At 36.6% G+C, this 243,793-nt stretch overlaps 13 protein-coding genes and 2 long non-coding RNA genes across 17 annotated transcripts; 9 read left to right on the top strand and 6 right to left on the bottom strand.

Moving 5' to 3' along the window:
- The first annotated feature begins 3,728 nt into the window (after positions 1-3,728).
- On the top strand, positions 3,729-70,937 carry LOC126053635 (gastric triacylglycerol lipase). The gene is made up of 3 exons (XM_064043738.1): positions 3,729-3,867; positions 4,784-6,032; positions 70,927-70,937. Exon 2 carries the CDS (start codon positions 4,800-4,802, stop codon positions 6,009-6,011), a length of 1,212 nt encoding a protein of 403 aa, XP_063899808.1. The 5' UTR covers positions 3,729-3,867; positions 4,784-4,799; the 3' UTR covers positions 6,012-6,032; positions 70,927-70,937.
- LOC126053602 (sulfite oxidase, mitochondrial) lies at positions 11,891-19,740 on the top strand. 3 transcript variants are annotated; one of them, XM_064043736.1, is made up of 11 exons: positions 11,891-12,166; positions 12,403-12,569; positions 12,993-13,110; positions 14,640-14,818; positions 15,158-15,311; positions 15,783-15,975; positions 16,408-16,539; positions 16,918-17,110; positions 17,560-17,760; positions 18,072-18,244; positions 18,553-19,740. In XM_064043736.1, exons 1-11 carry the CDS (start codon positions 12,141-12,143, stop codon positions 18,679-18,681), a joined length of 1,665 nt encoding a protein of 554 aa, XP_063899806.1. In that variant the 5' UTR covers positions 11,891-12,140; the 3' UTR covers positions 18,682-19,740. The 3 variants fall into 3 exon arrangements, with proteins under 3 accessions (XP_063899806.1, XP_063899807.1, XP_063899805.1); XM_064043737.1 differs by having other exon boundaries at positions 15,158-15,319; positions 15,821-15,975; positions 16,405-16,539; XM_064043735.1 differs by having other exon boundaries at positions 11,892-12,166; positions 16,405-16,539.
- Positions 20,102-21,797, top strand: LOC110380306 (gamma-butyrobetaine dioxygenase). The gene has a single exon (XM_021340251.3). The coding sequence runs from the start codon at positions 20,477-20,479 to the stop codon at positions 21,725-21,727; it is 1,251 nt and encodes a 416-aa protein (XP_021195926.3). The 5' UTR covers positions 20,102-20,476; the 3' UTR covers positions 21,728-21,797.
- Positions 21,785-22,722, bottom strand: LOC110380307 (mitotic spindle assembly checkpoint protein MAD2B). The gene has a single exon (XM_021340253.3). The coding sequence runs from the start codon at positions 22,576-22,578 to the stop codon at positions 21,994-21,996; it is 585 nt and encodes a 194-aa protein (XP_021195928.3). The 5' UTR covers positions 22,579-22,722; the 3' UTR covers positions 21,785-21,993.
- Positions 23,665-25,170, bottom strand: LOC126053497 (uncharacterized). The gene is made up of 3 exons (XM_064043734.1): positions 25,027-25,170; positions 24,259-24,345; positions 23,665-23,760 (listed from the first exon to the last, which is right to left on the bottom strand). The coding sequence occupies exons 1-3, from the start codon at positions 25,123-25,125 to the stop codon at positions 23,740-23,742; spliced, it is 207 nt and encodes a 68-aa protein (XP_063899804.1). The 5' UTR covers positions 25,126-25,170; the 3' UTR covers positions 23,665-23,739.
- LOC110380302 (tripeptidyl-peptidase 2) lies at positions 25,079-45,506 on the top strand. Its single transcript, XM_064043733.1, has 26 exons — positions 25,079-25,286; positions 26,643-26,824; positions 26,909-27,040; positions 27,588-27,774; positions 28,318-28,468; positions 28,918-29,081; positions 29,516-29,759; positions 30,210-30,340; positions 30,719-30,881; positions 31,290-31,360; positions 31,591-31,730; positions 32,037-32,214; positions 32,932-33,097; positions 33,568-33,734; positions 34,144-34,322; positions 34,737-34,954; positions 35,319-35,430; positions 35,763-35,885; positions 36,737-36,892; positions 37,802-37,890; positions 38,332-38,552; positions 39,014-39,125; positions 39,652-39,724; positions 39,824-39,909; positions 40,447-40,618; positions 43,828-45,506. Exons 1-26 carry the CDS (start codon positions 25,079-25,081, stop codon positions 44,035-44,037), a joined length of 4,035 nt encoding a protein of 1,344 aa, XP_063899803.1. The 3' UTR covers positions 44,038-45,506.
- Positions 62,530-64,541, top strand: LOC126053650 (uncharacterized). The gene is made up of 2 exons (XM_049836221.2): positions 62,530-62,790; positions 64,276-64,541. The coding sequence occupies exons 1-2, from the start codon at positions 62,685-62,687 to the stop codon at positions 64,539-64,541; spliced, it is 372 nt and encodes a 123-aa protein (XP_049692178.2). The 5' UTR covers positions 62,530-62,684.
- Positions 65,316-68,447, bottom strand: LOC135119195 (uncharacterized). The gene is made up of 4 exons (XM_064043188.1): positions 68,282-68,447; positions 67,853-68,202; positions 67,490-67,675; positions 65,316-65,327 (listed from the first exon to the last, which is right to left on the bottom strand). The coding sequence occupies exons 1-4, from the start codon at positions 68,445-68,447 to the stop codon at positions 65,316-65,318; spliced, it is 714 nt and encodes a 237-aa protein (XP_063899258.1).
- A 9,617-nt stretch (positions 70,938-80,554) lies between the features above and the next one.
- Positions 80,555-83,301, top strand: LOC126053645 (uncharacterized). Its single transcript, XM_049836215.2, has 2 exons — positions 80,555-81,151; positions 82,463-83,301. The coding sequence occupies exons 1-2, from the start codon at positions 81,031-81,033 to the stop codon at positions 82,759-82,761; spliced, it is 420 nt and encodes a 139-aa protein (XP_049692172.2). The 5' UTR covers positions 80,555-81,030; the 3' UTR covers positions 82,762-83,301.
- Positions 83,302-83,534: 233 nt separating this feature from the next.
- LOC135119225 (uncharacterized) lies at positions 83,535-84,510 on the bottom strand. The gene is made up of 3 exons (XR_010278060.1): positions 84,264-84,510; positions 83,997-84,056; positions 83,535-83,919 (listed from the first exon to the last, which is right to left on the bottom strand). It is a non-coding gene; the product is annotated as an uncharacterized LOC135119225 (long non-coding RNA).
- An 8,886-nt stretch (positions 84,511-93,396) lies between these two features.
- LOC135119189 (uncharacterized) lies at positions 93,397-94,383 on the bottom strand. Its single transcript, XM_064043169.1, has one exon. The coding sequence runs from the start codon at positions 94,381-94,383 to the stop codon at positions 93,397-93,399; it is 987 nt and encodes a 328-aa protein (XP_063899239.1).
- A 6,678-nt stretch (positions 94,384-101,061) lies between these two features.
- On the top strand, positions 101,062-104,104 carry LOC126053713 (uncharacterized). Its single transcript, XR_010277992.1, has 3 exons — positions 101,062-101,199; positions 103,431-103,700; positions 103,968-104,104. It is a non-coding gene; the product is annotated as an uncharacterized LOC126053713 (long non-coding RNA).
- A 5,687-nt stretch (positions 104,105-109,791) lies between these two features.
- Positions 109,792-110,875, bottom strand: LOC110380310 (protein lethal(2)essential for life). The gene has a single exon (XM_021340256.3). The coding sequence runs from the start codon at positions 110,815-110,817 to the stop codon at positions 110,038-110,040; it is 780 nt and encodes a 259-aa protein (XP_021195931.3). The 5' UTR covers positions 110,818-110,875; the 3' UTR covers positions 109,792-110,037.
- A 33,894-nt stretch (positions 110,876-144,769) lies between these two features.
- On the top strand, positions 144,770-146,691 carry LOC110380303 (uncharacterized). Its single transcript, XM_021340247.3, has one exon. It carries the CDS (start codon positions 144,859-144,861, stop codon positions 146,611-146,613), a length of 1,755 nt encoding a protein of 584 aa, XP_021195922.1. The 5' UTR covers positions 144,770-144,858; the 3' UTR covers positions 146,614-146,691.
- Positions 146,692-164,054: 17,363 nt separating this feature from the next.
- Positions 164,055-164,870, top strand: LOC110380308 (alpha-crystallin A chain). The gene has a single exon (XM_021340254.3). It carries the CDS (start codon positions 164,118-164,120, stop codon positions 164,802-164,804), a length of 687 nt encoding a protein of 228 aa, XP_021195929.3. The 5' UTR covers positions 164,055-164,117; the 3' UTR covers positions 164,805-164,870.
- The last annotated feature ends 78,923 nt before the right edge of the window (positions 164,871-243,793 follow it).

Genomic DNA, 243,793 nt, shown 5'->3' with positions numbered 1-243,793 from the left:
CGGGCAGTAGTTCCCGGGACCCGGGTGAAACCGTGGGAAAACGGCTAGTAACTGATAAAAAGCAACTTGTTTTCATACAAATTAAGTAAAAATTCTATAAAAAAAAATAAGTCACATAAGTCACGTAAGTAAGTATACTTAATATACCTAAGTACGTATTTGTAAAGAAAACTATCATATTTTGTATAATAAATAGATTTTCAGAATCCGGTAACAATACTTTTTTTGTTAAGGCTTTTTACGTAAGAGTTAAAGTAATCCAAACACTTGAAACAACAAATTTTATTGAAATCTGTATTTATCATTATAATTAAGGAAGAAAACAAAGCAGTGATGAAATGTTATTTATTTATACAGTTTTTGTGTAATTATATGACTCGTCTATAGAATTTTATTCACATCAAATTTCGTTGTATAACATGCAATTTCTGATTCATTTTAATGGTTGGCATATCAAAAAAGGAAGGACTCTACTCCTGTGCATTATCCTAACCTACAATAACACAAAAACGAATAAATCTTCAAACTCAATTAATATTAATCCTGTTAAGCTAGCGTATCTTCCACGCCATTAGTTGCACCTACATTGCATCTATAACCTAATGCCCCAGTGAGCATCGACGCTATTTGCATAGCAATGCAGAATCCTGGCTCCTTATACCCGGAAGGAATAGCTGCGTAACTCAGATTTGTGCAAACGGTAGAGGAAAATGCAAGGTTCCTCGTAAGGTCTTATTATTGTTTATGGTGGCAGATATATGTGGTTCACTTAGTGAAAAAAGCACCTGCATCTCCGAGGGTTACGGATTTAAATGCAGATCCGATGAGTAACGACGTAATTTTTCGATATGAGATACAGGTTAATGTAGCTTGGATAATGTAAAAAAAAAAATAGAAATATTTTAACAAAAAAAAAACTTCAATATAAAACTAAATCCTTCCCCTAAGTCCAACAAATACTATGCTGAAAACTGCCAAATGCGAGAAAGTCGCGCTCAAACGTACATAAATACAGGTTCAGTTGAGAAGCTCCTTTTTTACGTTGGTTAAAAATCGCCAACCCACCTTGAGCACACGTGTTTATTAACTCTCACACGAGACGAGGTCTGTGCCCTGCACTGATAAAGGCAGATTATGATGATGCCAGCAATAAAGTAATAAACAACTATCAGTGTGGCTTAAATTAAGAGTTTTATTAACGGAATTATAACTTGCCCGATAAAGCAGATGATATTAAGTTGACATTCCACTTGCGTCTTGTTTATCGTGCCCTTCATCGTAATTGATAAATTAATTAATTAAATCTTTATGTACAGGTTTAATACATTATTTCCTCTTGGTAAAGCAGTCACGGTAGATAAGTATAGGTACTAAAGACTTCTCACATCCTTTGCTTAACTGTCGCTTGATTACTAATTAATATTAATTTCATTTTATTTCTAGGACTACAGACCTATAACTGTAGGTATTAGGTATGAATGTTTATACGTGTACATATTTCTGCGAGCGAAGTCCAGTGGATCTCAGCCGCACCATTGCGTTGCCCTAATGTTCCGTGCACGCGTGCGTATATTACGTATCCCAATAGAAATTATGAAGGCTATCAGAATGATAGGTAAATTCTTTTTTATTTTTTTTATTTACTCTTCTTGGCCTATCTCAAAGGTAATTTAGGTAATACCATTGGTTTTCCCTCGTAGCTTTTGGAGTGTGAAAGAAATTTTAAAATCGGTTCAGAAGTTTTCGAGCCTTTACACCAAAGGCTACAAAGAAATAAACAAATATATTGTTTTTTCCTCTTTATTATATTAGTATTGTATAGATAACTAGGTACATAATATTTGTAAAACAACGGCCTCCGCCGCGTCTTGTTTCCTGAATGGAAGTCCATATTGATCTACGACTGACAGAAGGATTCAAGGGAAAAGTAAACATGGGATTAATTTATAGGCTACGTGTAAAATGGGTCAAGTGTAAAATTAAAATAGAGAGGTGCTGCTCGCCATAGATTTTCTATTTGAGACAATAGTACAACTGAATTTGAATTTTAGCGAATCGCTTTTTAGCGATAAGTAGTGTTTAGTACGCCTGCATATCCGCTTGGATTGTCCTATTGATATTCAGAAAGAATATTTTATATATCTGTTACGGGTAAAGCTAGAAGGTGGAGTAAACCTAGGTTTACCCGGGTTGACTTAGTATTACCCAGGCTTCTTGGGTAAAGTCCGAATAATAAGTAAAATAAGTTTTACATTCGGGGTTTACACATGTTCACCTAGGTCTACCCAACTCTGACTGGGTAATGTTAGGTGTTGCGTAATTTTCGAGCCCGTGGCGTTACTCTAAAAAGGTTTAATTGCAAAACAGAATGTGCCACAAAGAAGTGTTCATGCAAAGCTGCAGGAAAATTGTGCAATTTTAAATGTCACAGCAGTTTATCTTGCTCAAATAAATAATTTCAATTTGAACAACGACCGTTATTAGTTTTTTTCTATTAAAGCTATTAAGTTTATGCTCTTCAAGCGATTACGATAGCCTGTGTATGTTATAATTTAATAATAAATGTTTAAAATGACCTTGGATTTTCATTTCACTAATTAATTAGACAAATTTTTAACATTACCCAGTCAGAGTTGGGTAGACCTAGGTGAGCATGGGTAAACCCCGAATTAAAATGTATTTTACTTATTATTCGGACTTTACCCAAGAAGCTTGGGTAATACTAAGTCAACCCGGGTAAACCTAGGTTTACTCCAACTTCTAGCATTACCCGTAACATATCCATTTTATCTCTAGACGTAAAAAAGGATTTATCGAAGAGACATAATGATTATCAAATAAAACAATTATTATGACATCGGTCATAAATAAAATGATGTGTAATATATTCAAAAGGCAGATTAAAAGATTTCAAAGACATTTGGTGCACAATAGGAGTAGTTCATAATGGTAATAAAAAAATTAAAGGGTAAAATAATGTCTTTTTCATTTTCGCCTTATTCAAACACCTTATAAATGAATTTATTGATGGAGGATAAGTAGCGAGAGCAATAAAGTCATCTATTTATAGCGAAAAACGACCAATAATGATCTTCCGATAATATTTTCAGACATTTGTTCAAATAAACGAGAACACACATTATCTCCACGGCATGACTAATTTATTTTTATCATCTTTTGTCTAGGCATAAGTATGTTGACACAACATGTAGGTACCCATTTATATAGGCTTGTTGCAAAGTGCGGTAATAACTTTATTTTTTCTATTACCTGCCTAGAACAGTGTTTTACAATACAGAGGAATCAACTTATAATTCAATTTCAAGTAGGTCTCATCCAGAAGAACTGGCAATAATGGTTTGACATTCTTTTAAGGGTATACCATTTGCTGAATCTCTCAGTAAAACAAGTAATTTTTGTTTCTGGGAGAAATTTAAGAATTTTCATATACTGGTAGAGATGGGATTTCCTTGCATTTAGACAATCACTAGCCCATTTGAGGCAAAAATTTAAAATATAACCATTGAACTTAGACCGATGGTGATATTTATGCCTGTAGTAAGTTTCTATAAAAAAGTGGAATTTCCTTGAAGTAATTAATGTTCTGTAAAAATACTCATAAAAGGCTCACTGAATAAAAACGACAAACGATTGTTATTTTTAACCAAAATCGTTCGATAATTCGAAAACTATGTAAAACGAACTCGTGCGTAGAAATCCTTACTATTATAAAACGCCTACACTATCGCAAGACAATGAACATGGTAATTTTTCGGTGATATATATAAGGTGAATAATTACAAAAATAAATAGCGAGCAAGTTCATCACCTGAGGAAACAACTGGGTCTCACGCAGGCCAGAAAAAGGTTAGTACATTTTTTTTTTCGTTGTAATATGTTGGCAAAATCTCTGAGTATTTCAACTTTTTTCTCTATGAAAAGCCAGTAAAAAGAATCTGGTGAAATCAGTGATCTCCCAAAAAATATTCTTATTATAGTGGACTAGAATTAAGTTTAAAAAATTATGTATTAAAACTTCCGTCAACTTAGGTCAGTAGATCTATCTTCATTTTTATGAATGTAGTTTAATAGTTCTTTTTGCATTTTAAACATTAAGGGCCTTACTACAAAAACTTTAAACCCTGTTTTACACTTGTCTAATAAAATTTTGGCTGCAAAATGAACCATATGTCAACGTCATAATTTGACATTTTTTTAGACAATTCATAAACTGACGTTTAAAAGTTTTTGTGGTAAGACGGTAAGTAATTATAGGATTGCGATTCAAAAATCAGTGAGCGTAACGTTACAGTTACATCATTCCGTTTGTGCTAGGCCTCCTTTTTGACTAGCAACAAAATATATTCTTAATCTCCAAAAGGTTATTTATTTCACTCTTATCCGGAAAACTACGCCAATGAACCTTATTATTTGCATAAGATAATGAAACTAACTAAATTACTTGTTTTAGGCTATATGTTATTTGACTGTTATCGAATATCCTAGACAGATAAAAAGCCATTTAAAATGTAGAGGTACATACATACGTACATAAAATAATTATACATGTGCATGTTTAATTATTTTCAACATGTGCTTGTTTAATTATTTTCTACCGGTTGTTGTTGACGGCCAAGTTAGAAGGTAAAATTAAGACAATTTTATAGGTTCACTTTTAGTTCAAAGTACGAGAGCAGTAAAGTGTGCGTTAACATATTGGTAGCTACCTTAAGGTACCTTAATTTTTTTTTTTAATTTAACATAATATTGTGTACTTTTGCAGATAATCGTCCACAGTCATGAATTTGCTATACGCAGTGAGCTTGTTGTACGCAATACACACAGTATTATGCGATGACAACAGCACCACATCTCTCTTTGGAACATCTCCCAGGCAGGACTTAAATTTCGTGGAATTGGCAAACTACGATGGTTATACAGCTGAACAACATTACGTAACCACTGAAGATGGATACATTCTGGGCTTGTTCAGGTTACCCATCAAGGCAAGCTGTAATGCCTCGAAAGGCGTCATTATGTTCTTCCACGGCCTGTACCTCAGCGCCGACGACTGCCTCATACCAGGCCCCGGTAAGGCTCACTGCTACGTTTATGCTGATAACTGCTATGATATCTGGGCTCCCAATGTGAGGGGAAATTTCTACAGCAGAAACCACACAACCTACAATCCCGACAGTGATTCAGAATTCTGGGACTTTTCGGTAGACCAAATGGCACTATATGATCTACCGGCAGCTATAGATTACGTTTTAGCAGAAACAAACGAAACACAGTTGTCATACGTAGCTCATTCTCAAGGAGTTAGTATGTTATTAATTCTTTGCGCAAAGAAACCTGAGTACAATGCGAAGATCAAAGTTGGCTTCGGGCTATCACCGACAGCTTGGTTGGACCACTCTAGATTCATCATAATTAAGCTTCAGAGTATTCTTGCTCCCGGATTGACTCTAACTGACAACCTACTAAATGTAGAAGTACTGAAACGTAACGGTTTAGTTAATAACGCCGCAGAACTTCTGTGTGGGACCACTGATCTAGCTTATCCTTTCTGTTCTGTTTTAATATTCGCGGTTTTAGGTTATAATAAGTTCCAGATTACTGATGATGTTTTGCCTGTGGTCGTTGGTCACATTCCTTCGGGCACTTCTTTAAGGAACTTTATCAGATGGGGACAGATCCAGAACAACGGTTTCTCTGAATATGATTACGGGCTAGTTAAAAATCTCGTTACATATAAAAAGAGGAGCCCGCCACTGTACGATTTATCTCCTATAACCATGCCATGGGTATTATTCGCCAGTGAAAATGATTATGTTGCCAACGTAACAGACGTCAAATATCTTGCATCGAAATTAAAAAATGTTTCTGTATGTGTACTTTCTGATACCACTTTTGGTCATTTAGATTTTATTTATGGTAAAGATATACCTAATTATCTGACTCCACCTATTCTGTCATACTTGGAAACTGGTGCATATACTTGCCCATGAATGTAAATCTGTGTAAATAAAGTTCGACATGTTCAGCATACTTTTGTTGTTAATTCCTATTGCCATTGCTATCCTTTTATGTTTGTGATACGTAATAGATCAGCGTAAGTTTAGTTTAACGAGATCGACCAACCATCCGACCGCTGACAAACTATTCCAAATGAAATATTGCACTACAATATACTAGTAGGTATGATATATGTGTTGCTTACGCGCTTGTTGCTTTCAGAACTCAGAGCATCAGTCACTTAAAATTTCTGATCGATGTGAATGAAGACGTAGGTAATATTTTCTTCGCAATTTTTGTTGTCAACGGTCCTATGAAAAGGATTTTACAAGCTCTCGTTACTACCACCTTACCATTAACAAGAATATTATAGAGCTTTTTCCCACTATTACTATTCTTCCTCTTTTTATGACAACTACTTACCCACTTAAAAAGAAAGTTGCAATAAAATTCCATGTCGTTGTTTTAATGAAAAACAAATCTGCAAAACAAAATAAAGTGAAATGTTTAAAGTGGCGACACGTGTAGAAATGCAATCATTTCCGTGTCTGAAAGTTTTATAATAACTGTAAGAGATGAAAGTGGAACGAGACCATTAAAAGCTTGAACGGAAAGCTCAGTTTAAGTCGCTACACTCAATATGGAAAATAGATTCCAGGGTATATAAACTCTTAATAATATTTAATTAATATATCTTGGTGGACTAGTAGTTGATGCACCAAAACTTAAAACAGAAAGTAATTTAAACCATTAATAATGCCTTTGTATAGTTTAGGGTGTTTAGGCACTAGTTCCTATCGCAAAAAAACTTTAGAATTTAATTACAGAATAAATTACCTGAACTAAACTCAAACATGATAGTTTATAACCTTATCCTATTCCACACGTCAGGTTATATTAACTTCATTATAAGCGAAGTTTATACAATAAATCCATCCCACCTTATCCATCATCTGAGAAAACGTTATCATAATTATACGAGTCATCCTTCAATCTTGTTTATTATTCGGGAGATGGCTTCATTTTCATCCTAATAGAAAAGGTGGGAGAATACAATACGTAATCAAAATCATCAATACCAATAAACGTATTGGTTTGTAAAAAAAATGGGTAAAGAAAACAGTAATCAACATCGATCACATTTTAATTCGTCGTCCAATATTTAATCTGTAAGGAAAACACGGATTGTGAAATCCCTTGGATTTCTTCGGTATCCAGTTCCCTCAATACGTATAGTTCCTGTATTTGCGCAGCATTTATTCACGGCCAGACCTCGGCCGCGCCGCTAACTTTTTCAATAACCGTCCCCCGGGATCCGAGTCCCGGGGAAATCGGACCTCACGATCGGAGCGGGGTCTCACTGATTGCGGGAATATTTACTGACCTATTAATCGCTTTTAGGATGACTAATTAAGTATTATATGGGCTGTCTAGCAAGTTTTATAAAATTGTTGTTGTGTTTAACTTAAACTAGACTAGACAGAAGTTTGAATATGAGTAATTTAAAAATAACAAATTCTATATCGGGGCTAATTATTCCATTTATACCTTTAAGTACATGAAAAGAAATAAAGGACAATAATCAATACGATTCGAAATCTTTTTTTATAAAAGCGGCCTAGAATTCTAAAGATAGGTACCTATCCTTACACTTTCGTGAAGGTCGAATCACCTTTTCTGTTCACCAGTAATACGTGTAACCGTGTTTTAAAATTAACGTCGTCCGTGTTTTAAGAGGACGAATTGGAATTTTTGGCGCCAAGGATGTCAATTTTTCTCAGTAAATACAAAACGGATCAAAATACAACTTGGTTACCTGAAAGTTCATGATATAAGCCTTATTTTGTTAGTTGTAGAAACATGATTAGGTAACTTTTATAACAGAGAAAAATATATCAAACATACCTCTTTTTAAAAAGAGATTCACATATTATGGGCAAACGGGACCGATTTAAGCCTCTTAACTTTTTTAGTAGTTGAGTATATACATACTCTTTAAAATGGTAGTAGGAATTTTTATTAAATTATCATTTCTAAATATTAAAATTACAAAACCATTTTGTCGCTTACGACTTTTAGTTATAAGCTAGCGCGCGTATTGTTATCCTCGCCCCGCTCAGACGCTCCGACCCCTTTTGGCGCCTTAGATGCGCGTGCCGGTTATGGAATTATTGTTGACCACTTCCTCGCCTTAAGGTGACAATGCCCAAAGGCTACCGACTGACTTTATTTAAGTATTTTTAAGCTGTTTTATGCCTTCTTCGCTCGCTGCTATTGACGCACTACCCAAGTGAAGTAATAAATAGGAGCTCGTTACACTGTCTTGAACTGAGGAACAGATATATAAATATTTTTCTCAACCATTTCTTTAAGGAATACGGACGATCTTTAATTATTTTTATTTTTGCTGACTTTTTTATTCCAACAGATGGACATTGTTGTGACTTGTGGTAAACTAACTGATTAAGAGAAACTAGGTACATTTAATTCTCAAAAGCTTTTGTAATTAATTTATTTATTTCTTAGTAAGGTTATTTACAAAAAACTTGAATACCTTTGGACTTTATAAGAAACTAGCTTCTGCCCGCGGTTTCACCCGCGTCCCGGATGGTGACAAAAATATCCTGTCCTTTAATTTTCCGTTTAAACGGTTTAGCCATTCTTGATTATTCTCGAGTTATAAAATGTGTTTTAAAATCTTACCACCAAGAGTAATTAGTGAATAAATCAACATACAAGTTGAGTTTAGACAGTCGTTAGTAGGTAACGTACTTGAATGTTTAACAGCCCACCTAAATCATAGTTGCCACTTCAGAACAGACAAAAGATGAAAACTTTCAAACATTTTATAACTTTAAGCACTTCGAAGGCTTTTTGGCTTATGTATCCTACTTTGTGGATTTTCATATTTTTTGCGCTTTACAAATTTTTTGGGGTTGCCTCGGCCCTGTGCGTAGGCACCTACAATATGTCTCTACCACACACACGGAGTAAGGAAATAAGAGTGGAGATGCCGCAGTGCTGGTAGGTTAGGCGCCTTCTTCTGGGTCAAATTCGAACACAACCAAAACGATCGGTTACAAGCGAACTAACGAGGAGACAATTTTTGGTGTTACAAAAAATGGTCGGGTCCAAAGCAGGCGTATATGGCCGAAAAACAGTAACGTTCCTCATCCCTGTTCACCCGCGCGCTGCTTTCTTAAGCAATTTTCCGTTACGGCACCTCCGCTAGTCATTTTGTTCTCCATGACAACACATCACTGAGGTCGTAAAAGCGTTTTATTAATACTACAATAATAGTTTTCTATTCAACACGTTATGGGAGAATGACATAAAAGCGAACGATTATTTCGTTCAAAAAATCAAAAGGTGAAACCATTAGGATAGCAATTTCGGTCATAAAATAGAAATTAGGGGGTCGTAAAATATATGAAAAAGGTTGATATTTTCATGAGTCATTCCAGATTTAATGTACGATTTTGGAGCATTCGAAGAGATGGAATGTTTAATCGTAACTTATTGACGTATGATTTTGCATTTTTTCTTCGAGGCTTAATAAACCTTAATTAAGCTCCATTTTGAAAAAAAGAAACAAATCCCAATCAATACTAACTCCTGCAAAGTTTATAGTCACCTATAGGGCCTAGGTACACACTCACAGACCCTTACACGTTCCGGACACAAGTAAAGTTTATTCCTCTAGTAGTTGAAGAGGCTATTTCTCGTAAGGAGGGCAATAAAACATTGCTGTGCGCGACGGAATGTAATAATGAAAGGATTTTATTGATAAACTACTTTCCAGGTGTAGGTACTTTTCCATGTGGGCATGGGATAAGAGAGGAATTGTACCTACAATAACGCTTAAAAATCTTGATTGTGGAATGGGTATAGCTAAGCTACGTAGGTTTACTTACAGCAAAATTGTGACTCGTAGCCGTAAGTACAATACATATAACCTGATGCTTTAGACTCTGGATTGTCTTTTGAAAGCCCCTAAAACCCGAGAGTCATTTCTGATCGACCGTGAAATCGTACCTAAGAAAACCCATTAACCAACAGGGCAGTGACTTGTCAATACATACCTAAGTACATAGATATAAGAACAAGAGAGGAACTCTCATAAGAGGTGTGTATATTATGTACATACGTTTATTATCGTCACAAAGCAACGTTGTAGGTACTGGAATACTTTGGAAGATGCAAATATCTTAGTGAACAGGAGATATGAAAATCTGGGACAAATGGCATCGCATTTGGAACTGCATCGTTTTATTTTCGAATGCAGCCAATATCCTACATTATTCAAGTTTGCCAATAGTATGTAAATATAAGAAAAAGATGCAGCAGCAAGAATTTTATTTGCAAAACTTATAAAACTAATGTATTAAGTCTTTAAAATCTCATTAGAACATGAGAAAGAGGTTAACGACGTACAAAGGTAGGACTACTTACAACAAAAGTTATAAACGTGTAGGTACCTATTTTAAAATTTATAGCCTTTTTGTGTAATAACTAACTTTTGCCAGCAACTTTGCAAGCTCGGGCTTCAAATATGTTTAAAATACATATTTATAAAATAAAATAAGTTTATGTTCGTCTCATAAGGTAGGCTAATGTTTGAGTACAGGCATTCAAGCTCTAGTGTAATCGACTTTCCCAAATCTACAATTTATAATCTCTATATACTGACTTAAACCGGATCCCACAATCGAACCTGAAATCCGTTCTATCCATTCGATAAATACCATTAGATCGTAGACTCCCAACCCCAACGCAATATACGAACCAAACGTAATTCCCTCAACTAGTTGACGTTCATAATTTTTGCTGGAGTCTAAAATCCAAATAGCGACCCATATTTAAAAAAAAAAGAAAGTAGACATCATCACATCATTCACGTAAACTAGACGTTGAAACCTACACAAATTCTGCTTATATCCCATTGCTAATAATGAAAAAAAAAACAATGTTGAAGTGACTGCTGCATGTGTTAGATATTAGCATTACTTCGCACCTGGTTCTTTGATTAGGTAGGTACATAATATGTTCTGTTTACCGTTGAAACCCCGTGACTCTCTAAATGACTGAAAAAGGTCAACTTACCTGGGAAGTGAGGAGTGGCCGTGGAAGGATCTGTGGCAATCGACGCCCGCCGGCTGGCCAGCGGGAAGCTTCCTCTGCACAATCTTTGGTAAAGCCTTTCCTCCGGTTTATTTGGTACGGGCACTAGCGGACAGCTATTCCAGCGAAGGTTTTTGATAATTTTTCTATCGCATGACCGTCCGTGGGCGACAAGGATATTTTACAGATCAAAAAACAAAAGCGAAAAGCGTCTTGGCAGATAGGTTTTAGATAAAGAAAGTACCTAATAAGAAATGACCAAGAAGTTTGTACATAATATTGCTGCATTTTTTGTCATAATAATGGATAATAAATTATTTTATGCCAACGCTACAATATTCACTCACGAAAATATCCAATTATGGTGATCTATTAGTGACCACCTGTCGCATTTCAATGCATCAATCACTTTTGATGTTAATTACGACGAAAGTAGAAAACACGTACATATAGGTAGGTACTCCTTAATATTCCAACTCCTGTAGCTTTTTTTAACTAAGTACCTTACTACCTACCTATTTTTTAGTTTTGACTTCTTTGTAGCCCTGGGTTTTATAACGGAAATCTTGAATTATTGATACAACATAAAACCCTAAAAAGTAGGAATTTTAAGCAGAATCAAACAACGATTTCAGTTTTAAAATTAATTATAAGAACTCCCTGCATAAAAAACTAAACGCAGTTCTTCCCGAGTTCCCGAGTCAGCTGTTTTTTAAAACCATCCTTGACATTGTCTTGTCATTAGTGTCGTCACTTCATCAGTCATCACGGGAAAATAAGCCCGATTTCATCAATCGACTTCGTAATTTAATTTTCTCGCTACGAGTTGGCCGTGTTGTTTAAACAACGATAAATTGATTAAATGATAAAAGGTCGCAACAAACAGGGCATTATTCAAGGCCGTAAAACTGTTTTCATAGTTGATAACAGTCAGTTTCACTTTTACCAGTTTATCATGTTAACGTCGTAAGTGAGCTGTGTTTTGAAGAATTGAAAGGAAAATGTCGCTGAAAAATATATTGCTAAGGTAGGTCAGTGAGAAATATGTGTTCGACAGTGCATCTATACCATATTCTTGTTTGATTCATTGGACTATCTTACGAACAGGATAATGAAAGGTGTGAGCAAGTTTGGTAGCTTGTTTACAAATGTTCAGGAATATCAATAGGTGCCTAAATATGTTTTTGTAATTTACGTAATATCTAGGGACTGTTTCAGTGTCTTTTGATTAGGTAAAAATTATTTACCAAGCTTGAATTTCAGAACAATCCATCAAAAGAACAAATTCGTGAACGTAGCTGCTACTGCAGTGAAACTCACAAATCAAGAACAGTACGAATATAAAGAACAAAGAAGAAATGATAGTAATTACAGGAGAATTGTTGGCTCAGCATTATTTAGCTCAGTGCTAGTTGGAACTGTGTTTGCAGGTATTTATTCTATGCTTAAAAGTCACACACCTTTTCATGGCTAAATCTTTTTACCTGTCTGGACTATCATTTGTATCCCGCCGGGAATCCTTAATTGTCTCTGGGGACCCACGTTTACAACAATTTCATGTCAAACTGTAAAGCTATTTAATGTGGAATCACAACAAGCTTTGTATAAGTTAATATTAGGAAAAGTCTCAGTTATTATGTGAAAAAATTGGTTATTATTTTAACCTGGTTAAAATTAACTTAACATATTGAAACATGTTTTATAAATACATTTCCTCAATGCTATAAGTATATATTAAAACTGTACTGAGTCTATATGTGGTAAGGTTAACATATTACAAAATAACTTTGTGAATAAGTAAGAATGTTATTATTGGCTATATTTTCATTGCAGATTATGCATTTACATTTCAGAAAAATCCCATAAAAAGGGCAATAAAAACAAGGATGGAGACACCAAAGTTAAGGCCGGAGAGAGGAGGCCCGACTTGCCAACCTTCAGAGCTGAAGAAGTTAGCAAACATGATAATGAGTAAGTTATTTTGTATAAAAACTTCAAGAGAACTCTTATGTTTTAAAACAAACATGTGTAAATATGAATGGTATATTATTCGCTATTAACAGTAGTGAACTAATAAGAAGTGTTAATAAGAACTCGTCGCAGTAATATCCAAGAAGCCAACAGGAAAAAAGTCTATTCGGTAAAATCCCCCTCACAACTTTTTCCAGTTTTTTTACTATGATGCATGTGTTAGTGGAATCAATATCATGAATGATTAATGTACACTTACTCAGACTGTCTACGATGCACAGTTAATATCCCAAGTGATGTACCAACTGCTCGGTAAATTAGGCAGTAAAAAATACCAGAGTTTTTAATTTTATTTAGTGTTTTTATGTAACTTTTCTTAAATACTAACAGAACCTCCATTTGTATGCTAATAGTGTACTAATTATATGTATTCTTCCTTATGGTAACTATCTTTAACATTATAATTCAAAGAACAAAATTAATCTCAATACCAATCTTTAAATTAGATTAGATCAACAAGATTAACACATGTTGATAAGAATCATACATAAACGTACAACGGTTGTGGGCTTCTGTTGACCAACAATCTTTCAACTGATAACTGTACGATATAGATACAGATACAAGTATTTGCTACTTTTCACTGTTGTCAAGTGTAATGATTATGTACTCAAATATTGTGTTAATAAATTGACTCTAGCTCTAAGAGTTGTTATCGTTAAACATACATCAATGGCACAATAAGAAACATATTTAAGTGCATTTAAAAAGTCACATATAATCGGTGGGATATCGAGATTTTAGTTTATTAAATTACCTATAGTTGTTGTAACCGATGGCAGCCCTAAGCTAAGCGGGAATACCCGCTGAATAGGATGTGCCTTAGTTAAACAAATCAATCAGATAGTATAATAAATATTTGAAGTTTGAAGTTCATACGTACATACACAAAATATCGCAATGTGTCGATTACTTACGCATTATACGCATAATCTACAAACACGCATTAATGAGTCGATAACAAAACCGTGTCAACAACGATTGCGTAATACTTAAACGTATATTAGCGGTCATATGGTACTTATGAAGTACGTAAGTTTACTATTAAACAGCAAGAAACGCTAAAACTCAGATACTTATAGCAACTACTACAGACTTAATAAAACGAAGTAAAAATATCAATTGCATCATGGCTTTATCTAAAATCTGCCCCCTGCATCAAATGATAGTGTCGCCAAATTTTGATAACGAATATGATTTATTAAAATTCCAGCCACTGATTACGTAGATTCCAAGTCCAAGAAGTATGTACTATAATCGAAGTCCAGTAATAAGTGCGATTTCCTAAAGCTTATTGGTGAAACAAATTCTATTTGACTCATCGTTTCCCGTGGTTTTGCGTCCGTCCTGGGGTAACAGCTTTTCGTACATGGGTAAAAAGTAACTCATAGCATTCCTCGGTAAAATACAAATAGGATAAATATTCAGCTTATAGTATTAGGCTAGATTACCTTTAATGTTTTCAACAGGAAGAGTTTCTGGGTGACGTACAAGAATGGCGTGTACGACGTGACGTCATTCCTCCCCTCCCACCCCGGAGGGGAGCAGATCATGAACGCCGCAGGGCTGAGCATTGAACCCTTCTGGAACGTCTACGGGATGCATAAGACGCAAGAGGTGTATGCCTTGCTCGAGTCTTATAGGATAGGTGAGTGGTCACATAGAAATAATTCTTAAGTCATAGCTAAATTTTTACCGACTCCAAAAAGATGCATTCAGATTTTGGACAACTTGAAAATAATTCTCAGACCTGTTGGGTACGAAAATACATTACCAAGGCCCAAGTTCACTAATCAAAATAACATCAATTTTTCTTAGAACGACAATAAAATTGTTTGTACGTGACAATTGTCGGTGAACGTGGAAATTAAATCATTAGCTCTCAGTAAAATTCCTATCGTAAACTCCCTTGCTCGTAAATCTTGCAGACCAACTCCCAAATTACAAAACCAAGTTCCCAATAAAAACATAAGCAGCGTATTCACAGGTAACCTTCACGAAGACGACATAGTAGACCACACGGACGAAGAGCTCTGGGTGAAAGAGCCCAGCAGGGACAAGCGGCTCATCGTGAAGACCAACAAGCCGTTCAACGCTGAGATACCCGCCAAGCTGCAGATAGCACACTTTGATACGCCCAAGTATGTTGGTAAATGTTGTGTGTGATGGTTTTTGACTAGCTTTTGTTTTTCTGTGTGTGTTTGTATGAGTATTGCAGCTTGATTTTGTTTTTTGTTTTATGTTGTGTGACCACATTACTGAATGTGAAATTGTTGAAGTTGATTTTAAAAGTGTGGGTACAATGGACAAATACAAAGACTTCAAAAGTCTGTAAAGATTGACAAGTGTCTGCACGAAATTAGACAAAAACTTCGTCCATATTTACCATTTTTGAAAGTTTCTTGGTATTGTACTAGGTGTTCTAGGTCCTTTGGATTTGTCATTTGTTAAATTTTTTAAGTTGCATAAACCGCTACTGCTTTGATACTTGCAACTTACTCAACGAACCTCTAAAACCTTGTACAGTTTAATGAACAAGTTTGTGTTTATTCTCCCAGAATGCATGGTTTGTTGCAAACTTCCTCAAACACCTGGTATTCTTCTGTTTGCAGTGAATTATTTTACGTCCGTCAACACATGCCTGTTCCAGACTTGGATGCTGGCCAGCACAGCGTCCGCGTCATCATCAGAGATGGCAGCACCAGGGTTAAAGAGTTCAGCCTCGACAAGCTGGAGATGTTCCCTAAGGGGAGCGTGAGAGCTGCCCTCATGTGTGCTGGGAATAGACGGAGTGAGATGAATGAGGTTTGGTCTTTTTGTCATCCGCCTAGCATTTTACTTGGCTTCCAGTCTAATTGTAAGTAGAGTGATTGCATGCCTGACCTAAACCTAGTTACCTACTTAAGCAGTACGAAACTCATTGTAGGATGAAAGGTTGTCATACCTGACAACTCTTAGGCTGAGGTATGCCTATGTACGACTGCCAAAGAACAAAAACAGCCGGGACCTAGTTATGATCATGCTTTCTGAAACACTGTAGAATCCCCTTTGCCATAATTATAATAATGATCATCCATTTTTAAGATACACTCAGCTACTAAACACTGTTCATCCTTTCATCGTCCAGATTCTGGTTACTTAAATATTTTTTGTCGTTTTTAATACCTATGTACAACCTACTTCTATCCACCTATTCTTCTATTTAGACTCATATTTTCTCCTCTCCCTCCAAAGCAGGTGAAGCCAGTGAAAGGCATCAGCTGGCAGGGCGGCGCCATCAGCAACGCGTTGTGGGAGGGGGTGTACCTGCGCGACGTGCTGGTCTACTGCGGCGTCGATACCGCCAATACTGTCGGCAAACATGTTATTGTAAGGTTTATTATATTCTATACTTTGGTTTTGGAGAATAGCCCGGTTAAATTGGCAAATCATTCATTTTATATTTGGCATTAGCTTAACTTGACGTCTAGCTTTCCTCAAAACTCCTTCCTAAAATAAGTATCTGCGAAAAATACACGCAAATATAGCTTTTGCGATAATCAAGGCTCAAGATAAGATATTTAGAAAATTTGCCTTTCTTTGTATTACGCCTCCCAAGATTCATATTAATTTTCTCTAATGAGAAACCTTGTAAAGCATGAAGTTCTCATTTCAAAAGATTTTTCATACTTTCAAAATATAGCCGTGCTAATTTCACTGGATAAAAAAATCTACGAATTACAATTACAATAAAATCAATTTGTCCAGTTCACAGGCTCAGACATAGACGCGACTGGGGTGAACTTCTCCACTTCCATACCATTAGACCAGGCACTGAACCCGAACGGGCGCATATTGTTAGCAACACATATGAACGGCAACCCGCTGCCGCCCGACCACGGGTACCCGCTCAGGGTCATAGTGCCTGGAGCGCCTGCCGTGAGAAGTGTTAAGTGGCTGGGTATGTATTTACATTCACTTTCCCTGTATGATAGTGTATAATGTTGTTAATAATTTAATCATGTGAAATCGAAAAATAAGAAGAGAACATATTTAAATAATTAAACAGTGACGACTTAACTATTGTCATATTAATTCATGGAAAATAGATAGAATCATTACATCGTATTTCTGTCGTAATCTTAGTTACCGCGGCCTAGTAAAGAAATAACCCTATCAGGAAACATGGAACATGAATGGCTTTTAATCAGTAAAACCCTCCTGACACTCTTTCACTACCTCGGGACAACGGGGTATTTGTGTGATTTCCCACCCATCAAAAAATTTACTACCGCCTAATTTTGGCAACGTTCATGGTTGCCCCATGACTTCGAACCTCTTATTAAAACTAATATCCCCAAAAAATCCACATCCAACCACGATGACCAACCTTCAAAATCCTCTCAACAGAATCAATAACAATATCATACGACGAGAGTCCGTCCCACTGGCATCAGAAGGACTACCGATCCTTCAACGCGTCCAAGACGTGGGAGACAGCAGACTTCGCCTCCGCGCCGCCAATATACAGCCTGCCCGTCACCTCCGCTATATGCGACCCCGCTGATGGCGATGCTGTGGTAGCGAAAGACGGGGTTGTGGAAGTTAGAGGTATATTGATGATTATATTGATTTTATGTCGTTGTAGGCATGATAGTCAATACAACATATTAAAAATATTTTTTTGAACTTACATAATCAAAATCCATTCCTAACAAAATATATATGCGACAGCAATTCCGTCAGTCCCTGTCAATGTTACATTACTATTAATGTTACCTGTAATGCGACTGATATGTACACTGTCACATTTTTATCGATTTTTCCAAGAGTGTTGTAGTCTACATACTTTCATGAAATGCTTTACATCCGGGTTCCCAACAAATTCCAAGAATGGGTTAAAAATACCTCTCTCCACCCAGGCTACGCATACTCCGGCGGAGGAGCAAAGATCCTCCGTGTCGACATATCCCCCGACTGCGGCAAGACGTGGCTGCAGGCCGACGAGCTGCAGTGCGACGACGCGCCGCCTCAGCAGCACTACGCCTGGACGCTCTGGACGGCTAGGATACCCGTCGCCAAGGGACAGAAGGAGGTATGCTAGTATACAAAGTATCAACATTAGTTGTACTCTCCTTTTACTAACAGTTAGTAGAAAATTTTACTTGTGGTAATTCTATTCTTCTATTTGAACGAATTCTATTTGTGGAGGCAGATTAAAATATAGAATAGTTGTTTATCAGGGTACTCTATCGCAAACATCCATCTTCATCCAACAGGTGAAACTAAACAAAACACCCACAGTTTATTTTACAGGAATAATATAAAGTGATGTGTCATAATTATCGATATTTACATCGTTTCGAGTATCAATCAAACTAATGAGTTTTTTCTTCACTGCAGCTCGAATTATGGGCGAAAGCAACAGACAGTAACTTCAACACACAACCAGAGAAGTTTGACGACATCTGGAACATTCGAGGGGTTCTTAGCAACGCTTACCATAAAATCAAAGTACAGATCAAACACTAGTACTTAATTATTTTACTGATTGAAGGAAAATAGACTGTTGTAATGTATAATGCACTTATTCAATGGTGGATAGATAGCATTTGGGATTTAAGAACAAAATGCTCAAATGAAGTCGATAAGAACTCTTTAATTTATCGACATTAATATGTACATCACTACGGATGACAATCCCAGTTCCTTGTGGTGCCTTTATATTTGACTTTGTTTTAGTTAATTGAATCAAATATATTATTATTCGCCGCGAAAATATTAACAGCTTTTTATAGATGCGTGCTTTTTTCAAAATCGAAGTTCTAAAGATTCCGCCAGTAAGACTGGAATTTGCTATATTGTTAGTTATTTTGTAGGCATAAAATGTCTTGTTTTTCTTAATAATTGTGTAGATGAATTTTAATGATGTTAAATATTGTCAATAAATCACATAGTCAATGCATATTTGATCAGCAATATATAGGATACTCATTTATAAACTGTATGTAACATTATTGTTGTAAGTACTGTAGATTCTGTGTTCGAAAGTTACACTGCTAGCTTTACCACCCCGCTTCATGCCAGCCAAATCGTGTGATCAAAACAGTATTGCGCATGCAATAGTCGTTTTAAATGGCTGTCTTTAGAGGAGCAAAGTTATTTGACTAGAATTAAAAAATCTGCAATAATCCTAGTAACTCTTACCAGATCTTATATCATTGTTTTACATATTTTCAGCTTATGAAATGGTTGTTTGAATCTAGCCTTAGCCTTATCAAATAAATATATATACTCCCAGAAAGGTCGATACGATACTCCACGCTATATGAAAAATATTTACACCAATTTTTGCACTAGAAATACCTATAAATAGATTTTATTTATTCATCTTCCTGCCCTGTTCCCAAGTCATTTGGGGTCGGCGCTACATGTCTTTTTCTTCCATTCTCTGTCAGACGTCTAAATAGATTTTATTTATTAATGTTAATCAAGTAACTATGAATCAAAAATGTTGTTATTAGTTATAATTTAAAGCAATTTATTTTTAATAAGGTATATTTTTTACAATAAATAGTGTTATTGCAATAAGTATTTAATTTTTGAGAAAATAAAGCCCCGAATAAAACGCCTAGCCCTAGATATAGGTCCTCCATATCTATGCAGACTTCATATCAATTTGTTTAGTTTTAGATAGGTCTCTGCTTTACCTACTTTATGGGAGAAGTGGAGATAATATTATGTTGTTAATAAGATGAAATATGGCTAGTTTATGTTATTTCGAAGATAACTATATCCGTTTTGTGGTTCAAATATTTGCCTATCTTTGCGCTCTTGTTGTGTGACGTAATAACTTAACTAGATAACATAATGATTGTGTACCTAAAGTCGCTGTTTAATTAGTACTTCGATTATTTGTATTTGGTTTAATTAAGATTATTTTAGCGACAGTCAGATGAGACTGCGAAGGTCGATGTTGTAGTAGATTCCAAAGTTGTTGTTTGCAATCACGAGCGGTGCCTATTTACCTATGTTTAACTTGAGTAAATAAAAACCGGTATGAACTAAAAGCTGTCTTGTCCACTTCATAAGTATGTTCTTGAATAAAGTTCAATGGTCTAGGCCAAGGCTGGTTAAAATGATGAGCAATAATTCTCTAAGCTAATTGAGCAGCTGCTCAAAACAATAGGCCACTTACACACGCCATCACATAAACAATGATTGTTATATCATAACGTAACATCCCGGTTCATTAACATACCGAACATGAATTATATCACAGTTTTATCTCAGTGTCGTGCCCGCTCGCTCGCGGCAGCACGTCAACATGTTCGCCTTGAGACTCGCTACCAGGGCGAAACACTTCGCTCAATCGTTGCCAAGCGCAGCTACTATCAAACTAATTCACACACAAAATGTGCTACACAAAAATAAAACGGACGATTTATTAAACGTAGATATCCGCGGCGAGTCTTTGCAGTTCCCATACGTGTGGTTACGAGAGAACTGCCAGTGCGAACAGTGCTATCATACCACGGCCAAAAGCCGGATTCTTGATTGGAGCAAATTCGACGTCAACGTTAAACCGAAGGATGTTTCAAACCACCAGAACTACCTGCAAGTCACATGGGACGACGGACACACATCCCAATATAATTTGAACTGGCTCAAACTCAGGGGTTTTGCGCCGGAACATCAGAAGAACTACACCGATACTATCTATAAACCCAAGAAGATATCGTGGCATGGTGATGAGTTCAATAAAATATTTTCCAAACATGATTACAACGAGATACTAAACTCGGACGAGGCCCTGTACAACTGGCTATACCAGTTTTCCGTGTACGGTGTCGCCTTAATACAGAATACTCCAGACTCGGAAACAGCTGTAGACGCGATAGTGAACAAAATTGGATTTACTAAGAGGACACACTATGGGGTCAAGTTTGTTGTGCGGAATGTACCGAACACGAGTAATGTGGCCTATCTGTCGAGTAACTTGCAGCTACACACTGACCTGCCCTACTATGAGTACTGCCCGGGAACGAATTTACTACATTGTTTAGTTCAAACAAAGAGCCTAGGTGGCGAAAACATACTATCGGACTGTCACTTTACTGCCAGATATATGGAAGAGCATCACCCAGAGCAATATAAGCTGCTTACCGACACGGAAATCGAATGGCGGGACGTTGGGGTAGAAGACGGCAACGAATTCTTTAAGTTATACCGCGAGCCCGTTATTCGATTAGACCGACACGGAGAAATAACGCGAATTAACTTTTCCATTCCACAAAGAGGCAGTCAGTTCCCTGGACCTATTGAGACAGTGAAGCCATGGTATGAAGCTCACAGAAACTTCCTGGCTTTGAATCATAAATTCGCGGCGCGGTTCAAGACGAAAGCTGGGGACATATTATGCTTTGACAATATTCGACTACTGCATGGAAGGAACGCATATGAGGACAGCGAGAATAATGTGAGACAACTAATAGGAGCCTATGTGGACTGGGATGAGATATACTCAAGGTTGAGATGCCTGAAAGTTAAACTAAAGAATGAAGATGGTATCTGTTGAATGCAGTTTTGAATGTGAATAACCAGTTGATGCCTGCAAATAAAAATACTTATGTAATAACATTAAAAAATGTGTTTTATTTATACACTTAAAGATTTAGACATATACAATAACACTTTCCAGAAGACAGTTGGCACAGTCTACATTCCATCCAAATTATTGTTTTATTATTTTAATAACCCATTCTCTTACAGTTTGTCCTCATTTTTTAATAGATTGTGATTTTTTTAAGTTTTGTGAACTCAAAGCCAGTAATTCTTGATTTCTCATTTCATCTCTACGAAAGTATCCAAACCATAATTTCTAATAGAAAACCTGGTGAGGGGAATAATTTTCTGAGTCACCTCAGTCTTGTCACTGACTTCAACCAACGGGAACTCTTCGAAATCAGGATTGATTGATATGGCAACAGCATTGGACTCATTGGTATGGATGTATATGGAGAAACTGCAGTCATCAGGTAAGTGCTTGAAGTGATTACTTATAGCAGCCAACTTTAAACAAAAAGTGCGAAGGTTCTGTTCGCACTGCACCAAATAGGCATCACCAGTTTCATCAAAGTTCATGTTTTGATGAAATTGGAACACAAATTTCAATAACGTATTGTACTGGTTGTCGGTGACAGCGAACTCGATGCATGCTAGTTGATCAGTCTTCAAGCACTCGCTTATACTCTTCAAACACAAGTTGATGTACTGGTTCACCTCAGGATGTATTGAATGGTTCACAACGATGTTATACTTTTTCCGCCTGTCGAAGATACTCTTAGGATAAACTGACGTGTAATATAGAATGTTGTGAAAGGCTACAGCTAAGAATTCTGTTGTGATATCCACAAAACAGTTATGCATTGCGATTTCAAGATTTGGTGATAATTATTGGAACACTTTGTTTTATAACCAAGCAAATTAGTCCTACCAAGCAAAGTAGTAATATTCCTGTAATATTCAAATTTAATGGCTATAATGGCTTTTTGGTTTTCAATTTTGTAATTTGTAAAATTAAAATGTAAACAAAACAGCAACCAACTGTCAAACGAGATTGACGTAAGGAATCATGACATTGACACGGTTTGACATATCGACATTCGACACCGCATTTTCAGCCTAAGCTTGTACTTCACCGAAAATATTATCTAAAAGCGAAACATGAACTATTACATATATATAGAATAAAAACTAAGGCCGTAAGTCCTAAAACAAACCTAATGGTTCTGCAGTTACAGTAAAACCAGGTTTAAATTCTTTTCAAATAGGTTGACTCCCAATCAATAAGGTACCCCATAGATTGTTAAGATCTGTAACTTACATAGTACACAATAAAGATACTTTGACTTTGATTATAGGTAGGGTTCCGAAAGAACAAAACGGATCGCTTTGTACTTCATTCTCATACTTATTTTATGCTGGACTAGCCGTTTTCCCGCGGCTTCACCCGCGTCCCGTGGGAACTACCTACTGCCCGCACCGGGATAAAATATAGCTTATGTTACTCGCAGGTAATAGCTATGTAAGGCTGCCTGTCCACCGGAGCGGAGCTAGGCTGCGGAGTGGAGAAACAGAAATATTAACCAATAGGATTGAGGAGCGGAGATTTTGGGCAATCATATTGGTTAATATTTCTCAGCTTCTCCACTCCGCAGCCTAGCTCCGCTCCGGTGGATAGGCAGCCTTATGGTGAAAGAATATTTAAAATCGGTCCAGTAGTTTTTGAGTTTATCCATTACAACCAAAGTTTTCCTCTTTATAAAATTAGTATTACTTTACTACATACCTTACCTATTGTAGTTTTGTCACCCAAGCTGGGGACCCATATTATTTATGTTTATAAATTAATTATTAGTCTAGCCTTTTCCCAACTAATTTTGTGATCAGAGAAGTGTAAAGAATGATTTAATTAACACCTAATGAAATATTAGATAAAAAAAAAACAAACAATACATTAATAACCAGTTTATTCCAACAAAATCTAGCACATAATTTAATAAAGGTCTATTCTAATGCACCATCTCTTCAATCAATTGTTTCAAGTCCCTGAAACAATAACAATATTTAATGTTCTACTCTGTAAATCTGTAATAACTTAAAAATATTTATTTTCCTCCATTAATGAGGTACACTTATTGACAACGGCCGTTCCTAGTATGTTACCTATCTGTTGTTTTGCTTACTAGAGATAGGTGTTTAACATTACTTGAATGGGATTTATGTCAAAATTCTATCTCTAGTATAGTTATCGGCACGGATAATGAGCTCTCGGCGGAAGAGTGGGGATCTCTTTGCGCACTGTACACTTATGGCAATAAACCAATAAATCACTGCTGCGCACTGCTCAATATCCTTGCCGATGATTATAACAATATCAACAGATAGACAGGATATCTGCAAATTATATCTCATGTAATTATATATTTTTATTACACTACATTATGCCTACTACTAATTATTGACTCAATTCAGGCTAAGAGGGTATACAGGACATTGTACTAATTTACCCAGTCAATAATAAAGTCAGTTACAATATAGCCTTACCGCTACTTTGTAGGGATTGCCAGTTAGCCGCAGGTCTCTCTGGTACATTTGGCGGTCCCACCTGTCATTGAGGTTGCGTCTGAAGTGCTATGAAACAAATATGAATATATATTTTATTAGTTGATACAATCATTACCATCTGAAGATAATTGGGAAGGAAAGAATAACTTAGGTAAGTATTGTGTTGTAGACACACACATTGTAATTCTGTGTTGGAAAGCTACACTATCCTGACTTGAAATTTGATATTGACTATATTCTGTACAGGATCTTCTCTATAATATTGGTGAAGCTGAGGGGAAAAGCTAGTATTAGATGGACAAGATACACAATGGTAAATGGTTCGCAGATTTAGACACAGTGTCTACTAACTTCTACACCTAATTAGATAATTCAGAGGTTTTTTACAGGCAGGTTCTAGAAGACTGCTTTTATTATGTATAAATTGCAGAGGCTCACCAATCATTACCAACAGCATCTTATATGCGTGAATACAGCTACTACTAGAAATAAATTGGCAAATTCGGGAGAATAGTATTAGATATCATTCACCAGATTTGTACACTGTTGATGCTTTGTTTCTCTGGAAGCAATATCTACATGTAAATTGGCCCCTGTTGTTGTAGTTTATTTAAATTGACAAAGTAATTTGTCTTAGGAAACAATATATTATCTGTGTCCCAAAAATACACATGAGCTGATTTTGTAGATCTATGGAAAGGGTACTGTGCTGGTTGTTATCTAACATGTTAGTTTAAGTGTACTTACATTGCCTAGTATTAAATTGTGAATGTGATATAAGCCCCAGCCTGGCAGGCCTATGCCAGCCGTAATAATGAAGAAACTGGGCAGAATTTCGTACCACATTTTAACAAAATATCAGAATTTCCACAGTAACAAGTTCGGAATTCGAATGACAGTGAACTGTGTGTTACCAGATTTTCACACGAAAAGTTGCCACTGCCAGCAACGACAATGTGACCAAAATATTGTAAAGGAAAAGTTTGTAAATAATGAAGAAGCATTAGGTAAGCTTTTTTTGCAGCCATTTTTATATATTTTAAATCATGTTTGTGTTTTATGGGTCTAACAGTCTGCGGTTTCACCCGCAACTCAAAGGAACCACTTCCTAAATGCGAATAAAAATCAGCCCTACTCAAAGTCCCATAAAAATCAGTTCCGTAATTTTTGCAAAAAAGAGTAAAAAAAGCATATAGGTACAACATCCTCCTACCCAATATAATTCAAAATAGTTATCGTTTGTTAAACCACAAGACCAGCCACACTATGGGAGGATAGCTTGTTAGGTTTTATCCAATGGCATACAGAGGAACTTGACCATTTTATATTATTACCTTCTAGCGACCCCCTTATGAGAATGAAAGCTAATGAGGTCCAAAGCGAGTAGCCGAAAGTCGATCTCAGTGGCGTGCACTTGGAGAGGCCTCTGTCCAGCAGTGGACTGCGATAGGCTGATGATGATGATGATGATGATGATGAGGTCCAAAATAGCTTCATATTTAAAGTCTAAGCCAGTTGACTAGTACAGAGTATGAAATGATTCGGTTTGGCTATTTAATTTTATACAAGGTAACTCATTTTTACTCACGTTTCCTATAATTAAATAATGAGCCCACCACAACGTGAATCCTGGAATTGATACTCCTGTAACAACAACGGCCCAAGCAGGAAGAATATTAAACCACATTATCGTTTATGAATCACACTTTCCAATAATTGTGACAGTGAGTGAAGCATTTGTTATTTATCTTTTTCTATAAGTCAATACAGCAAGGAGAAATTAGTGCATGAGGTTGTAGTCTGAGAGTTTGAGGTAAACTTCTAGAAAATCTAGAAACTCAATTACTACTGTAAATTCATGATGACTATCTACCTAGAAGTACCATCGTCTGTAGCTTGGGTATTTTTAGAATCAATTTGCTAGTAATTATTTAGACTAGTGATAAAATAATAATATGAAAAGTATTATTCGTGCGCGTGCGATCTGCCTGTCCAAACAATTATTCCCGGGTTGTATCACACTTCTGTAGTGTAAATCCCAGTCCAGGAATAGAATTGTTGGATAAATGACTGTAGGTATTGTTGTTAGCTGTTCGGGAAAGTAACTTCAAAAATAAAGCAGCAAAGATTACAGAACAAAGTCAAACGAATGACGTTGCGCACCTAAAGGTACGGCTTGTAAATACATACAAACCAGTAGTGCAGCTGCGGCACGTCAGCACCAGCAGCTTGCTTTTAAAACGGATCTTAAAAGTCTACCCAACTAAACTAAAATAAATTACCGAATAATAGAATATTGGTAGAAAAACTACCTAACTAGTTTTATAGCTTTTGGTATTTTTTCTTGGGTTTGGCAACACTAGTTATCGGGTCATCAAAAATGGCAGACGCACCGATCGACTGTGATTTCCCCGTTTGGGGATTAATGCCGAAAAAAGAGACGGGCGTCGTCTCATTTATCAACAAGCATCCAGAATATGATGGAAGGGGCACCATTATTGCTATTTTGGATTCGGGTGTCGACCCAGCAGCGACTGGTCTTGAGGTAAAAAACTGTCATGTCACGATTTGTTTAGTTGCACTTTTATTGCAATTTTTGCCGATGTTATAAGTATTGCTGAGGTTGCAGGTGACCAGCACAGGAGAGAAGAAGGTTATCGAGAGGTACGACTGCAGTGGCTGCGGTGATGTGGACACCAGCACTATCATTAAGAAAGTCACCGATGGGTGCATTACCGGCCTCACGGGCCGTAAACTAAAGGTAATTTGTTACGAGAATAAGTTTGTTGACGTTCGTTCCACTTTTATTGTGTACATTACAAAAATCATATACTTGAACCTAATCATATAATTGCAAGAATTTCCAATATAGCTCAATAAATGGCCATCCAAAATTGGTTTATTGAAACTATTCTATACTATGCTACTGTATTGTCAAGATATATTTTTTTTTTTCATTAAATTATTCCATGTAAGTTTAGGCTGTCTGACTGATAAGAATTTCAGATCTCTTTGTTCTCTGTTGATGTGTGTTATCACTCACAGATAGTAACAAAACTAATGGTTTGTGAGAGTAATCTATAATCCTGAAATAAACAAAGCATTTCTTGTTCTATATTTAACATATCAGTCAGAAAATAATACTAAATTAAGTCCTATTAGTTGTTAAAGCATACTGATTAGCAAATGTATAAATAATCTAATTTTGTGTTGCTTACTACTCAATAAAAACAATTCAGTGTTTGGACCCTCTTGCACGCTTCTTATATTAGAAAACAAAAAATACAAAGTCAAACTAATTTCCATAGATTCCTGACTCTTGGAAGAACCCTTCGGGAGTATGGAGAGTGGGTGTCTTATATCCATACAGTTTATATCCTGTAAAGTTGAAGGAGCGCATGCAAGAGCACCGCAAGACACATGACTGGGATGTCAACTATAAACCTGCTTTCGCTGAGGCCAACAAGAATTTACAAGACTTTGAAACTGATGTTGGTCAGTATCATTGCACAAATCATGTTTAAAACCAAACCGCAAACTTATTTTCTATGTGTCTGTTGAGTTTGTTTAACTTAGTAAATGGCGGGATTAAATTATTAGAAATTTTGATATGGATAGTTTGGTCCAGGAGACTCATAGATCAATTTAGATCTGGGTATTTCCTTTGAAATGTGGGTAATATTATGAGAAAAATCTAAAAGAATTCATCTGAGTCATGAGAGATATAATTCTCAGACAAAGAATGTTGCCTTTTTTCAAGTGAGCTAAGCTTTTTGGATCTTTTCCCAATCGTTCTGGGATGATGACTATTAAATTCTTTTGTTGTTGGAAAAGACAATTTTCCTAAAATTAAATTGCAAACTTACTTTTGACTTGTTCATACTAGTTGATAAGGTATTTGTTACGAAATTTCTTTTTTTTTATCAAATACATGTTCTATGAGGAAGGTAAATATGAAATAAATTTACAAATAACTTTAATACCATTATTTAAATCAAAAATATTTTAATACATAATAAAATGATGTATTATTTTTAGTGGCAAAGAACCCGGTGTTGAGCCCTGAGGATAAAATACTGAAAGAGGAACTGGAAGCCAGGGTAGAAGTATTGCAAACTGCTGAGAAGAAGTACAATGACGTCGGCCCTACCTATGACTGCGTGCTCTTCCATGATGGAACTGTGTGGAGGTATGTAACAATACTAGCCTGTAATACCTTTACACTGGTAGATTGCAATCATATAACAGATACCATATTTAATTATGTTATTATTGAATATTTTTGTCTACCTAGGAACACTAATTAAACAATGCAAAAATTGGATTCAACTAATTTAATTTGCCTCCATATTCGTAAAAAAGTTCTTGACTGAAGAATCAAGAACATCATTTTATGAGGAAAACAGTTATGTGAAGGCAGTAACTATTTTTATCTTTTTATGTTGATGCAGCTAGATCAGGGAAAATCTAAAAAAAATATTCAGTAGATTTAGATACTATCCACTTATTTGCATGACATTTAACTTAGACAAATGTTAGACAACACCGGCCGGTTCTTCCCTTTCCAGCACTGTATATTAAACTTTAAAAGAAAAAAAAACAGGAATAAATAAATGTACCTAATTCTGTGGTGATCAGAGCGTGCATCGACACGACGGAATCAGGCGAGCTGTCGAGCGGCGTGGTGCTGGGCGAGTACAGCCGCACGCACGAGCACACGCACCTCACGCCCTTCGACGAGATGACTGTCAGCATCAACGTGCATGATGATGGCAATACCCTGGAGGTTGTCGGCATGTGCTGTGAGTTGATATACTATTAAATTTTCAGATATTTGCTATAGTTAATATTTAGTAAGATGCTGGTACCTTACATTAAAAGTAAGAGTTGGTACGATTATTGTTTTATTTTGTAGCTTGTTCATGAAAAGGGAAACTGTTGTTGTGCAAATTCAGTACAGAGTTCCTTATAAATTAATAAAGCTTTATGTTTTTAATATTTTCCCAAGAGAGTTTAGTGAAGCTGACAAGCGCGCGAGCGATGTTTTGCCTCTCATATGTCTTATAACGATTTGTAAAAGTTAAGGGTTAAAAATATTTGGCATTCCTTGGAGGTAGAGCCTACATTCAGACAGCAGTGGAAGAGTTAAAGTCTATTCAGTTTCATATCACTATTAGTTAAACAACATACATTGCCATTAATTCACATTTTTACAACCAGATACCTTCCTTTTCAGCAACACACGGCACACACGTAGCGGCAATCGCAGCTGGCTACTACCCCGAGGCTCCCGAACTAAACGGTGTGGCCCCCGGCGCTAAAATAGTCTCCCTAACCATTGGGGACAGTCGCCTAGGATCCATGGAGACTGGCACAGCCCTGGTCAGGGCTTGCATCAAGATCATGGAGCTCAGTAAAACTATGAAGATCGATGCCATCAATATGAGCTACGGAGAACACGCGCATTGGTCTAATGCTGGGTGAGTTTGCAAATGTTTTTAAGCCAATGTGGAAAATATTTCCTTATATTAGTGACTTCAATATTTTCCAGTAAGCGAACCTCGTCTCTAAGCATGCCTCAGACATATTATTTCAGTATTGCCACTTAAGGCTGATTTACATTGAGTCAGTAACTGACGTCAGTATAGGCGCCGAAAACTGACGCGTGCTATTTACACGAAGTCAGTGTAGTGTCAGTGTTTCGTCAGTAGTACTGTACTGACTTCAAATCAATTTACACGATGGCAGTGCCGGGTCAGCACTGACTTGTCAGTGGACTGACGTCAGTTACTGACTCAATGTAAATCAGCCATTACAGTCGCTTCCGTGCTTACCAGAGATTACAAGTAACGTCGCAATGCTATCTCTAGTAAGCAAATAACAAATAAAATATTGGGAGCAGCTGTTGATCTAGTGCATATTGTTCGCAGACGAGTGGGCGAGATAATCTGCGAGGTAGTGAACCGCTACAAGGTGTCGTGGGTGGTGTCGGGAGGCAACCACGGGCCCGCGCTCTGCACCGTCGGAGCCCCGCCGGACATCGTGCAGCCCATACTTATAGGTACGACACGTTATTATATATGGTGTAACAAAATATATTTTTGAAAAATTATGAAATTGTTCAGAGTGCTGACGGTCATGTCCTCCTAGCCTATTATCGGTCATGGCGGCTGTTCTCATAATATAAGGAAATCAGCCACACACATAGACACACAGGACATATTATAGTGTACAAGCATTTGCACAGACACAAGTGCAATCATTATTCCTTCATTCTCATAGCGATAGGATAGCTCATAGGATGGTAATCCGACATCACAGTAGAGAGATCAGGCGCAGGGCTGACATTTACGTGCTCATCAATGCACGAGTTGTTCGGAATAAAAAATAAATAATATTTGGAAGTTGTGCAGATTTTCTGACATAGTATACATTTCAGGTGTGGGAGCCTACGTGTCCCCGGAGATGATGTCGGCGGCGTACTCCATGCGCGCCAAGATGTGCGGCGGCGCCTTCAGCTGGAGCTCGCGCGGACCCACGGCTGACGGCGCCGCCGGACTGTCCGTGTGTGCTCCTGGTGGTGCTGTGGCGGCGGTCGCTAGGTAATACCTACTTTTATAACCCACAGTATAGGGAATGCCCCAAATATTGACATACTTTTTACGCGACACAAACTGCACTACCAGAAGTGGGCACGGGTCGCCTCTGGATACGGGCTAGCAATCCATTTTGAATAACATACACTCCCACAAATACTCACGCCCGGCTTCAGTCTATTTACTGTCCACAATAATACGTTTCCATAAAATTCTGAATAGGCGGAATACGTTTCTATAAGACAAAGCCAACATAACATACACATTTATGCTAAGAATTTAATTTCGCAACGACATCGAGTTTTACGCGAAATGTACTTCTGTAAACCCCAATTTTACAGGGGCAGAAAAACTAAGAAATCATGTGACCGCTGCTAAGTAATTTTTTATTTTATTTTTTGTATTTTTTTCCAGATTTACACTAAGACAATCACAACTTATGAACGGTACCTCAATGGCGGCTCCACACGTCGCCGGTGCAGTAGGTTCGTTATTTTCTCAAAACCCTACAAACATTTATTTACTTATGCTATACTTAATTTACTTTATTTGTTGCTTAGACAAACCCTTTTATATATAACTCAAAACTTATTTGTATGTAACTTACTTAAGTCTTTGGGTGTTTAACTGAGTGCAAAGAGTAGACAAATAAGTTTCAATAATAGTTTAAGCTGTTCCAATACTTATGCTTATAACGATTATTATTTCCCCTCAGCAATGTTAATGTCAGGACTGAAGGCACAAGACATACCATACTCGCCATACTCCATCAAGCGAGCTCTAGAGAACTCAGCTACTTACCTATCGCACGTGGAACCTTGGGCACAGGGTTGTGGACTGCTCAATGTTGAGAAGGTAAATATAACTTTCTTTTGGGAAATTTAGCTAGCGTAAAAAGGGGAGCTTATAAAATTGCAGATGTTATAAACCATATTCAAATTGATCGATACATTTCATCAGTTCATTGTTTCGCTTAGCAAACTGAATAGACACTAGGCGCTGTCAAACTGTTAATAACACAAGAGTCTAGTTCAAACTTTTTGAGTATAAATGATGGTAGATTTCCCAAAACATTTGATTTCCATTTTTCTTAAATTTTCTGTTGAGTTCGAGTTACTTCACGATTGTTCTAAATCTTAACCTTAAACCCATCTTTCCCAGGCCTTCGACATCCTCTGCAATTACCACGACCAGCCAGAACGTGACGTGACATTCTCCATACAATGCGGAGCCTCCAACGCCAAAGGCATCCTGCTGCGGCCGCAGCATGACGACGCTCCCAAAGACATCGGCGTTACTGTGGAGCCGCAGTTCTTGCACGACCATCACGATATGGAGAGTGAGTCTTATTGCTCTGTACATAAGGTTGGAATTTGAGTTTGAGGATGGGGATAAGATTGCATTTTGAGCCTTATGTAGATGGGGATAAGGTTGGAATTTGAGTCTTATGTTAATAAGGGTGAATTTAGTGTCGGGGTGTAGTGGTAGTTCAAGCTATATTCTATTTTTAAATTCAGTATTTTATATACCGTGTTGCCGTGTAGATAAAGTCCACTTTTCTATGTGTGTAGGTTAGGGTAGTTTGACGTATATTTTCGCTTTCCATATTCAATTAATATTAGTTGCTAATTTATAAAGCCAAGTGACACAAGTATTTTCAATTCGTAGGGACGAAAGTACCTTTGCTCAAGGATATAGTAAATGGATGTTTATGTGCTGGTATGTCTAAGAATTATTTTATGTAGACAATATTTGGATTTTTACAGTAGCATTTTTTGGGCGAGGCCTTTGTCCAGTGTACGTCTTTCCGCTGAAACAACGAACGAATAGCAGTTTTTGGCTTGACACGAATTTAAAGAATACATATATGTAGAGTAGGGGTAGGGTAAGAGCGATTTCTGATTAGCACATTTGTCAAAACTCTTACCTCATTTCGCGCCTATTGCGCTCTTATTCAGGGGTCATAGCTTCAATAAGTCACTTTTTTAACCCTCCAAAAAGTTACCTTATCGTCTCCAGTGTTGCAATCGCCCTTTACATACAATTAACATTTCAGACAAGACCCTGATCCCGAAGCAGATAGCGTTCGGTGTCCGCCTGGCGCTGTCGTGTGACGACGCGTGGCTGTCGGCCGCCAAGCATCTCGACATGATGAACGCCTCCAGACCTATCACTGTCAGAGTTGATACTACTGGCTTGCCGCCGGGACCGCATTTTACTAGGTTTGTACTTGAGTGTTTTAACTTGAGTGTGTAATGGTTTGTTTAGATGGCTTTGGGTGTTGATGCTTGTAAAAAAATTACGTTGGTTAAAATTGTTATCAGAGAAATATGAAAACTTGAACATCCTGATTCCTGTGTTATTGTGAGTGCTTTGTTTAGGTGCATTTTGATACATGACAGAATATTCTTTTGAAGCCATAAGTATGTTTGTAACGTTTTATTTTCGAAATCTATAAGTCTAACTATATATTTTAGTATGTACTTTATATGTTTATGTACTTATAAAATTAGGAAGGAATTCAGATTCCAATTAAGTATCTATCTCAAATATATTGTATACTATCTCAAATAGCTTTAGCTTTATTTTCAGTGAATGATTATTTTTTGACAAAGTTCATAAGAGTTTATTTGAAGTTAATATTTTTCATTTTGTTACGCGTTTCCCATTCACGATTGTATATAATCCCCAGTATAAAGGCGTACGACGTGTCGTGCATCGAGAAGGGCCCGGTGTTCCGCGTGCCGGTGACGGTGCTGCAGCCGCAGCCGCTGCGGGTGGCTGCACCAGCCCCGCCATGCTTGCACGAGAAGAACGTGCTCTTCAGGCCTGCTACTATCGTTAGGCATTTTGTTATACGTGAGTAGTTGTTTTGTTGATTTTTCACCCACTGTTGTGGTATTTGAAGGTATTCTGAAAGGTCTGAACCGTTCGTCGTTATAAAACGCGAACGTTCTGCAGAAAAGATAAAGGGTTTAATGGTAAGATATGACTGCCTAACTTTAAGCAAAAAAAAAAAACCTTTTGATGGGAACGACTAAAATAAAGTGAATGGAAATAGAAGTCGATACTTTTTCGATAATATCGACTTTACAATCCCGCAGTCACAAACCCACGTGGATACAAAATAATGTTATTCACACATTTGCTCTTAGTATTGCTGGCATTGCAATATGACAATAAGACGGCGTGCACAGCGAGCTGTCTGCTTGCTTACCTTGCTTGTTTACCTTTCCTTAATCTCTACTATATAATACATCCTCCACAGCCCCTCAGGAAGCCACATGGGCAGTGCTGAAGATCTCAACAGAGAGCAAGGAGAAGACTGGCCGGTTCCTCATACACACCATGCAGTTGTTGCCCAAGAGGAGCTGCAGGTGCCACGAGATGCAGAAGATGATCAACGTCACGGCGGAAACTCCCACTATACTACCCTTCCAGATTGTGGTAAGTTGGATGATTTTGAAATGGTTATAAAGAGCAAAATAGCAGAGTTTGTTTGCTTAGGTTATAAACGATATATTTTATAGTATCGTTGTCAATTCTTTTTGCTGAACTGAAGGTAGAAAAAGGAATAAACTTTTGTAGTCAGGCTGACAGTCAGCTGGTGGTTTAATTGGCTGCTTTTTCTGTATTATACATTTATTCGTTTTAGACAAATCCACTAACTGGATATTTTCCAATTAGAGTTGGTAATCTACCGGCGTTTATGCCTGTGGTAAATTTTCATTAGATATTCGTAAGATGATTCATAGGTGTAAAATATTGATAAAGTATTTGAGAAACTCGATTTAGCAACAAATGATTTATTTACATCCAAGTCAATACTTAGTATAAATGAAACATATTTTCTGGTTCCAGGGCGGAGTAACACTAGAAGTAGTAATAGCGAAGTACTGGGCGAACATAGGCGACGTGGTAGTGGACTACTCCGTAGAGTTCCACGGACTCAAGCCGGACTTCGGGTCGCGGCTGGTGATGGGCGCCGCGGACGGCGTGAGGGCGGTGCGGCTGCGGGCCTTGAGGCAGCAGGACGTGCTGCCCACTGCTACGCTGAAGTACCAGGAGCCTGTGCTCAGGTATGGAGTTCTATCAGTTGAGATGTGATTATTATGTGAAGAGTAAGGTGAGAAAAGCAGTTCTAAATGAAAGGAGGTTGTGTTGGACCAAAATCCGATTTCCCGTTGCAGTGTTTCAAAAATATTTCTGAAACTAGAACTTAAAGTAATAAAAGTATGCTTCCACTGTTTATATGTACTGGGACACAAATAACTAGTTTCAGTGATTTCACCCACTTGCCATAGCAATTTTACTACGGAACTTTACTACTCCACACACTCTGATAAATACACCTTCCTCAATACATGTAGTTTATCTTATTCTGAAAGAATTTTTTTAATTATCTTAATAATATTGTATTTAATGAGATTGTACATGTTCCAGGCCAACAGAATCGAAGCTGACGCCACTGACGGCGCGTGACGTCATCCCGCCCAGTCGACAGATCTACCAACTAATTAACACATACAACTTCCATATCGCTAAGGCTACAGAGGTAAACAATTTCTTTTTACTTTTATTGGGGACTAGTTCTCCTAAAGTCAGTTAGGGAATTCTTGAAATACTTGACGTGTGCAAGTTATGTAATGTCCAAATTGCAAAATAAATGATTTCATTTCTTAAGTTCGAATGCAAACTATTATAATGATAAACGTCTCAATACCAAAATTCAGACTCAGCCATTTTAACAAGAAAGTGTTGATTGCAAACCATGTTAAGCTGGAGCAAATGCGACCTTTGCGATATTTTTATTAATTTCATTTTGAAAACAGATCTAAGAGGATTATTCTGTTACAAAATACTTATAGAATGTAATGAAATTCCCAGGTATCGCCAATAATCTCGTTGCTAAGCGACATGCTGTACGAGTCGGAGTTCGAGTCGCAGATGTGGATGCTGTACAACAGCAACAAGCAGCTCATGATGACCGGAGATGCTTACCCTAGCAAAGTAAGAACTCGATAATTGCATACTGTTACAGCCTTTTTATCGTCCCACTGCTGGGCACAGGCCTCCTCTCACATGGAGAAGGATTGAGCATTAATCATTACTAAGCGATAATTGCATAAATAACATTAAAAAAAATCTTGATGAAATTTAAAAGCTACAAACCAAGAAAAAAACCTGTAATGAAAGATTTATTTCTATGCGAAGAATATCTATCATCCTTTGTTGCGTTGTGCATTTAAATTCATGTTATTTTACCTTGTCTTTTGGGAATACATCTTAGTATCAGCGAGAACCTATTTATTATACACTTTCCATCCATCCTCCGAGCCTTTTTCCCAATCTATGTTGGGGTCGGCTTCCAGTCTAACCGGATTCAGCTGAGTACCAGTGCTTTACAAGAAGCGACTGCCTATCTGACCTCCTCAACCCAGTTACCCGGGCAACCCGATACCCCTTGATTAGACTGGTGTCAGACTTACTGGCTTCTGACTACCCGTAACGACTGCCAAGGATGTTCAATGACAGCCGGGACCTACAGTTTAACGTGCCATCCGAAACACAGTCATTGGCGTCTAAGATTTACTTAGAAAGTACATACAAACTTACAAAAGTTGCATTGGTACTTGCCTGACCTGGAATCGAACCCGCGCCCTCATACTCGAGAGGTTGGTTCTTTGCCCACTAGGCCACCACGACTTTATTATACACTTTATGGGCCAAATTTTTATACAAAATAACTAGGGCTTATTTGTAGTAATGAGCTGCAAAAGTGGACTATACTGTTTTGCTTGCGCATAATTTTCTTTCTTATATTTCCTAATGCAATTCAATATGTTCTTTTCTATTTCCAGTACACAATAAAACTAGAGAAAGGCGACTACACCCTGAGACTGAACATTCGTCACGAGAACAAGTCTCTGCTGGAGAAGCTGCAGGACTTGCCCGCCATCATACAGCAGCGGCTGCAGCAACCCATCACGCTGGACGTCTACTGTTCACCCTCACTGGTCAGTTATATCACTATATTTATATTATGAGACTGAACATTCGTCACGAGAACAAGTCTCTGCTGGAGAAGCTGCAGGACTTGCCCGCCATCATACAGCAGCGCCTGCAGCAACCCATCACGCTGGACGTCTACTGTTCACCCTCACTGGTCAGTTATATCACTGTATTTACATTATGAGACTAGCTGTTTCACTCGTGTCATAAAACCCTTTTTTTAACCGACTTCCCAAAAAGGAGGAGGTTCTCAATTCGGCCGGTATGTTTTTTTTTTTTTCTATGTATGTACATCGATTACGCCGAGGTTTATAGACCGATTTACGTGATTCTTTTTATGTTCGACTCGGAATAGCTGCCAGTTGGTCCCATAGTCGTCAGGTCAGGATCTGATGATGGAAACCCTGAGAAATCGAGGGCAACCTTCGAAAGTTGTAGGCATACAAAGGGTAAAAACTTGGCACTCAGGTGTATGCCTCAGAGCATTATTCAACAGTGAAGGTTTGAAGCTGACGTGATGATGAAGACCAGAGAAGGTCGAGGGAACTCAACAACTGAATATGTAAAATACCTCGTATTTGGGCTTAAATTATTTTCTATTGATGAGAACTTTCCATTTATACGGATAGTGACAGCTATTTGTATCACTGAAAAGCTGTAAATAAAAAACTTTTTTTCAAAAAAATTTAACCGACTTCTAGGCTGATGCACCTAAAATTATTTTTTTTGGCTTTTTAGTGTTTTGTTTTCGAAACTCGGGGGTGTTATGAATGACTTTTGTTAGTTGAAAACCTTTGATAGCGCCGCTGCACGCGCCGCATGACGCAGCGCCAGGGACTGTCGCCAGTTCATTAGCCTACGAGCCCACCTATATGGATGTTAATTGTAATTGTTGTATTTTATTATTCTTTCAGGCGATCACAGGCGGAAAGAAGTTCACATCAGGCCCTCTGCCAAGTGGGCACATATTACCTGTATACTTCACACCAGTGCCTGCAGATAAGTGAGTAAATATTTTATTTGCTACACTCATCATGAAAAGTGCGTATCGATCGATCATAGGTTCAAGTAAAGCTTGGCACGCTTAGTTCGTGGATAAGCAACCATCTTGTAATGAAGAATTCTGTGTTTCGGAAGGCACGATAATGAGTTCTGGCTGACATTTGAATGTTCTTATTCTGAGAAGTAGTTACGAGTAGACAGAAGCCAAAAGAGAGGGATATTGTGTGGCTGGGAAACCGGGCAGAGAAGGTCATTCGGCAGTAGTTCTATGTGGCACATTAGAACTCAAGATAAATCTTAGCAAAAACGCAGGAAGTGGGTGGTGGTCGCATTAGAGGTATTTGAGTCTTTTTTGAATTTGACTTTTCAAAAGCAGCCAAGTTTAAATAATTGATTGTTAATGTAAATGTTCATAATGTTCAACTGCATCTCTCTTTCCAAGGATAAGTCGCTCCAACCTGAGCATAGGGCAGACCCTGTCCGGCTCGGTGACGTTCGCGAAGGACGAGCTGGGCCGCAAGGTGGACACGTACGGCGTCAGCTACGTGCCGTGCGAGCCCGCCAAGCGCAGCCAGCCGCCGCGGGACAAGGACAAGGCCAAGCCGCATGACGACTACATGGACGCCGTCAAGGACTTCACTACTAACTGGCTGGCTAAGCTAGGTATGTATTATGACGTTTAAACAACTATCCGCGTCTTGAGGGAATCATTTCCCGTACCTTAGTGGGAATAAAAAAACACCAAACTAGTTCCGCCAAATTAGTTGAGCTGTTCTTGAATTACTAATGGATGGAGTAGCATACGATTTTTTTTATATGCTGTATTACAACTAGCTGTTTCCCGCGGTTTCTCGCGCATTAAATCCTTCCTATACTTGAAAAAAATATAACCTACCTATATTACTAGAGTATACCTATTGTCTAGGATTCCAAAAATAATGAAAAATTACAAATCGGATCAGTAATTTTGGAGCCTTAAGTTGGGGTAAACAATAAGCATAAGCAAAAAAAATTTTTCTCTTTATTACATTGGTTTAGTTAGATTATAAGTTCTGATTGGATGTTTCTTGTCAGTGTGTTTGTGTCAAGAGGATCTCAATATAAGCATTTATTTATTCTTCCAGAGGGCGACAAGCTGGAGCAGGTGTACGAGGAGCTGGTGGAGAAGTTCCCCGGCTACCTCGGCGCCCACGTCGCCTACCTGCACGCGCTCGACTCGCCCACTGATGCTAAGAAGTTAGTATTACATATCTAACATACGACATACCATATAAACTATCATTTCAATATTACTCCATTTGATTAGGCCCTGGTACAAAAAAAAAAAAACACTGGTACTCAGCCGCATCCAATTACACGGGAAGACGACCCTAACAAAGTTGGATAAGGCTCGGGAGAGAATGACTTGAGTAGGCACTGAACTCGAGATAAACAATCTTGATCGGACTTTTTGTGTAAAAACTCAGTTGAAAAACAAAAAACGACTAAAAATCTAAATAAATACAATAATTACAGTATCTCAATCACTGGAATCATTATTTGAAGCAATAGTTTATTTGTTTAATATGTATTTGTGTAAAAAATTCTATCAAGATTCTTTACCTGAGTTCAATATCTACTCATTTTATGACAAGGATCATATACATTGAACCAAAATAGTTTATCTTTCTTTGTATTAAGTAACAAGTAAATGGAACTCTATTTAGAAATAAATAGTTGTGTGGTATTTGACAATTAATATGTTCCGTTTTATGTTTTTCAGACTACCTCATGCGAACGAAGATCCCGACGTGACGACGGCGTGGTGTGAACAACTTATTACTATATCTGAAAAGGTAAAACTTATATTAAAAATTATTAAAATAATTTAGTTTTCATACAAATCTGGGAACTTAAGTTTTTTGAATGTTTATTAATATTTTGTTATTTTGCAGGTTATCAAAGCCATAGATCAAGATAAGTTGCTTGCGTACTTAGGAATGAAAAATGATACGAGGACTGACGCTACTAAGATTAAACAGTAAGTAATTATTAGCTTATTATGATTGTAAAATATATTGTATCAGGAACATAAAGTTGTTTGAATTTATTTCAGTCTGAATGTTCATTTTTTAGTTCGTAATATGTCTTTGAATGTAGGCATTTGATTGGTCATCGTAGTAGGTAGTTCCTCGCTCGTTCGCTTGCTGCAGCGACAACGAGTAGCGTCCACGTTGTACGCGACGCGCGAGGCAGTGCGTCCTCACACGCTCTTCCGCACGCTGTTATTCACTTTCACGTATAGTTACCGGCACGAATCTTGAGCTCTGACCTACATCTGCTCAGAAGTGATTATTAAGTAAAGAACTAATCCCGAGTGACGGCTATGACGCGATGCACTGCGAACCAATCACCGCTTTAGCCCGCTCCCGCGCCTCATTTCATACTACAAAAGGGACCCAATAAATTACTTCTAAGATGAATGTCAGAGCTCAAGATTCGTGCCGATAACTATAAGTAACTTCGATTACTCAAATGTTAAGTCAAAAGCTATATTGACATACTCGTATTCCCCCAGGGAGCAGGAGAAGCAGCGCGGCTGGGTGGTGGAGGCGCTGTGCCGGCGCGGCGCGGCGCTGTGCCGCCTGCGAGCACTGGCACACGCCGGCGCCGCGCGGGACAAGATCAGCGACGCGCTGCACAACAACCTCACCGACCTGCTCAAGTTCACCGACCTCACCGACTCCAAGGTATACATTACCATTATACTATATATGTATATATTATAGTAATGAGTAAAAATCCCCTCACTAGACTCAAAACTCAGATCTCCTCGCCAATTACTACAAACACCCACCCTCTGAAGACTACCAACCCTACTCCACTCTGAATAACCAATGTGTAATGTTCGCCCTACCTGTGTCTCTGTAATTATCATCCGATGATTAGGATATCGGCTCGCTTGCCCACATAACGTCTTACTCCCGTGCCACACACTCTCCCGGTTTCCCGCCAACTGGCCATAGAGTACAGTGTGCACTCTCCGCGTCTATGCGATAACGAGACGACAGATATCGGTGATAATTACAGTACACTACACAATAAAAGCGAACTAAAACCGGGAGAAAACTATACTAATTCCGACCAGTCGGAGGTCGGAGATTGTATACTCTCCCTGAAACACTTGGTATACCCGCGGGGTCGCTACTCCCCGTCATCTGCCTCAGATACCGTTATTTTTATTATTTTAGTTTTCAAGTATTTCATTCTTAAACTCATATTAAACATGGTGTTTAGTTTTTCTTCCGGGCCAATGCCAGAGTGAGATACCATATTTTAGATTAAGGGCGATTCTCTGTAAACTCGTAATCGGCTGTCCGGACCGATTTTTTCAATAAATAGTTTAATTCTTATTTAAGAAATCACATTTTATGAAACTTTAACCCTGAAGCTTCACGGGCCCTTTGTTTTTATAACCATAATTACTTTAATTTTTTTTCTATACGTTTTAGAAGCTCGAAAAATACAGTCCCCTGGCTGTCCCTTTCACTGCATTCACACCTAGAAATGCGATTTCCGAAAAACATGATGAAACTACATTCACTTGGCAGTTAATATCACAAACAAAAATAATGAAATTATATTATTTTCGTAAAACAAGCACTCATTACAACTTTATTCATTTTAATAAACTCCTGTAAACTTTGTCCTGAGAATTTTAATACAGTCCCCTGCCAAAAATTTAAATCAATATTAAAAAAAAAACTATAATATTTTACAATCATTTTATTAGTGCAACGAAATGCAATTGTTGTGAATTTGGCAAACTTATCAAATGCGGTAACGATACGCCATTCTGTTTAGTGTTAGAGCGTCATTTGTGAGGTGAACAAGCGTTTGGGCCGCTACCACACACAGGCCTCTGGTAAATAATTGTATGTAATTTAATTACTTAAATTATCTCTATTTATAGTTAATTGTTACATTATTTGTGCCTTAATTGATCGGTAGGTTCTTAAAAAACTATAAGACATCGGTTTCATAAATATTGTGAAATCTAATTGAAATACACAGTCCTCTGGCAACAGTCCTTTGCCAAAAAACGCAACAGTGGACTGTTTAACAAAACAGGGGACTGTGTATTCTGCGTATTGGTTTAATAGTTTTCATGAATTGTTTGTGTAAATGTATTCGCTAGTCTCTTTTATTAATTTAAGAATCAAACTATCATTGCATCGCATTATTTTTTCCTTTATGAACTTGAATTATATTACACAGGCTGATCGAACGCACGTGATATGGCTCCTAAAAAGAAGAAGCTATCCCGAGAGGAATTACTACAAAAAAAGAGAGAAGCAGAGCGGCAGGAGCGACTGCCCTATCTGACCTCCACAACTCAGTTACCCGTGCAACCGACTTTTTTTAACGACGCTAAAAATCATCAAATGACCACTCCCGCTGCGGGTCAGAAGCGGTGAGGGAGTGTCAGACTTTTACCGACTAAAAATCCGTCGTGTTCCGTCGTAGGCCTTTAATGTACCAGGGCCGTGGTAACTCTTTACTCTACAGTCCCGCAGCAACAGCGGCCCTATGCCCTGCTGAGCCTCGCTAGGGTTGCTGACATCAACTTGAGGAGCGCGTGGAACTACGCACGCCAGCAACACGGGTCTGTTGTCTAAAAAGACGCAGGAACGATGAACCATCTGAACTCATCGCCCACAAACCCACGCCTTCGGTGGCCGGGAGTCGTCTCGCGCAACCCGGCGCCCGTGGTGACTACCTGGTCCAGCCGGGATGAGAGATGCGAACTCTCTGTCGTTCCGCCGCCTACTTCTCGAGCATGACTGCTTCGCAGAAGGAGGCGACGGCATCCCATTCCTCTCGCCCCGGACCATGGCATGAACCAGGGCCGGACGCCCTCGACGAGGATCCGGCGGTGTCCTTCCCATGCAGGGCACTCCTGGACTGTGAGGTCCACCGTGTCCTCGAAACTGTCCGCACAGTGGTGACACCCGGGCGCCACCTCACGACCGATTCGATACTTCCCAAAACAACCGTGTCCGGTGAGGACCTGCGTCATGCGGTAAATGAGGGCGCCGTGACTCCTACCGAGCCACTCCTCAAAGAGGTCCCCACTATGGTGGCGTGCCCTAACCCTGTACCCCTTAGTTCGACTGGTGTTAGACTTAGTGGCGTCTGACTACCCGTAACGACTGCCAAGGATGTTCAATAACAGCCGAGACCTACAGGCTAACGTGCCATCCGAAACACAGTCTCTGGTGAAAGTACATACAGCATTGGTACTTGCCTGACCTGGAATCGAAGCCGCGCCCTCATAATTGACAAGTTGGTTCTTTACCCACGAGGTCCACCACGACTTTTTCGCCGGCGACGTCATTGGTAAGCAGTTGAAAGAAATGGGTTATCAAACCAAACGCTCAAAATGGCGAAACACGTCTTTGTATAGTTCACAGCCACATAGAGATGAAGCTCAGCGCTCTTCATACTGCTAACATATTAACTTACAACAATCACCAGGAGTTGCTGGAAGATCTATGTTGCGAGGTATCTAGATCTATGTCGTGTCATGCTTGCGGTAATAAAACCCCAAAATATATGGCTTTTGATCATAGAAAAGTCATAAAATGTGGGTTTCTGTTCACATTCAAAACAGTCCCCTGATGCCTCAAACAGTCCCCTGTCATGATTTTTTGGAAAATCGCTAATAACTCGGAAAATAGATACAAATTCAGTGGGCCTCCTTGTCTAACTAAATGAATAGTTAATTTTCTTTGGCATAGGACTAGGTTTTTTGTCAAATTTAAAAAAAAATTGCCAGGACAGAAATTGTATGGAGCTGAACGAGCTTACAGAGAATCGCCCTTAACCAATACTTTGGAAAAATGTCTTTACCGAAAAAATACCTAAATAAAGCTTGTACATAATATTTTTTCTGCAGGCTTTACACTACGGTGTCTGGCATTGCTTCACCTTCAAGCAATGGGGCCGCGCCATCAAGTTACTGCAGAAGATACAAGAAGAAAGACCTTCCAAGGAGGTAGAGGAACGACTCATAGAGGCGTATGGACAACTAGGCTGGAACTTCTTCGCTAAGTACTCGCAACTATCGTTACCGACCAAGTACCCCTCTAGTTATAGACCGTTCTAGATCATTCTAGATTGTTCTACACTTCAAGTTGAAGGAAATACGTTTCAATGTGTACTGATTCGTAGTTGTGCTGCGTTAAAGATTTTATGAAATTGTATTCCTTGATGGAACTATAACGCAAATAATTATGTGTAGGCAATAATGACAAGAGCTAATTAATTCGCGGCTTATGTTTTGAGCTCTTTGTGTAGTGTTTTATTTAAGAAATGAAAGTCGAGATAAATTGTACTTCGACTTGATACCGAACAGTACGCATTGAAAATAAAATATTTATAAACAAAAGAGTTTTGCTTGAAGTTTACAAGTGCAGGCTTCGCGAACGGAATACACTCAAACGTAACTGTTGTTTTATAATGCAGATTATTTTAATAGGAAATAATAATAATACAGATTTTTAATAATAGCCCGTTTTGATCGAAAATCTAATTTTAGCAAATATTTTTATAGGTTTTAGACAAATTGTCGACGATGTTACATCGTTTTAAATACCATACAAGTCCAAATGAATAAATTCTAGATAGCTAATTTTTCCTACGTGGAAATGTTGTTGGGTACCTCACTTTTACCTCTTCTCCCTTCATGAAATCTATGTATCACTTCAATCAATAAACTGCAATTAGAATAAGTATAGGTAAGTATTACATGTGACGAGATTAATTTGACGTTACGACAACAAAATGACGAAATAACTTTAAAATGACTTATAGTTATTTTAATTGCAATAAACTACTACAAGTATTAAATCCTATGCAATTATGTTGAGAATTCAATGAACTAAACTATAAATCAATTAATTAAAATTCTTCCATTTCAATTCTATTATTTTCGATAATTTCTGAGGTGCGAACTGCCGGATTGTTTAGAATGAATTAAATATAAATAATGTTAGGAGATTATTGTTTTAGTGAACTAAGCTTGGACCGTGGGCACGGTGCCCAGTGCTGGGTGAGCTTGCATGCTATAGGTGGACAAAGTTTGTACAACACTAAAGAATCCTCTATTGATTGTACTTAGATGATCTTCATAAGTATTAACTGCCGAACTGAATTTGTGCTATATTTAAGTTAAACTAAGATATTCTATAGATAATAAGTAGTCACTTATTTCACAGATAATCTCAATTTATTTAATGTTGCATGCATTTAAATGTCGTGTATTCCGTCAACATTTATTATTATATAATAGTTTGTATAAACAATTCAATTTTCTGTGCTATAGTGGTTTTTATATCTTTTTGTACGAACTTAGAATAACTGAAATTAATAGACGATTCTTTAGGCTAAAAATGAATGCTTTCAATAGTCGGTCGTTGTGTAAAATAAGCCATTTTTATAGTTTTAATACAAATTGTAATGACAGGGTGCTCTTATGTTGTGTGCTCAAATAGTTCAATGCTTTTACATGGACACGTCATTAAAACAAATGTCAAAAATATTTATGTTTAATTTTTAATATATACGAGACATTTATGTGTATGTATTTTATTTATCACATGGTAGGATATTATCCCCATGAAAAGGAATCCTTCACAAAGTCGAAACTTCGAGAATAGTGAAGATAAAAGATTATCGATTAAATTCCCTTGTGTAGTACAGAACATAGTAGTGATGTGGCTACTATTCTCAAATTAATTTAGGACCTTGTTCATCAAATTAATTTTGCGTGAGCTCTATAAATACAATAGGTAGTGCATCCATTATTTTGGCGCTCGGAATATTTTCGGCTCACCGAACAAAGTCCGTGATATAGTGGTAGGGTGGCAATGATTAATGGTTCTTCAGTCAACTGCAGTTTTCCTGTCACCTTCCATTAGTCATTCTCGGTTCACGGGGTGCCAAAGAAAGGTCATATTTGCTCTCCTCTTTATGGTGTTCATATCATTTTGGTGAAAATGAGCTTTTTACTTATAAAAGCACGAAGTCCCTTCACATAGCTACGTATAAATAAATAAAAAATTGCGTGGTAAACTGTCGCAAGTTCGTGATTACAAATCTATACTAATATTATAAAGCTGAAGAGTTTGTTTCAATTCTCTAATCTCAGGAACTACTGGTCCGAATTGAACAATTCTCGGTGTCAGATAGCCCATTTATCGAGGAATTTATCGCTACTTTTTATCCGGGTTCGTGCAGAGTTTCCCGCCGGAGTGAAACCGCTGGCAGAAGCTAGTTAAGAATAAATTATCAAATACCTAAAATCAATCGTAAAAGAAAACTGACTAATAAAGTCTGTTCAACGTCGGTTCTCTTTGCCCATTTAACAAAATCGAACTTACACGAATAATATTTGCATCAAAAGCGGACCACATCCTACGAACCCGTACAAAATCCATTCACTAAAAGATTTCCAAGCGAATATCCAAGCATAATCATAATAATTTCTCATATGCACATTCTAGCACGAAATTCTTACGAAAAATGGTTCGTAGGTGGGAATAAAATGTTCGTGCATGCATCGCTCGGACCGTGTTACTGGGGGAACGTGCCTTCGACCCGACATCCAACGCGAAATATCATGTATCTTATACATTGTATATGAGATGTGATCTTTATGCTGATGCTGTGACCGAGGTAAACTGTCAGCGCCGAAATATCGTGGGACGATTGTGGGTTTGTATGGTCATGGTGGGAAGATAAAATGTTTTTGCACTTTGTAAGGTTTGTCAAAAAGAAAAATAAAGTAAGCGTAAGTAGTAGCGTTATAGCGATATCGTTAGCGGTAGCGATAGGCCTAGGGGTTTCAACATTTATGTTTTTTTGTTATTTCATTTCTTAAGATTCATGTCATCAATGGGAAAAGATCAGATGAATCTCTGACAATTGCGGATGACCTAAGTTTCTAAGGTTTGCTGCTGATTGACTCGAAGTGGAGACCGCAGTATTTTCGCGACTGTCGTGATTAAGTACTACCTATGTCTCTGGAATCTTCTGAAGACTGGATATTTCGAAAATGCTTCAGAATCATACTCTGTAGGTACTTACGTGAATCATGCGGCTACGACTGGAAATAGATCGGTAGTGCGCTCAGTCTCCTTCGTTTAAAGAAAAGACGCTTTCAGTACTCCCTATCCGTTGTTCCTAGATGGACGAGCCTGCGAGTGGAGTCAGTGGAGAGAGTGTGTCGGTAAGAACGTGACAAAATATGAAACTCTCGGAAAACTTACAGAGTTGGAGGTACGGCGACAGCATAAAAAGCTCTCAACATGTCCAATTTCTACTTTATCACGACTTCTGTTGAGTAATCTAGACCGGTGTCTCGCTTTTTTTGCTCGAACTTGGCGGACGGACACACTGCCGTGTGTCTAGATACGTGCATCTGCATTTTTGCCGGGATATACCATGGATATAATGGATATACCCCTTTACCAAAGGAGAGGTTTAAAAAATTTTACGTATTTAAATAAAAATTTTGGTGACTACTGTAGATTCTTACGTTGTTGTAGAGCAATGCCATTCAACGCGGGAGAATCTTAACACCGCGATTCAGAAAATGCCCTCTCCAGTACAACGCCATCTAGTTCAGTTTTCGGAACTAACCCTGCGCAATAATTCCTAGAGACACTATTATAAAATCTGTGCTAGAGAGAAACAAACGCCTATGGATTTAATTTATTTTGTTTTTCACTACCTTGTTGAGGTACGAGGGTCAAACTGAAAGTTCCTAGAAAATCAGAAACTGATTACATTAGCCAGTTATTAGTTTTATTATATGTTTTATTGTAGTGTTAGTACGTCGAACACAGCATTTGAGTCACCTCCGTTAAATCTTTCAATCATTTTACGGCACCAATCCACACGATGGAGTTTTTGAGCCTCAGTCAAATTATGAGGTATCCACCGGGCGCAAAGCTTCCTGACCGCTTAATGTTCGTGGAGGATTTTGTGCACTTGACTCATACCGATGCCTAAGCTTGTCCGAATCTGCTGATAGGTCACTCTTTTGCCAGTCTCTATCATACGCCGCACAACACAGATGTTATCTTCAGTCGTCGCCGTAGAAGGCCGTCCCTCACGTAAATCATCAGTGAGATTAGTGCGACTACGTTTAAACTAGTTGTAAACAGACGCACGAGATGGGGCTTCATCGTGAAAGGCCAATCGTAGTCTATCATAACTTTCTTGTTGACTTAAATGACATCGAAAGTCATAAAAAATCATTGCACGAAAATGTTCTCGTGTTAAATTCATGTTGACGTGACACAGACAATTTTCAATTTGCCGCCAAATCGTAAAACAAATGAAAAATGAATTAAATAGGTATATACTCAGTAATATTGAATTTAAGTATGGAATATGCGCCGTTTATAGCTATCACGTACCATATCTTACCGTAATCTTGCACTAATTACCTCTTTTCTTGTTGTTTGATGAAATATTGACGCATCCTATCAATTTCTTGAAGAAGAAACTTTTTCCTAATAAAAAGCCAAATACACAACGAATCTTAAAAATTTGTAGATACGATATTTCTTATTTTTCAGTTCTTTTCTATTTTTATCCTATTTTCTATTTTAGTATTTGTTACCCGCCAAGAAGGGTGCCCTATGTTATTACAAGGCCTTATGAAACTTAGACACTCAAGAACTGTGTTTATACCTAATAATTAAAAAACTGCTTACACCAAATAGAACGGTTTCATTATAAAAGTAATCAAAAAGTAACTATCTACTTTCTGTTGATCTGAGATCACGTATTTAGGACAACGCTCTTCTTAGAAGAGCTGTCTAATTAACATGGGTCTATCGAAAAATTGAGATTGGCAGTAACATCGCCGTTAAATACACATTACTATTGTATTTACTAGAAATAGCGGGTTATTGGAACATTTTGAATCATTTTCACCTTGAGCCTAGTTTCAATGTTTTAAAATTTTCATCTACTTAATGTGGTGGACCATACCAAAGCATATTTCTGAGAACAATAGGAAAAATACGTAATTAAAACTAAGTAGTACCTACTAGGCCATTTTACTGCCTAGAATAATAATAGGCGACCTAACTCACAACATTCTACGGAAACTTATACCGCAGCGATCTAAAGTCTTTAAATAAATCGCCTTCGTGAAATATCACATTACCGCTAATCGTTTCGCCGGAGTTCAGGTCACAGACCAAATAATAAAGTCCGACAAATGTTCGGGAATTAAGACCTGGAAACCTGAATTCAGTTATATTCGCCGTCGTCTAACTAAATGGCTGGTCGTTTGTTCAAATGGCGAATTTATGGTATTTTCATGTCGTACCCTAGTAGAATGGTAAAAGTGATTATTTGCTGCAATTATGAAAGTTTCAGTATTTCAGGAGTTCTGGTTTTAGGGAACTACGTGATTTATGCATTTCTTAATAAATTCTAATTAGTGGATACGAACACGCAGATTACAGTACAGGACCAGAGTAGGTAGGCAAAGGAAATTGATATAGGTGATCGCATAAAGCCCTCGCAGTTAAGTACGTTTAAAAAGTACGTTCGAAGAGATTATTCGAACTTTTCCTCAAGATTCTTTACGCTTGATAATAGGTCGCTTAGAAATGTGCTAGCATCCGAAATATCAACGTCCGGTTCTATAATTTCTAACTTATTCTTAAAGGTAGCGAGGAACAACGTCACGACATGAATTAAAAACCTTTTATGTTCGTTCATGTTAGTTGAGAGCATGTACAGAACTGGGCAGCAGCTTACATTAGCGCGATGACTAGTCACGTCCGGTTAACTAAAGCGCTCCAACTAAGTTTAGCTCCAAAAAGCTGGTAACTTCGCTAAAACATGCAGAGTGCCAATTTATTATGCAATTGGCTGAAATGCCTGAATAATCGTGCAGCTAAGTTTCTGGCTAGCCGCGGCGATGCACGATATTCGGGTGATTAGATGCGGTACAACAGTGTTTTATTTAGAAAACTGTTGTTGTAACATGAGGTGATTAAACCACTGCAGTGTTGTTTCACGTCTTTATATACAGGCGTTGCTGTACTGTCCTATTCAGTCAGTGTGTCTAGTATTATAAAAAAATAATAAGTGGTGTAATTACCTGTAGGTCAAGCTTTTCTTTGACGTCTTTTTTCCACAAACCCTGAAAAAGAAATCCTTTCTTTTACTGAAGTATTTTTCTCTTTCTCTTTTTCAAGGCAGGTTATTTTTAGTCTATCATACCGACATGCCTATTAAAGAAAGTGTATTAGGAGGATAACTTAGAAGGTAACTATTTAGTCTCCGAAATGTCCAGTGTTTCCGTGTAAATGCCAGTCTTGGCGATCCTTAATCCTAATGAATTCCGTGTGATCTGCGGATGCTGGCAACTTGTGGCCGCCATGCTAATTGGATTGTCACTATTTACTACAGACCGAAGACCAGATGCAATATCTTGCTGAATACTGTTCAATGTTCATATTCTGGGAGGAAATTATATAAATATTTACAGTTAAGTATTTTATGGCGATGTACCTGTAAGTTGCAGTTTTGTAACAAGATTGAGTTCAATGGATGGGCTTTTTGGTTTGAATCTTGTGTGAAGGCGTACCTATAGGTAGTTACTTTCGATTTGATAAGGAAAATGCTTCTTCAGGCTCATGTTCAGCAATATCACTTGCTTAAAAATACCTCAACAACAAAAAAAGCAAGAGCGAAAGTACACTACTATCATTCTCATTACAAATAATAACTTCAAACTTAATAATGCAATCACAAAACAAATAAAAAATCAAATTTAATTTTTACCCGACTGCCAAAGAAGGAGGGTAATGTTTTTCGAGTGTATGTAAGTATGTAAGTATGTATGTATGTCTGTTCCTTTGTGACCTCCTGTAGCCTAAACGGCTTGATGGATTTTGAAGTATGAGGTATCGTTAGATTTGTCTTGATTACGGGAGTGTCATAGGATACATTTTATCCTAAAAGTCCCACGGGATATTTTTTCTAAATTTCCCTTTAAAAAAATATGTATGCGGTATCATTAGATTCATTTCAATCACGGGAGTAATTAATATAGGATACGTTTTTTCTCAAAATTCCCACGGGAACATGTTAATTCTGCGTCAACGCAAAGCAACTCATGCGTTAGCAAGCAAAAAGCGATTCTTTTGGCGATACAATCACGTCGTCTTGATCAAATGCATGAACGTCGTCTTGATCGTCTTGAACGTCGCATTGGCGGTAAATTTATGTTGCGGAGTAACATCACTCGTAATCTAAAGCCAAATGTCGTCGAAATAATTTAAAATGGTACTTACATATACATAGTCTTCTACATCTACAACATTTTCGTTAAATAAAACAGCTAAAAGTTATAAATAAAAGAATTATTATTAAAAACAAAATACCCGACTGCACACTAAAAAGAGTAAAACAAGCCCCACAATAATATTGATCAATACAACTTTACTGAATATAATTTATAAATATTGATGGAAAGCATCGCAGGCGGGGACCACCTTGACCGCCACCAACGAAAATTCTGCTAAATGGTGCACAACCCAAATGACTATAAATGAGCCTCTGTTGGTCCCCGCCTGCGATGCTTTCCATCAATATTTATAAATTATATTCAGTAAAGTTGTATTGATCAATATTATTGTGGGGCTTGTTTTACTCTTTTTTTAGTGTGCAGTCGGGTATTTTGTTTTTTTAATAATAATTCTTTTTAACAGAATTTCTTTTGTATTACTAGAATTTTTCTTCAAATGCGAATCAAAAAACGAGATCAAAATTCGTTATCTTACGATTCAGACTGTAAAAGTGGAAAGCCTTTGCAAACAAAGAACTGAACATGATGTATAATAACAATAAGTGAACGTCTGAGCTCGAAGAAATCAAATTATTTTTGACGTCCCACAGCGGGCAACGCTAGATCCTAAGCGATAGTAAGCTTGAATATCAGTCTTATTGTAGCTATTTTGTGATTTTACAAATTATTTTTATGTATCTATAAATTGTACAGTCTAAAATATATATTTTGTAGGAAAGAAAAGTATCTTTACCAAATGATGATGGAAAATGATTGGACAAGGTCTAATATGTAGCTACAGTATGAAAAAAAGAATTGCTTTAAAAAGCAACATGTTAACCTGTGCAGTACACAAAAGCACCAGACCAATCCATCATTTTTATTACTAAGCCTGCATTACTTTCGACAAGTTAATTAAAAAAGCTTGTTCACATATTTTTCACTGCAAACTCAAAAAATTTAATTAAAAACGAATCTCAAGCAAACTAAATGAAACAACAAATCATAATGAAAGTAAATAATAATTAGGGTAATTAACCAACTATGATTAACGAAGGCTGAGCCGGTTAAGTTTAAATTGATTTATATTCGGGACACGAGCATAGTGTAACTTCACTATGATTTAATGGAAACATACGAGATGAATTTTAAGCGGAGCGTTCTTAATACCTATTTATTTACCAAATATAAAAAAGGAAAAAAATAACAACATATCTACTTAGTGATGATGATGACCTAGTGAGTCTTGTATAATATTCATTCGGTTAAACTGGAAGCCGACCCCAACATAGTTGAGAAAAACTCTATGTAGATGATATACTTAGTAAATCTCCAAAAAAATATATCTACCAAAGCCACAGCAAACTTAACTTTAGTAGGGTTCAACTACATAGGTACGTAGTGCGTAGCTATTTAGTAATCTGTGGTATTAGCCATTCAAGGAGGCCGGATGCCGTGGGCAGAAAGTACAGTACTCCACTACATATAATAAAGAGGTAAAATCAGCAAGCTCCCACAATGATTAACAGACAAACATTACAATGCTTTCTCTGTTATTAAGTCCATTTCTTTCTTATACTCTACTACGTAAGTACAATGTGAGGTACTAGACGTAGATCGCCTACCTAGTTTGTGGAGAAAGCTTTCGACCATTAGCATAATAATTGTGTGTTTACGTAGGAAGGTATGTTATGTACCTTTAGTGATTTGGGTACACAAGTGGTCTGGAAGGCGGATTATTGTGAAAGTAAATGTATATGGTACTAAGCCTTATCGCACATTACATATCCGTCGATTTTGGTCACTAAGCCGTTTATAGCACAGCTTTTCCTCTTAATGAGTAAAATAGTTCCAACAAGAAACTTACACGTAGTAAATAAAATTTTAATTTTATTTTTCAATTTAAAAATTTAAATAATTAAAGTATTTCCTTACTTTTGGAAGATTTATTACTTATGATTAACCTTTTTGAGCACACAAGAGCAAATTGACACTGCTTTATTACATGCTGTAGTTTTCTCCTTTCAGCATTTACTTTATTGATCTTCAACAAAAAGGTACACAATATAAATCTTTTGAGTTAAAGTTCCTTTGACTTCTTTCAGTAAAATTATAATGAATATGTATATTAACATCATATTTTAAGAATGGCATCCTATGCACCATGTTTGAGGACAGCAGATGCAAACATTAATTATTATTAGTTGTTCCGCACATAACACGCGTGTTGTGTAAGATGTACCTAAGGCTTTGGTCCCAATGATGGCGAGTACATTTTTTAATATAATATTCCAATTGAAAGTAACTAGATAAGTCTCCTTTTCTACAAAGATAATAATGTAACCTACCTACCTACTCTTCCTGCATACGTTTTGAAGTTTATCTTTTCTATTCTTTCAACCCCCAAAGTCACCTGAAAGGCATTCGCTTTTACGTGCGATAGTAATTAGTTCATGGAAAACTGAAAAAGACTAGTGGCAGACGTGCGGATTTGCATATATGTTTACCTAAATATTTATTAAGAAAGATAAACAATCACAACCCAAGCATACTCACAGGGGTGATTTACAGTTATTAATCCACATCAGTTTCATAAAGTCAACCTATTCCCGCTGTCAGTCACACCACAGCCGACCTAAGCGTAGCTTATTACTATTCATGAGACACAACGACGGGGGAATTAATTAATTATAAGATTAGTGTCACTGCTCAGTCTCGGAGATAACAAAACGCCGCCGTGATAATACTGCGCTCAGGTACCAACACCCTGTCAAAATATACAACGACTTGTCTCACGAAGTATTTTAAGGTTTTCGTTGAGATTATGTCAGCAATTATATGGCAAAATATATGCCTTATTGCTTTAGGAAAATAAAGCGTGATCATCATCATCATCTGTCTAGTTTTTCCGAAAGTTGTGTGTGACTTCTATTTACGGCAATATTCTCTGATCTAAACACCACCGAACCTTCGCCAACTTTATTTGAAACCTTCTAGGCATTGATTATGAGCAAATTCAGTCATCCCATCATTAAAGTGGTTGACTGATATAAACTTCCCATATAAGAATTAAAATTAAACAGAAACAGATAAATTCCTTTCCTCAAACCAACACGAAAACATTTTGTTGCTCAAATTCAATTATGAAAATTCCCGGCGGTTTCGAATTACACCGAATAATTTAACAGACACGACTGTTAAATTATCAAAGTGCAATTAACATGGCTAAATTAACATCCCACAAGGACAAGTTGCTTTAAAATTAAAACTGTTACTCGTGTAATTGAGGAAAGGGATAAATTTGTAATGAAACACCGCCATATAGTCACTGGCTGGCTTTTTGGTTTTGAAAGCTTTGGAAAACTGGGAGCGGTTTCAATCGAAATATTTTCGGTCGGTTTTTACATTCTGTAGCTCGCGGCTTGCGGCAACAAATGACAACTACCGGTTTTAGCGATGTCGCCTGAAACCGCATAACAGTTTTTGAGTGTCGGGAGCCAAACCGAGCGTATACCTACGCACGTTAAAACCCGCTAGTGTGAAAGCGTGCTTTTTGAGACATTCCTTGGTGGTAATACTCATTGATTATTGTGACAGAGGTGTCTTTCAACTCAAGAATTCACTGATTCTCTATTATAAATTGACCATGGTTTAAATCACCATTTTGCTACATGTAATAACTTAGACAGATTAAACTCATGTTGCCGGCTCTAGCTGGCGTTTCTAAAATTAAATTGAAAACTATTTAATTAAACTCTACACTGCCTTTTATTTCCCACTCAGTCTCAAATGATACGAAACGAAACAGAAATACATTTTTATACGATTCCATGGCGTTTCAATTTCAAAGGGATTTAATTTTGTAGGGTTAATTAAAAATGGCGGAGTCAAGGTCCATGGTGTGTGACTGTGTGGTTCTGAGTGAAATGGTTTGTGGTGTTTGGTCTCATTTGGTTCCTGGCCAGCGGTCCTTTTTATAGGTTTTGGTCTGTAGCTTTTTGCAGTCTTTTGTTTTTCTTTTCTTTATGTCTCGTAAGGTCATTGTTGTGGTTTGTGAGCACTGAACTTGGTTATCGAGTCAATAGGTCTCTTCTTACTTACCCGTATATTTTCCTTGTGTTTGCACCACCAGGCATTTTCAAACTTTAGTTTTAATAAACCTATTCTGGTAGTAATGTTACCGGGCTATAAATAGATTCGCCGTAGACCGCTATAAAATACTTGAATAATAAACTGGATGTATTCTTCATAAATTGATTTTATTACGCCAGCCGCCATTTTTACGAGCGCTTGTAAAATTATTAAACCTTTTACACTCGGGGATACAACTTTTTTTATGGACATACTATACATTTCCCTCGGTTTCACTGGACTAAATTGAACTTTTTTTTCATTTAACTGGGACAGTAAAAAAACATATTTCATGAATAAAACCATAAAGGTATTTAAGTATGGCATTTCCATGGGTTGTGCGTTTTTTTTTTAATAAGCTTAATATTGTGGTTTGTGTGTGTTATAAACTGTTTTACGTCTAGTTTCAGTAGTGATAACATGGTCAAAAACAAAATATTCCCTCTCTAGCTACATCGCTTTCCCACTAAACTTCTCAGTATAACGGTAATTAATGAAAATATCATTTACGAAACGAGCAAGAAACTCTACGTATTCATTACCGAGATCTAACCATTTATATAATATCTGTGCCCCAATATCCTGCGCCTGACAGTAACAATTTTCTAGAAAGTTTCTTCATCGGATTCAATTTCCTACGTCTATTAATAATATCTTCGATATTGCTGCAAGTCCGCAAAGTTTTCTTAATGCAATGTGAAATATTGATGCAATACGAAGCTCTGTTACAGTTTCAGTTTGTTCTTTTCAAGCAGCTGGTGAGGAAATTAAATAATAACTACCACGTTTTCTGGGAAAGATTTTCTCGTTTATGTAGTCTACAGGTACCTACCGGCTGTTTGATATTTTTGCGCGGCCTCGCGTTCGCTTTGAGATATACACATAGGACGCACCCCATTAAGCCTTTTTAGGTATTTGAAAACTGCTGTATCAGCGGTATCCTTGTGTAGATTTGTCGATAGCTTAGTTATAGATTCCTTTTTTATAGAATTTTAGGCAGTGTGATCTTTATATACCTAAACGGTTCTACCTTAAATAGAAAGCCATACCTTAAATCATTGCACTAAACACTGGCATATGTTACTAACACGACCGAAACCAAGACCGACATGCCAATATCAATCGGGAACACAGACCACACGAATAGACGAATATGCAACGTAATCAGATCCCCTTCTATACATGCACAGGTCTGTAGCACTATGCCGACATCACAGAGTAAGGAAAAGTGAGCGGAGATGCCATATAGGTTAGTTACCTTCTTCTAGGTCAAATATGTAGATACGGTGTGCATGACCAAAACGATCATATGAGTCGTATAGGTTCTTTGAGACATCTTTCAACGATTTTTGGTATTACAATAAATGGGCAGGCTCCAAAACTCTTTGGCGCTTTTATACGAGGCGTATAAAAGCGGAGACAGTGACGTTCCTCACTCTTAGGAAATTTTCCGTTATGACATCTCCGCTAGTGATTTTGTTCTCCATGGCCGACTCACCGTGTCTGTACGTACCTAGATCTGTATCGCTGCAATCGGACGCGATATTGCGCCAATACCTCACTGTTGATACTCGTACGTCTACTTGTTGCTTGTCTTCGATAAACAAACGAACAGGAAATTGAAAGCCAGGAAATACGTGATCCAACCTTTTTTGTCTAAAGAGGTGGGTTAATTAACTTAAGCTCGGAAAACTCCAGGTAAATGGCGAGCTTTCAAGCACAGGTATTCACACTATACGTTCGATGATAGAACGAATATTCTGCTATGAGCAGTTGCATTAAGTTTACTGCGGATAATTATTGTGGATGGGGTGATTTCACATTAAAGGCTTAGCATGCCTCTGCAATTACTTAAAATTAACTTATTACTATCTAGAAAACTGGACAACTTATTTTAAGACTATGCAAACGATGACATGATTCATCGCTTGCATATTATAAAACTTCTAAATCTTCAAATGCATGTAGAAACACAATAACATAAAACGTGCTACACAAAAACAAATGACGTTATTCCACCGTCGATTACACGCGAAATCTTTCAATCGTTCAGTTCAGATACATCGGAGTAGACTGATGCACCCATTTGTATCAGACGTGACGGTATTGAGACCCCCACATCTGTGAGATAGGGGTGAATACCCGCTTGATATTGTACTTTTGTACATGTGAGAAGATGAATTGCTTTGTATTGTTGTAAGGAAAATATAGATTTGTTATTAGGATGCAGAAAATATAGATGCGTCCTGATGCACAGGGGATTGATCATTTGAAGAAGATGGCGGGTAGTGGATGTATGTTTGTAGTTTAGTCATTTCACCCAAGAAAGGGATGTTCGGCACTCATTGAGGGCAGAAAATGTCTCTCTTTTTTTTTTTTCTTTTTTTTTTTTAATGACGTAAAAAATCATCAAATGACCCCTCCCGCTGTGGGTTAGCAGCGGTGAGGGAGTGTCAGACTCTTACTGACTAAAAGCCGTCGTGTTCCGTCGTAGGCCTTCTTATGTGCTAGGGCCGCGGTACCTCTTTCGAACAACCCACAGCCCCGAACAACCCGCAGCCCCGAGAAAATGTCTCTCTAACCTAGTTAATTGATGAGAATCAGTGGTATGGGATGTTTTCCTATTATTAAAACGATATTATGCACAGGCTGGCTAAGAAGAGAAAGCACGATTTTGCATTGTGTTGGTCCTGATTTCCACAAAAGTATTTAGTTAATCACTATTTGATGTAGGTAATCACATTCAACCATTTTATTGTTAGTTTTATAAAGTTGTTGTAAAACTGAGTATTTCTCTTGCACCCAGTTTCACGTAATATATTTTACAACTGAAAACTAAAATCAATTCCTAGTTCACAGTACACGACACGACTGATATCGTCATTTGTTCTGGACGTGACACCGAGGAGTTGAAGACGAGACTGAATGAAGCTATGTCTTACATTCACACTGAATATATTTCCTAACGGGTCGTAATTCAGTGATGGCAAATATTTCACATTTTCAGTAGGGAACTGCTTCGTGAGTTATAGCTTTGAGAGTGAAGACTTGCTTGTAGCAGAAAATGCGACTGTGTGCGTTTGTTGTGTTTTTACTGTAAAAACTAGCTGCACTGATTTGTTTTACAAGGATGAGTGAGGCAGGTTATTTAGGACGTAAGAGAATCTGTGGGAACAGCTAGACTATATTTCCATATCCTCTGTGAAAAGATATCAGTTTTTCATGGCCATTTGAGATGGGAACTTACGATTAGGTGGGTGTGCAAAACTGGTTTTATTGTCTTTTGACTGTTGACTACTGAAGTTGATAGCAATTAAATTATATAACCACGCTATTTAAATTTACCTTATGTCCCAATGACTAATGCAATTTCCTATAACGTGAGTAAGTAGTATGCGCCTGCACTTAAACTGCACGAGTATGAGAGTGGGAATGCATTGGAACTGTTTACGTAAGGAGAGGCTCTATCGGCTACTGAGCAAATATGAGCACTTATTACTTTGCTCAAAGCTCAAGTAAGGCTTATGGCTTCGATATGAAATGCTGCAGCCTTTATGATATCCAAAATATTTTTTTTTCCCAAATATAAAAGATAGGTGAACAAATCACAAGCTATTTTTATCTTTACCATTTTTTTACGTAAAGAAAAGATCTTAAGAATTTTTTTTTTTCCTATCGTATTGACAATGTTCTCGTGAATCAATATTTTCTTTATTTCTTTCCACGTTTTTAAGTCGATAAACGGCAATAAGTATAATGAATAACGATTGCCAACTAAATATTGATTAATAAGATGTAACTCGAAACACATTGTTTTGAGGAAAAGTATCATTATTAGGCCTACCAATTAACTCTACGATCACATATAAATAATATTATGTTTTCTATTGTTTCCCCCAGGAAATAACAAGTTCCTCGTATTTTCTGGAAAAACAAACCACGATAGCTAAAAACAGAAACAAAAGCAACACATTTTTATTCGAATCGGGAGGTATTTTTGTCCCCAGTGGTTCCCAAAGTTGCTCATTAAGCTGTAATCCCGCGTTTTCGCGTAATGATTGTGCCGATGGCCGGCTGCCCGGGATTAGGAATGGTCATAAAGCCGATACAACAATTAATTGCTTTGTGCTGGGATTGTCAAAGTGGTTTTTTAGGTTATTCCGAGTATTTTTTTTTGTTTTGATTTTAATGCATGCTGTATATTTAGTTACCTATCTAACGATCGTCGATTTGTAGTAACCTAACAAAGTATAATTTGAAAAACACTGAATTGTCACGGAGAGAATTAGTTAAATTATTTTAAGCTTATAAAAGTATATGTACCTATAAGAAACTCCAATGTTTTAACATTTTGAGATATTTTACGTGGATAACTTAGTTAATTTTTACTTTAAACCCATCACCTGCATGCAGATTAACTCCTGGTAGTGTACCAGGAAATTATAACGGAATTAGTGAAAATGAAATTGTGTTGTTCGGCGATGTTGAAGTTGATAGCTACTGAATAACATTATTTTCGGGTTCGTCTGTAGTTCCGGGGATTATTTCAGTTTAACCTACAAACTCAGTTTCTCAATGTTTATTTGCAAGAATTTAAAATTATTATTGTTTTATGAAATATCCACAGGACAATAATTATTTTTGAAGACATGTAAGTTCGGAAAAACCTAGGCCCACTCGTGTTTTTGCAGTCCATGCAGCTAAGTGTAAAATTAAATTACTGACCAAACTTTGAGCATCACTGCCAAAAGGACGTTAGTACGTTATCAGAAACTCAGTCGCGTAATGTTATACTTTATTGGCCGAGGCTTAAGGCGGCCATTTTGTTATAATAATAGCTTCAATTTGTTTCATATTGTAATCCCGTAATGAAGTACCGGCAAATCTACGGGAAGGTTAACGCGACAATGGCGAAGGTATTTGATTAATTAGCAATTCCCATGTTCTGTGTGGATTAATATTTGTCAGGGAAATAATATGGAGTCCTGAATAATGTAAGAAGTGATATATTAGTGTTTCTCGAATGAATATTTGTGGGGATTGGCTCATTTGTCTTTATTTGTGTATGATCATCATTTATATTATCGATATTTATTGATTTCTCTGATGATGTAGTGGCCGTAAGTGCAACTGTTGGTGCAAGAGGTCTAGGGATTGATTAATATAAAATCAATATCAATATCAATATAACAGGTCACGAAAACTTGTTCTAACTGAACTTTTGCCTAAAGTTAAAGTCTAAAATGCTCTGTGTTCTATTTATATCACTCATTATTTTCTTATGTAACGGCTATAATGTCGAACAGCAAATAAACAGGGCATCCCATGTTGTACACTCGCGCACAAAAGTGCCGCATAACATATCGCTGTAATAACTGAATAAATTTCACGAGTTCCGTACGCGACTGTACTGAAGCATAGGGCTGGCAAATTGACGGATGTTACTTGATAAATTGGTTTAAATACTACTTACATGGTTTATGATGATAGCAGTTGTAAAAGAATTCGCTTGCACTCCCATAAGAAAATTACCATAACTTCTGAACTACTTATGTTTGAAGTGTATATAAAAAGCCGACCCTAATATTCATAGCTGGGCAAAGACTAAGCATGATGATGATAAAATAATAGTCAATTTTACTGAATTAAATACAAAACATAAGTGACTATCGACGCTGTCATCCTTAAAAAAATCGCAAATATTTATTTTGAAGTATTTTTCAAGCTCTACTTTACAGGCTCTGCCAGCCCTATTTTTAGTGCCGCCGGGATAATCGCAGGGCTCCTAAAAATGAACGATTACGGTCACCGTCCCTAACTCAGGTATACCCAGCGTAACTTGAGCCCTCCACTTTATGCACACATTACGCTATTTCGGGATATTTCGTGGGATAACCTGTTTTTGATACGCGCTGATGTATTTTTTATTGCGAAAACAGCAGTGGAAAAAATATAATTTGGAACACCATACCTAATAATGTAATTTGGGAAAAGCACCACATCGCAATTCTTGTAACAATTTTACAAACGTGAAACTTTGGACGTAAATGAATGCAGATGAATGATGGTGACACTTCTACGCAAAACTACTGGACTGAAAGAATATAAAATAGTAACTTTTGTCCGGGTGCACGAATGGGTTCTCTACAGAAACAAACACAGCTATTATTTATTATAGTTGCGAATTTCAAAGGCTTAAGAGAAGTGGGAACTACTTCAGGATCCTAAGACCAGATAAGGGATAAGGATCTATCATAAACATCCACAACCAAAGGATTTATTTCCCATCATAGAGAAACAATATTTTGTGAAATTGGGTGGCAAGTCGAAAGGGCTGTTTTGAGTATCATTTTAAGAAAACCTGAAACTTATTTTCCTGCAAAAAGCTCGCATCGCTCTAATAGTCCGTGTCTGTAGCTTATTGCTGTATTTATATTGAATTTCAATTCTTAAAAACAGGATTTCTTATTCTCTAGATCCAAATACAAACAAGGATCTCGGTTTAAAAAAAGGTCATGTCTTCTCAACACGTGGACTTTATAAAAGAAAATCTCAGTACCTAGTAGGCATTACAGCCCAGAGTCCTTTCAATACTGGTGTCGATATTTACCGCTGCCCATCCCTAGTGCTACTGTCATATTTATCGACAATGATCCCAGCATCGACCATATTTGCACCGCTCTATCAATTGACATCGACGTTGAATTTGTTAGGTGTAAACCGGGAGTTTGGTTTTGTTACAGAATATTGTTTTTTTTGGACGTGCAATGACCTAAAATATTTATTTTAGTAAGTGGTTATAACTTCTGTCGTCATAGTACATAAAGAACACTTTTAAATAGTTTTGTATTTAAGCGCAAGATCACGGGGAAATGATGTTTTCTTAAAAAAATCTCAGTTCGAAAATCTTCTAATATCCCGGCAGTTGAGTAACAATCGTCATTCAAAGATACTCAGACTAAAACTTTCTAGTATTACAATATCCTTAAAAAGCAAGTCATGACATTCCATGAAATAACTTACATAACAACTATCTAACTATGAGAAAATAATTTTCAACATTGTCAAGTTCAGCATAACTTTATTATATACAGTTTAGCAGTTCTGTAGAAGGTGTTAACTAAACATATACATAGCTTTCCTTCAATTAGCACTAGTAGGAGGTTTTGAGAGTCTAAAAATTACCCGTATGTATGGTTTTGTACCATAACGTGATCGATTCATGGTCGGTTCAGACAATAAAATAGATATTAAAAGTAAAATCTTATTTTATTATTGTTTTTTGGTGTTGCCAGTTCAAAATGCGTCAGCTGACAGTGTTGCTAGTGTTTTTGTTTGTTGTGTTCTGCGATGGGTCAGATAATGACGTTGAAGAGAGAGGGAAGAAGAAGAAAATTGGACTGTTTAGTAAGTTTTTCTCACCCAAGTTATTAAAAAAGATGAAATACCAATAATAATATTCAATTCGAATGCGCTTGAGGTAAACGTGGGTCATCCAAAAATATAATACATATATACTCGTTACGTTATGATAAATCTTCGACAGCTCTAAAATTGAAAATATAATTTTGATTTTCAGTATTTTGAGATCGCATAGTTGTGCACTATTCAATTTGTGCGCGCAAATTCCATCAGTCACAAATTGATATTATTAATTTTAGAACGACTGAAACAAATATGCAGCTTCCCACTGCACAATGGAAATATTTTATGAACCCGTAAATGGATTGTGTTCAATAAATTCAAATGTGCCTCCATTGGAAAGCGATTATGGAATACCAGTTTATCGCTCATAACTATATTGTGAAGCTATTTGTCACCGTTTTAATATTATTGAGGATTATATTGTTTGTGTTTTGATTTGTGAGAGGAGTTAGTTTTACGGTGGGCTGATTTTAGGACTATATATTTGTTAAACTAACTCCGTTCTTGCACCTAAATAATACTATATTCACGAATAGGTCGATTGCAAAGCCATATTATATGGTCTAGGTTTACCGAGTTATAAGTAGACGGATTAAATAACAGTTCAAAATCACTTAAACTTCATTAAAATCTAGATTTTTTTAACGTCAGTAAAATGCTGCATGAGATAGCCACTGAAATACCCCTTCATATAAATATCCTTCGTCACCTAGTGTCTGTTTTTTTGGGAAAAGTGATCAACTGTACAGTCAAGCAAAGTTTTTAAGGCTGAGATAGTTTGCAGACATAAATACTAGTCATTACTTTTGAAATAGCATATCTTCGTAAATCCAGCAAAACAAAAATAAAGACAAATCCTCTTCCACAAGCCAAATAACTTGTAAATAACGACTAAGTACAGTCAGACCATATCCCAATAAACAAGGATTCCGTAGGTCTCGTTAATATTAATATAAATATAGTAAATACGAGAGGTTTATTGAATTCTGTGTCACGCACGGACGGACAAGCAATTACTCTGCTAAGCCCAGTTTATTGTTATCTTGGATAAGTTAGGCATTGTTGTTGGGTTTCGTATGAATATGAAGGTATTATATTTAATTTTATTACTGTAGAGAAATGGCTTAGCTACTGGTTTGTCTTTTCATGAGACCCCTCCTAAATAGTGTTTTGTTAAAACTTACATTCGAACTTATAAGCATTTTGGTTTGTCAATGCAGAAAATAATGTTGCACTTTGCAGGCAGTTTTCCAGAGATGGTGGGAAGGTAATTTTCCTAAATTCAAAGTTTGATTGATTAGGACATTATGGAAGGCAAACATATGTAATACAGCCCCTAAACGGCCTACCATTGACTAGATTTGAGGTTTTATCCAAAGCCATTATTACTAAGAGCCTCTGAAGCATAACATGGTCAAAAAAGAATAAATCTGAAAACAAACTAACTATACATTCTCTCTTCCCCAGTATACTTCGTGGACCTAGTCATCAAGAAGATATTCATTCTGAAGCTGATCTACGCCTTCGCGTTCTGGCTGCTTCTCCACAAAGCTGGTTACATCTTCGGCTGGTTCCTCAGCTACATCAAGGAGAAGCCGGAGTACCATGGGCATCACGATCATCACCACGTAGAATATGGTCACGAGTATGGGCCCCATGGACCATATAGACGGGGAGGTCAGAAGCCTGTTAACCCATATTCGGCGCCTAGTCGGAATGTTAATCCTTATTAACAGAGACACAATTGGTTTTCTATTGTTTTATAATTAGCGACATACAAGGAGATGTCAGTCCGAGTGGCTTGTTAGGGAAATATTTTACTGTATGTGTTTATGTGAATTGTGTGTGTAGGCTGTGTAAATAAAGGATTGATTATATCAGCCTAGCAATCTAGTAGGTTAGTAATATCGTTACTCAGAAGGAACAAAACGAAACGAAGTTTCATGTTGTTACATAAGAGTATAGACTTATCTTTGTTATTGTATCTGTCTATCAATGAGTCTGTACTGAATTGTTATTGTGAATGTTAGAATTTTGAGACTTTTCCAATTAGTTCATAGATGTGGGTTGAGCCTACTTGAGTGAGCTCAGACAATACTTCAGACTGGGTAATAAGATTTATTTATATTGAGTATTAATTTATATTAGCTAGTTATTTTAAATGGATGTTTGTAATTTATTGAGCGTTATTTATTGTGTTCTTGTAAATAGGTATCATTAAAATGATTTGTTCTTATTTTTTTGTTCTATTCAATCCTTGGTAATGGTATTTTCTTAACCATTCATAAATATGTACCTAATAAGTTAAATGTATATTTTAAATTTTATAATAATATTTAAGCATTGTGTAAAAGCACTTTAAATTAGGTACTATACCTACTTAGTAGGGTTATCAAAAATTGGGCATACATTTTGGAAAAGAATAAAAACAGTGAGTAGGTTAATATGTTCGTTCATAACTTTGTTGTTAATTTAGTTCTATTAAATTGTTTGCATTGATTATCTATTCACACCAATAACTGCATTTCAACAGCAAATAATCACAGTAAGAAAAATGTTGGAAAACCACATTGGTTAAATGAAGAAAATTTGATCTACGTCTTATTATTGAAGCAAAAAAAATATTTCTTAGTCAAGTAACACCGGGTACAAATGCTAGTTTACCAGTAAACAAGCATTGCCCCCTGGCAATTCCTGCCACTTGTGGTGCCAAGTCCCGAACATGGGGTTTTATCTTGACGTTAATTTTACTTTATTTTAAAAGTATCGTATGACAATAAAATTTAATGGCGGACTTGTTTTTGGTAATTTCAGAGTTAAATGATCATTAACCATGTTTATTTACTTAATTGAGTACATTAAAAACATGAGGGTGTTTTTTTTTTTAACGACGTAAAAAATCATCAAATGACCCCTTCCGCTGTGGGTTAGCAGCGGTGAGGGAGTGTCAGACTCTTACTGACTAAAAGCCGTCATGTTCCGTCGTAGGCCTTATGTGCTAGGGCCGCGGTACCTCTTTCGAACAACCCGCAGCCCCGGCAGTGCCAGCCCTGCTGGGCCCGCTGGGTTGCTGACATCTCTTTGAGGAGCGCGTGGAACAACGCGCGCCGCCGACACGGGTCTGTTGTCTAAAAACAGACATGAGCGATGAGCCACCCGAACTCACCGCCCACAGACCCACGCCTACGGTGGCCGGGAGTCGTCTCGCGACACCCGGCGCCCGTGGTGTCTACCTGCTCCAGCGCGGCGGCCGGGATGAGAGGTGCGAACTCTCTGACGTTCCGCCGCCTCCTTCTCGAGCATGACTGCTTCGCAGAAGGAGGCGACGGCATCCCATTCCTCTCGCCCCGGACCATGGCTTGAACCAGGGCCGGACGCGAGGTCGCCGCCGCCTAAAGCCTCGACGAGGACCCGGCGGTGCCCTTCCCACGCAGGGCACTCCTGGACTGTGTGGTCCACCGTGTCCTCGGGGCTATCCGCACAGTGGTGACACCCGGGCGCCTCCTCACGACCGATTCGATGCAGATACCTCCCGAAACAACCGTGTCCGGTGAGGACCTGCGTCATGCGGTACGTGAGGGCGCCGTGACTCCTCCCGAGCCACTCCTCAAAGGGGACTTACCGCCACTATGGTGGCGTGCCCTGCACTGGGTTGCGACAGTCGCTCCCTCCAGGCCACCATGACATCCCGCTGGAGCTCTGCCCGCTGCGCGACAACTTGTCGCGGCAACGGGGTTTCCCCCTGGCGCTGAGCCTCCTCGCGCCAGTCGTACAGGCGCAAGAAGACTCTCGCCTCCAGATCCCACGGTGGTAGTCCGGCTAGTAGGCCAGCTGCTTCGCGGGAGATCGTGCGGTACCCCCGGATTAGCCTAATGGCTATCACCCTTTGGGGCACGTTCAGGTAGTGTACAGCTCGCGGCCGTACCGAACGTGCCCATACCGGGGCCCCGTAAAGGGCCATGGACCGCAAGACTCCCGCGTAGAGTTTACGGCAGGGGGCGTTTGGGCCTCCCAGGTTGGGCAGGAGCCGCTTGAAGGCAGCACCTGTCTTCTCCAGTTTGGGGCCCAAACGTCGGAAATGTTCGACGAAGTTCCACCGGCCGTCGAGGACGAGTCCTAGGTACTTCATCGCCCTCTCGACGCCGATGGTAACCCCTCCCACCGTAACTTGGGAACCTGAAGGTGGCGCGTTCCGAAGCCCATGAAAGCACATGGCCTCGGACTTGTGCAATGCCACCTCCAGTCCCAGCAGCTGGATCCTCTCAACGACTATCGCAACCCCGCGCGCCATTATGTCGGCTGCCTCCTGGTGCGACCTCCCTTGTGCCAGTACCAGCGTGTCGTCAGCGTAGCAAACCACGCTGACGCCGCTAGGGAGGTCGGCGCGCAGCACCCAGTCGTAGCCGATGTTCCACAAGAGCGGCCCCAGTACCGACCCCTGCGGAACACCGCACGACATCTCTCGCCGGTTCCATTCCCCATTGTGACCGGGGTAAATGATGGACCTATCCGACAGATAGGCCTCGACCACGCGACGAAGGAAGGTCGGCACCCGGTGGTACCGGAGTGCCTCCCTAATGCAACTCCAGGGAAGGGTGTTGAAGGCATTGGCGATGTCAAGAGACACCGCCAAGACGACCCCCCCCCGGGACACAGCATCCCCCGTCGTGAGAGATCTCACGCGCATGATGGCGTCCACCGTTGAGCGCCCCCTGCGGAAACCGAACTGGTTGTCCGCGAGGTCCGGCCCCATCCCCCCAAGGTGCGCAACGAGGCGGTGTGCAACAACTCGCTCGAAGAGCTTGCCCACCTCGTCGAGCAACACGATGGGCCGGTATGCGGACGGAGAGTCCGCAGGGCGCCCCGGCTTCCGAATGAGGACCAGTTTCCCTGTTTTCCAACGAAGTGGGAACTGGGCCCTCTCCATACATGCGCTGAGAAGCCCCCTAAGTCGAGGCCCGAGAGCCTCAAGGGCCAGGACCCAGGCCTTGCCAGGCACGCCGTCAGGCCCTGGGGCGGTGTTTTTGGCTTTCAGCCTGGTTACCGCCACTCTCAGGTCCACCCCAGTCACCTCGGGGACATCGTCGTCGTCGGATGTGTGGTCCACAGTCGACACCGCGGGTTGCAGAACCATGGACGGGGGAGAGTGTTCCCCGCGCGAAGGGAACAGAGCGCTCACCACCTCCTCCACCAGTTGAGGCCGAAGACTCTGGGTCAGCGGGGGGGCCCATGGGCGGAGCTTACCCCGCACCATTTTGTAAGGGCGCCCCCACGGATCTCTGTCCAGAGTCCCCAGCAGCTCTGTATTGGCCACGTCCTTGGCCTGGATGATGGCCAATTGGAGGGCGGTCTTCGCAGCTCTGTATCCCTCGTACAGTTCCGCTTCCCTGGCCTCTGCATCCGGAGGGCGGATGCGCAATGCGCAGCCTGCGGTGTCTGGTGTACAGGTGTCTCGCAGCGACGCACGCCTCACGAAGGGCCGCAATCTCGCTGGACCACCAGTACACCTGGCGTCGGGCGCGTCCTGGCAGGACTCGGGGCATGGCCATGTCACAGATCTCGGACATGGTCTCCCGGAACCACTCCGCCTCGTCGTTGATGTCGGCGGGCCTGTCCGGTGATGACACCCAAGCCCGCATGACTGAGGCTTCCAGGAGAAGCTCCCGGTCAAGGTGCTTTAGCGCCCAACGTGGACCACTCGGGGTCTGCAGGACCGGCGCGTTTGGATTTTGGGCGGAGACGTCAAACTGGATATACCGGTGATCGGAATAGGTCTCCACCCCCTAATAGGTCTCCACCCCCTATATTATTTGTATCTAAGCGAACAAAAAATGTTTATGTCAGTGGTAATCCACTGTTGCAATTTCGCGGACAATTTAGAAATGTTGTCACGATATTTGCCTGAACTACGTAATTATGAAAATGGTAGCGCAATTTCATAACTGCAATAAGTGTGAAAGAATCCTTCATAAAAACATTACACTTTTTAATTATGCAAACTCATTCAATCCTGTCATCTCGTCCAATTGTAGATCACATAAAAATAACAATTTCGCCGCGTCTCGTCGGGATATAACCGGATAAAACCAGTTCGCTCCGGTTATAACCGCCTGTAGCCGGTTTAATAATCTTTAGTATAGCGCACGGTACTTAAGATGTTCATTTGAAACTGTACACAGTTTCTGAGACTTTATTGACAGTAAAACCAGAAACTAAGTAAATAAAAGATAATGATTTTCTGAGGGAAAGTTTCATTTTCCACTGAGATTTGAAATTGAATGAGAGTTTAATATGTAGTAGTAAAACCAGATACCGCTTCTCGTATCCGGATAAAACTGCTAATTATGGGACTACAATTTAGTCAATTAATTTAACAGGTATTTAAATTCCCAATATGCATTACTTAATTATTAGGTACAAGTACGAAACCAATTAGAATAGTAATTGACAAACGGAATGTGTCTGTAACAGAACAACCTGCATTTGAAAAACTCTGAATTTCAGATCAGGCAGGTTGATTCAGCTTCGGAAAATGCAGATGGAATACTGTAACTGACTTTTTAAACGATGACAGATGAAGTACTGTCAAAATAAAACTTCATTTATCCAATGGGTCAATATTTCTAGATATTTGGTACAGTTGCGCGCAATTGATTTGTCACGCGTATAAATCTGGTATAACAGTGGTATTCATTTATGTGGGCGACTGTACTGGGTGCTCGTGATAATTTGTAATTTAGGGGCCCAACGTTAAATATTGTTTGTTGGTTATGTTTTTGGGTGCATGGACAGGGTCGGATCCGGGGTGCAATGGTGTAAGGAAATGGTCTTAGGCGTATTTTTTTAACCGTTAACTTTAACCTGATCTTGCTCTTCTTGGTTTAATTAGCTAACACTCATAAAAGTTTTTATGTACATAGATTACCTAGCTAGAGTAAAGTGCGCATTAAATCGTTGTCTCGTTCGTTTCTTTTAAGTTATAACTCTATCCAAACACTTACTGATTCTAATCATAATAAAAACCTTACACTCATCGGTAACACACTTAACACAACTACACACAATAAAAAACGTGATCACAGAAACCCATATCTGCAGAAACATCATTCAGTTTAAACTACACGATGTTTCATATATTTCCACATACTAAACTAGATTTAAAAACCTCGTTTAACATAACACTTTGCAATCAAGACGGAAATAACGTGAAAATGTTCACGGGTACAAAAATCATGTGAAAACTTTGCTAATTTCAGCGAGCGGTTCCACTTAATGGACGCTTTAACATCTTTCGTTTCATTGGAGATAAAATAAATTAAGTATTTTGTATGTGTCGTGTTTATTAACATAATACGGCTGACGTTTTGGTATTAAAGCTGATTTTTAGTTACTTTTGTGAGACGGCTTGGTAATAAAACTTTCTCGTATATATTTAACCGTAAATAATGTATTGACTACACGACATATGGTAATCATAATAAAATTAATAATTGGTTTTAATTTATTTATTTAACAGACACAAAAGCCAAAATACCCGACTGCACACTAAAAAAAGAGTAAAACAAGCCCCACAATAATATTGATCAATACAACTTTACTGAATATAATTTATAAATATTGATGGAAAGCATCGCAGGCGGGGACCAACAGAGGCTTATTTATAGTCATTTCGGTTGTGCACCATTTAGCAGAATTTTCGTTGGTGGCGGTCAAGGTGGTCCCCGCCTGCGATGCTTTCCATCAATATTTATAAATTATATTCAGTAAAGTTGTATTGATCAATATTATTGTGGGGCTTGTTTTACTCTTTTAGTGTGCAGTCGGGTATTTTGTTTTTTTAATAATAATTCTTTTATTTATAACTTTTTAGCTGTTTTTATTTAACGAAAATGTAGATGTAGAAGACTATGTATATGTAAGTACCATTTTAAATTATTTCGACGACATTTGGCTTTAGATTACGAGTGATGTTACTCCGCAACATAAATTTACCGCCAATGCGACGTTCAAGACGATCAAGACGACGTTCATGCATTTGATCAAGACGACGTGATTGTATCGCCAAAAGAATCGCTTTTTGCTTGCTAACGCATGAGTTGCTTTGCGTTGACGCAGAATTAACATGTTCCCGTGGGAATTTTGAGAAAAAACGTATCCTATATTAATTACTCCCGTGATTGAAATGAATCTAATGATACCGCATACATATTTTTTTAAAAGGGAAATTTAGAAAAAATATCCCGTGGGACTTTTAGGATAAAATGTATCCTATGACACTCCCGTAATCAAGACAAATCTAACGATACCTCATACATCAAAATCCATCAAGCCGTTTAGGCTACAGGAGGTCACAAAGGAACAGACATACATACATACTTACATACACTCGAATAAAATGTATCCTATGACACTCCCGTAATCAAGACAAATCTAACGATACCTCATACATCAAAATCCATCAAGCCGTTTAGGCTACAGGAGGTCACAAAGGAACAGACATACATACATACTTACATACACTCGAAAAACATTACCCTCCTTCTTTGGCAGTCGGGTAATAAGCTACCCTTTTCCCGACCTAATACATCCCTGCATTCCCAAAAATTCGCCAAATAATGATCAACGACGGCCGCAGCACATAAACTTACATTAAACCTTTCAAATAAACTACGTCATTTAACGGATTCGTTAAACTTGTCTGACTAGGGTTGATAAGACTATAAGCTTAACATATATTTGTTAAATTCCCAAAAAAACTGTTGCCTTCACTTATCTCCGGCGGATATTGTAAAACGTGATTTATATTTCAGCTCTTCCTGAATGGAAATAACCGATATCAGTTGAAAGTTTTCAATTTATAATGAGCGTCAGTGGTTGCGGTTTTCATTTCCTGTATTGTGTGATGCGAGGGTTTAAGAGGGGGGAGGAATGGGGGTAAAGCCGTGTTTCTGTCTCATTATAGCCATCAATCATCAATTAGGATTAATAATGGGTAATTTGTTTACTGTTCCGGTTTTACTGACGTCTTGGGGACAATTATTTATTCATTCGTATAGACGTGGATGTGAGAGGCATGGTTTAAGTCTCAGTAAAGATGTTGGAATGTTAATAATTATGATACAACCATTATAGTTTGACTAGTTCTCTGTGGTTTCACTCACGTCTCGTTATACCTAGCAACCGGATAAAAACGCTTTTAGACTGTCTGTGTTCCTAATATTAAATCGGTTCAGTAGCTTTGGCGTGAAAGCCTGACAGACAAACAGACAGAGTTACTTCCGAATTTTTATGTTAGTAAGGATGAATAAGGTCTCTTAACAATTTACCTATAACCCAAATTAACTCCCTCGAAACTGCCTCGTTGGTCTAGCTGTCGCAAGTGCGGCTGCCGAGCACGAGGTCTCGGGTTCGATTCCCGAGTCGGGCCGAAATCGCTTTGTGGGTTTTAGAAGACTTTCACAAAGCAGCCCGGAGCCTGGAAGCTGGTGATTGATTCACCCGTGCATCGGAGAGCACGTAAATGTCGGTCCTGCGCCTGATCTCTCTCCGGTCGTGTCGGATTACCGTCCCATCGGGCTATGAGAGTTAAGGAATAGCGAGTGTACCTGTGTCTGCGCAAATGCTCGTGCACTATAATATGTCCTGCGCAGTTGGCTAATCTCCTTATATGAGAACAGCCGCCGTAGCCGATAATCGGCTAGGAGGACATCAACCCAAATTAAATGCCACTTCACTAGGGTCTCTTAAAACCTAAAAACAGTAGTCATTTCAGTACCTCTCCATTTTAAAGTTATTGTTACTCGTTAAAACTTAAACAGGAACATCGGAAATTGCCCTCGAAATAACCGTACGACGTAAAACACTCGTTTGTCGAACATAAAGGGGTTAACGAATTTGCTGTTACTCTGATGCCGCCGGGCACGATTATAAGCATTTTACGTTCTACATAAAACAACATTGACAAAGTTGGGTAAAGTTGCAGATGCGTGTATTTGTACGTTGCAAATAGACAGTCATTTAAAGAGGTTATGTTATTACTAGCGGAAGCTTGCGGTTCCGGACGCGACCTTTGGGAAATTCATCCCGTATCCGGATAGAAAGTAGCCTAAGGCTCCCTCGATAAGTAGGCTATTTACAAGAATAGAACTTAAAAATGTGTTAGTAAAAATTAGCGCGTTCAAGATAACAAACACACTCTTCAGCTTCGAATAGAAAAAAGACCAGCAGCTACTTGACATGTTTCCTTGTAAGGTTCGGACTGTCTGTTTACAGAGAAAGAGTCTTGAACTTCAACAGCACTGATATGCACATTGCACCCAGTAACCTACTGTAGATAAAATACTAATTTTGTAAAATATCGAGGCAAAAAAAGTATATTGAAGTACATTTTTAGTTACTTACGAAGTCGCATCTACTCATGTCTACTCTATGACATTATTTAACGATGATTGCTCCAATCTTTTGTTACCACGTTATACAAAGTTATTGTAGTTGGTAACGACACCTACCTATTATTGGATACTAGCTGTTTACCTCGGTTTCACTTGCTGAACCTGCTTCCTACCCAGGCGAAAGCATATAGGTATGTAGCTTTTAATTTTGCTCAGTCTGCTCAGCGTGAAGGATAAACATACAAACTAGCAGATTTATTATTATTAATGGAATATTTTTTGCACGAAGCTGTTGTGTAAAGATTGCTCTCATCATGTATGAAAATGATGTTATTATATTGTAAGAGTTTATAAGCAGCTTGCTGCAAAATTGAGATGTATTTCTACCTGCTGATTTACTTACAGTAACTGGCTGTTTAAACCTATCTTTATAAGGTAAAGTTAACAAGGTTTCTTACCTTTAAGGCTCCAATACAATTGAAATTTGAAGCTTATGTAGACAAGGTTGTCGGAGGTTGATAATTCAATATACTCAGTTCTAATTATAAAATGTAACCTTAATTATTACAATTTAAGGCTGTTTTTGTTAAGTAAATCATCAAGTTGAGTCTCTTATTAATAATATTGCAAGTTTTTCCTACCAATTTTTTTCTTAAGATGAAAAACATTAGATACGTAAATACTGTAAATATAGTGAAAATATGCTCTTGTTCTGGCTCTGTTAATAATGAGGTGCACATTTTAAAATATAGTGATTTCCTAAACACTAATTCCTTATACAATAAACTTCTTCAAAACAAACCCCTCGATATAAACTTAAAAAGAAATTCAATACATCCACAGTTCCTGAATAAAGACTTCACAATATACACAGGCATATTTTTTTTCGTTTTAAACTTAGAAATGCCTCTTGGCAGCGTAGTGCGGCGTATAGTAAAACCAATTTTTGTCAAGACACGCTGAGTTATCAAGCGCTTGCGACTAGTGTGACCATGCTTCTATAAGATTTAGGATAAAATAAGTATTTAAGTTGCTACATATTGGAGAAAAACATGTCCGTCCTCTAATGATTTTTTCTGACGGTTCAACAAATGAACTGATTTTCATGCGGTATAGTAATTATTATGAGGAATCTTTAGGTGTATAATTTAACTCATGTGCGTCGTAGGTCCTTAACATTTTACACACACGAGAAAATAAATTGTTGACCGACTTCCATCCGACTTCCGACGGTAGACATAGTCATTTTTCACATTAGTTTCTAACAGTAATCCAAAATTCACAAAACAATTAAAAGTAAAATAGAAACAAAACAAAGACACAGTTCCTAATTCAAAGCAAAGTTCTAAATTGCCAGTTCTCAGTAAAACGTTAATTAGATTGCTTTAAAACGAAAACTCATACGTCACAAACACATTACGTCACAAACAAAAGATTGTACGGAAGACGAATATTTGTTCTCTTTGAGACAAAGCCCTGGAGATCCTCTGTTTTAACCTTGGAACAATTAACCAACAGGATAAGTCATTGCCGAACTTTGTCCTGCCGAACGTACCTACTATAATAACACGTGTGTGTGTCAAGTATAGGTATGCTTGTGCTTGTAAATTTTGTCATGTGCGTACAAAACTACATGATCAAAAATGTATGGGCGAGCTGTCACTATATATTATATTTGTAATGAAGTTATTTGTGAGGCAATGCACATCGCCCTCCATGTGTAAACCTCTGGTAGACCTCCTCGCATAGAGAATTGTTGTCATGGCAGTTCCTGTTGGTTAACATCCTAGGGCTTTTAACGTTAGAAACACTATCCAACACAGACTTATATTTTATGTAATTACAAGTCTTTGTCTGTAGCTCTGTTTGTCCGTAATGTCGCGTTTTGTGGGGCGTTTGGGAATATGTTCCGAAATCTAAATTGTATGCTTTTAGTGTTTTTATTTGACTACTTAGGTATCTTGTTGTTTTGTGAAAACACAGAGTAGTTTAAACGGGTTTCGATCAGAAAGCTCTTGTTTGAAAATGCATAATTAATTAACTAGCTTTTCTCTGTCGTTCCACCCACATCAAAGTATCTTATTTACTTTTACAGGTGGTAATACTAAATTATCCGGTTCAGTAGTTTTGATATGAAAGAGGGACATATACCTAAATAGACGTACATACGACAATATACAAGAATGTTTCAGTTTGAGCACGTATTTTTTTCAATAATAAAGTGTCTTGACATAAGCTCTTAAAAAAAATTCTAGCATTCTAATCGAACTTTTAGGTTCTCGTGAGGACACAACGATTATCACGTGAATTGATAAAAGCAAAACATGCTTAAGATAATTTTTCATATTTCAAATTAAGTATTTGAAAATTCAATTTTAATTTAGAACTAGGTCTTAAATGATTATTATTATACGTAATTTATTAAAGCCACGTAAGCTTAATCCGTCGTTACTGATAAGTCGTAAGCAGATCACAGAAATATAATCTTCTAGATCTTTACAAAGCTTATAGTTAGGTACTAGGATTAATGATAATACCTACTAAATTATTAGTGAATTCGCAGATACTAAACGTCTTTATTAGATTAAGTTAGTCATTCACTGACTTAATTATGATGACTTAATAATCGACTAAGGTTACCATAGATTAGTCAGAAGTAGTGCATTTCGATTTTCAGCAAGATATTAAAAATGATGTAATAAATAGTTCCCTATGGTTTCTCTACTCTATCTCGCACCTAGACAAAACGCATGTAACATATGCCGTTTCTCTGGTTCCAAATTATTTGTCTTAGTATCATACGTTTTGAAAAAGTATATTTGGCGTTACAGCGCGACAGATAGTTACTCTAGCATTTTGATATGAGTAAGAATTGCTGTCTGTTCAAGCTATAACTTATAAGACATAATTTTGTTATTTTACTCTATACTTAAAGACAAGTCTCCCAAAATTCCCCAAGCCATACTCACCATACTAAAGGCAGCGTTATAGAGTTTTATGTTAGAGCGCGCGCCAAGGAATGCCATGCTCATTACAGCAGGAATGCCGACCGGTTACCGGGAATCTGCTGCATGTGTGCAATGTCGATACCGTGCAGCTTGCATGCTTATACCTGTGGCAGTGTTAGGCTGCGATTTCTTGGTGGTGATAAAGACAGAAACACGACAGTAGAAAATTCCTTGTGGAATTTAGACACCATTGTATCATTTTTTTGTAGATACATGAAGTTTAAACGAATAAATAAGTTTTGTTATAAGTATGTAAGTACGTACTTACCTTAGGTGTGCAGGGCTCCAGAAAAATACTTCCTTTTTGTTTCGACCAGAGCGGGAGGAGTCATCCGATTAATTCCCACCTGCTAAAAACCGGTAAGCATTACATAGGTAGGTACAACGAATTTTTATAGTATTCTTCAAAATTTTGATTAAGTAGTTTACATATTAATAAAAAAACGCTTTAAAAAGTATATTAGTAATTTTAAACTCTCTCTAAAATGCAACAAAGAACCAACATTTGCGTAAAAGCATCCCAAAAGCAATTTGGACATAGTACACACTAGTTGTGCTTTGTATATTTTATTCAGACTCCGGACTAAAGTGTTGAGAGGCACTATGAATTATTAACGAAAGCAGCGTAGTGTGTGCGTGCACAGCAAGATTCACCATTGTATTTTATTCTTTGTTCTTTTTTTTTAAGGAACAAATGGATATGTTCAGCATAGCAAATATGTTTAAGACTAGGTGTTGCTATTGATATTACCCGCGTCAATAGGGAAGAACTTCCCGTAAACTCATTAAAAAAAATTTGAAAGTACACGAAGCTGAAAAAATGAGTGCTTAATCAACAGAAGTTATTCACATTCCAGCTTCATTTGCCCAAATATAAAATTCATAACTCAGTCTCACTGTAAACCAAATCACACACTTTTAATACGAACGAAAACAAAATGGAAATAAAAACACAAAAATTGTATTTCGAGTGCTCTTTCGGAACCAGTTAAAATATTATTACTTCGAAATAGTTAACTGAAAATCAGGCGTTTCGCAATGGTCGGAATGAGCTCGAAATAAGGTGAAATTCAATAAAAATCTGTAAGCTTTGCTCCGGCAGCAGTGTTGGGATACCGCGGGATATTGGACCGCGGGATTCGTTAATACCGGGATAAAAGCTGGATAAATATTTGTTATGAGAAGCGTGATATATCGCAAATACTTACACGTTCTCTATATGCTTTTGGGATTATGGTGAATGGTTTTATAGACTGGGATTTTCTTTTTAACCAACAGACATTAACCAAACAATTGACTTTTAACTAGAGATATTAAGTAGTCTTAGCTTTGGTATGGGATGTAGAAAAAACCCTACCCAGTCATGGCAAAATCCGCATATTTATTTTTATTTCTATTCCTAATCCAAAACAATACATACCTTTCAACAATTTAAAATCAACTGAACAAAATCCCGTAACTGGAATTCCCGGGCTACTTCCCCTTCACTGGGTGCGACGCTTACATAATTTATGCTCTCTATTAGCTCGCTTGCTATCGCTTCGCTTAGCTTCGTTGCGATATAAATGCACATTTCCGACAAAATTGTTGCTTTCATTATTTTGTACGGGATTGGCAGTCAGTAAATAGCGGGAATTTCGGGTAAATAGCTGGCTTCAAAAGTAAATACTTTTTGCTGCATTTCAGTGTAATGGACTTTTGAATACTGTTGATACTTATAGCGTTTCAATATCAAAATGAAAAATATTTTTGATGTAAAAGATATTTTTTGTACAAGGTGAGAGATAATAAAAATCATACCGTCTTACCACAAAAACTTTTAAACGTCAGTTTATGCCTTGTCTAAAAAAATGTCAAATTATGACGTTGACATATGGTTCATTTTGCAGCCAAAATTTTATTAGACAACTGTAAAACAGGGTTTAAAGTTTTTGTAGTAAGGCCCCTAATGTTTAAATCAACTTTTTATCCAAAATTAGTTAACGTCTATTTATTTTTTACTTTTGGCCAAAAGTTAAATGGTAGCGTAACACCAAACAATTGTCAATTTCATAGCTAACCCAATTTCATCAACACGTAGTGTAATTAGCCACAAAATATATAAAAAACTAGAATGAAAATGAACACTTGTTGATGGCCTGTTTAGCCGACGGCTACAAAGACAGGCGCTAATGACCAACTAAATCTAAACAACGGTGTACTGACAATTTTACAGCCATTTTAGTGTCCAATTTTGTCATTTATGACCGAAATGTATTTAGATTTTGGATATTCGTGGACATTTTACGTTGGTACATGCAAATTATATTTATTGCAGACAGCGTTTTCATGCATGACTTTGTCGCGCGTATTTGAGCGACAGAAAAGAATTGACAACTACTAGTACTACGAACGTCGCGCGACCAAAAATCTGCTAGAAGTGCCGTTAGGTTGTTTTTAAGAATAATAATTATAGTCGGAAGTAAACCAGGGTCGTTCCATACTATAAGCAGTTCTCGTCAAATAACTTCTCCGTTCCGAAGTTGCTTACTTCACATTTCACGCTAGTCAAAATGTAGGGTAAAGGCGGGATAGATGCCGCAGTGGGATAGATGCCCCATTTTTAAAAAACCTAACTTCCCATGCTCGCGATTAAGAAACAACGGTTTAACTAGAAGCCACAAGCACCCCGCACCTAAATTAGCCACGCACCATCGAGGGGTAAGGTCGCGTTTCGCTCGTGTGTGAATTCATCTCCGCGGCGAACTTACAGCAAGCGTAAAATTTTTAAAGGTGAGTATTTGCTGTTGTATAACTTTATAAGTAGATATTAATTCCATCAAATTTTTAATTACGTATGTATATTGTTTCATGAAGTATACATTTTGATGTAAATAGTTGCTCTATTGTATTTATTTATTTAAAAAAATACTAGGGCATCTAACCCTGTCAAAAAGGATAGTTGCCCTGATTTTTTACGGTATAGGTGCCCCTAGGGGCATCTATCCCTCCACACACCACGTGTACCCTGAATGTATTATAAGTGCTTTGAATATATATTTTTTTATGTTTTTCATGTGTTTATATATAGGTATTTACACTTTTTATTGATTACGAATGATTTACAGTTCAAACAGTGAAGATGAAGACAATTCACCTTAGAACAAAGTTAAGGAATAGAAAACTAAAGGTTTGCCGGTGAAGAAGACTAAAAGAGATGGACAGAATGAGCTTAAAGATACAAATAAAAATAACTGCATAGAATGCTTTGAAAACTATGAACAAACAAAGTCTAAATCCGACTGGATTCAATGTGTTATGTGTCAGTGCTGGTTACATGAAACCTGTACACTTTTTAGAAATTTTTGCTCGAGATGTAGAAAACTTAAAGCACTGTCCGGTTAAATATTATAATGCTAAGTATATTGTGTTATTTTAGTTTTTAAGAAACAATGATTTTTATGATTTTGCATGTTGAAACTGAATAATTAATATTTTATAATAAGGATTTAAAATATAAAATACATTATTTTTGTTGAATAAATGCTTTTATAATTTTATTGTGTTAATTTTAATTAATCTGATAATGAATATAAAAATATTTTAAAAACTGCAAAATACTTTTCATTTCAAATAAATTAAAGTCAAAAAATATATAAATATTATTAATATAATATACTTAAACAGTATGAAGGGCATCTATCCCGTACCGGAGGCATCTATCCTCGCTAGTATTTTCAAGGTGGGGCAACTATCCATAGGGGTAGGCACCTATCCCCAAAAATTGAGGTCTACAAAAAACTAAAATCTGCAAAACGTGTAGTATATAGGTCCAAAAAGACAAATCACAAATAAACATAAAGGATTAAACTAGTTACATTCATAGGTGTTATTAATGTAGAACCAATATTTATTAAATTATAAGCATATTTCAAAAAGTGGGGCATCTATCCCGCCTTTACCCTATGAACACTAAATATAAAAACTAATACGCATGCCCAAGGCGTCAAATGGCTCCAGTAATACCCAACTACATAGGTATGTTCTTGGTCATAAAACGTAGAAAACACAAGCTAGATTTTCTTTGATATTTCCATTCGTACTGTAATCCATTTAGATCGGTCGCTATGATTAGTTTTAGTACAAATATCTCAGATTGTCAAATGTTTATTTTTAGAATCCTATCTCTGGAACAATGCCCTTGAACAATGGGAAAGTTATGTTCACTTGATGTCTTTAGGGAATTAATTAAGGTGAAAGGAAATTACACGGTTCCTGTACTTTAATATACCTTCTGGTATGCTCAGGCACGTATTTTACCAATAATTGAACAATACGTCATTAGTACACAACTACCTACTTTACATGCAAAATAACGGTGAAATTTTAAGAACTGAGCGTAAAAATGTAAATACAAGCAAAACGCGAAAGTTAGACAAAAGAACATAATAATTATTTCCTCACATGTAAATTAGTCACAGAAAGGAAAACTCGACACAGTTTCCTTTAAGTTATGGAAACAATGAACAAACTTTCTTCGAGAAAAGAATTTACGAATGCCACACACCCGACCAATACTTATTTATTAACGGGAACGCAAACCGCACAGTTCGGTGCTCGGGAAAACTGTAAAATATATTTTTAACACGCCAAAAGTTGTTCAACTCAAACATTTCATATTTACCCGCACAGTTTATTATAAAACTTCTCGATATCAATTTTGTTGCTCCATAATTTTGTATTACAAAAACGACTGTCAACTGTCAGAATTTAGGAGCACAGATTAAACAAATTTTAAATTAAATACAGATTAAATATAGAATTGTAGTCGTTCAGCCGTCAAAATGTTGAAGAAAGTTATCGTCGTTTTATCGTTGTTGGTGTGTTGTTATTGTTTGGAAAATAACGAACAATTACCGGAGGAGGCGAGAGCTAAGAAAAAGAAAGGATCTTTAAGGCTTTTGGGTGAGTAGTTCATTTAATTGGAGTGTTTTTACAACCGAAAAAATCAAAGGGATCTTTTGTCGTCCTAACATCGTCTGGAATTTACGACGCTGTTCATTGGGACATAAAATACGAACGTAAATCATACTTCTATGTTCTTACTAAAGGAAAGGTAGCAAAAGGAATAAAATATCTGTGCAAATGAAAGAAGGGATCAAGTAAAGTAATTTAATGCACTGCAGCAAAGAACTGAATAACTTTTCTGTTTACTGAATTTTCTATTTTATTTTATGCGTTTCTTGTCGACTATCAAGTCGGTAACAGATTCATAAATGTATGTGTAATATTAAAATGCTTTTAGTTAAATCTATTTCAGTGAAAGTGTAACGTAGCTTACAATCTAATCTTCAGTTATCGTGAAATTAATTTGTGTAACTGTTCAATAAGGAATAAGTGGTAGGTTTAATCAAGATTAACTTAGATCCCACCCTACGAGATTACTCGGAATTGATACAATTTCCGTAATGGAAACTAACTACGTTTCGGTTGACGTTTCGTCTCGTCAAAACAATTTATTGACGGTTTGTCTCACAAATGTAGCTTACAGACAAAATGCGATTGAATTTTCTGAGCAATAAGACAGAAATTCTGTCAGCAAATCATTTTGGCTGGAGAAAAATATTAGCCCTGTTAGTTTTTTGTAGTAAAAATATTTCAAAATGAAAAAATACTTTACACTAGTAATATTATAAAGATAAAAGATTTGATTGTTTCTATGAATAGGCTCCGAAACTATAGGAACGATAAAAAAAAAAACATATACTCGGAAGCTAGATTATCCCTAGTGAATATAGGCTCTATTTTATCGGGATACGGAAAGAACTTCTCCGGGGAAACCGCGGAAAAACAGCTAGTTATAAATATCTTACAATTTATAGAAGACACTATTATGAAATACTTCCTGACGGAGCAAATTAAATAAAACTGTTAAGCAATTTGCGGACCGCCAAAGATTTACTTTGGTCTCGACAATTTAATTACGAGCTAATTTATTTATTTTCTAGAAAACTGGAACAAAACCGACGTCCCTTCTCTAGAAGCATTCTATTGAAATATTACTTAGAAATGTTTTATAAGCATAATTTTCTTTTCGCGGTTGATGTTTATAATTCCTGGTAAAATGCATCTACCTTCAAACTGGGTCGTGTCTTAAAAAATATATATACAATGAACAAAATAAAATACCTTTATATACCTTTCCTAGACATCCCATATACTTTATTTTTATTACACTGTTAATTTATCTTATACGTGTTTATTTTTCTTTTATAGCAATCCTCGCACTAGTAGTCCTATCAAAGCTAGCAGTAATCAAGGTGGCCTCATTCTTCTTCCTCGTGGCCTTCTTCCAGAAGATGTTCTACGCCGGAGGCCTACTCCTCAGCTACTACATGAAGAACCAGTCTTCTCCATCCGCTCCCACCATGATGTACGGGCCTCCTCAGGAGTATAATACCGTGGGGTACAGCTATGAACCGGCTGATCATGAGCCCTTCCAAGCTCCAGAGTCTTTACCCAGCATTGCAGATGTCAGTAATGGGATTAGTTGGTTGTTTAATAAGAACCAGTAGAAGTAAAGATAAAAAATTGACGATTAGGATAGTTGTAATCCTTACTAAATCTGCATGTCTGTCCGTCAGGCATTTGTGCTATAACTTCTAATACGAATTTAATGTTTGGTACATTAAAATCTACTATATTATAGTCTAAAACCTGAGAAAGAACCTAAATAGCTACATTTTAACACTCCGGAAAGAAATATCTTTGATTTTTTGGATATTTTACATAACATTGTCCTAACTATGTGCCATAATCATGCTTAGGTAATATTATGAAGGTTTACCTTTGTATATTAAAACCTTTTAAAACACGAACCTCTTATATTGTTAAAATGTAGTAAAATTCACATAATGTGCCATATCATAATTGTTGTAAAGTTACAGGGCAAACTGAAAATAATACGTGTATTCGTCTGTAGTTCACAAAACTGTACGTTTTAAACTATTGCTAGTCAGTTTGAAATACTTTTCAATCTGTTTTACTTTTTAACTTGCATGTACCTTTTAAGTGTAACCTAGTTTAGTTACTTAATTTATGTTAACTTATTTCATTTCACCTATTAAATTATTTATTTATTTGCAGTCAAGGTTTTATTTCGAGAATCACCTGTGTAAGTTCGTAGTAACGATCAATGATAATGATCATCTACCTAGCCTTTTTCTATCTGCTTTCCCTCAACCCAGTTACCAGATCAACTCGACAAATATTTTTTTAAAAAAGCTAGTCTTAAACAGTCATTTTATTTAAATATATAAATAAATGAATGCCCTAAGACTCCTGAAACTTTAAGAGCGCTATTACAAAATCGAATCGCTCAGGTTTAGGTAAATTAGACGATAGCCGGCAGCACTTGCGCGCGTGTGCGTCTAGTGAAATACGCAACGCACACCTGCGGACCGCCACGCGGCACAAACAAACTTGAGACTTTGCCACTTTTATTTTCGAAATAGTTTATTGGTTTTATAGTTTATGAAATATTATTTGTACCGATGAATTTTATAACCTAGAATAGCTCGATTGAGTTACAATAAACAAAATCGTTTACAATTTTTAAATTATTTAATCGACAACCAAACTTTTCACCATGTTTATCAATTAGGTATAAGTAATTGATTTATAAAAAAACTAAAATCTATAATTCGTCTTCCATGTATTGTATCTTCATTTTCCTGCAACAATAAAAACTAGGAATGTAAATAGTTTATTAAAACAAATATGTCTATTGCGAGTGACAAAAAATACTTACCATATTTGTACTGGTATCCGATTGAGTCTGATAATCTGAATTAAATATGCTTTCATTATCCTGCAAGAATCAAAGATATCCAATAATATTATTATGCAACAGCGAAACTAACGACGATGACATTTACGTACATATTTCTATATAACCAACATCAAAAAAAGAGAACCCAATCTATAACATTTTCGCATTAGAATATCATGGGCTAATACTTATGTATATTACATTTCAATCAGATCATTATAACTAATAAATAAAATAAAAACTCACTAGTATCAAAACGTGTTAGATGCGTAGGTTGCGCTATATTTTTCGAACTCCGGCGAGTTTACGCGGCGCAACAGCGAGCGATACGTCCCTCCTCGGTAAGCGCCTGGCGCTGACTAAAGTTGAACACCGCGCGTCACAAGATTTATATTGATTTTTGCATTGCAAACAAAAATTATTTTAAAATATTGTTTTACTTTTAAATAGACCAATTTTTTTTTTCAAGCTTTATAACAATACCACCTTAATTATTAAATATGTTTTATTTGAATATGGATTATACTTTCATAGATAAAAAATATAGTTTTGTACGGAAAATTGTCAGTAACTCTCAGTTTTATAGAATTATTTTTGGTGTATTACTGTATGAATTGTAATAAATTGGTGTAAGCAAGCACAAGTACAAGATATAGTTGTATCTTGAACATTTTTATAAATGGTTAAATTGCTATATCCTCGTAGTACTGAAGCATCAAAAGATTCCCAAAAGCAACATTTTATGAAACATCCTTTGCAGAGACAAAGATTTTACTGATGTACGTGGACAAATTAAAATATTTATTGAAAACAGACCCAAGATAAATGATCAAACTTTCTTAATCTTATTTTTGTTTTTTTTTTGTGACTATATCCAAAGCATAATGACGCATCAAAACTCGTATAAAACTCGAAAATTTGTGATAGCCCTCTTAACACCATGCTATCAACCACTAGAAAACATTTAGAGCAACTACTACCTACCGCACTCGAAAACCAGGTGAGATAATATGATAAAAGCGTGTTTATGAATCCCTCGAGAAACATGCACACTGCATTATACCCTCGAGATGCATAAAAACTACTCCACAAACTAACTAGTATGAATAAAAGCGAGCTAACGAATACCACGCGAAATTAGGCTAATTTTAACATAAATATTAAAGTTGTTTTGTAGAAAACTTTTGTCTGGTATTGTTATGATGATTCCTTGTAATTTGGGTAATATTATGTAATTTGTGTGCATGATTTCGTTAAATTATCAGGTTAGCCTTTTCCTAACTATCTTGGAGTCTGGTGAAAACCAGTGTCCTACATAGAACGACAAATGATTTGACTTCCCCAAGCCAGTTACCTGGGCATCCTGACCTTCTGGCTTCTGACTAACCGAAGGACTTCGAAAGGCATTTAACTGATAGCTCCTTTTTATCTCGCTTTCCGAACCACTTAAGAACTATTCATGCCAAAATGGTAATCTTCACCCATCGTCGCTTAACCTTATGATCGATCAATCTTTGCTCATGATATTTAGCCACGAGCTCCATCAAAATATTTGAATTAACAAAGGCAAAAATTATTGAAATGACTACATAGAACTTTTCCGGAATTAGATCAGAAATTCTCTCCTTCTTCTTCTTCTTTCGTGTCGATGACATGTCTTATAGTAAGACTACACTTTGTCAGAAATTCTCTTCTGAAAACAAATAATTTAAATTCCAAAATAATTTTACATTCCTACCAGTTCAGAGAATATGAGGCATAATATTATCTAATTTCGCTATAAAAGGCAGTTAATGTCATCAGCAGCATAACGTAAACAGTTATGTGCCTGAATTAGAACTGTAAGTGCGAAACTATGTGTAAACGACTTCCGCGCACACTCAATATCTATTGTGTCATTTTGTATAAATATCCAAAGATTCAACTGTTGCGGAATGGTATTTTATTCTGTACCTAAAATTATTTTATACCTATATTTTTCATGATTATTTATACATTATTTTGATTTTCCTATGAATTACATAGCGCATTCAGATAATAGTAGCCTTTTGTACATTTTTTCCTTAATTAAGGTACATGGCTGTGTAAAATTCAAATAATTTATTAAATTGGCCCAGAGTTCCTGAAATTATCACGTTCAAGCAAGCAAACAAAAACTATTCAGCTTTATAAAATAAGTATCTATAAATTTTATTAAGCTCTTAAGGATCTATTTGATATAATTTAATGACAAACTTCTTGCACAAAAAATACAAAAAACACAGCAACAGTAATTGCACTTTGCAACATCAAATCAATTACTTCTTTCTTTCTCTTCTTAAAACCTTTTAAAATAATATGGGAAGCAGCCATTTGCGAAGTTTGCTTTACTCTCAAAAGAATATTGCGGATGGTCTTCAACAGATTTAAAGTTTCTCGATGGTCATAACTTGGCCGTATTTGAGTCTCTACGAACCAGCTATCGGAATAAGCACTTTTAAGTTTTATTGAACGGAGCGTTGGAAATTATTCCTAGTTTATTTATTATGTTCGGTTAAGTAAATGGAGTGTTGTAGTTTTAATACTCTTTAGTAGTACTTAATGGTTCTTGTTATTATTTCTTTTTGTGGTAAAAAGTAAATTTTATTATTTGATTGAGTGACCTACTTTTGCCATGTGAATCAATATTAGAATGCGTGAATGCATATGCATAATGTCTGGTGACCTGAATTTAATATTCAAAAAGTCAAAAAATAATTTTTATCTTACTGTAATCAATTTAACTGTTTTACTGTGAAACGTGTATGGACGACCTCGATGGCGCAATGGTCACCATGCCGGACTGCCGAACCTGAGGTCCCGGGTTCCCGGTTCGGCCGAAATGTTAAAATAATTAGATTAAAGTCATTATTACATAATATAAAAAATCCTTATCCACCATTTTGGAATCTAAGCTAAATACATGTAACAGCGAAACATCGACACATCGGGCGTCCGCAATGACGCTAACCGGCTCTTTATGCGCTGAACAATGGCTTTCATTGTTATCATGGAGAATATCGGGATATACGGGATTATTCTCCACTGGCTTAGTTGTGTTTTGATATGGGTAAAGTTAGGCGGGAGTTTAACAGGCATTTAATAGCTAGTTTTAAAGGTACCTTCTAGCTACGTGGAGTTTTTGAACTTGGGATTTTGCAATGTCTTGTAAAATAGCATTAGGCATATCGCCCCTGTGATATCCTAATCGTTTAAAAAACTATAAATATGAGGCAGAAAAAAAAACCGAAATCCGAGCAATCATTTTGGCAGTACCTAGATTCATACCGAATGAACTACTTTATTTTATTGTGATTGCACTTATCACAGCTAATATTACTAAAAGAGTACCTACTTTCCATACACGGAACTTGCGTGGTCCTTTTGATACATATCTAAGTTCTACTATTCCTTAGAAAGACAGTCAGTTTACTAGGCTAGTAGTTGTACTAGGAAGTACATTATGTATGTACAAGTGCATCAAACTCGTCACTGCGTGGACGTCTCATTAGTATGCACATACATTTTCATAAGCATGGGCTATTGTTTACATAGGATAAAGCTGAGGAGGTGGCCCAGTACGTAAAGACAGTAGTTCTAGTTCGAAAAAGACATTAGATATATTTTGTAGGATTGAATCGAAAAATAACCTTCAAAAATATTCTTCCAACCCTGGTTTTGATATTAGAGCGAATTTTATAAAACTGTGCCACATTTAACTTGTCCTCAAAATTAATTAAAAAACAGAACAAAAGTGGTACACGCTCACAATGTTGCAAAAGCAGAAAAAACATTATAACTCAGAAAATTCCCTGCCTACAAAAGCTTTTCTCAAAATAGAAAATAACCAAGTTGGAAATAAGAACCTTCATTGTGAACTTACCTTTAAGAATTATTCTTAAAAAATAATTACACTTAGTTAATTAAAAACAGCGTTATTTGTCCTACTGCATTTAATTCCTGCTGTGTGCTTAGATGAGCAGTTTTTACATCATTAAGCCCTCGCGGCGGCGGTGCAAGAAAAACTAACAGTCACGTGGTTTGCATACACCTTGTGGTGACCAGTAGTTGAGCATTATTTTGTGATAGGCAATATTTTTCCCGAAACTGGTGGGACCATGCACTAATTATAGGGCTCCTTGATTGTTCGCTTGAACGCGCTAAATTCAGGAGCTACTGGACCGAAAAAAACCATTGGACTGCCTCTTTACTGCTGAATCGTTTAGGCTAATTTCTATCAGAATTTATTTATTTGTTTTTTTTTTTTACGTAAAATCATTGTATTTCACGGATGCATATATTTTTTGTAAAGGACTGGAAAAGTTGTCTTTAAGCTCAAAGCTCAAAATCATGTGAGCAAATAAATGATTTGTTTTTTTTATTCGTCAATACCAAATTCAGCTAGTATCAAGCAATAGTTTATATGACTAATGAGAAAATGGTATAATCCGAAAATAAATGATGAATGATGGTCACCATCTAGTAGTAGAAATGGCTCGATAAATTAACCGTCCAGCCAGTGTTTTACTAAGAAGCGGTAAGCAAAACAAAGCTGCTACTTGCCGTGGAAACATACAGGTGTCTCAAATAGGCGGCTACGCTATAATTTTTATAGTTTAATGCTTTTAAAAAGAACAACAGTATCTAAAAAATAAACGAGAAGTGCTGATTTATAAACCTAATTTGAATAAACGTTTTTGAGTTTGAGTTTAAAAGAAATATTGAAAAAGCATTTGTACAAACAGAAAAAAATATTTTCAATGACACGTAAATAGTATTTTTTTAAAGAATTCAATTAGCTTGACTTCTACGTAGATGTTCTGTATTAAATTTGTTTAATACTGGGCTACTCTTAGTCAAGGTATTCTGTTTACCCAACCACGCCGGGAGGAGGGATTTTTTTCTCCTAATCCAAACGCAGCTGTCCCGCTCTTTTCGTATATTTTCAAACTGTAACAAGTAAACAAAAGTGTATGTATTTAAAGTTCTTATGCGGCCAGTTAAGTTTCTAAGTTAAAATTACTATGTAATTAAGTTTTGTGTTAAGTTTCATAAGTTGTAAGAGTGTACTTTAATTAATTTGGTTTGCATGTACTAAAACGATAATAAACTTTTGTTTACTCGTTGTTAATCTGTTTTCTTTGACTTCAAAGATCGCGGTTATAAGTTATCTTTCTTCTTTCTGTAAGTACAAATAAATTAGTCCTTAGCTAAATCCCGAATAATCATTCCAACTTAAAATCGACATAAAAAGTCACCCATCCACAAAATGACCGCGTGAAGCCAAAAATACAGAGTTACCTCGGCCCCGGTACATAAAGGACTTGAGAAGGAACATGGTGGGTTTTAGTCAGTAAGAGTCTGACCTCATCACGCTGCACCCACAGAGGGAGGGGTCATCTGATGATTTCCTACCAAAACAAGGCAGCAATGCTCATTAATTTAATTTTGTGTTTAAGTAAATTGTTCTTCATTCTTTATTGTATTGTTCTTTCAATGCGGTTCATATGTCCTAAGATGCCTCTGGTTGCAATCTGTCTCGGCGTTCGTTCCACGTTTTTCATAAAATGAACCCAATTACTTGCTGAACACGTATCACACAGACTTGAGGGAATTTCTAGGAATTATTGTCATTTGGTTTCTTGGGTTCTGTACCTACTTTATAGCGTTTTGATTTTTATGAGGGTTGTGTTCGAATTTAAAAAAAGTTTTTTGTTAGATATTGAGATACAATGCATTATACTATTCGCTTGTTGCCATGATTACATACTATTAATACGTTATAAAATTGTGCTGCAAATCATCTTTGAATGTATCTTCAGATTCTAAGATTAATGTCACACATAGTGCCTAAAACTTTTTTTTGAATAGTCTCATTAATGGCATGTATATTAGGTAATTTAATCAAAAGAGGGTCACATCAATTGAAGTTAAAAATCAAAGTCACGTATAAGCATTTAGTTAAATAAATAAATCAGCCACCTGGCGAGTTGCCAAGTTAACGCAATTAACGAACGAATCTCTCACTTACATCAATTAAGGTCGATTAAATTAAATCTATGTTTAAAGATTTTTCATGATACTTTTTCATGTTAAACCTTTATTAATACATGCCATATTAATTACAGATACATTGCAGACTTCATTCTCAACATATTGCGTGATACTCAGCATAAATCGTTTGATATAATAAAATCACTTGTAAATAAGATAATTTTGCTTTAAATTTATTATATGTAAAAGTAAAAAAATACCATTACAAAACAAAAAATCTTTCAAAAGTCACCGACGTGTACAGCTGTAAAACCTGCTTTAAACTACTTTATTAATGAACCGCTTTTCAAGTAGTTTATCTCTTCAGTCTCACAACTTCAGCAAAGAACTGCTACAAAGGTATCTTAATCGCATTTCAAGCGGATCTCTGAAACGAGACAAAGCTTTGCAGAATCGCTCTAATATACTTAAATAATAAGCGAGCTTGTTACAATTAGGTTTCTCTTGAATACCTTAGTACTTTATGTTTTAAGACTGGTTAAATATAAATCATTCAATGGCATTCGGGATTTTTAAATTCGAATAATGCAGGAGTAATGAATTTTCTATTAGCCCGTTGTATGTAAAAGAAAGCGTTCCTTACCATAGAAAATAAGTCGGACAAATCATGCATAGAATAGAAGAGAAGATATATTAATTTATGGCTTATTATTTCTCTAGCTGCTACATGCTGATTGATTGATTTGGAAGTGGTAAGTTATCATGCCGCAGAAAACTTCAAAAAGCTTAATGTATTAAAAAATACTTTCTGTGAAAATACACAAACAGTTTATACATTTGCAGTTAACTGTTAATCCCCAGTTGTGTATAATGAACCTGAAGAAAAAAGCCTTTTTTTTTTGTCGCTGGGCTAAAAATGCTATTACGCATCCCCTTCCCGTCGGGGGACGAGAGAGGGGTATGTGGGACTCCCCGGTAAAGACGTTCCCGGTATACCCACTAAAAAGGCCCAGCGGCACTCCGACCTCGCCTGAGTGGAGGGGGTCTGGGAATCTATGGCGTCCAGTCCCCCTCCGGCGATTGCCCGCCTCACGGCAGGCCCCTCATGCCTCCCCCCAGTGAGGAGGGGTCCCTATGATGGCCGGAGCACAAGGGGCGATCCTTGTAATGCAGGCGGTGGCACCCCCGCGCCTGTCGCCCGCTGATCACCCCCCAGGGCGGATGGGGACGGGCGTTGTGTTCGCCGTCTTCCACCCCTTCTTCGTCTGCGGTGCGGCGCCGCGAGAGGGTCGCTCTCCCGCACGCGCTCCGCTGACTCCTTCTGTGTCATGACGTCCTCACAGAAGGAGGCCACCGCTTCCCATGCCTCCTCACTTCGCAGCATGGCAGAAATCACGCTGGGGAGCGAGAGGTCGTCCCCGACTACTGCCACCAGGGTGCGGCGGGGTTCAGTCCATGATGGGCACACCTCGAGTGTGTGCTCTGCCGTATCCACCTCGGCTTCGCAGTGATGGCATTGTGGAGTCTCCTCCCTCCCAATCCGGTGCAGGTACGATCCGAAGCAGCCATGCCCGGACAGCACCTGCACCAGACGCATCGAGAGGCACCCATGCCGCCGATCGAGCCAGCCGTTCAGGACAGGCCCGATGGCATCCAACGTCCGGCGACCGAATGTTGCCGAGGCAAGATCTTCGGCCCAGTGGCCAGTTATTGCCTCCCTCGCTTCCTCCCGAACTTCTTCCCGTTCTATTGGGTCCGGGTGCCTGTCTAATGCCCTCTGCGCCGCCTTCCAGTCGTACACTCTGGCGAGCACCCAAGCCTCGAGCTCCCAAGGAGGGGTTCCCGCCAGAACGCACGCCGCCGCAAAGCTCACTGTACGGTAAGCCCTCGCCACCCGCTGCGCAATGACCCTCTGTGGCCTTCGGATGGCGGCGGCGTTTCTCCGTCTGCACAGTGAGTCTGCCCAGATTGGGGCCCCATACAGGGCCATACTCTTGAGTATGCCGGCGTATAGACGACGGCATTGGTCGCCGGGCCTCCCGATGTTTGGGAGGAGCCATGAGAGGGCGCCCGCGGTCTTCATTAAGCGCGTCGACAACCCGCTGAAGTGGGCGCTGAAGTGCCACTTGCTGTCGAGGACTATGCCCAGATATTTCATCTGGGGCTGCACCCCAATGCGGACACCCTCCACATGGATATGAGCGTCGGGCGGTTGGTGCTGCCGAGGCCCGTGGAAGAACACGGCTTCGGTCTTTTGCAGCGCCACCGTCAGCCCTAGGCGGGAGATTCTGTCCACCACTAGTGAACCGCCCGCCGAGGCCAAGCTGGCCGCCTCTGCAAAACTTCTCCCCCGGGCAGTCAGAAGGGTGTCGTCTGCATAGCAGATGACAGACGTGCCACGGGGGAGGTTTTCCCGCAAGAGCCAGTCGAATCCGATGTTCCACAGGAGTGGCCCCAGAACAGAGCCCTGTGGGACACCGGACTCGACGCCGTAACGTCGGAGCTGGCCCGTCTTGTCCACAAGGAGGACTGTGCGGTCCCTCAGGTAGTCCGCCAAAAGTCCCCGCAAATACAGAGGCACCCCATGGAAGCGGAGGGCCTCCAGTATGGTGGAGTGGGGAATAGAGTTGAAGGCGTTGGCTATGTCGAATGACACAGCCAACAGTCCATCCCCCGCATCCATCGCCTCCTTCACCTGAGTCTTGAGTCGGGATAGTGCATCAACTGTCGAACGCTCAGCTCGAAAACCGAACTGGGCGTCCGACAGATCTGGGCCGATTGTACTCAAATGCCTGTTGATTCGGGCGGCGAGGATCCTCTCGAACATTTTACCGACTTCATCCAGTAAAACGATGGGTCGGTATGCCGATGGGGAGTCCGCCGGCCGCCCTTCCTTACGAAGAAGGCACAATTGGCCCTCCTTCCATGGCTTCGGGAACCTCTCAGACGTGAGGCACTCACTGAAGAGGTCCCGAAACCTTTCTTCCATCTGGGAGGTGGCGATGGCTATCACCTTTGCGGGGACGCCGTCCGGACCTGGGGCCGTCTTTTTCCCCCTGAGGCAGGAAGCTGCCCTTTCTATTTCGTTCTCCGTAACCAGCGGGACCTCCTCGGATGACGGAGCTGCACCCGCGGAGCCTCATCACTGGTGGTGTGAAGTTGTCCCTGCGTGGAAACAGGGACTGGACCACCCCATCCAGCAAAGATGGCTCGAGGGTTTCGGCAACGGGGGGACCGTACGGGCGCAGTTTGTTGCATGCGGCCTTGTACGGCCTCCCAAAGGGGTCAATGTCCAAACCTTCAAACATTTCCGCCCTCGCGCGATCCTGGGCTGTGCCCATTCGCGCCGTCAGTGTCGATTTAGCCTCTATGTAGGCTGCATAGAGGCGGTCCTCGTTGTCGAGGTCGCGAAGGCGCCGCCGCCGGCTTCTTGAGTAGGCCCGCCTGGCTGCCACACAGGCGGCCCGTAGATCCCCCAATTCCTCTGACCACCAATAAAAGGCACGTCTAGGTGGCGGACGATGAGACGAGGCATGCTAGAGTTGCACACCTCGGTCAGGGATACCCTTAACTGGACCGCTGTGGCGTCCACATCACGGACTCCGACAGAAGGGAAAAGCCAGTCCTGGACGAACGCCGCCTCTACGGCGGCCTCCCTATCTAGGCGAGAGAGCGCCCACCGTGGGAAGTGCGACCGACCCTCCTGGGTCCCCTGGGAGCCCGGGGTGGAAACATCAAACCGCACGTATCGGTGGTCGGACAGCGTCTCCACCAGCTCCACCCGCCAGTCCACTACACAGGCCGCCAAAGAAGGGGATGCAAAGGCGAGGTCCACGATGGAGCCCCCCTGCCGCCGCACGCAGGTGTGTACTGTTCCTCTATTCAGGAGGGACAGACCGGATGACACGGACCAGGTTTCAACCTCTCGTCCTCGGGCATTGGTGGTCGGGTTACCCCATATTATCGACTTGGCGTTAAAGTCGCCCAAGACCAACACCCGGTGCTGTACCATTCCGCCTGCCACCCTGGCGAGGACCTGTAGAAAGTTCTCGAAGTCCGTGAGAGGGCGGTTTGGTGAGAAATACACCCCTATAAGGGCTATGTCACCCCACGCAGCGGCCACGTATCCCGGTCCCCTCTCTAAGAGCGAGAGGGGAGGAGAGTCCGTGGAAGATCGCGCCATCAATGCAACCGAGCCGTTGTCGTCTCCCAGCCAGCTGCCAGGGACAGAGTACGGCTCGGCGATAACCGCCACGTCCACCAACCACTCTGCAAAGGTTTGGACCAGCAGGCTCTGGGCTGCTCTGCAGTGGTTGATGTTCGCTTGAAGAACACGTCGTCTTTGTCCAGCCATCAGTCGGTGTTCATAGCACTACCCTCGGTGGCCGGCACTGGAACTGGAGTTACAGTGGCAGCGGCAGCGGCAGGCCGCACCGGCGCCTGCGGTTTGCCCTTCTTTAGTGGCGGTCGGCATTCCCTGCCCGCCATCACGTGGTTGGCTGGACGACCACTGGCAGCGCATACTGCGCAATGCGTGGTGGCAGCATCGCAGGTGGCCACCCTGTGCCCCTCTTTCCCGCAGCGGAAGCATAGTTCCCCACGATCGGCAGTGGACGGGCAGAGAGGCCGGGTGTGCCCGATGCCGAGGCACTTGAAACAGCGCATCGGCGCATCCTCGAGCACTCGGACCCCACCCGAGCTAAGTCCGACCGGGAGGCGACCCTTAGCCAGGACCGCCTTGGCAACTACGACCGGGCACTCTACTCTCGTAGTGCCCATGCCCCTGCGGCCAGGTCTAATGGCTCGGGCCTTGATAGATTCGACGGTGCAACCCCCCGCTGCCGCAACCGCTGCCACCACCTCCTCTTGCGTGACTGAGTCGTCGAGGTCGGACACCTCAAGAGTCACACTCTTGACGGCTCTCACGACCTTGGCCGTGTCCGAGATAGCCTCTCGAAGCTTCGTCGCGAAGAGGTCCGCCTTGGTGCCGCGTTGAGCCCCCGAGAACTGGAAGATTCGGGCCCCTGTTTGGGTCTTCCGGCACGTGACTCTGCCAGCCCCTAGTTCAGCAGGTTCGACATTTGTACGAGCCCGCCGTAACACGGACTCATATGTCTCCCCTCGTTCCGCTGCCTCTGAGGTCAGTGTGACCACGACGGCTGCAGTTCTTGGAGGAGGAGCGAGCTTCCTCCTCTTGTCCGCTAGAGCTGCAGGCTTGACTGCAGGGGGCTCAGGAGCCGACCTTTTCCCTTTCTGCTTCCTTTTTACCACCTTAATCCAAGGCTGGTTGGAAGGGGTGGTGGAGGGCAGCAGTACGTCTTCCCTCACCGGTTCGGGAGGGAACGTCTGAGTAGTCGGGACCGGTGACGTCTTCTTGCCCTTGGTGGTCTTTAGCACCTGGAGCTCCGCCTGGGCTGGAGCCGTTGAGGGCCCCGGTGCGATGGGCATCCGTCCGGGTGCCTTATCCGCCGCGAGTGGAGGGCGAAGCCGCGTCTCCGGCAGGAGCCGGTCTTCAATGCCGGCGAAACAGGCTCTGGTGAAGGCCCTCTCCTCCATAACGACCTTGCGGATAATATCCTCAAGGATGGAGGAGGGAGGCAACGGTGTTGGACCTTCTGACGTCCCCTCTTGCCGAGTCGTGGGCGCGGCAACACGCGCGTGCAGCGCAGACACCTCTTTCTGCAGGCGATCCACCTTCGCCTGCAGTTGCCGCGTCTCCTCGGTGGTGGTGCGCTGCGCCAGTTCTTTAATAATGCCGAGCAAGCTCGCTGCCCGGCATTTCAGGGCCTTCTGTAAGGTCCCCTTCAAGTTGGAGGACTTGGAGGCCACCTCGAGGATCTCCATCTGATCCTCCAGGGCCATGCGCTCCATTTCCTCCACTGTGTAGTCCGCGTAGAGGACATTAGAGGCGCCGTGGCTGGCCTTGGCTCGGCTTCTTCGCGCCGGCTGTTCCTCCAAGTCGGCTTGTAAAACCGCCCGCTTCGCCGGCTTCTCAGCTGCGTCTGAAGAGCCTCCGGAGCCCCGCTTGAGGAAGGCCCTCTTCCTGGTCTGGCGGGTTGCAACGCCGCTCGTGCCACTCATTTGTGACTCCGTGTCGGACAAATCGGTGGACACGACGTCACTATCTCGCATGAGACTAGCCGCGGATGGTGCGCGGCTGGTCTCTGATGCCGAAACATCTCGAGCCATGGTTTGGCCCTGAGAAGGGCCTTTGGTTTGGCCCTGAGAAGGGCCTTTGGTTTGGCCCTGAGAAGGGCCTTTTGGGAGACAGCGCCCGGAGGCGGCCCTCGGCAGACGTGGCATTGCCACCGACAATTTCGAAACACAAGACTTTATCGTTTCGACGCACAGCGTTCGTTAGCCGCCGGCCTGCCACTCCGTTACGGTGGTCAGGCGCGGCGTTGCCCAGGGGTCACTACGTGGAAGTCAAGCCTGTCGGTAAATCCGGTCAGAAAAACCACTGATCTTAAGTGCCTGTATGTTTAACGCTCATTGAACAGAAGTATCATCAACATGATCTCTCAAAGATAAGCAGGCTTCCAAAAACTTCAAGTGACATCCCTAAAAAAGCCATCAATTACTCTAGTATTATGGGATTTCAGTTTTTTGGTCGAGAGTATCCAAACGCGCTATAGATGGCGAGAGCAAGCGCTCGTGTCAGTCATTAATAAAAAGATATATCGGCACGGACGCCATGCTTGCGGTTTTTATAGAAAACCACACTTTTTTGTTTTTGACGTGACAAATTGTTCCAATCGTTAGTGTTTTGTTAGGTTAGCTTCCTCCATTGTTTTTACATGTAACGGAAAAATAAAAACATTTTTGAAAATGTTACCTCATTTAGCCAATTGTAAATGTTTAATCATGTAAATAACATACCATGCTATATAGAGAAAGATTATAGAGAGAAGTAGAAGTCAAGAAGACGCTTATAACTAAAATTATTTTACATTTCCAATTTGGATTTGGCTACCGCAAACTTTACCTACAACGTGACCAGTGACCGAGAAGGAGCTCACGGAATTCCTGAAAAATGGGCGTTCGGAAATTTGCTCGTGACTAAAATCGAGTTTCCTTACACTTGGCGCAAAATCTTAAAAAGTTCTCATTTATAAAATTCTTGATTTCCGCCACCAACGGACGTAACTATCCAAATATATTAAAAGTTAATCTCGTATTCCAAAAAAGTTTTCCTTCGTCGTAAAATTTCACTTTGCTCCAGATTTTTAGGAATAGTTCCCAAAGATTTGATTACTGATAGGCTTCATTATGTTTAGTAGCATCTGGCAGACTACCAAAAGCTGGTAAAAAGTTTAATTTCTTTCGCTTCGTAACAAAATCTTGTCTGTTCAGTCAGACGTTTTCATTAACGTAAAAAAAGCTGGAACTTTTATCTGAAAATAGCTGTATTGGCTATCAGAGTAAGTTGTAGCTTCGAGTTATATAAATTATCATTACGACTACAATAGTCAGTTAATTTCTCATTGACTTTAAAACCAATAGATAATGAAAACGTGCAATATTTAATCTCGAAAACTAAACGCAAACGTTTCACGTTTTCAGCAAGTAAATACCTACCCCATGTCTAAGGTTTCGTTAGGTTGCCTAACTTTGTAGGCAAAGTGAAATAGTGAGTACTAGAATGCTAGGCTAGGCATATGAGTTAGTATTCTAGTTATTTACTCCTTTTAGTATTCGTTTTGTGGTTTCTAAATCTAAAACGCTACGTTAACGCTAACGTTGAAATCTTCCACAACCTTACGTAAAATTAAGCATTTTTTGATACAGATTATAAGACGCATAGTTTAAAGTAAGAGCATTTTAGAGTTCCCGGCTATAAATCGTGCTATTAGTAAGTAGTCAAACGTTTGCAATATAAAAAGGCTACAAAAAATAAATAAGTAGTTAATCATCATCCTGCCATTTCATAGATACAGTTTCTATTCCAACGAGAAATGAAAATAACACTCAATCCAAAGCTAGTTAATGTAGAGCACTTAACATGGCCTATATTCTATAGTAACCATAGCCTACCTAAAAGTAAATGGCAAAAGTGCGTGCTAAAAATAGGGCTGTCACTCAAACCCTAGGATCCAATATTATGGGTGATCGGTCAGGACTCGACGACCATCCGATGACAAATTGTAGGCAGGCGGCGGGCCCATCTAATCTGTCGTATTTCATAGTGAAAATCATATATTTTCGTCTTCTGCCTGCCACTGAAATGTGGATCTATGATGATATGAAGATGATTTGCTATTTGAAACTTTATGTAGTGGAAGCTGAGTTTTTAAAGTACATTTTGTTGTACTTATGTAGTTGGTATTTCAGAATCACGGAATACAGTAAAAAATGCAATAATTATTATAGTTACATAAAGTAAAATAAAAACTAAAGTTATACAATTCATAATAGTTTGCCACTAAACTAAACATATTGGATATGTTTCAATGTAACGAATTTACATACGAACCTACACCCAGAGCATCACATTTCAGTCCAATATTCCGGATTCCTAACTATCATTACGTATTCCTATTGTAACAAGAGAATTTCCAAACTTCGTCTCTATCAAATTTCCAAAAAAGGAAACTTAATTTCAGAATGAACGAGTAAATTATTTCCCGGAAAATCGGACTTCGAAGTCTCACTTAGTTTAAAGTTACGACTTAAAAAGTCACCAAAACTTGTCGGGAGTTGGCCAGCAAAATTGGAAAATTAGTGAGTTAAAATTGCGATAGTTTTCAAGTAAGATACAGAGAGGAGCGGTACATTGTTAAGCACTAATTTATTAAATTATGTTCATCTATTTTCCGCTTAACATTATTTTACTCGATATTTTTTCATACAAAAGAACATATTCTTCATTTGACGATAGCCAATTTTACAGTCTGACTCTCCTATCCGCTGCGCGCTGTAGGGGTAATTTGATAGTACCCCAAAATCTTTCAAAAGGCTTATCTTCCTGAAATCACAATGTCGCTTAATCAAGGCGACATTAGTCATCAGAGTGTGTCGCCATTTATATAGTTTACTTAATTACCCCCCGACTAGTCCGATCGTCAAATGAAACACGCATTATATATCTACTCTCGCTAATATTGCTCGAGGGATGGGCTGGTCAAGTATCGATATAATTATATCGATGAAGACTTATGATGTCGATATGTCTGGTGTGCTAAGCTATAGTATAAGCTATGGGATGGTAGTAAATACATAAGATTGATAACACAATCACTGTGTTACATAATAGAATTTCTCTCCCCTCTCTTAATTCTGTCATTAAAATCAATTGTGCCAAATTCGGGGACTTCATTCTCTTGTACCAAAAGTTTAGAAATAAATTCGTTTATCTATCGATATTCAGCGCACCACTAACCCATATCGTTAGACTCATAAACGCGAACGGCTCATTATTTCCATATTTAACGATGATTGCACACAAGAATGGAGCAATTTCACAATATTACCACCATTCTAAATTAGAGTTTACGTCGAAAAACTTGGGCTTTCAACCGACTTCGGAATTGGTCCTTGAATGAAGTCGTTAAAAGGATGGGAAGCGATTATGTATCGATTATCTGTTATGGCGTATGGTTAGTGAATCGTTATCGTTTTACTATTATGGAGTAATCGTAGAGGAATTGGAAGTTAAAGTTCATTGTACTGCGGGTATTTGAAACATCTTGTAGGAATATTTAGTACTCATTTTGTAGGTTTTTTTTTTTATTTGAAGTTGCGGATTAAATTGTAATTTATCATACTTAAAATACTTGCGGTTTCCTATCGGAGCCTTGTCAAAATGTCTGTAAAAGGCTGGCTATTTATTACCTTGTCCTTAACCGGTCAGTTGACAAAAATGTGGAGATTTGACTCTTTTCATTAGTTAGTTTTTAGTTTTTTCACTATTCGTATTTAAAACTAAACGCTAAGATAGTAAAGTAAGTAAGATAGTAATAGTTCACATTGTGACCGCTAGGGCAACGCGGCAGGCTGTTACATAAAACACCAAATAATCCATCAAACGTTTTATTTACAGTAGCGCTAGTTTGTAACATATTGTTCGGTTTTGGGGGAACTATCTCGTGCATTCGATGCAATGAAACGAATTAAGTTTCGCGTGCTTTATACGAGTAGGCAGTAAAAAATTGAGAAGTGTATGAAAAAACATTTTCTATAGTTTCGAATAGTTTTTTTATGCTTTGAAAATGATTTATATATAGCTTTGAGTCTGTCTTTGTGATATCCAAGATATCACTCCCTGAATTATGTCGTACTATATCTACTGGATATCCTGCATTGTGATTGAAGTTATTTACTTTTTCTTTGCGTATCGGTTTTTATTTAGGGACATACCTATACCTACTGGATCTCTTTCTTTTTTAATTTATAAAAATTTTGAAAAAATCGAAGGACACTAAAATATCCCCCCAGCTCAATCAGTCGATATGTAGAGGGAATGAATTGAGCTGATAGTTGCGTATGTTTTAAAAGATTGCTTCCATTGCAAACAGATCAACATCGATTGGACGATTTAACTGTTTATTTTGTGTGTTTGTTTGTTTTTCAGTTTTGGCGTTAGTTAGGCTATCTGTTGGTTTGAATACCAAAGGTTTTCATACCGAAATTGGCTGTTTTTTTTTTGGTTCTACCAATAGAAAAATATTTCAAATCGTTTTTTTTATACGCATATTTTTTCAGCTGTGTATGTTCGCCCGTGTTTGTCAAACCTGGCCATTCGAAAAAAAATTGTTATAATAGTATATTGTACCCAATATTTCAATGCAAACTAAGCTGCATAGAAAAATGTAAATATTACTTCACTTTAGAAAAAAACTCTCGCTTCTATTACGTTACGAAAATTCGTGTTAATAAGTTGTAATAATGTTTAGTACACTTTCCCAGTAAGGTGTTTATTTGTCAAATTAGCACGTCAAGTTAGACTGACAACACAAGGTATGAAATGTCATTTTAAAATACGGCACTGGACTGAGCTGAAGTTCTGAAAAAAAGTAACGATTTTGTTATATATTTTTTATAGAAATTGTTAAAATGAAGGCAATATTAGTAATGTTAATAATTTCATTATTGTGTAAAGTGCAAGCTTCTGAAGAAAGTAAGAGAAGAAATGAGGTGGAACCTAGAGGGAAGGCCAAATATGCTTTAATAAGTAAGTACACACACATTGTTATTTAATTATTAATAATAATTAGGACACCATCAACTGAGGTATATTGATTGCCTTCTGACTAAAGTGTTTTGTTTTTTAAATTGATGACACATAATCGAACATTTAGGGCTTATTTGTGACTTTATACCAACTAAATATTGAATAAATTAATTTTTAGAAGAAAAAGCATTTTTGTGCTGAAACACGTCTAAAATCACGTTTAATAAAGAATCTGAAGTAATTCTTTATCACTATTCAAAGAATCCTGATTGGAAAAGAAACTATTCGTAAAAAGATACAAAGTATTACCAATCAGAAGAATTTACTTATCTCAACGAACCTCTTTTCTTATAACAAAAAGGAGTTGTATTTGTTAACCGGACTCTTTCCAAACTCATTGGAACTCGCAAGAAATTAAATGGTGTCCATTCAAAAAGTAAATAGATAAAGTTAGCTTTGTATTGGTTTTATTTACGAGTCCGTTTATCTGGTGATTAACTCTTTTATTAACTTTCTGGAATAATGTTTGTTTAGTTAATAAGAAGATTAAGTGCTTAGATTAGAACTGAATTCTGATTTTCACTATAAAAAAATCACCGTACATTGCCCATCATAATTCACATAACTGACTCAATCACGTTACTCTCGCATTCATAATATGTACAACTTTTTCTTGACTCATTACATACCAATTGCATCGACATCAGGCCAGCTGTTTACCATTCCAATCGTAACAAATAGACAGACAGGACATTCCGCGTCAATACAAACAAGAATAGTAACTCGAACAATCACGATTTTCTTTTGTTACTTCATACTCCTGAAAGAGAAAGTCGTATGTGATAATAGGGTCTAAGAACTCACATCCGTATTGTAATATATTGCGTCAGTTTCTTAGGAATGCTATGGCAATGACTGGGAATCTCCAGTTGTATTATAGGATTGCGAGGTTGTTTGAAGGGGTTCCGCGGCCATGGTAAACAAAGGGTTTTAGAAGGAACCGAGGATGATTTTCGGTACCTACTAAAAGTCTGACACTAACATTGCACCCACTGTGGGAAGGGTCAACTGATGTTTTCGCAACTGATAAAGATGCATTCCTGCTTAATAGTCTGGGCCCAACCTGCCTGAGCTACTACTCGTTTTTTTGTCCTTGATTGATTAAACATTGCTAGGTTTGTTACGGAAAATGTGAAACAATATTTTATTGTCTCCTGTTTGTTAAAAGTTTAAATAGTATTGTTCCTTTGTCAATATAGGAATCATGTCTGTGTTGATAGCAAATGGAACTTTTCTTTATTTACACGCGTACCTATTGCAAGTTCCTAGATATACATATAAGACCAGATTGCTTCAGGGATATTTTCTGGAAAAACGTTAGTTATATCGTTAAAAGGTAGCGTTGCTATTAGTAGTTTGTAAGGTTATAGGTATATCTATAACAGTGTAGTCCGTAGAAAACAAAACGAACATACGATGAAGAGTATTGTAGAATTAATATACCTAAACGTATATAGAATTCCCTCTTAATATTTATGGTAAACAAACATTATTGTAACACGAACATTGAAATGGAAAACTAAAAGATCTCAGCTGAAGCTTATTCCTGATTCCAGTAGCGTCCAGCTTCGGTTTATACAGCGAATTAAAGTAAAAGTCTGGACCGAGAATTTAAATCTGAATCGAGAACAAATTGGAAACTTCCCTCAGTTGAAACCTTAGCCTCCCAAGATGGAAACATTTTAAGATTCTTAAAAAACTGCGCTCGTGTTGCACTTGGATTTGTGAAGTTTGCTATTAAGGAAGGAATTGTTAAAATATTTAATGATTTATTTTCTAAACATCATTTGAGTGTCAAACAGTGTTTCATCGATGACTTTAGTCACAAATGAGTTAAAGCTCTTTGGAGCATATTAGATTAAGCTTTTCATACCATGTTCTGATGGCAAAATAAAATGTTTATAAGTTACCATTATATGGGCGAAAAAAAAACCTGTTTTCCTGTCTGTAATTAGGAATTACACAGTTTAAATTCTTAATGAAAAGTAGGTATATGTACCATACCAACGAGATGATCGGACGATCTGACATAGGTCGCGGTTAGGCACTGGACGCAGGCTGCTTCCATTTCTTAAGGATTATGTTCTGTATAGAACATCCTATAGCTAAGAAGGAATGATGATGATGAATCCTGAACCTCCAAATAACACCCTCCTTTCTCTCTGTTGCAGCCAACCTCGCCATAGTTTTAGCAGCGAAAGTTGGACTGTATAACCTGATTGTGGCCATAGCTCTAACAGTAGCTAGCGTGAAAATACTCCTCATTATGGTATGGGCATTGACCATATACAAACATGTGCCAGACCCGTACTTGCATTATAAGAGGACTGAGAACTATTCACCTTATCAAGATCAGTTTGCTCATCATAGGGAGGGTTATCAAGCCTTAGATTTGATTGCTGACTTTATCAAGAAACGGCAGGGACGGTAGATTTTATTAGGTGTGTATTTATTAATCTTTTTGGCATCACTAATAATGTTCCCTTCCATAGTTTTAACGGACTGCAAAAATGCTCTATTGATTTTAAGAATCACAAAAATTCTAGAAAGGAATACCAAATGTTTTGAAAAGTATCGCTAATGTTCTAAAATATTTAAAAAGTTATCACAAAAATATTACACTGATGTATAAAATTATTCAATGAACGTTTAGCCAAAGAATTTGTGATATTCAATTGTTTACTAAACTTTGCTTTCTTTGTCCGCAGTCCACTTCTTCTACGTAGTAGCAACGAAACTAATCGTCCTAAAGATGGTATACGGAGCCCTATTCTACGTCCTCGTCACAAAGGGATGGCAATTCGTCCTCTGGTTCATCCACTACTTGAAGAAACACAAACACGACCATCACGAGTATATTGAAGACCATCACTTTGACCACTACGACCACGGTCACTTTGACCACAGTTACGGACCATCGGATCACAGTTATGGACCACCCAGTCACAGTTATGGCCCGTCCGATCATAGTTATGGGCCATCCGATCTTAGTTATGGGTCATCCGATCACAGTTATGGGTATGCCGACCATCAGCCGTATGCGTATGATAAATATGGTGGGAGTAAAAAGAAGAAGATATATGATTCGGATGGGTCTTATGCTGTGAAAGGGCATTGATAGCGATAGCCATATACCATGTATTTTTTATGTAAAATGTACATACCTATACCTACATTTAATGGGATAGTCAACCACTCATGTATTAATGTTTTAAGATCGTTTGCTACTTAAATCATCTTTAATGTGAATATTTTATGACACAGTTTGCAAGAAAAAAATGTTATGTAAACTATATACGTAAGTACTTTCCTTCTCAGTAAGTCAATATGCTCAATCATTATGCTAAAATTAGGATACTTTTTACAGTCTAGTATAAGTATTGAATGACATATGTGTATTATGAAATAGTGCCATTACTTATTTATAAGAATTTTACGTTTAAGATTAATTTATTTGTTATTTATAAAAAAGATATCCTGTAATACTTATTTCTATTTGTTTCATTTGAAACCACGCTTATTTTGTCTATTTCAAGATAAGATTTAAATTATTTCAAGAAACAAACCATTAATCTTACCCAATGGCTTTTCGCTAGCGACTTCGTAACTTTATTTGCGTTTTTCGCGATCTTGCGGTAATTGCAGGAATTTCTTAGTGCACAGCTCTCCTTGTAATTTATTTTGTGACTTGTGGTGTTTTTGCTCCAAATAATGTCGTATATTATGGTGTCCTGGGAGAGTACCTACTTACTCTCGTTACTCTTAAATTATAAAATATTTCATTTAAATTCAACCTCGAACTGAAAGTCATTTATTCAAACTTGGCTGCAAAATAGCACTTTTTGAACGTCATAATTAGCACCCGCTCTTCACTTCTAAGATATCATAATCACTATACAGACTAAAGTTAGCCTAAATATCTTTCTTTAGATCCTATTACCAACCACACGAAGCCCCACTAGTTTATAGCTAAACCCTAGGCACTCTAAATATGATATTCGGTGCCTAACCTAGATCGTATGAAGCCTACCTAATTTCCTAGAAGCTAGCAGAACAAATTTGCCTGTACAGAGCTATTAGTACAGGCTACAAGTTCCTTACGACTATTAGGGTCTGCAGAGGCAATCAATCTATCAAATATTTAATGCGGGATACTCAGGGCTGCCTCTTGGCGTACCAACGAGTTCTTGTACTTGGTGAACCATTCTAGGGTTAAGACAGATAATAAAATATTTCAAATGATTTTGAAAGATAGACAGTTAATTGGTAGTTCATAAAAAAAAAGCTAGGAGTACCAAACATAAACGAAGCATATACAATCAATCATACAAAATGCTTGTCTTGCCAATTCTCAAAAGTATTGTAAGCCATCAAGAAACTTAGTGCAAAAATGTACCTACGCTACGTATAAATAAGGATTATAATTTTGATGTCCTCTCATTTACAGGTAAATATACATTATCTGAGTCACGTTTAATTTTAACGACTAACTGTAACTTTCCCATCATAAAATACAAAGTTTATTTAGTGCCCCGAACATAGAGAAAACGGACCGCATTTTCCTTTCAACCGAAGCCGAGGTAAGAGCTAGTCTAGAATGTTATCGGCGAACTGTGAAAGCAAAGGGAAAGCTTCTTCTCAAGTAACGGCTATTTTCTATGAAGTATTAAATGTTTTGAACTTTTCTTTCAAGTAAGGCTCTTAAAGTGTATAATTTTAAGAACGGATCCTTCTCTTTGGATCAGAGGGGACATTGCTTATGTCTGGCCATGTCTATGACAAAGCGTCTAGAGTAGCTTTTTTATGAATATTGTTTGCATGGGTACGGTTTCGGAGTAAAAATATTGAAACAAAACTACCTACAAAAGAATGTAGTATTTATAACTCAACAACAGCTAAACCGATTTAACTGAAAATTGATGGAGAGGTGGTTAAGAAAAAAATACAAAGGATAGACAGATTTTGGTAGTTCTTTCGGGACACTGGAGAAATCACAGGTGGAAGATAGTTAAAAATAAATTAATATGATTCAGTAGAAGTGGCAACCCTAGTATTATATTCCCCATCCGCTGGGAGGGGGAGATGGTTGATGGCTCACAAGGGCATCTGAATTCGCAGCTAGCTGTAATGGAGCGGTGCCGGTGACTGTCATTATGACTCCCCTAATCATTGCTGATGACTGAGGTTTGAGGGGGGAGGGGGGAAAGATAGATAATTTTCGTGTAGGATACGGGAATTAGTGTCTGAGCTATAAAGATTTTTTATCAGGATCAGTAGATGCTAAGTAGTTGATGTATGATTATTATACATATAAACTTTCCTCTTTAATCACTCTATCTATAAAAAAACTCGCATGAAAATCGATTGCGTAGTTTTGAAGATTTGAGCGTACAAAGGGACATTCGGATACAGGGAAAAAAAGCGACTTTGTTCCATACTATGTAGTGATTATAGATAAAATTTCAAACAGATAGGAATAGTTATAAAAATACATTAAGAAGTCGTGACATTTGAAATTGGAAAAGCAATGATATTGTCACGACGACGATTTATTGCAAAATAGTACCTCTACTTTTTAAAGTTAATGGTAATATATTCCAGACATCAATCGAGGAAAAACTTATTTGCAACTCAGACATTCTAAAATCAAACTGCATGTCTCAGGCCATAAATAAAGTCTGGAGTCAAACCTAACATTTAAAATCACGCTGTCAACAATAAAAATACATTGTGGACTAACTTCAAGCTGTGCATCGACTGCAGTTTTATAGCTGCACTAGCTGTTTCCCGCGGTATCACCCGCGCCCTACACTACTTCCAGAAGGCCGGTCAAATATAGACCAAATATGCTATCTGAACATAATGCAGCTTACCAAATGTGAAAGTATTTTTAAAACCGGTTAAAAGCAGTTTAGAGGCTTTAGGGTACAAGAAAATAGATATTTCCTCTTTGAAATACAGTTGCCGTTTTCCTGCGGATTTACCCACATCCCGTGGGAACCACTGTCCGTACCCGGATAAAATATAGCCTATGTCACCCAAGAATAGTTTACCAATACTTAGTGCAAATTAATAATTTATCAAATCTGTTCAGCAGTTTCTGAGTTAAAGCATACAAACAAACAAACACATTTTCTTGTATGTATGTAGTTTAGAAGTATAGCATGGTTGTCGACAACTGTCGAATGATCGCCACTAGTCAACAATATATTTTTACAACTGTACCCGATTGTACTCGATTATGTTGTTTGGCTAAGTTAAATGGCGTCGATGTGTTCAACTTTACTAAACGACTGTACTCCACAATTTAACGAGTTTGCTTCAGTTTTGTTGTTGTATGCTGTTTCGGATTATAGACTTATCTGTTGCCTTCTAAGTTTGTGCTTTGAACTTAATTTTGTTATGAATTGCACGTTTGGTAACTTGATACCAGCTTATTAGTACATGATACAGCATGTACTGGGAATTTGTGGTTTAGTATTATCGATGTGGAAATTAGATACTAATTAGTAAGTATATCTGTATTTGACATACATAATTATGTAGTACTAGCTGTTGCCCGCAACTTCGTCTGCGTGGGCAAGTTTCATACAAACTTTCATCCCCTATTTTATCCCCTTGGGGGTAGAATTGATCAAAATCCTTTCTTAGCGGATGCCTACGTCATAACATCTACCTGCATGCCAAATTTCAGCCCGATCCGTCCAGTGGTTTCAGCTGTGCGTTGATAGATCACTATGTCAGTCAGTCAGTCAGTCACCTTTGAGTTTTATATATTTAGATTATGTATGGGTAAGTTAATTCTAATACGTCAAAACTAAAGCAACAACTCTTCAGAATTAGTTAACTTATTAGTTGCTGTTTGTTTCTATTATACTATCATGACTCAAAGTATGCGTTTTATTTTCTTTTATTACTTGGACATGTACCTTATCGAAAATGACAAATAAATTTTCCACAACCGAAAACCTAGGATTTCAAAATTCAGAGTAGTCAAACTAAGAAATTAATTATTATAATACATTTTAATAATTAAACTTTTGTCCTTTAAATATATTACTATGAATATTCTAGAAATTATATTTAATTAAAGACTATTTTCATGAACTCAAAATTAATGTTCATTTCGAAAGCAATGATTAAAGTCCTGATTAATTTGACAATGCAAATTGAATAAAGTTTAAAAGATTTTTAATAATAATAGAAATTATTAGCAATTTCATTCGTCTTGGCCATTTAATTTACTTTGATTACAAAGAATATTTTAACAACTTAAACATTTATATTATTTTCTAGCAGAGTTCGTTTAATTAACTTTAGGTTGTAAATAAATTAAATGCGCAGATTTTCATTATAACAAGCTTTTGTTAAAATGAATCACTGTAGCTTTATGTTTTCTCTATGTGTAGCTTTGTAAATGTTCATAATAAAGCATTTTTTTAATAAAATACCTTAGCTGTTTTACCAAATCACCATCCTCATCCTCCTGCCCTTATTTCGATTTTATTTGGGCGTTTTGTGTTTTTCTATGATTAAAATGCACATACATACATGTTATTTTATACCACTTTTTTAAATCTTGATCTGATATTTGATCATTGTCTAGTATACTTACTTATATCACTATAGACGCAATGATCCATTTATCCAGAGAGTTCTTCAAAATCTTCCCCCTGAGACATATTATTTACCTTAAGATTATTCATAGTTTATATTATGAGGTAAAATTATATCGATTTGAATTTTTATTTTATTAGAAGATAGTTTCCGCATTTTAAAAGGAATCAATAGTATCGGTTCGGGAGTCGTGGTGGCCTAGTGGGTAAAGGACCAACCTCTCAAGTATGAGGGCGCGGGTTCGATCCCAGGTCAGGCAAGTACCAATGCAACTTTTCTAAGTTTGTATGTACTTTCTAAGTAAATCTTAGACACCATTGACTGTGTTTCGGATGGCACGTTAAACTGTAGGTCCCGGCTGTCATTGAACATCCTTGGCAGTCGGTACGGGTAGTCAGAAGCCAGTAAGTCTGACACCAGTCTAACCAAGGGGTATCGGGTTGCCCGGGTAACTGGGTTGAGGAGGTCAGATAGGCAGTCGCTTCTTGTAAAGCACTGGTACTCAGCTGAATCCGGTTAGACTGGAAGCCGACCACAACATGATTGGGAAAAGGCTCGGAAGATGATGAATAGTATCGGTTTGGTGCGAGTCCGTTGGTACAACAGAAAGGTCAATTTAACTAAAGTGGCTAGTTTACCTAAATTGAGATTGACCCAGTAAATGTAATATAGACCTCCATAGCCATAAAAAAGCACAAAAACAACAGTAACTCTTACTTTCTTTGTTTACCATCATTATTCTAGCTCACCATAATAATTCACCGACTTGCCGTCAATGTAAAAATGAGGATGTACACTGTTAAGGTACCATCTCATCGCAGCAGAGTGCGTTACACAGATTTACACACAACATTAACATAAAGAATAGACTTATAAAATAGAAATATGACCGCGAGAGAAATACAAACACAAGACTAATAAATAACACCGTTTATTCGTGGGGCAAATGTTTCAAAACAAATACAGTTAAACTTAATATTAATAACAACTATTTTCTCCTAGTAACCTTTCGAACGATTCACAACAATATGTATTTTTGTACCGATAAATAATACTCCGTTGTAAAATTATTTTGTCGTCCGAAAAGTTAGAGCACGCTTTTAACGACTTATGTCATGTTAAAGCTTGGTTCAGTCTTAATTCACTTATTAGGGTTAGTGTTCACTCTTCTTGTTCAACTAGTGCGTAATCTAATCCGTTGCCGTCCAGTCCTTTTGATACTTCGTTGTCCTTTGACGTTTTAGGAGTAGGTTTGAGCTCCTTCTTCCTGATCTTGCCAACGTGGGTTGTTGCCTCAACTAGGTCTAACTGCTCCAGTGGTGTAGCCGAAGATGTTTGTACTGGAACCTCCTTTTTCTCTGTCGTTGTCTCAGTTTTGTCCTCTGCGACAGGTTTCTCTGTCTTATCCTGTTCGACAGGTTTTTCTTCAACCTTTTCTGGCAGTCTGACTTCAATGGGCACTTCCCTCTCAGGTGGTGGGGGAGGAAGCTCGTGTTTGGGCACACTCACAGTAAGAACACCATTTTCCTTGAGAACAGCGGTCACTTCCTCCTGCTTGCTGCCGGGTGGGAGCACAAATCGCTGGACGAAGTGGTTCGCCATAAACTTCTGAGCGTCTCCCGTCTCCTTGTGCTTTCCTTCAACAATGATGTAACGGTTCTTCACTTTGATCCTTAACTCGTCGGGTTTGAATCTCCTGACGTTGAGGTTCACTCGCAATTGTTCAGCGTCTGACACAATTTGGGGTTCCTCTAGAGCCTCCTCGATGTCCAAAGCTGCGGCTGCCCTGATGAGCTGACTCCAAGGCCACAGGTAGTGGTACGCGAGTGTGTGGGTGATGTGTTTGTCCAGGGCCGAGAAGGGATCGTCGACTCTGTGCTTCCTAGGCTCATGGCAGGCCGCGGTGGCGAGGAATGCAATGAGTATAATGTATTTCTGCATCGTTCGTTGCGTCGTGTTTGCTTTCGTAATGTACTATGGCGGTTGCAGGCGAGCGCAGGGCTTATATAGGCTTGGTTGTGTTTCGAGAATGTACGCCGCTCATTGATAACCGCAGCGGTAAAACCAGGTGCTCTCAACATTTGGAAAGTTCGACTAATGTTTCCGTGTGTGAGTTAGGTGGGTGATAGATATGTTATCGGGTGACATTGAAATTTTATGTCCCATGAATTGTGATAAATGTTTAATGGTTCTTTAATTCCATCTGCGTCATTATTTTTATGTTAACTTTAGTAAGGAAGTTATGTAATGCAGTAACGTTTCTGAAATGAATAGATTCATTATTATTTACTTGAGTAAAAGTGAGAATTTTACTTGCATTGCTCTTCTAGAATATTCCAGGATTGTTTTTGAGTCATGAAAGCACCTATATGGTAAAAGATCTACACAATATACACATTTCCTTGTCACACTATTTCATGTCTTTGATAATGTTAACACAATTCTTCCATTTTCAGCCATTTGATCGATAACTACATAGGTGCTGTTACGTTACTTGATTGAACCATAACACTTTCCAGGTATTTGATAACGTTTCTATATGCAAAAAAAGTTAATAGTACAGTGACTTACACCTCTGCTAAAACTACATAATATACACAAAGTTGTAAGTATAAATCCACTTTCATAGCAAAAAGCTGTAGTTTGCAACTCCTGCGCAGCGACGTGTTTACTCACACACACACACACACGCACAACGCGGGCAATGACCGCGTCTGTGTGCGCGGTACCGTTAGCAAAACTAGCGATGCACTCACTTGTAGGTCAAGCACTTTTACTCTTACTACAAAACAAAAACAAATAACACTTTCAGATGTTTTTTAGGGTTCCGTAGCCAAAATGGCAAAAACGGAACCCTTATAGTTTCGTCATGTCCGTCTGTCCGTCTGTCCGTCTGTCCGTCTGTCCGTCTGTCACAGCCGATTTACTCGGAAACTATAAGTACTACAGTGATGAAATTTGATGGGAATATGTGTTGTATGAACCGCTACAAAAATATGACACTAAATAGTAAAAAAAAGAATTGGGGGTGGGGCCCCCCATACATGTAACTGAGGGATGAAATTTTTTTTTTCGATGTACATACCCGTGTGGGGTATCAATGGAAAGGTCTTTTAAAATGATATAAAGTTTTCTAAAAAACATTTTTCTTAAAGTGAACGGTTTTTGAGATATCAGCTCTCAAAGTCCTAAAAAGTATGTCCCCCCCCCTCTATTTTTATAACTACGGGGTATAAAATTCTAAAAAAAATAGAGGTGATGCATGCTAATTAACTCTTTCAACGATTTTTGGTTTGATCAAAGTATCTCTTATAGTTTTTGAGATAGGTTGATTTAACTGTAATTTACGGAACCCTTCGTGCACGAGTCCGACTCGCACTTGGCCGGTTTTTTTGTTTATTTATCTATCAACAATAGCAACCTTTCAAGTTCAACAAAAAAGGTTTCGAGTGATTGATGATTTCTTTGCTGTCTGTACAGTGTTGTAATTATTTATGGATTTACTCTAGAGAGTGTTACCTACTTATGTTTTGTCTGTGTAAGTGTAATTTGAAGGAAATTGCTTTAATAATGTACGAATGCATCTCTCATTTAATTTTGTTAACTACTCAACCTGAAAGATTGTGTGAAATTCTACTTTATTTAGTAGCCAAATAAATAAAAAAAACAAGTCAACACATCATGTGATGTGTTGAAATTAAAATAGGGCTTTGCAGGCTCTTATGAAATGTTACACTAGTTGCATGGTTCCAAAAAGTTGGTCTCATGGTGAAACTCCACTGGCACCCTTTTTAAGAAAGTTATACAAGGAATAATAATATCAAAAGTATTTTTACTTTTTTCCATGAAGTAATAAAAATATGTAACACTTTAAAAACTAAATTAATCGTGCATATTAAAATGAGAAAATTATATAACCATAACACATAGACAATTAGTCATCAATGTTTTGCCAAACTATGATTCACCAGAGATATCATAAAATTTCTTTTTAGACGTATTTTCCTCTTAGTTAATGCGTTCTTCGAAAAACTATCTCTTCGTATTGACGTCAGTACAAAGTCGTCTTATTTTCATAACTGTAGATAATATTCTGTAAAGAGGTAAGTAGAACTATGGTTAAAGCTGAGGCTAATGTATGTATGTTATATTTTAGTCTGATTGGTATGTGTTTATTTTTGATTGGATGTTTAAGAAAGTACATAGCAAAGTTATGTAGGTTTTGTTTCTATTTATGTCAATTTTGCATGTTTTTGTTTAAGTATTTTTATGTGCCGGTCAGTATTAAACTTCAGTGATTCGCCCTTCGAGATTACACTTATTTACTTGTAGTAGCACGGATATGTGCTGCCATCTTACACTACTTTAGAGCAACCATATTTAAAAAAAATAATTATGCGCGCTCTAATGTGGGTATCTCATACACGTTTTGTGTGGCTGCCATCGCGCACGTATTTTTTTATCGTTATTAGTTATTTGGATATTTTAGTGGGTTTTTTGTGTTTAAATCATGGGAAAACGAAAACACCACGACGAAGAAGAGTATTTGGCTCGAAAAATCAGAAAATACGAGAAAAAGATGTCTCGAGTTCGCCGTAAACAAAGGAGTTACCGCAGTGCATCCATTTCAAGTTTAGAACGTGATCGATATTCGGATAACGAATACCCCGGGTCGCCGCAGGAGACTCCACAAAACGGAGGTTTGTACATACATGGATATTTAAATTTCGAACGACACTCTTCGACAGCGTGACCTTGACCTACTTTTCAAACAAATCGTTTTTTGTTTACCGTCTAGTGCTATGAGTTTAGTCTGCAAGGCTAATACCAACCAATAGTATACTTCAGTTTAACCTGTAAGGTTAATCGCTGTATATGTGGTAGCACAGAAACTCTAGAACATAGTCCGGGAGGCTATGTCGTGAGTTATGTTTACAGTTATGTGGATGACACGGATAACTACCTAATTCTAGAGTACAAACCGTGAGTTTGTATCATGAATTTGTTACTATTGTTTCAGGAGCCCTTATGAAGTAAATTTTACATTAAATCAAACTTCACATTCAAACGTCTCGGCTACCAATAGTATATCCGTGCCCGCACCGACGGCAACTTTTGCTCCCGCACCTGATCCTACTTCTGTTGTTATACCCGTGGCCACGTCCACGCCAAATATACCGCCGCCGCTAGAAAATGCGCCTACGGAAGGTATACAGGAATTAGACCTACAACCTGATATTTTGTGTTTACTCGGAGAAGAGCCTGTGAGGGAAGAGAAGTTCGGTGTGAATGTTCACAAAGACATTGCTAGCCGCTGGTCTGATATATTAGTTAATGGTATTAAGGATCAAACTAAAATGAGATATTGAAGGCCTATAATGTACCTGATAATCTTAGAGTTGCTCAGGCTCCGACACTTAATCCTGAAATAAGAGCGGCGGTGAATGAAAGTGCCTTGAAGAGAGACGATATTCTGATTGATAAACAGAAGATTTTGTCTGTTGTCATAACAAGTTTGGCAAATACAATCACGTCTGTTTTGACAACTACTTCCATCGACGAGACGTTCAAGTGTCAGATGTTAAAATGCCTTAGTGATGCCGGTAGACTCTTGTGTCATGCACATTATGATGAGACACAAACTAGAAGGAATTTTTTGCTGTCGTGCCTTAACAAAGAGATCAAAGATAGTGTTAAGGACCTTAAACGTGATCACATGTTATTTGGTACTGATCTTCAAGATAATTTAAAATCTATGAAAGCTATTATAAAACAGGTTCCGAGTTAAAATCTTCGGCTGCTAAGCCGAAGTTACCACCCAAAATTTGCAACCGAAAGGATCAACTCCAAGGGCTTTAAACTGGAGGGCCCGCCACCGCCGCAGTCACAGCCTCGCCGCGCGCCAGCGAGACCGAACCCGACGGCTGGTGGGCGCAAGCAGCAGCCATCAACGCGCCGTGCGACGGACCGTCGTGCTCCACGTCAGCAGAGCCGGCCCTCGCGCCGCTAGCCGAGGTGAACGGCACTAATGTACAGGCTGGTAGATTGAAATATTTCTATTATAATTGGTTACACATCACGAATGATCCAGTAGTCTTATCCTGGGTTAATGGTTTGCGAATTCCTGTTTCAAATGATATCTTTCAGTCTAGCATTTATCCACAAAACACTCCCAAATCCAATGCAGATGAGTTAGCCATGACTAAAGAAATTGAGAATCTTTTAAGTATTGGCGCCATTAGTCTATGTGAACCATGTGATGGTCAATTTTATCAAATATCTTTCTTGTCAAGAAGAGCAATGGAACCAATAGATTTATTTTAAATTTAAAATCATTAAATAAGTTTATTACCGCGCCACATTTTAAACTTGAAGATTACAGAACTGCAATGAGGCTCATGTCTAAGCATGCTTACATGTGTTCAATTGACCTTAAAGATGCATATTTTTCAATTAGTGTTCATTGCGAATCTAGAAAGTATTTGCGTTTTTATTGGTTAGGAAAGCTATATGAATTTCAAGTTTTACCATTTGGTCTTAATATAGCACCCTATGTTTTATTAAAAATCATGCGCCCGTAATGGAATTTCTGCGTAATCAGGGGCTATTGTCTGTCATTTATTTGGATGATTTGTTGTTATTCGGAAATACTAGTAGTGACTGTAAACGAAATTATGAAATTACTCAAAACTTGTTGCAATCACTAGGTTTTACAATAAATATAAAAAAGAGTGTAAGTACACCCAGTCAAACTGCTATCTTTCTAGGTTTTCTGTTTGATTCACAAAATTGTACAATAAGCATTCCTCTAGAAAAGAAACAAAAGATCAAGGATGAGCTCATGCATTTTCTAGTTTAAAACGGTGCAAGTTACGTAACTTCGCTCATATGATAGGATTGCTAATATCGATTTGTCCAGCATCGCAGTATGGCTGGCTTTATACAAAGAAGTTTGAAAGAATTAAGTATCTGAGTTTGAAACAAAATGATGATTACAATCAATACATTAATTTACCTATGCCCTTACGTGAAGAATTTGACTGGTGGTTACGTAACATTGATCATTGCGCTAGCCCTATCCGATCTGGTGACTACAAGTTGGAAATATACTCAGACGCGTCTCGAACTGGTTGGGGTGTGAATTGCTCTGGTAGAACCGCCAGCGGGCAATGGTCTAGCGAAGAGTTGACAAAACATATTAATTATTTAGAGCTGAAAGCAGCATTTTTGGATTACAAATTTTGCCAAAAATTTTAGCAATTGTGAGATTCTTTTACGGATTGACAACTCTACTGCTATTTCTTATATCAATAGGATGGGTGGTATACGATATCCCCATCTCAATTCAATCAGTCGCAAGATTTGGCAGTGGTGTGAAGAGCGAGGCTTATATGTTTTGCTTCTTATATTAGTTCTCGTGACAACTATATCGCGGACGCGGAATCTCGTCGCATACATGCTGACGTCGAATGGGAACTCGCCGACGACGCTTATCGTTTTATATGCAAAAATTTAACCAGCCTGAGATTGATTTGTTTGCAAGTCGATTGAATAAGAAATGTTCGAAATTTGTTTCTTGGCACAAAGATCCCGAAGCATATAAGGTGGATGCATTTACTTTGACCTGGTCTAATTATTTTTTCTATGCATTTCCCCCATTTTGCTTAATAATAAAAGTTTTACAAAAATCATTTTGATAAAGCTGAAGGTATTGTTGTGGTTCCTCTCTGGCCAACGCAGCCTTGGTACCCACTTTTAGGAAGCTGTTGATTACCGAGCCTATTGAATTAAAATCTAATACAAAATTGTTGTCATCCCCTTACAGTCGCGAACACAAGCTTCAAGAGAGTCTTACCCTGGTTGCCGGAGTATTATCAGGCAGGCGTTCCTGAGGCAGGGTTCTCCTTCTGCTGCTGCCGACGTCATGTTAGCGTCATTAGCAGAGAGTACACTTAGACAGTATAATACTTGTTTTAGACGTTGGTTCGCCTTCTGTCAAGATAGGAATTTGAATTTATTTGATGTATCTGTTACTCATGTGTTAGATTTTTTTGTTATTCTTTTTCAAGAGGGTCAAAAATATGGTTCAATTAATAGTAATAAAGCAGCACTGTCACTTGTGTTAAATGCAGTGATTATGAATGACCCTCAAGTAACGAGGTTTATGAAGGGAGTATACAAATTGCGAACCCCACAACCAAGATATACTTTTACATGGGATCCGGCTATTGTCTTAGATTACTTAAGTGCTTGGTACCCTAATTCAGACTTTTCGTTTGAGAGACTGTCCAAGAAATTGACAACACTTTTGGCCTTAATAACTGCACATCGGGTACAGACATTGTCGTTAATTAAATTGTCTAACATTAAAAATACAATGAAAAGTTCGTAATTAACATCACAGATCAAATCAAAACCTCGGCGGTGAATCGTACGCCGCCAACATTGATTCTTCCTTATTTCGATGAAAGACCTTCCATATGTCCTGCTAGGACTTTAGAACATTATTTAAGTGTATCAGCAACAAAGAGAAAATCTAACTGTGATTCCTTATTGATTAGTTTTAAGAAACCGTTTAATAATGTAACTTCACAATCTTTAAGTCGTTGGATCAAGGTCACCCTTCGTGAAAGTGGCATAGACACGTCTATTTTTTGTGCACATAGCACAAGACATGCAGCAACGTCTGCCGCCAATAGGTTCGGAGTGAGCTTAGATATAATAAAAAGAACCGCAGGTTGGACCGGTAGATCTGAAACCTTCGCAAAGTTCTACAATAGAGAAGTGATCGCAGATACCTCTGATGTCTTTGCTCGTTCTATTTGTAGGATGGCCTCGGTCAACGACGTATAATGAAGATGACTTTGTTTTCCTTTACATGCTGATAAATAAGTTTTTAAATTACAATAATACATTATCTGATTATGTATTTTGTAGTTTCTATCACTTTTCTATCCAAACGTTTCCTCTCTTTTTACCTATTTCGTGAGACTTTAAACATCTACAAGTAAATAAGTGTAATCTCGAAGGGCGAATCACTGAAGTTTAATAGAAAATCAAACGAACTTACCTGTAAGTGACGTTCGATGACTATTAAACGATGTGATTCGCCCGAAGAGATTACACTCCCTCCCTGTCCCTGATCAAAATACCTTTAGATCCTTCCCAAATTTTCACGAAATAGTGGCTAACGATGGCCAAAGGGGCAAACGTGTATGAGATACCCACATTAGAGCGCGCATAATTATTTTTTTTAAATATGGTTGCTCTAAAGTAGTGTGTAAGATGGCAGCACATATCCGTGCTACTACAAGTAAATAAGTGTAATCTCTTCGGGCGAATCACATCGTTTAATAGTCATCGAACGTCACTTACAGGTAAGTTCGTTTGATTTTCTATTATTTACTTGTTTTATTTCGTCGAATTATTATTTTTTATTCGGGGTTTACCTAACTGCCAAGATTTTTTTAGAGGTCATATGTATTATGAAAAATCCAAAAAATAAAAGAAAACAGTCTTTTCTTGGCACAATAACTTAAGCCTTACTAAAACAGTTTACTAAAAATTACTTTTACCTTTTAACCAAATTTTACCTCCAATATCTCAGTCATATCTACCGACCAAAGAGAAATGCTTTTACCGATGTTGACCAAATAAATAAAATGTCGTAACGTCATTGGAAATATCGCAGGTCGTTGACCTCTTGGTTACGTGTGTCGAGGTGACTCAATTGTCTTGCTCGGTGGAAACCCACTCGGTAAGTTTTGTTTATTTATAGATTTTGTTATGGGTATTATTGTGATTATGATAAATTATGTTAAAGATAAAAAAAATCTAACTGAAATACGTGTTAAACATTAGGCCATATTAATTTCTAAGGGAAAAGTATGATATATTAGTTTTTTTCAGTGTAATTATTCGGTAAAAAACTTGTTTTGAACATAAGTTAAGTAACAAGCGATGCAATTTTTATTGTTAGGTAAGAATTGGCGTTAAAAATTAGCACCTAGTGACATTTTACATGTCTTTTCTCTTTTTTTGCAAATATTTTGAAATGTTTTTACTTTGAAACTTATATAATAAAATATTTTATATAATACCGAATTGTCAGAAAAAAATATTGACTTCCAAAATTATTCTTTCTGTATTCTGTTCATGACTTCGCTAATAACATCAATGCATTAATACCACTTCTGTAAACAAATATTAATATTAAAAAAAAAAAAACAAACAAGCATCAAACCGGTCCACTTAACATGCTGACGCTACCGTTGCGTTAACTCATTACAGGTTTTGCCACTAAACCCTACACCGGCAAAACTTATCACTCCAATATCAACTTTCACCTCACACAATAAGGTTTCATTTCATTTGCAATTCATAAAGGATAAACGTCCGTCCGCCTTCTGGAACACTTGAGTCAATTTTTCTAACAGAATGTCGTAATATCTCAAGACTTTGAAGACAAATTTGAGTCTTAAGAGATGTTGTAAAGGTTCATTTTGGCTTGGCGATGTCGAAGTATGTAAGGTACATTCTAGAGATTTCGTCCGGTTTCGCGTAGCATTTGTAAATAAACACAGACAACAGGTTGGCAGGGACTTAGGGGAGGTTAGGCCGAAGTGAAACAGTTAGAACGATCTATTACGTAATTATTGTAATTTCACCTAACCTTTAACGTTTTATTATGATTCGTAGAAAGTATGTATGTAGCAACGAAGCAGTTATCATATTAACAACTTTGTTATAAACAAAGTTTATGATTGTTAGGCAATAAGGTTTACATCATATCAATTGCCAATAATTTTATTGTAAACTAGCAGTTTCATACTGTACGTACCTGAATATAATATAGCTTATGTTACTCGAGAATAATCTAGCTTCCCAACAGTGAAAGAATTGTTCAAATCTGTTCGTTCGTTTTGGAGCCTTTAGGGTATAAACAAACCTTCTATTGGTTGTCGTGAATTTACTCTCGTCCTATTAAAACGAAGGAATTTTAGACCGCATCTTTGACGTGTGACCTAAAAAGGTTGTTTACTGTAAACAGGATGCCATTTATGACGAAATGTGCGTATAAAATTAATTAATTGATTGACTATCATAATATCTTCTAGATGGTTCCATAGGACTTATTTAGAATGCCTATGCTTATTTATATTGAAATCATAAACGCCAAATTATACTTAATTATCTTCCTGCCCTGTTTCCAATTTTATTCGATATCTTCTTCTTCCATTCCTCACTATCACTCGCCATACTGACATCTATCAGCAATATGTCCGGTGAAATTACACCCTGCTTAGTCTCAGATATTTCCACCGAATAAAAGAGTAGAATGCATATTTGCCTTGAATTTGATTAGCCTTGAAAGTTACAGAAATAAAAACAAATGTTTGCAATAAAACTATCATAGCTAATTCAGTCTTATTATTTCTAGTCCAAAGATCTAGATTCACGTGTGCTCGTTAACACAGTGCTCAGATTTGTGTTACAAAGTCCAGCGAAATGTTTACATTAATAAAATAAAAATAAACGTTCTGCGTTGAACGACCGGTCTCTACGGGTTTTAGCCAATAATTTGTATTGGAGTTTTGTTCTGTAAATTCGGCCTGTTTAAATGGAAAATCGTAATTATAATTTTCTGGAATATTTGTTTACTTTTTGTGTGCTATAATTATTAGAATAGATACACAGAATTACTAATGTTCTGGAATAGTTTATGTGGAACCTATTACTCCCCTCTGAGTACTAACGAAAATCGCAAAAATTGCAAAAGTTATGAAAAGAAAATAGGTAAAAACAGCACTAAGTGTTATTTATCGGTAAAAAGATATGGTACATTAAACAAAATTGTAGTCACACAACTGTAACGATAATAGTTTTTATAGGCAACATAGTTATACATTATATTACTGTATATAAGAAGGCAAGTATAACGTGTAATGCGTAATTTTAAATAGAGAAAGAAATAAAAACATTATAATTGAAAACCTCCTTATATTTGGTCGGTTAAAAAACATAACGATCTATTTTCCTGTGCTTAACAACTTTTCACAAACATCAAAATACAAAAACCTCGCATTTTAAAACCTATTTGGCCTTTTGCTTATCTCAACCTAGATGTCCCAATATTTCAACTTCTCCGTAATCGTTTACCTGCATCATGTTGACATCAGAGGTCAAACTGAGGTTATCTTCAGCTGAACTCAGATCTCCCCTACACCTATCTGATTGAATAATGTCTGAAATTACAAAACCATTTCATTGTTCCATTTTCTTTACTAGTATTGGATGCTTGGTTTTATAGGTAACTAAAGTTTTGTATTTTAAATATCCTACTACAATATCATTATAGATTCGATGACTGTAGAATGGTAATTAAAGTATGTTTGGTAGTATTAGTACCCGTATTGTTTATTATTCTTGTGATATCTTTCATTCATTATCAGCTTCCACTTATGCAAGTAAACCAATTTCTTAATCAATGGATTACATACATACAACACTCAAGGAATTTCAAACAGGAAAAGTATTTCCTGAGAATCTGGGAACCAAACAATAAATACCAACAACGCATCTCTTTAATAATAGCATAGCATAGATGTTACGCACGTTATTGTATGTATTGTTTTTATTAAACAAACAAACAAACTCACTGAGTGTGTTACTATGCGCGTACATAGGTACCCCTATTGTCCCCTCCTACGGGGAATGATTGAATGATTGCAGGAGACACAACTTCTAGAAACATTCGATATGCGACACATAATCTGCAGTAAGGCATCGTCCTGATAGAACACTATTCCGCGATCATCGTAGATCTATTCTCGCGAATTTAAAACACGTTTAACTGTTGATCCCGGCTGTCATCCATCTTTGACAGTCGTAACGGGTACTCAATAGTAAGTTGGACAACCAATCTTCCCAAAGGGTATTGAGTTGCCCGGGTAAATTGCGGAGGTCAGATTCGCAGTCGCTTGTAAAACTCTGGTACTCAGCTGCACCCAGTTAGACTGGAAACCGACCCCAACGTAGTTGGGAAAAGGCTCGAGAGATGATGAGGTGTCTTATCTGACAATCGTACGTAGTTGTCACCTATTCACGTGGTAGTCGCATCACTCAATCGCGTTTAATCAAGACGGTGCCTAAGACATAACAATCGTGATTGAATCGTGTGATTTTTTGTTTACCTTTGAATATTGTGCGAGTTATGAAATAGTAATCCGATAAGACGGAATTGTGTACAAAGGTGCGCTTGTGTGAGTAGACAGTAGACTACAATGATCTTGTTATGTGTATTGATTTTTTGTATCTTTCAGTAGCACAATGTGTAGTACACACAAACAACGTTGCGAAAATATTTATGTTATACATGAATATGTTTCACCTTCTTGCACAACTAGCATGACATTTCTTTAACATCTGTAACAGGTGAACTATATGAAATAAAAACCTTTGACTTCAGCAAAAAGATTATCATTAACCCTCTGTAGAACTGCAGTCTACAGATATCCCTTTACATCCTTAAGATGCTATCAATAATTGCAAAGAATAAAGCACTTGTGAATATTTACGAAATCTCAGAATCATGATTACCATAACTACAGATTATTTTCGTATCAGCATTTGGTCCAGTGGTCTCATGCACTATTTCTGAACACAGAGACCAAAGATCGGAGGCCATCTTTTTAACTATGTGGTAAAAAAACATCTTCGTCCAATAACATTTAACTTTCGATTGGAGTTAAATGTTTTGACCAAAATGCACTAAACGCGATATTTAATACATACAGTCATGCACACAAGTGTTATAACTTTATTTTCATTTACTGCATAACTTTTGTGTCGCAATTTTTTTAATTCTGAATGCTATTTAATTCAAACAGTGTTGCTTTCGAGTACAAAACAATACTATGTTATTTAATATTTTTTGGAAAATATTTTTCCACAGATTTATCATTCACATTGACGGGGTTTTTGTCGTGTTTTTCGCCAAACCTTAAGAGAGTGGAGTTAAGCTCCAGAATAAGAAAATCTTTTGAAATACAGAAGAAATTACTTTTCGATTCTGAATACTCGTTTATGGATTGTAAAAATCCACAAAAGAACATCTTGCAGACATTATATTTAATTTTTATACCGTTGAAGAAAAAGTTGAAGAAACAGTACTAGACAAGTTTTTCTCTTAAGTTTTTGTTCTATGCATTACTTGTGTCTATAGCTGGAATTAGCTTGAAAAGTGTATGTTTAGATAACCAATATAGTACTTTTTTAACAATAAACGAGAATAAAATTGTTTTGCTTCTATTATAAGTCCTTTTAATAAATATTAAGTCCTTGAAAATTAATACGGGAATAATATACACGAATACTTGAAGTGAGCACAAATAACATTGATTCTCAGTAAATATTATTTTAATATGAAATATATAATGTACTCGCATTTAATACAATAATTTTGAATAATAAAATAAACACGTTTCGTAGAAATTGTCAAAGCAAAACAGTATTATGAATCACTTTTAATGAGCCATGAAATCACACAGGGCTTCTACAGATAGAAACTTTAAATCACAATATGAAAAGAATATTTCAATTGAATGTTTCTGAAATGTTGTGAACATAAATATTTTTTACATTCTTGTTGCTTTAATAGTTTTTTTTTTATTTAATTCTCAAGATAATACAAAATAAATACAAATTACTCTTTATTCTCAATTGTTAGGTACTTTAATATTTTTTATGATTTTTATATTAAAAAACAGCACCTAATACTGGCCATTTTATGTTACAATTTTTCTTATAATAAAGTTTAACCCGATATGAAACCTAAAATGGCCGCCAACTCTAACAGTTGTTACCTCGTTGTTACCAGTGGTCTAATGGTCTATTGCTCGTTGAAAGCCGGCACCTCAAGAGGCTCTCGTTAGGCAGTTGGATCAAGAGCTTGATACACAAAGCGCCACTTGACACGACGCGTACTGTTACGAAAACCTCTACAAATCTGGACGAGCCGATTACGAGGTGATAAAAGACATTTTTTATTCTAGCAGTATTTTATGTTAATAGTTCTGCGCTGTTTTTCATACATGGATATTTTATTGTTGGGCCCATTATTTGACTATGTTGAACTTGATGTTTTTTGTATAATTATTATCAGAAATGTACTCGGATCTCTGAAAAAACAGATGTAACCGAATAAAGGAAATATGGCTAATTGTAAACATAGTTGGACATGAAAAAATACAAAGCATACAAAACAAATAATAACAAAAAAAATACAGACAATAATTAAACACTAAACACTTCTCGACTCGACGGTACAGTTGGTCGTGAAAGTAAATACAGTGAAAGTGCTCTTTGCTTCGAACAGTTCTGAGCTGAGATGAAAGCTGCACAGTCGAACCTAGGTATAGGCACGTTTCTTATTTCTTATTTACCATGACTCATAACACTGAGAATTGGAGGTAAAATACGTCATCTCATTTTTGGGAAAAAACAAATGATGCGCTTTTAACCGACTTCAAAAAAGGAGGGTTCCAATTCTACCGCGTATTTTTTCTTAGGTAAAGATTAGTATATGAAATTGTCGTGAGAAAAAATGGCATGACTCTCAAATGTGCTGTCATGAGTCATTATATTAAGTGGCACACTATTTTTAAATGAATTGGAAATAAAGGTAATATGTAGATGAAAAAAATACTTTGTTAACATATATAAACACTCAATTTACTAAGAATTGTTATTGTATAATAACTACAATATAAAGAGAATAGGCAGACTACACCACATTTTTGTATCACAAAGTCGACACCATTATGTTTCTGCCAAGGCCTAGCTAAAACAAACACAGTGGAAATTACAAAAGTACGACAAAAGTAGTGTAAATACCGTAGTAAGTATACTTACGTAAGAATAGTATTGGAACGAAATGCCTTATCTAGGTTATGCCTCACGCTTCTGCTTTCTGAACATCAATATTTTGACGTTTTACTTTGGAAATTCTCATATATACGAATACTACATACTATCAGCAGTATTTTAGTTCCAATTTTTTATTCTGAAATTGTAATTTCAACAGCAAAAGAATCTGAATTACTATAATTTCACTATTTCATTGAATTTTGATGATTTTTATTAATGTTCCTAATGGTGGAAAAGAAAGGAAAAAAATGGAGTTGAAAAATTCGTAAAAATTAATTCTTGGATGACTAGAGACGTCTCACGCGTCAAGCGTCTCGGTAGAGATGATTATGTACTAGGTAGAAGTTGGGACCCCAACCTTTTTTACAAAAACTAAACAAGGTCGATACGTATAAACGCGAATTCTTGTAAATATTTCAGCCACAACACACAGTCCCAAGGGCAGTGTTCACTAGAATTCAATTGGAGAAGTTTCCGTTTAGGTTTGTTGAAGCTGTTTTCATCTCGATATGAATCGATTCGATTCGTACCTCAGGCTTCCTCAGGCGGGATCGGGAATACATCGGAAGGTGACATGTGATAGCAATATTGGTTTGTTGCTGGATCGGTATTCGCCAATATGTTTGGTGGGTAAAATCTATGGGGTTCGTAAAGTTTTTTGGGTTTTATGCAATTTGTATGTAGATCGAAGTGAGAATGAATTCGAGAAAGAATCAATATTATCTAGGGCTTACTAATTGTACTCGAGACTGATTGGCGAATTGAAATATAAAGGATACATAATCTGTGATTAATTTTAATTCAACATCGGCATAAAAGCCTCACTTCTACTTTGATCTCATACAGAACGAAACCAAAAATACTATATGCTAGTACATACCTATGATCTATATTTTTCTATCAACACTGTGTTACTTGATTGTTACCAAACATTATTGTATCTTATTCTTTATTTACCAATTTACTATTATTTTCTTGACTAGTTCTATTCCTCGGAGCGTATCTACAAGATCCCGGCGCCAATGAACCGGATCAGTAGGACTGTTCACTGAGACGTTAATATCTGTCGTCGAATTTAGGACGGATACCCAAGGATAGGTAGCACAATATTGGGATACCTACTGGCCTTGTGTGATTGTTGTCTTGTGTAACAGTGAAGAAAAAAATCTAGAGTAAAGACAGTGAATAGGCTAAAAAGATATGTGTCTTAGTAGGGATACTTATTATTTTACTTAAATCTTGGAATTTATTTTGATTTTTTAATTAAGGTTTAAACTTGGGATTTGAGAAAGTTGCCGCAGCCCTGACTCTCAAAAGGCTACGGGCTTAGCCAGTAAAAATATAAAATTTCCTCCCACTGCACGCACAGCAAGAGGGATAACATTATTATGATTTTCAAGAGGTTTACCATACCAAGGTGGTAGATTGGCAGACCATGCTTTGGTCTGTAGGCAAATGTCAAAATGTTCGGCCCATAAAACTTAAACTTTACTGACGACATTAGAGAATCTATTTCAACCAGAAACCACCATAATATTCTCTCAAACCTTGTAATTTTCTAAAAGACAAGGCCGCCAGAAGTGGCCACATCGTCCCCTAAGGTCAATGGCACCATAGCCTGAAGGCTGGTCAGACAGTTTCTTGGTGCAAATGTCGCGAAAAGGTCAAATTCGTTATGGGACTGTCGCCATGAGCTTCACGATGGATGGTACATAGAGTTAGGAATGAGTAGATGTGCCAAAATTTGAATAATGATTGCTTATGTTTGTAGTGGCGAAAATTGATTCATTTTCGTTTTCAATATCCATCCATAACTATAAGTTATATCTAATGAACCGTGATAGTTAGACTGTTGATATAACAAAAATACTGAATACTAGAATTGGCCAATTTTAAATCACTTATTGAGCTTGTAATAATGTACATGTCGGAGGCGAACATCAGGATGGCACTATCGTCCGACATCAGTTAGGGTAATCAAGCAAAGAGATAACTCAAAGAAACTCAAAATTCAAACGAACTCAAAAGTCAAACGTTTATTCAAATTAGTCAGATCAAAAGACAGCCCCCAAAACGCCCGCCCTTCGCCACTTCCTATGTGTTTTGGCTTGGGGAGAAGAAGTGGCGGAACAAACTCCCCAGCAACACATGTCTGTCTGTTAGGTTAGAAGAACCTTTACACTTTAATTTCAAAAGACACTTTACACACTTTACAATATGGATCTACAACAGTACTACAACACTAGGCAGTAACACTAGGTACACTACACGTAACGAAAGGCAGTATCGAGATGTGCGCAGCACGACGACTCGACCAAGACTGAGCTCCGCGGACGCCACGCCGACCACCACTACTCTGCCAAGCGCGCCAAAATGTTGTTTCACCGGAAACGCCACCAGAGGGCGCGCTTGCGTGACGTTTAGTGTCCGTACTATTGACAGTCTCCGACACGGCCATCCTGCGTAGACCCACGTCCTCGTGGGTTAATCTGCAACAACACAAACACAGCACAGTATGCACAGTACAACCTCGGCCACTCCTGACCACTATGTAGCACACTGAACAAAAGTCACACAGATCCATCTGAACCACAGAACCACATAGGGTCATAATTACGCCACACAGGCTTATTAATATCGCTCATACTTGAATGCCACACAGGCTACCAACTGCCACACAGGCTACCAACTGCCACACAGGCTACCAACTGCCACACAGGCTACCAACTGATACACAGGCTACCAACTGCCACACAGGCTCCTAGCTGCCACACAGGCTCCTAGCTGCCACACAGGCTCCTAGCTGCCACACAGGCTCCTAGCTGCCACACAGGCTCCTAGCTGCCACACAGGCTCCTAGCTGCCACACAGGCTCCTAGCTGCCACACAGGCTCCTAGCTGCCACACAGGCTCCTAGCTGCCACACAGGCTCCTAGCTGCCACACAGGCTCCTAGCTGCCACACAGGCTCCTAGCTGCCACACAGGCTCCTAACTGCCACACAGGCTCCTAGCTGCCACACAGGCTAGTCATTGTCAAGTTTGTCTGATCAATCTAAACATTTTCAATGCAATAGAATGCTTTCACCTTGTGCGATGACATGCGATGTCCTGGCCTGCCGCAACTCATACGGCCTCCACGACAAATCCGGGGGAGGATGACGCTCCAAACAGCAACTGCAGCGCACCTCGCGCGCCGCTTGACTAGTGGACCTCGTCCTGTTCTCCAGGCTTGGTTCACCTTAGATGTTATCTGTTAAGTCAGAAATGGAAAGTGCTTAGGCATCAAATATTGACAACATATGGGTCAGCAACAAACCTTCTCGATGGTAAGACCTAAACACATGTTATGGGTTTTAAGAATAGCAATCACCATTTAAATGAAGAAACTAGTTACATTAAATTCTAAGCACGAAATCAAAGAAAGATCGAATTGCTAGTCAGACTGAACTTGTAAATTACAAAATTATTACAGCTACGGTTGTCATTCACATCAACGCCTTCTACTCGATAGGCTTCACAAAACCGTCGTGTCCCTTAGCCGAGCTCTCAGCCCATCCTGGCCTCCTAGGGACCACAACCACAACTATAGTGACATGACACCAACTGTACCACAGATGTATACGGGTCTCTTCCTGGTCACCCCGATGCCGTCACACAGGCCAACGAGTCTCTTCCAGGTCACCCCGATACCCATCTTAGGTACAGCTTAACACAATAAAAACAACAGTACCGCAGACTTTACATAGGTCTCTTCTTGGTCACCCCGATGCCATCACACAGGCCAACGGGTCTTTTCCAAGCCACCCCGGTCTCCATCATTGGTACAACTTAGCGCAACGAAATTACAGAGTAGGTGAACGTAACACTTTACCAAAAATCTATCGTCTGATGCACAATTCAATCAAATGACGCAAAAACTGAAATATTCTAACTTTAGGATATTGATGAGATCAGGTAACTAATAATTTTCAACTCTGGGATTAAACCTGTGAACCTAGGTTTCTGATTATCTACGATTCCACCAATTAATAAGCGCAGTGGTAGCGCAATCAACGAGACTGAAACCGTCTCTCAAGTTTATAAATGTCGTAAGACAAATAACCTCAAAATAAAGCAAAAATGGATCGGTCTCACCGGGTTTCCACTCAACACCTCAACGCGCATGACGATGCGCACATCGCTATGGCGCGCAGTACAGCAAGGCTTTCGCGGACGTGAAGCCACGTAGATGCACGAGCACCAACACTCCGACCTCACGATGACACGTCAGGCTCCTGGCACCTGGGATGCTCCGTAGTAATTTTGTCGCCATATTGCACAATAACGACCGTCATTGTTGAAACATGAAAAAAGACAAATTCGGTTAATATTCTAGCATACCCTCAATAAGTAGCTTGACATGTAACAATGGAAAACGATACCATTACCATAACCGTGTTACCATACTTGTACCTTCGCTGAAATTCTTAATAAATCTTCTACTACAAACTCCATTTCAAATTATCGACGTTACATTTTTTTTTTTTGTTAGTGGGTAGAAATTTATCTTCGCATGGCGAATTCGAAACGCATGTGGGCATTCGGATTGCATCCCACTTCTGATGTCGGAGGCGAACATCAGGATGGCACTATCGTCCGACATCAGTTAGGGTAATCAAGCAAAGAGATAACTCAAAGAAACTCAAAATTCAAACGAACTCAAAAGTCAAACGTTTATTCAAATTAGTCAGATCAAAAGACAGCCCCCAAAACGCCCGCCCTTCGCCACTTCCTATGTGTTTTGGCTTGGGGAGAAGAAGTGGCGGAACAAACTCCCCAGCAACACATGTCTGTCTGTTAGGTTAGAAGAACCTTTACACTTTAATTTCAAAAGACACTTTACACACTTTACAATATGGATCTACAACAGTACTACAACACTAGGCAGTAACACTAGGTACACTACACGTAACGAAAGGCAGTATCGAGATGTGCGCAGCACGACGACTCGACCAAGACTGAGCTCCGCGGACGCCACGCCGACCACCACTACTCTGCCAAGCGCGCCAAAATGTTGTTTCACCGGAAACGCCACCAGAGGGCGCGCTTGCGTGACGTTTAGTGTCCGTACTATTGACAGTCTCCGACATACATATATCCCAAAATATTTAAAAGCTTTGAGAATAAATGTTAAGTCAGAAGTAACAAAATGTAAGTACCACTGGAAAAGTGACTCAAGTATTTCACAAAGGATTTAAAAATTACTGCCACAATTATTTCGGGAACGGAACCGCGATATCCAAAAATAACTTCAAGTGACACTTCAGCTGAAAATCGTCGTTTAGTTGGCAATTGAAATTCTTCGAGTGACACAAAACGGAACAGAGAAGTACCCTAAAATAATTAAATATAATTGTGAACGCAATAAAAGTAATTAGGAAAGCGAAAAGATTGTATATTTCTATGGCAATGTTCGTATAAAGGAGCTTTGTGAATTAGCTGCTTTAGCAATCTGGAGTGGTTATTGACCTTTAAAGTTTTAATTATTTCCCTAAGTTTTTATTACAAAATGATGGGCTAAAATTCCGTATTATAGCAGTAGTTTAAAGTTAATAAATATAAAAATGCGTATAATACTGTAAGCATCAAGTAAGCAATCTTGATATTTATTGTTCCTAAGAATTTCCTTTTCGCAAGAGCTAAAGTCTACGCTTAAAGACGGATTACCAACTTAAGATTTACACTCACTAGTTCGAAAACCTTTTACTCGTGATTCTGATCTGAACTTTTAATGTTCAGACCGAAAGAACATAGTTTTGAAACAATCTTATAAATGCTTATTGGCACTCCATAGAACTTCGTGATGATCAAAAAGAACGGGGGCCGAATTTAATATTTAGGTTATTAATAAATAGCCTTCTAATGTAAATAATATACGACAATACAATACACTTACATAATAGAACCAAAGCCTTCTCTATTATTTTCTACATCTATGGCACACCAAAGCTATATTGTTAGGGTCTAATAGTATTTCCACTAAAGACACAGGTAGGAATAAAAAATAATGTCGTACCTGATATTTAGGAACCTCGCATTGTGGTTTCATTATATTTAAGCACTACAAACTAGGAGGCTGTGTAAAATAATAAGAGTATTGATGGCAATTTAAGAACGTTTAGAGATATATTTTTAGTAATTACATAGCTTTAATTTAATTATTGTTCGTATTCATATTTGTTCGTAGATTAACTTGTACTAGATGTTTATAATATGTATATCCTTCTTTCGGGCTTACTTGCATAGGCAGAATTACCAGATCAAACCAGTTGTTCTCGAGATAAGCGCGTTTAAACCATTTTTGTGGTTTGCACCTTCATAATATGAGCATAGTTAAGAAAGCCAGAAGCAATCTACAGAGAAAGAACTACGTTTATTGCCATAAAGATAAAATCTTGCTCGAATACTAAAGTACCAAATAAATGAATTACGTACGCACCTGACTTATATTCTCCCATATAATCCAAGTACATTTTCCATGGGTCTCAAGAATATTTCCCATGGGGCCTGGGCCTTGATAACCTCACTTGTGGCCGGAAGTACCCTTTTGTCACAGGTGCATACCGGATATACCTCCCGTGGGTACTAAGGGTCAGGAGTTATGTTAGCTTATCAGTAGGCGTAAATAAATAAATAAATGTTGGTTGATTTTTTGGATAAGTTTCAGAAATAAATTCATATTTCTTGTCTAATGGAAACAATATGGGTACAATATTTAGCAAGCAAATTAACAAGGCGAAAATCCAAAAATCATAGTATTTTTATGTTTAATACTTTGTCAGCTATCCAAAAACTTTGTAGCAGTTTGCTAGATATTTTCTATGAAAGATGAAGCTACAGTACGGTATTTTCTGTCATATAATAAAGAAGAGTAAGTAATTGAAATTATAGTACATATCAAAAACAAATAATCAGGAAGTAGATAGTCAAAATATCCTTAAAAGGTTAACTCACGACCCAACTATTCGAAACTCAAACTGTACTGCAAAATTAAGTCGTTACACAAACGTGAGCCCCAATTCTAATAACAGTTATTTCTGCATATAATCTGCCAATATAGAAATAACGTTATTAAGTTCTTAACATTATCGTAGAAAACGTTTCAATCAGGGTGGCGCAATAACTGGGGATAGTAGGTGCAGTAAAATGTTTCACGTTACAACTATTATGAGGCTGTACCGTCTGTAGGGGCTCTAAGACAGCGACTTCAGATTATGCTAAAACGAATTTAATGATTTTCTGCGTGAGAGGTGGCCTGTGCTTAACGGAAAGGCGATAAAAAGGCTGATGATCATTGTAATTATTTACTTTTTTGTAGGTATTTAAAGTCGACATTTCACCACAAATTGTGCCTGGAAAATGTGTACGTCGTGCTGTGAGTGCTGTCGGTGCGAGTCCACTGCTAGCTAGCTACTTCCCGTAACTGCGGTAAAAATTCCTACTCCATCTAACTTTTAGTTCTAAGCTACTTTCTCGCCACTTTTCAGCCAAATCAGTTCCTGACATATAAATAGCGTGATTAGCATGTCTTTCTTTTATCACTTTTCTTTTCAATGCATATCAATGGATAAGTAACTAAGGGATAATTAAGTATATTACCAAAAGCTATCATCTGCTTAAAACATAGAAGTAACATTATCCAACTTAGCTATACTATCGCCTTTAATAAACCAGGGAATACCTGCAATACAAAAAACGAACAGTTCATAAAATCTCCTATTTAGTGGCTGCACTAATAAAATAGTTAGTCAGTCAGTAATTTAGTGTAACTGTAGTTAATGATGCACGCCCCAGCTGCACGAGTTTCAATATTACAGCCGCCATTTTGTGAAATTATGTTATTTGAGCGGATTGTTGCTGCTTTCCTTGGACGGGTGAAACTAGGGTTAAGACGGCTATCTTAAGTTAGTAGCGAAAGATAATAATAGGTTCTAAGAATGAAGGCATTAATGACATTTTCGTTTTAAATAATAGTTGATATTTCTATGGATGTTTGAAAATGTATGTGTAAAAAATTCAAAAGGTATTTTCATACATTTTTATATACAAACTTACCATCTAAAATAATCAGCACTTTTATGTATATGTGTTACGACTAAAGCCTGAAGTGCAGCTACACCTAGGTTTAATCAGTTACAGCTGGAGGTAACCGGCCATATGCGGCTAAACTTAGATGAACTAGAACTTAGAAGTTATATGTATTTATGTGTTTCAATTTTTATTGAGCACCTAACGTAAGCACTATGTCATATAACCAAATGCACAATGAATAGGACCTCGCATAAACTAAGATTAATAATGAAGAATACATACATATGCACAGCAAAATGATATACAACCAATTAGCCTCAAGGACGGACAGATTGAGCCGTAAAATTTTAATTAGACAAACATTATTGCGAATTTATGAGTGTACGTTATATCATGTTATGTATGCATAAGATTAATGTTATGGTGAAAGAATGATTAGTGTATCTTACCCTCCAAACTGCTGGGGTTGACGCAATATTCATATTTTTAGGGAAGTCAATGAACTCTTTTAATGATTTTCATTTATTTATTTTATTTTTTTATATTTTGATTTTGATTTATTTTAGGAGAGAATAGAACACATTAATGACATCAGGGTAAAGCTAGGTACCGTTCTACAAAAACTCGGTCCAGAAAATTCTAGTCCGATAGTCCTACAAAAAGTCTGTGAGTGGACTGCCTAAAGCTTTTCTGACGTTTGTGACGTCACTTGACAATAAAATATATTGAGTGCACTGTACTATTGGATTATGGCTTTGACGTTTCGTATCACTGACGAACTACGAGAGGTCTAAAACAATCCCTCCAATATAGCTAGTGTTAAAAAATTCGATTTTATTTCCCTAGTATGCATCGGGTGCATGGAAATGTCTGCTTTAAAATGAATCTACGACTAAGTTTTCAAAAAAGGCGGAGTTTCTCAATTCAGCTATGACAATTATATTTACAAAATATATGCTCGAACTTACCAATACATACCTATAAATATGTGAAAAGTTTGGACCTGAAGTATGTTTTCTAACAATCTTTAATAACGCCATCATTACTACAATCTATACTTACAGGTAACTACTGTTGTTCTAAGTTCTGCTATCATGCCAGCGATTTATCTAGCTTCACATCCAATTAGCCGAAGTTGACACAACGGCCGGCTGTCACAGATACGTTTAATGTAATGTATGTATTACTAACTAATTATGCAGTCTTGACCGGATTGAAATAGCAACGTGGCCAATTGCTATCGGATCTAATTTATGCAGGTGTGATAATAATGGTAGCTACTGTCCTTTCAGGGATATTTGTAGGGAGATCCGAATGTCTTTTGTTGTTGATTGATCATAAGGTTAAGCAACATTTGAACTGGGTCGAAAACTTAAAACTGGTCGTCATTTGAACATCTTTTGGCAATGTTGCTGGATTATGTTCCATCATTTCTCTCCCAGCAAAAACACATAGAAAGTAGTGAAGGTCTCGCGTTTTGGGGGCTGTCTTTTGTAAATAATAATATGACCTTCAAAAAGTGCTGATTTTCAGTCTATTTGAATAAATGACTTTTATCTCTATTAAATGGCTTTATGATTGAGTACCTTGTTTTGAAAGGGAAGAGTATTATAAAAACTTTATTAGGTAGATCCTGTTAAATCATACATACTTTATTAGGTAAATCCTTTTAAATCACAATGAGTTGGTAAGAACACGTATTTGAAGGTATTATTCTACTAGATACAAATGTTTTTGTCTAACAAATCCAACGTAAGGGGAAGCTTATCAACGAAATAACAACAGCCAAAGCAGAGGAGATAAACAGACAGACGATAGTGTCGTTCACAATTTGACGTTATTCTACCAATTGTAGCAAACCCTAAGGTTGGGTATACACTTGAGTGTGAATTTACAAAAATCATTTATACTCTACTATAACGCTACACTACGTATCATGTCTGTCTTTCTATACATATAATATCAAAAAGTAATTTTCCACCTAAAATTTTTCAATAGCTAGAATTGATAGTTCAACCAACCACCTACCAACCTCTCGAGTATGAGGGCGCGGGTTCGAATCCAGGTCAGGCAAGTACCAATGCAACTTTTCTAAGTTTGTATGTACTTTCTAAGTATATCTTAGACACCAGTGGCTGATAAAAAGGTGAAGGAAAACATCTTGAGGAAACCTGGACTATATAGTCTGAAATCACCAACCCGCATTGAGCAAGCGTGGTGATTAATGCTCAATCCTTCTCCGTGTGAGAGGAGGCCTGTGCCCAGCAGTGGGACGATAAATAGGCTGTAACTAACTAACTAGAATTGATAGTTAAAAAGTATTTTTGAACTATCAATTCTAGCTATTCTCAATAAATAAAGCTACTTATCTAATGACAATAAATTCAAAAATTATAGAATTTTATGAGGTTTTCACTGAAATAAAGTGTTTAATTTTCAATAATAGATAGAGTGGGTCATATATGTATTCTTTCAAATACCCCGCGTGCAGCCAGGGTGACAATTTTGAAATAAATTATTATTTTTTGCGATAGTACTATACTATACTATACCTTATATAATTTTGATGTGACATGAAGCGTGAAAATATTTTATTTACATTACAACGTTACATGTGCTGTGCGTATTGGTTTCAATAGTACATTTAATTTTAAAGAAACATCTGTGCACATTTTTTGTCATGCCAGTTTTTGCGTAAAATCCTAAGCAAGGAATATTGCACCCTGCAATGTAGTTTCAGCATAATAGTGCTGCATTTTCAATCCGACTTTTTATACGCTCTTGATTAAAGCAAAGAGCTAACTGCGGATCGCATTAAGCTATTCTCAAGTCGTTCAGTTTGCAAACAGCCTAACGTACCTTAAGCTCGGGAGCCTCGGCTTTACGCTAATTTGGATTTGTTCCAGTTAAGGCCAATACAGACGGTGCGTTTTGTTTCTTTTTCAGAAATAACGCGAATGAAGATAAGTTCCGCACTAATCTGGGGAGCGGGAATAAGGAAATTCTGCAGCTTATGTCGTTACTGTTTGTTGCTGCGTATGTGATTATGGAAATTGGAACGGGATTCAGAAGATAATTGTTTGAAATTATTTACCTAACAATGTTCATCGGTGCAATAAGATCTGTTGAATCATTATTTTATGATTTAGGAAGAGACTCCATCAAAGTTAAAGTGATGAAAAGGAAACTTATCACCTAAGCAGTTTGCGAGTACCTTAAAGTTAATTTTTTGTAAGATTTGAGTTACTTCCCCTCTCTAAAGGCTGCAAAGTTTCTTAGAAAATAATCAATAAATCCTTGTGTGATTTTTAAATGAAATTACGCTCATATCTATGTTATAAATGCTGAAAAAACTCTCTAATCTAATAGGTACGTCACCTGTCAGCACACCAATCCCCTTAACAAGTTCTCATGTCAAGCGATACCTGATGAAATTAGTCGGGAACGGAACGTTTGACAAATTGCCTCCACTTTGGAAGGTCGCCAGTTCGATGCCAACTCCACTCTACCTGGGAATACAATTAATCTCAGTATTGTGTTTAAATTCTACTATTAATCCGTACGTCGGCCGAAAATTTGGGAGGCTGTAGCTTCGAAAATGAGTTTTGTTAGACATAGTTGGGAACTATGAACGTTGCGGCGAGGTTAGAATTTCAGCCTTGTACTAACTGGTTTTGTGACTAATGATGATTATTGTTTTGGTGTAAAATTGTGTAAATGCCTCTCTGAGCCTCCATTTTCATGACTGAGAGGTACCTAATGAGCTTTTTTAATAAATTGGTATACAGTTTCTATTGGGTGTAGGTTCAATTTGGTTACTTACATGATAAAAAGTGATTGTGTAGTGTACCTATTATAAGCTAAAATCAATAAAGTCATCATATCTATTCAAACATTTTTTGCGAGATCTCAAGAACAAACTACTTAATATTATTTTGCATTTTATCCCTACCGGATATCATGTTCACATTTTTACCACAATTTTAAACTTTTCTAAAACCACTTTCTCAAGAAATATAGCAGAAAGATAAAGCACGAAAACTATTCATATGCTAATGTTACCGTATTCTACGATAAACACGTAACAGGCATGAAACTTTAAAAAAATACAAAGCCCCTGTTAAAAAGTTGTTAGCAATGAACATAGTTTACAAGTTTTCTTGCTCGCGTTCTGCAAAAGGATTTTTGTTCAAAAGATGCGGAATTTGCATTCGTATTTTAGTTAACAAAGCCTTCTTGTAACGAAGGAAAAGATCTGAATGAAGATAGTTGCTTCGTTTTGTTTGGGAGTTGTTTTAAATGTCTAGATCACTATTGTTTTACATTATATAATAGGTAAATACGAGCTTTTAGTTTCAACTGCGCGACAGTTAATGTTCACCGCACCCGAATGAATAGAAGCATGTAGCTGTCTGCAAAGTAACACTAATTTTGATATCATCAGCTGCATCTGTCCAGCCGTCTTACAGACAAAAACAAACGCAACACGATTGGTTCTTGGATGGGTAACCATATGTGTCATGACGAGGTTGTTTGCATTTTTCAAGACATTTTAAGTTTGTGAGTCTGAGGCTATCATTTTAAATCTTTGGCGGTCGTCACGTGAAGTTGAAAGCCAGAAAATCAGACAGCCAGTCTTGCCAAGGTGTGTTGGATTGCTTGGGTAAAGATGTTTCAGATTGATAGTCACTTCCACCGACATAGTTAGGAAAAGGCTAGGCAGATGAATAAGAATAAACGAACTTTTCCATTGTAACTGTACCGCACGAACCCCTATTCGTGTGGTTTTTCATTCGATTGATGAATTGGAACTCGCGGTCAGGCCCGAAGTGCAAATTGGTTTTTCGCTTCGATTATTATTTTCAAGCAGAGGTGGGTTTTTTGTTGCTTTCCAGCACAAATGGTTATACGGTATCATTGGTAGCTGGAATAATTGGTAAAAATGTTTTGTTCTTAAGACAGCACCTTATCTGTCTCTTATTCAAATTGAAAGACATAGGTACTTCACGCTGCTTCGGTGTATAGCCTTTTTAAAAAGTTTTTTTTGAGTTATGAAAAATAAATAAAAATAACTTGCCTAGCCTTTTACCTACTAAGTTGGAAAACTATATAAAATATTAGAAGATTAACCAGTATATGTATGGCTGGAATACACTATGTTCGTAATATAATATTTTGGGCTATTACCAAAACAGCAAAATCAAATACCACCAAATAGTATATAGGTACCAAGCTAATCTCACACCATTATTCTACTAAATAAACCCACAAAAATATAAAGTTTTATGTTCTCGGTACAATGTATGGAATGCCCAGTTATTTTTTATTACCGGGCAGACGCATTACAAGGAATATTTACTAAAGGAACAGGGACGGAGTTGTTAAACGCAGTCCATTGAACACTGACTATGAGTTCGTTAACGAAAGTCATCGGCAAGGTTATTGGGAAGACGCAATGGAATATGAAATCGAATGGATGTAGTTAATAACTTGCTGTATTGGACGTATATCGAACAATTATCGGAGAATTAAGATGGGAGGAAGGTTATTACTGGTACAATGAGGTCCAGAGGGAACAAAGGTTGTTTTCCCACAAAAAAATGTTCAATGAGGTCAAAAAAATAATGAGTAAATTGTGTATCGATATTCTCCAAAACTGATCTTTATTTTGTTTCATTATTTTCACAATTTAATTCATAGTTGATATATCAATTAATCGCTCCCAAAATCAAGTACCTCTTCTGAAATCAACCTCATCCAAGTTGGCACCTATCCACGGTTTAATTAGCTTCTAGAATTCAAGTACCAAGCCTTTTGGTCACTAACCGTTGTCTCAAATTCCTGTACCCTAAGGGGTGACACATTTTAGTGCTGTTGGAATGTTACCCGGCTTTGTCCAGATTACTGGTAAAGGGTACTGTGAAAGCCTAAGAGGTTCCGGTACATGTGAAATCAATTGGAAGGTTAGTCGGCCATGAAGTCGTTGCTGTAGTGTCAAAGCTTCTAGCTTTAGTAGTTAGGCCGAGTTAGACTGTTTACTGTTTAGCTGTGAAGGCTGTGTCGTCGCTTGAAGCTGTATGTGGCATGTCTTTTTTTTTAATATTTTAGGTTAGGTTATAAAATAAAAATGCACGGGTAAGTATTCAAACTGTGGGTAAAGGTTCAACCTCTCAAGTATGAGGGCGCGGGTTCGATCCCAGGTCAGGCAAGTACCAATGGAACTTTTCTAAGTAATCTTAGACACTATTGGCTGTGTTTCGGATGGTACGTTAAACTGTAGGTCCCGTCATCCTTGGCAGTCGTTACGGGTAGTCAGAAGCCAGTAAGTCTGACATCAGTCTAACCAAGGGGTATCGGGTTGCCGAGGCAACTGGGTTGAGGAGGTCAGATAGGCAGTCGCTTCTTGTAACGCACTGGTACTCGGCTGAATCCGGTTAGACTGGAAGCCGACCCAAACATGATTGGGAAAAAGCTCGGAGAATGATGATGATGACGGGTAAGTATTCAAACTTTCGGCAACATATAAACGATTCGGTACAATTTAAGTTATGGCGGAATTAATCTGGCGTCACTCTGCGCAGCAGTCGTTCCAAACGCCATTTACGGCGCTTTCACACTAGGGGTTTTTGTCACTCATTCGAGACGATCTTTGCCGCGCGGAAAATCCGTTAGTATGAAAGCGCTTCAATGAGATTCTCAGAATCAACTCACTGAAATTGTTCTTGGCTTACAACAGCTCATATCTCTCTAGCGATGAACCTGTTTTTGCAACAAAATTTAATACTCGTATAACACAATGCAACAGTTCTCTAAAGTATCCTTTGATAGACTGTTTTCCTGGAACTTAGTGGCACGAGGAAGCTTCGAGGAGACACCTCCCACGCCACGGAGTAAGGAGAGATGAGCGGAGGTGCCATAATGCAGGTAGGTCAGGCCTTCTTCTAGGCCGACGTGACCAAAGCGATCAGGTACAAGAAAACAAACGAGGCCTTCTGGTTATTTGAGACTTTTAACGATTTTCTGTATAACAAAAAATGATCGGGTTCAAAGAAGGCGTATAAGGGTGAAGAGTTCCCCGCACACGCGTATTTTGGCGCGCTACTTTCTTAGGAGATTTTTCATAAGGTACCTCCTCTAGTAATTCTGTTTTCCAAGGTGTCGGCTATCATAATGGGAGCTGTCGGGATCTCAAGACGTTCTGCGAACACGTTCCGAAGTTCCTTTCTATTACCTTCCAACAATTTCCTAAACTATTGCGTGTAAGTCCGACAGAATTTATCGACATTTCTTCAGTAAATATTTTGAAAGAGATAGGAGAAGTTTTTAGATTTAGAATTTAATTTGTATTTTTTTTTCAAAATCGGTGTTTTACTTTTTCAGCTTTAGTCGATAGTAAAGAGAAAAAAGCGTATAATTTATTGCTCAGATATACAAATGGGTATTTTTTTCAACCAGCGAATGTGAATGTTTTTAGCTATATAAATTGTCTAACTCATGGGGAAAGACTCATACTTTTTCTAAATATCAGTACTGGACTAAGAACATACTTATATATCCTTACTTCTTCTCGTCTTTTCTATAAGTACTTTAAAATCAATTCAACCAATTTAAAAACTTACATAAGCACCTACAAAACCTAAATAAGTTTCCTTCTGTCTTTTCTTACACCATAAATCTATACAACACTAAACAAACAAGAAATCCTTCTCATATTCCTGCTTATACCAGCTTTGACATTTCCAATTACATCGACAATGGCTCGATAAAGGAGACGTTCAATTAGCCGTGTTCCCGGAGCCCGGGATCCCGGGGCGGAGATTAAAGTGGACTGCCAGGCCAGCCGTGTTTGTCGGATTGAAGAGTAGGGATGTGGTGACGTGGGATTTTCTTTTATTTATTGATTTGTTTTGAGTTTTAATTACACACGTGAAATTGATTTTTTCGATCCAATACATTGCTTATGTTTTGCACAATTTTAGATTAGAATTTTTTTAAATATGAGTGTCAACGTAAGGAAAAGTGAAGTTAATTCAATACAGATTGATGGTCACAATTTAGATACAATATAGTCTTTTTTTTAGCTTATAAATAATTTTAAGTAGATAATGATCAGTTTTGTCATTTTCAGGATATTCTACTTTCACCATTCCGTCACCATACCAATTTTCCTCACGCCATCCAAACCCATAATCACCTAATTATCCAATCCTTACGTAAAACGGAACGTACAGTACACCTAATGACGTCACTTATCCTAAACACATTGCCGACATTACACGTTCCGTTACACCTATCTCTCACTCCAATTAGGATACTAAACGCGAGCCGTGATCAGTACCATATACTTTTCAACTTCTGTTCAAAAATACACTTTATTTGTTCAGTGTAGGGTTGGTTTTTGATTGGTAGTAAGGGTGTTTAGACTAAGGATTATACGTAGAACAATGAGCCTTGTATAGGAGTATTAGTGTTAATGGTATCTGGACTGTATGTTACGAAGTGATTGCAGTGTGTTGTTCTTAGTATGGGTTTAGGAGTTCATGGTGATAGGGTATTCGAATTTGGAAGTGGAAGTAGAGTAGCGTTATGAATTAATAGATTGGTCCTTAAGGTCCTCGCATTGAGCGTGAAAGGACCAATTTCATTTTAAATCATTCTATGCGATACATGGATGTTGAAAATTATGATCTACATTAATTTTAACAGTCAATTTAAGATTATTAGGTAGGTATTAATTTTATTTATCGAAATATTATTGATAAAACAATCGAAATAATGTATTACGTTAGTAATACGGTAGTCAAGTCTAATTTATCCCCAATCAAACATTGAGGCCTACATTTTCAGTGTTTCACAATTGAAAACTTTTTTGGACTAAGAATAAAAACAAATGGACAATGGACTAGAAAAACGCTTCAATTAACAGCAAAAATAGTTAATTAACTGTAAAACTAAAACAATTACGTTTTGTAGCCTTTTTTAAGGTTTTTCGAATAAACGACAAACGACATAGAAAAAGTAGTTGTATGTTCTTGCTGTTTTGATGTTGTCTGTTCATATAATACATATGTACCTGTAAACTACTTGAGGGGAAAACACAAGTAGTCAGCTACATCCGGTTAGACGGGAAGCCGACTCCGACGTGGTTGGGCTCGGATGGTGATGATGATGAAACTACTTGAGGGGAAAAGATTCTCGATTCTTCTTTATCCTCATTGTGATATAGAGACTGCAGAGTATAAACCCCAACTGGATGTCATAAGTCAGAATAGATTACCTTAGGCAGCTTAAATTATAATAACTTCTTGTTGCAAAGCCATCTTTTCCTTGAAGCAAGTCCGTTTTAAAACCAATTTTTAGTATAGATCTTAGTCATAGCAAGCAATGACGGACTGGAATATGTTTTCATAAAACATATTTGTATAGGTTTTTACAAATCGTTGTCCTTGAGGACTTGACTTAGTTTTATTATTTGAATATTCAGGTTTACAAATCGATGTCTCAAGGTTTCAGATAAGTTTTATTTTGCCACCAATTTCTAGAACAATCAAATGGCAGACATGCTTTTCAGTCTCAATACGTGAAAAAATCTTTCCAAAGATACGATAAGAATAAAATAAAAAAGACAAATAAAGAAGCGAAATCGTATCACCAGACTAGTGTATCAACAAATTGCTTGGTCGTGACAAAGTATTTTTCTTTCCCAGCTACAAACATCTTGACACCCCCTAGTTTCTGAGAACGTGACGAGACAGACAAACTGACGATTGATGTTCGACCCACTGCGTTTGGCGTGAACATTTTCTATAAACGACTTTTTGAATATGCGTGAGAATTTTGGGAAATTCTTTCGTGTAGCAATGTAGTTCTTTGTAAATGTATATTTTTGCTATGTTTTGTATTTCAAATGTCACGTACAAAAACTTGTCGACTAGAAATGGACGCGTTGCCAATATTGTATAATTTCACTCTTTATTTACTGGGGTACATAAAAGATTTTTGTAGTTATTTTTAGAGGTATATAAGGCACTCTCGTATACTCCTTGAAGACTTAGGTATCAAAACTGTAACTTATGACTATGACTCAAATAATACTATAAGACGTAAGTACTCTATGTTTACTATGTACCATCTATCATACTGTCTTTTATATAAATACTTTACATATTACCTGGCAGTATAACCCAATTAAGCTCTAGTGTGATTTTCAGAATAGTGATTAATGAGAAACTGGTTATTTTAGATTTTAGACTAAATAATCATAACTGTCTTAGTTCAAGGAGTACTAAGCATACTATAAATAGCTATATTTAGTATACAATAGGTTAATAACTTCACCTAATACGAGCGTCTGATCTAATTACCACAAAATTGCCTTCGCCTTTTCACTACACTGGCTTCTATAATGAGAGAACTTTGGCATTTAGGCAAACCCCTGGCTTAAATGCCAACAATATTTGTTCACCTATACTTATTAAAAAGGGAACTTATTAAAAGATACAAGTAATTTCCATGGAAGAAGCCTTAGTCAAACAAGACATGAATTTTCTTTCATCATAAGTTATGTAAAATGAGCTTAGCAAGAACTGTAGATATTGTACTTAAAATAAAATTAATACTTCAAAAATCAACTACACAGCCTCTCAACCCTGTGAAAGAAATACGAAATATTTTCCACAAACCACAAAAAAATATTCTAAAGAATAACATTCATCTAAAAAGAAAATGCGCTTAAAAACCACACGGCATCCATTATTCATGAAAACGTAAATGAACTTGGACATAATAATAAAGATATAAAGTATATCTGCTGGAATCGGCTTAGGGTTATTTAAATCTCGCGTATGGCCGCAAAGCTTCTTACGGGAGTTATGAAGGCGGGCCTAGGAGACGACGATTTTAGTTGGAGTTATGACTGTTTTGATTTCCATATAAGGGTGAGTAAGGGAAAAGTCTGGTCTGTGATTTGAGTATTTAGAAGGTTGATATTATAAGCTAAAAAAGTGGCTAATCAGTGTCGCTGTATATCCGTATTTATTAAGGGAAAACTATTGAATGATTTACTTTATTGCACAATGAGTCTTTCCAGGCTGTAAATCATAATTTATGGCAGAAAAAAAATGCCAACAAACACAAGACTTAGAAATGTGCGTCAACCACATAAATCAAATGTATTCCGTAAATTAAATCTTTAATAAACTTACTCCACGAAACCTGCCCGCACAGAACACATGTTTTATTAAAGAGAAACACACGACCCTTAGTTGGTCCCACAAACCGTTCGCAGGTTTTTTTGTCTGACCAAAAGTATAATCTTCTTTGTGCCTAAAAACTTTTTGCCTACCACATTGGGGTAGTCTAGGATTAACAAAAGGTTTCGGAGTGTTCCAGATAAAACGTAATGTAATACGAACCGTGGTCAAAACGTTGTGTGGAATTGTAAATGTCGAATCAGCTCTTCTATTGTGTACCCACTTTTGGGATGTGATGCTTTTAAAATCTCGTGAAATTATAATGGGCTTGTTGTGTTTTGATGTTTTTCTTATTCATCGTATGAATTACTCTGAATTCGGGAGCGGTGCTGTGATATGTTGTGAATTAAATATTTTATGGATCAGCTTGCCTTTAAGTTGGTATGAATTAACGGTTTCGGAACTGGTATCCGGAAAAAATGCCTGATAACCGAATTGCAGCTGCTCAACTTACAGTGAAAGAATTGTTTAATGAATTAAATATTTTCTGGGCCTTTTCGGTGCAAACAATCGAACCTTTCCGTTTTCGGCAATTATTTTTGGTACAGACTTAATCACAAATTAATGATAGAGACCTCCTTGAATTTGTTTACTAATAGATTTTTAGAACGTGTCAACGTGCAAAAAACTTTATCATTGACCTCATTATTGACGCATATTATGACGTTTTAGATTTGTCATTTCGGTAACGCAAAATTTGAAAAATTTTAATGCCACGAAACGATATTCACTATGGAGGAAAATGATTCTACAAACCTGGATCTGGAGTTTAAGAGGTATTTGCAACTGTTACGGCCTTATTTAGGACAGTTAGTCGACCAAAACGTGATTAAAATCTGCGACAATTGGATACAGAGGCTTTCAGATTGTAAGGAAAATGAAAAACCTTTGCGGAATAAGTACGTTTTTGTCCTTTGTTACCAACTCGCTAGGGGGGTACTAGATTTGCCATTCTTGAACCAACCTCCAAAGGATTTGCTACCTCTGTCTGACGATCTCATCAGTGAAGAATCCTCGACTGAAGTAGAGTATATGGTCATCAATTCGGACGAACCACGAACCAAAGTCATATTCGACAGCAAAAAATTAAACATCTCGGAAACAGATTGCTATTCACAAGACTTGGATAAAGTTACGGAAAGCTTGACAAGTAGCGAATTACCCATAACAATTATAAAAGATCAGTTCCCAACTCATAAACAAAATATTTTTTGTTATACCTGTCCAGAGATACTACAGACTTACACAGAAACTGAGGAAGGCTATGAATATAGAGCTAATAATCTTGTGAAGAAATTGAGAGAGATTAAGATGCAAAACCTGCTGCTTCAAAAGGAGCTGGTGGCTTTGAAAGAAGATGCTAAAAACCAAAAACAGGAAGATTACATTTATGAGTGTATAACAAAGGTTGATAATGCTACAAGTGCATTCATTCGAAATAATGAAAGCAATAGTACTCTAAACTCTTTAAAATGCCAACTTCAAGAGATGCAAGATAATCGCAATTCTTTGATACAGAGATTAAATAATTTGCAGGATCAATTAGATCACGCAAATGAGATAAAGAAAAATGAAATAGATGAAACCGAAGCAAAGTATAAACTAGAGTTAATCAAGGTCCGAACAGCAGCGAGAGAGGAAACTAAAGAATTTTACGAGAAGAAAATAGAAGAGTTACGCGAAACCTATGAAGATACTATAAATAAAATACAGGACACCGCTACGATGAAAGTTAAAGATATTAATAAATGTAAAGATGATTTGATCGAAGAGAAAGATAAGCTCTTAGAAGCTAAGGACGCAGAAATAACGCGCTTAAAGTCTCAGGTAGAGGAACAGAAGAATAATTTTCATTCGATGCTCAACAAATTCATGGAAAGGTCTGGCGACGATATGTCAGGTGATACAATAAGGTTCAAGGCTCAGCAGTTAGAAAAACGTCTTAACAAAGTGGAGAAATCTAAAGCAAAATGTACCAAAATCTATGAAGCTAAGTTAGCGCAGCTACAGAGAGAGAAACATTTAGCTGAATGTTCATTGCAGCTGCAGTTAGTAAGACAGAGGGCTCAGGTTGTGAATGAATTGACCGATGAAAACCAAGCTGAGTTGAATACCTCTCTGGACAAACTCGAGACCAAGTATAAAGAAATAGTTGCTAATGTTCAAGCAACGGCGATACAGAGGAGGATGCAGGATCAGCTCGCACTGGAGTCCATATTCCAAGCAGCGTGCGGCATCCACGATCAGGTTCCAGCACAATTCAATCCCATCCCAAAAGCATCACGCAACCAAAACCAGAGTTACAACAGCGAACTCTCAACCCTAATGCGCGGTAATAAAGTTGGAAATGTACTTGTTGGGGGTAACAATAACAAGTCTTTTGGTGAGGAAAGTATGGTGGGTGGATTTTGTCTCAATGGCGAAAGAATGGGGGAACTATTCGAAAGGGTTTACATTCCTCAGAGGGACAACGGGGAGGCTAAGTGAAACTATTTAAATTGTACCTCGTTATTGCAATTAAAACTAAATGTTTGTGGTCTGTTTATTAAATTTTCAGAATGTTCAGTTGTTGTTTTGTTCTAAATGGTTGGGTAATTTGCGAAGTATTTACAGGTGTTGAAGTCATTTGTAGGCTGACCAAAGGAATTAGAGTAATCACTTTTGTAGTTCTTATTTATAACAAAATGCTTTATTGCGTGATTGGACGCCATTTTCTAAGCATTGAAAACGAGTTTAAATACATTAGGTAGTAAATTGTTCAATACACGTATTACCAAAGTTTGAAGTAATGAATTACTTCGATCATGAACTTTGGACGTAGAATGCTATTTTAAATTACTTTTAATATTTCTCAACAATATTTTTTTATTGGAATTTATTGAGTTCTGGATCACCCACACATCACTTTTATAATATTACTGTGATATACTGAAATTAGTCCCATTCCACTATGTCGGCTGCTACTTCCTACCTCCTAAATTATTCTCAATACTAACCTCTCTTATTAGTAATAATACCTAATTATTATGTACGAACAAGAACGTACTGCCTTATAAACCTCTTGGGTTGTACCTAATTTTCTCCATTAGGCCCGCGGTCGTGTTGGCTTGCGGTCATTATATCTTACACATATATACCTTTCGTTATTAATAATTTATTATAGGTATCTACATAATGTTTATTACTATTTATGTTCGGTATTTGCCTTGCTAATATGGCGGTTTTGTGTGTAGGGTCCAAGCCTGGTTTCATGTATGAGGTAGAATCGTTGAGTATGTTTGATTTTGATGATTAGCTGTTTTCAGGTATTTAGCCTGAAAAAGGACGCTAGGCTACTTTTTATTAGGGTGTGTCACAGAGAGACACGCGTGGAACCACAGGGATCAGCTAGTTAATTATCATTTAAACTCAATTCAGAGATTTATTAAAAGTCAATTAAATTAAATCAAATAAAACTGAAAGTCGTATAGTGAAGTAGTAAAGATAAGTTTAATTAGCTTCCGTAGGATATAATACTTAAAACTTTTATGTATGAAATTAATGTACTGGGATAAAGCTATTAGTTTTTGACGAAACATAAAATAAAAGTGTGCAGCTTATTTCTTTTAAAGAAAGCAGGATATTTGGTTGCCGTAGATAAAAGCGGAATATTCGTATCTTTTGTAATAATAACTAAAAATATTTTTAGCAGATTTATCTCATTATCTCACGAAAAATGTAATCTGTTTTTAACATACATTAAACCTGGAATTAAACAGAGTTTAAATAAACGTTAATTCAAAACACGAACATACATTTAATTCATGATCTGCACCAAAACCATTCGCAGAAAATACTCCCAGTATTGTACCCAGTTCCAATAATAAGCCTAGTATAAAAATAGCTGTTATTTATTTACGGAACGGTTCCTTGGTTCCGGCACGTTAGCCAGCTAATCCATTAAGTCAACAGGAGCCTTGTTTGCTTGCACTCGAATAATCTTATGCAAGCCTTCCATTAATGTACAAGGGTTGTACTGGTGAAATGTTTCATTGAGAAACTATTGTATTACAAAAAGGCAACAGTTTTTATAAATTGTACAAATTCATCTAAAATTGATTCATTTCCATCCATTAACATCCATCCATTGCATATTGTTAATGTGTTATTTTTGTGTAGTATTCGCATATTTTGAAACAGAAAGTATGTAATTTCTAGGATCAATACTGTTAGTCTTAAGAAAAAGTATAGACCAAAACCTGGTGGTAGTTTTGATATCCACTAACCTGAAATAAGTCTTTCTTTTCTAGTGGACCGAAAAAAAGGTTAGGAAAATTATTTCTTTTAAATCTATACTAATATTATAAAGCTGAAGAGTTTGTTTGTTTGAACGCGCTAATCTCAGGAACAACTGGTCCGATTTGAAAATTTCTTTCAGTGTTAGATAGCCCATTTATCGAGGAAGGTTATAGGCTACTTTTTATCCCGGTACGGGAAGTAGTTCCCACGGGATGCGGGTGAAACCGCTGGCAGAAGCTAGTATTTGAATAAAATATCAGTGAAACCAACCCTACGTTAAAGCCAATAACTGAAACACTACAGAACGTACAATGCATTGTTCTCTATTATTTGCTGAAAGCTCTGCACTGTTTGGTTGTGTCTCTCTATTATAAAGTTAAGTATACGGAGTATAAAATTGTACAATTATTTAGACGCGTGTAGACAATCGTGTTGTATTTATTTTACAAAGAATACCTTTTATTACGATGGCTTATATGAGGCTTATCTACAGCTAAAAAAGTTTATGCCTTTTGGCAAAAAGACTTATGGCCACACTCAGAGATATTTAATGGTTACTTAAGCCGTTCCTTAGTGTAGATTTTCTATGAGAAACCGCCTTACTTATAAACGTGAATTAAATAATAAGTAAGGGCTGTTTAAGAAAATTATTATAAAACTTACTTATAAAAGTTGCTTAAGCATGTCTTAACAAACATTTAATCACTACTTAAGACTTTAAATAGTGATTAGTTAAAATGTTGCTTAGAAGGTGATTAGAGATTTTTATAAGTAAGGCTGTAAATGTCTCTGAGTGTGGCCATTAGATGTACAATCATACGAATTTCAAATGTTTTGATGAATAAGCTTATAGCTTATGAAATAGCGCCTACTTCTTTTCATATTGAACTTCATACGAGTTACGGACACTCAACGTTGCTATAATATTTTTGGTAGGCACACTTATGCTAGAAGTTATGTATAATATAACTATCTATATCTTCGATGCGAAAGAAATTCTGTCTGTTCGTATGTGACGCTTTCACGCCAATGCTACTGAACCGATTTAAATGAAACTAAGAAGGGACATATGTAGGCAGGCCACTTGACTATTTATCTACGTAGATGCAGAGAGTACATAGTTCAGTACATAGGGAACAGCTAGTTTAGGAACACGTGAAGTTTTTGTTTTATGCTTATTTGTCAACATTTTCTTAATAATGCTTTTGTTAGAAAGCTTCTTATTTTATCAGTATCACTTCGAGTTTCCTTGTCGAATTTACTGGGAGATGCTTGTCTTTTTATGGTTCCGTTATTAAACAATACATATCAATATTTTGCTTGCACATGCGGAAAGTATTTTATGTTATATTGTTCACGAGCTGAATGCTATCGAAGTCATTGTTAAGTAACGCGCTTAAGAATTCATATTTATCTAAATTCTTATAATGCTTATTATGGATGCCTTATTTTATTGTTTAGATAAGTGTGGTTTAATACTATTCAATACCTTATGAGCAGCGGTTATATAATACTTACGAAGGGCGGTAAGATATGCAGAGTAAAACGGCTGCTGATAATGTCACTGACTCTATATTATTTTCGTGTTATATAGCCCATTTATTAAGGAAGGCTATAGGCTACTTTTTACCTGGTTGAAGTGTAGTGGTTGCCACGCAGGTGAAGTTATTATATACCAATGAAGTGCTAAAGGCTAGGTAATATTGTGCATACTGAATCGCCACTTAAAGTACCTTTTATCCTTAAAGCCCTTCTTACAGTATGAGTTCATGATTAAATAAATATAATTTACCTTTGCCAAGTGGCAACTCTAGTTGTTTCCAATATCATGAAAATCAGGCTCAGTAAAGCTAATTTGTTTCCTAACAAATTGGCTTTCACATGTTAAATAGAAAAGTACGAGTAAGTATGGAAAAATCCATCCATTACGCTATTGGTGTAAAGATGTAAGTAACACATAGATTTGTCAAGTTGTAATACTTCAAGTAACACATTAGCACCTAGAATGTTCTGCCAATAAATAACAGTACTTATACATTATTGAAGATTTATTTATTGAATTTCTTTAGATTTGTGAGTGTTCGTAAATCCATTAGCTAAATAACAGATAATAATAACGGCGTCCAAGGCCGATTTCGGCCATGACAGCTGTTCTCATATGAGGAGATTAACCAGCTGTGCAGGACACCCTTATAGTGCAGAAGCATTTGCGCAGACACAAGGGCACTCACTATTCCTTCACTCTCATAACCCGATGGAGGACCGACATTAACGTACTCTCTGATGCACGGGTGAATCAATCACCAACGTCCAGACAACGGACTGCTTTGTGAAAGTTTCTAAAACCCACAAAGCGATTTCGGCTCGACCCGGGAATCAAACTCGCTATCTCGTGCACAGCAGTTGCTTGCGACCACTAGACCAACGAGGTAATTACAACAGATATTCATTAAATAAAAGATATTGCTTAAGTAGCCATTCGGATTTATTCAGTATCCAATTATATCATTATTTGACTTCGATTATTATTATCCTTATCACGTACGTAAACAATATCGGTATATCCGACCTTGTGAAGATCAAATGTGATTCGACACAATATGGAAAATACATCGCCTGCATTTTTTGTGGTTAAAGCCATAATTGAATATTGCATGTTAAAGTTTTTATTGTCTTTGTTTGTATGTAGGGTTATTGATTTTGACTTTATCCTTAAAAATGTTCTCCTTCACGGAGATCAGCATTTTGAAAAACTAAAAGAAAATTTGGGTGGAAGGTATGCAGCTTATGTTTTTCCATGTAACTGGTCTACCTAATATGCCCTTTTCTGACGTAGCAAACTATGAGCTGAAGCTTCCAGCTATGGTTGCAGCTTGAGGGAGAGTCAGACTTACAGAGTAAATATTTACTGAGTCCCTTCATTCCTTTTTGAAGCTCTTTGTGTACCAGGGTTCGGAAGTCTTTTGAAAAACCCGCAACCCCGAAAGGAATCCAATAACCTACAGCTACAGCAAAATGTGCAAATGACTGGATGCAGCAATGTGCTATTGACTTTTTTTACAAAGATAATTGCTGTAGGAATATTCCTTTTCAATATAATCTTAAGCAAATCGAATAGTTAAGTGATAATCGATTTACATACGCCAGTCACGAAGTTTAACTTCTAAGAATAGTTGTTTGTGGTATATTATCTTAATTACTGCAGACTTCATCGATCACGTTTCTATTAGGTTGATACCTTATAACTATAACCTAAACTTTTGTTTACTTTTTGTGGTTTAGGTATCATCAGTACACTTGTATCTTGTTGTAAAATGGGTGATTCTTAATCGCTTTTAAAAAGAATTTTCAACTGCATCACCAATCTGCCCGAGGAAGTTCCGTCAAAATCTTTCAATCAATATTTTATTTTACTAACCAGAACAAAATGACAACTTATTGAACAATACAATAATAAGTTACCTTATTAACTACCAATACTTCACATACAGACATAACCACATGTATTACGTAACTGGAATCTGCGTCAAACAACGTAGATCATAATATTTACAGACGAACAGACGGACTGATCATAATTATCAGTGAACATTATAGCGTTTGCATTAAATTGGTATGCCTAACCGTAGTTGCGCTGTGCATACAAAGTACCTCAGTATTTGTGTAAGTTATTGATATGATTTTAAAGTGGGTTCAATGGTCAACATGTTATGGGTATAATTGCGTATGTAGTAGCTGTTGTAAAGGTATGTAATCATATCATCTGCCTAGCCTTTCACCAACTATGCTGCTATCGGCTTCCAGTAGAATGCTGAGTGGAAAACTGGATGCTGAGAACCAGTGTTTTACATGGCGCGATCACCGATCTGACCTCCATAATCTGCCTCTAGTTAAATGGGCAACCCGATGCCCTCGGTAAAACTGGGTATTGACAAAGAGATAGAACGTACCATCTGAAACAGGAGGAACTTGGTAAGATGGTCAACCATTCATGGAGCGACCGCGTCCAGATTGACTCAAGCCGCTAATACTTAGCTACAATATATAACAGAAATGACTGATGTTCATCAATATTAACACTTAAAGCAGCAGTTATTATAACTGTAAAGCACATGCATTATCAAACAATAACGTCCATAATCTACTCTATTCTATTAAAACTATCACATATTCACATGAATTACAAACATTTCTAGAAAATGGAAGAAAATTATTCACAACTTAAACACCTATCTATTCAATCACACAAAGGAATAAAAAACAAAACTTAGTACCCATTTAGTGCCTAACACTTCAGATCAAAGAATAAGTTACCTACTGACGTAGATGGGTTAACCCATTCTATACAAGTAGGTAATAATAAGCCATGTATGTAATTGAATTATGTACCTTTGTACGACTGAATCATGGTAGTCACATGAATAAGTCTAGAACATTGTTGTCATGAAGAATTACGATTATTTGTGTTGGTTATATAAGGTCTGAAGATTTTTTTTATAGTTCTCATAACACTCTTTATTAGTTAAGCTTAGTTTCAACCCATCCACTCGCTAATTTTGTTGCCCAATTTATTGCAAAAAACCCTTTCTTACAGCTCCCAAATAATCAAAAGAAAAATATTGTTAATGATCATCTTTGTTTCATGATTTATTAAGGGGAACTCAAATATAATTATCATTTGTTGACATTGCCCTTATGATGATTCTGTAAACGTATATTCGAACGATTCATCACATTGTTAGCCTAATTCAGTTAATTTTGACCTCAAATTACACAGTTTTCGAAACTGACCTTTATTCCGACGGCGTGGCAACTATTCAAAATTACATTACCATAGCATATACTCCAATTTAGTTCGATAATAATGTTCGCGACTACAATGACTGCATGAAGCATTAATATCCTTTGGGAGGAAAGTCAGCTTGGACTGATAAGATCACGTATTGGACTAGAGTTAACTAGAATTTAGGTACAAAGATGGAATTATGAGCAGTTCAGATTCTGAAGATAAATGAGATAGTTCAGGAATTGAACTGGGACTTAGTTGCAATTTCTCATTACAATGCTGGTTATATGCATTATCGTTTTCAATACCAAGATAATGATCAGAACACCTTGTTTACCACTACTGTAATATTGTTCCCTGGATCTATTTTCAAGTGAGAAAAAATATTGATGAAGAATAATAGTTAATAAGGCCTATGTTTAGCAGTAGACGTCTTATGACTGAGCTGTTATTGATGATGGAACACATAAGAGCAGAAAATAAATATAAGGCATATTAAATAAATATTTGTAAATAAGACTATAATTAGATAACAATCTGATATCATCGTGATTTCCTTAACACTATTCCTGGAAGGAGCGCGTATATTTTCAAACATAAATGCGCGTCGTGCCAAGTTTATCATTACTTACGTGAGTAACGTCGTGAGGCAGTTTATACTTAGATCTAAGTATACATACCTACATACATATGTTACTTGTGCTGACTGGTTTATCAACCAGTTGGTTAGACTTCAAAGTTGAAATTTTGGGGAGTTCATTCTTTTACGTTGTAAGAATTTGCTAAGAAAAATATTCGTGAAAGCGAAAAATAAGACAACATTAGAAACTTTAGTTTCAGTCTCCTATATAAACTAAGACAAAGACCAAAGAAGCAATGGATGAATTACATGAAATACAAAATAATGTCGTTTATTAGAGGTGTGGAAGAAGATGTTTCATGTCATGAGGAAGGAAATAAAAGGGGAGCGGTTGGTGATTGCTGGTAATACTGTGAACGGAATATGTATATTTTTTGTACATAATTATACTCACATAAATACTGTGACAAAATTCAGCGAACTTGATAAAATATAAACAATTACCTACAATGTGTAAGTGTGACCAAGTGTTACAGGAAATATGACGTCGGATAAATATATTTTCCAAATAATTTGTTCAGCTGATTTAATGATGTGCAATACTTTCTGGAAATTACTTAAATTGATCATGGATTCAGTTGAATAAATAACACTACAATGACATTAGCAGTTCAAATAGATATAAGGTACAAAGTTGTCAGTTGCTAGTCTACCTAAATTAATATTCTAAAATTTTATGTCTTTTTATGTGAACCTTAAGGTGTGATTCACATAGTGTATTACGCAAAATGTATCTTCTGGTCTACTCTTTCTAGCCATTGTGCACAACTTGAACTTAGGTCTAAAGTTGAGCTCTTAGTAGATTTAAAACCATCTTACATTATGTGTAAATGTAGACAGGAATTGAGACTCAATATTCGTTTATTAGGTTTATTATGGTAGTTTTCCTGTACCTATATGTAAAGTACAGATAGGTAAGTACTTATGTAGGTTGTTCCAAGTTCAAGGATTGCCACTTAGCAGGCTTACAAAAAAAGTTAAGGAAAATTTTACGGCGCATCAAAATAAGAAAAAGTGGTTAACTTGTTGGTATAACGTGTTTTGTTTTATTGAGCTCGTTTGTATATGGCACAGTTTTTTCTATGATAAATGATTTTAATGTACCTAAGTACAGACTACAATCCTGTATATTTCTACTATTACAAAAATTTCTGAATCGATTTAAACAAAATTTAGCACACAGATAGTTTCAACCCTCAGAAAGGATGTAAATATGCTTCTTTTTATTCGGGATGTGAATAGAGACTTGGCGACCCGACAATTAGTAGCTAAAAGGAGTAACTAACGTTTTAAAACATCAGGATTGATAGTACATTTCAGTTTAATATGTCCACTAAACATTTTAAAAGTACTAGCGACTAACTAGCTCAAAATACGGTCATTTTAAATCCAGTATACAGACACATTTAGTCACAACATTTACATCTGAAAGGGATTATTATGTTTCCCAAATTAGGTTCGTCATTGTCACGTTTATTGTTCAAACATAACCTTGGCCTATACTGGGATGCGGGTACGTACATACATATGTACGTTATCATACTGTTCATGAATGTACAACACAGGTGGTATAAAGGTAATAATATTCCAAATATAGTATACCTATATGGATATATTATATCACCTTTTTTATCCGACTGTCAAGAAGGGTATAATGTCTATTTTGGATTGGTCTGTTGTTAAAAGTAAAGTCCTTTGGTTAAAAGATGCGTTCGTCAAACGAACACTGATCAACAATTCTTACAAGGTGCAGAAATGGTTTGGCATCTTGGTATTTATAATTGCCAAACTCATTGAAAGCCTCATTTTTTCAGAATGTTATAGTTAAAACGGACAGTTTTATCGAGTTTTCTTCAATTACTATTTTAAGGTCTATGCTACTATGTTAAAATCATGACAGTGGCATTGAAGTAACTAACCTAACAGGTGAATGACTTAACAGGTGGCGAAAATGTTTTAAAACTCCAGATCTATCTCTCTTGATACCCAAACAAGCTCCGTCAACATTACCAAGACTTTGTATCATTTTCTCCACCTGACTGGTACAAGATGTTGCAAAAACAAACAACGATCGCTTCCGATATTTTCTTTCCATCTATACTCGAACACGAAGATAATAAGATTGTACCTGTGTTTATGACTGTACTTACTTCATACTGTACAATGTATTGTGTGTATGATTGTACCTGTTTGTTGCGTACATTGTGGAGAGATGTTTCATTGTTTCAGATGAGAAAAATCATTTATGAAAACTGAAATTCAGTTTTGTATGTAACACATTCTTGGTTGCTATAGATGTTATAGAAGAAAATGGTGTAACATAGTATTTACAATGACAAGTCAATCTTTCAATACTTATGACATACCTACTGACATCCATTTTTGGTGTTGTACCTATACAAAAATACGTTAGCGGGATATTCCAACGGGTAAATTGTAATTGTCAGAAAAGTATGGTAGGTACTAATTTCTTATTTATTACTCACAGCCATATATTTGTGAGTTTTACACGATGACAAAACAAGGGGGAAAACCCGCCATGAAAATAGAAATTCATGTTTATAAAATTAATTTGCAATGTAGTGGCAAATCAATTTGTCACTACATTTTTAGAACTCAAGAATAAATAAAGGCTTGTGTTTAAACACCACCCAAAAAAGTACCTATTTTACTACCAAAAAAATTCTAAACGGTTACCAAAATTGATAAATGGTCACCAAATGACGTTTCCAAAAATATTATTACATAAAACCATTTTTTCGTATAATTGACTACTAAAAAAATATATGGACGCCTTTAAAATACACTTTAGACCAAATATTATATATTGTCACTACTTAGATGTACCAATTATGTAATACCATGACTCCTAATTTGGTCATTTTTGTTAGACTAAAAAAGCTAACGATCGCTAGAATATTTCCCAAATACCAATTAATATACTGGGGTTCCCAAACGTACGTCGCTTATTTATTGTTATATGAATTTGTGTGTAACTCAGTACGTTTAAATGTAAGCACGCAACATGCAGCAAGCATGGCGTCTGTCACGGCTCCGGCGCTGCGAGGCTCCGGCGGTCCCATGCGAGCTTATCGTCGCAGATGGTTTTCACGCTCAACACCGCAGCTTCGGCTTGCTGGCCGGCTAAGCCGGCCAGCCTCAGCCGCGGCGGCGAGCGCTGAAACTACCTGCGCCTCAGCTCGCAGGCCGCCTCGCCCCTCCGCGCCTACGCGGTTTTGAATTGCACTCAGGGGTAGGGCAGACAAGACTACGTGGAGTCGGTTTTGCAGCGATTCGTTTTCGTCACTAACTTTGATTTTTGGTAGTAATATTAATCTTTTAGTTGGATAGAATTTGGTGACCATTAATCCATTTTGGGGACCAAAAATAATATTTGTGCGAGATTTGCGATTTTTCTGATGTTATTTTATTTTTTTTGGATCATAATATTATATACTTTAGTGCCCTTTTAATAAAGTCAATTTATTTTTTTTGGAGTTGTTTATTTTATTTGGTGCCTCAGCTTAGATTCTTAAAAATATTTTTCGTGACCGCCTAAATTATACCCATAAATAAATAAGACGTATGTTTAGATGATAAATGTTAGTTTCATTAGTATTTGTGACGTGTTAGAAAATACCTACTGCCATTTTGTTAAATGTGATTGATAACCATAAGCAGTAATGTAAGATATCCATAGTTCATTGTTAATTAGCTTTCACGTGTCACAGTCATTTAAACGTTAATTATAAAGAACTAGAAATCAACTAGATTACTAAAATTGATCTAGATCACTGATCTAGATCCTTCGCACACTGCAAACTATTAGTCGGCCGATATTTTATTCGGCCTCATAAATCAGTGCGCACATTACCTACAATGCTCAGGTGTCCAGCCAGTATCAGACCGACTAACTTTCAATGGATTCACGATTCAAAATAAACTGTATGCCAACTATCGGCCTACAATTTAGTTTGCAGTGTGCTGGGCCTGTAACAGACACACAAAACAACTAATAACACAGGCTAATCAAACTTCTCGGGTAGTTCGCAAAACTTACTGATTGCTTCATTTCGGACTAGACTAGGTTCAACTGCAGACAACTGTGTCTGACAATTGCTATGAAGTCTGCTCAAATTAAATGACAAACTTATTAAATGGACGCTAATTTAAACTGAGTGTTTGTTAATTTAGGGGTCGTATGTCTTTGAGGAGGTTAAATGTCAAGAGGACTTTTGAAGGTTACCATCATCATCCTCCAGTATTTATACCAATTTTATTAATTTGGGATCGGAGCGCAGCATGTTTTCTCCTTTCATATTTTGCCGTCAACTTTAAGGTAAGTTACTTTCAAGCCATGTTGTCTGCCACACAATCCATCTACCATTATTTTAGTCGATGATGACCTTCTTACAGAAATGTACGAAAATGGCAGCTACAACCTGAAACATGGAGTGGAGTCCTGAAAGATCCTCAATTCCCACTTCAGCATGGCATTGTAGTTACATCAAAAGCTAGGTTCTTAGAAAATTCAGAGGCCAATACAATTATTGATAGATAGAGCACGTTCCGCCGAAATAACTTTCTGAGTACAAAACAATGAAAAAAAAAATTCTCAGAGTGAATAGGTTACTTCTAGGTAAGCGTGCTTCATCTTCGATCACATCAGGTAAGATCGGTCAAAAGGGAACCTATAAATATGAATTGGAACTTTCTTCAACGATCAAGCAAAAGATAACTAAGTTGAGGAGGTTAGATAGGCAGTCGCTCCTTGTAAAACACTGGCACTCAGCTGCATCTGGTTAGGTTGGAAGCCGACCCCAACATAGTCGGGAAAAGTCTAGAAAAACGATGATAAATTATTATTGTGCAACTCACAGTTATACTTCAGAACTGTTCGATATTGTAATACATATAATACTCATAATATTATGTATTTTGTATTGTACGCATAACTGCGCCGGTAATAATACCTGTTTTACTACAGAAACTTGAGCGATTCAATACAATGTCACTATCTATAGACAATATTGTTTACGGTTGAACCATTGTTTTCATTGGTTAATTGTAGTACCTACGCGATCAAATTGACATAATAAGCAATGCGTGAGGTTTAAAACTGGAGTTCAAATTATAATTAGAAAACAGCTTTATAATTTGAAAACTTTTATGAACTTTAACTAGAAAACCTTAAAGGTGATTACTAAATGTTTGAATTAATTTAAGATTGAACATTAGACTTGCTACAGACTAGTGGATCTAGTAACTACATGTTATTTTGAGTATGATCATAACACCACTGCTACAGTCTAGCATTCAAAGTCAAGAGTAATTTTAAGTCATCTGTGGACCCACAGTCTAAAATCAGATTATCGAACTGTAGTAAAATTCTAAATATGTAATTCTGTCTGTTTGTCAGGCTTTTACGCTAAAACTACTGAACTGGCATAAATGCAAATAAATACACAGGTATTTTCAAATCCAAGAAAGCACAAAGGCTTCTTTTTACATGAGTGTAACAAGAAATTCCCTCGAGAGTAGTCGAGAGGCATTGAAACTGCCGAAAACAGGTAGTTTATTTACATGTAGTTACTAATATCAAAACTTAAAGTCATATTTGAAGCAAAGGTACCTAATAATTAGTGATATATTATACCTTAGGGATTCCTGTTCAGAGTCACGTATCAATCCTTAAAGTGACCTCATCACGAGGTTCAATAAAGTCGTTTGTATTCTTGTCAGTTAACCAGTGTATTGATATTATTATAACAAACAAAAGGGTTAGGTAGAGATATAGAGGTATATATCTTACCCGTGGTACTGTACTAACATATATAAATGCGGATGTGATTTATTTCCTTTAATTATTTATATGTTTGATATGGTGTTGCAGTGAATACTCTGAACACTTAGGGTTAGTATTGAGATAGGATTTAACATGGAAGTGGTACTTTTTTAATGAGAATTTCGAAGATTTATAAATAAGAATTTTACTATGTTCCTTTCGAATAATCCCGCAGCCCACTTAGAGGTATATACTCATTTGGTACAAAATAATTAGCTCATAATTATCGGCAAATAGCATAAAATTAGCGAGCATGAAGTGAAATGCACTAATTATTTAATGTTGTTCTCGTTAATCAACCGTAATAAGCTGTTAATGAGTTTGTTTATTGTATTGTTATGTAGGATTAACAAATTATCCAACAACAAATATAGGTATTTTTAGCCACAATTGCGGTGTTATCCATTTTAATGTTAAATTAAATTAGAAGAAACCGCAGGTCAAAAAGTCTACGCGCTAATACCAGGAACTACAGGGTGAATTTGAAAAAACCTGTGTTTAGTAGGTAGCACATGTTTCACTATTGCTACTATAATATCTTTTATCCGTATGTGTAGATCAGTTCCAACGAGACAGGGATGAAACCGCTGGAGGAAGCTAGTTTAACATGATTACTGATTTTAGATACGAGGATATGGCCTCTGATGCCTAGGTAAGTTTTAATAACATTATTGACAAAAGCGTTTTATTTATACACACGTTTTGCCTTCACTCTTTCATATTTAAACCTGGTTTGCCTTCAAGGAACGAAGGCTTAATTCATTCTTATTATAGAAACAAAAATAAAGATAAAGATATAAAAACTTTTGTATTGAAAAGGCGCTGATGTTTATTTAAACAATTGACATAACGAGGTTTTCTTAGACGTTACCGATATCAAGAAGGTTTTTTTCCATTGAGAAAGGTCCAGAACAGAGGAAAGAATAGGTACCTATATTTTCATAACAGAACATATTATAGAAGCATATATTTTTCGAATAAATAAAAGAAGCAACTTAGTACTGTAAAACTAAATATATGTATATAGTATTGTACTAGCTGTACACAATCGGTAAGATAAGTCTAAACCATGAAACTTTTCTGAAATCCAGGATTTAAACTTTTCTGAAATCCACCTCCGCAAATACCTATAGGATACCTCATAAAGCCAAACAATAAAGCCTTTTCCACCACAGTGAGTAAATCCTTCAAATACAAGTTATCGACTCGATGTCGAATACATTACGACGTTTACTTAGATTATATGACTAACCGGAGCCGCAATTACCACAAATCTCTATATACGAAAATTTCCAGCAATTTAAACCATTACAGCTCGAGTCACGCTTTTTTAATCACATCGTTACGCATGTATACGATACAATATTATTGACGAATACAAGCATAAACTGTAGGCATTGTAACAATGCATCATGTTCTAGAGTTCATATGAATAAGACCAGCTGTCTCATAATTTTGGCAGAGGGAAAGACATGCCTCGTTCATTCCTGGGTGGGTTTTCATTCTCGTGCTTGGGAAGGATCGTAAAACATCCTCGACTCTTACCCAGTAGAGCCGACGTTGAAATCTACGTCAGAGAATGTCATTCAGGTTTGAGAAAACTCTGATTCTTCAGCTAGTGATTAAACCTTACTCAAAACGAAGAAGAAGGAGTAGGCATGGCGTGTCCGGTTGCTTAAACGATCTAAGGTCAACAAAGAACCGCCCTTGAACTTGAACGCAGACTTAAGAACGGAATACAAAAGGCAGCGAAGTCTCACGAAACAAATATTTAAGTAGTGCTCCGTTTGGACAGCCTCTGAGGAAGGAAATCCTTCTTTGTTGTGTCTATAAAGAATTAAATGTTGGGCTATTGAGACGGTCTTGCTCGGGTCAATATTGCTCTACGCTTTATGTACTTTTCTGTACTTTATTTACTTGACGTAATATCTAGCTTATTTTTCAGGAAAAATATTTTATACTGATATGTTATTTTCTCCTTATGAAGAATCTTATGGGTTATAAAATTATGATAAAAAATAAATTCGAAATATGTAGTTTCATACTTAGAATTTACTTAAATTATATTTTCAGTATCACAAATCAAATTGCATCAGAAAAATGCGAATATAATCAATACACTTGATTACAGGAAAAATGGCTCACTATAAAATGGTTATGGTAATTTACAGTGAATAAGCATGAACTGAGTCATTTGGAGCCGAAGGTATAAAGTCAATCTGAGTCACGCCTGAAGAAATGTTAATAATGCGTTGTTTTTAAAGAAAATTCTAGTGTTATCTTACACATAGCTTGAATTTCTTTCATTACGTATGCTTTGAAATTCCATATTTTAATTAGGTAGGTACAGTTAGTGGCTGATAACTAATTTAAATGTTTTATTAAGTTAATGTAACTTATTTTTAATGATTAATGTTTAGTTGTACATAATTTCAGAGATGACTTTCTTACTTAGGTACTCAAAATATTATGTCAAATTAGAGAAACCTACTGAGATTTTTGAAATATTTTTAGCGCAATAAAAAAATATCCCGTTGTTCAGGTAGACCTAGTCCTCTCTCTAGTATCTCCTTGGTCTCCTTTTCGTTTTCATTTGTGTACTACCTTCTATACAGTAGTTCTTGATAGGTTGACCCTCGATGTATGGAACAGCTGTATGGGTAGGGCCATTTACATTTTTTTTACTTCAGAAATATAATTATGTATAACTAAAATATACTAGAGAACCATTTAACCCTGACTTCGAGAGACATCCCGTATATGAAAAAATCTTTAAAAATACAAACATTCGAATTGAGAACCTCCTCCTTTTTTGGGAAGTCGAAGTCGAAATATTTATACTTCGCAGATTCATTCATGAATAGTTATGTGACCGGATGAAATAAAAACAGAACTATGTTAATAGTTGAGGATTTATAGTTAATTAAAATGCATGAAGTTATTAAGTCAAGGGACCGATATAAGTGCCTAAGAACAATGGTAAGTAAAGTATCCACGGTTATCTGATGTAGGGAAATATATGTCATCATCTGCCTAGCCTTTTCCAGCATGTTGGGGTCGGCTTCCTGTCTAACTCGTATATTTTTCATGGAGCTATCTGACCTCTTGACCCTTGGGTTACATGTAACCCAGAACAGTCAGGGTTATATATACATATACATACATAAATAAAAACCTGACATTAATAACTTAATAAATATATAGGATTAAGCAGACAGTCATGTTTGTTCATAATTAAACTTAGAATAAGCTAAGCATTGTCAACCAATAAGACAATGCTGAAAGCCTCTTGGATTCTTTTCCAGTGGGATGAGGAAGATATATTTTTTAATGAAAATATTATTATATATTTCTAAGAATTAGCTAAGGCTTTGTTTCCAGTCGTAAGGCTTCAAATATCAATACGTATTGTATCATCGGAAGAAGCCACAAAAGTAAGCCTCGTGGCTAAATATAAACATTTTGTTTCATAACCTTTATGACTCGGTTACTTAATTAGGGTAAAAATATGCCGAAAAATAAATTATCAGTTATTATCTTATATTTATTATGTACTAGCTGTTTTCCCGCGGTTTCACCCGCGTCCCGTGGGAGCTACTGCCCGCACCGGGATAAAATATAGCCTATGTTACTCGCAGATAATATAGCTTTCTAATGGTGAAAGAATATTTAAAATCGGTCCAGTAGTTTTTGAGTTTATGCATTACAACCAAACAAACAAACAAAGTTTTCCTCTTTATAATATTAATATAGATAACACAATTAAAAAAAAAATATTTATTTTACCAACAATGAAAAATGTCACGCATAGTCGTTTATTAATTCTTTATAATTTTCATAAAATCCTGCTGACACGCACATAGTGCGACGTGACATCGGAAGCAATCAATATATGCTTGATTCATTGTTACGTGTTAAATGAGCTAATTTCGCTAAGATCAGTCTAGAAGCCGGCCTTACAAGGTCGCGCCTAATCACACAGAGCGACGTCAGAACAGACACGCTAGACGAATGAAACTATTCTGCCTACACAGCGCATTATTCCATTAGGTACCAGCTCAGTTTTATGACTCTAATTGTATCTGAAGTTACAATTGCGCATTTTTTCTTACTGAATAGGCACTGACATGGATTGTTACATTCTTCAACAATACTCGTCTTATAACATTTTTACCTGAAACAAAGAAGCATCCCACTTATTATGTAAATGTTGATCTAATGTGCGTTCGACCCATTTATGTTTCCAAACTTCAACGTGAATCAAAGGTAAACTCAATCCGTCTGTAGCCTGTTTCTACCTATTGCCGTATTTACATTACAAGTCTATCGTCACCGGCAGCGATGCGCTTACGCACCCCCCTGTCCCCACCACCTCTATATAGCCTCCGCGACCCGCGGCGGGCTCAGTTCTTGTTGCATCACCAACGAGTGCACGCGTCAAAATGTTTTCGCCGCGATTGTTTGCGGTACTCGCTATCCTTGCGACGGCCGCCGCCGTGCCGGCTACCGACCGGCCGGTGCCCAAGCCGGTCACCACGATAACCGATGACGACATAAGCGAACCTTACGACAACCCGTGGTTTAGCTTCCCTCTCTTTGGAAATCTCTTCGCGCCTCTGTGGAAATTGTTCCCCACTTTCGCCGACATCGGACCCAGAATCACCGCCGACGACGACAAATTCCAAGTTGTTGTGAACGTTAAGGACTTCAAGAAAGAAAACCTGAAGGTCAAGGTTGATGGCGGCTTCATCTTCGTCCAGGGCTCACACGAGGCTAAGCAGGACGACCACGACATCTTCGCCAGCCAGTTCTTCCACACGTACGCGTTGCCGGTGAACTCGAGCAGCGCCGATGTTACTGCTGAGTTAACGAGTGATGGAAACCTTGTAGTCACAGCCCCAATTACGAACAGCAGCGAGAAATCTTCAAAGGTTGACAGAGAAGTTACTATTGTTGAGACGGGCAAGCCATTTAAACCAGAAGAGATTGAAAAGGCGACAACTCTGCCTCCCGCGACCACAGTAGCTGAGGACGAGGAAAGGAAAGAGCCAACGACCCCCTCTGAAGGAAAGGAAGAAGTAACCGAGAAAGATAATGTAATCCCTCACGGAAGCGACGCTGCAGTATAAAGTGATAAATTAGATTAAGTATTTAATTATAAATTAGTATTATAATAAAATATTTTTTTGTATTTTCTTGAGTGTTTGCTGTTGGTTTGGTATGCGTTGAGCGAACGTTTAATGGTCCCTGCGTGCAATGAATGCGGTATGTGGCGACGTGTGCTGTGACTATGAAACAATGGAGGTTAGTCTTTGTTATTTGGTCTTTCAACCAGTACTGGAACGCAATTCCGGTTCTCCTAAACCTGATTTTTTGCCCTTTTTGTAGTGTAGTTTTAAAAAAACATGTCCCTTCACGTTCGAATACTTAGTACAAAAGTAGTGGTTCTAGAAAGTTACCGGCCTAGTGTTTGCCGGCCGATTTTCTTCCGCATTTTCCCGTAAAGTGTTGGCTTTAGATATTTTTTATTGTTGATCCCTTCTAACTTTCCAGTAATTTCTGATATTTATTATTTATTCTTGGGGTTTTATTGTTATGAGTACTATATATAAAAAAAAATTGCATTATGTGTTTAGTACTGTCATTTTTTATGTTTAATTAGGGCCTAATGGCTCCTCAACTATTTATTTTCTAAAGTATATTTACTTCTTTACTTAGTTTCTACTTTCAGCTGTATTGGCTGAAATAAAAATTAGGGCATTGTATATTTTAGGTAGGGATTTTTCTATAGAGTTACCGCAGCGTAGGTACATAAAGGCTTCTAGAAGGACCAGCTGTGGAAAGGTAAATAATACCTAATACAAATTACATAAGCATTTCACGTAAGTAGGTAAGGCAGGTAATACCTAAAACCAGTGATTTTGGTACCTAAACCTAAACCAAACATGTAGTTGAATAACAAATAGCAATAACAATTGAATCATAGGCGTGCCGTAACAAGAATCACAAATTGGATTCGAAACAATAATCATTATGAAAGCAGGCCTTTCGGAAAACATGGTGAAAATTATGTAAGATGGAAATAGAAAAGTGTGTTGGAAAAATGGTGAGCTGGAACTTTTTTTCATATTCGTAAGTATGGGTATTTATTTTAGCTGGACAAAACGTCAATGACGCTGCTCCTATTTTTTTTGTCCACTCTTCATTATGTACTAAGTATTAGCTTCGGCCGTTTAGTAATGGTTTCACCCGCGTCCTGAGGGAACTATTTCACGGTTATGGATAAAAAGTAGCTTATATAAATTCTGATAAAATCCATTCATAAGTTTTCACTTGAAAGAGTAACAAACATAGATCCATTAGTTTTTACAAACTTTGGCCTTTGAGAAGTTAAAGTAGGATAAGTGCGACTTAACAAGCATATGATAACATTGGTACTTTTACACAGGAAAAAAACATTTTTATCTGTATAGAAACATAAACAAAGGTGGGCGATGTTTACTAAAGGTATAAGAGGCATTGAGCAAGAGAGATTAATGCGCACGTAATGCAATAATTTCTAGAAAAATCGATGACCGATAGAAAGGTACAATATATTTATTCATATGACAATTTATGATGCCTATCTAATATTGTTGTTGGTTTGTGATCCTGTTTCGGTAAAACGGCTGTACCGGGTGTAGTGAAATTTCGTTTATGACTTGAGAGGAAGCCTCTTTTTACGATGCAGGAAGCTGGTGAAATTACAGTCAAAAATATGAAAGTTAGTAAAATTATTTTCATTAGCTTCGATCTTGCAAGGTCAGCTGGAATAGGTAGGTCAAACCTACTTATATTTAGATAATTGTACGTATGTACTTATTCAGTATTTTTTTTTGTATGTCACAGCATGTATAAACTCTGCCTGTTAATGAGTACACCTCCGTTTAGCAATATAAAATATGTTCCTAATTCTAAAAAATGCATTTATAAAAATACCAAATCAAGCATCATACCACTGCCCACTAATGACGAGAAAGCTGTAAACATGAATGGCATCGCTGACAATAACCATTGTGCCATACAATATGAACTGAAATACTCCCTGATCGCAATCATTCGACGCAATTCATTTATAGCTATCAAATAACCGTGACTATCATTTATATTGATACCCGTTACGCGTTAGTGTTACATCAACAATCAGTATTAGTTGTGGCAGGTACCTTCTCAGTTAGCCAAGGTAATGTCAGTTAACTGAAAACATAAACGTCAGTTTTCTTTGCTTCTTCTGTTTACCACTTTCCACATTTTTTTTTTCGAAGTGAACAGTGTGAAGAAAAACGGATGTTTACGTTGTTGTTGAACTTGAAAATAAGAAGATTAGCTGTTACCAGCTTTTCCATCCGTTTTTAGCAGACTTCAGATTAATAAACATAATTGTGACTTAGCCGATTGTCGATTGTCAGCCATGGCGGCTGCTCTCACTACAAGGAGCTAGCTACGCGGGACATATTTTATATTAGTGCACAAGCATTAGCGCAGACACAGGTGCACTCTCACACATTTCTTCACTCTCATAGCCCGGTGGGACAGCAATCTGACATGATCGGAGAATTCAGATTAAACTCTGGTCCTGGTCGCCGGGTTAGTTTGAAGATAATCGTAAATCCAATCAATCTTTTTAGCCGGCCTTGATCTTTATAATGTGCGTAATAAGAGCCCGATCAAACTATCGGCCGGTTCAAAGTTTATAGTATATGGAGAGTCTGAACAGGAACTGTAGTAGTCTTGTTTTGCTGTCTTCATAATTGTGAAGATATCCTGAACAAAATACAAGAATAATTTCAGAACATCAGGAAGACCTGCAAATTACGTTTTTTATTCTTTTCGAATAATATTCGAGATAATTCCTCAAAGAACGAGGAAAACTGTAGAATGTGCTTTATTATGAATTCTATTGTACTAGTAATTGTTTTCGTATAATACACAATAGCTTTTGTTATGTTAGCGTCTTCTTGAAGGATAATGCGAATGGCTAATGGGTCTTCAGTTGTTTTAAGTGATGGCTAGGTTATTTGTTCGTCTGTTGAAATATTAATCGAGTGGAACTGTGCTTAAACACCAGTAAGACTGAATTAGATATCCATTAATATTGGTATCTACAATTAGAGCTTTATTTGATAGTCTGTCATTGGGCTTCTGACTCCCAGCAAGCCACGGTAGATTTCTTCATTGATTGACTTAAAACTGATCTAAAAGATACTAAGAGTGGTAGAGTAGTATCTAATTCTCACGTACAAACACATACGACCATAAATCTGCCTTGATCAAGGCTATGATTTAATCATTTAGATTAGCTTAACATTAAAATTTAATTAGGCCTCGACTGGATCTGATTATATAAGATAAAAATACTGGTTTTATAATAATAAACTTGTTCAGAAATGAATCATCTTAGCAATTTAGCAACTCATCAGAAATCACAATAAAACCTAATATGTCAAACTTTTATTTTTCTTAATTAAGTTATATAGTGGATGTCAATGTCAAGTAGAGATCAAAATAAGTTGATTTCATCAAAAAACGTGACTGGATTAACTAAACATTTAACATTAGGTATTATTGGTTTTATTTAAATGTCTTAGAATCATCATGTTTTAGATCCGGGAGACAATTGCATCTTTCGTGCCTCAATAAGGAATGAGAGTGCAATTAAAATTGCCTTTTTGAAATTTATGTCCTCTTAATCCTATTTCTGTCTATGTCATAAAAGACTTTAGGTTATTTTAGTCAGTGGGACCCAGGGCCTAAGCTTGCCAGGGCTGCGGGATTGTTCGAAAGAGTTACCGCGGCCCTGGTAGATAAAGGTCTTAAAAATAAATAGTCTGACACTCCCTCACGCTGCACCCACAGCGGGAGGGGTCATTTGACACATCTTTGGCATATGTAAATTAAACATATTTGTTTGATAAAGTCAAAGATAAAATACTTCGAGTGCTTATTTATGTTCCTACTCTTTTTGTATTTGATTACTCGTCGATAATTTGTATTGGTGATTGATGAAAACTACACGCTTAATGTAATACGCGTAAAACAATTCGGCAAGTAACAGCTTACTCGATACTTTGACATAAAAACTACTGACGAGTTCCGGCTCAATTAGTAACCCTTTGAAGGTTAACGCATCGCTAATGTGTTTCAAGGTTTTTTGTTGATTTGTTTGTTATTATTGTGGTTTTGATAGTAGTGAATGACGATGTAAGATACTAAGATCAGAGAGAACTCAACACGTATAATAAAAAAGTAATTCATTCTGTTAAAAATGACTTTTAAAATGAGCTTCAGCAGGGTTAATAAATAGACATTTTATCATCGATCAAAGCCTTAAAAAATTGTGTATTTTCCTTAAATATTTTCCAATAAAAATTTTCCTTATCCATCATATTTTAAACATGTCGCGGTCACCTTGAGCCAAAACTGTTCTTCCTTTAACTTGCCCATTACGGCTAATACATGCAAATGAATGCATCGAATCTACTCGTACATACGGAAGCTGCAATCAATTGTGTGGACTTGTAACTAGATGAACTGCCTAATCACATGGCCTGGCAGGTGAATTGATGATTGCCGCACAATCTCGTTAGTTCCCATCCTCTAGGCGTAATTCCGATAAACTGATGGCAAGTTAGGCTTGTGTGTGTCGGTGAATGGTCAAGTAGCTATCATCATCTCCCTAGACTTTTCCCAACCGTGTGGGGTTCGGTTTCTAGGTAAACCAGATGCACAGTACCAGTGTTTTACAAGGAGCGACCGCCTATCTGACCTCCTCAAACCTGTTACCCGAGCAAACCAAAATACCCCTTGATAAAATGGTGACTGGCTACTGACTACCCGTAACGACTGTTAAGGATGTTGAATAACTGCTGGAACCTACAGTTTAACATGCTATCCGAAATACAGATCGTTATTATGACTTGAGCAATACAAAAAACACTTGACTCAACGAAGATGAGGATTGAAGAACCGACCTGATGTTATATCACTTGATGTTGTTGTAGGTAAGTAGTCAAATGCCTGAATGTCTGCCAACCAGAGCAAGTTAAAACAAGATATGGAATTCCCCAGTTTGGTTGTAAAGGTCAAGGTAAATTAAAGTTAATATAAATAGTTAGTCTTGTATGCTGTTGCATTTACTTAGTTGTGTAATCAATATGTTTTTTTTTCTACTTTGTGTTAAGTAATGTGTGTGCTTAGATACAGAACCAATACTTATGCTTGTGTTCTTTGTGAGATAAGTATGTGTGGACTAATTCTAAATCAATAAAACAGTCATTTTGCAATGATGAATATTGTGGTGAAAGTCCGACTATTTGTAACTTATCCAAGACTGCGTTGTCAAGGATAGAATTTTCATGAAAAACATTACTCTTTTTGTTGAAATTTAATAAGGTGGATTCTTTGAATTATTTCTTTTATTGTCACAGTTGTAATTTTACCCGTTTTCTAAGAAATACGCTTTGTGTACAAATCAAAAATTGTATATTGAAATAAATGATTTCAAATGCCAATCTTTCAATAGTTTAATGGAATTTTCTCACTTTCAAAGGTATCAGATTGTTTGATATTTTATTATTGTATGTGATAGGGTATCACTGCCAATCTTGAATTTTACTTACTAACGCATAAATATGCTAGATATATAATAATATCTGGACACCTTTCACACACGGTCGGTTATTGATTAGCTTGTGTTATGGGCCCTAACAAAACTGATAACACCCAGGCCACAACCAACAACGATGCTCATCACACAAAGTTTGACCGTACCGGGAACCCAACCCGGGTCCATCAGTTCGACAGTCCGGCATGATAACCATTGCGCTAAAGAAGTCGTTGAATATTAAGAAACTTTTCAATGACCTCTCGTCTGTCGCCAGTAAGTCTGACATCCAGTCTTACCTAGGGGTATTAGGTTGCCCCGGGTAACTGGGTTGAGGAAGTCAGATAGGCAGTCGATCCTTGTAAAACACTGGTACTCAGCTGCATCCAGTTAGAGTGGAAGTCGACCCTAATGTAGTTGGGAAAAGGCTAGCCAGATGATGATGATAAGGTATCAATTCAAATTATGAATTCCTACGCAGGAATGCAAACTAACTATTTCCATGGTGAATGTCCTCTCGTACACATTTGTAAAGATAAAGTAAATTATTCTGTAATCTGGTTCGTATAATGAAAGTTTTCACGGTGAGCGACTTTGCTAATAACACGTGATTTTATTGCGATTCTCTCACGTTTGACTGTAGTATGCGAACGCAATGGAATGATAGTTTTCATTAAAATTATAGTATTTTTACCCCAGTTAGTTGGAGCTGTAAAATTGTTGATGTATTAAAGGGCATTTTTTTTATTTGTTTGTCTTTCCGGCTTAAAACTAACCTGCTTTTAGGTCTTCAAGTTTCTATGCATTGTATCCCTAGTAAATTATGTTTAGGATTCAAGTAAACGCAATAAATATACTACACTTAGCTATTGTCAAATTAATAGGGTATTACATGCATTTTTGAAATATATCTTAAATAAATTCTTTAGTCTTAATATATCTCTAAAAAATTAAAAATATTTTTTTTCTCACGTTATGTACGAATATAAATTAATTGTTTTATCATAATTTCAAATTTCGCGCGTATTTCGCGAAAACGCGGCACACAACGGACGCCATGATTGTTTTTTGGTCATGACGTCATTACGTTAGTAAACAAACTACAGCTGTCAGTAATACATATTTTGATATGTATTGAAAATTTTAATAATGAGTAATTATGCTCCGTATCGTTGGTGTGTTGTTTCTGAATGTGAGAACACTAGTGTAAAAACACCAGACAAATTATGGATTCAAGTACCAGTGGATATAAATATGAGAAACACTTGGTTAAAAGTTGTTTACTACCGTAATGACGTCATTAGCATGGCGGCGACATTTCGTAGTGTTCAAAGACAGATAAAAAAACCTAAAAACTTTAAACTGCAATAAAAAATATATTTATGTACCTTACGAAGTGAAACTAACATTTCCCGATTGCTTTTCCTCTAAACAATCATTGTAATACACTTTTAATTTTTTTCTCATCTAGACTAAAATACCCTATTCACATTTTTTATGCATACTTAGGCAAGAAAAAGTTTTTTCAAAAAAGTTTTTACAGCATAAGTAAGTACCTACATATTCACTAGATTACACTAGACTACACTAGACTACATGACGAAGGTAAACAAGGCAACAAAATCACGCGACAGCCCATAATCCTTGTACACAAGATTTATTGCGACGAAGGTGCGTTCATAATAGTAAATCTGCTATGTCTTGAATGGACGGTACGGTATCTGTGACGTCATGAATCTGAGAGGAATCTAGGCATTGTATTGTGGTGTGATGTTCTAGGTTTATGGCTGAAGATGGTAGATTGAAGTGAGAGTGTTGTGTTATTAAACGTCTTTTGTTTAGTACACATTGTAAAATGGAGCTAATTTAGTTCTAGTAAATCCTTTTCTGGTCTGGCTGGCCTTAAGTATACTCAAGTATAGATTGTGCTGGTTTCAAAGTAACCAATAAAAATGTGAAATAGTGAAGTACTTGTTATATATTTCTTTTCTCGTCATAAATATTTCTCCTCTGAAGTCAACAATTTGACGCCTCATGTATTGTAGTGTTTTGTTCATACATTCTGAAGTCACTAGTTCCAACTTTGGAGCGGCAAAGTTGTTATGACAAGAACTGGTACTACGGGTGAAAATAGTCACTAGCCTCTTTGATATTAATTCAATATTACACAGGGCTTTTGCTACACCATAATCTTCACATTGACGAACTCAACCGACTGACTTGCAGCTGCTGGCTATTCTCATCCTCCGAGCCTTTTTCCCAACTATGTTGGGGTCGGCTTCCAGTCTAACCGGATTCAGCTGAGTACCAGTGCTTTACAAGAAGCGACTGCCTATCTGACCTCCTCAACCCAGTTACCCGGGCAACCCGATACCCCTTGGTTAGACTGGTGTCAGACTTACTGGCTTCTGACTACCCGTAACGACTGCCAAGGATGTTCAATGACAGCCGGGACCTACAGTTTAACGTGCCATCCGAAAAACAGTCAATGGTGTCTAAGATTTACTTAGAAAGTACATACAAACTTAGAAAAGTTGCATTGGTACTTGCCTGACCTGGGATCGAACCTGAGCCCTCATACTTGAAAGGTTGGTCTTTTACCCAATAAGCCACCACGACTTTTTAGCTGCTGGCTATTCTATTAATTTAAAATTCGTAAATAGAACAGCCAAGTGCTACGTCACGGTTGCAGTGAGCAACGGAACGTTTCACCACATTGCATCGCGTCGGCATTGCGTGGTGCGCACGCGCTCATGTGTTGCATCGCTGTGTCATTACTGTTACTCAGTAGTTTTGATTGATCGTTTTGACCACTGTGTTTCTCTAGACTGTGTAAATTTCTCAATTTCCTCCTTAAATCCTTGCTTATTTCTCCGGAAATTTTAAGTCTTTAGGCTTATTTTAGCATTCAAAATATTTACTCGTATTTGAGTTATATTTTTTCATCATGTTTTAGCTCACCTCTATTTCTCTCACATTGAACAAAAATTTCAAAAACAAATTAGTAAGATCAAGAGGAAGGATGACAACCTATGTATATTTTTTCTACATTGTAAAGGAAATACTTTGTAACTTACAATGTAAATAAAAATACAATAAAGTTGCATTCAGAGGAGATGATTAATTACTTGTGTGCTGTAGGTCACTCTAAGGACGATTAAGGTACGGTTCCGTTACGCACTAAATACATATTTATTTTACTTCTGTAAACAACATTTGAGTTGGCTATGTTTTTTTTGATGTGTGTTGATGACAATATTATGACTTATAGTAAAAGTACTATGTACATAGGTGTATTGGTTAATAACATTACTACAAAAAAAAAACTCTTTCCTACCGTATCAATTACATAAATCATATCAAACAAAACACGAACAATGATAATGCATTTGAAACAGTACTCGCAGATCGTTCGCCAGATACGGCAAATTGCAGCTCTTTCACTTATTACATCGTTCAAGGTTAGCCGAGTGCAACGTCTTCGTGCGTCCACGCATACCTACTGCTGACTATGTAAATTGTTCAACGTGGGATTGGTGGCATTAAATTTAATGCTAAAGAAGTTAGGTTTATTTTTGTGTGAGTCAGCAAAACTTATGTGTTTATAGTTAATATTTCGTGGTTATATCTTATCCTCGAAAAAAAGGTTAATAGTTTTTTTTATGTTTTTGTGTATTATTGTCTCCTTTTGCAGATTTCCTAAATAAAAGGAATAAATAATAGGTACCGTTAAATTTTTATAGGTCACTTGTACAGGTCTATAGTTTGCCGATCTTCCTTGAAACAGTTATATAAGCCAGAAACATCAAATTAATTGCACAAGGTCATGTCTAATATTATCATTTTCTCTTATTAAATGGGTTTCGAAATGTCAACCTGAAAAATAAGGAAACAATTAACATTGAAATTGGGTTATAATTCGTATCAAAATTGGAATTAATATGTCAAATCGCTTACATAACATAATCACATGATTTATATTCTAGGTATTAGTGATATAGTCCACTTTGCAAAAACTGGTTTGAGTAATTCAGCCGGTTTGGTCGTGAGGGGACTAATTCATAGGACTAAGACCACACTGCAAACTTTTAGTCAGCCGATAGTTTTTTGGGCTCATGGCTAAAATCAGTATGAAGATGAATGGCACAACGCATACTACAAAGATCAGGTATAAAGACGGTATCAGACCGACTGGAAGCTTTGATTGAAACCAAGATTTTCTTTAAAAAAAAATTTTCGCCAACAGTCAACTGTCGGCCGACTGTTTGGTCTGCAGTGTGCGGTTATTGTAAGCGCGAGCAGCCTCCCGAATACCGATGTATATGACACTACTATTTGTTCTAAACTAGATGTTTGGTAGATACAGGAATAAACCTAGACAACAAAGTAAGCAAGTATTGCATTTGGTTCCTTTCAAACCCATTCATAGTTATCAAGATGTAAACACCATGAAACATCCGTCATTCGGTCATAGTTCGTTGACTCAGACAACCAGCTACTGCAATGGCCATATTTGCTCCTCATTCAGTTGTAAAAATTATTCCATGGAGTGATGTGGAAATAAGATGCAGTTGTGGAAATACAATTTGAGAATAGCCTACTAGAAGGGGTTGGAAAAGTATGCTTAAAAATTGTCGAGTAACTGGGTTGAAGAGGTTTGACAGACAGTAGGTATCTTCATCACAGTATGTGTCCTGCGTTAGTTGGAAGAAGTATAGGCCCATGATGGTGTTCTTACTTTTTTTTTGTTTCTGTGGCTTTCAACATAGGAAATACACGTATATTGGCATTTTATTCCGGAACGCGCACTTTATGTATACGAGTTTTCAAGTAAAAAGCGATTGTTAAAAACGTGTTATGAAATTACCCCGCGACAAGTTCAAGTCAACAGGCCCAGTCGCGATAAAATCGCGCGTTCAGTCGCGTACATCGGAACCACACCTTTATTTTTATTTTCGATGCGTAGTTAAGATTACTTTGTTTTTATTTTTTCTTGTATGTGTGTGTTACGAGGAAAATGCTATGTATCATCTTGTGATTGAATATTCGATGTCAGCACGAGTTTCTATTTATAGCAAAGATTTATCAGAGATCAGTAATAATTTTCTAATTAATAGTTCTACTGGACAAAAATACGGCAATGAGACCAAGTACTGTTTTCATATTCATTTTATATAAGATTTTATTTTAGTGTACCTAATCAGTCGACGTTTGCTTGTCGTATTTCAAATCTAAAGTCGTTAAAGCAGCGAAAATTTACTCAAACTAAACAGATTGTTCTTTACTGCGTTGGTATTACATAATAGATATAAACACATACATATAATATGACCACAACAAATCCAAAAACAATTCCTGACCTAGATAAGACAGTCGCATAGATAAACCTCTATCTTTAGAGTCACATTCAACAGCTACACACATAAAAAATAACGACCAGCCTAATAAAATTGTGTTGTAGACTGAAATTGCGTTTCACGATTCCCTTTATCTTCGCAATCATTTCCTTATGGCTTGTAGTTCAGAGGTGGTGAACCATCGGTATGTGTGATGGTGACAGCTAAAATAATTTCTACCTGCCATTATTTTGCATCCAAGCAGAACAAAAAAATTGGCGCAGTTGGTCTCAAATTGCAATAAAACATGCATCTCAATTATGTCACCCTTGCCTTTTTTTTCTGTATTTAAAACCTACTAGCAGATAAAAAATTGCATATTTTTTGTGTGATGTACATAGATAAAAGCTTTATTATAATAAAGTTATATCAATAACCGGTAGGGGACAGGGAGGAGCGATAAATATCCACACATAAGTATATTCGCTCATTCAAACATTCATATTTCATAGTATCGTGGTACCTCATCGATATTACATCATGTTATAGCGTTTTTATGAATTTGACAAACAAGAATGTTCACCATTCCTGCTCCAGTGTTTGTGACTTCAAAGGCAATGCACTGTATGATGGTACATACGGTTTAATTATTGTTTCGATATTCTCAGCACATAGGCCGGCTGTGATGACGATTGTGCCTTTGTGAGGAAGCCCGAGAAATCTGTTACTGTCAGTATGAAATGCGAGGAAATACATACAGGCGAAAGTTCTTGCATGTCTTCGATTTTCAATGAAAAGTCGGGGTCGTGATGAGAAGATGCTTCGTATTTACTCGTGACTTACTTTTTTTTTACTACTCATCGTATGACCTCATTCAATTGCTTTCAATTATCATTATGCCATGGCGGCTGTTCCTTCTCAGTAGATCAAGAGATTTTACAGTCCATAAGCATTTGGAGACACTGGTGCACTATCTATCCTTCACTCCTGTAGTACGATGGGATGGAAATTTGATACACAAGGCGATTTGTCCGTAACAGTGGCCATATGTAACTTATACCACCAATCACTACAGTCGACAACAACGAAAGAGCCTATTTTTAAACAAGTGTCCCAAGTAACTAGAAGTAAGGATGCGAACTAGTACCACTATATTACGAATTTCACCATAATGCACAGCACTGTGCTTACATAAAATACTCTACACTCTCAAAGTCGTATGGGTTTACCGATAAAATTTTTCGTTCATTCCATAGTGCCGTATACGATTGCTGATTCACGGAACAATGGGGAGCGCAGATGGCTTTCAAACAAGCAAAATGAGTAAAAAGTCACCGCTCCCATACCAATATATCAGCGATAGTTTTTCTTTTGCCGACTGGCCTTTTATGTTTGGCTTGGGGCAAGTACACAATACTGCATCGAATAAAAATCTGTGAACTTGGGCGACGCAGCACAAGAACTTACGAATTACAATGCTAGGTCGCACTTGCTTTTTTGTATTTTTACCAGACTGCTAAAAAATACCCGACTGCACACTAAAAAAAGAGTAAAACAAGCCCCACAATAATATTGATCAATACAACTTTACTGAATATAATTTATAAATATTGATGGAAAGCATCGCAGGCGGGGACCAACAGAGGCTCATTTATAGTCATTTGGGTTGTGCACCATTTAGCAGAATTTTCGTTGGTGGCGGTCAAGGTGGTCCCCGCCTGCGATGCTTTCCATCAATATTTATAAATTATATTCAGTAAAGTTGTATTGATCAATATTATTGTGGGGCTTGTTTTACTCTTTTTTTAGTGTGCAGTCGGGTATTTTGTTTTTTTAATAATAATTCTTTTATTTATAACTTTTTAGCTGTTTTTATTTAACGAAAATGTTGTAGATGTAGAAGACTATGTATATGTAAGTACCATTTTAAATTATTTCGACGACATTTGGCTTTAGATTACGAGTGATGTTACTCCACAACATAAATTTACCGCCAATGCGACGTTCAAGACGATCAAGACGACGTTCATGCATTTGATCAAGACGACGTGATTGTATCGCCCATAAAGTAAATAACCACTAGAGAGCGCACTCGCCAATTTCTTCTAAGAACACGACTCACCGCTGCGGGCGGGGGGACGCGATATAATCCGCGGCTACTATTGGTCAGATCAAGGTCGCTACTAAAGGATCGTACTGATCGTAGCCTTATAGTACGCGCAAAATCACTAACTTTTGGCGAGCGTCGGGGCACTGTATGCGCAGTCAAGTGGTTTTATAGTCTTTGGTATCGCCAAAAGAATCGCTTTTTGCTTGCTAACGCATGAGTTGCTTTGCGTTGACGCAGAATTAACATGTTCCCGTGGGAATTTTGAGAAAAAACGTATCCTATATTAATTACTCCCGTGATTGAAATGAATCTAATGATACCGCATACATATTTTTTTAAAGGGAAATTTAGAAAAAATATCCCGTGGGACTTTTAGGATAAAATGTATCCTATGACACTCCCGTAATCAAGACAAATCTAACGATACCTCATACTTCAAAATCCATCAAGCCGTTTAGGCTACAGGAGGTCACAAAGGAACAGACATACATACATACTTACATACTTACATACTTACATACACTCGAAAAACATTACCCTCCTTCTTTGGCAGTCGGGTAAAAAGGGTTATGTGTTTCTTTATTTATCTTCTCAACAATAGGTAGTCTAGAACAACGACTAGGCCGCCGCTAGACAAGTCGAAAGTAGTCTAAAACATGGGGACTCGTGTCATGGAAGGGATACCACTGCCCCACATAATCTGAAATTCGCGTTACACTTTCCTCCATTGCGATTTCCCATGGCACCGTTTTGCAGTTTTGAGTGCAGGCCCTTAGGCAGGTTTGGTTACGTTCATTTGAGTTTTGTTTACCTATTCGAAATGCGGTTATAGCGAACTCAAAAACTACAGTAAGAATTTCTATGTAGCATTCATTAATGTATGAGAAGGTGTTGAAGAAGGTTTAAGTGTATGGTTTACTTGCTTAAAGTTTTTGTTGTTTGATTGTTCGGGCTGATTGGATCAAATAAACTATTTTTTAAACGATTATGTTTGTATATTATTATGTACCGTTTGTACATCCATGGTCACTTGATATTTAATACACAACTGTCCTCCAATTATATTTGTATAGATATGTACATATACAAAGCTGGTCCGGATCGGTAAATGATATTTTACACCAATACACCGACGAATGTTATAGAAACTAGACGCCGATACATAATATTGTTTCACAATACATTACCTGTACGACTGGCGTTTGTAGATATTTGTTGAAGTTTACCCATATCTATTGCGGAATCCTATTGTTTGGTGGCCCGTTGTGACGTCATTGCTGAACAATAGGCGCTGTAATAGGCTAGAGAAGCGACAATGCATGTTTGGTCTGTTAAGGTCGGAGTACACGGTTCTACTCTGCAGACTGGCATAGCTGCATACATAGCTGTAAAATTCGTGGTACTGACGTGAATCTTGCACTTGAAATTAGCTGCTCCAAAGTTGGCTACAAGCTACAAGTGAGTTCAGGATAAAGATATAAGAGGTTAATGATTCGATAATATTTTGACTGATGAGAAATGGCTGATTTTCCTTAAAAAGAGTAATGATTTTTGCTTCCAGCAGTTTGTAAAATATTACTATTGGTCATAAGGTTTGCCTACTAACTGGGTTTCTCTGTCACAAAAATAGGACCTCGCGTCTTGTCACTGCTATCAGTTGCACCCGATTACTCAGGAGTTGTTATCACCGATCTCATGTTTTCATCCTCGCTGCCTGCTGACTGTTGAGTAAAACTGTGTACACCAACATTAACAATGAAAGTGTTCCCTGTAATGTGCAGCTATGAATACAAAGATGTTTACGGTAGTCCACGGGGAGGTTCATAGACCGGCAAATAAAACAGTTATTGTACGTTCAAGTGTACAACGTATTGTGTTTAAGTTACGGGAATAAATGGTCTTTGACAATCATGTTAAAGCTTGGAATGTTTTGAAAGTTGTTGCTGAAAGTATTTTGTGAAAGAGTTCATGCAAAAACTGCTTCTTGTAAAAATGTATTATGATGAAAATAAGCTATTATAAATATGTTACTTGGCTTGTAAATAAGAATCATATGCGATATTAGGTTCTCTCAAGATCATTTTCCATGTTTAAGAAGTTCCTAAACTTTGTAAATCAATCTTCTTTTGAAGCTCCTTTAATTTTATAAACTGATTCAATATTTTTTCACCATCACGATTAGGTATCTTATTTAACCCTCATCTTCACAGCCACACCCTCAAGCGAACTAAACTCTGTTACTACTATTTATATAGCAAAACCATATTATAATAGATACTGAGCTTCTCCCCTACTGCACTAACAACGCCCCGCGGCTTCGTCTGGCTCATATCCAATACCTCCTTTGTACAAACCACTTCATCTCGCAAGACAACAGCTGCCGGTGATAAACTGAGCCGTTTAATTGATATCTACAACGAAATCAGTTGTTGGAAAATGTGTCGTAAGAATATGGTGTTAAGGTGCCTTTTTGATGGGAGGGCAGTGATTGCAGTTTGAGTGAAATGAGATCCCACCCAAAACAAAAATGTGAAAGACTCCCAAGTTCGATAATATGAGAATGCTTCGCCTATAAAAGAAGTGAGATCTGAATAAGTACCAAGTTCCATACACATACCTCAGTTAAAAATAGTTACTTTTTAATGATGTTACTTGGCAAGTTCTCATACACCTTGTTATAAACCTACTAAACGCAATGAATCAAGTATTTAATTTTCTATTAAAACTTGCCAAGTAATCATCATTAAAAAGTAACTATTTTTAACTGAGGTATGTGTATGGAACTTGGTACTTATTCAGATCTCACTTCTTTTATAGGCGAAGCATTCTCATATTATCGAACTTGGGAGTCTTTCACATTTTTGTTTTGGGTGGGATTTCATTTATTTTTGTAAGGTTGTTTATTTTATTTTTTTCTTATGATGAAGTTAGTTAAAGAAATGTCTCATTTATACTATCTTTTAGATTTTTTAATATGCACTATGTTTCTTACAAAGAAATGAACTAGATTGACTATGACTAGATTTACTAACTGACTGACATGACATGTTATCATGTTCGTGGATCAAAGTTACACATTCGTTATTTTCGAAAGTGATTCACACTTGGCCGTTTTCAGATTTTTACTTTACTTTGACTAAATACAAACCTTTGTACCATTCGAAGATATATTATATAAATATAGATAAATTTAGTTCGTTTTAGTTCCTTAGGGGTATAAATTTACACCGGGTATAAAACACCTTCATTATTTTGAAACCGACTCACACTTGGCCATTTTCAGATTTTTCCCTTTACCTTGACATAAAGACCTACCTCCATGCCAAATTTCAAGTCAATACGACCATTGGAAGTGGTCTAGGTTTTTGATGAGTGAGTCAGTGAATCAGTCAGTGAGTGTATAGTAAAAATAGCGATTTTCTGACGTCAATATCTCAAGACCTACAATAGGTATATTAATGAAATTTTGTATTTTAGATAAGTGAGGGGGTCTCAACAGATACTAGAAATTTGATATGCGTAAATAAAATAGATTTTGAGTTACAGGGGGGTCGAATTTGGCCCGAAATGGTTCGTGTAATATAACCCACGGCCGGTGTGTCGCCTTTTTTGCTCGAACTTGGCGGACACACTGCCGTGTGTCTAGATTTTGCGTCAATGATTGTGTTGTTTTGTTAGTGGATTAAGGTTCAAGTTGGGTAGTGTTTTTCGCTTTTGTTGGATAATATTTAGGGCTAGAAGACCGAAAATATCCCAGGAATGAAAACTTCAATAAAATATGCTAAAAACTGGATATAAATTAAAGTATCAAAAGATTTTTACCCAATAGATGACAAGAAAAGTGAAAAGCAAAATAGTACCGATAAGATCAAGCGTAAAATTTCGGGAAAACATTTTTTATGTACATACTTGGCACAGAGTTCATTTATTCAGGTGTTACAAACTGAATATGTACAATAAATTCTCTGAACAGACATAGTAAAATTGTAACTATAAAGAATAAAATTGTCTAGAGATAATCAGTAACTGGTGTCTGTACATTTTCTATTTCACTTTATACATGGGCAGCACTAAGGTACATATTCTAAATACCAACCTATTTCCATGTTTTCTTACGTTCATCCTACTTATAAATTAATCTAGATAAGAAACTAGACCTCAATAGAACGTCTGTTCCTACAATTTATTAATACACAATTTCCATTCGGTTGGTTAACAAAAAACAATGATGTTTCGTAGGATATTCGTGAGCGCATGTTTATTGAATTTGAACGATATTGGATGGCTGGCTACCTTACATAAGAAACTACAGGATCCCAACAAATTCCTTCATTGATAAACGAATTTGTATCTTAGCGCAGTAGATTTAAGGTTGAGTTTCGTCTGAAAGTGTTTTGTTAAGAAAAACATGTGTGATAGTTTGTTCTTTTGCGCCAAAATTTTGGTAAACTCCTCAGTTGTTTGAGGGCTAAAAGTTGATCCTACCCAGTCGCCTTTTTTGGGATAAATAGAAAACTTACGTGGGCTCGGATTAAAGTTGCTGTAGTTTTATAAAGATCGCAATGTTAGGAACTCGAAATGTAACCCTTTCTAGTTTGTTATTTTGGTGTATCCTATACATTCAATATTGAAAAGGGATCATGAGTTTTTGTTTAAACTTGTACATATTTATTTTGCCTGGCCCTTTTTAACCAGGATCAGATAATAGATCAGTCTTATAGATGGAGTTTCTGAAATAGGCCAGAAAGTCCAGTCTCTTGATTTTTATTTTCACTTCAGGTTATTTTTAATTATACAAACAAAAACTTAACATTACGTTATTGTAGAGAAAACTTTAACTTTCCACCACCAGCCACAGAGATCTCAGATAAGAATATTCAAAACTGTTATCCGGTTTCAACTGTAACTGTTACTAAAAGTCCCGAAGTTGTTCCCTATTCAGTAACATTACCCTTCAAAACGTTGTTTTAGTAACTGAATAATATTATGAAACTATAACAGTGTTCCCGTATTTGTGGTCTGATAACGCCCGCACTTTTGGTGTGATTGTTTCGAAAGTCGATAAGAAAATATTACATGTTCTTTGCTTTAGATAAGCATTGCCATAATCAGGGTTTCAAGTTCTAGATTTTTCCTCACTTATTTCTGAGTGTCACTTGCTGAATACTCTTAAAATTAATGGTTGTCTGCTTAGGAATAACAACCATTCAGATTTAATACCCTTGGTTTAAAATCAGTCGTACCATTTTCGAGACAACGAACTATTAATATAATGCTAACATACATTGGGTTGTGTTACATGATTTTCTTTATTTTTATAGTCGACAATCTTCAGTTTTTCAAACAATAAATTATTTATTGCGTCCACTCTTATTATTCATAGATAGATTCTGGTCTCAAAACATAATCTATAGCCAAAAAAATCAAAGGAACAAAAATCGGGTCGGCTTCCACCATAAGCCCATGATCCTTTGAAATCCTATGAAGAATCCCCTTCATAAAGTGGGGATGGAAGATATGAATAGCGTATGTGGAAATAAATCAAGGCTCCCGTTAATCTTTGGCTTTATACTGCGTTTGGTTTGTGGTTCCAGCTGTTTTGGGCGAGAATTAATGTTTCCTTTAAGTTTTAGTCAACGTGTTTGGGAATTGGGAGTTATCAAAATATGGTGTAAATTTTTTGAGTTAATGGCTTGGTTTAATAGCAATAAACATTTACAGCCCAAAAAGTTAAACACCCGTTGAACACTTGTCTAAAAAAGTTACGCTGCAAAATGGACTTTATTTCAACGACATAATCTGACGTCACTTTTTAGACAAGTGTTCAACAGACGTTTAAAAGTTTTTGTGGTACGACGGTTACTTTCTCAGTTAGATTTTAATAACATAGCATTTGACAAACATAACTATTTTAAATAGTCTTACCTATATTATGATAAGTTGGTACCGAAAAATGTATTTAACAACGGAAACCGAAGAGTTATTTATAAATATGATAAGTTTATCTCAGGAAGATCTCAACGATTAAGAAGAAGCAAAACAGTTTTGAGAATTTTCCACGCCCTTCACAATTGAACCCAAAACTACGAAAAGGCCATTCCTGACTATTCCAGTACACCAAATCCTTCCTAACTTTATTCAAACCAATGACTACTATCCTATGCTCATATCTGCATAATCCAATATCATTCTACCGTAAATGTGAAAGAAAACCGTCACACATCACAGCATTATTCACACCATGGAGAACAAAATGACTAGCGGAGGTGCCATAACGGAAAATCTCATAAGAAAGTAGCGCACCAAAATGCGGGTGTGCAAGGGATGAGTAACGATACTGTCTCCGCCCTTATACGTCTCCTTTGGATCCGATCTTTGTTGTAACACCAGAAATCGTTGACAGATGTCGCAAAGAATCCATCCAAACTCCTCGTTAATTCCCTCGTAACTGATCGTTTTGACCATGGCTACCGAACGTATTTGACCTAGAAGTAGGTGCCTGACCTACCTGCATTATGGCATCTCCTCTCATCTTTCCTTACTCCATGATTCACACCAATACATTGTGAGCGACAATTGATTCATTCGACCCGTGTACAAACGCACACTGACCTAAATGTGGGGTAACGGAAACTGAACTGTACTGTATGAGCTAGCTTAGTTTGTTTATGAATGAAATTAGCGTTCGCAGTATATGTGATGAAGAGTTAGGTTTGCGAGAAAATTAGAAAACCACCGATCGTCGAGAAACAAACTTCTCTTCTCGGTCTTTGACGTGAAGGCTTTTAAGTTGAAACCGATCTTTGTAGTCTTGGGCTAGTCTTGAGTATTTAAGCTGTCTTTGACTACTATGAGCAACTAAACTCAACTCAGGTACCTACTACAGATTTGTGATTGAAAAATAACTGAGTAGCAATTGAGAAGAATGGATTTGTTAACTATTACGTGAACTAATATGAATTTATTAAGTACTACTTTTCAAACACCTTTAGCGTAAAATATTTTAATTAAAGGAAAGTTGTAAGTGTTCATTTTACCTTCAATAACATTTCAACAAAATTGTTTTCAGGAACCGTGTAAACACAACTACACTGCATGTCCAACAGTGTAGCACGGCCTTTGAAATTAAATAATGATCCTTCATTTTCACAAACGGAAACGTATGAACAGTTTCATAGTTCCGAGAACAATTTCTACTATTAATTGTTTCTGTTTCAATTGAAGAATTCTTGTGGTTTCCTCAAATAAAATCCTTTGTAGAATTCTGCTTTATTTTTCTCGGTATTCATTTGGCATATGTGTTCCAGTGAAATGTAATAATAACTGCCAATTTGTAATTGGTTTATTGTCATTTTACAGTCTGTTTCAGAGATATTACGTATAAAGTATTTTAATACGAATGAAGATTTAAGTAAAATTCAAAAGGAAGACATAACAAGGTGAACAAAAACGAAAATTCAATTACGTTTCCAAAATTAAATTTCGACAAAACACGAGATGGTTATCGACTAACCACTTAATTAACACCGTCAACAAAAACATAATTTTCCGTCCTCGAAACTAGTTCTGGATATTAAACATGAAAACCTCACGCTCAATTTGAAACGATTTCCGTCCGACCATGATGTTTTTGCTGCCCATCCGCCAACCATTGTATCGATAAAATCATCGAATCGGTCATTCGATTCGGAGATTACAAACGTAACAATCGTTATGTTATAAAACATGTTACGGGTGACATCGTTTGCTGGAATCGTTTTGTAAATAATCGATTTAAGTTTACGATAAATCGTGTGTTGTTGAGGTAGAGTTGCATCTATGATGAATGTATGCAATCAATTTTTTTTTTAAATTACCTAACACTAGCCGCTTTCCTGCGGCCCTACTTGCATCCCGTAGGAGCTACTGCCCGTACCGGGATAAAAAAATAGCATATGTTACTTGGGAAGAGTGTAACTTTCCAACAGTGAAAGAATTTTTCAAATCGGTCTGTAGTTTCGCAGCCTTTAGGGTACAAATAAAAATATTTTCTCTTCATTATATTAGTATAGATTGACCAAACATTTTGCGCTAATTCTAGATGACCTTTTACAACTTATACCCTAAAATTTAATCTTTAATCACATCCCAAAATTACAATTTCGGAAACAGACAGAATAATTACCTTACATTACACGGCGGTAATCCAGCATTACATCTCGTTAATACGACACACGGTAATGAGTTAACATTTGATAATTAGGCTGATAGTCCCCGGAGCGCTGTTATTTGCGGGTAGTGATAAATCACGACCGCTGATAATGTTCGTGTATCACACTTGGGGCTTGTGTTGCAGTTCATGATAGGCGATAGCTGTAATATTTTACGATAATCATGTTTATTTTAAGAGTATAAAAAAATACTTTAATTTGTAACCCAGTTAAAGTTAAAAAAATATGGAATCGAAAGCTTAAAAGTACATAAATAAATACTTTACCCTACTTTTGTCTTGACCGGTCTTGACGATTTAAACGTTTTTCCAAAGTCTTCGTCTCGTGACCATGTCTAGGGAACGACGTTACAAATCGGTTTTTGATAAATATCTAAACTTCCTTGGTGTATATTTAATTACTCTTGAGAGAAAACTTGTAGACGTACCTAAACTTACACTCTTAAATGCTTTTTTTAATTTTGATACATTTTGTCTTATGGGCTGTAAATGCTTAGTTAGAGGATGCTTCAAAGTAAGGACGTAGTGATATGCCTGATTGATTGCATCTATATAAACACTATACAGGCTACATATAAGGCTGTTTATTTGTTTGCTTGAACGTGTATCTCAGGAACTATTGGGACGATTAAAAACAAAATTTTTCAGTGTCAGCACGTATATTAAAAAATAGCTCAATTAAGTATTTTCCAAGTGCACAAAATGATACTCACGGGGCGTGGGTTGAAACTACTGGCGGAATGAGTCGAATCGGGAGAAGCTTTGCAAACCTGTTTGTACTGCATACTCATGTTTTGGACAAATAAACAATCTTTATCTTTATCTTTAAGCATACTTCCAACACACGGAGAGTATTAAATAGCCCTAGGGTTACGATGATATTCTACAAAAAAATATCGCAATCGCATCGCATTTCCTAGACTACTAACCTCATTTGTTTATACACCTGACATAAGCTAGAATGTCGCAAATCACATTGTTATCATGACAAAGCTTTGAATACAACTGTATTACTGCACTAATATAATAATGAGTGGACTTTACATAGGTAGAATATTTGTTAGTTTGTACTAACAAATGTTATAAAGCGTAGTGTTAGAGAGCATTAGGAATATGCTCGCTTATTTGTTTTGTATTCTAGGCATGATGTACTGTGATCTAAAGTGAATTTCTGGTTTGGATGTATGGTTTATTTATATGTACCTAATTTGTTTATATATACTGAGACAAAAATTGATTATTAAAGAGCTCTAAACTCTAGTACAGAGTTTTACAGAGTTTTAGGAACATAGGTAGCTTTTTAATTTTCATTATATACCTAACTAGCTTTTACACGTCACCCAAAAGACTCATAGTCCACACATTTAGATAAAAAGTATTCTTCTTTCAGTGTCTTTAGACTACCTGTTTTAAATTGCAATTAAATAGGTTCAGTAGTTTAGGCGTGAAACGGATTTTCTTCGATTCGTCACCAAAAAACACTTTCATGGTAAGTTTTCTCATAATGCATTAATTGGTACATACTGCGAAAAATTACTACGACATCCTGCAATCGATTGTTCCATAATCATATTGTCTGACACCATAATTGCTAACTCATCACTTCCCCACCATAACTTCCCATCACATCCAAGGCTCCTTCCCATACAATGTCGGAACCACGGTACATAGAGTTACCCTCACATGGGTATAAGAACCGATATTTAACGAGAAACCCCTTAAACCCTGACGAAGCTGGAACACCCTAATAAAACTCCCATTAGGGTAACATTGCTCAAAATGGGTATCTTTTGAAATTAATGCAGTTACCCTGTGTGGTTTAATTATGAGAGGTCCGGTTTGGGTTCCACTTTTGGGTACAAATTGACTGTCCCACTATTTGAATGCTGATTGACTATCGTCATTCATTTATTCGTGAATGCAGATTGGGATTAAATTTTGATCGCAGTTAAACTGTGTCTTTATCTGAGTTGTACATCGACCACTGCTGAACATAAGCCTCCTTCATTGTCCATGCTAATATTATAAATAGGAAAAGTTTCTTTGATTTGTTTCTAATGAATAAACTCAAAAACTACTGGAGCGATTGCAATTCTTTCACCATTAAAAAGCTACATTGTCTGCGAGAAACATAGGCTATATTTTATCCCAGACGCAGGTGAAACCGCGGGAAAACGGCTAGTATTCTTTAAATCACCAGCTGGAAGCGGCCTGTGCGCAACACTTAGCCATAACCATTCAGAATTGTCAGATCAGATAAGCATCACTTAAGTGGTAGTAGAAAGAATCTGGCGAATAGACGTGAAATTATTTCCATCCAAAGGCAGCAAAACAACAAAAAAATAATTTTACAAATCGAATAAAGACGTGAAAAGCCCCAACCGCTTTATTTTTCTAACATCAATTTAAACGTACGTAAATCATGTAAGTACACAATTATTGTCACTTCTAGTCACAGTCAAACATTATGAGTAGCGAAGGCTGAGGTCAATGACCGCGCCTTACTGACGCATGACGTTAACCTTAGAATATTTAGTGGTAATGATAAATATTGTTTTTATGGGTAGGTAAATAAATGATTAATATTCATGATTTGCTTAGACCTTTCCTAACAGGAATAGATTTTCAGTGTAAAATTAAACGATTTAATCCATGCTTAATATTTAATGTGAAAATCACTTTACATGTCTGGCCCACTTTCACACCAAAATACGAAAATTACGCCTGAACTCGTTTAAGTTACATTTTGTTGACTGAATCGAGCCTGAGGAAGGACATAGGCTATTTTTTATCCAGGTGCGGAAAGTTATAATAATATCAAATCAGTAATTTGTTGAATGCTCAAATGACCAGTAATTAACGGATACTAAAAATAAAAATGTTTAATAACAATAGCACGTGGCTTTGTTTTATAAGCAAAAAGTGTTTATAAACAGATTCAAAACGGTTGACCAATGTACAACAAAAACGTGTGAACTGATATAAATGACTGATATTAAACAAAATTGCTGTCTATTGCGCATTTGGCTCCGCTTGCGTGGTTTTTTCTATGTAATGATATACCTATCATAAACACTATAAATGTTTGTTTACTCTTTCACGAAATAATCGCCGAACGAATTTCGAAATTCGGTGAAAAAACAATTACAGATGATTCCAAATTATACGGATTCGGGAAGAGGTACCTAATGTATGGGTCCGTTAAGTAATGGGGACATTGCATGTGACATTTGTATAGTGAAATAATGCAAATTGGCATTATGAGCGATTGAGAGAGATTTGAGCCATATTCTGAAACTAGTATACTTACCGAGTGGTGAAGGTCCGGCGTTTTGGGGGCTGTCTTTTGTAAATTTGACCATCAAAAAGTGCTGATTTTCAGCCTACTTTGAATAAATTAACTTTTAGTCCGTTTTTTAGTACCATAAAAACTGCATAACTACTGAACCGATTTGAAATATTCTTTCCATATTGGGAAGCTACATTACACTATTGTTGGAGACATGGGCTATATTTTATTAGAGTTCAAGTTTTCCCGGAGCGTGAAATCGCGAAAAACCACTAGTAGATTTTTTGATGGCGTTTTATTGTACCTAGAATACGGGAGTTTATTCCATCATCACAAGCAATAAATTGCTACATTCTAGTGACCGACTAAAGTTATTTTATTAGTAGGCAACGAAGAGGGTTATAAAATAAAACAATTGCCAACAGTCAGTGATTGTCAACTTGATTGCTCGGTAATTAAAATTTATACTGCGTGATTTTATTGTTTGATTCTGTCGTATATTTCCCAGTAAGAAATTGTGTGGAAAAATTACTCTATCAACGACTTTGTAGGTGTCAATTAAATCTTATTATATATTTTGCTATTGAACTTGCTTTTGCCAGTGATTTCTACAGCGTTCCGGTTTCCTTTGGGCTGACTTTCCACATCCGGGTGAAAAGTAGCTTATACTTTTTCTCAGACCTACTTGAGACTATCTGCGTGTCAAATTTTATTAAAATCTGTTCAGTAGTTTGGGCGTGTGTACGCGAACGATAGACCGAGAGATACTTAGCATTAATAATATTAGTAAAGATTTAGACTCGAATTAAAAGCTAATCTTTTGGTGCTAGTGAAATATCTTCATGATTCAGCCTGTAATTAAGGCTGTGTAGCGTTTTCAGTAGAATTTTAATGAAACTCATTAAGCAAATGTATTTTAAATGTTATTTAGAGTTGAAAAAATTATTTCGTTTAAGGATTTTCGTAGATTGCGTCTGAGTTATGTTTCTTTTGTTTTAATATTTTAGAGACTTTATCTTGAAGGTCAAGGAACTTTTGGGTAAATTCTTTACAATAAGAGTTAAGACAATAAGCCAAAGATTCGAGCCAAGATTTGAGCTACTTTCGATGTTAAATACTAGGTACATTGAAAAGAAAAATGCGTTAATCAGGTGGTCAATCGTGATTTCTGGAATATCATTAACTAACTTTTAGCTACATGTCAAGTACCTCCGGTACCAAGCTAAAAGTAATATATTAAAGTTTTTTAGCCGTTTTCGAGTGAACTAGACGAAGCAAATTAACACCCTAACCAATAATTTTCATATTTGGTGAAAGGCGTGTTTATGTAAAAATTATAGATAGTACCATCTTTTCCTTAAAATTGACCAGCCGATTCAAATACAGGGGTCATTTGAGGACAGTGACGACACGGAGGTAACTGTCATGTCTCTTATTTGTGAATTCATACATGAACTGACCACAGCAATAGATTGAACGATAAGTCACGAAGTGTTCACGCACCTCTTAAGTGTCTTGTGAATTTAAATTATTAAGAAAAGTACAATTGGTACACATACAGTAAATCAGAAGTGTTGTGGATTAGGAAAAAAATAACTTATTTCATAGTTTGCGATAGTGTACGTGAATAATTTGGTATTTTGTCATCTTTCTTGTGTATGCGAGAGAGAGAGTGAGTCTAATATTTAAAATAGAAATGAAGTAATTCAATTTAATCCCACCAAAAACATTAAATGTAAAAAAAAGCCAATCCTCTACGCAATTCCTCCACCGTAAAAAGTTTTGAGATCGCATAGAAGCCAAGTCCTGTTCAACTTTATTTGTAATAATAAATCAATATTTTGTGACTATATCAATAGTTTCGTTCATTTTACAATAATATTGACTTGGCCATGAGCACAATAAACTACAAATATAATACAGCATATCTTGGAGAGGTGACAGTCAAACATGAAGTTTAATATCGCAGAATTAAATACTTTTAATTTATTCAATTGTTACTAAATGACCGACAGTCAGTATCATCCAACATCAATGAACTGCATGTGCTATGGCGCATGTTTAGTCTATGGTGATCTCAAATTCCAATCAGTCCATAATCAGTCCAATCGTAAAATTATGTCCATATAGAATTTATCAATTCAATGGTATTTACACATTATTTCAAGGAGCGACTTTTAACTTGTGCTCATGGCCAAGACAATATTATTGTAATGTGAACAAAACTATTGATATAGTCACAAAATATTGATTTATTATTACAAATAAAGTTGAACAGGACTTGGCTTCTATGCGATCTCAAAACTTTTTACGGTGGAGGAATTGCGTAGAGGATTGGCTTTTTTTACATTTAATGTTTTTGGTGGGATCTAATTTATTTTTTGTAGGTCTCTTTCTTCTCTAAGTATATAACAAACTAAATATGTAGACCTAAAGTAGCACGTAAACAACATTTTTTTTTAATAAACTAAACAATTTCGAAATTGTCGAATTTTTTAATCGAATATCTTTTAGAATAAAAGAGATTTATTTCAGAGGTAGATGGCGCTATCACATGAAATTATTTTTTATTTTTTTAAGTCCTACTTATACTATGCTATGTAACGAAGCCATAGCGCGATTTAGACCAGGACAACGTCATCTATCGAGCGAGCATGCAGTATTTATCGCACTGCATTAATATGAAAGATTTTATCATTATTCATTTCATTTTAACCTAGCTTTTTTATTCATACGTATGTATATTTAATCTATACTAATATTATAAAGAGGAAAAACTTTGTTTGTTTGTTTGTTTGTTTGGTTGTAATGAATAGGCTCAAAAACTAATGGACCGTTTTTAAAAATTCTTTCACCATTCGAAAGCTACATTATCCACGAGTAACATAGGGTATATTTTATCCCGGTACGGGCAGTAGTTACCACGGGATGCGGGTGAAACCGCGTGAAAACGGCTAGTACATAATAACAATATACCACACTAAGTAACAAAAAAAAAATAGTAACATTTTGTACATAAATAAATAACAAAGTTATCAATGCAGTCAAAATTCATACACAATGTTCTTGAAAAACCGCAAATATAAATTTGTTACCTATTTTTTTATTAAGTTTTAAGGTTTTTATAATTTTTCCTTTATATGTAGCTAATAACCTATCTTGGTGCCAAATTTGAAGGTTCTAAGTTTGCTAGAAGTACCTTAGACTTTTGATGATCGGTCAGTGAGTGAGTCAGTGACAAAACGGTGTAACTTTGATCGCTCATAACTCGTAAACTATTTATTCAAATGTCTTGTAATTTTGAGAATGAGCTTGTTCTAACACTTACTCTTGGTCGTCGAAAATTTAAACTCCTAGCTTTGTTCATATGGAAGATACAGGGGGCTGAAATAGCCGCGAAACGCTTCGAGAAAAGATGGTACGGCCGTGCCCGCTTTGCTCGAGTCTTGGCTGGGGCACTGCCGTGCCCTCAGATAAACGACGTTGTCGCTTTGTGGAGTGTCGATTCGGCTATCATCATGCCGATTGTTAGACACAAAACTGTCGGCAGACTGTTTAATCTTTAGTGTGCACGTAGACTAAAAGAGTATCAACCTTGTGTACTGTAGTATTAAGTCAGATTATGTTGACCTCTGTGGTGGGTCCGCGGTACTCTCTAAACTAGATAATGCTTATGATTTAGTTGCTCTAGCTGCGGTTTACCTAGACTTTCAGACTGGAAAATAAGAACGAATTATGTTTTAAAATCCTTTGCATTTTATGAAGTTGAAACTTTGTTTGGTTAGTGTTTTGATTACATGATTTTAATATGTTTTTTCTTTTACATAAAACTAGCTGTTTTTGCAGTTTCACCTAGCTACCGAAGAAAATAAAGTTCGTGACTTTCTATTGCTCAAAAATTTATTGTCAGCAGATTTAAAGATTATGCCCTGCAACGCCACAAACTTTACCATTTTAAAGATATGTAATTTGTATTAATAGTGGTGAACAACTAAATAAGCAACTAAGCATTCACAGTATTTCCTGAAAAAACCTCACCTCTTATTTATCTTACAAACAAAAGGTAACGACATCCATTTGTACACACAAACATAGAATTGTATAATTACCACATTTGTCATCACAATACTTACGACTAATGGCGTTGACTCAATAATTGCCTCTAATTTAGAGGAATGCTTACATGGGCGTTTGTTCGAAGGTGGGTAATTTTATCGTTTTGTTATGTAAAACGGTGTTTATCATAAGAGCGGTAATATTTTAATACATGTTGACGTTTATTATAGAAGATGGTGTTTTGTTTTAGTGTAGTACATAGTATACAGTAAAGTTTTAGTTAGAAAATTTAAATAAAATATCGATATCAACAATATACCTAAAAGTATATCCTAACTCTACCAAATACTATGGTGTAAACCGCTTCAAAATCGGTTCAGCTAAATGTGAGATAATCGTGCACAAACATACATTTGTTTCTTTATTTTTTTTTAAGTCAATTAAATATTTTGATCGATCAACTAATCGTTTGGGAATCACTTTATTGCCTTTTGTGCATTTAATTCGATCTATGATTCATTTATCAAGCAATTTGTATGCATACGTATAACAAACAATGATTCATAACCGACCTTTTACCTAGTATTACTCATCATATTTAGTTATGAATAAAAACAAAACTTACGTAAAATGGCCAAACTATCAAAATTGAACTTTGGTCTTTGTCTATTGTAAATATTTTATTTTTCTATTTGTTGTTTTTTGTAATATAATCATCACTCTTGGACATTGGCATTTATAAACCCATTGCCACATACTTACCCTCTTAATTTATTAAGTGGGAGAAAAAAATAGATTTAAAATTAATTATTGTATACGTGTCAAAGTAACGTGTCAAAGTAACAATAATAACCGTCCATTTTTGGTTTCAAGGTACACAAACCATTACATAGTTCAAACATTTGTTGTTATCATAAGAATAAGCGACGAATCAGTATTGTCTAGTTTACCTAACAATACTGTGATTGAAGATTTAAACTAGCTCCTGAGACAATAGAAAAGCATTGTAGTAACCTTATACTCTTTCATCAGAACATAAACCGCTTTTCTGGCAAAATTTTAGATATTGAATTATTAATTGATAAATATTCTATTGATATAATATGTCTTTGTGAGACATGGTTAAAGCCTGATAAAATGTCATTTAATGTGAATAATTTTGTGGTTGCCAGTGTGTTTAACAGAGTTTCAGCTGAGGGTGGAGGTACAATAATTTTATCTAAGAGTAATTTAAAATTTAAAAATAGATTAGACATTACCTCTGGCTCTGTTGATCGCGTCTGCGAAGTAGCATGTGCAGAGATAGAAAGCCATGTAATAGTATGCGTTTATAGACCACCAGCATCAAATTTTTCGTTATTTCTCGTTCATATGGAGGATATTCTCTCAAAAGTTATTAAAAGTAATAAATTAGTCTATATTTGTGGTGATTTTAACATAGATCTTCTCACTGAATCATCTGATAAATGTAACCTTTTAGCGTTATTTAATTCATTTAATCTTAATTATTTATTTAATGATCCCACTAGAATTACGGCTACTTCTAGTACCTGTATTGATAATATATTTACTAATAACAGTAATATCGAACATTTTTCCTTAATATCTGGTGTACGGTCGGACCACAAAGGTCAGCTTGTTAGTTTTAAAACTAATAAAATAAACTCATTAAATAAGATAATTACTTTTAGACCATTGAACAAAAAAACTTTGCAAAAATTTCAAGATAATACTTCGGATAAATTAAATTCTATTAACATGGACTGTAAAGAACCAAATAAACTATTTAAACATTTATTTAATACACTCTGCCAGGAACTTAATAAGTCATGTCCGAAAAAAACTATTAAAATCGCTCATAAATTTAAATTCAGTGAATGGTCTACTAAAGGGATTAGGATAAGCAGGGATGTCCTATATAACTTGTACCACGAAAGGTCATTGACTTCTGATCCAACTTTTCATGACTATGTAAGGAACTACTCGAAGATATTTAAAAGGGTATGTATTTTGGCTAAGTCGAAATCAATTAGTAATAAAATAGCCAAATCAGACAATAAAATTAAAACAGTCTGGAATATTATAAATGTTGAAACCGGCCAAACTAAAATGCGGGATGCTGACCCACGGTTAGTTATTGATAATGCTGTTATCTCAGATAAGGTAGAGGTTGCCAATGCTTTTGACACCTTTTTTTCAAACATTCCCGTAGAGGTTACCAAGTCCCTTAATTCATCTTCTATATTAGCTGAGACGTTACTTCGACAGAACTTCAGTAGAAATATACCTGACTTCCAATTTCAATATGTCTCTGATTACACGATCAAAAGAGCATTCAAGTCTTTAAATCTAAAAAAGACTGAGGACTTATGGGGCTTTTCTGTCACAGTCATTAATTCCATTATTGAGAGTGTTGCCCCAATACTTAGTGAAATTTTTAACCTTTGCATTGACAACGGTATCTTCCCTGACTTGATGAAACTCAGCAAAATTGTTCCTATCTTTAAATCAGGCTGTAAGAAGAACCCTTCTAACTACAGACCTATTTCAATCCTTCCAGCCTTTAGCAAAATCTTCGAAAGGATCATGCTCGATCAGATGTTAAGACATTTTAATTTAAACAACATATTTCATGACCGTCAGTACGGCTTTACAAAGGGTAGGTCTACCACTGACGCAAGTGCAAGATTGATCACCCAAATCTTAAACGCCTGGGAAGATTCGCGGGATGCTGTGGGCATTTTCTGCGACCTTTCTAAGGCGTTCGATTGCGTTGACCATGACACTCTAATTTGTAAGCTGAACCACTACGGAATTCGTGGTAAAGCTCTCGCGCTCGTCCTTTCTTATCTGTCAAATAGACAGCAAGTAGTGGACGTAAGTGGCTCAACTTCATCTGGGTCATTAGTAAAAATGGGCGTGCCGCAGGGCTCAATTTTAGGTCCCTTTTTATTCTTAGCTTATATAAATGATCTCCCGTATATGATGTCTGTGATCTCTGATATTATTTTATTTGCTGATGACACTTCCCTTGTCTTCAAAATTAACAGAAAGGAATCTAGTCCTATAGACGTAAACGATAGCTTGGTTACTCTGAGCAAGTGGTTTGCCGCGAATAACTTGCTTCTTAATTCCTCCAAAACGAAATGCATTAAATTCTCTTTACCTAATGTAACACCAGTAGGGCTCAACATCGTTCTGGACGATAATAAATTAGATGTTATTAGTCAAACCGTCTTCCTGGGCATCACCATTGACTCTAAATTGCAATGGGGTGCCCACATCTCAGCACTGTCAAAGAGGCTGAGTTCCGCAGCTTATGCAGTCAGAAAAATAAGACAGATTACTGACGTTGCTACTGCTAGGCTCGTGTATTTCGCTTACTTCCATTGCATTATGTCCTATGGCATTTTACTGTGGGGGGCAGCGGCTGACGTAAACTCAATCTTCGTTCTCCAGAAAAGGGCAGTTCGTGCAATTTATGGCCTCGGCCCTCGCGAGTCATTAAGAGAATTATTTAAAGAAATTGACATACTGACACTACCTTCTCTTTATATACTAGAAAATATAATGTTCGTACGCAAAAACTTAAATCAATTTAGTGTTAAAAGTGATATACATTCTATTAATACAAGAAACAAACACAAGCTAGTAGCTCCGAGATTCAGATTAACGAAATCAAATAAATCGTTTTTAGGGAATTGTGTCCGTTTTTACAACAAGCTGCCTAAGTGTGTAACCGATCTCACGGATATAAAATTTAAGAACACTTTAAAATCCACCCTAATTAAAAAAGCTTATTATAAAATTCAAGACTTTGTTGACGATAAAGATATTATATGGCGATAACTCATCTCTCCATGTGTGGCTTCCCTGGCAATTAAACGACTTTTTCTTCTCCCTTTGCATTGTATAGATTTACAGTTTAAGTTTCTTGCATTGTATAATTCTGTGAGCTTACTATTGTTATGTAATAGACTGTTTGTACTGTGACTATATTACTTTTTAAAAAGAGTGTCTATGGAGTTTCTTGCCGGTTCTTCTCCATGAGACCAACTTTTTGGAACCGTGCAACTAATGTGACGTTTCATAGGTGCCTGCAAAGGCCTATGTGAAATAAAAAGATTTTGATTTTGATTTTGATTTTGATTTTGATTTTGATTTTGATTTTGATCATAATTAATTCTAGTTTAGTAACGTTAGAAAATTGACATCGAATATTTTATGAACTCAAGAAACTTCAAATTCGAGCTGAAAATACATAGGATTGATATCCACACCCTTAGATTTAGTTCCAGAATAATATTTAACTTTCTAAACTCGATTCTGCCAATTTGATTGGTAATAGAATACCCTTACAGTCGGCCTACAAACTAAATTGAAGTTAATACATGACCTAGAGTAACCTTATCTATCTATATTTGGCTATTTGAACAAAGAAAGAAACGTTTCTTTAACTATTTTTCAAAGTTATGTAATAAACCGACTCGGCTTACAAACTATTTTAAACTATCTAGAAAAACTTTTTGTAATAAGGTTAGTTCTTGCCCTTTCTTTGTAATTCTATAGTTTCTTTTCTTAATACTCGTAGATATAGGTAGATACTTTTTTAGCCGAAGAAAAGGTCGCGAAACTTATTTGAAGGTACAGCTGCTAAAATAGTAAGTAAGTATAGATCATTTGACCTTTCTCAAAGATAACACAAAAGATAGGTAGGTACTATTTTTAAACGAAAACATTGTTCTTTATGAACTCTAGATGTAAGTAAGATCTATGCCAAACTAATAAACGGAAATCATTGTTTTGTTTTTTTGTATGTACCCAAAAGGCTCTGAAATGACTGAACCGATTTGAAAAACTCCTCGACAGTTGGAAAAGTACATTATTCCCGAATGGCGAAGGTGCATATTTTATCCAGGTACCGAGAGATGTGTCCCCGGTAGGCTGGTTCACCCGTGGTGGGTATTTGATAATGACATTAACAAAACTAGGTATAACAAACAATATAATACTTATTCGATGTTTGTTACTTGGCCAAGTTATCTACAAGTGGGAGTATAAGCGATTCAAATATTTGCAGAACGGATGCCAATAATTATTGCGTCGTGGCCGACTGCCAGGCAGGCTAATAAGGGTTAAAGTGACACACATGAACAATATTGCAATTGTTCAAAAAAAGAGTTAAAATATTAGTTCAAAGCCAAAAAAGCTACCAAAAGTTTGAACAAAGCTTAGCATAGAAAATACACGGTTTTCTATTTTCTCTTTCACTATTAATTTTCAATAGATTAATTCAAAATTAATGGTGATTATTTTTCCGACCCAAATATCGACCAATAGAATTGCACCATTCGACGTCACGTGGTACAACCTACATGGTATTATACTGAAAATTTTTTGAATATTTTCTCTGGTCGTTGCTACGTCAAACTGACAGGTTGTGGCCGACATTTGGGACGGAAAAATAATCTCCCGAATACACACGAGCTTCATAATTATCTGGCATTTCCCTCAAGGTTCCCTGCAAACAAATAAAGTCGTCAAGTTTTTCAGGAAAAGTCACTCGCGCTTCGCGCTCGTTATTTTTTAACCTGAAAAACTTGACTCCTTCATTTGTTTGCAACGAACCTATCGGAAAATACCCGATAATTTTGAAGCTCTTGTGGTATTATAAGTGAAAAATTTTTTTTTACGATTTCCATGCAATTCAAATTACATTATTTATTTATGTCTGAAATGATTTTTTAACAAATAGGACCCAATTAAGAAACTGTAATAAAACCACTTATCAACATAATTTTACAAATCAAAAACCACCTAATCAACTAACTCCAAAATTCACCGATGCAACAACACCAGTTTAAAATGACCACAGAATTCATAGCCGTCACATTGCACGAGCTGCCCACACAATCAGTCGCATTGTCATATAACGCCATTCCACCATAATCCTCATTGAAATAATCACTAAATTACCCACTTATAGTACTGTGCGTCATTTCAATATATCTAGATTCTACATTTATCTACGTAAAAAGGTTAAATCTGTTTGTTTAAATGCAACTTTAAAACTACAAAATCCTTTTGCAATATGACAAATTTTTAACGCTTTGAGAGGAAGGCTACACGTATGTTAAGTTTAAAGTGACTTATAGGTTAACTAACATGTTTGCACTTAGAATGACTGTCGAAATACTAATAATAGTGAGCTACGAGAATTAAAATAACTTTGAAAAAGTCGAAGCTTATTTTAGGTACTTATTAATGCCAAAAGAAAAGATAGTCAGAAGGCCTGGACAAAAACAAATCCAAAATCTGTTTTAAATCATAGGTCGCTTTCCTGCGATATGAGAAGAACCCTTTGCCTAGCAGTAGGTTAAAGTTATAATCCTAAGAAGCCAAAATCAACCTTAGAAGACAGAAATCTACCAAAGTTCCGCCGATGCAAAGTTGAAAGCCACGGAGAGGTGAAGCCATGAAGCATAGCTAGTCTATAATAAGTGCCACAGAATTAGGCGTTGGGCACGCGTGCTGCATGCAACATGAACTGCATTTATTGTGCTACGTCACCAAATAATGTATTTTTGAAAATAATGAGTGTATGATTTTTAGTTATATAATGAACCTATTGTATGATTTATGAACTGTTATATTAGAGTATGGTACACGTCAAATAACTTTGCCACTCGCCTACACCAAATATTTTGCCTGTTTGTGTATAGGAGCCTACATAGGGCTGCAATGGTTTTTCATAAGAGCTGTAAATAATCATCATCACCATATTATATCCTTATTTACCCAGTATAAGATTTCTATTGTTCATAGATCTGCTCTAAATTGTTTAATAAACCAAGATAGAGATGCAAATAATATATTCCAGTGATATTCCTTCTTATTTTGACCGTACATAATTATGATTCATACAAATTAGCATAGTCTACAATTCGTACACATTTGTAAGAATCAATTGCCCAATAAGTAACATAGACTCACGTACAAATACATTATACTGGTGAATACCAAGGTTGTATGACGTTGCGTCTGCGCAGATCATGTTAGACTGATTTATTAGGAAACTAGTGACTGCCTGCAGCTTCAACCGTAATCAGTTGCATTACTAACATCATTCATACTAACAGTAGCCTACTTTTGACCACAACCACCTTCGTTTTTTATGGGAAATCATCAAATGACCCCTCCCACTGTAGGTTAGCAGAGTGAGAGATTTACTGACTAAAACCCATCATGTTCCTTCTGAAGCCCGTTATGTACCAGGGCCGCGGTAACTCTTTCGAACAATTTCGCAGTTCCGGGACTACAGACACCTATCTTTGTTTCAAGTAGCCGTTTTAGCGTAACCAAAATAAACACTCACGGCCAGTTTCTTAATCAAAAGTTAAAGTTAAAGTAATGTCTAAAGTAGAAGTAACGGTCAAATTCGTTTTTTCAAGGCTAAACTGACAGCAAAATTCATAGAAAAATTGAATTTAACCGTAACTTTTACTTTAGACATTACTTTAGCCATAACTTTAACTTTAACTTTTGATGAAGAAACTGGCCGTCAGTCACACACAATATCAGTAAAGGATGGTTTTTATACTAAAAAAATATCAGCCATTGTTTTGTCATCAACATGAAGACGCAACTTCGCAGCATGTCCACAACTTATATTTAAAATCTTTTAAACTATACAAGTATAAAGACATAAAGGTTATCTTTAAATAACATTGCAATAGTACATTATGCAACTGTACGCGGTTAGTTAGTTCTGATGCAATATGTTATTATTGTACAGTCGATAAAATTAGTAGGTGCACGTATAAATATAAATCATTTTAAGTAGAAATTCGATTGGACCGAAATTATAGTGGTCTTCAAGTAAGTATATGTTTTTCGCGGATTCATTCACAGTGGACAGCGGAGCAGCCCCATAAAAAGTATTCTATGTACATGCTTTACCTACCCCTTATTTACTTCCTTATGTACTCCCCTTATGTACTTTCGTACTCCCTTTATGTATTTCCTTATGTACTCCCCTTATGTATTTCCTTATGTACTTCCTTATATACTCCCCTTGTGTACTTCGTCATGTACTCCCCTTATGTATTTCCTTATGTACTCCCCTTATGTACTTCCTTATGTACTTCCTTATATACTCCCCTTGTGTACTTCCTCATGTAGTCCCCTTATGTACTTCCTCATGTACTCCCCTTATTTTTCCTTATGTACTCCCTTTATGTATTTCCTTATGCACTCTCCTTATATATGTACTTCCTTATGTACTTCCGTAAATACTTCATAACCATAAAGTAAATAACCACTTTGGTTATTTAGTCTATGTTCGTAAGCCATGTGCACAACAGTCGAAGTGTTGTAGGTATATTAAAATTATTCAGTAGTCAAGCCTTTGCACATACAAAGGCTTGGTTTGAGCTTAGGTATTTTAAAATTTATGACACTGTCATAAATATTAGGTGCCCGTCTCTTGAGAATAATAAAAGACTTTTATATTTATTTTTGCCATAAAATTGTGTAGTTGACTGTACCTTCATTGTCAAGATGTTTTGCTTAATACTTTTAATGATTTATGTTCAATTAGTCAAAATAACGTTTTTATGCAATGATGAATACCTACGTAGTTGGTTGTGCGCTTTTATGATGAAAAAAATCGTTGGTTGTGTATTTTATGACATTTAATTACCATCTTTTACCAATAAACTCACTGGTGTTTTGTTTGCTATTACTTATTTGTGTAGGCTCTCACCGTTACAAGTACTAGAACTAAATCCGTGTGTAGTTATCTCTGAGCAGTTTTGCTGTATTGTAGGTATTATGCTAGAAAAAATAACTACAAATAGATATTATTTCAGGTTCTTTAAAGACAAGTATGTTGTAGTGGTTGTCCTATCAATTTATAAGGGCTATTAGAAATATACACAATACCCTCGTAACGCTAAATTTATTATAGTAAGGTCAATAACCTTGTAGCACAGAAAAAATATTAACATCATTCATAATTTCTCTACTACATCTCTTTTAGCTTCATTAAAAATCTTTTGAAAAAAACAATCACCTAACTAACCCTTGCGTGCTTAATAAAAATAGCCCTTCTACCGCTGCAGGGTCAAGTCGACCTTCATTTATTACCCAACCCTCCACCGCAGGCCTAGGTCGCGGGTTAAAATTGTTTATTAAAGACCATTATCTAAGTTAACCACAACTACTTTATAAGTTGAGTAAACTCGTCTTTTTGTCTTGTTAAGGATCGTGGTTTAGTTAAGTTGAAGGTCTGAAGTTATGTGTATTTTTGAGATCGGTTTTCGGGCGTGAAACGATGATATAGAGATTGGTTCTTCGACTCTCTGACATATTTTAAACGGCCCATGGAATTTCTTCTTTATCTCATCTTGACTTTGTATGCTCACTTGGTGATATAATATAGCTGTAGTTGTCCCATTTACCTTGTTTTTTTTTTTTTAGTTTCTTTCATTAAAACCACAACGTGATATTGTACAATTTATTACGAACTTTTGGTGAAATTATTTCAGCAGAACGTATTCCAAGTAACTTTTGAAAATTACATATCTAATGGAAGCGTATGTTTTGGTACAATATTTTAAATTAGAGAAAGCTTTACGCTGCCTACTTACATGCACGGAGTAGTGTAAGATTTACTAACCCTAAACATTACAACGTGAAAGATTGGAGAAAACTATTGTAACATTCCTTTAAAATGGACCTAAAATTTAAAACATTTAGGTTGAATTTCGACCACTAGCCAGCCATCTTAAAACTACCAAGTAAAAGTGTACCAATAAATTCGTTTGCCAGTCATATAGGCTGCAATTTTATAGGCACTAAACTCCCAGTGTTACAGGGTTGTAAATTATTATTCTGTTTACGTACAACTGGGGGATTTTCCTAAGAATTGGCTTAGTAAACCTCTGCAAATGTTGTGTTAGTCTTGGATATGTTTGGGGAAGTTTCCATGTGGTCTTAGCTATTATAGGATCGCTGATTGTGTGTTTGTCAGCTTTGATTTGTCTTTGTTGGACTTAGGGCTTATATTGTGTATGCTGGAGGCTCTTACGCACCTATTGCAAGCATAGAAACATTCAGTGTCCTCATATTGAAGCTAGTAATTATAGTAGGAGGATTAATTTTATATTACAACGGATTTATTTACAGCTAATAAAAATATAAGGTTAGTAAGGCATAAATCAATTATATTCACGGTACCTAACACGATGAAATAAAAACCGCACAGCACGTTATTACAAAAGCATTGCTCAATACTCAACTTTTAATATATGCTGGTTCTAGGCAACATTACTAGGTAGTGTGCCAGGTATAATATTAGACTAAGGATTTTAACGTCAAACGTAAAATACTCATTTTGTGATATTCTTTTGTTTTATTTCCAGCAGTTCCATAAAACCCAAAGTACTATCTTTCTATACCAGTAAGCGTCAGCAAAAACAAAAAAACTTTATTTTTATGACGCACATCTCTATTACAATATTAAAATGTGTCTCTCATGAGGGTTACATCAAGTGCCGAGGTCCAGATTATGTATGCAGGCGATATTAATATTTCCTTTCCTCGTTTTGAATAAGGATGGGAGCTTATTCAGATGGGACACCCGTTTTTAATGCGAAGGAGATTGCATTGCCAACCGTAGCAAAAAAGGAACGTGGTTAGTTAGATAGTACTGTGTGACTTGATACGCGAACTGCGTTAAAAATAGTTGAATTTAATGGAACTTTCGTATCTTGAATTAATGAAAAAGGCTTGAAGGGAAGGAGTTTTAGCAAAACAATATGATCCCATAGCCACAAAAAGGCCAAGACAAACAAGTGCGACTTACTCCAGGAAACTTCGATTGTGCCCGAGGTATTTATATGCCTTTACTTGTATCTTCCTTCTTTTAATCACTCTATCTATTTTTTACAGACAGGCATAGCAAAGTCCCCTTTGTTTTATAACCTTTAAATAAAGGACGTATGTGCCATTGTATTGAAATACTCAAATACCTTTATAAACCTTGACGCTAAAAGAGGGGTGATTGAAAGCTTTTCTCTGAATCGACCTCGTCTAATTCCACCACCTCACATGATACCATCATCATCTGCCTAGCCTTTTCCCAACTATGTTGGGGTCGGCTTCCAGTCTAACCGGATGCAGCTGAGTACCAATGTTTTACAAGGAGCGACTGCCTATCTGACCTCCTCAACCCAGTTACCTGGGCAACCCGATACCCCTTGGTAAGACTGGTTGTCAGACTTTCTGGCTTCTGACTACCCGTAACGACTACCAAAGATGTTTAAATGGCAGCCGGGACCTACAGTTTATCGTGCCATCCGAAACACGGAAGAACTCATTATGACAAGATGGTCACCCATCCACGGACCGACCGCGCCAAGCGTTGCTTAACCTTATATTCGATCGATCCGCGCGGCTTTGACTTAGCCACGACCTCACATGATACCATATAAAATTAAATTTAAAAAACCAGCGCTTGTCACAGCCGGTGACCGCGAGCTATTTAATTAAACTGGCGTGTTTAACGGCAGCTAGATTAACGGTAACCCACTCGTTTTATTGCACACTAGAAGGTATTCGGAAAATGCATCGTAATTGGAAAAGAATTTATCTTCCGCGGATGGAAAGTTCTGGAAGATCTTAAGAGTAGGGTAATGGGAGAAAGCTTTGAAGGTGTATCGCTTTTATGGTGAACGATTTGACCATAAATGTTTATTATTAAGGCACTTAGAGGTTGGAATTTTTCGTGGAATGAATTTAGAACTCTAGATGAAGTTTCTGATGAACAGAAAGTCTAAAGAGGGTTTCTTTATAACATTGTAGTATAGAAATTGGTTCTTCCTTCATTTATCTAGGTAAACAGAAAAAAACTTGTCAATATTTCCATTTAAAATCTTTTTTGTAAATTCAGTATAGATTATCTACCTAACCTTTTCCCCATCGATGGAATCGGCTTCCAGTCTTAGCTGGATGCAGCTGAGTACCAGTGTTTACATGGAGCGACTGTCTTTCTGACCTCCTCCAATTAGTTACCCGGGCGGAGCAACGAGCTTTTCCTATTCAATTCTAGATTCAGTATGATTATCAAATATTCATATTTTTTCATACTATTCCCATAAAGAAACACCTGACTATTCGTACATTAATAATTGAATACATTTCCGGATACAAACACCTAGAAATCGTAATATCCGCGAAGATAAATATTTAAGTAACGAAAAGGGACTACATATGTATATGTCATTTCTGCTTATTCCCCTTGAGAATAACCGTGAACATACGCATATCTAGCCTGCCTTTAATAAAAGTAAATTTATAGCTTTTAGTGTACATAGTAAAACATGTTTTTTTGTAGTAACAGTAATGTTTTTTAGTGTCGATTTGTTAGTATTGTGTTCAATGGATTGTGTCAGTAGGATGAGTTATACTTCTACTATGTAGGCAGAAGAATTATCATCATCATCCGTCTAGCATTTTCTCAACTATGTTGGGGCCGGCTTTCAGTGTAACGGGACGCAGCTGAGTACCAGTGTTTTACGAGGTACAATTGTGTAGGTATTTATATTCTCTAAAATAATTATAGTTATGCTTATGTACCCAATTAACTCTTAGCAGTGTTTGCGCTTAGTTACGATAAACTAAAAACTTTATCAAAAAATAATCTTTTCCTCGCAGTGAGATTCATATCTCAGGGGAATTTCTTAAGTGACCCGTGTAAAAATAGTCTATGCCAATCGGGGATGGTGTTGCTTCCCCACGGAGCAGGAATATTTCAAATCATTTCAGCAGTTTTGGATCCAGTACAAACAAACAAAACAGTATTTCCTCTTTATATTATTTTACACATCTTATGTAAGGAATTTAAAGTCACTCAACTTATATATTTCATAAACAATAACAAATGCAGTAAGGATGATGAATGTTCATACTACGGCAACAGGAGCTGTTCAAATTCCTAGAAGGCGTCTACACGAGGGAGTGATCGTTCAATCAACTGTAGCGAATGTTTTATCACTTTGATGAATGTTTCTAATATCGCGTGAAGTACTTTGTTTTAGTTTTCAAAGTATTGACGTATTTAGGTGAAAGCTTTGATGATACATGAAAAATTGGTTTTTATTGATCAATTTTACCTAAAAAGTCTTGTGTCAGAGTTGTATCATATCCGCTGGATGACCTCTTTTTAGTTTAGGTATGATTGATAACTGTACCTAATACTGATGTTCACCAATTTTTGTTATTGGTCTAATACTGCAATTGATTTCTTGTCTAAATTAGCGTTGTCAATAAAGCCGATACGAGTAGCTAGACTGATTGAAATACGCCACTTTAGTTGATTTTGTTTTTATTTATTTACCTTAGGGCTGATTTTTCAATCATCAGTTAACTTCTATCTGAGGAATAAATATGGCGGTTTGACATATTTTCCATACAAAAGCTGTCAAAACGTTAAAAATATTCCTCAGATAGAAGATATCTGGCGATTGAAAAATCAGCCCTTAAAAAGATAATAAAGACATCTGTCAATATTCTTACGTAGTTATTTAAGTTTTCATAATAAATAATACCTAAAAGGTTAAACGTACCGTTTGTATGTTGATATGATATTTGTTTGATATACTTACATGTATCAGATGACTGATTTATTGATAACAAAAACACTTGGTTAGCCTAATAGTCTTCAATTACTTCTCTGTTCCATGAGTCATATGTGCATCGTGGACAGCGATATAGTTAACAATATGGACATAAACCATATTTTGCAGATCGAGTAAAACCTCTCTTCTTTGGCACAAAGCTTTGTTAATCAAGAAGAAGCCGCGAAAAATACCTAGTATAACAACATAAAGGTATTATTTTAGCAAGTCATAGTTATATATCACAGCGTAATTTCATGCCTACGTAAGTAAATTTTTATTACCTAAAAGAAAGTTATTACTTACCTGCCAAGCTCATGTCTAAAGAACGTTACAATATTGTTATTTTCTGATCACATTTTTTTTTATATTTGAGTATCATTTTGGTAGCAATTTGACATATTTTCTGAAAATACCTGCTCATTTCGCAGACAATGTAGAAATAATGATGTCAATATAAAAGTGATTAGAGTGCAGAAAAAATATTGAAGAATTGTTTTGAGTCATATATAAAGGTCATAGAGTTTTAAGTATTTAAGTAGATGATAATAAAAGACAAGTTACATGATTTTTTTTTATTTATTGGTGTTTTCAGAAACTAATAACCGAAACTTAAAAAAAACAAAAAAGTAAAAATCGTCAAAATGAATAAAAGGTAACATTTGATTGAGAACACATATGCCTTTCTTTGTGCATTGACAGAATGCACGATTGCAAACGATTTCCACCATTCTTAGAAAACTTCCATTTGAACATCTCATTCAATAAAGAACGAGTTTGCGACGCGCATATCTTGCCTTATTCTAATGCAAAAAATTACTAACATAAAGAAAAACCAAATACAAAAATATCTTGACAGTCAAGTAAATTAATGATGAAATAAAAGAAAAAAAAAACTACACTACTATATACCCATCAGAAGGCCCTAAAATATCCAAAATCAAAGACATTCTTTCCGACCACGCATTGAAACAAATAACCTACATAGAAAAACTATATCTAAAACCTAGTAAAGAAACAAAATAAATCAATCCACGGTCCACCCAAAGTCGTTAGGATTGCGGAGCCTAGTCCTGTCATTTGGCAGTAATCGCTTTAGGGTTCCCTCTCCCGGTAACTCGGTTACCGTAATCGTGGTAGCCGGAGTAATCGGAAAACGTTGCAGATGAACTGTTGATTGGGGCCAATTATTAGAGGGGATGGTGTTATTATTGAGTCCGTGACACTTTTGGTAAGTCCCTCTGGTAGTGGAAAGCTAATGGGTACAGTTTTGGGTGGTACTTTAGGCAGATAGGGTCCAAATTGGATCCAAGTTTAGAATGCTTACTGCTATAACAAGTACTAGAAATAATGTTTTTACCTTTAAAATATTCATCAGAATTTGCATCACAGCATATTCATAACAAATGAAATAAGCTTAAACGATAAAGTTTACTGATCTGTCTGCGCATAATTATGTATAGTAAGTTAAAACTTAAATCTCCATTATAAACACAGCCGTTTCGGATAAAACACAAACAAAATTAATTGGCTTGAATGCTTAAATATTAGACCCGAAGTAAATAAACGCATTGGTATACAGAACCAAAGATAAATATCAGAAAATTGCAAAAGTAAAATAGTATTACAGTTGCGTGCAGAAAAAGTGGGTCCATTCAAAAGAAAATATGCTAGCAAAGTTAAATGGAAATAAGTTGGTTCCGCCAAAGTCAGAGTTCTTTGAAGGAACTTCTAGTTGTCTTAAAGTTATTCTTCGTTTAAAATTTAATTATTAATCTAGAAGTGGTGAGGATAACTTATTGTTGTTGGTTTTCAATTAGTTTCTCACTATAAAGTTTTTTCATAATAACTTGAATAATAATTAAAACAGTGACTAGAAAAATATTATCTTAGTGTGCATTCTTTTAATCTGTATATTGTTGCTAATCAACTGTTGCATAATGCAGGTGCACTAATTAAAGTAATTGAAGCGTTAATTAATTCTGATTGTTGTGTCAATTACCTATAACTTAATTATTCCGCCTCAAATCAATTAACATATCCGATTGGAGTCTGCGATACCCTTTGAGGATACTGATAGTGGCTACACCTTCTTACTGTTGGAACACTACTATAAAAAAAATACAAAAAAAAAAAAATAAGAAAAAAAACTGCCGTTTTTGCTGGTCGCCCCTTTCAGAAATGCACCTTCAATTTATCGGAGAAATTGGCTGCCAGATATTTTTACTTATATAAAGGATTGTGCGCTAGAATTGTTTTTTTTTGTATGTTTGTGTGTTTGTACGTATGCGAGTGTTTTTTCCTACGTTAAGGAAATTATAATTAGTTGGAAAGAATTATAAAGCGACCTCCACTACTAAAAACTAAAAGGCCTGCTAATTAACATATATGACAACTTATAGAATAATCAACAATGTATATAGTAGACCATATATTCAAAATCTCTGCCAAACCCCTTGGGAATACAAGCGTGATGTAACGATAATTGATTACTATTCACGTCATAATTTAATTCAGTCGCCTCCAATTTGGCTGCAAATTAGTTTGCTATAACCGACTGTGCGAGTTATGGTTAGCAATACCGTAATCAATCATGAACTTCAATCCACTCAATCGTGCTGATGATCTTAATCTGAATCTGTTAGGAATGTGGAACTTAATATACGTGTGGTCAAAATGAGGACCCTTCATTTATTTATTTAATAGTTTATGTACACAGTTGATGAAACAAGAAAAAATACATAAAAAGGAACTAAATATGTGCAAAGTATAAAGAAGAATGGCGAAAATGGACCCACATGATTTAAAGGTCATTTATTTGCAAATCTATATGAATTTAAATAACAAGTTTGATAGAGGATTATATAAAAAATATTAAGTTTTTAGCTCATGGGAATTAAAAGTTAGAAATAAACTAAATCTATTAAAAATTAGATAACATGCAGTTTGCGAACGCATCGTGTGTCACTGATTACGTTCCTATCTTCACAGTTAATTATTAAGTAGATTCATCGCGGTACACTTGTGGACGTCTACGTTTGGCAGTTATTATTTTCTTGTATTTTTTACTTAAAAAGTAAAATAGAACCAGCAACAATGAATAACCAAAAGTACACATTTAGTCAATAATAATTACAACGCTAGCATGTTGAATAGCTAACCTTTTTTGTGCGAACGCAGATTGGAACGTTTGTGGCTAGAGGCTGCTGTCAGTGCTGTGTTCTGTCATTCCATGTTTGGTTTTGTTTTCAACGGCTAACTTAGGATTTGAATGCGATTTTGTGGATTACTTTTTGACGACTTGGCTTTCTATTTGGACTGACTATTCTGCATAACGACTACCGTATTTATCTTTGGATTCCGATTTGCAAGTGATTTGGACTTAAGTATTTACCGTGCAAAATGCGTTGTGTCAATTGCCAATTACGCATTGCACGATTACGAAGACATCGTGTATTGGATTAAAATGCTCAGATAATTGAGAAAGTGCAGAGATGGGTTTATCCGCTTTGTAAATTCATTATCCTCTTCCTTCTATGTTGTCATAAAAAGTAAATAAAAGATGTTTTTAATAATGAGTTTTTAAAGATGATATTGTTTCATTTAGTAAACATGTTTTTATGTAATAGTTTAACACCTATATGTTTTTACCCACACTGCTGCTGAGCTACAACGTGACGCCTGCGCTAGGTTGTTGCGGCACGCTGCGCTAACGTAACGACACTACAATAAAATTGTGCGACTTCTCCGCTGCAGTAACGCGGTGCATGCGACGGGCACCTGCAGGGCTAATGCTGCGTATGCACTAACCCTCAAGAGTCAAGGGTGACAAATCAACATCGAGCTTTGCTAGGCTGTGCTGTGTTTGATCAACTAAACACAGCGCTGCACAGCACGGTTGTTGTGTATGTTTGTATCCTCATTAAAATATTAGAGACGGCCGAGTAAAAAAAAACAGCACAGTCCAGCACAGCTCGATGTTGATTTGTCACCCTTACACTGATGCCGTGACAACACTGACAACGCGACGCCTGCACAACGTAGGTAGTCGCGGCGTCTGCGCTGCCCACAATTTTATCGGATGCCTACGCTGAACAAACAGTGAAGGCGATCTTTAAGACATCGTTCATCTATAGTTTAAACCAGGTCACCAAGTTCCTAGTTCACAAATATTCTTTTCGTTTTGGGATTTTTAGGTTATAATCTTCTACCTTGCATAACTTTTTTCTTCCAACTTTTGCAACTCATTATCCATTTGCTTTTTTGTTAGTTTTGTATAGATCTACAAGTAGTACTAAGTTTCAATTATGTACGAATCTTATATCAATGGGTCCCAGTTTACATACAAGTTCGCCATTCTTCTTTGTTAAGAAATCTTTGCCAGCTGGTCCACTATGGGATAGTTGGAATTAAAAAAATGGATTAATGAAAGCTTTAAACAATTGATTATGTTGGCTGAAGGATATACATTTTGTCTTTGTATTTTACTAAGTTTTTCTCGAAACAAAGACGTTCTTAAATAAATCTTGTAGTTTGATGCATGAAGTCATGCGAAGCAGATTAGTAAAAAAAAGTAGTTTAAAACATTTATTACAACTTGCGTCATTAACACACTTACATTTTTGTAGGTTTTGATCCTTTTTTCCGCAGAAAAAGATTCTCTCCCGACCCACATACAAAAAGGAACCTCACGACATAACGTAACATTAACTAAAACCACTATATATTCTACTTTACTATTATTTCTGAGTCTAGCACTTCTGCGGCAGTCTCCTTGCGTGTTAATTAATGTATGGGCACCGCTCCATTCCCGAGGGTTAAGCGCTCTATGTAACGTGCCTGCGTTATAATCACTTGGTCTTGCCGAAAAGCCTTGTGGCTTCCGAGGTGAGGGTATGGGAGCGCCATTTTAGATTTGCTTTTGCGCTGTTAAGATAATGCAGCAATGGTTGCTCACAAATAATTATTAGATCTTAGATACTTAGACAAGGTATGATTGGGGCTCTGGAGAAATGTTTCGACAATTCGACAATTTTTTAAACTATTTAAAAAATTAGGAAAATAATCATGCTCTTACAACTATCATTCAAGTTCTTACTCCGTGGAAAAATATTCCGAACAAAAAAGCAAAAATAAAGTGCGCCCAATAATTCTGAACGTAAGTGTACAAACTTTTCAAATATCAATCAAACGATTGAACTTTGTTATTTGTGTTTGTTTTAATCCCTTTAAACGCTAAACTATCCAAACAAGATATTTGGAAAGGTTTTATGCAAGTCATAATAATACCTATTACTCGATTTGCAAAGGAGTAGTAGATACCTATTTATATGGGCAAAGAGGTGCGAGAAACTTCTCAATGGATATTTTTAAATATAAAATTATTGATTTATGTTGCTAAAATTGTATAAAAATTACTTGTATGAAAACCGACCCTAACCTGAAAAAAGGGCTCGGCAGATGAATACAGAAAAGCATATTGTACCATCGAATAAAAAGTGAAAATAGCTTCACAACTACTATCCCAAACTTTCAGGAGGCACAAAATAGGAACCTTCTTACATAAAGCGAATTAGCGAGAACAGCAAAACAAAAAATTGTTCACCGACTTCCTTAGTATAAATATGATCACCAAGAAAAACAAATAAGGGAATAAATTGGACCATGGAGAACAAAATGACTAGCGGAGATGTCATAACGCAAAACCTCCTAAGAAAGTAGCGCGTTCGGGACGTAGAATGTTAGTAGCTAACCGTCAGTTGCATAAAGCTCTATTAAAGTTAAAGCTTCTTTAAATCTATAACTGACTTTTCTTTGTCAACAAGATAAAAAGTGACAGCAATAGATTTAATGAAGTTTTAACTTTAATGGAGCTTTGTGCAACTCACGGTAAGTCTTTACACGGCTTATTATGGAACCCACCCATTTTTTTTCAAAATAAAATGACCAATCAATCAATATCAATCTTCAATTAGTTTTCATTTGACAAGGAACCCGAACGACTCGATAGTTCTAGTAACTGATCACCTTTGCCGTACGTTGCTTGACCTACAAGAAAGCGCTTGACCTACCTTCCTTCTACCATCTCCGCTATATTTCCTTCCTCCGTAAATAATACTAAACATTGCAGTAACTTCACTCGTATTTATTAGTCAAGGGAAATATTTTGGGATAAAAATAACGTAACCACTTTTATTTGGCCAAAATTGTATTACAGCCATGTTTTCATTTACGTTTTTTGTAAGTGAATTTTCAAGGCAGCTTTTTTGTGCCGTTTTGTTTATTTCAATGTTTATTGTTATGGTAATCGCTGGATTTAGTGGTATGATTACATAAGTTTTCGGGTTCTTGGAGAAAAATATTTGACTATTTATTATAACTTCTCATTTTCGCAAGTAAACGTATTTTCAGGCGTATTTTCATTTTAGTTGAAATAGCTGATTAACGTAAGTTTATCATGACTTATTTTATACACCTGCTTATTTACTATGCCAATGTCACCACCACCTCTTCCCGCAACTGGTAAAAAATTAGACGATGTCCTTTCTGAGATTTGTGTACCTTCATTTGAATCGATTCAGTATTTTCGTTCGAAAATGTGACAGACAGTTACTCTCGCATTTATAATAGGTACCTAAAGGATTTTACTTATCTCCACAAACACAAAACCCCCTCCTCATATTATTTCCATCGAAATGACTGTTCGAACATAGTTAGTTGCACAAAACAAGTACAATGCAGTTCCCCGATTTGTTTTTTGATTCATTAAAAGTTGTATGTATCCGTCATTCTTTTGTTTTGATAACTATTGCCGATAGTTTCTGTAGCATACGAGTATCGGTCCCGTTATTCAAAAAGTTTTAATGAACCTATCGGAATTTTTTCTTTGTGTTTCGACAGGTAGATTAAATTGGTGAGTCCTGGCTGTTTTTTGAACATCCTTGGTAGTCGGGAAGTTATGAGGCAGAAAGACTGACAACCAGTCTTATGGGTTGCCCGAGTTAATAGGATGGGGAAGTCAGATATGCAGTCGCTTCTTGTAAAACAATGGAACCTATACCTAGTTTATCGTCCGAAACACAATCATTGGTGTCCAATATATACTTGGAAAGTACATAGGTACAGACTTAAAAAAGTCATATTGGTGCTTGCCTGACCTGGAATCGAACCCATACTCATACTTGAGAGATTGATTCTTTACCCACAAGGATACTAAAATGGTCCTACGCATTTTAATTCTAAATAAACACAAAATGTTCATAGTCATTTCATTTCGCTTTGATTAAAAAGCCCAAAATCCCATTTTATCGAATCAGTAAATAATGAATTTCTAAAAGGAGATTAAAGGTATTGCTAATGGCTGTTCATAAAAATATATTATGATGGTTAGGTACCTGTATTTCTGACGTGCGTATTTTTCTCTTTTCATAAAATAATTTGAATATTATGTCGCTTTATTTTTCCGTGACAATATTATTGACAGGAAAATATGGTTCTATCGAAAAATGAGCGAGGGAATAAGCGTATTAAAAAAAATAAAATACACGGCTGACAAATGGGGAAGATTAACTCATTGAGGTGGTAAATAAACCTTAGAAAACACATATTATGTATTGAGTTTTGGTAACAAAAATCTATACTTTCGGTTAAGGTATAAAACTGTAGCAATAAACATTTTATTTTTATTTCTTTCAATGGTCATTGAATCCTTATAACATAGTGTTATTATTCACGTTTCATTGAATACGAAAGAGTCCTCACTAGTGAAAAATAAAAAAACACCCACACGTTCTGTGTGAGTAGTCATAGAATAATAATAATAATTCTTATCACCCGAGCATTACAAATTGTCAGCAGACCGAAATAACGAGACTATATCTGTATTTCACACGAAACTATTGCAGTGACCTGTACAATCCAATCGCATTTATACAGGGCTGGACTTGGCAAACTTAATACATAGATAAAGATACTTACCCTTGTCATCGTCATCATCCTTTATCCAACAATAATGAGGTTAAATGGTGGTCTGCCTATATTGACGACACATAGTTCGGCATACTGCATAGAGTAGTGACTACGGCCCGCGGAAGATGCAGTGTGAACAGGCCTTCCACTAGATGGACGAATTATCTGGTCATTGTCGCCGGGAAGCGGTATATGCGGGTTAGCTGAAGATCAAGCAAAGTGAACGGACCTTTGGGAGAGGCCTTTGTTCAGCAGTGGATGTCTTTCGGCTGGCTATCTGACCTCTTCAACCCTGTTACGTGGGCGTTCTGGAAATCTTGCTATTAATTGCAAGGATGCTAAGTCCGTTCTCTTGTTACGTTGTCTAAATCCGGCCCTGGAATCACTGAACCCCGTTTTGCATAAATACAGAATTGACCTCAGCTCATTTTACAATATGACCGCGGCCTGTAGGATTATTCAAATCACTTCAGTCGAGTGACAACGACTGATTTAATATAGCTATTTGAGGATTATTTTGTATGTTGGAATAATAAATAATAATGAACTGAAGGTGAATTACCTACAGTGAAGTATAAAGAGGGAAATTACAATGGAATAAAATGAAAAGCATATTTTATATTTAAGAGAATATCGTAAAAGTAGTAAATTATGATTAACAACTAGAAAACAACAAGCACAAGTACCTAATTAAAGATTTTTTAATTAATTTAGTTTAATTGAAGAGTATGTATGTTTGTTTGTTTAAATACACTAATCTCAGGAACTACTAGTCCAATTTACAGAAGACCAAATACACCTTTACTCATCACATAATTTACCACATACCTACTCTTATTAAGTTCTAAGAAACAAAATACAAGTTGCTACACGATAAATCTTTAGCAGCCAAAACTTTTAAGTGCTAAAAAAGGGCCAAAGTATCTTACAAAGAACAATTTAACGCGATGTGCTAAAAAACTCCGACTTGTACGCGTTTGTGGAAAAAAGAAAAACCTTCAAAATTTTAAGGGCTTACGTTGTAGTCGATAAATCTTTGTAAACTAAGATTTTATCGTTTAGAGTTTATAAGTTAGACTTACTGGCAATGGGTAGGTATAGAAACTATGTAGACAGGCTTAGAAAAAATCTGAAAATATACCTAAAATACACTAACATACGAGTTGCGAACCTCTTATTTTTTGAGAAGTTACTTTTATGTATGTAATAGGCAAAAATTTGACCACAACTTCACTTGATGTTAAGTAGGTATTTATGTGGTCAAAGACGGACCATGCTTAACGAGACAATAATTATTCACTCTTGAATTGAAGTGGCCCAGGTTAAAAAGAAGGGTATTTCTTTTGTAATAAACGAAGTGAGACATCAATAACATATTTGACATAAAAATGGGTAAAATGTTTAAATATACATTTGCACAAAAATTACAAAAAAAAAATGCAACCTTCACATTGTTTACCGCAAAAATAAATTCGCTTTTAAAACTCCATGTATTCGTGAGTTGATACTTAAATGTACGTTTGACTCACCCTTGGCCCCTCGACGAATCACAACGGAACAAAACGGACGTTTTAATCCACCAAGACATATTTTATCTGTAATTGAAGAGCGGTGGGATCCGCCAGGAATTTTCCTTGTTCCAATAATAGTATGGCACTCGACTTTGAAGTCTGTAGTGAAAAAAAGTTCAGAAGTACCATAATTTGAGCAAAAAAAAAAATGTGTAGGTGATATGAACTTAAATCGATTTAAATGTATTACTTTTTGATTTTATTTCTACCTAAGCAGCTAAAAAGATATGCATTTCGGTATATTTTTTGTCACTAAACTCTTATGATATCCTATAATACGAGTATGAAGGTGTCCGTACGCTTTGACCATAGAATCACATTTTGGGATAAAAACTAAAATGCATCTACCATATAAGATAAATAATGCAAAAGAACAATGCTGAGACATTCTACATTAATACTTGTGATTTAATATTATGTAGTTGACGTCTTGAGTTATAGTTAGAGTTATATAGCTTTTGTTTGGAGTTGATTTTCTGCCCTCACCTGCAACACACCACCTGGCCATATGGCAACAGAATTTTGCATAAAGATGAGACCTCCTGTTGAAAGTAATAAGAAATTTAATAAGGTGCGCTGTAAATTCGTTTATATTGTTAAGCCTGTGTCTTTGGCGGTGGGCAGAGTTTGTGCCCGTGTGGGACGGGGTTTACTTTGAGTTATGAACTTGGATTTAAGGAGCTAGGAGCTGTATCATTTTAAAGTCGGGTGCAGGGAAATTTGCATTCTTAAGGATGATGGAGAAGTTGAAATTTTGAATATGCAATTGAAATGGTAAGTATGCAGTTTAAGTAAATTACAAGCACCGTCTTGACTTAATGAATATGTATTTATTTTTATAAATAAAACAAGAATTACTACCCACTACTGACAGAATGATCAGTCCTGAATCCATTAAAAAAAACATCCCTTGCACATACTCCGGTCCAACATAGGGTTCCGTATCCAGAAAGGTAAACGGGTACCTATTGCTAAGACATCGCTACCTGTCCTTTATAAAATAAATCTACTCTTATTTTGACTAACTTCAAAAATAAAAGTAACGTAACTTTATATTATTCTTCTAAAGCCACATGAGGAAAGTGTTAAAGTCTTTCAAACAACTTGTCGACATCATTTTAATATGTTTTCTTGTACATTATCATAGAGAACACGTATGAAGATAATTTTTCATATGCCATGTCTTGTCACATAAGCAGTTTGTACATGAAATTGATGATAGACCGTGGATGTTTCTAGACGTTTTGTTGCAAGATTAATATGTGGGATTTAGTGGTTGTGTTGATCGATGGTACTTTGGATTATAGTCGTGTGTTCGCGTTTTACATGTGTTAGTAAAATGGTTGGAATTTCTGCTTAAGTTGAAAGTTATTCGACAAGATATTGTAATTGTGTAGTACTAGCTGTTACTACGCGAATAAGTTAATTTTTTCTTTCTTATAACGACCGGTTTCACCTGCATCTCGAGAAATAAACAATAGCCTATGTAATTTCTCAGGCTCTAGACTATCTAGGTACAAATTTCATTTGAATTGGTTCAGTAATTTTGTCGTGAAGGCGCGATAAACAGGCAGACAGAGTAACTTTCGCTTTTATAATATTAAAGCAAGGATAGCTTAAAGAAAGCCGACGAAGGTTTAAGATGGTGGATAAAGAAATAAATTTGCAGCATTTTTATTGCATTTTAACAACATTGTAAGGGTCAATAAACCCAAAAACCCCATAGCTGACCCCGTCGTGACCCTAATAATATTTATATCCGATCAAAAAGGGACGGGCCGATTACATAAAGGTTTTATTTTAAGCAAAAGTGTTCAAGACACTCAGATTGAACCATAAATATGGATCGGTTTCGTCATGTCTTTATTTTTTTTAACTAGTTGTATATCGTGGTGCGACTTGTCATTTGAGCAAAAATTCTGTAACTTAAGTTATATTTTTATTCTTGGGCTACACAATTACTTGCAGATATTCCCAGGATCTTGTAATTACTCCCACAAATATTTAATGTATTAAAACCTGTGTAAATGTTAATGTTTTTGAGAAAAATGAAGAGCATAATAGGATTACGTTTGCGTCTAGTGAAATAAAAAAATTACTTACAAACAAACTCACGCTCGTATTTATACCATTTTTTAAGATTTTTGATGCGAGATAAGTAGATCGTTGATACCTGTAATAAGTTCAATGTACTTCGATAATTTTAGGCTCAGCTCAAATTCGTGGGAGCGCAAAAACTTTGATCGGTTTATATCGATTTATTTTTATTGAAATCGAATCATCGTGTATCGATTTTAAAATCAAAATGGAATGTTAAAAAAGAAACTGAAAGTGATATTAAATTGGCGACATAAAAATTTTAATAAAGGTGCGAAATAATAAAGTGGGTAATTAAAATGTTATCCTGTTTTAAAAAAATGTGTTTTAGATTTAATCACAGAACATTTTAGTGGTGACATATTTTATTTATTATTGCACTTTAGTATTTAGAGATTTTATATGACGACACAATGTATGAATGTGAAAAGATAAGGAAAAAGGTTGAGTACATACGATTTAGTTTAGGTTTTGTAACTATAAAGGTGAAAAATAATGCTATCAGAATTATCAACCCTCGACAGATGACAACACAAATTAAATTCCAAAAATATCAACAGCCCATTTATGATCAATTTAACAGCAGGTATCATGCAAATCTTCGCGGCAAGGCTACTTTTTATCCGGACGTGGGAAGAATATCCTCAGAAAGTGCGTGAAAACGCCGACGGAAGCTCTCCATAAGTAAGGCTACAGATACCGATCCTTCTTTTGTTTTCAAATCTAAGATTGAAAGATTCATAATATGTATATCTATTTCAAAACAACTGTCAATCAATGCTTCTAAACTAACCCTGAAATGCCGACGGATCATTAAAAAACCTTCTACTCATGAATAGTCAAAAGAAGTATGCGAAAAATTTGTGTTCAAAATTCAATTTTAAAACGTTGGAACCTCGTAGCACCTGCATGCAAAGTACTTCGCAATCTCACATCGAATGTAGGATTGGAGCACATTGATGGAGAAATGCTGATGACGGTTCAAGCAAAACTGTTAAGGGTTAAGCGATTAAGGCTGGAGTAGAATGGGTGTAAAATATTTTTTTGGAAATGAGGTTGGATTAGGATTAAGGTGTTGGTCTTAGCGATGAGACCGTTCAATGTATCATCTATTTTAATTAGTTCTAAGATCAAAAATGAAAAAAAAATCTGTATCTAATAAACTATATCGATCTTCCTAATGATCTGAAGTAAGAAACAGCTACTCGATGAGCAAAATAAAAAATTTAAAAAGAGCTAAAAAGGTTTTCCGCAGCTATATTCGTAGTTTTGCTCTTACGATGGACAGTTAATAAATGAAATTAATATTTATCTTAATGAATAACATAAAATATCACCGCCATATCAGAAGTTTTTCAATTAACCTTACAATTTAAATTGGAAATAAACAATATAATTAATTCCGAAGCTTATTAAATTAAGTCTTATCATGTACAACGAAAATAGCCATCTGACCTCCTCAACTCCGAAATGAAAAGGAGGTTCAAGTTCAAAAGTGCATAAAAGAGGTTGTAATACAGCCTTGGCCCTGAACCCTCTTGGCCTTTGCTAATAAAGTGTCTGATAGCGATTTATAGCTCTCGATACATCTTCATGATTTATTTAGTCGCCCATTCCAGGGTTTTATGGCAATTCTTTCACAATTAACGTGGCTGTTAAAGCTTTATTGTGTCACCGTGTTTTAGTGCGCTTTTTTATCGAGCTTTTTTGTAATTAGTATTTTCAAAAGGTAATTTAAATAACATGTTTTTTTTATATCGTAAAGCAAATATTTTATTTTCTTTATCTTTCGAATAAAATATTGTAAAATTATTACCTAGGGATTCTGCATATTTTTTTATTAATTTTGCATTTTAATTATTTAACTTAAAATACTTTATCAAGTACCTATGAATATTTTAAGCCACCATTACTGGTTGACTTACTGCCACACCTACTCACAATATAATTTAATTTTAAACAAAAACAAATCGCCATTTTAACACTCGTGTGCCTCCCTCCCAACAATTGTAAATGTTCACTTAAACGCGGAATGATTTTGTATCGAGAAAAGTTTCAGTGAATTTTCACATCGAGACTCCGTGTACCGGTCTGAACCATTATTGGATATTGGCGTTTTATTAAATTCTGCTTCTAGTGTAGGAATACCCGTACACTACAAACTTTTAGTCGGTCAACAACTTTGAGTTGACCCTAATGCTGGTTTTTTTTTAAAAAAAACCTTGATCTCAATCAAAGTTTTCACTCTGTCATACTGACTAAATACCTGATCGTTGTAATGTACCTACTACCATTCATACTCTTATTGATTTATGAGCCTCTAAACCACGAAGAACAAAATGACTAGCGGAGGTGCCACAATAGGAAATCACTAAAGAAAGTAGTGCGCCAAAAGTGGGTGAGCGGTTCACGAGGAATATGACTGTTTTCGCCCTCATACGCCTTCTTTCAAAAATCGTTGACAGATGTCTCAAAGAAATAAAAAGCCTCCTTAGTTCACTCGTAACTTCATTTTGGTCATGTACCTACACTGTACTTTTACCTAGAATTGGGCTTGCATTATGGCATCTCCGCTGATCTTTTCTTACTCCGTGTCCTAGACAAACTATCGACCGACTAAAAGTTTCCGGTGTGCTACTGTAACGGTGATAGCTTGAAACAGCTTTTTCAGACCAGCTGTTGGTAATGACTCCTTGAGATTGGAATGAAACGATTGAACTGTGAAAAATGATATTGTTATGATCTTGAATTGTAATATTGCAGTGATTAGCCTTGGGATTAGATCTAGATGCTAGATGCTATCTAGAAATTGAACATCGGTTGGCAGCTGACTAGAATTACACTTACATATAATGTAAAGCTTCCAATATGCAGGTTCTTCGAGCATGTATGGTGATTAGCCGTCGATTGCTACAATATTACATCAAAGGCAGATCAGATATGAAATCGGACACTAAGAGTTGTTGCGCCTAAATTGTTTCGTCTTGTCAAGAATCCAAAGAAATAATCGGAGCTGACTGTCAGCTGCGAGTCAGAGAGGCATTTTAAGATGAAGAACATGTTATTTTTATAAACTTGTAGCCTAATTTAGAACATACTACTAGAAATTGGCTTATTATAACGTAAATAACGATGTTAATTTACATAATTCAAGTTTTTAACATTTACATGACAAAATGAGTATTATAAATGTTTCTTCCTAAACAACTATAAAACTACCAACTCAAGCACAAAATAAGAAAACATCAGCGGACATTAAGAGCCACAATAGCACATTACATTGACGTCACATCGGTAAGGTGACTATCACCTAAATAGCTCGCTTTGCATACTAATAGTGGGGCCACATAATATAGCTTATTGCCCGGGCAATTTCCTTAATGTCCTATTGAAAATGCGCCTAGGGCTGGCTGGTAGGGCTGCCGTTTCCAAACTTGCTGATGATGGACAAAAATAGTGAAGAAGGCATTGAAAGAGCTGTTTCCTTCCTCAACTTTTTCAGGCTTAGCCTTTGTCTAAAGTTTTTTTTCTACTTTCTTTAAGAAGTACTTGATGTTACCTTGACGTAGGTCTTCTGCGGTAAGATGTTTCTCTTTGGAAAGATCAATCTTGTGTGAAAAGGAGATCAAGTCAGGACAGTACAAAAGTTGTTCATGGCGGGATACAATGTTATTGATCTTATGTTTCCTATGTTTAATGTCTTTTAAATAACTTATTTATTAGAACCCGAGTTAGCTAAATTGACTGAGTAAAAAAATTAAATTATTATCCATCCATCTTTGGAATTGCAAAATATTTAGAACACGACCTTTTTGTTTCGAGAAAACTCCATATTTTTTTTACAAAAGTGTATTTATTATTTAAGGTTTTGGAGAAAACTTGAAGAGTTAGCAGCCCTAGCACAGGAGCCTAATTTATAGGAAAACGTTACTTTTACGCGATCTGAAAGGGTACGAGCGGAAGACGTTGTGAGACGTAATGATGTGTTCTACAAGTTTTGTACTTCTGTATTATTGGAGTATTGCGTGATTGGTGTTATTATTTGCTGGTCTATAGGTAATGATCCTTATGGCAATGAATAGAGTAATGGGGAGATTTTTGAAGAGATAGAGTAAGACTAAAGTTAAATTCAGAAGAATTTACATTAATTATCATCGCCATCTTTGATGTATGATAGACGATGAAAAGATATTTATATATTATACACTTGATATTACGTCAAAAAAATCTAGTATACAAAATAGGTATCTTACTGTACCACTGCTAACAGTAGTCTTAAATAACAAACATACAAACAAAACAGCATAGTAACAACGAAACAACTAAAACTGTTTCGGTTCAATGACCTGAAAACCGTATTAAATCATGAAATACGTGAACAAAGTTCGCGTAATATAACTTATAGCCTTATAATTCTCGAGCTTGGTCTAATTAATGGTGTCTCTTCATTTATTTTCTTAGAACGCTTTGCAAATAAGCAGAGGTGTGGCAAGTGTAACTAACGTTACTTAAAAAATATTGCTTCTATATTATTGTTCGGGAAAAAAATGTAAAAAAACTTTAACAACTGATAATTTTTCAATAAATAAATCGTTGCTTTTATTTGACATTTTGAACATAAACAAATGTAACTTTTAATAAACTTGTGTAAACTATAAATAAATTATAAAAAGTCGTATTTTACGGAAATCCTTTATACAAATACCCATTACTCCTACACGTGGGAAACGACCTCAAGAGAGGCAGTGATCACTGACAACCCTAGTGACCCAGCTACCTTGTCTTATGCGCCTGTAATTACAGATGCTCCCATACCTTTGCCAAGCTTATGCCAATGCTGGTTTGCAGTAACAGGAACTACTCACTATGTATGCCTATTGGTATAGATTTGTATTCCTTCGTATTTTCCTCAAATTATTAGATAGAGAGCAGGTTCGATAATTGTAGTCCCCATATCAGATCGTTATGTCCGCGTTGGTCCTTTCGATGAACTCGTCAATGCAAAACAATATTTTTTGCTGTAGACGTATACCTACCCCATTTACGATTAAAACTGGCATATTTGTAAAACCTTTACTAAAAAAAATATCTAATTTTAGTTTTTTTTTTGTTAACAAAAAATTACAAAAAGGATCCGTATCTTTTACAAACTAAAAAGGTTTACTCATATCGAATCCTAGATAATATTCTTGAACATTCTTATTCCTATATTATCAAAAGACGTGGCTTCCAGCAATATTATTAACTTAGACCGATCGATCGCCTTTGAAGGCTCATTCGATATAAGAGCAAAATCGTGTCGTCTATGTTATTATATTCGTGATGAACGGAATATTAATATACGGAAGGTCCCGCTGTGCCTAAAGTGGAATACTACAGATTAGAGAAATGTAGGCTGAAATGGGAATGCTGATGAGATTTCATTACGATTTAGGGTTAGAGTGTAGATAGTATATGAAATACAGATGAGTTGATGATGAATTAGATAGGAAACTCTAAAACAGGTCTGTATTTAACTGTAAAATTAAATGTATATAGATACAGTGTTTTTTTAGGGTTAGGTTAAATACCTTTTGTTTAATTTTGTTACTCTTGTTCTTTAAATCTGTTGTTGAAAATTACAACACATACGTGTGTGTACCTTTATGATTGTAAAAGAAAGGAAAATTGATTAAGCTTTTGTATACTTTGGACCTTCAATTAAGTCAAATATTGCTCAAATGTTAGCCCTTGTAATAAAATTCATACAAATAATCTATAAAAAGAAGTCCAATTGACACGTTCAAATTAAGAAAATGACCAAAAAATTTCAAGTTTCCAAATGCAGATTTGAGAGTCGACAAAATTTATGGATCCCAGCCAATTAGTGTGGGAGGTTCTATGCAGGCTTTTGGCACATTTCCTGATCTTACCCCGCCGAAGTAATTCACAGATTTGCATTTAAAATTGATAAATGATTTATCTCACTGGTGGCTCATCCGTCTTCAGGAAATTAAATTTAAACTTGATTCATTGTGTTTAGTTGAAATTCGATTGGTTTGTGTTCCGTTTGTTTTGGGAAATGTAGCTTTAATGTTCAATCAACATAATTTTGTGATAAATATTGTAAATTGAGGTCGTTATGCAAAATTTTGGATTGCTATTAGAAGTCATAAATCTTTGTGAAATATAAATTATGTGTACAAACGATATTAAAAGTGTCCCTTGTTTGTGTTTTGATGTTAACTAATTTAATTCGGGCGCAAAAAATTGGCTATTTTATAATTTCGAATATTTATCTCATAACATCGTGTTATTCGTGTATATTAACAAACATAATTTTTATACTATACGATCCTGTGATAAAACAAAAACCAACAAACTCCTCGTCTTATCCAGCAACGCCGAAAGTTCCCGAACTTAAATTATTAAGGCTCGAGCAGACCGGATGCGTATGCGTAACCACGTCGTAGTCACGCGCGTAGTTACGGCGTAACCATGAGTTGTAATGTATGGAAATGTATGAGACAGGCCACACCGCTTGCGTAACGTAGACACGCGCGTCGTTACGCAAGCGGTGTGGCCTGTCTCATACATTTCCATACATTATTTCCTATTAGCAGTCGAAACTTGCACCGCTTATTGTGAACTCCATAGTTTCGGTGCATCTGCATCGCAACCGCAGACCACGGTCAGAAACTGTCTGACTCGTGTTGTTATAATGGGACTGTCAGAAACTTTCTGTTTAACTAATGCTTATTTTGAGAACTTGAAACTTTTAGTTGTAACCGGAATATTTAAACTTTTGGTTTTGGAAGATTTACTAAGGTTCTTAACATGGAACTATGGAGATGTACAGAACAGGCTTAATTGGTGTCGTCCTAGCCGATTATCGGCCACAGCGGCTGTTCTCAAGTAACGAGATTACCCAACTGCGCAGGATATATTATATTATACAAGTATTTGCGCGGACACAGGTGCACTCGCTATTCCTTCACTCTCATAGCTCGATCGGACCGGAAAGAGATCAGGTTTCATTGTAATGGAGTAGAATTGTATGGAGATTCAATAAGACTTTTTGGCTGTTAGTAAACAAAAGACGATCTTACTTCAACCAGTGCATGAAATTCTATCTTCACAATTATCCAACTAAATCAATTTCCGAAGGATCTTCGTCAGCCAGAACGTAAATATCTGTACCTATAGCAAACCAATTGGTAGGTACAGCTAAGTCGGTCCCTGTGAGACCGCAGCATCAGAATGGTGTCAGCTTGCTTTAACCACAGCGCCGAGTCAGATGGGAAATGTTGACAGAATAACTTGCATAGATAGGTATATACTTCTTGTAACTTTCTTCACAAAAGACATTAGTACTTTGTGTACTGATGTAAGAAAACATAGACTATCGATTTTATGGGATTTTGTATTAGTGATATTTTTTGAAGAAAAAAAAAGCATTCCAATTACTCAGGAGTCTTAAAGACCCATGTGTGCTTAAAAATGTGGGTTTAAAAGACTCTTTAGGGAAATGCCGCAAGATGTAACTGTATGTATGTACAAGCTGTAAATTCAGTGCCCTTCAGGACTTGATTGAATTTGTAATTAATAAGTAGCTTCCTATCTCTTCTAGGAGCAAGAAATTGTGAGTTTTTCCTTTTAAAACAATTGCACGTCATTGGGTGTTCAAATCCATTCTTCACACGCTTTTATTGCAATATGGATTTAAAAAGATCCTCCGTTATATTTCAAAACATCCATTATTATAATCCTACAAGATTATAGACAGCATTTTCAAATAGATTCAAAGCAGATTGTCCCGCAAACCCGCTCGGAAAGAATAATTGAAAATAACGGCCCGCAATGTGGTGCTTTAAAAACCATTGAATATTTGAATTTAAAGCTAATTTAGAATGTTCTCCATCTTTCTGGAGTCGGTTTTCATTGTTCGGGATATTGAAAAATGTGGGGCTGAGTGTCCGACTGATTCTTCTTTAGTTCTGTTTGAGAAATCGGATTCGATAGTATAAGATTGTATTCGGTGTTACGGTTTTTTTTGTATCTCATAGATACGTAGTAATGCATAATTCTTCCATATTTTTAGGATTTCTTTATTATTTTGTTGAATGTGATAGTCTTTACTTTTCCGTATGTTTTATCAATTGATAGTAAACTGTCTATTTATCTTGACTATTTTATTTCCAATCCACACCTCATTTGGTTTAGCCGTGTTGTTGTCAAAGCGTCACTTAAAAAACCTACTTTCGTTAATGCAGAAGAGAAAGGAAAACATACTTTATTTTAATTTATCTTGTCTTAATTCCTTTTTTTTGCAGGTCAACAAGCATCTGATACGAGTATTTTTCTCGTATAACAACGGACACGGCAGGGCCGGTTCACAGTGCATCTGCGGCCACTTGTAACCACTAGCTGTAATCAAAAGGGAATTGCACTCACTCTTTATAGCCAATGCTGGTTAGAATGTGTATTGTAAGTTAGACTTTATGATGTAGGTGATAAGGTTCAGTTTGGGTTGTATTAAGGGACTGGACCCTTATGTAAATGCGTATAAAAGGTGTGTTTTATGCTGGTAGATCATTGCTGGCACTATTTTGACGTATTCGTTTTTTTTAACATCTGTAGAAAATCTAAGAACTATTATAAAGAGTTTTTAACTGAAATCGAAGGGGTTCCATGATCATCGTTACTCAACGCCGATACTTCACGTTCAATTTTATTAATACTTGTTTGGGTCCTGCTTTAAAATTGAAAATAAATAGATATGCACAATATTCGTAAAATTTAAGATGATTTTTGCAATAAAAGACAAAGCTTTACTATGATGTCGACTGATAAATCACTTTGGGCTAGGTATAAAACATTGAACTTAGTTGTAATTATTAATGACACCTACTAACTTAGTAGAGCGCTGACAAATTTGTGGTCAGAATTCTAACAACAGTTCAATTCTAGGTAAAGTCATGAAGCTCATTAGCACCAACTAACACTAGCTTGCGAATTATCGCAAATCCTAAGTACAGTTACAAATTGTTTGCCAAATAAAACATTAGCGTTTTTAAGAACTTATTTCACCTTCAATCGTTCACGTAATCCGTCGGCTAAATATTTTTTTTTTTTTTTACAAGAAAGTGGGAATTTATATAAAGCCTAAAGTAATCTATGGTTTAGGGACATAAAAGTCTTAAATAAAACATTTATTTTCGACTTAAGGTTTTGATTAATGATAAACAGCTGTTTAGCTTAATCTGATGTTTATCTTGGTGCTGAAAATGGGCATAAATCGGACAAAATTAATGGCCACTCCGAAGTGATAATTACCCATAAAAGTTTCAAGTAGCAGATAAATATTTAATTTCTTAAGCTCTTAAGTAACGTGTTAAAAACTATTCTTCAAGTAATTAATTTCAAAGTTTATTAAGCACCTTTCTTTATTTGCGTACGTTTTTATGAGTTTCGTAATAACAGATTTTATGAGTTAAAACTTTTTAATTTAAAGGGCTGTTTGTAAGTTCTTTTTGATTGGAAAATAATTTGGGTAGAATAGGTTATTGACTCTCTATGAAAGTACCTAAGCCTCCATAATGTAGGTGTCTATCATAATTTTTCCCACTATCAAATAATTTATTATTTTTGACTGACCTACCTACTAGGTTTCTCCATTTTGAGTAAAGTTTTTATTCTAGGTTCAAGAAAAAAATCTTTCAAAATGTGAGTAGACCCGCACACCGAGACAGTTTAGTTGACAATTTATTTTATTAGAAATCGTGAATCTAATTAAACATTTGAATTGTCTAATTGATATAATGTTCGTACCACTATTTATCTCTTAATTGTCATAATCTTATCATAACTTTATTCTTCCTTTTATAGAACCTAAAAATCCAATCATCATTCCCTACACACGAATTAAGTAGCCAGTCACAAACAAAAACAACCTGCCATCGTGAACAAACTACTCGATTTACTTTAAACTACTCGCTTCAACAATCGAGTAGTTTTAAATGAATCGAGAGCATCGATTCTATCGTCTCCCAGTTTACTCAGGCGCCGTGCCAGGCTATAGATTAAGTTATCTTAAACCACAGTTTTGGTGTACTGACTTCACTTAATATTCGCGCTGCATTTTCTAAGGGTTTTAGATTGGGAAGTGGAAAGGGCTATAGTAGTTCTTGTAATTTTGATAAATAAGTAACTAACATAATTTTCATAGAAGTTTTCAGATGTAATAATACAAAGTTGAGTAACATTGTTTTACACGAAGCTATTGATAATCATTACTAAAACGCATTCCAGTTACTGGATGACTAGTAAGTACTCCTTGTAAAGAATTCATGAGCCTGTATACACTATGGTAAATTGTGAATGTCCTAGTAACTTCTTATGTAGGACAACTTGAATATATCCAAGTATGATTTTTTTACCAAAATGGCCCTTTAGCCTAGATTCTACGATGAATACATTAATTACTAACGAACTTTGATATTATCGTGAAAGTACCTGCCTCATAAATTACATATCACTACAATCATTAATTAAATCATCAATACAACGAACATACACTTATGTATTTTCAGAGCAAGTAAAAGCCTTATAAACTAATTAACATGAATACCAATTCAATTGCTTATAATGGTTTTGAATAAAACCAACACTAGGGTGCAGTGGCGAAGGGTGGTTTAATGAAATAGGGAAGCCGCAGCAAAAAAAAAACTGGGGGGGGGAGTACTCAGGGATGGAAGGGAGAGGTAATGAAGGTAATTTCTCAGTCCACCTTTTAGCACTGACTAAGAGACTGATAGTTTGAACATGTTTTCTCGAGGAATTCGGCAGATTATTGATATCTATAAAACTTTATTATCTTTAGTTAGGTATATTAACTACTAGAATCTGAGAAAAGTTGGCACTAGAAACAATACATTTTAAGTATTTAATTTACAACGGCCTGTTAGCCATTGATATTTATCGTAGGTACCTATATGTTTCATAAATCCGTCAGGACGTTAGTAATTTTAATATCGACGTAATATAGGTAGGTAATTCACCCGAGCGGCGTGCCCGAGTTTTATAACACGTTTTTATTCTCAAAACTTAACCTTGACAAATAGGGTCCTTCCTAAAGTAAATAATCTGTCGGAAAACAATCTAATGCGATAAATGCTATCCTAGTCAAGTTTTAAAAGTAGGTACACTAAAAAGAAACCTGATGCAAACTGTCTACGTATCAAAATAACTCATTTCAACGTAGGTCTCTCTATTTTCACTACACACACTGTACTTGTACTGAGTACCAGGTCACAGTGCGATCGCGAGGATTAGTAGGGAGTAATGATACTGCCAACTACTATGAATACAAAAAATTATAAATTCCCAAGTAGGGTCATTAAATCGCGGAGAATCTTAACACCGCGATTCAGGATTTGCATAAAAATGCACAACGCCATCTATGTTGACGTAATGTAACTAAAACATAAAATGTTGTACACACACGAACTATATGTTATTTCCAAATGATACACACACCAATAAATTCAATTAAGTAATACAAAGAAAAAAATGTTAATGGTATTATCTAAAACAAAATAAGAACAATGAGAGTGAATTTGTCTGATTTGTTTGTTTACATATTTGAGAGCTCTAGCGCTGTCACTCGCGCGTAGACAGATATAGCTACTCTACTCTTGGCGCGTTCTTTCTCGTTCACTCGCGAGTTTTGATTGGTGGAAGCCGCTCCGTGAGCCGGCTTACCGCTCGCCCATAGTTTGCGAACATCGCGTGGCGCGGCGTGGATGACGTCACGCAAGCGTAGTTTTGTATGGACGAGGAAGCCGCGGCTTGTTTAGTAGGAGCAAAATGTTTCAAGTAATTTATAGACAATTTTTTTTTACGGTGGTAGGCGTTTTGTTATACCTACATATTTAAATTGTGTGGTTTAAATGATTATATTAATTATACCTATACCTATATTATAACTTATACCTATGCTTCTTTCTTGAAATTCGAAAGGGAAGCCGATGGGAATCGGCTTATAAGGACGCCTCGCCACTGCTAGGGTGTATCAACACTTTGGAATATTGCTTCAGGGTACCTACTCCAGATATATCTCAACGATATTGGTTAAATGTTACTTTAACAAAATTAAATACAGTGGCTTTGAATGTATCTTTTCTTGTCACTCTTAGATGTAAAAGAAACAACTATCATCGCCTGTCTTACTGCAGAGCAAAAGCCTCTTCTCACACTGGGAAGGAATGAGCGTTAATCACCATGCTTGCTTCAAGGGATTGACGATTTCAGACATAGTCGATTTTCTCAAAAAATATTCTTTCACCTTTGATTGATTGTTGGTGCCCAAGGCACTCTTAGAAAGGTTATATAAGTAACTACTTTGAAATCTTTTATTGGCACTTGCCTGAGCTGAAATCGAACCCTTCTTCACACATCAGCTATTTTCCTCTAAACGCATCACCTTCTTCTTATTATTTAGGTACGAGAATTTCTTCCCTTAGGACGCGAGTAACGCCGAAGGGAACAGCTAGTAGCAAATAAAAACAAAAGAAGTACAAGTAGCACTTTCGTTTTTACGATATAGTATATCATGGAACATAGTGCTCATGCATGCGGCGTCTGTTTGTCTGTGTCCTGCGAATTGTTGTGACCTACTTAACTAAAAACTTACCAAGGATGCTTTTTACTTACCGCGAAGGTTAGCATACTTGGGTTAAGTAAGAAGGAGTTTTTATTTAAAGCGTTAAGTTATGGAAATGAAAATGTTACAGGAACTTTACTTATGAAAATATCAGTAATGATAATTTCATAAGTAAAGTTAATAAAGTTAATTAATTACGAAGTAAAATATATTATGTGTATAAAAAATACCCGGAATTTTACAAATTGTAAAATATTTTCTATGAATAATATTTGAGTAATGTTGCAATAGAATGTTGTTATTGTAGAACACATTTTGGTGAACGTTAATAATTAATTTTCAACAGGTTACATGCAAATTATATTGTCAATGTTAACAAAAGAAGCTTTCATTATAATAACCAATAATAGTTAACATGAAAATGTTATAAAATTCATCAAAACATGCAATGAGATATCCGTGGTTATTTTATTTATTTATTTTAATTTCGAAAAATCATCAAATCATCGTTATTATTAATGGACTATCCCATTTCAGGTAAATAGGAAAGGAATGGATATCAGAAGCCCTTTGTGGTTAAAGTCTGGGATATATTAATCTTGAACTATCTCAAGTATCTTTTTTAGACTGAGATTCATTCTGGCAGGAATAAACACCTTATATTTATGTACATATCCGGTAGGTAATGATGATTACCATTAAAATGTAAATGATAATTTAATAGATTTATTTTTTACACCTGAGTTATGTTCCAAGAATCTACTAAGCTTCCTTTAACCGTTTACCTCATTAACTATACCATACCTATATTGACCGACATGATTCATAGTCGTTAGGTGCATAATGAGTTTGACTCACTCAGTAGTCACAAAGCAGGTGGTATGCAAATCATAATTTACAGTCGATGGCAAAATAATTAACCAAAAAGAAATGTTGTTTGTTCATAATATTCAATTGTGATTTTTAATCTTCACTAATGTTATAAAGCTGATGTGTTTATTTGTTTGTTTTTGAGTTTGCTTGAACGCACTTATCTCAAGAACAACAGTAACTGTTTTTTTTTTCTATTAGAGCACATTTATGGAGAAAGGCTGAAGGCACTACGGACACGAGATAAACCGCGGGCAAAAGCTAGTGCAATCATGTTTACAAGACAGACCAATCCAATGGCAATCTTTAAACTCTTTGCACATACTTAACCAAAATCAGCGACTTCCTAATATGAATACGAGGAATACGAAAATATTATTATTGAATCAGAGAACAGTCCACACAATTTTATTCCCCGATAAACTCGCACCGGAGAACTCGCACCAATCTATCAAGGATATACTTTTATCGCTACCACATAATGGCTGAACGTTTTCAAGATGGCCGCCGTGTAAAAATTCACTTTACACACGGAAAATGTATCCATCAAACTGTCAGTAAGTGTAATTCGGTCCTTTTGTACCAGTTTTAGGTATGTTCCCTTTTTTATGCGAGTCTGTGGAGTGTAATAAATTACTTTTGTGTTTTAGGATTTTATGTCTCAAGATTTAGTTCGTTTTTTTTCTTATTGGACCTATCTTATCTTGAGTAGTAATTTAGGAATATTATTTTTCTAAGATTGTAATGGACGTTACGTTAAAACATAATGGGATAATTAAAGTTTTCTTATCTTAAGTGCTTTCGAAATTGTATTATAAGGTCGTAAAATTTTAAATATACAAATCAGAAGAATGAAAATGTTTTATTTTAAAACTTTAGCAGCTATAAGTTTTTTTTAATAAAAAATGAAATAAATTCACGTTCCCATTTATCATGACTGTAAGTGTACCAGGATAAGTGTCATTCAAAACACTTTGTACTTTTGTTTGGTATGTAAAGGAACATGAATCACTTAAGTTACCTACTTGTTTTCATTCAGATTTCTAAGAAAGATTTCAGTTCATTCATTTTAAACACTTACTGAAAACATGTTTCTTTATTCGTATAGGTGGCATTCAGTCTTAGCGGGCAGTCTTAATGTTTTCATTATGTTTTCACATGCTAGCTAGCTGCATCCGGTAAGCTAACCCCAACACAATTGGGTAAAAGCTATATATGATGAAGAGGATGATGTTTTCAGATGCTGTGTTGAAAGAAACGAATTACTTAGAGCAAGTCCCTTATCCAGTGCAAATTCCAGGATCCAGGTGCGAGTACACTTTAAGGCCGCGTTTCCACTGACGCGGAGCTGGGCGGAGAGGAGCTTAGCGGTGCACAAATTGACCAATGACTATGCTTGAAATCTCCACTCCGCTTCAATGGAAACAGTACGAGCGGGGTGGAGCAGAGCTGAGCGAATATTCATACATCGAGGCGGTGCAGTGCGGAGGACAGCGAGCATTGGGGTGCAGATCGGAGGACAGCGGGGCGGTACGGAGCGGGGCGGTGCGTGGTTCGCGTGCGGTGTGTCAGTTGTCTTCGTTACGTCACTAGGTGCATACGTATCAAAATGGATGAGAAGTTCATTGAAACTGTTAGACAATTTAAGTGTTTATGGGATACGCGATTAAATACCTACAAACATGACGTATGGTCTTTCCGAGAGATTGAGTGTAACTAACGGCCAGTTTCTTCATCAAAAGTAAAAGTCAAAGTAATGTCTAAAGTAAAAGTAACGGTCAAATTCGTTTTTTCAAGGCTAAAGTGACAGCAAAACGAATAGAAAAATTGAATTTGATATAATAGATTTTACTTTAGACATTACTTTGACTTTTACTTTGGCTTTTACTTTTGATGAAGAAACTGACTGTAAGTGCAAAAATGCACGATTCCAAAAGTATGCTCCACTCCGCTCTGCTCCGCTCACTGACCACTCAGCACTCTTCATCGCTCCTCTCCGCCCAGCCGCGCTCCTCTCCGCCCCTCTCCGCCCAGCTCCGCTTCAGTGGAAACACTGACCACTTTTCACCGCTCTTCTTCGCTCCCCTCCGCCCAGCTCCGCGTAAGTGGAAACGCGGCCTAAAAGTAATTATTTATTTTTGTCTCTTAATTCATATTGCATAATAATATGTATCAGCTTCACAATGTGAGACGCGGGAATTTAACTAAGTATGACATGCTTTAAAGTTAAGCTTTCAGGCAATACACCAAAGAGCATATGAAATTGCAAAGCTCTCTCTGATGTAATATTTACTAGTTGGTTAACTTTTTTATGTAATAATCGGCTTTCGTTTTGTTTATATTAAGATGCGACTAAGGCGATTACAAAAAATATAAATATAATGTAATATACAAAAAGTTGGTCTCACTTCTCTTTGTGCAGGCTGTTTAATAAAAGAAAAAGTTAAAAAGTACCTATAGTTTGTTTTGTGTTAAGTCATAAACATGTAGTTATATTAAAAATGCTTTAACTTTATTCAAAATCTTCTCCACCATTTTTAAGAAAGTTTTATGAAAGTTAATTAAAACCCCCAAAGCGATTTTGTCCCGACTCGGAAATCGAAGCCAACACTCTGTATCTGCATAGCAACGGCTCTTAGCCGCCCTTAGTACTTAAAACAATGCATGAGCAATAGTTTCAGTGCCAAAAATAGCCTTTTCAAAACGCAAAAACCTAGCAATCCATCTAACCCCACCACAATTAGAGTTAAACGCTCACTTGACGGATAGCTACAAAAAACGTGTTCGCACAAATAATTGATATCCTCCTTTGTGGAGCGGTGACAGCGGTGACACCGTAGAATATATTGGCAACCCGCCAGCCACTGTGTAATCTGGAAGCATGGAGAACAAAATGACTATCGGAGGTGCCATAACAGACCCAGCCGCTGCGGTGGAGGAAGACACCACGGGCGCCGGGTTTCGAGAGACGACTCCCGGCCAACGTAGGTGTAGAGCTGTGGGCGGTGAGTTCGGGTGGCTCATTGTCCCTCCGCCTGTATAGACAACAGACCAGTGTGTCGGCGGCGCCCGTTGTTCCACGCGCTCATCAAAGAGATGTCAGCAAACCCCAGCGAGGCCCAGCAGGGCCAAGGCTTGCAGTGGCTGCGGGATTGTTAGAAAAAGCTACCGCATCCCTGGTACATAAACGGTCTACGAAGGAACATGATAGTTTTTAATCAGTAAAAGTCTGACACGCCCTCACCGCTTCTAACCCACAGTGGGAGGAGCTATGTATTTGATGATTTCCCATAATTTCCCGGGATGAGAAACGTTACTGTTTTTGCAATGTTTTGTAATACCAAAAATCCTCAACAGATATCCCAAGGAATCCCAATGACTCGCTATTTTACTAGCAACTGATCATTCTAATCATGACCACCGTACGAATTTGACCTAGAAGAAGGCGCTTGACCTCCCTGCATTATGGCATCTCCGCTTCTTTCCTTACTCCGTGTCTGGAAGCCATTAGTCATACTCCCACGCATCGCATGTATTACTGACGTTTTTAAACTATAACGTGTAACTTGATCGATGGTTGTGCGTTTTAAAAATGATGGTTAGAGTTTACAGGCAATTTATTTTTCTAGAGTATTCAAGAAGATGAGAAATGTTGCAACGGATGAGTCCTGAAACGCAAAAGTAAGTTGAATATAAAAATGTAGTACCTATGGAAGTTCAAGAGCGACACTGCCTATTCGTCAGAACTTCATAGACGGATGTATGAGTGATGCTCAAAATCGGCCTACCATCCGATATCAGCCCTGGTTAAGGGTAGCCTACTTTTAGCAAATGAAACCTTCAAGACGTCGTTAGGCAAGAAAGATCATTAAATTCTCATAAAATTACTCCACTAAAATTGTAGCTGAACTACTATTTAATTTAAAGCCATTCAAATGTAATAAGATACGATTAATTATTTGAGAACCGAGCTGAAGTTCATTTTGATTAATCCTGGTGAAACAATACCGCTGTCCGTTGCCGACATATTTATGTCAGGCGTTACGGAGATAGTTCGTGCAACGGAGGAAGGAAAGCTAGAGGAGATACCATTAACAAGGTAGGCCAGGCGCTATCTTGTAGGTCAAACAACGTACGGTAGGCATGATGAGTTACTAGGACTAACGAGATTTTCAAATTGTTGACAAATCCAAACCAATGTCTCAAAGATTAATAAAAATAATGAGTGGGTTCCATAGAAGGCGTTCATGGGCGGACCTAGTAACTATAATTCTCGTCCTCCAAATACCCTCATGTTGTTACGCTACTTTCTTAGGAGATTTTGCGTTATAACATCTCTGCTGGTCGTTTTGTTCTCCATGGTTCGTAGTTATTCCAACTATTTATTGATATCCTGCTTAATTGGCTTTCAAATAGGAAGTAACTGTCATTCAGTGTTAAACACAAATATTCAATTCAGTTTGTAATTAAATTATCCAGTAGTTAAATATTAGTATAACGCCTGATGAAACGCTTGACAAAAATATTGCTATATGTAGTGGAGTAGGCGTATTGTTCAATCGAGTTTTGTATAATTATAGGGGTATTTTATTACTAGAACTTCATTCGTATCATCAGGCTAGCCTTTTTCCACCAGTCTGACACCAGTCTAACCAAGGGGTATCGGGTTGCCCGGGTAACTGGGTTTAGGAGGTCAGATAGCAGTCGCTCCCTGTAAAGGTTAGACTAGAAGCCGACCCCAACATAGTTCGGAAAAAGGCTCCAAGGATGATGATGAGAGTGGCAATCAGAGTATAACAAAAGATGCGAAACATTTTGAGAACTTTGTGTTCAAGTATTTTATAATCATGTTAAAGAACTTTCGTTGTTTACTGTACCTAAACTACATGATACCTAATTCAGAAATGTATGTAAATTAATCGTGTCTGATAACTAATTAACCACTGAACCCGTATCATTACCGTCTCGTGTTCAAACCGACGGTAATGAGTGTATCAGTCGTGTATTTGATATTTTGATCTGATTTATGACTAGCTGTTGCCCGCAACTTCGTCTGCGTGGGCAATATAGAATCGTCAAAATACTACTTATCCCGTAGGTGCATTCTTTCACGTGACAGTATAATTAGGATTAGCACTTAGCAGTCGCATAGATTCAATGATCAAGGTTGTGTTGTGGATGTGACCATTTATCTAAACAAAAGAAGTAAAGTTTGTGACGTTGTGAATATCTCTGGATCTAGTCAGCCAATTTGGAAAATTATTACGTATAGTGCGTAAGTAATTTTCACAGGAAACAGCTATAATCTATGTCTATATGCTTTGAGTCTGACAAAGCTGTCATTTGTACATTTTCTGCAGCTGCTGTGACTAATCAGAAGCCAGAAAGTCTGTCAGTCTTACCATGGATAATGTCTTGTAATGTGACTGGATTGAAGAGATCAGATAGGTAGTCGCTCCAAGCAAAATATTGGTACTCGAACAGATTCGGCGACTGGAAGCCAACACCAACATACTCACACGCCCGAGGATCGCGCACGCCTAATGTGGTGGCCTAAGCCGGGACTCCACCGAAATGTTTGCATTAGTTCACGAATAGGCAAAATGTACGTATCTGAGAGAGTCCACTTCATGTGTTCGTACTTGAAACCTGCAGTTTTGCCAAGATTTTCAAAATGTACGCTCGCAATTTGTCATTTCTTGGTGGAGCCAGCAAATCAAAAGAAACATAAGTGTTGTATACTGTGCGTCACTACCGCACACTGGGAAAATTTCGCTCTTGCGGAGGACGTTTATATACCATATTTTGTGTCACACGTAAACAGGACGACAGTAAGTATCCACCGAAACACTTTCAAAGATCTGATGAACGAACAAATCAGACCTGACTTGGTCACCTGGGGCCAATCAGAGCTCTATGAAGCGATAATACGCTTTGGCTCCTACTGTTATTGTGGTTTCTGAAAATTTATTCACCTCATTCAACGATGAATGTAATTCTGATGGTACTATTAAGAACACTTGCTTAGCGCAGAAGCTGACGTTGGCAGGTCAACTCTTTTGACTTCTCGAATAGGATACCATTGGTTTTTGTGCAATGCACACCTGCAATGCATTCTGGATTAGGATAGGATATAGGTGGATAGGATTTGCAACAGAGAACAATTCTGTCTTTGTGATTGAATGACATCAAACGTAGTTTTATATAAAAGGTGTTTTTTTAGACTTGGCTCGGGTCTAACTGAGACTGTTCGTAATCGTGAGCAGTATATTAATTGCGATCGGAAGTTGAAAGTAAGCATGTCTCTGGTATGCGACGCGCAATTTGTACGTTTTCAGACGCGATAAGGCAGCTCCCATTACTTATCTGCACTTTGTATCTGGGCTGGTTTTTAAAGCTACAGAAGCCTACATTATCTCACGCTAAGCAGCGCTTGCAAGAGATAGATCCTGATTTCTTCTAGGATTAAGTTTTCATATTTTGCAGAAAAAATAATACTACTCACTCAAAGTAATTTGTTTAAGGCCACCACATTAGTGGAAGATAAGCTAAACTATGTTTATGAAAAAATCCTGATATGAACTCCATCTGTAACTTTAAATTATGATTAATTGTTCCACTAAAGTCGTCATTTTTGACATAATGTTCAAAAAATAATTTAGATGGCACCGTTTTAAATTTGGCTGAGATCTATTAATTTTCCTTTCATCAAGGTAATAATTATAGTTGGATTTTGATGTGGCACGGCAAACTGACAAACACTATTGAAATGTCTATCGAAAAATTACACTACGTGTAAAAATATGGTGAATTACGGAAAATACACAACTCCATCTATTGAAATAATAGTATATAAAGAATGTAAATGGTAATTCATTGTTATTTACCACCTCGCTTCTTGATGTATTTTATTTACCACAGATGGAGCTGCTTTAACCTGTACTGTTTTGTCAAACAGATTGTGTGTCGTAATATTTTACATCTTGAATTCACTAAATTAATCATATCTTTTGATAGAGTGAACCGATTTCGATGAAACAAAGCCTAAGTAATACCCCAAGTTACGTAGAACTTTTGTATATAAGCATTGTCTGCATTCAATTCGTAGATTTTACGTGAATCCCGAACAAACAATCACTTTCTACAGATTTATTATATGTATAGATTATAGATTAGTAAATGTTATGTGTTTGTTTAGTAATGCAATAATATTTAGAATATTACGAGTTTCATAAATGGCAAGTTTACCTACTTTCACTGCATACTAAAGTAATTTTGATAAATTTTTTATCCTGATACAAAGTTCACGTAAACAAAACGGACAATAATAGTAGGTAATTAAATAAACCAAAGCTTTTTCAATAAACAGGCATATAAATATTTTATGGGATTTTATTAAAAAACTGTATGAAACTGGCTTCAAGCCAAAATACTCTAACACGTCTACGAGCTAAATAGATGAAATTTTTCTGGCACATCCCTTATCGATGTAATAAGAGCAAATGTATTAGATTAATAGCTTGAACGCCTAAGTACTTTGTAAGTTCTCATCATCAGCCTAGTCTTTTCCCAACTGTTAAAGACTGGTAGTCAGACTTTCTAGATTCCGAATACCCGTAACAAATAAAGATATTCAAATGACGACCAGAAAGCGTTCCTTCCAAAGCACGAAGGAATTCGTCGTAACGTAAATGGTCAACCATCGTCGGACCTAAAACGTTAAGCTCTGTTCAATTTAAGCGGCTCACATACTAATCTACTTATTACCTATATTTGGCTTACTTAATTATAATTTCAACGAACATCAAAGAACAAAAACTTAAATCTCTAAATTATTCTAGCCAAACAATAACTCTCTAAAATTACTCAAACAGAAAAAAATCTCGCGAAAATATTCATTACCGTACACAAGAATCCTTCGACCCAAATTACCGCCTTACAGCCTTAAATTCTACAGAACAACAATCTAGAACATTCCATTAATCTTTAGGAGTTGACTTTTAAAGCCTTCATCTCCGTTCTTAAGCGTCATCGCTCACAAAACAGGGGTGGTAATGGTGATCATTCCTTAAGACAAGTAAAGTAAAGAAAATAGGCACGTTAATAAGGCAAAATAAATATAACGGTTTGACATAATATTTTCAATACAAAAGCTATCAAAACGTCAAACATATTCTTCAGATAGAAGTTGCCTGGTGATTAAAGTCAGTCCTTTTGTTGAATGAGTTTGCAACATATTCAGATAGTGAGTAAGTGACTGAAATGTAGCTTATCGGCTTTCTCAGTACATGGACTTCTTTTTTACATCGACTTTTCAAATCGGTTCAGTGTTCCTGAGATTAGCGACTTTATAATATTTGTTTATAGTATTGGTAAATACACACAGTAATGCATTCTTAATAAGTGTGGATAAAATATCGAATATGCGGTAATTATTTGTAATAAGCGCCATCATAATTATTATTATATCGCAAACACAATTTAATTAAAAGTACGGTTATGCAGAGTTATGAAGCGAATATGATACTGAATATTATAACAATTACGTTTTGCCGAAAATTACCAAGTAACCTCGTTAATTTTAATTGTTTTAAATGTAGCGTATACGACACTTTAATGAATAGGATGAGCTATAAACAGGGTAATTGGAGATTTTAATAAATATTATTTTGCTTATTTCAATCTAGTTTATGTAAAATACCCAGAAGAGAAAAGACATAAAAATAAATTAAGTTAAACATATATTGTTTTCATATTTTTGAAATTAATTTTAGTGGATCTCGTCTGAAAAAAAAACCTAGACCATTTTATCCCAGTGTGGTAAGTAGTTCCCTCAAACTTACAGCTAGTAGGTACTTCTTATACTACCTTAATCACATCCATCTTACCTGAAACCCGGCTTCTTAAAATAAATCCAACGACAATTATTATCCGGGAATTTTCCATGGCCGGCCCGGGCCATTTGATTACGTTAGGGACCGACACTAAATATACATATTCTTATTTACCATTTTGTAAATTTGATTTATTTTTAGCGAGATTAGCTTTAAATGTCGTTTGGGGAGATTTGTGTTCCGAATTTATTTTGGTCGAAAAACCGAGCTTGAAAATTTTCCCGGTGATAATTGGGTACCCTGATAAGCCAAGATTGCCCCATCCCTTAAGGTACTCTGCCGACACAGGCGTCTGTCGTGTGCGCGTGATGTATCATTGCTCACAGTATAGAAATGTATAAGAAATGTATGTAAAAGTATGACACGTCGTCTGCAGTTGGTCGAGCGTGTCTCTTGCATGCTTTGAAAGCGCTCTCAAATGATATTTTCTTTAGGGTCGGTTCATATCTGACGAAAAACGTGTGGAGCGTATCGTAAATGTATGATCTTCGCACTGACGGATCGTCGGCTAGGTGTAAATAAATCGAATGTTTTATCATTTGTCTTTTTTGGCGTTACACGTCCGATATTACGCGACGTATGTTCAGATATAAACCTTCCCTTCCTGTGACTTGAAACATTAGACGCGCGGTTGCCTAGAATAGCTGGGCGTTGGGCGTGCGACATTCACTTGTTTCGGAAACGAAACTTTACAGGCCTGGGATATTTGTAACTACAAGCGAACAGTGGACGATAAATCTATGTTTTCTACAAATCTAAAATACAAGTAAAGGCGAAGAATTTAGAGGTCTACAATTTATCTTAGATATTCCCGATTAGTATAGATGGCTTTGCCCTTTACGACGTGTATTTGTCCAACTTTGGCGGCTGACTTCGAACGATAAATCTAAGTTTTCTACTGATTTAAAATAATAATGTATGATTAGAATAAATTGTTAGTGAATGAACATGAGAGAGTTTAATGTCCTCAGTTTGTGTTTGTTTAAAATCGAATACAATCCAATAAAAATAACTAAAGTATAACGTATGTTATTTTAAAAGATAACAATTAAAACATGTATTTAATTGTTGTTGTAATAACATTGGCTTGATTTGACTTAAAATGAAGAAGTAATATACCTACCTACTGCATTTCTTAATACTAAAAAGTCGTAAGAATACGTGTTTCAGTATATAACGTCCCATTTCCGAAGCCATTTTGGAGCGAGTCGCGTGAACGAATTAGCAGCCCCAACTGACTGCCTACGTTCGTTACATAGAGAGAACTTTTCAAAAGTCCTTTTTGGTTATTTTTTCGACCTTTTCCGTACTTTTCGTCTAGCTAAATGTGTTACTTTCGCTCCAAGTTACTGAAGTTAGGACGCCTGAGTAGGTAATCATGTCTTTTTGTTGAGTTTAGAATTTTTTGTTTCAGTTTTGAAAAGGTTAATTTTATTTTCTACATTAGCGGCATTTTCTTTTGTTATGTTTTTGGCGATGAATGATCATTTACATATTTCGGAAAGACGTTATTTTGTTTTAGCTTGTAAATGATTAAAGGTAAAGATATACTGGAGTTTTGGTATGGAGTGAAACCGACGAAAAATATATAGCTAAGTAAACAGTACTCTTGTCTCTAAGTAAGTCTTGACATTTTATAATCATTTGTCCACCTTTTAATATTAAATCTCTTAAATGTTAAATTTGACATCAGTTCAAAATTATAAATTCCATTCAAAATCTAAACACGGCAAAGGTATTTAATGCAAACACTAGTACGCAAATATGCACTTTAATTAACACTATTCCAACACTGCAAGGATTTAACGGTGTTAACTGCAAGATATGCTCTTACATTCGGTTTAAGTATTCATTTTACTGTCATAACTATTCCTTTATTAGGGAAAATTATACAGAAATATTTTGTAGGTACATTGTCAGCTATTAAATATTTTATGGATTTTTACGCATAGGGATGTCGGTCCCATCTTATCCCAAATAATAACGAAACAATGACAAAATGCGGAAGAGCTCTGTTTTTCCGACACAGATAGTCTAAAGCCTGACAAAGAATATAGGCTACGGTTTTATCCAGGTTTGGGAAGTAGTGCCCTCAGGTGGTGGAATCATGTCTTTATTGATGCAAGTAAGCAACTTCAACCTTTCGTCTTTCAAAAAGCGCACACATACCAAGTATCTAGAAAATATGATATTATTCTCGACCAACAAAACATAATGAAACCTATTTCATACCCAATAACGACGCCTATTTATGCCAACAAATAAGTTAAAAAATACATTATTTTTTACACTATAACACGCGAATATTAAAATTGCAGGCGGGTAATCTGTCCCAAGAGATCTGATGGATCACCGCGGCGAAGCCAAGAACTTGCCAGGCATGGAGAACAAAATGACTAGTGGAGGTGCCATTACGGAAAATCTCCTAAGAAAGTAGCGCGCCAAAATGCGAATGTAGAAGGGACGGGGAACGTTACTGTTTTCACCCTTATACAACTTCTTTGGACCCGACCATTTTTTGTAATAACCAAAAGTGTTGACAGATGTCTGAAATAATCCAAACGCTTCGTTAAGTCACTCGTAACTGATCGTTTCAGCCATGCTCACCGTACCTATTTGAGCTAGAAGAAGGCGCCTGACCTACCTGCATTATGGCATCTCCGCTTATCTTTCGTTAATCCGTGTTGCCTAGTATTAAAATTACTATGTGCAGTTTTATTAAAATAACTTTGTAGTTTACGAGTATGTGACATT

The sequence above is a fragment of the Helicoverpa armigera genome, chromosome 3, assembly GCF_030705265.1.
Source record: "Helicoverpa armigera isolate CAAS_96S chromosome 3, ASM3070526v1, whole genome shotgun sequence".
NCBI lineage: Eukaryota > Metazoa > Arthropoda > Insecta > Lepidoptera > Noctuidae > Helicoverpa > Helicoverpa armigera.
This window is presented reverse-complemented; position numbering and strand designations above follow the sequence as displayed.

Coding starts and splice junctions, on each gene's coding strand:
- LOC110380308 (XM_021340254.3), top strand. CDS start 164,118: ATGTTTTCGCCGCGATTGTTTGCGGTACTCGCTATCCTTGCGACGGCC.
- LOC126053635 (XM_064043738.1), top strand. CDS start 4,800: ATGAATTTGCTATACGCAGTGAGCTTGTTGTACGCAATACACACAGTA.
- LOC126053497 (XM_064043734.1), bottom strand. CDS start 25,125: ATGTGGTACGAAATTCTGCCCAGTTTCTTCATTATTACGGCTGGCATA. Junction 24,346..25,026: donor ACAATTTAATACTAGGCAAT/GTAAGTACACTT, acceptor TTTGTTTCATAG/CACTTCAGACGCAACCTCAA. Junction 23,761..24,258: donor GCAATCCCTACAAAGTAGCG/GTAAGGCTATAT, acceptor TTATTGTTTCAG/GGACTTGAAACAATTGATTG.
- LOC110380310 (XM_021340256.3), bottom strand. CDS start 110,817: ATGCAGAAATACATTATACTCATTGCATTCCTCGCCACCGCGGCCTGC.
- LOC110380307 (XM_021340253.3), bottom strand. CDS start 22,578: ATGCATAACTGTTTTGTGGATATCACAACAGAATTCTTAGCTGTAGCC.
- LOC110380302 (XM_064043733.1), top strand. CDS start 25,079: ATGCCAGCCGTAATAATGAAGAAACTGGGCAGAATTTCGTACCACATT. Junction 27,775..28,317: donor AGACTTTGAAACTGATGTTG/GTCAGTATCATT, acceptor TATTATTTTTAG/TGGCAAAGAACCCGGTGTTG. Junction 34,955..35,318: donor TACCAGGAGCCTGTGCTCAG/GTATGGAGTTCT, acceptor TACATGTTCCAG/GCCAACAGAATCGAAGCTGA.
- LOC135119189 (XM_064043169.1), bottom strand. CDS start 94,383: ATGGCTGGACAAAGACGACGTGTTCTTCAAGCGAACATCAACCACTGC.
- LOC135119195 (XM_064043188.1), bottom strand. CDS start 68,447: ATGCGGGCTTGGGTGTCATCACCGGACAGGCCCGCCGACATCAACGAC. Junction 68,203..68,281: donor CAGCGAGATTGCGGCCCTTC/GTGAGGCGTGCG, acceptor CTCCGGATGCAG/AGGCCAGGGAAGCGGAACTG. Junction 67,676..67,852: donor GGGTGGACCTGAGAGTGGCG/GTAACCAGGCTG, acceptor CTCATTCGGAAG/CCGGGGCGCCCTGCGGACTC.
- LOC110380306 (XM_021340251.3), top strand. CDS start 20,477: ATGTTCGCCTTGAGACTCGCTACCAGGGCGAAACACTTCGCTCAATCG.
- LOC126053645 (XM_049836215.2), top strand. CDS start 81,031: ATGTTGAAGAAAGTTATCGTCGTTTTATCGTTGTTGGTGTGTTGTTAT. Junction 81,152..82,462: donor AGGATCTTTAAGGCTTTTGG/GTGAGTAGTTCA, acceptor TTTCTTTTATAG/CAATCCTCGCACTAGTAGTC.
- LOC126053602 (XM_064043735.1), top strand. CDS start 12,141: ATGTCGCTGAAAAATATATTGCTAAG. Junction 12,167..12,402: donor CTGAAAAATATATTGCTAAG/GTAGGTCAGTGA, acceptor CTTGAATTTCAG/AACAATCCATCAAAAGAACA. Junction 14,819..15,157: donor GCTCGAGTCTTATAGGATAG/GTGAGTGGTCAC, acceptor GCGTATTCACAG/GTAACCTTCACGAAGACGAC.
- LOC110380303 (XM_021340247.3), top strand. CDS start 144,859: ATGGAGGAAAATGATTCTACAAACCTGGATCTGGAGTTTAAGAGGTAT.
- LOC126053650 (XM_049836221.2), top strand. CDS start 62,685: ATGCGTCAGCTGACAGTGTTGCTAGTGTTTTTGTTTGTTGTGTTCTGC. Junction 62,791..64,275: donor GAAGAAAATTGGACTGTTTA/GTAAGTTTTTCT, acceptor TCTCTTCCCCAG/TATACTTCGTGGACCTAGTC.